Source organism: Bos mutus, chromosome 5 (assembly GCF_027580195.1).
Source record: "Bos mutus isolate GX-2022 chromosome 5, NWIPB_WYAK_1.1, whole genome shotgun sequence".
Taxonomy (NCBI): domain Eukaryota; kingdom Metazoa; phylum Chordata; class Mammalia; order Artiodactyla; family Bovidae; genus Bos; species Bos mutus.
Window position 1 is genome coordinate 116,457,803 of NC_091621.1, and position 271,028 is coordinate 116,728,830.

The 271,028-nt window shown below is 52.2% G+C and overlaps 20 protein-coding genes, 1 long non-coding RNA gene, 2 other non-coding genes and 1 pseudogene across 37 annotated transcripts; 18 read left to right on the forward strand and 6 right to left on the reverse strand.

Moving 5' to 3' along the window:
- The first annotated feature begins 1,744 nt into the window (after window positions 1-1,744).
- COPS7A (COP9 signalosome subunit 7A) lies at window positions 1,745-8,021 on the forward strand. Of its 3 annotated transcripts, none has more exons than XM_005907477.2 (8): window positions 1,745-1,885; window positions 2,352-2,556; window positions 4,430-4,505; window positions 4,736-4,824; window positions 5,615-5,817; window positions 6,610-6,715; window positions 6,883-7,034; window positions 7,182-8,021. In XM_005907477.2, the coding sequence occupies exons 2-8, from the start codon at window positions 2,395-2,397 to the stop codon at window positions 7,219-7,221; spliced, it is 828 nt and encodes a 275-aa protein (XP_005907539.1). In that variant the 5' UTR covers window positions 1,745-1,885; window positions 2,352-2,394; the 3' UTR covers window positions 7,222-8,021. The 3 variants fall into 3 exon arrangements, with proteins under 3 accessions (XP_005907539.1, XP_005907538.1, XP_070227921.1); XM_005907476.3 differs by having other exon boundaries at window positions 1,843-1,998; XM_070371820.1 differs by lacking the exon at window positions 1,745-1,885 and adding an exon at window positions 2,017-2,122.
- Window positions 8,022-8,176: 155 nt separating this feature from the next.
- On the forward strand, window positions 8,177-11,409 carry LOC138988000 (small ribosomal subunit protein eS1-like; annotated as a pseudogene).
- A 13,658-nt stretch (window positions 11,410-25,067) lies between these two features.
- MLF2 (myeloid leukemia factor 2) lies at window positions 25,068-30,347 on the reverse strand. The gene is made up of 9 exons (XM_005907478.3): window positions 29,805-30,347; window positions 29,139-29,216; window positions 28,760-28,886; window positions 28,470-28,505; window positions 27,807-27,860; window positions 27,356-27,484; window positions 27,047-27,206; window positions 26,110-26,331; window positions 25,068-25,581 (listed from the first exon to the last, which is right to left on the reverse strand). Exons 2-8 carry the CDS (start codon window positions 29,186-29,188, stop codon window positions 26,144-26,146), a joined length of 744 nt encoding a protein of 247 aa, XP_005907540.1. The 5' UTR covers window positions 29,189-29,216; window positions 29,805-30,347; the 3' UTR covers window positions 25,068-25,581; window positions 26,110-26,143.
- On the forward strand, window positions 29,225-47,583 carry PTMS (parathymosin). The gene is made up of 8 exons (XM_070370162.1): window positions 29,225-29,240; window positions 29,942-30,168; window positions 30,497-30,655; window positions 42,629-43,201; window positions 46,334-46,405; window positions 46,585-46,663; window positions 46,789-46,850; window positions 47,026-47,583. The coding sequence occupies exons 1-8, from the start codon at window positions 29,225-29,227 to the stop codon at window positions 47,074-47,076; spliced, it is 1,239 nt and encodes a 412-aa protein (XP_070226263.1). The 3' UTR covers window positions 47,077-47,583.
- A 1,338-nt stretch (window positions 47,584-48,921) lies between these two features.
- On the forward strand, window positions 48,922-55,621 carry LAG3 (lymphocyte activating 3). Its single transcript, XM_070370104.1, has 8 exons — window positions 48,922-49,480; window positions 49,783-49,930; window positions 50,282-50,541; window positions 51,192-51,455; window positions 51,866-52,141; window positions 54,444-54,686; window positions 54,983-55,110; window positions 55,395-55,621. The coding sequence occupies exons 1-8, from the start codon at window positions 49,420-49,422 to the stop codon at window positions 55,563-55,565; spliced, it is 1,551 nt and encodes a 516-aa protein (XP_070226205.1). The 5' UTR covers window positions 48,922-49,419; the 3' UTR covers window positions 55,566-55,621.
- Window positions 55,622-66,868: 11,247 nt separating this feature from the next.
- Window positions 66,869-90,294, forward strand: CD4 (CD4 molecule). Of its 2 annotated transcripts, none has more exons than XM_005907480.3 (10): window positions 66,869-66,994; window positions 74,057-74,162; window positions 74,286-74,450; window positions 82,114-82,272; window positions 82,913-83,146; window positions 84,145-84,483; window positions 86,806-87,006; window positions 87,729-87,850; window positions 88,190-88,257; window positions 88,554-90,294. In XM_005907480.3, the coding sequence occupies exons 2-10, from the start codon at window positions 74,114-74,116 to the stop codon at window positions 88,582-88,584; spliced, it is 1,368 nt and encodes a 455-aa protein (XP_005907542.2). In that variant the 5' UTR covers window positions 66,869-66,994; window positions 74,057-74,113; the 3' UTR covers window positions 88,585-90,294. The 2 variants fall into 2 exon arrangements, with proteins under 2 accessions (XP_005907542.2, XP_070227923.1); XM_070371822.1 differs by lacking the exon at window positions 66,869-66,994 and adding an exon at window positions 69,894-70,011.
- Window positions 90,295-91,260: 966 nt separating this feature from the next.
- Window positions 91,261-97,214, forward strand: GPR162 (G protein-coupled receptor 162). Its single transcript, XM_070371821.1, is given in 6 exon segments — window positions 91,261-91,397; window positions 92,953-94,073; window positions 94,076-94,248; window positions 95,207-95,396; window positions 95,981-96,138; window positions 96,445-97,214. Coding segments are annotated over 5 exon segments (1,764 nt in total). The 5' UTR covers window positions 91,261-91,397; window positions 92,953-93,382; the 3' UTR covers window positions 96,997-97,214.
- A 940-nt stretch (window positions 97,215-98,154) lies between these two features.
- Window positions 98,155-111,572, forward strand: P3H3 (prolyl 3-hydroxylase 3). The gene is made up of 15 exons (XM_014482066.2): window positions 98,155-98,701; window positions 99,543-99,695; window positions 100,051-100,252; window positions 100,345-100,476; window positions 100,944-101,080; window positions 102,829-102,918; window positions 104,092-104,144; window positions 104,275-104,342; window positions 104,437-104,561; window positions 108,655-108,756; window positions 109,034-109,184; window positions 109,369-109,486; window positions 109,565-109,640; window positions 110,734-110,874; window positions 111,004-111,572. Exons 1-15 carry the CDS (start codon window positions 98,228-98,230, stop codon window positions 111,157-111,159), a joined length of 2,178 nt encoding a protein of 725 aa, XP_014337552.2. The 5' UTR covers window positions 98,155-98,227; the 3' UTR covers window positions 111,160-111,572.
- Window positions 111,573-111,716: 144 nt separating this feature from the next.
- GNB3 (G protein subunit beta 3) lies at window positions 111,717-119,117 on the forward strand. 3 transcript variants are annotated; one of them, XM_005907482.3, is made up of 10 exons: window positions 111,717-112,745; window positions 112,979-113,068; window positions 113,331-113,369; window positions 115,107-115,213; window positions 115,313-115,376; window positions 115,492-115,654; window positions 115,736-115,802; window positions 115,892-116,093; window positions 117,514-117,730; window positions 118,508-119,117. In XM_005907482.3, exons 2-10 carry the CDS (start codon window positions 113,012-113,014, stop codon window positions 118,612-118,614), a joined length of 1,023 nt encoding a protein of 340 aa, XP_005907544.1. In that variant the 5' UTR covers window positions 111,717-112,745; window positions 112,979-113,011; the 3' UTR covers window positions 118,615-119,117. The 3 variants fall into 3 exon arrangements, with proteins under 3 accessions (XP_005907544.1, XP_070227925.1, XP_070227924.1); XM_070371824.1 differs by having other exon boundaries at window positions 112,979-113,369; XM_070371823.1 differs by lacking the exon at window positions 111,717-112,745 and having other exon boundaries at window positions 112,782-113,068.
- A 1,572-nt stretch (window positions 119,118-120,689) lies between these two features.
- CDCA3 (cell division cycle associated 3) lies at window positions 120,690-122,965 on the reverse strand. Its single transcript, XM_005907483.3, has 6 exons — window positions 122,879-122,965; window positions 122,490-122,664; window positions 122,104-122,230; window positions 121,606-121,899; window positions 121,170-121,273; window positions 120,690-121,041 (listed from the first exon to the last, which is right to left on the reverse strand). The coding sequence occupies exons 2-6, from the start codon at window positions 122,607-122,609 to the stop codon at window positions 120,889-120,891; spliced, it is 798 nt and encodes a 265-aa protein (XP_005907545.1). The 5' UTR covers window positions 122,610-122,664; window positions 122,879-122,965; the 3' UTR covers window positions 120,690-120,888.
- A 757-nt stretch (window positions 122,966-123,722) lies between these two features.
- Window positions 123,723-137,220, forward strand: USP5 (ubiquitin specific peptidase 5). Of its 3 annotated transcripts, none has more exons than XM_070371826.1 (20): window positions 123,723-123,931; window positions 126,679-126,804; window positions 127,062-127,128; window positions 127,358-127,491; window positions 127,639-127,784; window positions 128,054-128,238; window positions 128,704-128,798; window positions 129,588-129,781; window positions 130,497-130,568; window positions 130,834-130,906; window positions 131,054-131,179; window positions 132,036-132,189; window positions 132,501-132,675; window positions 133,308-133,396; window positions 134,178-134,369; window positions 134,870-135,013; window positions 135,104-135,249; window positions 135,464-135,617; window positions 135,869-135,953; window positions 136,551-137,220. In XM_070371826.1, the coding sequence occupies exons 1-20, from the start codon at window positions 123,821-123,823 to the stop codon at window positions 136,642-136,644; spliced, it is 2,562 nt and encodes an 853-aa protein (XP_070227927.1). In that variant the 5' UTR covers window positions 123,723-123,820; the 3' UTR covers window positions 136,645-137,220. The 3 variants fall into 3 exon arrangements, with proteins under 3 accessions (XP_070227927.1, XP_070227926.1, XP_070227928.1); XM_070371825.1 differs by having other exon boundaries at window positions 123,724-123,931; window positions 130,834-130,921; XM_070371827.1 differs by having other exon boundaries at window positions 123,724-123,931; window positions 130,834-130,921; window positions 134,178-134,300.
- Window positions 137,221-138,141: 921 nt separating this feature from the next.
- TPI1 (triosephosphate isomerase 1) lies at window positions 138,142-141,583 on the forward strand. The gene is made up of 7 exons (XM_005907485.2): window positions 138,142-138,375; window positions 139,499-139,622; window positions 139,738-139,822; window positions 139,901-140,033; window positions 140,306-140,391; window positions 140,775-140,862; window positions 140,994-141,583. Exons 1-7 carry the CDS (start codon window positions 138,150-138,152, stop codon window positions 141,110-141,112), a joined length of 861 nt encoding a protein of 286 aa, XP_005907547.2. The 5' UTR covers window positions 138,142-138,149; the 3' UTR covers window positions 141,113-141,583.
- A 231-nt stretch (window positions 141,584-141,814) lies between these two features.
- SPSB2 (splA/ryanodine receptor domain and SOCS box containing 2) lies at window positions 141,815-144,207 on the reverse strand. Of its 2 annotated transcripts, XM_070371828.1 has the most exons (3): window positions 143,948-144,203; window positions 143,034-143,781; window positions 141,815-142,072 (listed from the first exon to the last, which is right to left on the reverse strand). In XM_070371828.1, the coding sequence occupies exons 2-3, from the start codon at window positions 143,695-143,697 to the stop codon at window positions 141,945-141,947; spliced, it is 792 nt and encodes a 263-aa protein (XP_070227929.1). In that variant the 5' UTR covers window positions 143,698-143,781; window positions 143,948-144,203; the 3' UTR covers window positions 141,815-141,944. The 2 variants fall into 2 exon arrangements, with proteins under 2 accessions (XP_070227929.1, XP_014337566.1); XM_014482080.2 differs by having other exon boundaries at window positions 141,929-143,781; window positions 143,948-144,207.
- A 23,140-nt stretch (window positions 144,208-167,347) lies between these two features.
- LRRC23 (leucine rich repeat containing 23) lies at window positions 167,348-174,800 on the forward strand. Its single transcript, XM_005907487.2, has 8 exons — window positions 167,348-167,504; window positions 167,996-168,168; window positions 168,253-168,362; window positions 168,813-169,066; window positions 169,870-170,000; window positions 171,535-171,671; window positions 173,634-173,931; window positions 174,483-174,800. The coding sequence occupies exons 2-7, from the start codon at window positions 168,046-168,048 to the stop codon at window positions 173,905-173,907; spliced, it is 1,029 nt and encodes a 342-aa protein (XP_005907549.1). The 5' UTR covers window positions 167,348-167,504; window positions 167,996-168,045; the 3' UTR covers window positions 173,908-173,931; window positions 174,483-174,800.
- Window positions 174,801-175,117: 317 nt separating this feature from the next.
- On the forward strand, window positions 175,118-183,886 carry ENO2 (enolase 2). Its single transcript, XM_070371829.1, has 12 exons — window positions 175,118-175,247; window positions 176,387-176,486; window positions 177,026-177,121; window positions 177,250-177,308; window positions 177,604-177,673; window positions 178,138-178,271; window positions 178,496-178,718; window positions 179,580-179,777; window positions 181,387-181,588; window positions 181,841-181,949; window positions 182,113-182,171; window positions 182,479-183,886. Exons 2-12 carry the CDS (start codon window positions 176,402-176,404, stop codon window positions 182,546-182,548), a joined length of 1,305 nt encoding a protein of 434 aa, XP_070227930.1. The 5' UTR covers window positions 175,118-175,247; window positions 176,387-176,401; the 3' UTR covers window positions 182,549-183,886.
- A 3,595-nt stretch (window positions 183,887-187,481) lies between these two features.
- On the forward strand, window positions 187,482-200,367 carry ATN1 (atrophin 1). Of its 4 annotated transcripts, XM_070371831.1 has the most exons (11): window positions 187,837-188,198; window positions 191,715-191,911; window positions 193,161-193,348; window positions 193,600-193,737; window positions 193,871-193,984; window positions 194,681-196,674; window positions 196,825-197,047; window positions 197,419-198,115; window positions 199,006-199,149; window positions 199,453-199,633; window positions 199,798-200,367. In XM_070371831.1, the coding sequence occupies exons 3-11, from the start codon at window positions 193,322-193,324 to the stop codon at window positions 199,829-199,831; spliced, it is 3,552 nt and encodes a 1,183-aa protein (XP_070227932.1). In that variant the 5' UTR covers window positions 187,837-188,198; window positions 191,715-191,911; window positions 193,161-193,321; the 3' UTR covers window positions 199,832-200,367. The 4 variants fall into 4 exon arrangements, with proteins under 4 accessions (XP_070227933.1, XP_070227932.1, XP_070227931.1 ...); XM_070371832.1 differs by lacking the exons at window positions 187,837-188,198; window positions 191,715-191,911 and adding an exon at window positions 187,482-187,793; XM_070371830.1 differs by lacking the exon at window positions 191,715-191,911.
- A 674-nt stretch (window positions 200,368-201,041) lies between these two features.
- C5H12orf57 (chromosome 5 C12orf57 homolog) lies at window positions 201,042-203,056 on the forward strand. 2 transcript variants are annotated; one of them, XM_070371836.1, is made up of 4 exons: window positions 201,052-201,167; window positions 201,369-201,587; window positions 201,869-202,045; window positions 202,826-203,056. In XM_070371836.1, the coding sequence occupies exons 2-4, from the start codon at window positions 201,536-201,538 to the stop codon at window positions 202,975-202,977; spliced, it is 381 nt and encodes a 126-aa protein (XP_070227937.1). In that variant the 5' UTR covers window positions 201,052-201,167; window positions 201,369-201,535; the 3' UTR covers window positions 202,978-203,056. The 2 variants fall into 2 exon arrangements, with proteins under 2 accessions (XP_070227938.1, XP_070227937.1); XM_070371837.1 differs by lacking the exon at window positions 201,369-201,587 and having other exon boundaries at window positions 201,042-201,167.
- Window positions 201,208-201,269, forward strand: LOC138988031 (U7 small nuclear RNA). Its single transcript, XR_011464375.1, has one exon. It is a non-coding gene; the product is annotated as a U7 small nuclear RNA (small nuclear RNA).
- Window positions 203,057-203,480: 424 nt separating the features above from the next.
- Window positions 203,481-219,139, forward strand: PTPN6 (protein tyrosine phosphatase non-receptor type 6). 3 transcript variants are annotated; one of them, XM_070371834.1, is made up of 16 exons: window positions 203,481-203,758; window positions 209,847-209,969; window positions 210,144-210,338; window positions 212,836-213,025; window positions 213,172-213,288; window positions 213,374-213,487; window positions 213,643-213,739; window positions 214,091-214,170; window positions 214,335-214,484; window positions 215,476-215,607; window positions 215,727-215,881; window positions 217,805-217,872; window positions 217,970-218,121; window positions 218,221-218,312; window positions 218,632-218,772; window positions 218,901-219,139. In XM_070371834.1, exons 1-15 carry the CDS (start codon window positions 203,745-203,747, stop codon window positions 218,744-218,746), a joined length of 1,794 nt encoding a protein of 597 aa, XP_070227935.1. In that variant the 5' UTR covers window positions 203,481-203,744; the 3' UTR covers window positions 218,747-218,772; window positions 218,901-219,139. The 3 variants fall into 3 exon arrangements, with proteins under 3 accessions (XP_070227935.1, XP_005907552.2, XP_070227936.1); XM_005907490.3 differs by having other exon boundaries at window positions 203,482-203,758; window positions 218,941-219,139; XM_070371835.1 differs by lacking the exon at window positions 203,481-203,758 and adding an exon at window positions 209,582-209,762 and having other exon boundaries at window positions 218,941-219,139.
- A 2,737-nt stretch (window positions 219,140-221,876) lies between these two features.
- LOC138988001 (uncharacterized) lies at window positions 221,877-224,085 on the forward strand. Its single transcript, XR_011464361.1, has 3 exons — window positions 221,877-222,001; window positions 223,136-223,221; window positions 223,531-224,085. It is a non-coding gene; the product is annotated as an uncharacterized lncRNA (long non-coding RNA).
- A 76-nt stretch (window positions 224,086-224,161) lies between these two features.
- PHB2 (prohibitin 2) lies at window positions 224,162-228,561 on the reverse strand. The gene is made up of 8 exons (XM_070371838.1): window positions 228,292-228,561; window positions 228,044-228,128; window positions 227,655-227,734; window positions 226,584-226,768; window positions 226,046-226,175; window positions 225,850-225,953; window positions 225,370-225,447; window positions 224,162-225,041 (listed from the first exon to the last, which is right to left on the reverse strand). Exons 1-8 carry the CDS (start codon window positions 228,416-228,418, stop codon window positions 224,961-224,963), a joined length of 870 nt encoding a protein of 289 aa, XP_070227939.1. The 5' UTR covers window positions 228,419-228,561; the 3' UTR covers window positions 224,162-224,960.
- On the reverse strand, window positions 225,538-225,782 carry LOC138988062 (small nucleolar RNA U89). Its single transcript, XR_011464404.1, has one exon. It is a non-coding gene; the product is annotated as a small nucleolar RNA U89 (small nucleolar RNA).
- A 71-nt stretch (window positions 228,562-228,632) lies between the features above and the next one.
- Window positions 228,633-234,355, forward strand: EMG1 (EMG1 N1-specific pseudouridine methyltransferase). The gene is made up of 6 exons (XM_005907495.3): window positions 228,633-228,961; window positions 232,800-232,901; window positions 233,015-233,156; window positions 233,487-233,545; window positions 233,628-233,777; window positions 234,090-234,355. Exons 1-6 carry the CDS (start codon window positions 228,794-228,796, stop codon window positions 234,201-234,203), a joined length of 735 nt encoding a protein of 244 aa, XP_005907557.2. The 5' UTR covers window positions 228,633-228,793; the 3' UTR covers window positions 234,204-234,355.
- Window positions 234,356-234,543: 188 nt separating this feature from the next.
- Window positions 234,544-270,572, reverse strand: LPCAT3 (lysophosphatidylcholine acyltransferase 3). The gene is made up of 13 exons (XM_005907494.3): window positions 270,335-270,572; window positions 240,403-240,510; window positions 239,539-239,645; window positions 238,799-238,892; window positions 238,641-238,678; window positions 238,087-238,265; window positions 237,175-237,283; window positions 236,564-236,650; window positions 236,227-236,393; window positions 235,657-235,804; window positions 235,421-235,579; window positions 235,183-235,305; window positions 234,544-234,946 (listed from the first exon to the last, which is right to left on the reverse strand). The coding sequence occupies exons 1-12, from the start codon at window positions 270,477-270,479 to the stop codon at window positions 235,189-235,191; spliced, it is 1,458 nt and encodes a 485-aa protein (XP_005907556.1). The 5' UTR covers window positions 270,480-270,572; the 3' UTR covers window positions 234,544-234,946; window positions 235,183-235,188.
- Between the last annotated feature and the right edge of the window lie 456 nt (window positions 270,573-271,028).

Below are 271,028 nucleotides of genomic sequence, written 5' to 3' on the forward strand. Positions count from 1 at the left end.
AGACATGGCACATAATAGAACATATATTGTCTCATTTCTCATTCTTTCCTCATATTTCTCTTTTTCCTTTCCAAATATTAATAGATATGGTTAGATCAAATAATTATTTGGTTCCTCCAAACTTTGGATGGTTTCTTATGCCTTTGATTGCTTCTCACTTTGAGGTATCAACTCATTTATTCTTTCTCCTCCCCTGCCTCTTCCTCCTTATTCTTTTTCATCTCCTTCTCCCTTTTCCTTGTTTACTTAAGTCCCCGAGTCCTGTTTTTCCATTTGGAAAAGAGAAACAATAATGAATTGTTTTAAGTATCAAATGAATAAGTAAACTATTAGCTCAGTGCCTCACCGGAAAGCTCCAAGACATCATTAACTCTCTCATTTGACCTTCTGCAAGGCCAGTATGAAATACAGAACACTATAGAAATGTTAGTTGTTTATTTTTTTCACCTAAAGTATCATGGTGAATTGGAAAGATTTGAAAACACATGGGTTTTGAAAATCCAGGTTTGAAAACACATAGGTTCCACGTAAAATCAATTTTTATGAGCCTCAGTTTTTCTAAGCTGTAGAGTGGGAGTAACAATATATGCTTTCCCTCCTCTTAGGTTTTTTTTTTTTTTTCCCTTCCCCAGGAAGTAAAAGAGTCAATATTACAGAAAAGCATCTCTCTATAAACACATGTTGTAATCATGATAAGATGGTGTCCTGGAGTCACAATGGGGACGCTGTTACAAGGATTCAGTGGGATACAATTTTAATTTTAAAAGATGTCTGATCAATAGTAAATATTCAATTTGTTGTTAGTTGCTAAGACTCTTTTGCGACCCCATGGACTAGTCTGTCAGGCTCCTCTGTCCATGGGATTTCCTAGGCAAGAATACTGGAGTGGGTTGCCATTTCCTTCTTCAGGGAATCTTCCCAACCAAGGGATCAAACCGGAGTCTCCTGCATTGCAAGGTAGATTCTTTACCATTGAGCCACCAGGGAATATTCAATACATGGTAGTTATTACTATCTCCTTTATTGTTTCCACTTTTTTCTCTTGCTCCTCCAAAAAAAAAAAGAGTGGTTGCTATACCCAGGTGATCTCTGCTACTGGACGTCTATTACTGATGTCCTCTTCTCTTCATCCTACCTTCCTTTTTTCTTTCTGACCCTCTCTTCCGATCACAGCTTTCCTCTCACCTCAAGCACCCCATGAAGCCAGAAGTCGAGCTATTAGGCTGCTGCTGCTGCTGCTAAATCGCTTCAGTCGTGTCCGACTCTGTGAGACCCCATAGACGGCAGCCCACCAGAATCCCTGGGATTCTCCAGGCAAGAACACTGGAGTGGGTTGCCATTTCCTTCTCCAATGCATGAAAGTGAAAAGTCAAAGTGAAGTCGCTCAGTCGTGTCCGACCCTTAGCGACCCCATGGACTGCAGCCCACCAGGCTCCTCCGTCCATTGGATTCTCCAGGCAAGAGTACTGGAGTGGGTTGCCATTTCCTTCTCCGAGCTATTCGGCAGGCAGCTTAGACAACTCTGAACAAGCCCGGACCTGCCTGAGACTAGGAGCCCCCTCCTCATTTAGCGTCTAGTACCCGACCAACAATAAAGTTTTATTGAAACAGAGCAGGAAAGAAGTCGCCCATCAGTCTTTCCTCAACAGCCAATGAGAGAGCAGAATGCCTGCGTCGCTCTCGGGAGCTGCAGCAGTCAGAGGCGAGGGCGGGGCATGTCGCGCAAGAAATCCGCCCCATAAGAGCGGAAGTACGGCCGGAAGCCAGCCATAGAGTTTAGGGGCCAGAGTGACCCTGCAGGGAGGTGGCAGGAAAAGCTGAGAACAGCTGCCGGAGGTGACGGAGCGGTGGCCCCGCCCGGTGCGCTGGAAGACGGAGCTTCCAGGTAGCGGCCCGCAGAGTCTGACCCAGAGTACGACGGGGTAGCCGGCGGGAGCCCACGGTCCCTCGGCGGCCTCTTTAAGGGAGGGGGCGGAGCCACGTGAAAGGATCGCGAGGGTGAGGTCACGTGGTGTGGGGCACCTGCGGGGCACAGTGGATATTTCGGGGAGCGTCGTCTTTGGGGTGGACACTATGTGACATCCCTTCCCCCACTGAGACTTGTGCCTTGGAGTTCCATGGGGTGCGCGTGGTGGGATTTGGGCATAGGCTCAGGCATGGGGGAGGTGGGCGTGACAACGCTGTATCAGCCAGGGTGCCATCGAAGTGGCTGATCTTAGGATTCCTAAGATACGAGGGTTACACTGTGGTTACAAAGTGGCTCAGTGCCTCTGCAATCCAGCCCCTAGGCCTTGTGCTTTCCAGCTTCCCCAGTTCAGAAACCTCCAGCTTCCCATCCTCTTTCCTTGCAGCTCCAGACTTCCCGAGCCCAGGTCCCCCCAGCTCAGCGCCAACATGAGTGCGGAGGTCAAGGTGACAGGGCAGAACCAGGAGCAGTTTCTGCTCCTGGCCAAGTCCGCCAAGGGGGCAGCGCTGGCCACACTCATCCACCAGGTGCTGGAGGCCCCTGGTGTCTACGTGTTTGGGGAACTGCTGGATATGCCTAATGTTAGAGAGGTGGGTTCCTGACCTGGATAGCTCCCAAGGAGGCCTGGGGCTGAAGACTAAGAATGGGTGGACAGGGCTCGTTTTGCAACCCGATAACCATTCAGCTGAATAAGAGCTTGTGATTCAGAATAGGAGAACTGATTTCAGCCTGTCTCCATCAATGTTATAGCTCTTAATAATCATATTACCTTGATTGTAGTGTGTGTTAGTTGCTCAGTTGTATCTGACTCGTTGTGACCCCATGGACTGTAGCCCATCAGGCTCCTCTGTTCATGGGATTCTCCAGGCAAGGATACTGGCGTAGGTTGCCATTTCCTACTCCAGGGGATCTTCCCCAGGAAGGGATCAACCCCTGGTCTCCTGCATTGCAGGCAGATTTTTTACTGTCTGAGCCACCAGGGAAGCCTGTTACCTTAATCAGGTCACTTTTATTTTAGGACCTACATTTTCTTTTTAAAAACTGGACATGGGGGCTTCTCTGGCAGTTCAGTGGTTAAGACTCCACCTTCCAGTGCAGGGGGTGGAGGATTGATCCCAGGTGGGGAAACTGAGATCCCACATGCCACATGGTATGGCCACAAAAAACAAAACAAAATGGACCTGTTACTGCCCCTCAGTGTCGTAGAAATCAGGTGAGATTCTGTGAAAGTGTAAAGTCTGGTACAAATAGAAGGAATGAATGTGAAATTGTCATGACCGGTAAATTCACTTAAATTAGCTAAGGTAGAAGGTATCTTTTTCTTCAAGACACACTATAATATGCTAGGAACACAGGGGAGAGACCTGTTCACACAGAAGTGATAGAGTTAAGAGTTTAAAGTCCAGAGTGAGTAGATTACCAAGATGTATGGCACCAGCCAAAGTTCTGAGATACTATGACGGTGGTAGGTGGGTGAACTCTGAGTAAATTTTTTGAGGGCCAGTGATTGAGTCAATGCAGTTAACCTTTTGGGATCCTTCTTGTCCAAAGAAAACTGGCTGCCTTCTTTCCCTGCTTTCCTCTGCAGTGGAATCAGAGAATCAAGGGGAAGGAGGAGAGGTAGGTTTTGGGTGCCTGTTTAGCACTCTTCTAGTCCTGGGAATACCAGGAAAGTACAAGCCACAGGGCTCCCCTTCTGAAACGTACAGTCCAGTTGCGGAGATAAGGTGAATGGATATCCATGTATAAATCACTTATTTAGCAAGTATTTATCAGCAGAGCCAAGTACATGCACATTTCTGCTAGATCTGAGTGGGAGAAACCAGGTCTGTAATCTTGTTGAAAAGAAAGACATTGTTAGGTAACAGCATCAGGTGGGCTTTGATGGACTAAGTGGGTGATCAGTGGTAGGAGGAGAGGAGGTCTGGGTGGACTGGCTTGGGTGATGCATGCTCCCAGCTGAGACCAGTCTGAAGCAGAGGCACCTCCCAATGCCGGCCCATATCCTGCAGCTGTCACGGGAGTGAGGCCAAGGCGGAAGTCCTTGGTGAATTGGGGAGTACAGCAGACTCCTAAGGGTATTCAAATTCAGAAATACTACATATACTCTAAGGATGAAACAACACAGTTTGTAATGTCCGGGAGGTGTGCGTGTGTGTGAGATGTGTTAGGTAACTAAACACTACGAAAGTTTTTAACTCTGACTTTAGGGTAGGAATTGGGAGGCAGATGGAGGAAGAGGGTATTGTGGGTCTGGGGGACAGAATCAACAAAGGCCTGGAGGTGAAAATGAGGCTTCCTTGGGGAGAATCAGAGAGGCAGAGAATTCCTTTCGGTGAGCTGGGAGAGCTAGTGTTGGAGGGGAAAGCTGGGCCTGGAGATTGGGGTTCAAACAGGCAGAGTCTGGAGGGTGGGGAGAGAGGCCCTTCCTGTCACCGCTTCTCTCCCCTCATGTTTCCACAGCTGGCTGAGAGCGACTTCGCTTCCACGTTCCGGCTGCTCACAGTGTTTGCTTACGGGACGTACGCTGACTACTTAGGTAACCGGAGGGGTTGGAGCTCTGGAGACTGGAGGTGGGAGAAGGGCAATTTACAGAGGGACTTATAAGACATTCCTGGGGTACCTGACTTAGATCCCTTGGGTACACAGGGTCAGGGTCAAGACCTGAATTGGCATGGAAAACTCAAAAAAAAAAAAAAAAAAAGGAAGGAGGCTAGGACTTCCCACAAAAGTGCAAATCAGGATTTCCTACACTTTATTTTTTTCTAGCCGAAGCCCGGAATCTTCCCCCACTCACAGAGGCTCAGAAGAATAAGCTTCGACACCTATCGGTCGTCACCTTAGCTGCCAAAGTCAAGGTGAGTGACAGTCCCTATCGGGTCCTGAGTCACAGAACACCTTTCTGTATGTCCCTTCTCGGGGGTCCATCGGAAGGGAACGGTCACCGTGTTGCTTCTTCTTGCCTCCCGCAACGATCCAGGGCCCACATCTGAACTCCATTACCTTCGGCCTTTGGGGCTGAATATGATTCTGCTAGTTTTCTCTTTTGCTTTTCAACCAACTCAGGTTCTAAGTAAAACACCTTTTGCCTTTGGATTCAGAATAGCAACACAGATGCTGCTGGCTGTGTCCTTCAACAGCCCCCTCCTCCCCTAAGATCCTGCAAGGTGTACAATGTGACCAAAAAGAAAGAAATCTATAACCCAGAAGTGTTACACATTTGTATTACCTGTTGGGTCCTGTTTTTGACTATCCCCCCACCCATCTGCATCTCCCAGGTGTTACGTCACTCTCCGTCATGCTTATGGTTTTACTTAAATCAGGCTGACTCCTGTGAGATGCCTCTTTGGAAGTAGATGGAGTAGCTCCAGACCTCCCCCACACCACATCCTCCCATGATGTCAGGCGGGTTCTTTGCCACTAGCGCCACCTGGGAAGTCCAAGGGGGCGTATGTCTTTTATTTAAGATTCTCATCCTGTTATTTCTCAGGTGGGGATACTTGTTAATTTATGTTGCCTTAGAACCAGCCTCTTAGAGGAGGCGATTAGGAGTAGGAGTGGAGGGTGGGCAGGGGGATGGAGAGAAGGGCGTCTTGGAAGCCCGCTCTGCTGCGGCCCCACACAGACCCCGCCGCCCTGGGGCCCCAGTGTATCCCCTATGCAGTGCTGCTGGAGGCGCTGGCCCTGCGCAACGTGAGGCAGCTAGAAGACCTGGTCATCGAGGCCGTGTACGCCGACGTGCTGCGCGGCTCCCTGGACCAGCGCCACCAGCGGCTGGAGGTCGACTACAGCATCGGGCGGGACATCCAGCGCCAGGACCTCAGCGCCATCGCCCGGACCCTGCAGGAGTGGTGAGACCCCAGGAAGGGAGGGGTGCTTTGGAGAGGGAGGAGGGCTGGGCAGGGCAGAGGATGTGAGTTTGAAAGGGAAGGAGGAGGGGTAGGGGCCGGAGGGAGAAGCATGCCTGGAGTACCTGGTGTGGGAGGGGGTGGTAACCTTGAGTCGTGGTCCCCTGGGGGATGGGTCACCCGTCTCAGGCTGGATGCAGCTCCCCAGCTCTGTGACCAGCACTGTCCACAGGCCACTGGCCTCTCCCACGTCTGTTTTCTTTGTGTTCTTGTGTGACTTCGGTTTGTTAACGTGCCTTCCTTTTTTCCTCTGTAACCTTTGCCACCCTGTTTCTGTTTTAGCTCCTACTCCCATTTTGGGGGGGCTTCCAAGGAAGGTAAAGAACCTGTCTGCAATACAGGAGACCTGGGTTCAGTCCCTGGGTTGAGAAGATCCCCTGGAGAAGGGCATGGCAACCCACTACAGTATTCTTGCCTGGAGAATCCCATGGACAGAGGAGCCTGGTGGGCTACAGTCCATAGGGTCGCAAAGACTCGGACATGACTGAGCAGCTAACACTTTCCCTTTCCCGTCTTGCACATCACTCCAGGCACTGCCTGTCTCCTCCCTCTTCCTCCCTGAGTGTCCTTCTGTCCTGGGAATTTTGTCATAGGCGGTCTCTACGTGCCCTGGCGAAGCTTCTAGCTCAGACAGGGTTCCCGACACCAGGACTGAGGGGTCTCCCTGAGTCTTTTCCTCGTGAATCTGTGGTCAACGCCCTCCCACGCTGACCTCCTCCCCGCCAATTCCCACAGGTGTGTGGGCTGCGAGGTGGTCCTGTCAGGCATTGAGGAGCAGGTGAGCCGGGCCAACCAGCACAAGGAGCAGCAGCTGGGCTTGAAGCAGCAGATCGAGAGTGAGGTGAGCAGTTGGGGGGCCAGCTGGCTGAACCCAGCTCCTCCTCTGGCCCGGGCCACTTGTCCCGGGCAGAGGGGTTTGGACAGCGGTGGTGGAGACAGACCAGGTGGGCAGGGACAGTCAGGGTCTGGAACCTTCCTTGTTTCCCCCCATTCCTTTCCTCTGGGTAGGTCGCCAACCTGAAGAAAACCATTAAGGTTACAACAGCCGCGGCGGCCGCGGCCACATCTCAAGACCCCGAGCAGCACCTGACTGAGCTGAGGGAGCCGGCCCCAGGCACCAACCAGCGCCAGCCCAGCAAAAAAGCCTCCAAGGGCAAGGGGTGAGCGGGTGTGGGGGCCACTCCAGTCCAGGCTGCCTGCTCCTGCCTCCCTCATCCCTTCAGAAGCTTGTGGGGGTCAGGAATTGGGGGGTTGCAGTGCCTAGCGGTTCCCTACAGCCCCCTCTGTCTCTCTTTCCTCCTTGCCAGGCTCCGAGGGAGCGCCAAGATTTGGTCCAAGTCGAACTGAAAGGACTGTCATTTCTTCTCGGGATGTGGGGTGCTCACTGCCCACCCGCCCGCCCATAGGAGTCCTCAGCCTTCCTGTGCCCCTGGCCAGCTGATAATCTAGGTTCCTGACCCCTAGCCCTGCCGGCTCCCATGCCTGCTCCCCCACCCCCAAGCATAGGCCACACCTTCTCCAGGGAGGAGGGAAGTACAAGTCATGGTTTTGTTGGTACTTTTTGTTTCACATGACTTTCTTACGTGTTCCCTTGTCCCCTCCTCTTCCCCGCCATGCTCTTTGCCCTGTTTCTTTAGGACCCAGCATCTGCCCCCATTCACTACACACCACTGTCCCCAGCGTAAGACCCCCAAGTTCCTTTCCTGCCGCCCACGCCTTGCATGCCTCTCCCCGCCTGCCGCCACCCCCCTGCCTGTTCAGGCAGCATCCAAAGAGCCATAGGGCTCCCACTTTTATTCCCATGCCGAGAGCTCTGGGAGCCAGCCTGCCATTCTAGGAGTCGCTGGACACTCGCAGCCTAGAATCTTGTCCCTCTGCAGCCATTCCCATCTCTCCCCACGTCAGGTCCTGGGAGCACTGCTGCTCCAGTGACCCCAGAGCCTCAAGACAGCTGTTCTCAAGCTGTCATGAGATGGTTCTTTCTTGGCCCTGGCTGTCCTCGAAAGCCTGACGGCCATCCTGGAAGGATTTATACTTCCTCTTGTGAGTTTGGTGGGGAACGGGAGGGGATATAGATTGTATAAAAAGAGTATATATACATATATCTATATATAACATGACACACAAATAAATCTATGAGAAGTCTATCTACAAACTATCTCACCAGCCCTGCAGGGGGTGTCTTCTGTCTTTGGTATTTGTGGACGCACAGAAGGCTCTTTCCCAGCTCACTCTAAAGCGAAGTGCCAGAAAAACAGGAGAACCAAATACTATGCCGAAGCCCACTGGGTGCCTGGAGACCTAGATCCTAGGCCGTTGAACTTTGAACAGATTGCTCAGTATGTCGGCATTCATTCAGGAGCCGAGGGCGCTTGCTGGGCACCAGCGTGTGCGCAGCTGGAGATGCAAAATGGTGGTCACTGTCCCTGCTCTCGGGGAACTCTGAGTTCAGCCTGTTTACCTCCACCTCATAGGATTGTAGGGGAAGAGTTGATAGTAAACTTCAATTTTTGCATCAAAACCACAGGAGGGCTTCCCTGGTGGCTCAGTGGTAGAGAATCTGCCTGCCAATATGGGAGACACAGGTTCAGTCCCTGATTGGGCAGATCCCACAGGCCGCAGAGCAGCTAAGCCCGTGCACCACAGCTACCGACTCCATGCTCTAGAGCCTGGGAGCTGCAACTGCTGAGCCCACGTGCCACAACTACCGAAGCCTGTGCACCCTAGAGCCCGTGCTCCACAACAAGAGAAGCCACCGCAATGAGGAGCCCACACACCACAACTAGAGTAACCCCCAAAAAGCCTGAGCAACAGTGAAGACCCAGCACAGCCAGAAATAAAACAAATCATACGGGACTCTCAGGTCTCAGTAAGAAGCCGTAGTTGGACTCCTGTCCCCTGTCCATGGCAGGGCATTCGAGAGGTGTGGGTTTGGTCCCCTTGGCTCAGTGCACTGCTGTGCACACCCTAAACTTGGGGTGCTCTAGTGTAAGGGACAGTTGGTCTCCCACTTGCATGAGAGGCAGTCGCCTCCTGAGGGTCCCAGTGTTGACCGAGCCGCTTTCCCTAGCTTGTGCTGTCCTCTAGGGGGAGACCGTTGTTTACTGGTCTTAAAGTATCAGTTGAAATAGAATTGGAAGTAGGGGTGGATCCTGAGTGTTTGGTTAAAAGTGGGCTAGGTGAGTCTGTTGTCTTGAGGGGCAGTGGAGACTTCCTGAGACCAGTCCAGTGAGCCCTGTCTTCTCAGTTGACTCTCGGCCTCTCATTTTAGCTTTGGTCTAGACTAGCTTCTTGTTCAGCCGCTAAGTTGACTCTGTAACCCCATGCCCTGTAGCACACCAAGCTCCCCTGTCCTTCACAATCTCCCAGAGTTTGTTCAAATTCATATCCACTGAGTCAATGAGGCCATCCAACAGTTTCATCCTCTGTTTCCCCCTTCTCCTGTCCTCAATCTTTCCCGGCATTAGGGTAAACTTTTCCAGTGAGTTGGCTCTTCGCATCAGGTAGCCAAAGTATTGGAGCCTATTGAGACTTTTGCATCTTGATTCAAATCTTTACCTTTGCAATAAATCCCTCTGTCCTCCCACACTGTCCATTTCTGTAGAAGTCGCTAACTCCTGGTGCTTCGAGCCTGTGTCCCCTCCCTCTGCCCATACCCCACTTTTTCCTTGAACTTTAATATCTCGTTTTCCTGTAAGCTGCCTCCAGCTTTGACTCCATAACTGCCCTGATCCCTGCAGTTCCAACCTTCAGTGAATGGCTCCAGGGTCTGATGTGGGTGGTCTTGGACTGCCAGGTCCTATACCCAGAGGGAGAAAGGGCCATTCACAGCCTCAAGGACATGCAAATGAAATTTGTCTTTGACTTACAAAGACAGGGCATTTGCCTCCCAAGGCTTGGAGATGGGGGAGTGAATTCTTGTGGACTGTTTTGACCGTGGAGTTGGTTCAGGATTTACGGATGCCCACGTGGCACTAGTGGTAAAGAACCTGCCTGCCAATGCAGGAGACGCAAGAGGTGCAGGTTCAATCCCTGGGTTAGGAAGATCCCCTGGAGATGGAAATGGCAGCCCACTCCAGTATTCTCACCTGGAGAATCCTACGGACAGAGGAGCCTGGTGGGATACAATCCACAGGATCACAGAGTCAGACAGGACTGAAGTGACTTAGCACATTAGGGATTCCATGTATAACAAAGCCTAGGGTTCCAGGAAAAATCTTCCAGCCGAAAATTCTCATCACTTGTACTTTCTCAGACGATGATCCCAAATCGATGGCAACCCTAGCTAGAGGAGCTTAGGGCTGGGCCACTGTGATAGGAGGAGAAAGAGAACTTGCATTCGTGCGAATTCAGAGTTCACACACATGAAACAGGTAACTCTTAGAAGGTTAAGCCAAAGTCTCTGGACATAAAAAGTGCGTTTGGACTGGGATGCACCTTTCTACGCAAAAAGCAAAGACAGTGTCTCTAGTCAGTATTTGATGTGTGTGCGTGCATGCGTGCTCAGTCGTGTCCAACTCTTTCTGACCCCATGGACTGTAGCCCAGCAGGCTCCTCTGTCCATGGGATTCTCCAGGCAGGAATACTGGAGTGGTTTGCTATTTCCTTCTCCAAGGGATCTTCCTGACCCAGGTCTCCCAGATTCCTCTTCTCAAACCCATGTCCCTTGCATCTCCTGCATTGGCAGACAGATGCTTTACCACTGGCACCACCTGGGAAGCCCGTATTTGATGAGATCGTATTAAAGAGAAGTGAGCCTTTTTGGTTCTCTGAGCAGCACCATGGCGGTCGGCAAGAACAAGCGCCTTACTGAAAGGAGGCCAAAAGGGAGCCAAGAAGAAAGTGGTTGACCCATTTTCTAAAAAAGATTGGTATGATGTGAAAGCACCAGCTATGTTCAATATAAGGAATATTGGGAAAACATTGGTCACAAGAACTCAAGGAACCGAAATCGCATCTGATGGCCTCAAAGGTCGTGTTTTTGAAGTGAGTCTTGCTGATCTGCAGAATGATGAAGTAGCATTTAGAAAATTCAAGCTAATTACTGAGGATGTTCAGGGCAAAAACTGCCTGACTAATTTTCATGGTATGGGTCTTACCCGTGACAAAATGTGTTCCATGGTCAAAAGATGGCAGACCATGATTGAAGCTCACGTTGATGTCAAGACGACCGACGGTTACTTGCTTCGTCTGTTCTGCGTGGGTTTTACTAAAAAGCGCAACAATCAGATTCGGAAGACCTCTTACGCCCAGCACCAGCAGGTGCGCCAGATCCGCAAGAAGATGATGGAAATTGTGACCCGAGAGGTGCAAATGACTTGAAAGAGGTAGTCAATAAATTGATTCCAGATAGCATTGGAAAAGACATAGAAAAGGCTTGCCAATCTATCCGCTCCATGATGTCTTCGTTAGAAAAGTAAAAATGCTGAAGAAGCCCAAATTTGAATTGGGAAAACTCATGGAGCTACATGGTGAAGGTAGTAGTTCTGGAAAAGCTACTGGGGATGAGGCAGGTGCCAAAGTTGAACGAGCTGATGGATACGAGCCACCAGTCCAAGAATCGGTTTAAAATGCAGACTCTTAATGGTGACAAATAAAAGATCTTATTTGTGGTAACAAAACAAAAAAAGAGAGAGACGTGAGAAGTTCTCTGCTTAGGTGCGTCTTCCAGCATGCGTGGAGAGACAGTAGTTCAGAGGGGCGTGTCTAGGCAGTGAGTGAGTGCTCTGCTGCTGTATAACAAATTACCCTGAAACCTAGCGGCTTAAAACAACACATGGTTATTATCTCGGTTTCTACAGCCCGGAAATCTGCACAACTCAGCACTACAGTTTTCTGCTGAGTTTTCAGGGTCCCTTCCAAGGCTACCGCAGGGTGTGACTGAGGGTGTCTCAGCTCAGGGTTCCAGTGGGTGGGACTGACTTCCAGGCATAGCCAGCGATTGTCAGCAGGATTCCCTACCTCTGGGTGGTCAGGCTGAGGTCCTCACTCCTTGGCTGACTATAGGTCAGAGGCTGCCCCCTTCATCAGAGCAAGAGCCAGAGACCACCTCGGCAAGGTGAAAGCCCAGTCTTCTGTAACCTAACTGGGGAGGAAACATCCCGTCATTTACCAGTCACCAGGTCCAGCCTAGTGATGGTTAGAAGGCAAGGATCTTTGGAAGGCGTGTCGGAGGTGTCCTACCACAAGCAGTTTTTTTGGTCCATCAGCATCAGAATCATCAGGGCAGCTTTTGAAAATGCATATTGCTGGACCCCACTCGCACCCCGGTTCCTACTGAATTCGGATCTCTGCGGTTGGACTGGAAAATGGGACTTCACTGCTCATTGACTCAGCTTGGAGCTGTGGTGGCCCATTTATGTAAGCAGACTTGCCCAGATTAGTGCCACCTTGGATCAGCCGAACAGGCTTCAACCATAGCGCCTTGGAGGATGGATGGGGAGGCCAGGGGCACCATCCTGCTCATTTTGGGAGAGAAAAATGAGCAAATGTGAAACTCTTAAGTACAGAACTTGTCTGTCCTCTGAGATTCTTAACTGTATGGTTACATAATTAAGTGCGTGGTAAGTACTAAGAAGTATAGGGTGACACGAAAGCCCTTACCAGAGAATCTACTTCTCATCTGGGGTCAGGGAAGCCTCCTAAGAGGATGTGACCTTTAAATTGAAACTAGATACCCAAGTAGCAGTGAACCTGATAAAGAAAGGGGAGGATGAGCATTCTGAGTGGGAGGAATCGTGGGAAGAAGGCCGAGAGCTTGAAAGTTTTCTTCCTGTGACCTGCTTTGGCTCCCTAAAGCGAAATGTATCATTTGGGGAACAGGACAGGGAATACAGTTCTATGCTTCTACTAATTGTTCATGTGTCCAGTCAATTAATAAATATATCTTGACTGAAAAATCTGAAATAATACAAATCAGGATGCATATATTATACTTCTGGGCATTGGGATTTTGGGTGACTTTCATCTTTTTGCCCATCTCTATTTTCTAATCTTTCTATGATAATTGCTAATGAAAAATATTATTTATTATTAAGTACTGTTAGTAATATTTATTAAGCACTTACTGTGATCAAGCACTCTTAGTGCCTTATGGATATAAACTCATTTAATACAACAAACTTCTGAGGTTAATATCACTACCATCCGCTTCTAAAGATGACGGATGTGGTACAGAAAAGTCATCTTAACCTGCCTAGGGTCACATAGATTGTAAATGGAGTAGGCTCACCCCACCCTGTCTCTCTGACAGTCCTGGACAGAATGCACAGAGCAGTTATCTGAGATCTGTGGTGAACAGTAAACAAAGCAGGGACGTCCCTGGTGGTCCAGAGATTTCGACCCATGCACTTTCCCTGCTGAGAGCCTGGGGTTCGATCCCTGGGAACTGGGATCCTGTAAACGACACAGTGCAACCAGAAAAACCCAAAAAGCAAACAAGCAACCAAGAAGTAAATGGTAGCTGGGAGAAAGACACCAGAATTCAAAGTTCCACTAAAGCAGTGGTGAGTTTTCCTTTCCCCCCACCCCTCCAGTATCACCTGGAATGAACCCAAAGGCAGCCCAAACCTAGAAGTGCACATCTGGTGTGAGCTGAAAGGCTCCCCTTGGAGCCCTCTGCTGCAGGTCTAGGGGGCTCTGGCAGTGGGGGGAAGTCCCCTCTTTCTTTCCCCTCTCCCCTCCAGCCCCACAGGACACCAGGGTGGCGGTCGCCACAGCAGCACGGTGACGGCAACGGTGGCTGGGCAGACACTGAAAACTCTGGGAAGGAAAACCCTTCTCTCTGACCACTGGAGCTCTGGGCACAAAAATGTGGAGCGAATCTGCCCTTCTTTTTCCTTTCTCTCTTCTCTTATTGCTTGACCCAGACACATAGTGAGAAATGTCCAGCAGAGGGACTTCCCTGGTGGTCCAGTGGCTAAGACCCCCAAAACAGAAGGGCCGAAATTTGATCCCTGGACAGCAACTAAAGATCCAAGTGCCACAACTAAGACATGGCTCAGCCAAATAAATGTTAAAAAACAAAAAATGTCCAGCAGAGCAGAGAAACTAAAACTCTGACTTTTGGGCCAGAGGATTGGAAAGAGAAGCTCCAGAGAACCAGAAAGTACCAGGAGATCACAGAAAGAGAAATCAAGAGAGCAGCCCAGATAGCTCTGTGCAAACTCCTGGGCTCACCTCTGAACTGTGCAAGCATGAATCTGACCCTGAACAGCTTACCTGAAGCCTTGTGAGCTGAGCTATAGGATGGGCCACGGTCCAGGTCCGACTGGCCACTGGGTGGCACACGTGTAGGACTGATCCGAATAGCACTGCAAACTGAAAATTAAATTGACATTGGAACCACAGTGCAAAAAAAAGGCAGGTTGCTGCCTGACTCTAACCTGGTCGATCACTTGCTGAAACAGAAGATATTCTCTTTAGTATTTTCATAAGACCCAGAGTCTTGAAACTGTATTCCATCTTTCAGGGTATGATCTGAAACTACTCAGCATACAAAGAGCTCTCTAGGAAAAGACAAAGATGACAGAGGTTTTGGAAGGCAAAGACTGCAAAACAGTTAGTATAACTATATTGGAAAAAGAAAGGGAGAATGCTCTTGAAACAAATGAAAATATATTAATAGAAAGTTTCAGCAGAGAAGTAAAAGCTACAAAGAAGTAAATGGAGATTTTAGAACTGAAAGATAGGAATAACCAAAATAAAATCTTTGCTGGATAGGTTTTAATAGCAGAATGAAGATAACAGACAAAAGCGTGAGTTTGAAGGTAGATCGATACAAATTATGCAATTTGGGGGAATTCACTAGTGGTCCAGTGGTTAAGACTTGAGCTTTCACTGCCAGGGCCTGGATTCAATCCCTGATCAGGGAACAAAGATCCCACAAGCTGAGTGGCACAGCCAAAAAAAAAAATCATGAAATCTAAACAACAGATAAAAAGAGATAAAAAATAAAAACAACAAAAAAATTACCAGAGCCTCAGGGCCTGTCGAACACTATTAAAAGGTTTAACATTTCTGTCAACAGATTCTCAGAAGGCGAGGCGAAAAATACAGAACAGAAAAATTATTAGAATGGAAAATAATTTAAAAAATAATATGTGTATATGTATAACTGAACCACGTTGCTGTGCACCTGAAACATTGTGAGTCAACTATAGTTCAATAAAATATATAAAGAAAAAAAAGAAATCGTAGCTAAAAATGTCCCAAATTTGGCAAAAGATAAACATCAGTTCACTTCAGTTCAGTCGCTCAGTCGTGTCTGACTCTTTGCGACCCCATGGACTACAGCCAGGCCTCACTGTCCACAACCAACTCCCGGAGTTTACTCAAACTCATGTCCAACAAGTCGGTGATGCCATCCAATCATCTCATCTTCTGTCGTCCCCTTCCCCTCCAGCCTTCAATCTTTCCCAGCATCAGGGTCTTTGCAAATGAGTCAGATTTTTGCATCACGTGGCTAAAGTATTGGAGTTTCAGCTTCAGCATCAGTCCTTCCAGTGAATATTCAGGATTGATTTCCTTTAGGATTCACTGGTTGGTTGTCCTTGCTGTCCAAGGGACTCTAAAGAGTCTTCTCTAACACTACAGTTCAAAAGCATCAATTCTTTGGTGCTCAGCTTTCTTTATAGTCCAACTCTCACATCCATACATGACTACTGGAAAAACCATAGTTTTGACTAGATAGATCTTTGTTGGCAAAGTAATGTCTCTGCTTTTTAATATGCTGTCTAGGTTGGTCATAATTCTTCTTTAAAGGAGTAAGCGTCTTTTAATTTCATGGCTGCAGTCACCATCTGCAGTGATTTTGGAGCTGCCAAAAATAAAATCTGTCACTGTTTCCATTGTTTCCCCATCTATTTGCCATGAAGTGATGGGACCAGATGCCATGATCTTAGTTTTCTGAATGTTGAGCTTTAAGCCAACTTTTTCACTCTCCTCTTTCACTTTCATCAAGAGGCTCTTTAGTTCTTCTTCACTTTTCTGCCATAAGGGTGGTGTCATCTGCATATCTGAGGTTATTGATATTTCTCCTGGCAGTCTTGATTCCAGCTTGTGCTTCTTCCAGTCCAGCGTTTCTCATGATGTACTCTGCATATAAGTTAAATAAGCAGGGTGACAATATACAGCCTCGACATACTCCTTTCCCTATTTGGAAGCAGTCTGTTGTTTCATGTCCAGTTCTGTTGCTTCCTGACCTGCATACAGGTTTCTCAAGAGGCAGGTCAGGTGATCTGGTATTCCCATCTCTTTCAGAATTTTCCACAGTTTATTGTGATCCACACAGTCAAAAAAAGGCTTTGACGTAGTCAGTAAAGCAGAAGTAGATGTTTTTCTGAAACTGTCTTGCTTTTTTGATAATCCAGTGGATGATGGCAATTTGATCTCTGGTTCCTCTGCCTTTTCTAAAACCAGCTTGAACACCAGGAAGTTCGTGGTTCACGTACTGTTGAAGCCTGGCTTGGAGAATTTTGAGCATTACTTTACTAGCGTGTGAGATGAATGCAATTGTGCGGTAGTTTGAGCATTCTTTGGCATTGCCTTTCTTTGGGATTGGGATGAAAACGGACCTTTTCCGGTCCTGTGGCCACTGCCGAGTTTTCCAAATTTGCTGGCATATGGAGTGCAGCAGCACTTTCACAGCATCATATTATAAGATTTGAAATAGCTCAACTGGAATTCCATCACCTCCACTAGCTTTGTTTGTAGTGATGCTTCCTAAGACCCACTTGACTTCGCATTCAAGGATGTCTGGCTCTAGATGAACGATCACACCATCGTGGTTATCTGGGTCATGAAGATATTTTTTGTACAGTTCTTCTGTGTATTCTTGCCACCTCTTCTTAATATCTTCTGCTTCTGTTAGGTTCATACCATTTCTGTCCTTTATTGTGCTCATCTTTGCATGAAATGTTCCCTTGGTATCTCTAATTTTCTTGAAGAGCTCTCTAGTCTTTCCCATTCTGCTGTTTTCCTCTACTTCTTTGCACTGATCACTGAGGAAGGCTTTCTTATCTCTCCTTGCTATTCTTTGGAACTCTGCATTCAAATGTGTATATCTTTCCTTTTCTCCTTTGCCTTTAGCTTCTCTTCTTTTCACAGCTTTTTGTAAGACCTCTTCAGACAACCGTTTTGCCTTTTTGCATTTCTTTTTTTGCTGATGGTCTTGATCCCTGTCTTCTGTACAATGTCATGAAACTCTGTCCATAGTTCTTCAGGCACTCTGTCTATCAGATCTAATCCCTTGAATCTATTTGTCACTTCCACTGTATAATCATAAGGGATTTGATTTAGGTCATACCTGAATGATCTAGTGGTTTTCCCTACTTTCTTCAAAGATAAACATACAGACTCAAGAAACTTGGTGAGAGCAAACAGGATACGCTCAAAGAAATCCATGACCAGACACATCATAATCAAATTGCTGAAAATTAAAGACAGAAAAACACTCTAAGGCCATTCAGAGAAAGACAACGCGTTTCGTATACAAAAACATATATGAAAAACAATGATTCAGATTACAGAAGATTTCTCATTAGCAGCTACAGAAGCCAGAATAAAGTGGAACAATGCTTAAAGTCCTGAAAGAACATTGTCAACTCAGAATTCTGTATCCAGTGAAAATATCACTCAGGAATGAATGTGGAATAAAGACATTCTTGGGTGGAGGAAAAGTATGAGAATTTGTTACCATCGGATCTACTGTAAAAGAAGTGCTAAAGGGTGATCTTGAGACAGAAGAGAAATAACAGAAGAGACTTGAGATGTCAAGAATAAAGAAAGAGGTCCTTCCCTAGTGATCCAGTGGTTAAGAATTTATTCTTCCACTGTCTGGCATCAATCCCTGTTCAGGGAACTAGGTCCCATATGTCGCAACTAAGGCCCAGTGCAGCTAACTAAACGAACAAATAGTAAAAAAAAAAAAAAAAAAGTAAAAGGATGGGAAAAGAAGTACCATGCAAATACTAATCAAAAGAAAGATGAAGTGACTGTAGTAACATCAGACAAATGAACTTTAGAGCGAAGAAAATTACCAGGGATGAAGAACAACGATAAAAAGTTGTTTTCCAAGAAGACATAATTCAAAATGTCTCTGTGTCTAACTACAGAGCTTCAAAATACATGAAGCAGAAACTGATATATATCAAGGAGAAAATGGACAAGTCTACAGTTACAGCAAAAAAAAAAAGTCAAAACTGCTCCCCCAGTAATCAATGGAACAAGGAAACAAAATCAGTGAATATATAGCTGTATAGGGCAACCCACTCCAGTACTCTTGCTGGGAAATCCCAGAGCCTGGTAGGCTACAGTCCATGGGGTCGCAAAGACTCGGACACAACTGAGCAACTTCACTTCATAAAACTGAATGATGCCATCAAATACCAGGAACTAATTAAAATTTCTAGAAGACTCCCACAAGATAGTATAATACACTTTTTTTTTTTCCTCCAAGTGCACACAGAGCATTTACCAAGATAGATTATATCCTGGGTCATAAAATTAACAAATTTAAAAGGTCATACAAAGTATACGTTCTGAGCATAATATAATTAAAACTAGAAATCAGTAACAGATAAAAAGGAAGTTGCCAAACACTTGGAAATTAAACAACACACTTCTAAACCCAGAGTCCAAAGGTAGTCTCAAAAGAAATTAGGAAATATTGTGAACTTAACAAAAAGAAAAATATACAATATTAAAAATATGTGTAATCACTAAAGTAGTGATTACAGGAAAAATTAGAGTATCAAATGCTTGCGTTAGAAAGGTCTAAAGTCAACAATCTGTACCTCTCTACCTTGAGAAGTTACATAAAGATGAGCAAAGGCAAGTAGGAGGAAAACCCAAGAGCAGGAAATAAAGAATATGAAAAAAAAAAAAAAAGCAATGAAATAAACATTGATTCTTTGAAATGATCAATAAAATTGATAAACCTCTAGCCATACTGAACAAAAAAAAAAAAAAAAAAGAGAAAATACAGATAACCAATATTAGGAATAAAAGGAGATATCACTGCACACCCCACAAAGATTAAAGGTTAGTAAGGGAACTCTACAAATAATTCTACACACAAATCCAACGGCTTTGATGAATCAGACCAACTCTGAAAGTCATAAGTTACCAAAACGCAACCAAGGAGAGATGTAAATACAAATGTACAACCAGAAGACTTTCAGAAAATAGCAGAAGAAAATCTTAGTCAGATACCAAGAGTTCGGCAAAGTGTCCCTGGATAGGACACCAAAATCATGATTCATAAAAGAAAAAAAAAAGTGAGAAGTTGGACTTCATCAAAATTTAGAATTTTGCTTTGAAAAAGACAACACCAAAAAGAGGAAAAAACAAACTACAGAATGGGAGACAGTACTTGTAAATCCCTATCTAACAAAAGACTTCTAACTAGAATACATAAGGAAAGCTTGAAACTCAACAATAAGAAAATAACCCAATTTTGAAAAAAAAGCTGAAAGCCTTAGACACGTCATCAAAGAGGTTAAAATGATGACAAACAAGTGCATGAAAGGCTGTCCAGCACCATTAATCACCAGGGAAATACAAATTAAAACCATGGTGAGATGTTTATAAACGTTTCACTGTGCATGAAAGAATGCCCACACATCTAATAGAATGGGCAAAATAAAATAGAAGCTGACAATACCAGCTACTGGCAAGGATACAAAGCAACTGGAACTCTTCGTACATGGCTGCTGGGATTGCAAAACGGTCCAGCCACTCTGCGAAACAGTTTGGCATTTTCTCACAAAGTTAAATATGCACTTCCATATGACCTAGAAATCCCATGCCATTTCACTCCTAAAGAAACTAAAACATGTTCACACACGTGTACATGATTTTTTAGGGCAGTTCTATTCATAATTGCCAAAAACTGGAAACAACTGGAATGTTCTTTGACAGACGAATGGATGAACAAACCATAAACACACAGTGAAACAGCGCTTGGCAGTAGGAAGGAGTGAACTATTACTATGCACAACAACATGAGTGCACCTTAAAGGCTTTATGCTGAGTGTAAGAGTCACTCTCCAAAGGTTGCATAGCATAGCAACACCTTTATTGCTGGTTTGGTTCGGAGTGAGTCAGATGAATTTTTGGTTTCCCAGTGCACATAAAAATTATGTTTTCACCATATGATAGTCTATTATATGTGCACTGGCATTATGTCTAAAAATTAATTAATTTAAAAATGCTTTATTTTAAAATGCTCCATACCTTACTTTAGAAATGCTTCATCCTTAATTTAAAATGCTTCATCGCTAAAAAATCCTAACCATCATCAGGGCCTCCAGCAAGTCGTAATCTTTTTGCAATAGTAACATCAAAGGTCACTGATCGGGGTCTTCCCAGGCGGTCCAGGGGTTAAAACTTCACCTCCCAATGCAGGGGATGCGAGTTTGATCCCTGGTCGGGGAACTAAGATCCCACATGACTCTTGGCCAAAAAAACAAAACATAAAGAAAAAACAGTATTGTAACAAGTTCAATAAAGACTTAAAAAAGCTCACTGGCCACAGATCACCTTTGCAAATATAATGATAACGAGAAAGTTTGGATGTTGCCAGAATTACCTTCTCCAGTGGCTCAGCAGTAAAGAATCCACCTGCAATGCAGGAGCCAGAGGGGACATGTGTTCCATCCCTGGGTCCGGAAGATCCCTTGGAGGAGGGCATGGCAATCCACTCCAGTATTCTTGCCTGGAGAATCCCATGGACAGAGACACCTGGCAGGCTACAGTCCATAGGCTATAGTCGCAAAGAGTTGGGCACACTGAAGCATCTGAGCACGGCACAGAGACATGAAGTGAGCAAAATGTCGGAAAAAATGGTACCAATGGCCCTGCTCAGTGCTGGGCTTCCACAAATGTTTAATTTGTTAAAAAAAAAAATGCCAAAAAACAGAATCTGCGAAGTAAATAAAGCAAAGCACAATAAAACAATGTATGCCTGTGTATCATTTCATTATATGACATTCTGGAAATGGTACATTTGTACCAGTGATGAACACATCAGTGGTTGCCAAGGGTTAAGATTGGGGGAAGGGGGTGGCCATAAAGAAGTAGCAGAAGAGGGTTTGGGGTGACAGAACTTTCTTTAGAAATGTCTATGTATGTATTTATTTGACTGTGCCGGGTCTTAGTTGTAGCCTGCAGGATCTTTGAACTCTTAGTTGCGGCCTGTGGGATCTAGTTCTCTGACCAGGGATCGAACCCAGGGCCCCTGCACTAGAAGCTTGGAGTCTTAACCACTGGACAACCAGGGAAGTCCTTTGAGGGAATTATTTTGATCCTGATAGTAGTGGCGCTTCCACAAGTCTGCAAGTGCTCAAACTCATAGAACTCATGCACAGAAATTTTATTGTATGTTAAAAAATATTGAAAAAAAAGCACAAATAAACCAGACATACTGTGCCACTGGCATCCATCATTTTAAACACTATGCTTTGACTTGGGTAAATGTTATAAATTTGAAATTTAAAAAAAAGTCAAGGAATATTCTATTTAAAGGACCCCCACAGGGAATCATGCCGCACAGCACGTTAGTATGGTTTGTGTCTGTCTGGACTTTGAGTCCTGGCTCTTGAGTTCTGCTAGGTAGCTGTATGGGGTTCAACAAGTCACCTGTTACTTAAGCAGTGAAGCAGAAGCAGGGGTTTGGAGGGCATCTGTAATTGTTGCTAGGCTGCACTGGAATCCTCTTCAACCTTGAGATTCTGCTTTAGTGAGTCTAGGGTGGTGGTTCTGATCAGTTGCCACTTTGGGGAACATCCAGAGAAGGTGATCTCAAAGGTCTCTTTCAACTCCACGAGCTGTTGTATCATATACTGGCTTTGCTTGGAATTAAGATCTATCTGTGCCACCTTCCCTGTGAATTGGGAATTGCCCCCACTCCACATCTAGGCTAAGTTCAGCGGTGGTTTTCTTAGACTCTAGTTTTGTTTACTTTGTTCTTTCTTTTTAAAAGATACGACTTTTAAAATAATTTTATAGGGCTTCCCAGATGGCACTAGTGTAAAGAAACTGCCTGCCAATGCAGATGAAAGAGACACAGGTTCGATCCCCAGGTTGGGAATATGCCCTGGAGGAGGGCATGGCAACCCACCCCAGTATTCTTGCCTGGAGAATCCCATAAACGGAGGAGCCTGGCAGGCTACAGTCCATGGGATTGCAAAGAGTCGGACACAACTGAAATGACTTAGCACACATTTATTTATTTTTGGCTGTGTTGGGTCTTAGTCGTTGTGAGGGCCTTTTTTCTCTAGATGGGGTGATCAGGGGCTACTCTCCAGTTGCAGTGTGGAGGCTTCTCATCCTAGTGGCTACTCTTGTTGTGGAACAAGGGCTCTAGGATGCTTGGGCTTCAGTAGTTGCGGTTTCTGGGCTCTAGAGTGCAGGCTCAGAAGTTGTGGTGCACGGGCTTATTTGATCCGCAGCATGTGGGATCTTCCAGGACTAGGGATCGAACGTGTGTCCTGCATTGTCAGGTGGGTTCTCTACCACTGAGCCACCAGGGAAGCCCTCGCTCTGTTTTCTTTCATCAAACCATTTCCTACATCAGTGTCACCTTGACCTTTCCCCCAGTATTTCTGCTCCTTCTTTTAGAGACTCAACCCCACTCCATGGCCCTTTCTCACACCCGTTTCTCTCCCATCCTCCAGCTTCCTGTGCCCAGATGTCCTAGCCTCAGACCTTCAGACACTTAGTTGGTCTCCATCTGGAGAAAACTGACATCTCAGGGATAATTGTTCAGACCCTGCACGCGATCCAGGTGGCAGGTAACAGAGCAGATGAGGAGAATGGGCTGGATGCTGGGAGAAACCAGGGGTTTAGTGGTGTCTGACTCTCTGAGACCCCCTGGACTGTAGCCCACCAGGCTCCTCTGTCCATGGGATTCTCCAGGCAAGTATACTGGAGTGAGTTGCCATTTCCTTCTCCAAGGAATCTTCCTGACCCGGAGATTGAACCCAGGTCTCCTGCACTGCAGACAGATTCTGTACTGTCCGAGCTGCCAGATGGAGGACCAAACATGCAGGACAGGGGCAGGGTCACAGGGGCAAAATCAGGTGTCTGTCTCACCCAGAGTCAAACGCATCCTCTGTGCTCATGCACCCCACTCTCATATTTCTGAGCTATGAATCTGTGTCCCCACTGCCAATAGGGCCTGGAAAAAGGCCCATTTTACAAAGCAGGACACCAACTCTGAGAGGTGAAGACTCTTCCCCCAGGCTTGCTCCTGCCGGTCTGTACTCCTAATTTCACCCCTCTCTCTAATTCATAGTCTCCCACCAAGTCTCAGACTCTTCCACCCTGTCATTTTCTCGGGTGGAGGAAATCGTCCAAGTGAGTCTGGCCACATTCTCTGGACACCTGGCAGGTCGAGGCTGGGTCATGGCGACTGAGCCATTTCAAAGAGCTGACCTGGAAATGAAACATCAGCATTCCTCCTGCGTGCTTTCCTGCTCCCTGACCCTCACCTGCCATGGCAGACAGGTCAGGAAAGTGCCAGGGGGCTGGGTTTAGGGCATTTCATTCAATTTTGCTAGTGCCTAGTTTCCCACCATGTATCTTAGCTGAAGAATACCATCACAGGGCTTGCAAATATGAGCTGGGTTTGCAGGGTGGTCATCACCCAGGAGCTGGGAGCAGGGGTGAAAATTGATTTATTCGTGTGTTTGAAGCCAGGACCCAAACGGCAATGCTTGTGAAACCCTGGATGACTCACCTGGATAGAAACCAGGGCAACCCTTGGCCTGCTCCAGCCCCCACTCAGAACTACACCCAAAGAGCGTGGGCACTGGAGCGGGAATCCAGGGTGAGAGGTTGGGCTTGAGCTGCAGCCTGAGACGTTGGAGTGAGAAGGGACACCCACTGCTGCAGTCCAGGGAAGGGAGGTCTTGCCCAAGGCCACATGGCTGGGCTGGTGGCAGAGCTGAGCCAAGGAGCCTGGGGGCTCCTTCTACACTCCCATGCTCTTTCACCTGCTGCCTCCTCAGGAGATTGATGACAGTTCCTCCACTCCCAGAGGAAGAAACTAGGGGCGACCTGGACAGGGCACAGTTTACACTGGAAGTTGAGGACTGGGGACGCTTTGAGCTCCAATTTAGCATCCCAGGTGGAGATGAATTCTCTCCTGTTTGATTTCTGGGATTTCTGGATTCATCACTGGTTAGTTCCTTTGACCCTGGAAGTGCATCGTCAGTGGCTGGGTGACTAAGACTTAGTACCTGATCTGAACAGGACGTCAGTGCTTGGTTGCTCACGAGCTCACCTTCGTCTGCCCATTGTGTGTCTGGATAAATCTGCTTCAGTCTGTTTGCCTGTCAAGGACACGGGAAAATCTCCTTCCCAGAGGGGACCCGGTGCTGTTTTTACCTTTATCAACTGACAAGGGAAGCAGATGTTTATAAAGCAGAAACCACCCTCAGACTCTCACAGGCACTCTCCATCACTGGTGAGTTCCTGGGAGGGACAGGGTGACCCATTTGCTGAGCCAGGTCAAGCAGGAGTGAATGTCTTGAGAAATTAGAGCTTCTCAAGCTGGTCCAGAGCTGCTCAGGTTCCAGGCTAATTTTCTTCCCTGGGCTCAAATTCTCAACAACTGGGGCTGGAGGTTTTGAAGAACACTGCTGCCTTGAGTTCCTCCCGTTTGAAGACTGGAGCGGGGTCCTTCCTGCTCTGTACCCCAAGTGTTCCTGCCCACAGTCCAGGCAAGAAATGCCCAAGCGACAAGGGGCAGAAAACTTGTCGGACACCTACAGGTGTGCCCCGCCACCCTCTCAAAAGCGAGGAAGCCTGCAGGACAGTCGCCCTCAGTCTCAACCGCAACCCAGCCTGGCCACACGCATTGCTGCTTCTCATGAAGCACTGACAGCCCCACTGCGGGACCACGCAGTGCTGGGCTTGAACGAGTTAAGAAGGCCGCACACGGAGACAGAGGGAAGGTAAGGCGACTAGAGAAGGAAATGGCAACCCACTCCAGTATTCTTGCCTGGAAAAGAGTTCATGGGGTTGCAAAGAGCTGGACACAACTCAGCGACTAAACACAAGGTGACTAGGAGACAGGAGGGTTGAAACTGAACATGGAAGAGATCAACAAAGCCAGACACAACACCATAAACCAACTATACTTCAATAAAATACATTAAAAGAAAAAAATAGTAAAGCCAGATGCCTACTTGGTGTTTTTTCCATTCTCCTTTATTTCATAAACACCTAGTTACAGGTTGCACAAATCAAAAAATAAAGGCAGAGAGGGTATGGGGAAGACCTTTGTGATGTGAAGCGGGTTGGAAGGGAGAAAGGGCTGGGGACAGGTCCTCTCCCTCCACACACAGCCCTGGACGAGGGCTGTGGCCCCTACAGTAGGGGATCCAAGGAGGAGGTGGGCAGAGAGCCAGGGTCGCTGGGGCCCCTAAACCCAGAGCTCACCCTCAAAGCCCCTTCAATGCATGGCAGGAGTAGAACAAGGAAGGGAGGGAGATTCAGAGATGGAGTAGCAAAGTGAAAAATCAAGTCATCCTGGTAAAGAGGTTAAAGAAGGAAAGGAAAAGGGGCAGTGAAAGGTTCTCCCTGAGACCCCCAGGGAGGGGCTGGGGCCAGCTTGCCTGTTAATTTAATATTAAATTGGGAGTGGGAGTTGAAGAGGAAAAGTTATCTCAGGGGATGACGTCTCAGCCTCTCAGCTTGTACCTGGGATGGGAAACAGAAACACACAAATTAAAAGGAAGACAAGACACAGAAGCCAGGAGTTCTGTCTTTCTGCACCAATTAGAACTTCTACTTGGGGCTTCCCTGGTGGTCCAGTGGCTAGGATTCTGTGTTCCCAATGCAGGGGGGCCCGGGTGTCATCCCTGGTTGGGGAACTAGATCCCACAGGCCTCAACCTAAGACCTGGTGCAGCCAAAATAAATAAACATTAAGGGACTTCCCTGGTGGTTCAGTGGCTAAGGCTCTGCGCTCCCAACGCAGGGGACCTGGGTTTGATCTCTGGTCAGGGAATTAGATCCCACATGCTACAACTAAAACTTGATAACAGCCAAAATTTTAAAAATTTTTAAATAAATACAAAAAAAAAAAAACAAACCCAAAAAAACCAACCTCTTCTACCATCCAAGGTGGTGGTTGCTGGGTACCTAGGCTGCTTCTGCCTCAAGGCTGAGTGACGCTCACATTACACGCCTCACCCCCTCCTGTCCCTGCCCACCCCCTGGTACTTACAAGAGATACAAGACAGGCCGAGGGCCCAGGGCCCTCACCAGTCGTAGCGGCGCGACTGTCGGGATGGGGAGTCCTCAGGTCCCTGTATAGCCAGGCGGGGAGGCCCCTCAGCCCTTCGTCCTCCACCCCCAGAAGCCTCATGCCTCCGAAATTCCAGAGGGCGCTGCTGCCGGAATCGGGAAGTCTCTCTCCGCCACTCGTCATCAAACGCCGCGGCCTCACCTGAAGAGGACATGGAGACCACACAGGGCACCTGAGTACCACCCCACTTCCCAGGCAGACCCGTGCCCGATGCAGGCTTGAGCCACAGGGTCTGAGACCAAAACCCAAGGCTGAAAGGCCTTGGGGCAGGGAGATGGGGGGAGGGGAGAAGGGAAGTTGGATTCATCATGGTTTCCCAAAGCCACGAGCAGGAAATCAGGAATAGATACTTAGTTAAGGAGCATAATCCCATACACACCGTATTTAATAAATGTTGGCTGATTTGAAAGAAATAAAGATGAGAAAGGAATACACTGATGGAATAGGGTAGATTACTATCAATATCTGACTTAGGTGACAAGAGTTTGCCCTCCCCGGTGAGGCCATCTCCTGTACTGACTTATCCCTAAGCTGACAAAGAGGCCCCGAGTAAGTGAAGAACATGGAGCTCATCCATAATGTTGCCCAAGAAACACGTACAGAGCTAGGGAGCATGCGTGAGGGCTCAGTCGTGACTGACTCTTTGCAACCCCATGGACTGTAGCCCACCAGGCTCCTCTGTCCATGGGATTTTCCAGGCAAGAATACTGGAGTGGGTTGCCATTTCCTTCTCCAGGGGATCTTCCTGACCTAGGGATCGAAGCAGGGAGAAAAAGCTGCCATTTCTCAGCTCACGAGAAGGGGGCTAGGGGCTGGTGGCAGGAAGCCGGCAGGCTGGAGCTGGAAGGGGGCTTACTCTCGTCCAGGTTGATATAGTCCTGTCGCTCCTCCTGGTCCCCCGTGCGGTGGTTTCGGGAGCGCTGGAGGATGTGAGCCCGGTCCCGGATGTGATGCCCAATGGACATCTGCTCCAGCCCGCTGTCGGAGTCGCGCACGGTCCGCCGGGTCTCCCGGATCTGAGGGAGGCAGAGAGCCACACGCTCAGTTGATCCTTTCAAACCTGGCTTCGCCAGCCGGGAAACACCACCCGAGACCTCCTCTTGAAAAGAGCCAGCCAGGCCACCTGACCGTGCCTCCCTGGGATAGGATGAGCCCTCCAACTCACCCCGCCTGGGGCCGAGCGCATCTCTGACGTCTCTTGGTAGACCTTGGGGGCTCCATCGCCAGTGTTGGAGTAGGAGATGACAGTGGAGGAGGAGAAGGTCTGGCAATTGCCTCCGGCTGTCATGTGCTCCTGGGGAGGGAAGGGAATCGCAAGGCTGAGTGGGCAGGGCCTGGCTTCTGGAGCAGGGATCCCTCCCTGCAGCCCCGAAGCAAACGTGAGGACTCACCATCACCCCCCCAATCCCTCTGAGTCCAACAATAAGCCAGGCAGACCTGGAGAGACCGAGCCTTAACTGCCCATTTCATGAGATGCCCGCCGCTGCTTCCCACTCAGGACCCCTGCGCTCTCCGGGTCTGGCCGTCTTATCCAGCCTGCAGGCCTCTGTGAGGACAGCCTTCCCCACTCCCACCTCCAGGGACTTGCCAGGGGAGGTGGGACACAAGACCCTCACCATGTTGCCGATCATGTCGTTCATCATCCCAAACATGTCCATGAAGCCGCCTGACTGGAGCAGAAAGGAAACCGAGTCAGGTTGCCGAATTCAGGCTCCCATAGGCTACCTGGCTACACGGTCCCTCTCTCCCCTTCCTTCACATCTGGCAGCGGCTCCTCCTCATTCCTCGTGAGCAGGAGCAGAACAAGTGTGCCTCTCTCAACGCTTCTCTTCCCACCCACCCTGCCCTCCTCCTCAGGCTCTGTGGCTACTAGGATCCCGTCTTTTTCCTGCCTGCCTGACCTATTTCCTCCTACTTTTAAGAAGCAAGTCTGTGTTACTGGAGTCTAACCTATAAAGGGGTTGTTTCTGAAGCTGTAGAAAAATCTCCTACACATCATCTCTAGTTGGCCCTCCAACAGCACCTCCCTCCTCAAAGGAAGACATTTTGCCAGGCAATTATATCTCCCTAATGGGCATGACTCCTAGAAGCACAGGAGTCAGTAAGTTAGCTTCATCAGCTCACAGGATTCAGCACACAGCAGGCCCGGAGATCTGTGAGCACATGAAGACTCTAGGGTTACCCATTAGCCTATATTTCAGAGAGACAAATTTGGAACTAATATCTAAGGGTTACAGAGCATGTTTGAGATGGAAGGATGCAGGGAGATGAAGACTTACCATTCCCAGCATTCCAAAAGGGGAGACAGCCCCAGCCTACAGGAACATGTCAGGAATAGAAATCAGAGGCCACATGCGACCTCACCCTCCCAAACCAAGCCCATGGCCTCCCTTGCTTTTTTCCATCCTCCTCTCAAAGGAGCATCACAAAGCCTGTCTTCCACACCCCTTTCCCCACTCCTAGAAGGCATGCCACTTGCTAAGTCAGCCAGCATGCAAGAAAAATGAAGCACTGCATTAACCACCCTCCCACCTTTCCTCGAGTCTCAGGTCTGTGGCAGCACCATTACCTGCATCCTGCGGCTGGCAGGCCGGGTCCCTGGCAGATTGCCATCTGTGATGCTGAGGAAGGGGCTATATCCAAACCCCCCTGACAACATCCGGTTCATGTGCTGACGGTGAATGGCAAAGGGGTCCCTGTGCAGGGAGAGTACAGAGCAGATGGCAGAAGGGGCAGCGGTCAGCACCTCCCGCTCCCCCTCCCCCGAAAGAAAAGAGCCATAGGGAACCAGCGGCACAGACATCCCCTCCAAGACTAAGCTGGAGCTTAGAGTGGCCACCCAGGTGTGATCTGAGCCCGCAATAGGAGCCCAGGTGTCTGTCTCAACTACTCAGAGACTGAAGTGGAGGGATGTATGCTCTGGAGCAAGAGTGGGAGGGGATACTCACATCAGGAACATGGGGTCCTCGGGCTCCACGTCCCTCATGAAGCGAAACATCCTGATTTCAGCTCCAGGGAGCTCCACACTGTGAAAATGTGGAGGCTCAAAGGTTGGAAGCGGCCAGGCTTTTTGCACACCCGCTCAGGGCAGAGACTCTCAGAGCGTGGTCCCTTCCAAACACTGTAACTGGCCCCCAAACTCCAGGGAGACCCTTCTCCAGGTGTTCAACATCAGCCTCTAGGGAGAGCAGAGCTCTTAACCCTCTCTCCGAAGGGGGACCATGGAAAATTTTCCCGAGCCTGTTTTCTGCCTCCCCCACTCAGAGCCATCCTCTTCCCAAAGCCACCGCCAAAGGCACACTCCCCCAACCCCGACGCCACCTTTCCGGATGCGAATCTCAAGTGCCGCCCCCCACCCCCGCCCCATAAATGACCCCAAACACTCCGCTCCCCCTTCATACCCCGGCCGCCGCCAGACCTCCCCCGGGTGGGCCTCATCGTCCCCGCCGAGCCTGGCGCCTGGCCCCCTCACCCCTCACCCTGCTTTCCTGCCGGGTGAGCAGGAGAGGCAGGCTTGACCCGCTCCCCTCCCCGCATCCCAGGCTCCCGGGGACCCTGCAGCCCGGCGGGCCGCTCCCGCCCCGAACCAGCTGCCCGCTCCGCTATAGCCTCACCGGTCCCCGGTCCGGGCTCAGCGGCCCATCCGGCCGGTCTCGCCTCTCGTGCGCGGCAGGATCGGGGCTAGCGGCCCGGGACGCTGGACTGGTCCGGGCGTGAGCTCCTCGGCCTCCCGCACCGCCTCCTCTCACAGCTGCCACCTCCGTGCACCCCCCGCCCGTCGGCCCACGGAGCCCAAACCCCAGCCAGGCCCGGACGGAAGTGACGTCACGATGGGACAGCCCACCCCAGGCCGGGCCTGCGGAGCTCCGCCCACCGGCGGGCGTGGGGCGCACGCGGGGCCGGCTCCCAGGCCTAGCTGCTGGGGGCCTCGGGGTCCTCTGGGACTCGGGGAGCGGAGGCCTCGTTAGTAACCTGGACGTGGGTTCTGTGGCCCCGAGGAGGCTCCCTGTCAGGGTGCGGGGGAAGGAGCAGCGGAGTCCATCGCCGGGAGGGGAAGAGGACGGGGCAGATTCCCCCGGATAGGGCAGGCTCTCAGTGGGTGACGAGGTGGGGCGGATCCCTGGGGAGAGCTTTCAGCAGATTTCTACCGGGGAAGCATTCATCCCGAGCGGGAGGAAGGACGGCAATTCTGCGGGGGAGGCGCTGGTGCCAGTCCCCTCGGGAGGAGGCGCGTTCCAGGCCGGGGCGGCGTCCTCGGAGTGACGTAGCGGGAGGAGGTGACAGTGCTGCCCAGGTCTTCTTCTAGCTTCGAGAACTCGGGCTGGGGCACGGAGGATCCAGGCTAGGGATCTGGCCGCCAGATGGCGCCCTTCGGCCGGGCTGGAACTGCAGCCCCTGGGGAACTGGCGTTGGCGGGGCTCTAGAGACCACCCCCCGCACCCCCGCCGCCCCCAGTTACCCTGCTGTGAGGAGTCAGACTGGGGAGAGAGTTCTGAAATCTTTTCATTGAATGCCAACCTCCCCTTTCTTTTCTCTGAGTATCCTCAAGAGCTCCCAGTCCGCACTGATCTTTCTTGTCTCTAGTCAGGCAGGTTGCTAGGTAGGTCGAGGGAGAAGAGAGCTCCCGGTTCACCAAACTCACCGAGGGGCGGAGTTGCGAACAGGCCCAGGAGAGCTGACTCGAAGGCCAAAAGCTGACACTTTGACATACTAAATGTGTTGCACAAAATCCGGCCCAACTGGAGAGAAGGGCCCTCCCCCTGGATGTCCAGGGATTTGGGCTGTCCGGGCTGGACTTTAGACTGGACTCATCCGGACGCCAGTTCGCCTAGTTCTTTACACTGGCCGCTAGCCACGTTCGTGCTCTGTGGGCCTGACAGCCAGAGAGACTTGTTCCCATCTCCAGCACTTGCCTGGAGAGGAAGAGGGGTTGCTCCCTGGTGACTCAGGAAAAAGTGGTACGAATGGGGCTTCTCAGGTTTCTTTGGACTTGATTATTATTAGAGAGGGAAAAACAAAATAGTGGCAACAGAGGGGAACAGAGACAGAGAAATTAGAAGCTGGCAGACTGGCAAAGCCAAAGATAGAATAAAAGAAAATGTGTTTTCCATTGATATTTCTGGGGAATAAACTTAGTAAGAGCTTTTGTCTTCCAAATGATCTATCTCTGAACAGCCCACCATGCCAGTGCCCCTTTCCTCTTGCCTCCAAACAAAAGCATTGTGACAAGTGGTTAAGAGTTGTCCCTGTGAGAGTTCGGCAGCCAAAACTTAGTGAAGTGTGGGCCTCACCTTCTAGCATCTCCGTCCCGGTTTCATCATGTCCAACCTACCCAGAGTTGGATAGGAGATGCAGCTAGTCTAGCCTTCTCCTTCCGTCTTCCATTGCTTGGTGTTCCGTGTTGTTTAGTCACCAAGTCATGTCCAACTCTTTGCAACCCCATAGACTGTAGCCCGCCAGGCTCCTCCATCCATGGGATTTTTCAGGCAAGAATACTGGAGTGGGTTGCCATTTCCTCCTCCAGGGGATCTTCCTGACCCAGGGATTGAATCTGTGTCTCCAGTGTCTCATGTACTGCTGCTGCTGCTGCTAAGTCGCTTCAGTTGTGTCCGACTCTGTGCGACCCCATAGACTGCAGCCCACTAGGCTCCCCCGTCCCTGGGATTCTCCAGGCAAGAACACTGGAGTGGGTGGCTGTTTCCTTCTCCAATGCATGCAAGTGAAAAGTGAAAGTGAGGCTGCTCAGTTGTGTCCGACTGCTAGCGACCCCATGGACTACAACCCACCAGGCCCCTCTGTCCATGGGATTTTCTAGCCAAGAGTACTGGAGTAGGTTGCCATTGCCTTCTCCGCTCATGTACTGCAGACAGATTCTTTTCCACTGAGCCATTGGGGAAGGTGCCTAATAGAGCTCTTTTTCTTCTTCCTTCCAAGACTTAAGAATCTGATACTGGGGACTTCACTAGCCATCCAGTGGTTAAGATTGTTTTCACTCCAGTGGCCATGGGTCCCATCCCTGGTCAGGGAACTAAGGATCCAGTATGCCACAAGGCACAAAAAAAAAAAAAAAAACAACCCTGATATCAGTCATTTTTACTTTTGCATGATTTTTAATCAATCACCTCCCCTAAGAATAATTACAAATGACAGTTTAGCATCCATCTATGACACAAAGCTCTAAACCTAGGCTTTCTCTCAGGTTAAAAAGAGAGCTTTGAAGAGGTGGGGATGAAGGAGGAGATGCAAGAGTTCATTCTCAGCATGCTCAGCAATGGACTATATAGGCAGCCATCCACTCCAGGAATTGAAGGAATGTAATTTTACAAGCAACCTTTCTGTCCAGACAGAGTTTGTATCTGTTTTCCTTCTCTGTCACCTTCCTATTCTTTCCCTTCCCTCCCCCACTCACTGCCTTCTCTTCCTTTCTTCCTTCTTTCCCTCCTTCCCTTCATCCCTCCTTCCTTCCTTTCTTAAATATGTCTCTGTCCCGTAAACTCTGATGAACAGAAATTCCTCAGTCATCAGAGTTTCTTGTAGATGATAAAATGTAGGAGGGAGGGTGGGCCCAGTCCTGGGTGAGGCTGAACTCGAAGGGGATAACCATTGTTGGGAGGAAGAGAAACAGTTTCTCCTCACTGCTTTATGTGATGAAGCCAAAGTCGGGATGTCCTTGAGAAGGGAAAGAAAGTGTTAGTTGCTCAGTCATGTCAGACTCATTGTGACCCCACGGGCTGTAGCCCACCAGGCTCCTCTGTCCGTGGGATTCTCCAGGCACTAATACTGGAATGGGTTGCCATCTCCTTCTCCAGGGGATCTTCCCAACCCGAACCCAGGTCTCCCGCAGATGGAATCTTTACCATTTAAGCCGCTAGGGAAACTCAGAGGGGAGATCTAGGTCAGAAAAGTGCCCTTGTCAGATGTGAGGTCTGGCATCTGGAACAATCCCAGGGCAGCTGGCTTCTGGAGCAGAGTGAGGATGGGGTGATGGTGGACTTACGGGACACTGGATTCCAACTTGAGCTAACATGGATGGGTGTGACTGAGTGTATGTGTGTATGTGTATTGGAAGAGGGAGATAAATCCTGACATTGAGCATTAAGTTGCCCCAGGAAGAGAGAGTGAGTTGTATAGTGGACACCAGATCAGAATGAGATTGAAAAATGGCTTATGAACAGTTTTTTAAGTCCATCTTTTCAGTTTGTTTTATATCCATGTCCACTTAACAAATATTTATTGAATACCTACTGTGTGAGGCTTCCCAGGTGGCGATAGTGGTAAAGAACTCGCCTCCCAATGCAGGCAACATAAGAGACATGGGTTCAATCCCTGGGTTGGGAAGATTCCTTGGAGGAGAGCATAGCAACCCACTTCAGTATTCTTGCCTGGAGAATCCCAAGGACAGAGGAACCTGGCGGGATACAGTCCATGGGGTCACAAAAAGTCAGACACAACTGAACAACTAACACTTTCATTTTTTACTTTCCAGCGGTTAGAATTCAGAGCTTTCACTACTGTGATCCCAGGTTCAATCCCTGGCTGGAGAACTAAGATTCCCTACAAGCCATGAGGCATAGCCAAAAATAAATAAAATAAAAATAAACAAAATTTTTAAGTGACTCCGGGTTTTTGTTTTGATCTGGGCAATCTGAATGAGAAATAAATGACCATTCTGTATCAGGACAGACTTGAGAACATATGGAAATTACGTCTGGCTGAAATTGTGATCCTGACCAAGTGGCTACACAGGGTAACTGAGTGGACAGTCTTCTCTTTACTATTATTTTTTTAATCTATGTATTTTATTTTACAGCCAGGGCATGTGGCATCTTCGTTCCCCGATGAGGGATCAAACCTACACCCCCTTGCTTTGGAATCACAGGGTCTTAACCACTGGACCACTAGGGAAGTCCCACAGTCTTCTCTTTAGAGTTGAGCCACCTGAAGCGGAGGAGGGTGACAGGAATCCAGGAATCCCGAGGCTAGTTCGACTATCAGATATGAGATGTTGGATCACCTCGGGTAGATATGCTAATATTAACGGTTGGCATGAGCACTGGAGTTTTAAGTCTTAAGAACTTCCTGTTGTCCCTTGATCATTTCAAGGAGCCATCCCTAAGGAGGCCATGTAACTAATGATTAATGTGGGCTTTAAGGATTGAAGTTTGTGCTACCTGTGTGGTGAAAGTTAAAGTCACTCAGTTGTGTCCAACTCTTTGCGACCCAATGGATAGTCCATGGGATTCTCCAGGCCAGAATACTGGAGTTGGTAGCCTTTCCCTTCTCCAGGGGATCTTCCCTACCCACAGATCAAAACCCAGGGTCTCCCACATTGCAGGCAGATTCTTTACCGGCTGAGCCACATGGGAAGCCTGGGTGGTAGTTCCTGTCAATAAACATTTATGGGGCTCCTACTATGTGCCAGGCACAGTGCAAGGTGCTGGGGATGAAAGACAAATAAGACATGGTCTCTGCTCAGCAGGGTTCACAGCCCCAGTGAGGTGACCAACATGGAGTCAATGATAATCCAGGGATGAAAGCTGTCATAGAAAGATAAAGATGTATATTCAAAGGGGAAAGGTGGTTGAGAAAAGGGAGAGGGTGGCTTGGGAACTGGGGCAGGGCAGCCAGGAGAGTATTCTAATTTTTTGGGGGGAGCCACCCCATCTTCATATGGGACCTTAGTTCCAAGACCACGGATCAAAACCACACCCACTGCATTGGAAGCATGGGGCCTTAACCACTGGTCTGCCAGGAAGTCCCCAGGAGACCATTTTAGGTTGAAGGTAAGATCAAAGCAAAGGCACTGGGACTCCTCTGGCCGTCCAGTGGTTAAGACTTCATGGTTCAATGCAGGGGGCATGGGTTCCACCTCTGGTTGGGGAACTAAGACCCCACATGCTGTGCAGTGTGGCCAAAAAAATAAAATAAATTTTAAAAAGAAAAAAGCAAAGGCACAGAGGTAGGCTCCATTGGGGAGGAGCTATGAAGAGTTAAAAAAAAATGCCAAAGCAAAACTTTTGAGGGAAACTTGGTGAGAGCCAAGGCTACAGAGGTTAAAAGGGACCAGATCTTGAAGAGCCATATTTACTTCTGGACTTTATCATTGGCCTGGGGAAGCTATCAGGAGGTTTTATGGAGGGAGATGACAACAGTCTATTTGTATTTTGGGTAGAAAGGCAGTTTATACATTTCAGCAAACATTTCTGAGCTACAATACACCATATACCGAGTTAGGTGTGAAGATCCAAAAATTCTTAAATCATGACTGAAAACCCAAATGAATTAAGCTTAAAGTCAAGTGAGTGATGTTGACCTCTGGAGCAGGGGCAAGACTGGGCTTGGAGAGAAGAGAAGAAGCTCAAGGAATCTTTAGAAAGTGAAATGTGAGGAATCTAGGGATGGAAAGAAGAAGCCATGTCTCAGATGACCATTTGGCATGAATGAATGGGTGGAGAACAGGACCTTTAACTGAAATAGAAAAACGAAGGAACTGCAGTTGGAAGGTGTGGGGTTGAGGCACTGTGGAGGATCCAGGGAGAGAAGACAGAAGAGAATTGGAGTCATGATTTGTGCTCAGGAGTGAAGCAGGCACTGGAGGTGTGAATTTGAGAGTCATCAGGGTTTTTGTTGTTGTTGTTTTCAATGGTTTTTTAATTTACTTATTTTAATTTTTGGCTGTACCCTTCAGTATGTGGGATCTTGGTTCCCCGAACAGGAATGACCAGGGATCAAACCTGCACCCTCTAGATTGGAAGGGGGAGTCTTAACCACTGGACTGCCAGAGAAGTCCTTGAGAGTCATCAGGGTTGGAGGTCTGTGCTGGCAGTGGGACTTAAGCCACTGGAGATGCATGATGGAGTCACTTAGGGAGACTGAAGGCAGGACCCCCGAGATCCAAGCTCTGGGGTTTCCCAGGTGCACACTAGTGGTAAAGAACCTGCCTGCCAATGCAGAGACCTGAAACATGGTTTCAGTACCAGGGTTGGGAAGATCCCCTGGAAGAGGGCATGGCAGCCTCCTCCAGTGTTCTTGCCTGAAGAATCCCATAGACAGAGGAGCCTGGTGGGCTAAAGTCCATAGCGTCACACAGAGTCGTACACAAATGAAGAGACTCAGCATGTGTGCATGACCAGATCATCTCCTAATTTCTCAGTTACTTAGGCTCTTTGAGGAAAAGTATGTTCATTCCCCTGAGATCTGAGCCACCTGGAAGGGATCAGTTGACCCGGCAATCGCCTCCTCCCGGTTGTGAAGTCCTCTCTCGGCCTTTTACCTGCTGGGCAAAATAAGCCTCTAGCTGTCACTCCTGGTCCGAGTCCCCTAGCCTTTTCTATTTTTTTCATGATAATTTAGTTTACTTCTGAATATTTTAAATATAATGGAAACAAATATAACAGTTTTGTTTCAAAACTCGAGGTATCAACCATTAAAAGATGGGGATTTGGTAAAAAAAAAAAGTGGTTTATTGAATACTTACAATGTTTACACATTTAATATTAATTCCACTTAGTTTTAGAGGATGGAAGTGCACAAAACAAGGAGCTGTTGGAAACATCTTCAAAGTGGGAACCACAGCAGATGGAACCGTGGTGCCAGACATCCACCCCCAGTGGTGGTGGTGGCTCAGTCGTATCTGACTCCTGCGACCCCATGGGCTGTAGCCCCCCAGGCTCCTCTGTCCGTGGCATTTCCTAGGCAAAAATATTGAAGTGGGTTGTCATTTCCTTCTCCATCCCCTAGCCTTTTCAATTTCACTTTCCTCTCCTCTGGGTCAGCCACATAGTCTATTTCGTCTGTGAAAATGTGGAAATTCTGAGCAAACATGCATCTGTGGTAAAGTACATGACAAGAGTGGCCCACGTGACCCTCCAACACGGCAGCCAGAGTTGCTCTTGACTTTTCTACCTACCGAACACTGGGATGGAGATGGAAAAAGAGGCAGAAAAAGAAAAGGAGGTTTAGGACCAAGGTCTGAAGTGGTGCTGCACCATATGGTAGCCACTAGGCACAGGTAGTATTTAAATTTAATTAAAATTGGGAATTCCCTGGCAGTCCAGTGGTTAAAACTCAGCAATGTCACTGCTGTGGCCTGGGTTCAACCCCTAGTCAGGGAACTAAAATCCTACAAGTCAATTAGCACAGCTGGAAAAAAGGAAAAAAAAGAGTCAGACTTATTTTAAATACATAATACATTTAATGAAAATTAAAGTAAAAAAAAATGCAGTTCTTCAGTTGCAGTAGCCACATTTCAAGTCTTCAGTAACCACACATGGCTCGTGGCCACTGTATTGGAAACTATAGATATAGAACAGTCCCATCACTGTAGAAAATTTTACTGGACAGAGTCAGAAAGCATTTATAAATACTACCTTCTTCTGGACTTTTTTGAAGGCCTGTGAAGGCTTTTGGAAAAGAAGAAGGGAAAATTGGATGAAGGCAGTCAAAAGGTATAAGCTTCCAGTTATAAGGTAAATATGAGGATGTAACATACGTGATAAATATAATTAGCAGTGTTGTATGCTATACACGTAAGAGTTCTTACCACAATGAAAAAAAACTTTTCTAATTCATTAATTTTGTATCTGGATTTGATGATGGATATTCACTATTCACTAAACTTGGCCCTTCCCAGGTGGTAAAGAACCTGCTTGCCAAAGCAGGAGACATATGAGACACGAGTTCAATCCCTGGGTCAGGAAGATCCTCTGGAGGACAGCATGGCAACCACTCTAGTATTCCTGCCTGCAGAATCCCATGGACAGAGGAATCTGGCGGGCCACAGTCCATAGGGTTGCAAAAGAGTCGGACACAACTGAATGAACTTAGCACACATGTACGCATGTTCACTAAAATTATTGTGGGTATCATTTCACGATATATATAAAGTCAAATCATTATGCTGTACACTGTAAACAAACAGTGCCAGATGTCAATTATATCTCAGTAAAACTGAAAGAAAAAAAAAAAGAAAGAAAAGCACACATAAAGGGGAGAAACTGAAAGGAGGGGAGCGAGGAATTGGGCAACAGCAAACTCTTAAGTGTAAAAGTGAAGGAGGTCATGAAGGATGCACAGAGAATAAGAAAAGCCAATCGAAGAATCTAGAGGAGAGCTATGATGATAAAACCCATGATTTTTTTAAAGTTTTTTAAAAACTTTATTCATTTTTGGTTGTGCTGGGTCTCTGTTGCTGCACAAGGGCTTTCTCCAGTTGCAGTGAGCAGGGGCTAATCTCTAGTTGCAGTGCTCAGGCTTCTCTTGTTGCAGAGCATGGGCTCTTAGGTGCATGGGCTCAGTATTTGTGGCACATGGGCTTAGTGGCCCCGAGGCACGTGGAATCTTCCCGACCAGGGATCGAACCCGTACCCTGCATTGGCAGGCAGATTCTTAACCACTGGACCACCAGGGAAGTCCAAAACCAATGATTTTTGCTAGAAAGAAAACTCATGAGGAAGTAGGAAAGCCATAGAAATTTTTATTGTGAGGCCGATATCGTAAAAGACAGACTGACCACCAGGACACCAGTAGTTGCTGAGAAGACCCCAAGTCAGAGACAGGCCAGCCCATACCCTGATGCATGCCCTGTGCTTCCACAGCTGCTCAAGGAAGGAAAGCTGAGAGCGCTTTGAGGCAGAATCGAAGATGCGGTGTCAGGGTTGTACAACTCAAGGATGTACTGAACTTTTGCTCCTTGGTGCCTAGCCTTGTGCCAGACACCCTTCTCAGGAGAAGGAGACATCAGTAAGGGTTGGGGAGTGAGGAAGGCAGTCTGGAGTTGGGAACAAGAGGTCTAGAATCCAGAGAGATCAGGGAGGTACCCCAGAAAAGGAGCACCCCTGGACATGGGACGGGGTGCTATCCGGCGCAAGACAGTGCTGGACACCTGTCCTTTTTCAGGTTTGTACTTTGAATGACCTCTCCCATCTCTTCCTGGAGGGCACGGAGGGACCAGATCTTTTCCATTCAGCTTTGTGTCTCCATCGCAGAGCACAGGGGCTCATCACAAAGAGGAAGCAAGCAAGAGCAAAAGTGAAAGTCACTCAGTCGTGTCTAACTCTTTGCGACCCCATGGACTATACAGTCCAAGGAATTCTCCAGACCAGAATACTGGAGTAGGTAGCCATTTCCTTCGCCAGGGGATCTTCCCAACCCAGGGATTGAACCCAGGTCTCCCACATTGACAACTTGAGGGGGCATGTTCCTGACAAACGTGGCTTCATGTTGTCATGAAGATGATTTCTTGGGACTTCCCTAGCGGTCCAGCAGTTAAGAATCTGCCTTCCAATGCAGATTCGATCCCTAGTGGGGGAACTAAGATCTGACACGCTGCAACTACTGAGCCCGGAGAAGCTCAACAGGAAGAATAAAGAAAGATGATTTCTTTAGGAACACTTCTGTGGGTAACATCATCAAAGCAAACTTGACCAAAGTTAGGCTGGTTGAAATCTCTTTAGCAGTCTGTCTCCTCTTGACTCTGACTCCCCACTGTCTTGAGTTTTGAAATAAAAAAGTTTTGTTTTTTTTTTTTAGCAAAGGAAAAATGAGGAATAGCAAATGAGGTCATTGGGAGTGGAGTGAGATGAAGAGCATAGTGAGGAGTGGAGGGGTCCAGCTTTCAGGTTTCTGTCCTCCCACCCTTGAATAATAGCTAACTAGGCCTTCCTTAGCACTTTAACTAACAAATAGGCAAGCTAGAAAAAAAAAAAAAAAACACACCAGGAAGCTAGAGAGAGAGAAGAATTAACTTAAGAATGAGATGGAAATAGTTGGAGTTGAACATCTTCCACACAGTGGTTGAGGGAACTGCTAGGATGTCGGAAGGCAGAGTTTCCAGGGGGCTCAGGCCTCCCCTTTTCTCACCTGGCCTCCCTTTTCCCACCTCCAGAAAATGTGTAAGAAGCAGAATTTCCGCCCATTCAACTAGTGGAAAATTCTCTGTTGAGCTCTAGAGTAAAAACTCTAGAACAGGCAAGGCCTCAGAGATGGTGCTCTCGAAAGGCGAAAGGCGCAAACAGACAAGGTGGCATCATTTAACTCTCGTGGCCCCAGAGACCAACCCCAAGGAATAGGACGTGCGCTTTCAGCACCCCACTCATTCCAAATTCATCCTAAGTGTCCTGTCTAGCTTTTCTTTCGTGAAGCCAAGCCTTCGGGAGACTGATCTGCTGTCCAACCAGGCAGCGAGGGCTAAGGGGTGCTTCTCTCAAGCAGGAAAGGACTTAGATCCAGGCCTTCTGCTTTCTAGATCTTTTTCCTTTGGTCCCTGCGGACCCTAGTGTCCAAACTCTTAAATTCTCAAGGCTCTCCCTTGGGCCTTGGGGCAGGATTCCCATTCTCTGTCTCTCCATCTCCCTGGAATTTTCCACTGCAGCTGCCTCCGCTCCCAGACACCCCTCCCTGGGCAAAATTCCCGGCTCCCTCCGCCTCCCCTTCCCTAATCACACCTCGATCCCACCCCTCGGCCCTTAGGCCCAGCCCACAGTCCAACCCACAGCCCACACTAACCCCGGTGGTCCCAGTTAGAGAAATGGGAGGCCAGACCCTTATAGAAGGGTGAGAGGGAGGGACCCAGGCTCCCTCCGGGGAAGGGAGAAAGGGCAGTGGAGGGGTTGGCCCCCTGTGGGGCTAGAGTGGGGGGAGTGGCCCTCCTCAAATCCCCATATAAGGCAGGGCAAGCAGTGAGGCTCCTGGATTGGCTGATTCAAATGAGCATTCCACCTGGCAACAGGGTTTCTATTGGCTCTCAGGAAAAATAGGAGGAAGGTGGACGGAGGTTGTTGGTGGCGGTGATTGGAGGGGGGGAGGGGAGTGGAGGTGACCGGAGTGGGGGGCGGTTACCAGGGCAACAGGGTAAGAGCCCAGCAGGGTGTCCGAGACAGCAGGCGGGGCTGCGAGGTGGAGAAGTGGGGAAGAGGAAAGGAGGGTGGGAGGGAGAGGAAAGAGACTGACGGGGAGGGAGCCAGACAGGGAGACTGGGGCGGGCGGGCGGGCGGGGTGGGGGGTGGGGGGGCGGGTTGGAAAGGAGGGGGAAGAGGGAGGTAAATGAAGCCAGAGAGAACAGAGATGGAGAGGGTCAGTGATCGCTAAAGACATCAGCGAGTGTGTCAGAGAAACAGAGAACGAGAGATGGAAAGATCTGAGCAAGATGGACAGAGTTCGGCAAGGAAAAACCTGGGTGGGGCTCCAAGATTTTTGAGGAGTCAGAGACTGAGAAACTGATAGAAGAGTCAGAAAGAGAAATTGGGAGGTGTGGACACCAAAGGACCAAAAGAGGGAGTATTAATGGACTCAAAGACTAAATGGTGCTGATGAGTCGGTTATGTCTTTTTTTATTAAGAAAATGAAAATGATGACTGAGGGACAAATACAGGAGTGCACATACACCAAAGATATCTTGGTTCCAACCCTAGCCTTCCATTCCATCCATCTTCCCCACGACCTTTGCTACACATCCCAGCTGCTGTCCCCTCCTGAAACTCCAAGCTTCTCAAAATGACCCAAAGAGACTGAGACTGAGGGCAAGGAGCTGAGGGTGCATGGAACAGTTGTGGGCTGGAAACCCCTGTAGAGGAGGCAGTTATTAATATAATCCAGAAAGGCTGGGGAAGATGGCAGCAGAAGAAGGAGACACCAAGAGAGGGAAAATGTGGGAAATAAGGACGTGAAGAGGAGTTGAGAAAGATGAGCTAAAGATGCAAGGCCGGTGACAGACTCAGATAAGACAAGAACAGTGTTGTCTGGAGAGAGAGGGAAGGCAAACAGAGATGGGAGGTAGAAGAGGGCAACTGAGGAGTGGAGAAGAGGCGACAGAAGATGAGAGATGTGAGACAGAAATGGATGAGAAGGGATGAGGAGAGATGGAAGGACCAGGCAGAGAAAAGTGAGGTGGGATGGGCAAATAAGAAAGGTCGAAGATGAAAAAAGGGAGAGGAGATTGGAAGGCCTCTGACTTCCCTCAGATTCCAGACAAGAGCAGGAATGGAGGAACCCAGCCGGGGTCACAAATGTCAGCCTCGGGCAGGACGGAGGGTGGGCTGCCTTTTCTGCTCTTCCACCCCCTCTCAAGGCCACCCAGAGAACGAAGATGCCGGAGGAGAGGGGAAATCCAGCGAGAAGTGGAAGTAGCTCCCGCCCTCTTCCTCCTCTTTCAGCTTTTGGTTTCTCAAATACCTGCCCGGCCTTTCCATCTGCTTCCCCCCCACCCCCACCCCACCCCATCCCTTAGCAAAATCTCAGGGGCTTTTTTTTGGCGGGGGAGGCGGTCGGCAGGATCCAGGCCATCCCTCCAGTCCGCCCCCAAAAGCCAGACTCGACGTTCGCAAGCAGTGGGTAGGGATTCGGGGAGGTCCCTCCCCGCAGGAACCCCACCCCTTCCCACCTCCGCGCCCCACTCCATTCTCCGCGACCACAGTCTCTCCATTTCCCCCTCCTAGTCTAGTGCTCCCTCCCGCCTCGCGTGCGCTCCCTCCCCTCGCTTTCATCCTCCTATCCCCACCTCTCCAACCTCCGCTTTCATCCCCCTCCCCTCTCTTCTCCTCCCAGCTCCCGCCTGCCCCACCCCTGGGAAGCCCCTCCCGTCGGGCAGCGCCGCTTTATAAGCGGGTTCTCTGCCCGGGGGCGGCCGCGGCTGGTCGGCGGCAGCTCTGCGGGTGCGGGGGCGGCGAGCCGAGGACCGAGCGACCGCGGCCTGAGCGCGCCGGCCACCGCCCGCACCCCCCTTCCGCCCGCCCTCCGGTCGGCCGCAGCCCTGCGGGTCTCCGCTCCAGACCCACCCCCGCCCCACCCCGCGCGCCTCTGCCGCCTCTTCCTGAGCCCCAGCTTGCCGAGCGGCCGCCGCTGCCGCTGTCGCCGCCGCCGCCGCCACCGCGCCAGGTTCCGGCCGCGGCCAGCCTCTGCCGTCCAGGGCCCTTCCGTCCAGGCCCCGGGACCCCGACTCCCCGCCAGCCCCGGCCCCGGCCCCGGCACCATGTCGGAGAAGAGCGTGGAGGCAGCGGCCGAGTTAAGCGCCAAGGTACGGGCGGGGTCGGCTGCGGCCCGGCACCCACGCGCCCCCGGGCTCCGCGCAGTCGTGCGCCCCTGGCCGCCCCCGACGGCCTCACATTGCTGCCCGGACGCGGGGTCCTCGTGGACCCCACTCCGCCCTCCCCCCGCGCCCCAGCCTGGCGCTGCCTGCCCCGTTCCGCGCGGCTCGCGCCAGCGCCCTCTAGCTTTCCGATCGCCGCGCGCCCGGCTCCCGGCCCGGCCTCTCCGGCCCCGCGCGGTCCCCACCCCTCTCCGGCCCCGGCTCGCGCGCTTCCACTCCGGCCAGTGCCCGTCGGAGCTTTGCGCGTCTCTTCTACCCTATCCCCTCCCCCGCGTCCCTCTCCTGTTCCCAGTCTCCCGTCACCCCTTCCAGTCTGACCTCACCTTCCTCTGCTAAGCGGTTTGAGAGCCTCCGGTGTAAACAGGGCTCTCCCGGGAGGCTGCTCCTCGAGGCCCCTCCCCTCGAGGCCCGACCGTCTCTCGATCCTCTGCTCAGACAGCTACTGCCTCTGTTTTCTCTTTTCATCTGTATCCATTCCTTCCTCCACTGGCCTTCAGGTTTCCTAGTCCCCATAACCGTCCTCCAGCATCTCCCCCAACACTTAAAGAATCTTGAATTCCTAAATATCACAAGAGGGCCGGCACTAGCCTTCGAAAAAGCTGGGGCTGCTTAGCACTGCATGGCATGGCATCGCGCCGCCCCTGCTCTCATCAGCTCCCTTCCCCGGCCCCATCCCTTCGCCCTTGCCTCTCTTCCAGCCTTCCTCTAATTTCCCTAGGGAACCCGCTGAGTGTCGCTTGGGGAAATTAATTCGGCCAGGGTTTGGGGGCTGGGAGCCCGACCTTGGGCGGGGGTGGCTGCTGAGGAGGTCACAGAGGTCTCCCGGAGGCCGGGGAAGTGAAAGGGGGAACCAGTGGGATTGGAGGCAGTGGGAGAGAGGGGCTCCGTGTGAGAGCTGACAAGGTGTGCCAAGCGGCCCTCCGGTGGCATGTGACTTCACTGAGTAGGTGTCTTTGTGTGTCTGAAATCCAGCGAGTGTGTGGGACTGCCCGTGTCAGTTACATGTGTGCATGCAGAGACGTAGCTGTTCCGGGGCCCTGTTGCCGCTTTGTGAGTGCCGAGTAGCTCCACTGTGCCCTTGTGCTGCCTCGAGAGTGTGTGCCAGAATGCCCAAACACCAGGCCATGTGTCTCCAGATCGCGTGGGTGCCCCTCTGTGCCGTGAGTGTGAATCAGTGTCAGCCTGTGTCAGTGTGTGTGCTTGTGCTGAGTAAATGAGGCCAGAGAGTTGCTTAGCACAAGACCTAGGTCACATACCCCCCTGGAAAAGGATCATAAAAGGACAGTGACCAGAAGGACGGGACCGGACCAGACAGGTTAGGAGAGGGCCCGGCCCCTTGGACTTTGGCCTCTGGTAGACTCCCTCCCTCCCTGGCACTCACTCACTCTCCCCCACTGCATCAGCCCCATGAGAAACTTGGGCCAGGGCCACGCAGATCTGGTGCTGGGACCCCCAGAGAGAAGCCAAGACTCCCCAGGCCAAGGCTGTAAGGGGAAGCCCACCAGGTAGGAGAAATGCCATAGTGACCATCTGGCAGAGAAATGAGGACAGCAAAGTGGCATGGAGAAACGCAGTTGGAGTGAGAGGAGCTAGTGTTTTGCGTGCCCCGGAAAGGGAGAAGGGAATTGAGCGACCCGCCTGGCCAACCACCCCCACACCAAACCTCTGTCCTACCCCCAACCCTGCTCCAGAAAGGACACACCCTCCCAGGGTGATCCACTCACCCAGAAAACTTCCATCCCCATGGAATCGGATATAGAGTTGCACACCAATACCAGATCCCATCTGATCATCCAGAGCACCACAGTGCCTGCCAAGGGGTGGGGTGGAGAGAGCACTGGAATGTCAATGGGAAGAACCGCTGTGGTGTCCCCAGAGAGTGGGGACTCTTGTGAGCACCTCTCTCAGCCACATCACATCAAGACAAGACATCAAAGGTGTGCCTGCTGGGGTCTTGAGGAGGAGAGAGGGACCAGTGTGTGGAGGGAGGGGACTCCAGGCAGGTACCTTATTCTCACCCGCTTTCCCATCCCACCCACACAGACCTTATGTCTCTTCCTGTACCATGTCCTGTCCCATAGACTTCCCCTTCCACGTTTCCCTTACTCTACTCCCCCTACATCCCCAGAAATGGTCACTCCTGCCCTTCTACACACCAGCGCACACACCACACCAGGGTACACACTGTGCCCATGCGCACACTCCAGGTGGTCAGGAGGAGGAAGCCCCCTTGGCCAGGAGTGGGCAGAGGTGAGAGGGGACACTGGGAGTTATTCCCCCGGGGGCTCTCCCTATTCGTGTAGTGTTGGGCCAGGTAGGAGCCTGAAGATGAGGGGGGCACACAGACGGAGAGAAACAAAGGCTTTGAAGCTGAGGGGGAAGCAGGAAGGGATGCCCAGGAGAGAGTCCTCCGGAAAAGGCCCCAGAGGTAGACAAAAGGCAGAGCTGGGCCTGCAGTGGGAGGGGGCAGGCGAAGGAGGGACCTCAAGAGGGGGTGGGGCGTCAGGGCTGCGAGCAGATGGAGGGAGATTTGCTTTGCTGAGCTGAACTCTTCAGCCGGTGAGGCTGGGCAGAGCTTGGTGGGGGTGGAAGGCGATTACCTTGACTGCCTTTCCCCTGGCTTCATCACTCTTCCTCCTCCCTTGGGGAAGCAGTCTGGTCTCAGCCCCTTTGCGGCAGCAGCGACCTTGGGACCTCTGCTGTGTCTCTGAGCCGCCCTGGCCACCTTTTCCATTTTCCACCCCTCTAAGCTTACTGGGGCTTCCCTGGTGGTGGGCTCGACGGTAAATAATCTTCAATGTGGGAGACCTGGGTTCAATCCCTGGGTTGGGAAGCTCCCTGGGAGAAGGGAATGGCAACCCAACTCCAGTATTCTTGCCTGGAGAATCCCATGGACAGAGGAGCCTGGCGGGCAACAGTCCATGGGGTCGCAAAGAGTCCGACTGGACTGAGCAACTTGACACGCAAGCTCACTGCAGAGGGAGAAGTGCAGCTGGAGGGAATTAAGGGCAGCAGATCCTGTGTGGTCAGAGGAAGGTGACCTCTTTCTCTCTCTTGTAGGACCTGAAGGAGAAGAAAGAGAAGGTGGAGGAGAAGGCAGGCCGGAAAGAGCGAAAGAAAGAAGTGGTGGAGGTGCGCAGGGGTCACCTGCCCACTGGGCCCCCAGCCACGTTCCCCCGAGGCCAGCCTTTCCGTGACCCCGCCCACCAAGTCGCCCTGCCCCGGGCCCCGCCCAGGCCCCTTGCCATTGGCGGGGACGATGGGTGGAGGCACTGGGCTAGCCTGACGCCTCCCTCTCCCGGTCCCCGCAGGAGGAGGAGAACGGCGCAGAGGAGGAAGAAGAAGAAACTGCCGAAGACGGCGAGGAGGAGGATGAAGGGGACGAGGAAGGTGGGGAGGGGCGGGGAACCGTCAGGGTGGGTTTGAAGAACTAAAAGCAGGGCTGAGGGCCGCCACAGGGGGTCTCTGCTGGAGCTTCCAGCCCTTCCCCCAATGACCCATTTCTGGCTCCTCAGATGAGGAAGAAGAAGAAGATGAGGACGAAGGGCCCGCGCTGAAGAGAGCTGCTGAAGAGGAGGTTTGGGCTGGGTTGCGGGTTTGAGGGGCTGTCAGGGATGCAGCAGGGCCGGGAGCCCTTGGATTTGGACCGAGATGCCGGTGGTGCAGGGATGCAGGGCGGGGTGGGCTGGAGCAGGACAGGGGGCGGTCCCTCTCCTGGTTGACAGCTACCCTAGCTCTTTCCCTCTCCACAGGATGAAGCGGATCCCAAGCGGCAGAAGACGGAAAATGGGGCGTCGGCATGAGCCCCCTGCCAGTGGGCTGGGGGTGGTGGGAGGCCCCTCGGGGCCCGGAGGTGGGGGTGGGGAGCGCCGCGTGCAACCACTTTTCACCTGGCTCCCTGCTCTGGGCCCCGCGCCAGAGTTTCTGCCCTCTCTCCCCCCCAGCCTTCTCATGCCACACCTACATCCTCACTGCCATCTTCCACCTCCTTACCTGCTCCATCTGAGCTCCCCAGCTGGTCCCCAGTCACCCCCTTCCCTCTCCTTCCTCTCTCCCTGCCCTTCCCACAGCCAGCCCCTCCCTCCTTCAATAGCCTCTCCTTCCTAACCTCTGCATCCCAGCCTCATGTCATCCTGCCCTGCCCGTCCCTACCCTGCCTGATCCCTGGGTCTCCTTCCTCAGATCCCTTTCTCTCAGACAGCGCCAGGACGGGGTGGGGCCAGGGTTGGGGCCGAGCCCCACAGTTGCCCCCCTCCCCTCCCCTTTTTTTGTATAATTTAATAAAGAAACGGTCGCGCTTCTGTTTTTAACCTGTCTCCTGCTTTCCCGGGACAGAGCGAGGAGGGTGGCCCAGGGCACATTCTGTCTGGACCCTTCCCCTCTGAAAAAGCAGCGGTACCTTCCTACCACCCCACCCTCCACCGTCTTGAGAAGATAACTGCTGCACTCCGGGGTGGACAGGGGGCGCTGTGGCTCTGAGAGCCGACTGGCGTCCTGGTTTTGAGTTCCTGGTGATGCTCCTCCCAGCCATAAACACCCCCTGTGCTGCGAGCCCACACCAGGCTAGACACTGCTGAGCCCAGTGGAAAGCTACCAAGCCCTATCGTGCTGAGCCAGGCACAGAAGTAGCCTCAGAAACAGGAAGTCCTGCCCCTGAAGTGGGAGAGGGCAGGCAGCCTAAATCTGGGCCTCCTTGGACACAGTGAGAGTTGGCTGGCACCGAGGAAGTCAGCTACCTCCTGGTCAAGCTGGGAAAACTCCAGGGCCTCTTGTGGTCCCAGGCCTGCTTGAGTTTTGGCTCCTTTGCCTGGGCGGGGTAGGAAGCATGAGTTCCCCTCTGGCCTTCTCAGGCTTCCTTTCCTAGTTCTGCCTCAGTTTTTCCTGAGTTTGAGCTGCAGGATTTCTGCATTTTTTCCATATCACCCTCTTAGTTAGGAAGCTCTGGATTGGGAGAGCCTGCTGATTACACAGAGGTCTAATCACAGGAGTGTGTGATTCATTGATGCCATTCACCCCAAAAGATGAGAAGACTGGGAACTTCATTGGCAGTCCAGTGGTTAAAACTACAGGCTTCCACTGCTGGGGGTGAGAGTTTGATCCCTAGTCAGGGAACTAAGATCCCGCATGCTGCATGGCCAAAAAATAATAACAAAAAAATAAAGATGAGAAGATACGTATAAGTCACCTGGCATCAGGACTACACACACACACAACTTTTGTCTTCAGACTCCCTGACCTTGGCAAACTGTTTAATCTATGATCCTGCCTCAGTTTACGCATCTGTACAATGGGATAAGATTAGATTTCATGAGTTAATGCCCTGCATTGCAGTGCCCAGCACATAATGAAAGCATAATACAGTATAGCTATTCTATCCCCTGTGCTTAGGGTGCCCTTCAGACCTAACATCTTTTAGAGTTCAATAAAGCTTCTAGGGGTCATTTGATGGGTAGGGAGGCAGGTGGACAGGGTAATGAAGTTCTGGGACATTAAGGGATGAGCACCAAGGGAAGGGCTTGCCAAGACAGTATGAACCTGGGGCCTGGGGAGGCAATTCAGAAATGAGCAAGTGGGTACTTCGAGGCAGAAGTTCCCCCGGGAAAGAGACCAGTCAAGGGTGGGGGAGGGGGAGGGGGCGGTGGGGACACCCAGGACTGAGGAAATAAACAAGGGGAGCGCCACCACAAGGGTGGAGGGTAACGCTGCTGGGAATCAGCCCCCTCAGACTTTCCACTGCGAAGCGAAACCGTGAGCCCCGTGGTGTTGGGGGGGGGGCAATGGGGAGGGGAAGTGGGGAAGGTGGAGGGAAGGCAGAAGGGACAGGGGCCAGGGCCCTGGAAGCAGTAGAACAGCCTCCAGCTCAAGACAGCCACTGTGCCTCCACTCTGCCTGCACCCTGCCCTTTCCTGGGGACCCCCACCCCTCCCCTGACCCCCACCTCAGGCTACCTGATCTGTCTGGCTTTCCTCTAGACTCCAGCTTCTGGTCACTGGTTCCTCCCTCTCTCTCCAAGCCTCCATCCCTCTTTTTTCTAGATTCTCTTCCTCTGACTCCCTCATTGCAGAACCTCTCTTTCAAACTTTAGTCCTTCCCCACTTTCCGAACTCTTGCCTTTGGAGGGTTGTGTGGTCCAGGCCTCGAGGGAGATGCTGTGGGAGGCTTGGTTCCAGGTCTGGCTGTTTCTGCAACTCCTATGGGCGGCTGCAGGTAAGATGGGGACTACTCTCTGGGAGGGTTGACCTCCAGATCCATAGCAGAAGTTCAGCAGGGAGCTCTCGGTGACCACACAGATGCCAAGGTCCTTAGATTGGGTGGATTCTCCTATGCCTTCCTCGGGGCCATTTCAGCCCCCCAAATCTCTCTTCGTCTCCCCCTTGGCAGGGAAGGGGCAGAAACCCAAGGTCTCCCTTCTGCCCAGTTTCTCCCTCGGAAAAACTCGGAGGCTCCTTCTCTGCTTTGAAGTCTCTCGGCTCATGGCCCCTCCCCTTGGCCTCTCTTTTCCTCCCCAGTGGAGGCTCCAGAGCCCGGGGCAGAGGTCCCAGTGGTGTGGGCCCAGGAGGGGGCTCCTGCCCAGCTCCCCTGCAGCCCCACAATCCCCCTCCAGGATCTCAGCCTTCCGCGGACAAGACAAGTCACTTGGCAGCATGTACCAGAGAGGTATGCACCCCAAACTGCGATGACAGGGATCCCCAGATTCAGCGGTAATGGCATCTAGATTTAGGCTCTAAAGCCCAACCCAGCCCTCTGTAAATACAGAGGCGCCCCCCTATTCCTGCCCCTCCCCCCATCCTCTGCAGACTGCTACCCTCACACCTGCATCCCCAGGCACGGCTGCCTCTCCGGTAGTGGATGGTGCTGGCCCAATTGGAACGAGGGGACAGGACGGTTAGCAGTTCAGAAATCTTCCCTGTGGGTGGACTCCCTCATCCTCAAGGTGTGGTTGGACTGCCTCTTCCCCGGGGCTTCTTCCCCTCGGATTTCTCAGTCCCATCTTTCTCTCCCGTCCAGTGGCTCCGCGGCGCCCACCCCCCGGGGTCCCGGGCCCCGCCGCTACACAGTGCTGAGGCTGGCCCCCGGAGGCCTGCGCATTGGCAAGCTGCCCCTGCAGCCCCGCGTGCAGCTGGAAGAAATGGGCCTCCAGCGTGGGGACTTCTCGCTGTGGCTGCGCCCGGCCCGACGCGCCGACGCCGGCGAGTACCACGCCGCCGTGCGCTTCGGGAACCGCGCCCTTGCCTGCCGCCTCCGTCTGCGCGTGGGCCAGGCGGCGGGTAGGTGGGGGCGGGACGCGGGGAGCGAGGCTGGGAGGAGGGCGCCCGGTATCCCGCGGCCCAGGAGGCAGGAAGGGCAGGGCATAGGCTGCTTGTGCTTCTAAGGATGCGCCCCTGGCCCTGCCGGAGAGCTTCCAGCCCAGGGGCGGAAGGGGGTGGTGAGCCTGTCTGCAGGATGGGAGGTGCCCCCAGAAAAGCACGTCGGGGTGGGGGGGGTGGAGGGCGGGCTCGGTGGAGAGATCGTATCACCCCTTGAGCTTTCCTTCCCCCACCCACAGCTGGAGTGCCAGGGTGGAGGAGGGGAGGCACTCCTTGGAGGGGAGACTGAGGGGCTGGAGTGACTCAATTTAGATACCTGTAACTCAGAGAGTGGGCTTAAGGAGATCCTCAAGGAAGATCTGGAGAAAGGGAGGGTAGGCCAAGCCAAGTGAACTGGAGGCAGGGGGCGGGGGAAGTAGGCACCGGACTCTTGGGCTTGTATTTGAAGCACCTCCAGGGGCCAGGCTCTGGGCTGGGTAGGTGGTCTGGAGGAGGGTTGGGAGGGAGAAGACAAGGAGGTCTACAACCAGGCGCCTGTTTCCAGGAGCTTCCAGCTTAGCTGACCTGATGTGTTGGGCAAGCAGGCTGATCAACCTTCTCTGTCTGTCCAGTGACCGCCAGCCCCCCAGGGCCTCTGTGGACCTCCAGTTGGGTGGTCTTGAACTGCTCCTTCAGCCGCCCTGACCTCCCAGCCTCCGTGCACTGGTTCCGAGGCCCAGGCAGAGTCCCTGTTCAGGAGTCCCCACATCATCACTTAGTTGGAAACTTCCTCTTCCTGCCCCAAGTCAGCTCCTTGGACTCTGGGACCTGGGGCTGCAGTCTCACCTACAGAGATGGCTTCAATGTCTCCATCACGTACAACTTAGCTGTTCTGGGTAACTCCTCCAGTCTGCCTTCACACTTGACCACAACCCCTTCCTGCCCCCCGACACCTTCTGCTGACTTCTGAGCCCCCAGATCAAGTCTCTGGCAGTGGATGAAACCTGTGATTACTCTGGGCCTCGCTCTCCCACCCCTTTCTTTTTCCCTTTATGGCCTTTCTTTAGCTTCTCCCCTTCGAGTTTTTCCCTGGGCCATCCAGCCTCCCGTGCCAGTCTTTGGTCTTCCGCTTGCCGGCCTGCCTTGGGCATTCTTGGCATCCTTTGTTCATCCACCTTGTTCTGCTCCTTAGCACCCTTTAAACCGGACCACTTCCTTCATGTTTCTGCCCGCCTCCCCCGCAGACCTAGTGCTCCAGCCCCTCTGTACTCCTCAGCTGTAACTCGGGGTTCCCTTTTCTCCGCAGGCCTGGAGCCCCGAGCCCCTCTGACAGTGTACGCTGGAGCCGGTTCCAAGGTGGAGCTGCCCTGCCGCCTGCCTCCCGGTGTGGGGATCCAGTCTTCTCTCACTGCCATGTGGACCCCGCCCGGGGGAGGCCCTGATCTCCTGGTGGCTGGAGACCGGAACAACTTTACCCTTCGACTGGAGGCTGTGGGTCAGGCTCAGGCCGGGACCTACACCTGCCGCGTCCACCTGCAAGGGCGGCAGCTCAGTGCCACTGTCACTTTGGCAGTCATCACAGGTTAGCAGGTGGGACAAGACAGGAAGAGCAGGTTGGTTGGGCAAAGACTGGGCAAGTCCACCTCATGATGCCAGCCCCCTGGGCACAATTGTGCGGGCTGCCCCCTTGGCCTCTTCTTTTCTCGCCCCCATATAATGAACAGAAACTGAAAATCTCCCCTGAGTCACTGGATGAATGTTCCACTCTTCTGTAAGGGACTCCCCAGCTCTGAATTGGGGGGAGGGTCAGAGAAGTTAGAAGGAGAGGTCACAGAAGTTTGAATGGTTCCAAAGAGGTGGAATATTTATTTTCAGAATCCTTGCCCACTTTGGAGCCAGGGATTGAGTTAAAGTTGCAGGAGGCAGTCTGGACTGGGGGGAGTTGATAAATCAGTCCTGTAGTCACCAAATAGGGCTTCCCTGATAGCTCAGTCGGTAAAGAATCCACCTGCAATGCAGGAGACCCAGTTCGATTCCTGGGTCTGGAAGATCCGCTGGAGAAGGGATAGGCTACCAATTCCAGTATTCTTGGGCTTCCCTGTGGCTCAGCTGGTAAAGAATCTGCCTGTAAGGCAAGAAACGTGGGTTTGATCCCTGGGTTGGAAAGATCCCCTGGAGAAGGGAAAAGCTACCCACTTCAGTATTCTGGCCTGGAGAATTCCATGGACTGTATGGTCCATGGGGTTGCAAAGAGTCAGACACGGCTAAACGACTTTCACAGTCAGCAAATATTTACTGAACAAGGGCTTTTCAAGACAGTGTAAAAGAAACATAGGAGAAAACACCAGACTCAGAAAGTATGTGTTGATTGACTGGTAACTATCACAGCTTGCCGTGTCTGCAGTGCTCATCTGTGGCCACTAAATGGTAGTGCCACATAGGTGGTGCTAGTAGTAAAGAAGCCACCTGCCACCACAGGAGACATAAGAGACGCTGGTTCGATCCCAGGGTCGGGAAGATCCCTTGGAGGAGGACATAGAAACCCAGTATTCTTGCCTGGAGAATCCCATGGACAAAGGAGCTTGGCAGACTATCGTCCATAGGGTTGCAAAGAGTCAGACATGACTGAAGCAACTTAGCATGTATGTGTGCACATAGTAGGTGCTTAATAATGTATATTGGTTGAATGAATAAATGAATCTACTAATAAATAACCCATATCTCAAAGACCAGGGCTGAATTTCCACTTGTTTCCCACGTATCTCTACCTAGATATGGTACCCACACTCAGCCTCACTCTGATCCCCATCTTTTCCTCATACCCAGTCCTCTTGCTAAGTCACTTCTGCATCAGTAACTCCAATCACGTTCTACTCATCCTGAAACCTGGCCTCCTTCCTCCTAATCAGTTGCCACAGTCTACCAGTTCTTTCTGTCCAAAGTCATCTTCTTTTTTATTATCATGAATTTTAAAAATACCTACTCACGTCATTGTGGGGTGTGGGGTCTTCGTGTGGCAAACCAGCTTCTCTCTAGTTGTAGCATCAGAGCTCAGTAGTTGTGGTGCAAAGGCTTAGTTGCCATGTGGGATCTTAGTTCCCTGACCAGGGATCGAAACTGTGTCCCCTGCATTAGAAGGACGATTCTTAACCACCGGACCACCAGGGAGAAATACTGTTGTCTGTGTTTTACAGAGAAGGAACTTTCTCAAAGTCACACAGCTGGGAAGAGCCAGGTTGGGGCTAAACTCGGGTATCTATGCCATCAAGTCTTCAGGGGCCTGTACACCACGGTCAGCTCAAGGTCCTTCATCGGTTGTCTCCTCCTACCCCCATCCCTCACCACATGGCTTCCAGTGCTCTGTCTCTAGACCCAGGGATCGAACCCAGGTCTCCTGCATTGCAGGTGGATTCTTTCCCATTTGAGCCACCAGGGAAGTCCCATCTCTAGATCAGTTGGTCTGCTTTCTAGACATTCAGAAATGGGAACAGGGTTCATTTAGGGGACACAGATGTAAGCCATAGCATGGAGGCAGAAAAAGTGCAAAGTCTTCTGGGGACCAACTCACGTGACTGATATTGGGGGTTCTGAGTCTTTGAATAAAAGTCACAAAAAAGAATCTGAAAAGATACCAGTTTATGTGATCCCTCCGGGCCAGTTTGAGTTTGAACATTCCCCCCAAGGCTGTAGGGAGCCTGGAAAGTTTGGGGGTAGCAGAGTGACCTGATCAGAGCTTTGTCTTGAGATTAATTTGGCCTTGACCCTGATCTCCTCTCCTCAAGTTCACCCAGTCAGAGCCCAGGTGAATAAAGACTTGGGCAGAACCTATGCTTTCAAGGAAGGGGATCAGGTCCCCCAAAGATCTCTTCCCTCTATTTTTTCAGTCACTCCCAAGCCCTATGGATCATCTGGCAGCCTGAGAAAACCCTTCTGTGAGGTGACTCCGGCATCTGGACAAGAGCGCTTTGTGTGGAGCCCCCTGGACAAGCGGTCTCAAAGGCGTTCCCCAGGCCCCTGGCTGCTGACACCGGACGCCAGACCCCTCTCTCAGCCCTGGCAGTGCCGTCTGTACCAGGGGGAGAGGCTTCTCGGGACCGCGGTGTACCTCACCGAGCTGTCTCATCCAGGTCCGAGACCCACAGCGCCACAACCCCAGCTCCAGACCAGCCCCCTCCATCCCACTTCCAGACCGAATCCCACCCCCACTCTTCCCTTTCCAACCAGGGAGCTGACTACGAGCTCTTGTCAAGGCCCAACCCACTTCCACCACGAATTAGCTGAGTGACCCTGGACAAGTCCCTTAAACTCTCCGGGTTTCATTGTCTGTAAAATATGGCAGTGTGGCTAGATGTCCTTCCAGCTGAGACCCTGTGTGTGGTGTGTGTGTGTGTGTCTCTGTTCCAATCCTGTCCTCTCTCCATAGGTGCCCAGCGCTCTGGGAGAGCCCTGGGGGCGGGGAGAACAGCTCACCTCCCTCTCCTCATCCTTGGTCTCCTGTTCCTGCTTCTGTTGGTGACTGGAGCCTCTAGCTTTCACCTTTGGAGAAGACAGGTGAGCCGGGAACCTCCCTCCCCAGTCCTCAGCATGCTGTCTGGCACCCCTTTCTGAGGAAGATGAGCAAAGTGGACCCTGAACTTGCTTCAGAGTCCCTCTTCATGAGCCTCTGCACACCAGGGATGCCTTGTGCCCAAAGGACCCAAGGAAGGTTCACGGGGTGGGGTGGGGTAGGGGGTGCTGAATGGCCTGGGACCAGATGGGCAGGGAGGGAGCTGGGAAGAATAGCTTCTTCCCTTTCCCCTCTTCCTCCTCCTACCCTCCATGTCTTCTTTCTGCAGTGGCGACCCAGAAGATTCTCTGCCTTAGAGCATGGGACTCACCCCTCTCAGGCTTCGAGCAAGACAGGGGAGCTGGAGCCAGAGCTGGAGCCAGAACCAGATCCGGAGGTAGAACCGGAACCGGAACCTGAGCCGGAGTCTCAGCCACAGCTGCAGCCAGAGCAACCCTGACCTGCAGCGGGCAGCCATCCTCATCTCCTCAGCTCAATCCAAATAAACTCCCCGTCAGCAGCAAGCCTGATTCTGGTCCCTTCTTGCATAGGGGATGTTCTGTCTCTGCCCAACCTCTGGGGCTCCCTTCTCACACTGGCCTTCTGACCTACTTTCCCCAGCCAGGCTCACCTCTTCCTCTTTTCCGTTCCTGGTTTCTTGGAGAGTCTCTCATCCTGGTCTCTCTCTCTCTGTCTTACTCTTTCTCTCTCCTGGGTAGTCTTTTCGTGAACGTCTGAGAAGCCCTCACTCCTCTAGTCCGTTCCTCCATCCTTCAGCTCACATTGTGCTGGCTGCCCTGGTTTCCTTTATTTTTGCTGTTTTGGCCCCGCTATGCGCGCCTGACCCTCAGCACTGTCCTTGGCCCTTTGGCTGCAACACACACACACACACACACATACACACACACACTCTTGGAGCAGCCCTGCCAGTCGAGTCCTCTCCGAGACGGGTGAGGGGGGGGTCTCTCAACCTTTCTGAGTGGCAGCCTCCACCCCACCCCCACGTTCCACAGCCATGGGTGACCTGTCTATTCCCAGGCATGAGAACACACTGCCACCCAGCGGTCACTGTGTGTCACACACCACTGGAGGTCACAGAGCCGGGGCAGATTGGCAGTGCAGGGACCTGGGACCAGGGGGCTCAGCAGCTGGTGGGCTGGCTCTGTCTCTGTGGCTGCACTGTCCACGGTCTGCACATGAGCGTGACCTGGCAGCGGTCTCCTGCCTTGTGCACCCTCAGGACACGTCACCGGGTCCCCAGGGGAGTCCTGGGAACAAGTCCCCAAGTAGGGAACAAAAGCAGACACTGGCTGCCACTAAAGCTTCAGAGGTCAGGAGACCCGGCTTCTGATCCTGGATGAGCTGATGTGACCAGAGCTAGTCTCTGAGTCTCAGTTTCTTCACCTGTTAAATGGGATGATGATGCACCCAAAGGGGTTGTTGCAAACATCAGATGATAAAAGGGCCAAGCATCCATTTGTGAAGGAGGAAAGCAGCAAGCCCGCCTGTCCCTCTCCCTCTGTCTGTGTTTGTCTGTCTAAGAGGGGAATGTTCCTCTGGGGCTTGAGAGACAGTGCTTTAGCAGAGCACACGCATACACACACACACACACACAGCGGGACTCAGCCCAACCGCACCCAGAGAGAGACCCAACCCTCTGCCTACAGTGTGTGGGCACCCAGCCTGGACTCAGGCTGAAGGGTCTGTCGCCCTGGTTGAAGGGGAAACACAGGGCAAGTGGGCAGGAGTGGTTGTGCACCAGTGCACAGATGTGGGTTGTTGCAAAGGGACAGCCTGCTGCTGTCCCCTGCCCCCACCCCCTGCCACTTCCCGACCTGGTGTGCCCTGCTCAGTAACACAGACACAAACCACGCAGCTGAAGACCTGCCCTGTGGAGGCACAATGGTCAGAGACTTGGGGACAGAACAGGGAGAGGGGCCTCTTCATGGCTGCAGAGCCCTGGTGGGGAGGGGCATCGGTTTGAGGGCACCTGAGGTCCCCAACCTTAGGATGGTGGTGACCCTTGTCTTGTCACAGGCAGAAGTGCACAAAAGAGGCTCTGGGCTAGCCAGGGATGGTGGCACTGTAAGGAGAGGCCCAAGGTCTCTTTGAGCATCCTGTTAAACACCATCCCCACCCCTTGCTGGGGGGCTGCCAGGAGACCCAAGACCTGCTCTTTGGGCAGGTTTTAAAGGGGCAGGGGTTTCCTGGAAAGTTCTGTGGGTGGTATTTTCCTCTCTATGGGGTGACACCCTCTTGCCCTTTGGGCTTCTGAGAGGAGTCACTGAGGATTCATGGGCTCCGTACAGGGACTTCCCCAAGTTCCTGCATAAAGGGGACAGGGAGGGGACAAGAAGCCACCTGCTCCTCCACCCACTGAGGAAGAGAAGAGCAGAGGGAGGAAGGAAGAGCAGGCAGGGGGTGGGGGCAGGGAACAGCAGCTCTCCTTTGATTAATTCTCCCCTCCCACTGTCTCTGTGGGGTCTCTCCTGGGGGGGGCTCTCACATTCCTCCTCCTGCCCCTCTGGCCTCCAGCCCCACTCCCCATCCAGCAAGATAAGCTTGGACCCTTTTTGTGTCCTCTTAGGGCCTTCCAGGGAGCCAGGCAAATCCACCCTGTATTAGCAAGTTTATCTCCAAACCGATGTTCCAGGCTGGAGGGAGGGGAAGGGGCGACCAGGAGGCAGGGAGCCCATGGGGGCTGTGAGAGGAATCAGCTTCAGTTCAGTTCAGTTCAGTCGCTCAGTCGTGTCCGACTCTTTGCAACCCCATGAATCGCAGCACGCCAGGCCTCCCTGTCCATTACCAACTCCCGGAGTTCACTCAGACTCATGTCCATCAAGTCAGTGATGCCATCCAGCCATCTCATCCTCTGTCGTCCCCTTCTCCTCCTGCCCCCAATCCCTCCCAGCATCAGAGTCTTTTCCATTGAGTCAACTCTTTTTGTGAGGTGGCCAAAGTACTGGAATTTCAGCTTTAGAATCATTCCCTCCAAAGAAATCCCAGGGCTGATCTCCTTCAGAATGGACTGTTTGGATCTCCTTGCAGTCCAAGGGACTCTCAGCTTAGGTCCTTGTTAAAAAGGAAGGGAGAGGAATTCCCTGGTGATCTAGTGGTTAGGATTCCAGGGTTTCACTGCTGGGGCCGGGGTTCAAGCCCTGGTCTGGGAACTGAGATCCCACAAGCTGCGTGACACAGCCAAAAAAAAAGAAGGAAGGGAGTGTATTAGTTGTCTACTGCCGTGTCACAGGGGTTTCAGAGGTAAAGAATCCACCTGCAATGCAGGAGTCGCAGGAGATGCAGTTTCCATTCCTCCGTCGGGAAGATTCCCTGGAGGAGGACATGGCAACCCATTCCAGTATTCTTGCCTGGAGACTCCCATGGACAGAGGAGCCTGGCAGGATACAGTCCATAGCATTGCAACAAAGAGTCAGACACAACTGAAGCAACTTAGCACGTATACCCTAGAGTCCATGCTCTGCAATAAGAGAAGCTATCACCGTGAGAAGCCTGTGCTCTGTGACTAGAGAGTAGCCCTGGCTCTCTGAAACTAGAGAAAAGCCACACAGCAATGAAGACCCAGCACAGCCATAAATAAATGAAAAAAAAAAATTTTTTTTAATGGTCCACATAAAAAAAAAAATCTTAAAAACAAAAAGGAGGCAGGAATTGTAGGGGCTTTCTTGCACCCTGCCATCCTGGTGGGGAACAGTGCCTGAAGGAGAAATAGGCCAAGACGGGGAAGAGGCCTCTCTGAGTTCCCCATCCCCAGTGCTGCAGGGACCTGCCGGCCCCCTCCAGGTTTGCCATCCAGAGTTCTGCCAAACAAGGTCCAGGGCTTGGCTGAGTGAAGTGTGTCAGCCGAGAGGCCACCCGGTGCTCCTTCGGGTCTGCCAGAGTGTCCCCCACCCTGACCCGGTCTGCTCATCTCCTCCGGACAGGACAGTTCCAAAAAGTTCTCTGCCCCATCTATCTCACCGGCCAGAGGTATTGGGGTTCAGGCACACACAAAGGAGGTGACTTAGGTTTCCCTGGGAGGCCCCACCCCATGACAGGGCTCAGCCTTTGAAGGGAGGGAGGTAGGGGTGGGGGCTGGGCTCTGCCTGCTCCACTCTGTGACTGACAGTTTCTTCAGGGCCTGCAGCTGCCAGCTGGCTGGGCCCAGGCTGGGCTCAGAAATGTGCCTGTTCACACTGCCTGTGGGCGGGAGGCCTGGGAGCCACCCTCCCAGAGTTGCATAAAGTCGGGAGGAATGTGGCCAGGGCGGAGGAGGCTCAGCCTTGCCAGACTCTGCCTCCCTAGGAACAGCTTCGGTGGTGACCCCTCCCCATCTCCCCCCAGCCCCCAGCCCCCAGCCCTGCCCCACCGCTTTGCAGACGTTGTGAGTGCAGCTGCAGAGTAACTGGTGAGGAGGTCACCGCAGGGCCCCACCTGGGACTTCTAACCTCCGGGCTCTGAGAGCAGCCCAGCACTCTGTCAGCAGCTTGGCCTCCATGTCTTGTTCCCCCACCCCGACTTGGCCTTCCCTACCACCTGAAGGGAGGCAAAACACACACAGTAAAAATAGCTTCGTATCAAGAACTGTATCAGGAGATTTCTGGAAATCCCCATGCTCCATTCCTACAGTCATGTGAGGGGGCAGAGAGCTTAACTGTGGCTTCGTTTTCTGTAGAGTGAGGATAGTCGCATTTGCTAACAAATGTGAAAGAGCTGTGAAAACGGAAAATCTCTCTCTAGGTGTGAGGGATCCTGGTGAGGCTGCCTCAGAAGCCCCACATGACCTGATGGCCTCACACCCCCTCCACTCCCTTGGCCTCGTCCTGGCCTTTTTTCTTTCTCTCTCTCTCTTTTTTTTTTTTTATGTACTTTCTTTCTTTTTTTAATATTTATTTGTTTATTTATTTGGCTGCACTAGGTCTTTAGTTGTGCACTTGGGATCTTCAATCATCATTGTGGCAACCAGAATCTTTAGTTTAGCATAGGGGGTCTAGTTCCCTGACCAGGGATCGAACCTGGGTGCCCTGCACTGGGAGCAAGGAGTCTTAGCCACTGGACCACCTTTCTTTTTTCATTTGAAGTACTGTTGATTTACAATATTATATTCATCTCAACAACATTGTGATGCAATATTTTTATAGGTTATGCTTCATTTAAAGTTATTACAACCTACTGTATAGCTCAGGGGAGAAGGCACTGGCACCCCACTCCAGTACTGTTGCCTGGAAAATCCCATGGATGGAGGAGCCTGGTAGGCTGCAGTCCATGGGGTTCCTAAGAGCTGGACACAACTGAGCGACTTCACTTTCACTTTCCACTTTCATGCATTGAAGAAGGAAATGGCAACCCACTCCAGTGTTCTTGCCTGGAGAATCCCTTGGACGGAGAAGCCTGGTAGGCTGCAGTCCACTGAAGCGACTTAGCAGTATAGCTCAAGGCACCCCACTCAGTACCCTGTGATGACCTAAATAGGAAGGAAATTCAAAAAAGAGGGAATATATGTATATGTATGCGTTCGATCCCTAATCAGGAAGATCCTCTGGAGGAGAGCATGGCAATCCACTCCAGCATTCTTTCCTGGAGAATCCCATGGCCAGAGGTGCCTGGTGGGCTACAATCCATGGGGTCGCATAGAGTCACACGGAGTCGGACACAACTAAAGTGAGTTAGCATGCGTGCATGCGCGTATAGGTATAGCTGATTCACTTTGCTGTGCAGTAGAAACTAACAACATTGTAAAGCAACTATATTCCAATAAAAAATAATTTAAAAAATAGTTATTACAAAATGTTGGCTATATTCCCTGTGCAGTGTGATATGTTCTTGCTCCTTATTTATTTTATACATAGTAATTTGTGTCTTTTAACCCCACATCCGTATCTTGGAGGCCTCTCCCACTCTGCACTTTCTTACTGCAGAGGAGAGCCAGTAGGGTGAGGGGGGACCATCCACGGAGGTAAGTTCAAATCCATCAGCTGTGATTACTAGCTTTGTGACTGCTAGTTCCCTGGTGGCTCAGCAGTAAAGAATCTACCCGCAATGCAGGAGACACTGGAGACCTGGGTTTGATACTTGAGTCAGGAAGATCCCTTGGAGGAGGAAGTGGCAACCCATTCCAGTATTCTTGCCAGGAAAATCCCAAGGACAGAGGAGCCTGGCAGGCTACAGTCCATGGGGTCGCAAAGAGTCAGACATGACTGAGCGACTGGGTATGAACAAGTCTCTTAAAATTTTCAAGCCTCAGTTTCCTTATCTGTATGGTCTGGAAAATAATACTCATGCCCGACCACTGATATAACAGTTAAATAAAATACACAGCTATGGAAATGTTCTAAATGTTCAATACATTTAGAAAAAACTTGCTGTCTCTTCCCCTTTGCTTTTCCCATTTGAAAACCCCAAGGACCAATGCCTCAAGAGCCAGGTCCTTTGGGCATCGCTTCCTGGGAATGCTTCTTCACAGGCAGTCACGGGCCACAGACCAAGAGCTGGGTGGCATCACACAATCTGTCTGGTCCATCGGTTGCAAACTGGTGGGCCTTGAGCTCCATCCAGCCCTTAGAAGGCTTTGGGTGATTTATTCAGTGTTAGAACAAAACATAAAATTAGTTGCCAACACCAAAATGAGGAGATATTACATAAATGTCTGGTTTTCCACCTTCTCTTGAAATTTTGGCAGAGGCTGGAGACTCTGGGATCACATTCCAGCACAACCTCCACTGTCAGCTCAGCTGGAGCTGTGCGGTTGGTGGCTGCCCTCCTTAGCTGAGGCAGGGCCTCTGTTTACCTCGGTCCTCACCCCTCTCTGCTGTTACTACCAGCCTGTTTTTCTCAGCTATAATACCAGTAGGCTCCTACAGACCTTTAAGTCTGTGACCCTTATTTCAGCCCCTCCGCATTCATTCAGAAAGTATTTAACAGCCCAGGGCTGGGGGAGGGAAAAGCAGAGAGTTAGGTTTAAGGGGGACAGAGTTTCAGTAGGGGGAGATAAAAAAGTTTTGGAGATGGATGCCAGTGATGGTTGTATAACAGCATGAAGGTACTTAATGTCCACAGAAGTGAACATGTAAAAATGGTAAATTTAATGGGATGTGTATTTACCCTCATAAATTTAATATTGATCAATATCAATAAAATTTAATATCTAAGAAAGTATTCAAAGGGTGGTCCAGTGATTAGGACTCCATGCAGGGGATATGGGTTTGATTCCTGGTCGGGGAACTAAGACTCTACGTGATGTGTGGAGTGGCAAATATATATATATATATGTTCGACAAGACTTAACAGTCTACCAGGCCCAAGACACTCTACTGGGTGCTAAGACTGATAAGGTCCTCCTGCAGCCCCTGAAGTGAACTGAAATGAAGTGAAGTGAAAGTCGCTCAGTCGTGTGTCTGACTCTTTGCAACCCAATGGGCTGTAGCCCTCCAGGCTCCTCTGTCCATGGAATTCTACAGGCAAGAATACTGGAGTGGGTCGCCATGTCCTTCTCCAGGGGATCTTCCCCACCCAGGGATCGAACCTGGGTCTCCTGCATTGCAGGCGTCTTTACCATCTGAGCCACCAGGGAGGAAGCCGGTGCAACAGATACTAAACAAGAATTTCATAATTATTTCACTTGGACAATTGCTTTCATGGGAGAAGCTACACAGTGTTCTGGGAGATCTTACCATAAAGGGACCTTCATTCAACTGGGGCACCTTGGCATCCTTCTCAGACTATGAGGAGGGGTCATGTGGAGGATGAGGGTGTGGAGCAAGATACAAACAGCTGATCCTGCTGCTGGGGTCGGTTTGCTGCTCCCCACCCTTACCCTTCACCTCTGGATCACCCACCTCCAGGCTTCTTTCAGAGGAGAAATTAATTTCAGTCTCATTTCGGCCTCTGTTGTATTGAATTTTCTTTCACTTTTCAGTTCAGTTCAGTTCAGTTCAGTCACTCAGTCATGTCCGACTCTTTGCAACCCCATGAATCGCAGCACGCCAGGCCTCCCTGTCCATCACCAACTCCCGGAGTTCACTCAAACTCATGTCCATCGAGTCGGTGATGCCATCCAGCCATCTCATCCTCTGTCGTCCCCTTCTCCTCCTGCCCCCAATCCCTCTCAGTATCAGAGTCTTTTCCAATGAGTCAACTGTTCGCATGAGGTGGCCAAAGTATTGGAGTTTCAGCTTTAGCATCAGTCTTTCCAAAGTACACCCAGTACTGATCTCCTTTAGAATGGTTACTAGGACATGCTTTCTGTAAGCTTTTCTCAACACCCCGGTTGAAATAAAGCTCCCTGGGACTTCTCTGGTGGTCCAGTGGTTAAGAATCTGCCTTCCAATGCAGGAGTTCTGGGGAACTAGGACCCCACATACGTACGGCAACTCCTGAGCCTGCGGGCTCTGGAGCCCCCGTGCCGAAAGAGCCCACACACTGCATCTAAGACCCAACACAGTCGAATAAATATTTTTTTATAAAAGAAGGAAAGGTTCCCTATGATAAGCTGCCCTAGCACCCTGTGGGTCTCCCTTTGTAGCCCTTCTCCAGTTGTGATGGAATTATTAAATACGTAGGGTCCATGCCACAGGCTTGAGAGTAATCATGTTTGGTTTATTTAGCATAACATCCCGGGGTTCCTTGGACTTCCCCTGTGGCTCAGTGGTAAAGAATCTGCCTGCAATGCGGGAGAGGGAGGAGACATAGAAGACGCGAGTTTGATCCCTGGGTGGAGAAGATCCCCTGGAGGAGGGCATGGCAACCCACTCCAGTATTCTTGCCTGGAGAATTCCATGGACAGAGGACCTGGTGAGCCGCAGTCCAAGGGGTCACAAAGAGTCTGATAGGACTGAAGTGACTAAGCACAACAGCATACCCTGGGTTCCAGCAGATGCCTTGGACTGGTAAACATGGCATGCTTATTGAATACACAAATGAATGGAGAGAATTGGGCCGGGTCAGGGGTCACAATCTTGAATGCTTACTGGAGCCTGCGAGGCCACATAAATGAGAAAAACAAGCAGGTGGTGTGTAAGATGGGTGTTTACATTCTTGCCTGAAGGAGGACACCCACACTCCCTTGAGGGACATGCCCTAGAGCTCGCACCTAACACCTGCACTTACAAACTTACATCCATTAACCAAAACGGAGTCGTCCAGGGACTTCCCTGGTGGTCCAGTGGCTAAGACTCCTCGCTCTCAATGTAGGGGACCCAGATTCCACCCCTGGTCAGGGAACTAGATCCCACATGAAGCAACTAAGAGTTTGCATGCCTCAACTGAAGACCCTGAGTGTTGCAACAAAGACCGGCCCAGGCAAATGAAAAAATATTAAAAAAAAAAAAAGCCCTGAGTCATTTAGCCATACCCAGCTGAAAAGGAGGTTGGGAAATATAACTTAAATATTACGTAAATCTGGGCAACCATGAGCTCAGCTAAAAATTGAGGCTTCTATTATCAGGAAGAAGGATAAAATAGGTTTGGGGGACAACTAAAGGTCTGTGCAGAGAGATAACTAAGACTTGAAGAGTGGATACAAAATTTCCAGATTAGTGGGGTTCTCACTGTGTGATCCATGGGGACCCTGAGACCCTTTCAGGGAGTCTGCCAGATCAAGCCATTTTCATAAAAATAATAGGACATTATTTGTCCTTGTCACTACCTTGACATTGCAGAGATGTTGCAAAAACAATCTAGGTTAGACTGCTGCCTTAGCACAAACCAAGGCGGTGGTGCCAAACCCTGCTAAGGTCATTGTACTTTCCACTGTCAGGCACTTGTAGCAAAAAAAAAAAAGAAAAAGAAAAAAAAACTAATGCCAGTTTCGATTTAGAATGCTCTTGATGAAGCAGTATATATACTAATATTATTAACTCTCAACCTTTGGGTATACTGTGTTATGAAAGAAGTAGCAGAAAGCGCTTCAGCTGCAACAAAGCACAATGGTTGTCTCAACAGAAACACTTGTATTAGTTGTTGGAGTTGAAAACTAAACTAGCAACTTTTGTGGTCAGTAGGGGAATGCCATGATGACAGGCGCATACTGGAATGATCACTCAGGCTGTTGAGCAGATGATGGTCTGCAAGAAGGCAGGAGGGACACACCAGGAGACCAGGGGGAGGCAGGAGCTGTTGACCAAGTGAAGGGTGAAGATGGCACCTTGGACTCGAACGGTGGCGGTGGGGCAGAGTGATTCCGACAGACTTCAGAGCTACTTAGAAGTGATGTCCCAGGGAATTGGGAAACAAATACTCGGGAGGTGCTGGCTGAGGAACGAGTCAGAGATTACACACAGGGACTTCCCTGGGGGTCCAGGGGTGAAGAATCTGCCTTGCAATGCAGGGGACGTGGGTTCAATCCCTAGCTGGGGAATTTAGATTCCACATGTTGCCTGGAGAAGACCCTTGAGAGTCCCTTGGACAGCAAGGAGATCAAACCAGTCAATCTAAAGGAAATCCACCCTGAACAGTCATTGGAAGGACTGAAGTTGAAGCTAAAGATCCAATCCTTTGGCCACCTGATGCAAAGAACTGACTCACTGAAAGAGACCCTGATGCTGGGAAAGATCGAACACAAAAGGAGAAGAGGGCAGCAGAGGATGAGATGGTTGGATGGATCACTAACTCAATGGACATGAGTCTGAGCAAACTCCGGAGATAGTTAAGGACCAGGGAGCCTAGCGTACTTAATCCATGAGGTCGCAGAGTTGGACATGACTTAGCGACTGAACACCAATGTCATGTGGTATGGTAAAAAAATACAAGAACAACAACACAAAAACTCAACCAACCAAACAAACAAAAAATCAAATTAAAAAAAGAGAGAGGGGGCAGGGCTTTCCTGTGGTCCTGTGGTTAAGAATCTGCCTTGCCATGCAGGGGCAGCGGGTTTGATCCCTGGTTGGGGAACTAGGATACCACAGGCCATAAGGAAACTAGGCCCTCAGGCTACAACTACTGAGCCCGAGGACCATAATGAAAGATCCTGCATACCCCAACTAAGACCTGATGCAGCCAAATAAATAAATATTTAAAAAGAGATTCCACCCAATTCCTTGGGTTTGAGCAGCTGAGTGGATGGTGGGTCCCTCGCTGAGTGGGGAAGTTGAACAAGGAGTAGGTTTGGAGGGTAGTAGCGTGGAGGTGATGGGTTTGTTTTGGGAAGCTATTTGTTGGGTTTGAGTTTGCTATGTCTGCTGAACATCCAAACGGAGAGACCCCCATCTGGTGCTCTTGAGAGATCTGAACCAGAGAGAAACATTTTCGGACTGGCCAGAAATGAAGGCTCACAGGAAAGAAGCCCGGTCCATGGTCACTCTGATTGTCTCAGGTGCCCCTTCTTAGCCCTGGCCCTTTCTGCCACGCAGGCCCAACTATGATGCCTTTGGTGAGGGAGCCCTGGAAGCACCTGCTGAACAGATATCCTCTGGCCCTGGAGTTCGATGCTGTATGTGGCTGACCACAGCAGTTATTGTGGTCCCTCCATGTGCCTCCCACTTCTTGTTTCCCTGAAGCCCTGGCCAGACTGTAATATCACTGGTCCATCAATGTTTTTCTTACTAGCCACCAAAAGCACATTGACGCTTTTTCTTGCCATCCACCGAGAAGTGGGACCACATTCTGGGCTCTGGCCGGGTTCTGCGGAATTTTTTCCCTTGACTTTGCCATTTTCATTCTGACATCTTCCCCAAAAGGCAGGGGGTGGGGACCCCAGTCCTAGGTGGTGACGTTGGAGGCTGGCCCAGGCCTGGGGAGTGGAGGAGACTCGCTACCAGGCTTCCTGTCTCTCCTTCTAAGCGTATCTCTGTCTGCAGAAGTAACAGGCGCCCTCCCCAGTGGGCTTCTGCTCCCAACCCTCACAGAGACACACCTGCGCTAGAAGCAGAAGGGAAGAGGGACCCAGGCTGGGAGGTAAGAGGCACAGATCAGGCTTCGTTCCTTTCTGAGGGTTGGGGATGGGAGGGGAGCGAGGCAAGAGATGTGTTGGCGTCACAGGTCCTGCCCAGAGCTCTGGCCACCTTCTCCGGCATTTCCCGAGCCACACTCTCCCCCTGGAAATGTGAGCTTGCAGAAGCCAAGGGATTCTGCCATGCTTCTCTTCACAGCCCCACTGCACACAGCTCAGCTCCCGGGGCGGAAGGGTGTTGACTCGGACTTGGAGATCAGAGAAGAAATGGGCGTTTGGGGGCCCCGGGCTGAAAAAGGCCACTGGTCATGGGGAGTAGAGGAGATAAAGACAGGGAGAGGGGAAAAGAGGGGGGAAAAAGAGGAAAGAAGAAATGAGAGAGACATAGAAACAACCCACAAATATTAAAGAGGGAGGAGGTCTAGGAAAAAGAAAGGAAAAGAGATGACAATATAAAAGCAAGAGAAAGAGAAGTAGAACCTGGTCTAGAGACATTTCTCCCCTCAAATTAATTTTCCCAATGACTTACTCACCAAAACTCACACCAGAAATCATATTTGCAGCATTTCATAAGCCATATGACTGATGTAGCCTCCTTCGACTCAGGTTATGTTCCTGTTCCTACACTTTTGTTTGCTTTTCGTGCCTTTTTAGTATTTTTGAACAGTATATCTAAAGACACTTCCACTTCAGCTTAAAAATGATTAATGAGATGACTGAAAGCTAAAATTCTGAGAAAGGGGTAAAGCCAAGCTCCTGGGTGTGACATGTGGTAAAAGGGAGAGAGACGTATTTTTAGGCCACTACATCATTAGAAAAATTGGTTCTAAGAAATCAGTGTTAGGGTCTCAGCTGCTCTAGAAAAGGAGGCTGGTGGCAGGGGGTGGTTAGAGAAGGACTTGCAGACCCTCCCTGGGCTTGGTGGGGTGTGTGTGGGGACACACAGGAGGTGACACCTCTCAAGCAGAACGCTCGGAAGGACCCCAGCCTCCCACCTCTACATCCTCAGTCCTCCCCCTCTCCTGAGGCCTCCTTGGCCTCCAGCCCTGTTCCCCAGGGTGTCCACTGTCCTCCCATCCTGGCCGAATTCTGTGTATGTGCGGATGGGGGCCTCCTCCCTACAGTCAGATCCCTCAGAATAGAAAGGCCCCACTGTCACTCACTCAAAAACACTGCGCTCTGGGTGGGACAGCTCTTCCTGAATGTCCTGCCCTTTCGGGGTGGGCTTTTCGGGGTGCAGGGCTGAGGGTAGAGCCTGATGCCGGGGAGGTCCGTGCACTGCGTGTTTGACAATTTCTTGCGCTGTGTAGAGTCTGGGCTGGAACAAAATGGCCGCCCTCCTCACCTCAGAAGAAGGGGTTCCCAGAGGACCGTGGGATGTCTCCCTCCTTCAGTGTGGGGGCCTCAGGCAGAACAGGTCCACCTCAGATAAGACTCCCTCCCATCAACCGGTTCTGGGCAGAAGCCCCATCGCCCTTGGACCCTGATCCTGGCCCTGGCATGGCATCAAGGAGTTGGGTAAACAAGGGCCTGGCCGCTTCAGAGCTTCAGTGAGTCTTGGTTGAGTGAAATGCCTTTGATGAGGGTGGGTGTGCGGAGGGGCCAGGCAAGGGGCTGGGGTTTGTGGGCTCCTTGGCTGAGGTCGACTCTGCACCTCTCCGGGATCGTGGAAGGAGAGGGGGCGCTCCGTTTCCCTCCCTGTGGGCGGTGGAGGCAAAGGAGAGGATGGTGGAGGTTTGCAGCCACCGAACCACAAGGGTCCCTTCGAGGGACCATGTCTCTAGGAAGTTACATTCGCACAAAGCTGGAGCGCAGCAGAGGGGCGCATGCAGTAGGGGGCACATCCGCGGCGGGCTGGAGGGGGCTGATGGGGGCCGTGCGGAGGAGATAAAAGTGCCTGCGGGACCACAGACTGTCATTGCGGTGGGGCTGTGCCCTCTTCCCCCCAGCCTCGAGCCTCGCTTCTCCGCCCTGCCCGGGGTAGGGGGCGCTGGGGCCCCGAGGGCGAGCAGTGCGTTGCCTTCTTGGCTTCTCCTTGCCTCTCAGTGCTCTGCTCCAGGCCTGTGTCTTGTGTCTCAGAATCTCCTTCTTTCCCTCTGCCCTACCTCGTTTGTGCTACCCTGGGCCTTGTGTGTGAGGATTGTGTAAATGTAGCTGCTGCTTTAATGAGCTAATCTGGGTCCCTCCCCGCCTTTCTCTTTCCCTCCCATCCTCCCGTCATCCTCCCTTGGGACTTCTGTGTGTTCCTCCAAGGAATCTGTCCTTTTTCCTTTGTCCACCCCACAGCCATCTCCCGGGCATCTATCCTGGGCCCCAGGCTGTAGTCTGCAGGTTCTCTTCACACAGAAGCTTGTGGAGACTGCAACCCTCCACCCAGAGGCCAGGATGCTGGTTTCCAGGCCAGGAGGGAGTGGAGCTTAGTGGCTGCTGGAGAGAGAAGGGATTCTGAGGGAGAAGAAGCAAGGGGCCCCGCAGGCAAGCCAGGAGAGCTAGAACTGCCTCCTAGCAGAGGAGGAGAGACAGACACAGGGAGCTGAAGGCAGAGGTGAGGGGAAGCACAGATGCGAGCAGAGAAACAGGGAGAGAGAGAGGAGTCAAGGCCTCGGGGACCAGTGGGCCCTCCCGCCAGCCTCAGGAGCCTGCGGTGTACACTGTACAGGATGCTACTGTACCGGGGCAGAGCGCTTCTGGGGAGGCTGAGGATGTGGGGATCAAAGGCCAGCTCTCTGGGGCGGCAGCGGAAGCCCCAGGCATCAAAGCAAACAGCGGCTGGAAACCCAGAACCTCCTCCACCGACCAAGTTGAGCCCTGGGGTGGTGGGTTGGGGCAACACAGGGAACTGGGGGGTGGGAAGTGGGCCTTGCACTGAGGCCAGGATCACGGAGTGGGGAGGAAAAATTGACCACACCTGGGGAGGGACAAGAATGTCCCTAGTCTTGCTCAGGCGTCAAAGCTGACTCTGAACCTCAGGGAAGGGCATCTCACATGGAGACTCCCTCACTCTCCGCTCACCCAGGACACGGTAAGTCTAGAATGGGCGGACAGTGGGACCTACTTTCAGATGTAAGAGTGCTCCACCCTACTCTCTCACCCCAGCCTCCTGCTGTGTGCCTTGTGGTCCCAGGCCAACTGGTAAACAACTTCACCCGTGACCTAGCCTCCCTCTTCCTTTCCTGGAAACCTCCTCCTCCTTCTTTTTTTTTTTTTTTAAAGATTTATTTATTTATTTTTTGGCTGTGGTGGGTCTTTGTTGCCACATGCAGGCTTTCTCTAACTGGGATGAGCGGGGACTACTCTAGTTGCGGTGCGTGGGTTTCTTACTGCGGAGGCTTCTCTTACTGCAAAGCTTGGGCTGTAGACGTAGGCTCAGAAGTTGTTGCGCACAGGCTTAGTTGCTCCGCGGCGCGTGCAATCTTTCCGGACCAGGGGCCAAACCGTGTCCTTTGCATTGCAAGGCAGATTTTAACCACTGGACCACCAGGGAAGCCCCCAAAACCTCCCTCTTGACCACTTGTCTTCCTATTTACCTTGTTTTAAAAAAATTCGAGCAAGTTCCTACCAGGCGTTAGGCCCTGAGTAGTTCCTCTTTCAGGCAGATGAAGCAACATCAAGTTGGCCCTTTCCGCTTCAGGACTCTGCCTGCTGCTTTGGCATCTGGTGCCTCAACACCTCTTGAAGAGAAGGCTTCCCCTGCCCAAACCTCACTAGGAGGGTCAAGCCCTTAGCACGCATTCAAGTGCTGCCTCCTTATCATGGATCAGTGGACAACAGAAAACAGAATCCATCTCAGACGGTTCAAGACCACCCCAGAAAGAGCGGTTCCTAACTGGAACCCAGTTAGGGCTTGAATTGCTATTAGGGGGCCACCTGGCAGGAGTTGTTGTCACCATGGGAAGAAAAGGGCAAGGGAGGGAATACAGCTGATGCCAGAAAATATGCCCTGAGCCAGGAGAGAACAAGGATAAAACACGCTAACCTCTCCTCTCTCCCCGGCCTGCTCATCTCTTGTGGGTGCTTCTCATTGGCCAACCCCAACCAGGAGCTGAAGGGCGAGGGAGCCTGAGTGACACAGTGTATAAGGTGTGCAGTGGTCAGCCTTCGTGTGGAGAGCAGGGCAGAGAGCATGGAGAATGCCTGGGGGTTGGGGGTGTGGGCTTCCCTTGCTGGTCAAGTGATTAAGACTCTGTGCTTCTAATGCAGGGGGCGCAGGTTTGATCCTTGATTGGGAACTAAGGTCCTACATGCTTCGTGATGTGGCCAAAAAATTCAAAAAATAAAAAAAAGAAGGTGGAGGAAGTGGGTGGGAGGTTCAAGAGGGAGGGGGCATATGTATACCTATGGCTGATTCATGTTGATGTATGGCAGAAACCAACACAACATTGTAAAGCTATTATCCTCCAATTAAAAATAATTTTAAAAGAAAAGAGAATACTTGAGAGGACTGGCACAAGAGTAGGCTGTGTGGATGGTGATGACTTGGCTTCATCCAGGCCAGGTTTGGGTGTGTACAGACACTTTTTAGTAACAGAATTACCATGTGGAGTCCAGAAAAAAGTAATCGGTGATTTCCCCTCTCTGTTCAATTCAATTTGGTTTAAGTTAACCAAATACATCCCAAGACCCTTCTCTGTGCTCCAGATGGGGCCAGCGGTGGCCTTGCTGGCTGGACCATCATTTCCAGCCTAGAGATCAAGTTGGTGGAGGAGAGTTGTTATTATTCAGTTGCCCAGTTGTGTCCAACTCTTTGCAACCCCTTGGACTGCAGCACTCCAGGTTTCCCTGTCCCTCACCATCTCCTGGAGTTTGCCCAAGTTCATGTCCATTGGATCGGTGATACCATCCAGCTGTCTTATCCTCTGACACCTTCTTCTTCTCCTGCCCTCAATTTTTCCCAGCATCAGGGTCTTTTCCAATGCGTTGGCTGTTTGCATCAGGTGGCCAAAGTATTGGAGCTTCAGCTTCAACATCAGGCCTTCCAATGAATATTCAGGGTTGATTTCCCTTAAGATTGACTGTTGGTGGAGGAAGGGCGGGAACTGAAACTATGGTAGAAGGTGGGATGTGCACATAAAGGGGTCAGAGTTGGAGACTCTGGGAGTTCAGAGCAGACAGCTCACTGAAAGGTGGTCCCCAGCAGAGAGAAAGACCAGGCTGGGGGTTGGGGTGGGGGGAGAAAAGTAGGTCTGGATACACAAGCTGCGTGCCAGGTGTGTGCTGACAGCCCCCAAGGCTGTCACTGCTCTGAGGCCCGCCCTCAATCTGAGGCCAAATTCAGACACTTTAAAAAAAAAAATTCAAGTACAGTTGATTTACAATGTTGTGTTAGTTCCTGGTGTACAGCAAAGTGATTCAGTTATATATACTATACTATTTTTCATATTCTTTTCCATTATGATTTATTGCAGGATATTGAATATAGTTCCCTGTGCTATACAGTGGGACCTTGTTTATCCATCCTGTATGTAATAGTTTGCCTCTGCTAGTCTCCCAGACTTCTAGTCCAACCTTCCACCACCGCCTCAAAGACACTTGAGCCTGGTCCCGCCTGCCTGTGAGGCACTGTCTGGTGGCCTTCCTTTTGGCTCTACTTCCTCCGTGTCATCTGGTCCCCTTACCATCTGATGGAGCTTCCTAAAGCTCTCAAAGACCTTGTCACATCTCTGCTCCAAAACGAGCAGCGGCTCCCAGCGCCCTGCCGAGCCCAGCCCTAACTCTCCGGCCTGCCCAGCAAGATGCGAGATCAGGCTCCACTCCCCAAGACTTCGCTCCACAGCCACACACCCCACCCCATCACCCCCGATTCCGCAGACTGTGGTGGGTGCCCTCCCCTTTCTTTTCCAGCTGTCTCAGGGTTGTCAGACTTGAGCGTGCACCAGTCCCCCAGAGGGCTGTGAACACAGACAGCCGCACCCAACCCCAGCTCCTGATCCCAGAGGTCTAGGGTGGGCCCCAGAGGTTGCCTGTCTCACAAGTTCTTGGGTGATCACACATGGGGAGTCACTGCTCCAACCCAGTGCCGCCCATTCCTCCAGGTCCGTGCAGAGCCCTTCTGCGACCCCTTCTCCCACGGGCCTGTCTGTCTTCCAAGCCCACAGAAACTCCAGAGTATCACCTTTTTGCTTGTCCCACTCAGAGGCCTTCTAGGGAATCACCCTCTGCCCTTTCCTTGACCGCATCCCTCATGCTGAATCAGACTGCAGGTCCTGGGGGTTTTCTTTCAGAACTCCTCCCTTAAGTCTGTCTCTCTGAGTTCAGGCCTCATCTTTTCCCACCAGGATTCTTACAATCCTGCCTCCCATGCTTGACCTCCTCCAGGTCCTCTTCTGCTCAGCAGCTGGAGGGATCCATCCTATAAGTCTACTCCTGTCCTTCTCTAAGTAAAGCTCCCTCGAGCGCCCAGGGTCACGGCGTTCCGGGACCTTCATGACCTGGCCTGACTCCCTAGCCCCAGTTCCTACCAATTTGCCACCTTCTCTGATAATTCTTTTCTTCTTTTTTAAAAACTTTAATTCACACCAAAGGCCATTCACTCATTTTATTTTGTAATTCATTGATTGAGTAATTAATTTTTGGCTGTGCTGGGTCTTCGTTGTTGGGCACAGACTTTCTCTAGTTGCACCGAGTGGGGGCTACTCTCTAGCTGCGGTGTGAGGGCTTCTCATTCTGGTGGCTTCCTTTGTGGGGCACAGGCTGTAGGACACGTGGGCTTCAGTTGCTGTAGCATGTGGGCTCAGTGGTTGCAGCTCCCAGGCTCAATAATTGTGGCGCAAGGGCTTAGCTGCTCCATGGCATGTGGAATCTTCCTGGACCAGGGATTGAACCCACGTCCCTTGCCTTGGCAGGTGGATTTTTAACCATTGGACCATGAGGGAAGTCTTTTGAGAATCCTTTTCTGATTCCCCCTGGCAAAGAACCCACCCCTGGCCCAGGCACAGCATGCGTGGCATGTAACCTGTGGGTATCTTGTTCAGGGGCCTGCACGTCTAGGTTCCCGCCTGGCTGTCTGGGTCATGAAGGGGACCCAGCCTGATGAACGCCTGCTAACTGCTGACTGGTGTCTCCCCCAGGCCCTGCCCTTTCTTCGGGGGAAGGCTCAGGTCCTTGTCTGCCTCAGCAAAGCCACAATGGGCCCGGGGACCTCTCTTAGGCACCTGTTCTTGGTGCTGCAACTGGGTGAGTGCTCAGACTTGGGGTCCGGGTGCAGGTGGCTTGGGAGGAGGGGCTGGTTGGGGAATGCCAGGTGGGGGATGGGGCAACCACAGCCTCAAGGCCTGACCCCCCTGTTTTTCCACCTAGCGATGCTCCCGGCTGGCACTCAGGGAAAAACAGTGGTGCTGGGTAAGGCAGGAGACAAGGCAGAGCTGCCCTGCCAGGCTTCCCAGAAGAAGAACATGGTCTTCAGCTGGAAAGATTCTTCCCAGTCCAATATTCTGGGGAAGCGTGGCCTCTTCTTTTACAAAGGTAGGTGGGTTCTGCTCCCTGTTTACAGAAGAGAGCCCTGGGGAATGAACACCCCCATGGCAGGGCCTAGCTCCTAGTCAACTCTGGGGTTCTGGAGGGTTCTGCCATCAGCCAGAGTCTCAGGGACTCCCCAAGTCCAGAACCACCCTCTGCCAGCTATTGGTGGGCTGGGGAATGGCTTCTGGTGGTCTATTATAGTTTCATTATTTTAATATTGATGACCTTATTTTAATGGATATTTGAAAAATAGCTACCATATGAAACCCATGATTTCATGAATATTGTTGTTACAGACCAATGATGATACTTTGTTTACTTCCATTAAGAGCAACAGAATGTTTTCCCCTAGCTTTTTAAAAAAATAATGTATTTATTTTTGGCTGTCCTGGGTCTTCATTGCTGCATGGGCTTTTCTCTAGTTGTGGCGAGCGGGGGGCTACTCTCTAGTTTATGTGTGTGGGCTTCTCATTCCACAGGCTTCTCCTGTTGTGGAGCACAGTCTCTAGGCAAGGGCTTCATTAGTTGAGGCATGTGGGCTCCAGAGCTCAGGCTCAGTGGTTGTGGCACATGGGCTTAGTAGCTTCTCGGCATGTGGGATCTTTCCCCACCAGGAATTGAGCCCATGTCCCCCGCACTGGCAGGCAGATTCTTATCCACTGCGCCGCCAGGGAAGTCTTTTTCTAGCTTTCAAAGTGGAAAGAATTAAGATTTCAAAACTTCTTAGGAACATTATTTTGCAATCTTATTTTTTCACGTAAATTTTACCCTCATGCTCCTGTTTAAGTAACTCTTCTTTCTTCTGGGTATGGCTTCTAATATTCAGTACATTATTGAGTGGGAGAAAGTCACAGAGTCAAAAGTAGAAAAATGCCACCAGTGTGAAATGTATTTATTCTTTATAAGTTTATTTGATTTATTATTGTTTGCATTTCACTGCTTATTTTTTTAACATTTTCTCTTAATTCAAATGTATATAGAAGTTGAATAAGTATATAATGAACCCCTGTGTATCTCTCTCAGCTTTAACAATGATCAATTCATGACCAATGTTTGTTCATATAACTGAATCACTTTGCTGTACACCTGAAACATTGTAAATCAACTATATTTTGATTTAAAAACACATCTATAATATCATCATCAATGCTTTAAAATTAATTCTTTTATGACCAAAATTATCCAGTGTTCAAATTTTCCCAAATGCCTTATAATATTATTTTTACATCTGGTCTGTTTGAATCAAAATTCAAATAAAAATTCATGCATGGTATTTGCTTGATATGGCCCTTGAATCTCTTTGAATTTATACATTTACTTTCCTTTTTCTGCCCCCTATTGCAACTGATATTTGAAGAAACCAGGCAATTGCCCTATAAGTTTTACATTGTGGTAGCATTTAACATGTTCCTCTGTCCCTTAAATCTCCTAGAAATGGTGATTAGATCTAGAGACATGATCAAGTTTACGTTCATTTTTTTCTCTCAGTGACTTATTTAATAACTGTACTCCATATTACAAAGCATTATAGCCCCATCTTTTTTTAAAATTGAAGTATAGCTTCAATTGCGGTGTTGTGTTAGTTGCTGGTGTATAGCAAAGTGATTCAGTTATATCTATACACTATTCCTCCCCCTTTGGCAACCATAAATTTGTTTTCTTTGTCTGTGAATCTGTTTCTGTTTTGTAAATAGGTTTATTTGTATCATATTTTAGATTTCACATATATGTGATATATGATAGTTGTCTCTCTCTTTCTGACTTACTTAGTATGACAATCTCTAGGTCCATCCATGTCGCTGCAAATAGCATTATTTCATTCTTTTTCATGGCTGAGTAGTATTCCATTATATATACCTTCTTTATCCATTCCTCTGTTGATGGACATTTAGGTTGCTTCCATGTGTTGGTCATTGCAAACAGTGCTGCTATGGACACTGAGGTGCACACGTTTAATCTTTTGACAAGAGCATTTTATAGATGGTGTTTTATATTATCATTTCATCGCATTAGGAGGCATGCAATATTTATTGCTTCTTTTGTACTATTAATACAAAACAATCAGTGGCTCAAGTTTAGTTTATTTATTTGTGCTTCCTAGGTGGCGCTAGTGGTAAAGAATCCACCTGCTAATGCAGGAGACTTGCAGGAGACTTGGGTTCGATTCCTGGGTTGGGAAGACCCCCTGAAGTAAGAAATGCCAACCCACTCCAGTATTCTTGCCTAGAGAATCCCATGAACAGAGGAGCCTGGCGGGTTACAGTCTATGGGGTTGCAAAGGATTGGACACAACTGAGCAACTAAGTCATTAAGAGATATTAATAAATTGAAAGATTAAGAAGCATATCCAACAAAGACTAGTATCTAGAATATGAACACAACTCTCAAAATTCAATACCAAAAAACCCAAACAATCCAATTAGAAAATAAGCAAGAGACACGAAGAGATATTTCACCAAAGAGGACGTAGAGATGGCAAACAAACACATGAAAATGTGTTCATCATCATTAGTCATCAGGGAAATGCCAATTAAAATCACAAGGAGATATCACCACACGCGTATCAGAATGGCCAAAATTAAAAAAAAAAAAAAAAGTAACATCCAGTGCTGGTGAGGATGCAGACACCAGTTACTCTTACATTGCTGGTGGGAGTATAAAATGGTACAGCTGCTCTAGAGAACAGTTCAGCAATTTTAAAAAAATGTATTTACTTATTTTTGACTGTGCTGGGTCTTCATTCCTGCTCAGGCTTTTCTTCAGTTTCAGGGAGTGGGGGCTGCTCTCTAGCTGCAGTGCGTAGGCTTCTCACGGTGGTGGCCTCTCCTGTTGGGTAGCAAGGGTGCTAGGCCTTGGGGACTTCAGTTGTTGCGATTCCTGGGCTCTAGAGCACAGGCTCAGTAGTGGTGGCACACAAGCTTAGTTGCTCCATGGAATGTGGGATCTTCCTGGACCAGGGATCAGACCTGTGTCTCTTGCATTGGCAGGCAGATTCTTTCCCACTGAGCTACCAGGGAAGCCCTGGAAATTTCTTTAGAAAGCTAAACTTGCAACAACCTAGCAATTGTACTCCTAGACATTTACCCCTTAGAGAAATAAAGACTTATGATCACACAGAAATCTGTGTAAAATTGTTGACAGCAGCTTTATTAGTAGTAGCCAACAACTAGAAATAACCTGCTGCTGCTACTGCTGCTAAGTCGCATCAGTCGTGTCCGACTCTGTGCAACCCCATAGATGGCAGCCCAACAGGCTCCTCTGTCCCTGGGATTCTCCAGGCAAGAACATTGGAGTGGGTTGCCATTTCCTTCTCCAATGCATGAAAGTGAAAAGTGAAAGTGAAGTCGCTCAGTCGTGTCCGACTCTTAGCAACCCCATGGACTGTAGCCCACCAGGCTCCTCCATCCACGGGATTTTCCAGGCAAGAGTACTGGAGTGGGGTGCCATTGCCTTCTCCGAGAAATAACCTAGATGTCCTTTAATGGGTGAATGGTTGTATGCATACTATGGATTATTTTTCAGCAGTAAAAAGAATGAACTATAGTTTCGGACCACAACCTAGATGACTCTCCAGAGGATTATGCTGTATGGGGAAAAAAAAATGCCAATGCCACAGAGTAACATACTATATAATTTCATTTATATAACATTCTCAGAATGACAAATTATAGAAATGGAGAACAGATTAGTGTTTGCCAGGAGTCAGGGCGAAGGGGTCTGGGAGGGAAGAGGATTTGGCTAGAAAAGGGTAACATCTTTATAGTGCTAGAAATGTTCTGCATCTTGAATTGTGTCAATGCCAATATTCTGGCAGCGATACTGTGCTTTATAGTTTTGCAAGCTGTTACTTTTGGGGTGAGCTGGGTCAAGGGTATTCCAGATATTTCTGCGCTATTTCTTATGGTTGCATGATTTTCTCAGAAGAAAACGTTTAAAGAATCATCAGAGTAAAATGATTAGCTTTCATAATGTCAAAACAAAACAAACAGAATGAAGAAGCTCCACACACACACACACTTAGAAGGATGTCAAGCACATTTTGTTAAGTGGAAAGTAAGCTATGTATGTATCAATAATAGAGTCCCATTTTAATTTAAAAATTCAATGTGGGGGCTTCCCTGATGGTCCAGTGGCTAAGACTCAGTGTTCCCAATGCAAGGGCCCTGGGTTTGATCTCTGGTCAGGGAACTAGATCCCCCATGTGGCAACTAAGACCCAGTGTAGCCAAATTAATATTAAATAAAAATAGATACTAAAAAAAAAAGGAAAATTCAATGTGTGTAAATATATAGCTACACAAACAGAAAAAAGCATGAAGAAATCCACAGTAAGTTGTTTGCAGTAGTATTGAGGGTGGGCAAGGAAAGAGAGAAATGTTGAGTCTGTGAGTCTGTATAATTTTTGTAGTTCAAATAACTAACTGAAAAAGTAAAGATGATCTTAACACAACTTTAAAAATGTATATTATGAATGTTTTCCATTTTATTGAAAATTATTTATAAATGTCATTTTTAGTGCTCACCTAATAGTTCATCAAGTTAGTATGCTCTAATATGCAGCCATTATCTTTTCATCTAATCTTGCACCCTATTAAGAACGCTGTAATTATTATTTTTGTACCTACATTTTGGCTTGAATTTTAAACTTATTAAGGATAAAGTTCTAGAAATGAAATTAAGGATATGAGCTTTAAAAAAAAAAAAGTTGGTGTATATAGCCAGATTGCTTCCAGAAAGGTTCTATCCATTTACAGTAAGTCTAGATAATAATGTCACTGTGTGTGTCTCTCTCTCACTGGAGCCCTTGCTGGCACCGAATACTAATATTTAAAACCTTCTCTCTTTTATTTTTTGCTAATTTTGATAGTTGAAAAACATATCATCATTGTTTTAATTTGCATTTCTATGATCGCCTGTGAGCTTGAAACACTGTGCTCCTTTCTAAAAATTCTCACCTCTTTTGTGTTGATGTTTTTGTTCTGTTCCTAAGATCTGAACTTCTTCCAGAATGGCTTCCCTTCCCAACTTCCTGATCTCTGACAACAGCAGGATCACTGTCCTGACTGCTCCCAATTTCTGACCCAGAGTCGATTTTTTTGCCCTACTTCAATCCCTGATTTCCCCTCGGTCCCTGCCTAGGGCCGTTCCTTCCTGTGGAAGTGTTCTTCCGTTTCACCTTCTTTGTTCTCATGGGAACATCTCATTAGCCAAGGCCACCTACCCCTCCCCTGGGTTACAGTGGGAGCTTCCTGGCAATTCCCTTTGCTACTGGTCTCTCCTACTTTGCTTCTCTTCCTCCTACTGCAGCGCTGACTCCCAACACAGTGCCAGCCACTCCCTATTCCACTAGGCTAAGCCTGGAAGAGCCTCTGCCAGACGTTCATTCCCTCAGTATGGGTTCGCGCAGCTCCTCAGCCGGACACCTCACACCCAGATATTGTCCTGACTGCTTGGAGGTGGCTGCCTGTATGACTTTCCTGGAACTTTACCCCCTTCCTAGACATTCTTGCTGCAACACTTTCCTCTAGCTTACTTCTTTTTTTTTTTTAAAGAAAAACATTTATTTATTTGGCTGTACCAGGTCTTAGTTGCAGCATGCAGGATCTTCAGTCTTTGGCCTGCGGGATCTTGAGTTGAGGCAGGCAGAATCTTACTTTAGTTGAGGCAGGATCTTTAGTTGAGGCATGTGAACTCTTAGCTGTGTCATGTGGGACCTAGTCCCCCAACCAGGGATCTAACCCAGGCCCCAGCACTAGGAGTGTGGAGTCTTAGCCACCAGATCACCAGGGAAGTCCCCTGCCTACCCTTCTTTTAAGGCTTTGTTCTGTACTGGTCTCCTCCAAGAATTGATCCCAGACTCTCTCACACTCTTAGAACTTTCACAAAGTAGAATCGCTTTTACAAAGTATAGAACAGTCTGGACAAGGGGGTCTTGATGAGACCCAGAAGAGCTTTTAACAGGGAAGCAAGGAGGACAAGTTATTTTAGGGAAAGGGTGTTAGATTTCATTTGTAACCAGCTGAGTTTTAGGGTGATGGCAGAACATCCAGATGAAGTCATTCCTTGGGCCATTGGAAACGTGGGCCCAGGAGGAAGGCGAGAGGTTAGGGCTGGGAGTTATCTGCTGAGCGAACATGGGATGCAGGTGAAGTTTTTTTTTAAATATTCATTTTTATTTATTTGTCTGTGCCAGGTCTTAACTGTGGCATGTTGGATTTGTTCCCTGACCAGGGATTGAACTTCCTGCATTGGGAGCTCAGAGTCTTAGCCACTGGACCACTGGGGAAGTCATGCAACACACTAAATTTTAATCCTAGCTCCAGCACTTACTGGAGTTAAAATTCAATCAGTAGCAAAAGGCATAAACGGAAAAGCTGTCTCACACCTGTCTCATAGGGTTCACTTCCTCTCCCCAGTGACAACAAAGGCGACCATTTCCTTGTGTTCACCTCTACAAATATTTGTTCGTTTATAAGATAGATAGATAGACAGATAGAAATATAGGTAGATAGATGATAAATAACTTTCCCCCTCCTTTTCAAACAGTGGTAGCCTTGAAAATATCTTGCTTTATTCAGTTAACGGTGTTTTTTAGATATTATTCCATCTCAGAATATAAACAGCCTCCTCATTCTTCTTTTATAGCATTCCACTGAAAGGGTGAAGTCTACTTATTTAACCTCTTCTTTCATGGTGGACATTTCGTTCTGTATGTGCATTCGTAATTCTGGGAGTATTATAAATTACCTTCCAGGGGAATGGATAAATTGGGAGATTGGGATTGACATATACACACTACTATATATAAAACAGATAACTAAGAAGGACCTACTGCATAGCACAGGGAACTCTACCCAATACTCTGTAATGACCTGTATGGAAAAAGAATTTTTAAAAAGAGTGGCTATATGTATACGTATAACTGAATCACTTTGCTGTACAGCAGAAATTACCATAGCATTTTTAAATCAACTATACTTCAATAAAAATTTAAAAAATAAGAACAAAACAAATTATTTTCCAAAGAAATTGCACTGGTTTATGTTCCTGCCAATAATGTGTAAGCAAGAGTTTGGACAACTACTCAATTTCTCTAAACCTCTGTTTCCTTATCTGCAAGATAAGCAAAATGGTACCTATTTCTCAGACTTGTGACTGTTACCTGAGATGATGTGTGTAAAGTGTTGGCCTGTAGGAGCTGGTGGAGCTTCCCAGGTGGCTCAGTGGTAAAGAATCCACCTGCCAATGCAGGAGACTCAGGAGACATGGGTTAGATCCCTGGGTAGGAAAGATCTCTGGGAGGAGGGCATGGCAACCCACTCCAGTATTCTTGCCTGGAGAATCCCATGGACAGAAGAGCCTGGTGGGCTACAGTCCATGGAGTCACAGAGTTAAACATGACTGAAGTGACTTAGCGTGCACACATGTAGAGGCTGGTGCTCTCTAAGGGAGGTTACGATTTTATTTGGGGTTAGTGAGATGCTGTCCTGGCCAGGTAAAGGAATGTGTTTGGACCTCCTCACCAGTCTGGGGTTCTCAGATTAGGACCAGGGCAGATTCTATTGGACATCAGCAACTCAGATCAGAAGAGTCGTGGGTACCACCCTTGCCAGGGATGCACTGTCTCCAGGGTACCCCAACCTCCTCCATACGGGATCTGCTCCCAGGTACCACTGAACTGAGCCATCGAGTGGAATCCAAAAAAAACCTGTGGGACCAAGGATCCTTTCCTCTGATCATCAAGAATCTCCAAGTAACTGACTCGGGGACTTATACCTGTGAAGTGGACAAGAAGACGCTCGAGGTGGAACTGCAGGTGTTCAGACGTGAGTGGGGCAGCCTGGGACCTCCAGCCAATTTCCCTTCCTCCTTGACTCACATCCCTGCACCCAAACCAGGGCCTGAGCTGCTGGCATTGCCACAGTCTGAAGACAGATCAGATAGGCCGCTGTGTCTCCTCAGTGCCTCCTCAGGCCTTGGGTCAGGCAAGCAGAGACAGAGACCTGGGGGTGAGCGGGAGGTGCAGGGGCGGAAAGGCAGGAGACAGAGGGAGGAGAGAGAGAGACAAGGAAGAGAGGAGAGCGGGAGGGGAGAGGAAACCCTGCCTTGGGCTGGAGGTGGACAGAAGGGAGATGTTGGAACAAGAGTAACTGCAGATTCTCAGATGGCTCAGTGGTAAAGAATCCGCTTGTCAATGCAGGAGACGCAGGTTTGATCCCTGGATCGGGAAGATCCCCTGGAGAAGGAAATGGCAACCCACTCCAGTGTTCTTGCCTGGGAAATCCATGGACAGAGAAGCTTGGCGGGCTACAGTCCATGGAGTCCCAAAGAGTCAGACACAACTTAGCAACTGAAACAATAAATGGACGACAGACCGATACCCTAGGCTTCCTAGCTTCTTCTCTTCTTCTTGGGGAGATGGTGTGTGTGTGTGTTTGTGACACAGTTCACCTGCTCCCCTCACAGTGACTGCCAGCTCAGACACCCACGTGCTGCTGGGACAGAGCCTGACCTTGACTTTGGAGAGTCCCTCTGGGAGCAACCCTTCCGTGCGATGGAAGGGTCCAGGGAATAATAATACGAGAGACGTCAAGAGCCTGTCACTGGCCCAGGTGGGGCTGCAGGACAGTGGTACCTGGACGTGCACTATCTCCCAGAGCCAGCAGACACTGGAGATCAAAATACCCATCGTGGTGCTGGGTAAGAGGGGCTCCCCCTTCCCCGCAGGCACCCCCTGCCTGCCAGACCTTCCTCTGCCATCACTGCTCTGCTCCGGGGGGTCTGGTTTAGGGGGAAGGGGAGGCTGAAGCCAGGATCCCCTGGAGCAGAAGTCTGCCCTAAGAGACACGCTGGCCCTCTCTTCTTCACAAGCTATCCTTGGGGGAGTGGACATGGAAGAAAGAAGGGACGGGGGTGTAAGGATGTCAGGGACCCCAGAGACCCAGGAAGAAGCCCCAGAGGAGGGCTGTCAAGGGCATCTGTCTTCTTGGTTGCCTCAGCTTCCCCCTCCCACCAAGTTGCAAGTCCACTAACTCAGAGATGCTCACAGCAACAAGGCAGCCCTGATGAAACTCGATGTTGCAGGTTCAGAGTCCTGAGTAGGCACTGGGAAGGAAAAAAAAAAAAAAGCCCAGAGGGCAGGTGCTACCCCAGACCCTGTCCTCTGGGTGACTCTTGTGACACACAGGAGGGTAGCACGGTGATGAAGTTCATGGGCTCTGTCTGAAATCCTGGCTCTGACTTGACTGTGTGGCCCTGGGCAGGTCACTGGAACTCTCTGTGCCTTGGACTCTGCATCTGCAAAATGGGGATGATCTAACCTACCTTGTCCAGTCATGAGGACAAGTAACGTATGAAGTGCCCTTGGAACAGCGCCTGGCACATAGTCAGCCAGTGTCTGCGCTTACCTTGAGAAGGGTGATGAATGTTGTACCCACGTGGTACAGGCCAGATGCCCTCTGTGCTCCGGGATCCTGAGGAGGGAGAGGACCCCTGTGGCTGGGCTGTTCTAGGAGGGCTTCTCCAGGGAGGGGGTGCTGCTGTGGCAGAGAGTGGAGGTGCAGAGCAGAGAGAGGAGAGGAGATGTAGAAGGAAATTGAAGGGCTCGAGTGGCAGCCCAAGTATTTGGACTCACCTGGCCCCCTTTCCTGCGCCTGCCTCGCCCTGTATGGACCCAGGTTCTCTCCCTCCCCCTCCAGCCTTCCAGAAGGCCCCCGAAACAGTCTATGTGAAGGAGGGGGAGCAGGCGGAGTTTTCCTTCCCACTCACCTTCGAGTATGAAAATCTGAGCGGGGAGCTGACTTGGCAGCTGGCGAACGGGGATTCTTCCTCCCAATCCTGGGTCACCTTCACCGTGAAGAACAGAGAGGTGAAGGTGAACAAGATTCACAAGGACCTCAAGCTCCTTGTTGGGGAGAAGCTACCACTGCATCTCACTCTGCCACGGACTTTGCCTCAGCACGCAGGTTCTGGAACCCTGACCCTGGATCTCACCAAGGGGAAGTTGCAGCAGAAAGTGAACCTCGTGGTGATGAAAGGTGAGGAGCTAGGCTGAGATGGCGAGGGTGGGGTCAAGGGCCAAGGGACCTGGCTCAGGGTCCCTCCAAGTCACGACAGACCCTCCAAGAGAGTGCCTAGGCCCTGGATGCCTGGTGGAGTCCATCAAGGGCCCTCTGGTTTGGGGAATTTTTAAAAAAGAATGTGGGTGTGCTGGGTTCATTGTGGCAAGGAGGGTTTCTCTAATCGAGGCACAAGGACTTCTCTTGTGGAGCATGGGCTCTAGAGCATTGCAGGTCAGTCGTTGCAGCTCGAAGGGTTTAGTTGCCCTGCCGCATGTGGGATCTTAGTTCCTTGACCAGGGATCCAACCTGAGTCCCTTGCATTGGGAGGCAGACTCTGAAGTCCCTGGGGGTAAGTCCTTGGGGGTTGGTTCTGAACTGACGTTGGAATCCTCATCGAAAAAGCAAGAAAGTTCCAGAAAAACATCTATTTCTGCTTTATTGACTATGCCAAAGCCTTTGACTGTGTGGATCACAATAAACTGTGGAAAATTCTGAAAGAGATGGGCATACCAGACCACCTGACCTGCCTCCTGAGAAATCTGTATGCAGGTCAGGAAGCAACAGTTTGATCTGGACATGGAACAACAGACTGGTTCCAAATAGGAAAAGGAGTACGTCAAGGCTGTATATTGTTACCCTGCTTATTTAACTTATATGCAGAGTACATCATGAGAAATGCTGGGCTGCATGAAGCACAAGCTGGAATCAAGATTGCTGGGAGAAATACCCATAACCTCAGATATGCAGATGACACCACCCTTATGGCAGAAAGTGAAGAGGAACTAAAAAACCTCTTGATGAAGGTGAAAGAGGAGAGTGAAAAAGTTGGCTTAAAATTCAACATTCAGAAAACTAAGATCATGGCATCTGGTTCCACCACTTCATGGGAAATAGATGGGGAAACAGTGGAAACAGTGTTAGACTTTATTTTTTGGGGCTCCAAAATCACAGCAGATGGTGACTGCAGCCATGAAATTAAAAGACACTTACTCCTTGGAAGAAAAGTTATGACCAACCTAGATAGCATATTCAAAAGCAGAGACATTACTTTGCCAACAAAGGTTCGTCTAGTCAAGGCTATGGTTTTTCCAGTGGTCATGTGTGGATGTGAGAGTTGGACTGTGACGAAAGCTGAGCACGGAAGAATTGATGCTTTTGAACTGTGGTGTTGGAGAAGACTCTTGAGAGTCCCTTGGACTGCAAGGAGACCCAACCAGTCCATTCTGAAGGAGATCAGCTCTGGGATTTCTTTGGAAGGAGTGATGCTAAAGCTGAAACTCCAGTACTTTGGCCACCTCACGCGAAGAGTTGACTCATTGGAAAAGACTCTGATGCTGGGAGGGATTGGGGGCAGGAGGAGAAGGGGACGACAGAGGATGAGATGGCTGGATGGCATCACTGACTCGATGGACGTGAGTCTGAGTGAACTCCGGGAGTTGGTGATGGACAAGGAGGCCTGGTGTGCTGCGATTCATGGGGTCGCAAAGAGTCGGACACGACTGAGCGACTGAACTGAACTGAACTGGAATCCTCTGTCCCTCCCTGACATCCTAGAGCTGGCCTAGGGTGAGCTCCACTAGAATTCCCGAGGGCCTCACTGAGAACTAGGCTCTAGTTCTACCTCTGCCGGGACCCTCTCAGATCCCAACTAAGCCCCTCCCCTCTGTGGGTCATTTTTGTCCTAAGGAGGATAAGAATATGACAGTGATGGTGACAATGTCAGGTGTCATATTGAGTTCTTCCCCTCCTTATCTCCTTAATTACCATAACAACATCACCAACAATAATGGCTTAGATTGGGTGTTTCATACAAGTCAGGCCCCATTCAAGAGCTCTACGTGTATCTTTCCATTTAACAATTGTGTGGGGCTCTCCCTGGTGGCCCAGGTGTAAAGAATCTGCATTCAATGCAGGAGACCTGGGTTCAGTCTTGGGTGGGGAAGATCTGCTGGAGAAGGGAATGGCAACCCACTCCAGTATTCTTGCCTGGAGAATCCCATGGACAGAGGAGCCTAGTGGGATACAGTCCATGGGTCACAAAAAGTCGGTCACCACTGAGTGACTAACACTTCAGGTTGGTAAGTAACTTGTTCAGGGACTCACAGATTGTAAGCAGCAGGGCTAGGGTTCAAATCTAAGACTGTTGGACCTCAGAAGCTGTGCTTCCTCCATTTTAACTGTATGAGAATGTGCTCTGAGAGGCTAGCAGAGTGGTGCTGATGTAAAGCATCATCGTCATTGTTCTACGGAATTCCTGGAGGTCCAGGGTCCCTGTCTCAGGCTTTTGTCCCTCTGCAGTGACTAAGTCCCCAAACAGTCTGACCTGTGAGGTGCTGGGGCCCAGCCCGCCAAAGCTGACCCTGAACTTGAAGATGGGGAATCAGAGTATGAAGGGCTCAAATCAGCCGAAGTTGGTGACACAGCCGGAGCCCCAGGCTGGGATGTGGCAGTGTCTGCTGAGTGACAATGGCAAAGTCCTGTTGGAAGCCAAGATCGAGGGTGAGTCAGGGCCCATGTTCCATGGTCTAACCCCGAGCCCCTGTCTCCTCAGCTGGGGGACCCTCCCAGGGCTGGTGGAGACCACCCAGCCTCCCAGTTGCTCTGAGATGGGTAGGGTGGTAGGTGAGGTGCCTAGGACACGGGGATGATGAGGTGAAGTCGGGTGTGGCCCTGGGCTCCTGTAGCCCTACAAGTTCCCACTTCCCTAAGGTCTACCACCCAGGAGTGGGGCTCACCTGACCAAGAACCCCCCTCCCTGGCTCCTCTTCAGACCCAGACATACATGCACACCCGAACATACAGACATTCGTGTGCATAGCAAGGGTGGGGACTGTTGGTCTAGCTCCTCAGAAAGCAGAGTGGTGTGTAACCTTAAAACCCCTTCCCCAAGGGAGCCTTGGGATAGAATGGATACACATATATCTATAGCTGAGTTCCTTGCTGTTCACCTGAAACTGTCACAACAATGTCTTTTTTAAATTTTATTTTTAAACACCAAAAAATAAAATGGTAAAAAAAAACAACAACAAAAAATCCTTCCCCAGCCTTTCCCTTCCAGTTCTGGTGGCCCCTAAGGGGCCCATGTATCTTGCCTGGCTCTCTCAGCGCAAGGACCAGACCCAAGTGTGGCTGGGCAGTGAGACCCTCTGTCCTGGGCCCCCTTGTGTGCCCTTGCCCTGACGATGGGCAGGGAGCTGAGCACGCCTCTCTCTGTCTGTCAGTCTTGCCTTCAGAGTTCACCCACGCCTGGCCAAAGCTCCTGCCCATGGTGTTGGGGGGAATCGCAGGTCTAGTGCTTTTCACTGTTTGCTGCGCCTTCTGTGTTAAATGCTGGCACCGCAGGGTGAGTGAGCCCTCCCCGACGTCCTCACGCCCCCATGGGACGCTCAAGACCCTGAGGCTGGTCCGGCCACGAGGCTGTCCAGTGTCTGTGACCTGCTTCTCCTCTGGTTCCCTCTGCCCACCGCTCCCTCCCTCACTGCTGGCTGGGCCCCGTCCCAGATCCCATGAGGAGGGAGAGAAGGGAAGGCGCAGAGTCAATTCTGGGACAGATGGCCTCCTCGGCCACAGCCCTGGCCTCTCCCCTCCCAGCTTTCCCTTCCGCCCTGCGCCTCCCGCCTAAGGGGCAGCTCCCTTTCAGAGGCCCAGGGCCCTCACGACTCGCCTCCTTCTCCCTGGACAGCGCCGGGCAGAACGGATGTCTCAAATCAAGAGGCTCCTTAGTGAGAAGAAGACCTGCCAGTGCCCCCAGTAAGGAACTGGGAGGGGGGAGCGGAGAGGGAGGGGAGGGTGGAGGAGCGGGAGGGGAGGGAAGGAGACAAAGGCTAGAGGGAGGTGGTGCAGAGGAGAGAAGCAGGTGGGGATGGCCCAGGAGGTGGGAAGCAGGCAGGGGGATGGAGGACCAGGTGAGGGGCAGGGGGCCCGGGGTATGGCTGGAAGCCAGCCCTGCGCTGGAAGAGAAAAGCAGGCTCTGGGAACCACAGAGGGCCTGGAAAGCAAAGGGCTGGGAGGCACAGACTTGTTCCTCTTATTCTTCGTCCCTCCAGCCGGCTCCAGAAGACCTATAGTCTCACCTAAGGCCCTGACCAGGAGGGGTTTCTCACCTGCAACCTCCCCACCATGCTCCGCCGCCCCCCCAACCCCACCCCTGCCACATCTCCTATCGGCCCCTGGGCCTGGGGACCAGATGAATGTAGCCGGGGCCTGTGGCCGCCTCCCTCCCTCCTGGTCGAGGGGGCCTTGGGTCTGCTCCTCCAGATGCTCTCCTCCTCGTCCCCATTTTCTACTCCAACCCTAACCCTTCTCTGATGACTTCTTCTCTCTCGACTCTCTCCCTCACCACTGGCTCAGATCCCGGGCAGCACGAGGGACCAGCCCAGCCTGGCCTGGAGGGTGAGGCTGGGTGTCTGCAGCACGAAGCTCAAGACTGTCATTGTACGGGGAGAGGATCCTGGGACCAGAGAGGGCAGGGACTAGCCCAGGATCACACAGCTAGTCAAGGACAGATTCAGATCCCAAGTTCCTCCTGACTGCCAGCCAGCAGCATTTCATTCTGCCTGCATCTCACTCTGCCTTGGCAGAACCACAGACTCACATCCTGACCTGGGCACAATCAGGCACCCTGGGCACACTCGTGCACAGACATGATTCCTTATCACCTCAGCAGCACGGCTCTGTTTACAAACCAGTTCCTTTGGGCTTGTTTGTCTATGGGCTTCCCTGGTGGCTCAAACGCTAGAGAATCTGCTTGCAGTGCAGGAGACCGAGGTTTGATCCCTGGGTTGGGAAGATCCCCTGGAGAAGAAAATGGCAACCCACTCCAGTACTCTTGCCTGGAGAATCCCAAGGACAGAGGAGCCTGGCGGGCTACTGTCCATGGGGTCTCAAAAAGTCGGACATGACTAACAATGTCTATTTCAGCCTCACGAAAATCCTGCAAGGCTGGGTAGTGACAAGACCAAGACTAGCATCTCCAGTGTATCGACCAGAAACAGAAGGCAGAGAGGTACATGATAGTTTAGCTTCACACAGCTAGTACGTGGACTAGCCCAGGTCTCTTGGCTGCTAGTTCCACTGCTATGTCTTGAATAGAGGGACAAATACCATGCAGGTCTCTGCCGCTGGCTGGTCACAGATGCCTGGTATGTCCCTTGTCCCTCCATGGGAGCCCTTCTTGGCAGGAGTTTGCCTCAGAGAGTTCAGGATCAGGCAGGAGGGCCTCCCTGCCTAGAATCCCTCCTTGGTCCCCTGCTGGCTGCAGAATCCTGTTACCAGGGAACAAAACCTGCAGTTCTCCTAATCAGGGCACAGGCCCTGTGGGAGAGAGTGTCCAGTGACCGCCACTCACCCTCTCAGAACCTTCTGGAAGGTGAGTTTTGCCCGGGGCGGGGGAGAGGTGGGGAGCTGGCTGGAAACTGAACCCTCTGAGGGCACCTCCTGTGAAGGGTGATACCCCTGGGCCTCAGTCTCCCCACCCTGCACCCCCTTCTTTCTTCTTCCAAATGACTCAGGATACAGAAAATCTCGGGGTTACAAGTTTTCTTCTTCTTCCTCTTCTTGATCCATTTCTCCCAAGATCCCCAGCCTTCTCTGCCCCACTCTCCTCCCTTCCCTTTCTCATCACCTCCCGCAATCCCCACCCTTTCCCCTTCTTTTCTTTCCAATTTGCCTCTTTCAGGAAGAACACCCAGCTGTCGCCAGGGGTCCCCATGGCTTGCTTGTATTCCTGACCTATCCCCACCCCTGCCTCCCTGAGCTGATAGAAAAATACAACAGACTTAACTTTAAGGAAGATGCTCTTCATTTGTGCGTATGTGAGAGAGAGAGAGAGAGAGAGAGAGAGAGAAGGGTGGGGGAGACATTGTGTGTCAAGTCTCTTCAGTCGTGTCCGACTCTTTGCGACCCCACGGACTGTAGCCCACCAGGCTCCTCTGTCCATGGGATTCTCCAGGCAAGAATACTGGAGTGGGTTGCTATGCCCTTCTCCAGGGGATCTTCCCGACCCAGGGATGGAATCTTTGAGGGGGAGGCAGAGGTGGACTCTTTCCTGGGGATCTGGAATCTTCTGATTTGTGGGGTCAGACCCAGAGGACAGGTTGCCAGGTTTGCCCCCAAGAAGCAGATCAAGTTTCCTTGGGGAGGGAAAAATCCTCTGGAGGTGGTTAGCCACCTCCCCACCCCAAAGGGCCCTGAGTGTGCGCCTGTATGTGTTCTACTGAAGGGGAGAGACTGCAGGGACCGTGTGTGCGCGCGCCACGTGAGAAACTGCGATGTGTGCGTGAGAACTGTGTGTGTCCCCCACACAAGTGTGAGTTTGTGTTCCAGGAGGAGGCAGCAGTGTATTGGGGGGAGGTGCATCCTTCTAGCCCCTTGTATCCCACAAGCAGCCCCAGCATGGCCACCGCCCCTCACTCCTGCAGCCTCCAGCACACGCTCGCGTGAGCCTTCATCCTGGGAGCAGCCCTTACAGATACACTGGGGAACACACGCGTCCTCCTCCCCGGGCCATACCAGCGGCCTCTTGGAGCCTGAGTTCGCGGGGAAAACCGGGTGGGGTGGGGGCAGGACTCGAGCCAGGTCACCAATGAAGCCGGTTCCCTCCCGGCACCTGCCTAGCCCCTCCCCCGCCAGGTCCCCACCGTCCGGTCCCCCCGGGCTGGCCTCCATCCCGACTCCGGACTGCGGGCAGTGGCGGGACCCCGGAAGAGAGGGGCCGGCGGGCATGTAGGGGGCCGAGCCGAGAGGCTGGGACGGGCGGGAGGAGGGAGGCCCCGGGGGGAGGAGGGAGGAGGGCCGAGGGCGGCGAGCTGGAGCCGGCAGGCGGCGGGAGCCCGGGCGAGCCGCGTCGCTCGGGTGCGCGGTCTCCATGGCAGTCCTGGGCGCAGCCCGAGGTAAGGCGACCCCGGCCCGCTCCCCCGCGGGCCTCTCCCCTCTCTCCCCGCAGCCCCCCGCCCCCCCGCCCCCACCGGCTCCTTTCCCCTCCGGGCGGCCCCTCCTCCCCGGCCACCTGCTGTCTCTGCCCTGGAGACCGCGGTGGGTGGCAGGCAGGAGGGAGGAGCCGTCCGACCTTACCCCTTCACCCCGAAGGGCAAGGGACCCCTGTCCGCCCCGGTGTCCCTTCGCACGCCCTCCCACCTTCCTCTGATTTCTCTCCGTCCTTCACCTCCTCTGTCTGTCCTTCACATCCTTCCTGCCTGGCTCCCTCTCTGAGTCCCCGCTGTTTCTTCCCGAGCCCACCCTCTGGGCCTGGGTGGGGGTGGGTGGGAAGGGGTCCAAGGCTGTCGCGGAGGGTGCGGGGGGGGGGCTCTCCTGACCAATTCCCTCTATCTTCCTCTGGCTGGCCATTGCCATGGCAACTAGGGTGTACTGGGCTCCCAGGGAAGACAAAGGTGGGGGATGGACGAAGGACCTCTGGGGGAGGGGGCAAGGGTCTAAAAGTGTACAGGAAACAGACCTTCCACTGCTGCAGCCCATTTTTATTCGGTTTACCCCAAAGCCGCTATGCCCATCTTTCCTGCCTCCACTCTTTCCAGGGTTTCCTCTTAGCCTCCTCGCCGGGGCTCAGTAAGCTCAGAGTCAACACATCCAGAACACCTTCCTTACCATTAGAGTTAAACGGAGGCTCCGGGCAGGGGAGGAATGAGTGGGGGTCCACGGGTGGGGGGAGTCCGAACCTTATTGAACACCGGGCTTTTCTTCTCAGCCTCCCTCCCCTCTGCTCCCTCCCTCCACCCACCCCCGCCTCTCCAGGGGTCTCTCGTTTTCTTCTATTTTCAGATACTATCACTTTGCCCCCTCTTTTTCTCTCTTCTGCTTAAACTCTCCTCCTTCCCCCTGGTTCCCCCTTTCCATTTCTGGATGCTTCTGATGTCAGCGGTTTCCCTGCCTTTGGGTTCCCTAACCACCCCCCCTCAGTCCCTGCCTCCTTTCTCCCGTCTTTCCAGATCCCTGGTGAGTGGGAGGGTGATCGTGCAGGCTTGGGGAGATGGGGCTGAGCATCAGGACCCCTGGATCCAGGAGTCTGGAAAGCGGGGGAGAGGCCGTACACCCTATCCCAGTTTCCCATGAGCCCTCGGGAAGAAACAAGTCGTGCTTGCCACGGCCGACGTGGCTCTGGGGAGAGACTCGGGGATGTGAAGATAGCGGTTGAGTAGTATTGAGCAGAGGACAGAAAGAGGGACCTGAGGGAGGGAAAATGGCTGACGGTGGATGGGAGATGGGAAGTCAGAATACCTTCTTTCCTGGAGGTCTGGAAGGCAGGGCTCTTATCCGTGTGGAGTGTTGGAGCTCTTATCCGTGGAGGGGTTTAGGGCAGGAGAGTGTTCTGAACGACCTGTGACCCGGAGTAACCAGTCATTTCTATAATTTCAAGAGAAGAGGGGATTCAGAGCGACTTGGAGACCAGCCCAGGCTCTGCCCCTTCCACACCTCATCTCTCCCTTGCAGTGAGTCCAGGAGGCTGAGCACCACCCCCAGGATCCTTGGGGGCATCTAGAAGACCTCAAGTGGTCAAGAACCAGAGGAAGAAGGGAGCTGGAAGTCCTGGCATGAGGACCGGGGCTCCCCAGCCAGTTTCCTAGTGGGGGAGCTATCAGCTTGTCTCCCCGTTAACGACAAGGATACTTCTGGAAGGGCCCCACCCAAAATGGAGGCTGAGGACCACCTCTGCTGACCCTCATTCTCCTTCCCCGCCCTCCCGCCGGACCTCAGCTGGGTCAGTCATGCAATGCTGAGCAAGAGGGGTGGCCTAGGGGTGGCCCACCTCACTCTGGGGCAAGGACTGTGGGCGTCATGGGGGTGCGTGTGAGCGGGGCTCCTGGGTGAGACCCAGCCCCCACCCCCAGGAGTTCAAGGGGGGTGGGGGGACTGAGGAAGGATGGCTCGGGGCGGGGCGGGGGCAGAGGAGGCCTCCCTCCGCTCGAACGCGCTGTCCTGGCTGGCCTGCGGGCTGCTGGCGCTGCTGGCCAACGCCTGGATCATCCTTAGCATCTCAGCCAAGCAGCAGAAGCACAAGCCACTAGAGCTGCTGCTCTGCTTCCTGGCGGGCACGCACATCCTCATGGCGGCCGTGCCCCTCACCACCTTCGCTGTGGTGCAGCTGCGGCGCCAGGCCTCCTCCGACTATGACTGGAACGAGAGCATCTGCAAGGTCTTCGTGTCCACCTACTACACGCTGGCCCTGGCCACCTGCTTTACCGTGGCCTCCCTCTCCTACCACCGCATGTGGATGGTGCGTTGGCCCGTCAACTACCGCCTCAGCAACGCCAAGAAGCAGGCACTGCACGCCGTCATGGGCATCTGGATGGTCAGCTTCATCCTCTCCACCCTGCCCTCCATCGGCTGGCACAACAATGGCGAGCGCTACTACGCTCGCGGCTGCCAGTTCATTGTCTCCAAGATCGGCCTGGGCTTTGGCGTCTGCTTCAGCCTCCTGCTGCTTGGGGGCATCGTCATGGGGCTGGTCTGTGTGGCCATCACCTTCTACCAGACGCTGTGGGCCCGGCCCCGGAGGGCTCGGCAGGCCCGGAGAGCGGGGGGTGGGGGTGGGGCCAGGGGGGGTGGGCCAGGGGCTTGGGTACCCGTCCAGCCTTCGAGGTGCCAGCCATCGTGGTGGAGGATGCCCGGGGGAAGCGGCGGTCCTCGCTGGATGGCTCTGAGTCAGCCAAGACATCTCTGCAGGTCACCAACTTGGTCAGCGCCATCGTCTTTCTCTATGACTCCCTCACAGGGGTACCCATCTTGGTGAGACTGGGGCTCCCTCAAACCCACTCTCTCTCTGATATCCAGACCCCAGCATGATCACCTGACCTCTGACTCCATCAGCCACACAAGCAGCTCCATCATCCATCTTCTCATCTACTCAGCCCCGCTGTGAGCCCCCGTCTCCATTGTCCATCTCATCTCCTAGTTCCCACTATCCCCAGCTCCATAGCGTGTTCTCCAGTGACCAGTACTCAACTCCATCACCTGTGCTCTGTCCATCACCCTGTCCTCTGGCTTCATCATCTATCTTGCAGGGCCACTATTCAGCCCCCCAGAACTATCAACCCAGCTGTTAGGCTCCTTGCTGCACCCCTGAATTCCCTCTGGATGCAATAGGGTCCTGAGCATCCTGGGTGGCAGCCCCACAGAGCTCACCCCACCCAACCCTCAGCTTTCTGCACCCCTGGGTGTATGTGCTCAGTTGCTCAATTGTGTCCTACTCTTTGCGACCCCATGGAGTGCAGCCTGCCAGGCTTCTCTGTCCATGGGATTCTCCAGCCAAGAGTACTGGAGTGGGTTGCCATGCCCTCCTCCAGGGGATCTTCCACACCCAGGGATCGAACTCATGTCTTTTACATCCCCTGCATTGGCAGGCGAGTTCTTTACCACTAGTACCACCTGGGAAGCCCTGTGCATCCCCCTTCTAGTCCTTATTCCTGAATTTCAACTTGTCTTCAAGTTTCCTACACACCTCTGCTCCTCCTCTCTAGACCCCTGGGCTTTCTCTCTGGAACACTCTCCGGATCTTCCCCCCACTCGGTTCATCCATCTTCACTCCAACTTTGCTCTGTGCTCATCCTATGTGATCTGGGCCATCCCTTCCTGACTTCCTACCTCTCCCCTCCCCCAGCTGCACTAGGATGTGGGGTCTGGGGTCGAGGAGGAGCCACTTCGGCTCTGGGCCCTCACCCGGCGCCCTTCCCCTTCCTCCTGCCAGGTGGTGAGTTTCTTTTCCCTGAAGTCGGACTCGGCTCCCCCCTGGATGGTGCTCGCTGTGCTGTGGTGCTCCATGGCACAGACGCTGCTGCTGCCGTCCTTCATCTGGTCCTGCGAGCGCTACCGCGCCGACGTGCGCACGGTGTGGGAGCAGTGCGTGGCTATCATGTCCGAGGAAGACGGCGAAGACGGTCAGAGGAGGGGCTGGGCTTTCGCTTTGCCTCGGAATCGGCTCTCTTTCCTGCCCTTTTCTACCAGCTCACCTCGGGGGTGGGGAGGGGGCTGCTCTGGAGTGCCCCCTGCTGGACAGAACCTGCGGTTTCCTCTGGATGGACTGATTCCCTCTCCCCAAGCATCTCCCCATGCCCACCCACTGATTCCTCCACTCTACTCCCCCTGGAAGCCCACACTACCCAGCTCTGCCTCCACCAGGCAGAGAGACTGAGAAACAGTCTAGAGTCCTAACACAGCCATAAAGGAAGGCTGTGGAACCAAGAGGAAGCTAAGCCTCCCTCCGGAGACTTCCCAACTTCAGGGAGAGCGCCTGGGGGTGGGTGGGTAACTATTTCAAGTAAGCATGTCTGTGTGTATGAATCACTAGAGATTCAGCACTGAACGCAACAGACACTAGCCACTCTTGCTTCTTCTTGGAGCTCACAGACTAATGGAAACAGGAGGATTCTCTGGGGAGCTTCTCAGGGAGTGGGAGCTCTTAAAGGGGGTGGGGAGGTGGGCATTCCCTGCCTCGAACCACTCTGCCCTTTTTCTCTTCCAGATGGGGGCTGTGATGACTATGCAGATGGCCGAGTGTGCAAAGTTCGCTTTGATGCCAACGGGGCCACAGGGCCAGGGGGCAGGGACCCCACCCAAGTAAAGTTGCTACCTGGACGGCACATGCTCTTTCCCCCTCTCGAGAGGGTCCACTACTTACAGGTACGGGACCCAGCAGTACATGTCCCGTTCTGGGCATCCCCTCACTACTTTTCTCCAGTCTGTTATCCCTCACACCCCTCCCTCATCCCCTAGCCCTGGCCTGCAATGCATGGACGAGGAGGTGGGAGGAGGTGGAAGGAAGGCCTGGTTAGGGTGGTTCCCCATCAGTCAGACCACTCTGAACCAGGTTGCCCCTCAGAGGATGTTTTGCAAAAGTTTAGGGAGTAGAGCCACCTTGCAGGGTCCCCACTTTGGTCCCCTCTTTGTCCCCGCAGTGCTTCAGGGTCTATTTGCTCCTCTCCCCAGGTACCTCTGTCCCGCCGTCTCTCCCACGATGAGACCAACATCTTCTCTACTCCTCGGGCACCAGGCTCCTTCCTGCACAAGTGGTCCTCCTCTGATGACATCCGGGTCCTCCCAGCCCAGAGCCGGGCCCTCGGGGGCCCCCCTGAACACCTGGGACCAAGGCAGAGGTTGGAGGACGAGGAGGATGAGGAGGAGGCTGGAGGCGGGGGGCTGGCCACCCTCCGCCAGTTCCTGGAGGGTGGGGTTCTAGGCTCAGGTGGGGGACCCCCACGGGGTCCAGGCTTCTTCCGAGAGGAGATCACCACCTTCATCGATGAGACACCTCTGCCTTCTCCAGCCGCCTCGCCGGGGCCCTCTCCTCGCCGGCCCAGGCCTCTGGGGGTCTCACCCCGCCGACTCTCCCTGGGGTCCCCTGATAGCCGAGCCATTGGATTTCCTTTGGGGCTCAGTGCCGGGCGACGCTGCTCCCTGACAGGAGGCGAAGGGAGCACAAAAGCTTGGGGAGGATCCTGGGGCCCAGGGAACCCCATCTTTCCCCAGCTGACCCTGTGAGCCCAAGTGGGCCTGCTGGACTCAGAGAAGGGGGCCTGGGTGGGGAACACCTCTTTCCATTCCTGAGCCTTCAGACTCTGGGGAGATGGGCGGGAACCGGGGCCCAGGAACGCCGGCTGGCTCCCATCCCAGTCACCAGATACCTGCCTCACCTGCCATCCTCCCTAGCAAAATGTATTAAAGTCGAAGTGTTACCATGGAAACCTGTGTGTCCAGTGTGCTGTGGTGGCAGAGGGGATGGTCAGAGGCTTCGGTGGGTGTCCCTGTCATAAAGGACAAAATAGAGCAGGGGTAGTGGACGGAGGCCCAGAAATACACCCGGAGAGAGACAAGTATGCAGACAGTCACAGAGATGGGCTTCTGGGAGCATCTTGGGCTGGGGTGGAGGGGCACGGGGATACACTTGAGTTTGCTGGTGTGAGGTGTGAAGGATCTTTGTTGAGATCTGTGAAGGTGGTTTTAGAGGTTGTCTCTCTCTTCCACGGGCTTTCCTTGTGGCTCAGAACATAAAGAATCTGCCTGCAATGCAGAAGACAGAGTTTGATCCCTGGGTCGGGAAGATACCCTGGAGAAGGAAATGGCAACCCACTCCAGTATTCTGGCCTGGAGAATCCCATGGACAGAGGAGCCTGGCGGGCCACATTGCATGCCTCAGCTCTCCTCCTTTTCCCAAATGTGTATGCGCCCACTTTCTGGGCAGGAAAACGTTTGAGCAGACTTGGTGTCAGGCCTGGAGTTTACCCTCCGCCCTGCAGCATTCTAAAGCTCTTTTTCTTCTACAAGTGTGGGTGGGTGTGCGGGAGGCTTCCACCCTCCTTTTCCTGGGCCCAGAGTGGAGGGGAGCCCAGTCCATCATAGCGATTCCCGTAGGATGGGCCCCCGAGTTTGGAGTCAGGGGTCCTAAGAGGCTCCTCAGGCCTGCTCCAGGTCCGGCTTCTGCCCTGTTCTCTCCACCGTCTGTTTCTCGCTGGACGCCACCCAGCTTGACCTAAAGCCCACGTTCTCCACGTTCTGCCGCAGCCGCGGGCGTCCTCTGACTCCAGTCTCTCTCTCACCCCGGCCTCTCCGGGCTGGGGCTCGGGCGCATCAGCTCCCGGCGGCGCTCCTCCCTTCTCCCCTCCCTCCTCCCCATCCCTCCTTCCTTTCCCCTCCCTCTTCCTTTCCCCTTTTCCTCCCTCTCGCTCTCGGCTCCCGCAGTTCCCTCCTGCAGCCGGCCGGCGGCTCTGGCACGATGCTCCGGCCCCTCCGGTGGCTGCTGCTCCTGTTGCTCCTGCCTCCCCCGGGGTCCCCCGAGCCCCCCGGCCTGGCCCCGCCATGCCCAGGGGCGCCTCCCCAGGCCCCCGACTTGCTCTACGCAGACGGGCTGCGCGCCTACGCGGCGGGGGCCTGGGCGCCGGCGGTGGCGCTGCTGCGGGAAGCGCTGCGGAGCCGGGCGGCGCTGGGCCGCGTGCGGCGGGATTGCGGGGCGCACTGCGCGGCCGAGCCGGGGGTCTCGCTCCCCGCCGCCCCGGGGCCCGACTCCGGGCCGGGGGCCTGGGAGCCGCTGCTCCTCCGCGCGGCGCTGCGGCGCGCCGAGTGCCTGACCCAGTGCGGGGCGCGGAGGCTGGGCCCCGGGGGCGCGGCGCGGCTCCGGGTGGGGAGCGCGGTCCGGGACGCCTTCCGCCGGCGGGAGCCCTACAACTACCTGCAGAGGGCTTACTACCAGGTGCGTGGCCCGGCCCAGGCCCGGGGTCCTCCTCCAGCTTCCAGGAAGGGGCGGCGAGCAAACGCCGGGACTCGGGTGCGGCTGTGTGGTCAAGACCTCGCCTTTGGAGTCGGTCCTGGCAAACCGGGACCAGTACCTACAGAGTGGGGCACGGCCTCGGGAGGGTGGGAGCAAAGTTGGAAGGGGGTGGAAGCCGACCGAAGATGGAGGGCAGGGGCCTGGAGTTCTAGGAAGTCTTACTGAGACCTACGTGGAGTGACAGCGCCTCTTCCCAGGAATGAAGGGGGGCGGAGACAGGGGCGAGAGACGCAGCTGGAGAGAGGGAACTGGGGGGCGGGTAGCGGGTGAGCGCGAGCCTTCGCTTGGGGCAGGAGGGAGCTTTGGGAAAGAGAGAGCAGGTGGGCAAGGTTGAGGGCTCTGGTGTCCGGTCGGTCGTGGGACCCTGCCCAGCTACCGGTGTGGTAGCTGTTGCCTACTAACGCCTACGTGGCCGGGGAAGGGGGGCGCCGGTCACACACACCTCAGCTCAGGGTCCTAGAGACCTGCGGCTTTTGCTGGCGGCTAGGGTCACCCCTACATACCCACCTTGCGTGGCCATCACTTCTGCCTTGTCTCTCCAGTGAGGTCCCTCTGCCCACACCCCACCCACTCCAGTCTTTGAGACCCCCTTTCGGTGGCTACCAGACTCCTGAGAGTCCCCACTTACTGGGGGTCTGGAGGTTGGGTAGTGGGCAGCTTTCACCTACCAGTCTTCCAGAAGGCTAGGGTGGGGATGTTGGGGAGGGCAGACTCTGACACCCCTACCCTGGGGGCTGACTCCCCCATCCCTCCTGTGCCTCAGCTGAAGAAGCTGGACTTGGCAGCAGCCGCTGCGCATACCTTCTTTGTGGCAAACCCAGCACACCTGCAGATGCGGGAGGACATGGCTAAGTACAGACGGATGTCAGGGGTTAGGCCCCAGAGCTTCCGGGACCTGGAGACGCCCCCATACTGGGTGAGACCCTCAGCTTGACCCCAGCCCACCCCCCCAGCCTTTGACTGATGGGATACATAGGCCTCGCCCGGCTGTACACTGTACTGGGCATCAAGAAATCCGGGTATGTCCTCTGTGACCCTGATGGGAGGGTCCCTCTCTGGGACCTAGTTTTCTTCCTGAGATTCGCAGTCTCATGTGCTAACATTCGGATTCTCAGGCCTTCCCTGTATTCCCCAAGGTGACCTGAGACCTGGAGTCCAGGCCCCCAGTGAGGCCAATGCCCCTCCCCTTCTTTCTGTCTCCCAATCTATCTTGGCACCCTCCACCCCTGCCCCCAGGATCTTGGGTGACTGACCTCTCCCCTCCCCAACAGGCAGCCTTTGACACCGGCCTGGAACATCTTGGGCGCCAGGAGGCAGGCCTGGCACTGCCCTGGCTGGAGGAGGCCCTGCAGGAGAGCCTGGCCCAAGTGGAGAGCTGCCGAGCTGGCTGTGAGGGGCCGGAGGAACAGGAGAGGGAGGCAGAGGAGGAGGAGGGGACCGGGAGCCAGGGGGGCCTGTATGAGGCCATCGCAGGTAAGGGGCTGGAGTGTGGGGGGCAGGGATCACGGTGTGGTGGGGCGGGGGGAGGTATATCACTAGCTGAATCCCCCTTGTGTCCCCCACAGGGCACTGGACCCGTGTCCTGCAATGCCGGCAGCGCTGTGTGGGGGATGTGGCCACACGTCCTGGTCGCAGCCTCCCTGTTCCAGACTTCCTTCCCACCCAGCTGAGGCGGCTGCACGAGGCCCACGCTCAGGGTCAGTGCGGGGGAAGGGTGAGCCCCAGGTGGGTGGACTGGGGCTGGGACCCGGAGAATGAAGGCCTGTCTCTGATGGTACCCGGAGGTCCACCTCTCCATCCTTCCATCTATCTCTGCATCTGAGTAGGTCGGGACTCCCTGGGGACCATAACCTCGGAGGACTCTGGCTGTCCATTGTGGGAAGCTTGGGAGCTGGGTCACAGGGCTCCTTCTGTCCTCGCTGCTTCTCACTTTCCTTTCTTCTCTCCTCTCTTCCTCCCCTCTGAACTCTGCCCATACAGCCCAGGTATGTTCCAGGAAGCTTTGGAAAGAAGCAATGGATGAGCCTGTCTGCCGGGTGGGATGGGTCACTGGGAGACCACCTTTTTCTGCTCTGCCTCTGTCCCCTGGCTCTTGGCCCTGCCCAGGGATGACTGGGGTGCTTGGTCTCTGGGCTGCACCCCCAAGCTGTTGCTCTGTCCCCAGTGGGGAATCTGTCCCAGGCTATGGAGAATGTCCTGAGCTTCCTGCTCTTCTACCCGGAGGATGAGGCTGCCAAGACAGCTCTGGACCGGTACCAGGCCCAGCTGGGGGAGCCAAGACCTGGCCTCGGGCCCAGAGAGGTACCCCCTACTCACTTACCCTGTTGATGTGTGCTAAGTTGCTCAGTCATGTCTGACTCTTTGGGACCCCATGGACTGTAGCCCACCAGGCTCCTCTGTCCATGGGATTTCCAGGGCAATAACACTGGAGTAGGTGGCCATTCCCTTCTCCAGCTCACCCTGTGAGGTCGTCCTAAATCAGACAAATACAGTGGAAAAGTCACCTGGACCCACCCCCCCATTCTGGCCAAAGGCGACCCCAAGTCCAGCATCTGGCCTTGTCTCCACTCCCTGCTCCCCACTTCAGGCTATCTTTCTTTTTTTCTTAACTTATTTCAGCTGCACTTGGTCTTCATGTGGCCCACAGGCTCATCTCCTTGGCACATTGGTTTTCTCCAGTTGGTGCACGCCTTCTCTTGTTGCAGTGTGTGGGCTTAGTTGCCCTGCCGCTTGGGGGATCTTAGTTCCCTGACCAGGGATCGAACCCATGTCCTCTGCATTGGAAGGTGGTTTCTTTTTTTAGCAGAAACATTACTGACAATGGTTCACATAGTCAAAGTGAAGTGAAAGTGAATCACTTAATTGTGTCCCACTCTTTGCGACCCCACTGACTGTACAGTCCATGGAATTCTCCAGGCCAGAATACTGGAGTGGTAGCCTTTCCCTTATCCAGGGGATCTTCTTAACCCAGGGATCAAAACCAGGTCTCCTGCATTGCAGGTGGATTCTTTACCAACTGAGCTATCAGGGAAGCCCTCCCGTATAGTCAAAGTTATGGTTTTTCCAGTAGTCATGTATGGTTTTGGAAGTTGGACCATGAACAAAGCTGAACACCGAAGAATTGATGCTTTCGAACTGTGATGCTGGAGAAGACTCCTGAGAGTCCCTTGGACTGCAAGGAGATCCAACCAGTCAATCCTAAAAGAAGTTAGTCCTGGATAGTCATTGGAAGGACTGATGCTGAAGCTGAAGCTCCAATACCTTGGCCACCTGATTCAAAGAACTGACTCACTGGAAAAGACCCTGATGCTGTGAAGGATTGAAGGCAGGAGGAGAAGGGGATGACAGAGGACAAGATGGTTAGATGGCATCACTGACTCAGTGGACATAAGTCTGAGCAGGGTCCGGGGGTTGGTGACAGACAAGGAAGCCTGGCGGGCTGCAGTCCATGGCATCACAAAGAGTTGGACATGACTGAGCAACTGAACTGAACTGGGTTGTTTGTTTGTTTATTTATTTATTTTGGCTGTGCTGATTGCTGCATGGGCTTTGGATGGAACCTGTGTCTCCTCATTGGCAGGCAGATTTTTTGTTGTTGTTAAGATTTTTTTTTTAATGTGGACAGTTTTTTCTTTTTTAAGCCTTTATTGAATTTGTTACAGTCTTGTTTCTATTTTATGATTTTTGCATTTTGGCTGCAAGGCATGTGAGATCTGAGTTTCCCAACTAGGAACTGAATCCTCACTCCCTGTATCAGAAGGCAAAGTCTTAACTGCTGGACCACCAGGGAAGTCCCCTGGCTCTACTTCTGAGTCCAAGCCAGCCTTCTTCCCTTAAACTCACCCCTGCTTGCCCCAACCTGTGCACAAGTGGGCACGTGTGTGTACACACACACACACACAACCCCCAGTCTGAGCTCGGAGACCCTAACTGCCAAGGGAGGAGGGTTGGACAGAGCGGCAGGACCAGGGTTGGGGAGCCTGTGGGCTGCCCTGCTCTCTTCCAGCCTTAACTCTCCCCCTCCCGCTGTCCACTCCTGCTGTCCCCAGGACATCCAGCGCTTCGTCCTTCGATCCCTGGGGGAGAAGAGACAGCTGTACTATGCCGTGGAGCACCTGGGGGCCAGCTTCAAGGATCCCGTGAGTGACCCCGCTTCTCCCCCTGGCCGCCCCCAGGAGGGGGACAGCAGCAGTGCCCTACGGGAGGTGCCACGTCCCTCCTCAACAGCACGTCTCATTTCTCCACAACCCCATGAGGCTTGGAGAGGACTCTGTGCCCCAGGGTCACAGGCAGCTTTGGGATCACACAGGCCTAGGTGTTGGTCTCTCTGCCGCAGACAAGCTCTGGACCTTCGCTCGCTCGGCCTCAACTTCCCTGTAAAATGGGAGCACCATACTTACAGCTCTGTTGAAGCCGTGTCACTTGCTACGAAGTACAGGAAAGTCTGCTGCTGGTTTTCGTACTCTTCTTTCTGTGGTAGTTTTGAGGGGAAACTGAAAGGCAGAGATTATTCTTCCTAGTGCTCCAGCGTCAGGCAGGCTCCCCCAGCCTTCTTGCTATCTTGCTGTTTTTGAAGCCGGTATTTCCTAACTGGGAGAAAAGGGGCTGTCCCTACTCTGCCCGGTAGGTGTCGCTAGCATCCCTGAGTCACGGCCATCAGAGATGTTTGCAGACATCGCCCTGTCCCCTAACGGACAAGTCTGTTTGGGCACCGTCGCTTAAATCCCAATCGTGTCTTTATGGGCTGTGTGACCTTGGGCATGTTACTTTATGTCTTTGTGTCTCAGAGCCCTCAACTGCAAAATGGGCACATTAATACAACCTGTTTGATAAGACTATTGTAAACTTTAAATGATAAACTCCACATCTGTATAGAAAGCTCTTCCCCGGTGGCTCAGATGGTAAAGCATTTGCCTGCAACGCAAGAGACTCGGGTTCCATCTCTGGGTGGGGAAGATCCCCTGAGGAAGGGAGTGGCAACCCACTCCAGTGTTCTTGCCTGGAGAATCCCATGGACAGAGGAATCTGGCAGGCTACAGTCCATGGGGTTGCAGAGTCGGACACGACTGAGCGACTAACACACATATAAAACTCTTAAAAAAGCACCTGGCAAACAGTGCTTTGTAAGTTGTTGTTATTATTATTGCGGTGTTTGGCCCAGTGCCCATGGCTCCTGACAATGAGTCCAGGGCTTCCCCATCTCCACCTTCCCCTCTGGAAGCAGGAGGACTTTAGTATGGTAGCCCATGGTCTACCATCAAGGACTCAGAGGTGGACTTGGCAGGTGATGGTTCTTTTCCTGACCATCCCAGGACCCCTGGACCCCAGCTGCCTTCATCCCTGAGGCCCTCAGAGAAAAGCTCAGGTAGGAGGTGCCTTGCGGTAGGAGGGGCGTGGCCTGGGTGGAAGGTAAGGGGAGGAGTCCTGGGAGGCGGGGTCTGAGAAGATGGGTCTGGACTGGCCTGTGTTCACTGAGCATGTTTCTCACCCCTGAGAGAGGATCAGGAGAAGAGGCCGTGGGACGATGAGCCTCCACAACCGAAGCCCCTGACTCACTGGAAGGGTGAGTTCCTGGGACAGCAGGAGGCAGGAGCCTGGAAGGGGCTGGGTCTGCCCTCGGGGGACCATCAACCCCCTGCCCTGTCCCTCCCCCGCAGATGTCCTCCTCATGGAGGGAGTAACCCTGACCCAGGACGCGAGGCAGCTGAACGGGTCGGAGCGAGCCGTGCTGGACGGGCTGCTCACCCCGGCCGAGTGTGGGGTGCTGCTGCAGCTGGCCAAGGTGAGAGGACCTGTAAGGAGGTGGCACAGTGCTACTGGAGGAGCCTCAGGCACAGCTGCCTGCCCCCTTGCTCTTGGCCTGTCCCCCCCTCGCCACCCTCCCCACTCCCCTGCCCTCTCAGACCCTCCAGTGGGGACTGCTGAGGTTCTCTCCCTCCAGAGGACAAGTTCCTTTTCCTCTCAACTTAACGAACATGGGGCTTCCCCAATGACAGCTCAGCCGGTAAAGAATCCACCTGCAATGCAGAAGACACGGGAGGTGCAGGGTCAATCCTTGGAAAAAGCCCCTGGAGGAGGAAGTGGCACCCCACTCCAGTATTCTTGCGTGGAGAATCCCATGGACAGAGAAGCCTGGTGGATTACAGTCCAAAGTGTAGCAAAGAGTTGGACATGACTGGGCGACTAAGCTGACATGGCATAGCTGTCATGGGCTGGACATTTTACAGAAGTTTGCTAGAAACTGATAGGAAGAACAAAACAAAAACCGTAAATGCATCAAAAAGGGTGGGTGTGCAGGTGAAGATGCCTTTGTTGGCTGAGAGCTTAGTTATTGGCTCTGCACACACACAGGCTGCTTCTCCATCATCACGTCTCTCCTAGATGGGGCTAAATGATCTGTATTCACCAGGTTGAGTCTGCCAATATATGAAACTTCAGTCTCACTCTGGGTTTGTTCCTCTGTGAGTCCCTGGTGTGTACTGGAAGTACCCAGGTTCCAGGGAGAGGCAGATAAACACAGAATGTACATTTGGGAACTCAGTGTACAGAGAAGGCATCAGGCATGGAGACATAATCACAGCAGGTGGTGAGTTTGATAAAAGATGTACTCATCCAATTAGAAGCACCAAGATGAAAGTCACAGAAGAATTTCTGGAAGGGGTGGCATTTGAGCTTCATCTTAAGCATGAGTTAACCAGACAGCATGAGTTGCCAACATCCGTTGGATCATAGAAAAAGCAAGAGAATTCCAGAAAAACATCTACTTCTGCTTCGTTGGTTATGCTAAAGCCTTTGACTGTGGAGAAACAACAGCACACTGTGGAAAATTCTTAAAGAGATGAGAACACCAGACCACCTCACCTGCCTCCTGAGAAACCTGTATGCAGGTCCAGAAGCAAAATTTAGAACCAGACGTGGAACAATGGACTGGTTCAAAATCGGGAAAGGAGTACATCAAGGGTGTATATTGTCACCCTGCTTATTTAACTTCTTTGCAGAGTGCATCATGTGAAATGGCGGGATGGATGAAGCACAAGCCAGAATCAAGATTGTCGGGAGAAATATCAATAACCTCAGATATGCCAGTGACACAACCCTTACGGCAAAAAGCAAAGAGTAACTAAAGAGCCTCTTATGGGGACTTCCCTGGTGGTCCAATGGCTAAGACTTCGTGCTCCCAGTGCAGGGGGACCGGGTTCTATCCCTGCTGCAAATAAGAGTTCATGTGCGGCAATGAAAGATCCTGAGTGTTGCAACTAAGACCCAGCTCAGTAAAATAAATAAGTAAATAAAATATTAAAAAAATAAAGAGCCCCTTATGATGATGAAAGAGTAGAGTGAAAAAGCTGGCTTAAAACTCAACATTCAGAAAATGAAGATCACGGCATCTGGTCCCATCACCTCATGGCAAATAGATGGGGAAACAATGGAAACAGTGACAGACTTTATTTTCTTGGGCTCCCAAATCACTGCAGATGGTGACTGCAGCCATGAAATTAAAAGATGCTCCTTGGAGGAAAAGCTATGACAAACCTAGGTGGCATATTAAAAAAGCAGAGACATTACTTTGCCAGCAAAGGTCGGTCTAGTCAAAGCTATGGTTTTTGCAGTAGTCATGTATGGATGTGAAAGTTGGACCATAAAGAAGGCTGAGCACTGAAGTATTGATGCTTTTGAACTGTGGTGCTGGAGAAGACTCCTGAGAGTCCCTTGGACTTCAAGGTGAAAGAGTAGAGTGAAAGTGTAGAGTTGATCCAACCAGTCAATCCTAAAAGAAGTTAGTCCTGGATATTCATTGGAAGGACTGTTGCTGAAGCTAAAGCTCCAATACTTTGGCCACCTGATCCGAAGAACTGACTCACTGGAAAAGACCCCGATGCTGGGAAAGATTGAAGGCAGGAGGAGAAGGGGACAACAGAGGACAAGATGGTTGGATGGCATCACCGACTCAATGAACATGACTTTGAGCAAACTCTGGGAGATAGTGAAGGACAGGGAAGCCTGGCGTGCTGCAGTCCATGGGGCTGCAAAGAGTCAGACTGGACTGAGCGACTGAACAACAGCAACAACAACCAGATAGAGAAGGGAGGAAAATCAGGCTGCCGGGAAGAAAAATGAGGGGGCGGGGTTTGGGAACTGGAGTGGAGCACAGGAGTTCAGAGCATGGGCATGCCCAGCAGGAATTACCTGTGTGGTCTTGGGCCATGTATTTCAACATCTGTGAGCCTCGTTTCCTCCTCTACAAAACAGGGCTAAACACAGTGGTTTTGTTGTAGGGCTGTTATGAGGATTAAATGAGTCAGTACATGGTAAAGCTCTTGGAAGAATGTGCAAATACTCAGTATGAGCTGTTGCTATTATCATCAGGCTGTGTATTATCCAGGGGCAGGAATGGGGAGGAGGCGCGGGTTGAGAGATGGGTGAGGACCTCTGTACCCTGCCAAGGAGTTTGGGCTCTCTTTGTAGATGGTGGACAGTTTACTGAAGGATTTAAGGAGGTGTGGATTGTTGTCTTCTGCAGAACTCCAAAGTGCAGGGTCTGGAGACTTCGTCCTATAGGACCGGGAGCGCCCTCTAGTGGCAGCACAGAGAATGCAATGGAACAGGGAAGTGAGGAGCTTAGGGGTGACAGCCCTAGGATAGGTCTCATTTCAAGGCAGAGGACAGATGAGAAATATTTAGAAACTCAAAGAAAGAGAATTTAAGGACTAAATCAATGTGTGTATGTGGGGGTGCTCAGTCTTGTCCAACCTTTTGGGACCCCATGGAGCCACTAGGCTCCTTTGTCCATGGGGTTGTCCAGGCAAGAATACTGGAGTGGGTTGCCATTTCCTCCTCCAGGGGATCTTCCTGACCCAGGGACTGAACCTACATCTCTTATGTCTCCTGCATTGGCAGGCGAGTTCTTTATCACTAGCGCCTCAGAGGAAATCTATGTGAGTGATGAAGAATGAACTCAAGGGGAACTCCCCAGTATCAGCTATCCCCTAACCTCTGCCAGGGCGCTTGCAAGGTTGTAACTCTGCTTTAATTTTCCATGTGATACATCACTGTCTGAATTGACTTGGTTTGTTTATCTCAAAATATGAAGCCCATAGTAGCAGGGACTTTTCGTGTTCACAGTTGAGTCCCCAGTGCCCAGAACAGTGCCTGGCACATGGGGCTCAATGCCTACTGAATGGATGGATGAATGAATGAAAGCTTGAAATGAAAGCTCTGAGAGGCTTAAATGGCCTCTCAGAGATGAGGCTTATGTATGGGGTAACTAGACAGTGGTACTTTGAGCTTCAAAAAGCAGACTGAATAGAAAAAAGAAAGAAAAAGCAGACTGAAGAGGTGTCAGTAAAGGGTGATGAGAGTTGTGGAGGCAGCTGGGGAATTTGGAGTCAGCATCAAGGGTTCCCACATTCTCCAAGAGTGTGTCAGGTGAGAAGGGATGGGAGAGAGATGTGTTGGCTGGTGCCACGTCCCCACTTCAGGTCCGCAAAGACCCGGCCCAACTGTCAAACCTCTGGCCAGGGTCTTGCTCCAGAAAGACTCCTCTGTTCTCAGCCCGTCAGAACGAGCGTTTGAGCCCTTCCTGCCCCTTTCCCTGCTGTCCTGACCTCCCGGAGGCCCTTCCCCACTGTAGGAAGCCCTCCAGAGTCCTATGCACAGTCCCCTTGGCCAGTGGGGTTCCAGATGTTTACCAGGAGTGACCACTCAGACATGGAGTTAGTCATTCTCTGGAAGGGGCAGCAGCTCAGAGAACCGCAGGAGTTTCCAGCCTCTTCCAGGGACTGGCTGGTTGGAGGGAGGGCTGTGTAGCCCTGTGAGGTGGGCGGTAGCCCAGGTCTGGGCAGGGTGACCCCACAGCCAACTCCCTCTCTGCTTAGGATGCAGCTGAGGCTGGAGCCAGGTCTGGCTATCGGGGTCGCCGCTCCCCACACACCCCCCACGAACGCTTTGAGGGGCTCACGGTGCTCAAGGCCGCACAGGTAAGAGGAGACACGGAACTGGAGAAGAGGGCTGGTCTCTCTGCCTGTGGAGGGCTCTTCTGGGACTCAGAGGAGTTCTTGGCCCAGGACTGATGGAGGGGGCTCCCCACTGAGGGACCCAGGTTGCTGTCACAGAGACAATGGAAAGAGCGGTCTGGGCTGGGTTGATGGGCAGCTGCAAGCCCCAAACCGTGGGTGGAGTGCAGTGGAGGTGGGGTAGGGGCTGGGACCAGCCTTGCCACATCTCCCCTTCCCCACCCTTTATTCTCTGCCGCAGCTGGCCCGGGCTGGGGCGGTGGGCAGTCAGGGTGCCCAGCTGCTCCTGGAGGTGAGCGAGCGGGTGCGGAGCCTAACCCAGGCCTACTTCTCCCCCGACCGGCCCCTGCATCTCTCTTTCACCCACCTGGTGTGCCGGAGCGCCATAGAAGGTAACCGCCAGGGCCCCCCACCTCAGGGCCCCTCAGGGCCCTGCGCACCCTCAGTACCCCTGCTGTGTGGGTTTCCATCTTCACTGCAGGAGGACTGACTCCCCTGCCCAGCGGGGGCTCAGCTGTGACCCTGGATCTGTAGGGTGGGTGTGGGTGGGCGCCCACCAGGCCCTTGGCTTCCCAGGGGAGCAGGCGCAGCGCATGGACCTGAGCCACCCGGTGCACGCCGACAACTGTGTCCTGGACCCTGACACTGGGGAGTGCTGGCGGGAGCCCCCAGCCTACACCTACCGAGACTACAGGTGGGCGGCCCTCCAGGGGTTGGGCGGGGTGCCTGGCTGGGGTCTCACTGCCTGCCTCCTGTCTTCCTCTCTCCCCAGTGGACTCCTCTACCTCAACGATGACTTCCAGGGCGGGGACCTGTTCTTCACGGAGCCCAACGCCCTCACAGTCACGGTAACTGATGGGAAGCGGGGCAGGGCGGGGCGGGGAGGGGAGCAGGGAGCCCAGCCATAGGCTGGGGATTCAAAACAGAGGGTGCCCAGAAGCAAATGCTGGGAAACGGCAGGGGCCACCTTTGTTGTTGTTGTTTAGTCGCCAAGTTGTGTCCGACTCTTTGTGACGCCATGGACTGCAGCAGGCCAGGCTTCCCTGTCCTTCACTATCTCCCGGAGTTTGCTTAAACTTACGTTCATTGAGTCAACCCTCTCCTTTCCGGCTTCTGCAGCATCTCCCCACTCTTGTCTGTTCAGGGGCTCTCCTAGCCCCTCCCAGGAGACCTCCGAGGGGCCCCTCCAGGCCCTGCCTTCAGTGATCACCTCACTTCCTATAGGAGGGCAGGTGAGGGACTTCCCTGGTTGGTCCTGTGGCTGAGACTCTGTGCCCCCAATGCAGGAGGCCCTGCTTCGATCCCTGGTCGGGGAACTAGATTCTGCATGCTGCAACTGAAAAATCCCGTGTGTTGTAACTAAAACCCAGTACAGCCAAATAAATAAATAATAAATAACTAAATAAATAATAAAAAAAACTCAAAAATAAATAAATAAAGGAGGGCGGCTGAAGCACAGGACTCTAAGCCTCTACTCCAGGTAGAAGCTCAGGTCTAGGACCAGCAGAAGGACCGGAGCAGTGATTTTTCATTGTGCATTGCTCTGCCTTATCCGTTTAGCTTCTTCTCTGCTCACCACCACCAGCTCCCCATCATCCAATCCCTCTCTGGGGTGGAAAATGTCCCCAAGACCCTGATGCCCAGAACCCAGAGTCTGGTTGGGCAGAGGGTGGGCAGGAGAAGCAGGGCACAGGGGCAGACAGAGTCCCTTCTCCTTTTGCCTCCAACTCCTCCAGCCTCCAGTCTGGCATTCAGTGCTCCCAAGTGGAGGCCTGGTTGCCACTTGCCCCAAGATAGTCCCTGAACTACGGAGGGGACGCAGTGGGCAAGAAAGCTTCCACTGTCTGAGCCCCAACGCCGTCCTGCTCCAGGGAGTCAGGGTCAAGGTCTCTGAAGACCTCTCCCTGGAGCTGAATCTGCCATCCACCCCCCCAACCCCAGGCACAGGTTCGTCCTCGCTGCGGCCGCCTCGTGGCCTTCAGCTCAGGCGTGGAGAATCCCCACGGTGTGTGGGCCGTGACACGCGGGCGGCGCTGTGCCCTGGCACTGTGGCACACCTGGGCCCCTGAGCACAGGGAGCAGGTGAGCAGGCGGTGGGGCTTGGCACCCTGGCGGGCGAGGGGCGGGGCTGAGATGACCCAGGGAGAGTCCTGGGAGAGGGCGGATGCCGGTGGGGGGAAATCAGCCTCGACCCTCCTCCTCACTCTCCAGGAGTGGATGGAAGCCAAAGAGCTGCTGCGGGGGCCAGAGAAGAATGAAGGAGAAGATGTGGCCAGCAGGGACCCCGGCCCAGAACCCCCCAGCCGCAGGCTTCCGCGGCTCCAGGACAAGGCTGGGAAGCCGCCTCGCATTCGAGAGGAGTTGTGAGGGGGCTGGCCCAGATCCTTGGGGATATGGCCACTTGACTTGTGGAGGGTCTGCCTTAATGCCGGGGACCTTTGGGAAGCCCCCGTGTGACCACCGCAGTACAGCGAGCCCTCCATCCCTGTACCCTGCCATCTTGGGGATCACCAGGGCCGTGCAACCCTGAACTCAGAGGACCCTTTACAGACTTAGCCTGGGGACTGGCCTGGGGACTGGCCTGGGCCCAGCCAGGATGGACCTCCAGGCCTAGGACAGACAGAAGATGGGCAAGGCCGAAGTGGAAAGAACTGGCAGGGGGTAGGGCCCGAGCGGGTGCTGTAAATGAGGAAGATGAGAGAGAGGGTCGCCCCCGCCTGCCTTCCTCAGCCTGTCAATAAAGATCCTGACCATCCCTCTGCTGGGGCCAGTCAAGTGTATCGTGGTTTCCATGGTGGTTGGAGGTGGGAGACGCTGTGGCTGGCCTGGCAGGAGACAGGTATCCTGGGCCTCCCGGAGATGGGCCCCTCCAGCCCGTGATTTGTCAGGAAAATCTCAACCACCTGCCTCCCTTATGCAAATGAACCCTGACCCCTGACAGCTGCTCCCGGGCCTCTTACTCTAAGCCAGCGTCTTCCCTCTCTGAGCTTGGCTGAGACCTAGGGCAGCCTGATCCCTTTGCTTCTTGCCTTCACGGCCCCAGCAGAGTCCCACGAGTCGTGAGGACCCAACACCAGATGCGAGCAGCGCATGGGCTTGCTCTCCACTGCCGTCCTCTGCACCCAAGGCTGGGCCAGGCCCATCCGTTCCTCCTCTTTGGGTCTCCTCCTCCCAACCCCCCGGGATCAGCCCCCGGGGGCAGCTGGTTGGGGTTTGTCCTGAAGAAGGATTATCCAGATCAGTGCCTTCTAATCTCAGCTCCTGCCTGTACCTCCCCACGGCCACCATAGCCCTCTTCCCCACCACCCTGAGCTCGGGAGCACTACTTGGGGTGTTGACAATGGGCCATCTCTCCCGCTCGCTCTCTGGCTCCTGGGCTGGTTGCTAGGTAGGCCCTGATGGTGAGGATCATCACCATGCGATGAGGGGCCAGGCCTGTGGGGGGACCCTGGAGCATGGTCGGGCTGCTCCTTTGCCCCCTCCCAGACCCAACCCTTAATCCTCACAGCTTTGCTCTAATCCCATGGGGCCTGATGCTCTGCTCTCTGCCTGGAGAGGGACTGGCCAGGGAAGCATCCCATCCCTCCTCCCTCCAGGGCTTGTTGCGGGTGCGGGGGGGGCGGGTGGCGCTGTGCCCCGCTGTAGCCCCACACTCCTGCTCCCACCCTCCCTGGGCTGGGCCTAGGCCCTCTACAAGCCACACACCTCCCTCCCTATCCTCTGCCCCCACCACCGCCACCCGCTGCCACCCGCCAGCTGATTTCATTTGCCTGACAGTCGTCATTGGCCCTACCCTTCCCTGTCTGCACCCCCCCGCACCCCCCGCCAAGTGGGGCCAGGCCAGGCCAGCTCCTCTGGCAGCAGAGCCGGGGCAGGTGACGGGCGGGTGTCGCAGCTGAGGGAGCCAGGAGGCGCCTGGGGACCAGAGCTGGAAGCTTAAAGTCAGAGCCCAAGTAAGAGGGGCTGGCCTGGCTCTGCCTTCTGGGGCTGGGGGCTGCGGGGGGTGTGGGGGAGGCCCGGGACTCCAGATGTGGAGGGGCTGGCAGGGGAGGCGGTGCAGACCACCCAGTCCTGGCCCAATGTGGGGAGGGGGCTCCAGCCCCCCATGAGGAGTCTGGTGTGGACATGAGGAACACAAATGTGGCCTGGTGCGGGTCCCCCTACACACACCCTGTGTCCCCGGCAGGAGACTAAGGAGCCACCCCTCAAGCCGTCCACCATGGGGGAGATGGAACAGTTGCGGCAGGAAGCGGAGCAGCTCAAGAAGCAGATCGCAGTAACCCCACAACCCTCCATCCCACCAGGGGACATGGGAAAACCAGGAACCGAGGGTGGCTCCCGGGGGAAGGGCTGGCTTCACCCTGACTGACATCTCAGAGATCCCTGACCTGGAAGTGGCCAGAGACTTCCTGAACTTGGAGCTCAGATTTGAGATGTACCCCCCACCCCTCAAAACCCTAGAGCCACAAACCCACCCACCTAGACACCCGCGCACACACCCTGCCCCTACCCACGCCCATGTCTGCTTTCCCCCTCAGGATGCCAGGAAAGCCTGTGCCGACACTACCCTGGCAGAGGTGAGCCCCCGCCACCCCCCGACAGGGCCAGAAGGGAGGGATGGAAGGGAGGGGATGGCGTGGGAGCCCCCTGACCAGCCACAGCTTGGCGTCCAAGCTCCAGTACAGTGCGTCCTTGGAATGAGGAACGACATGAATTAATTCATTCAACATTTTGTGAGGTCTGCTATGGGCCAGGCCCGGAGTAGGAGACCAGGGAGGCAGACGCTGTCCTCATCCACAAAACAAGAGCGCCAACCCCTCCTGGCTGGCTGGCCAGGATGAAGAGGACTAGGGCTGTTAAACCAGAAGCCTTGGAGACTAGTTGTTGTTGTTTAGTCGCTCAGTCCTGTCTGACTCTTTTGCGACCCTGTGGACTGTAGCCAGCGAGGCTCCTTTGTCCATGGCACTCTCCAGGCAAGAATACTGCCATTTCCTTCTCCAGGGGATCTTCCCAATCCAGGGATTGAACCTGCATGTCCTGTGTGTGCAGGTGGATTCTTTACCACTGAGAAAAGCCCAGACAAGACTCTTAATTACGAGCTGACTGATAGTGCACTTTTTCAGTCCTGGATGCATTTTCCCCCCACATTTTGACATCCTGGAAATTGAGATGCACCCAACAATGATCGTTACAGTTATAATCGGTAGCACTTTTTCTTTCTTAGTGATCCATAAAAGAATGGTTCTTCTTGGAGCTGGTGCCATCTTAGATTGAATTAAATGTTAATAATAAGGGTAAACATTTACTGAACATGAGCCAGGCACTGGGCTAAGTTGCTTAAATACATAATTTCATTTAATTTTCCTGACAACTCCATAAGTCTGGTGCTAAAAACTTCCTTCATTTTACAGATGGAAAAGGGGGCTCAGAGAGGTTAAGTAACTTGCCTGAGATAACAAAGCAAATAAATGGCAAGTCAGGTCTTTTGACTCTGGAGCCCCAGTCTAACGTCTAGAAGGTCAAAGGAGCCTCAGGGGCATAGGACCCCAAGTTTCAGGAGGGTGCAGTTCAGTGCCATGGTGCTGCTCTGGATACCACTTAGCCCTGGCCGAGCAGCCGCCACGGGTGAGGGCAGGCTCCTAGCGGCTGGGTTCGACCAAACATGTGCATATCATCCCAAGTCCATATATGGTGGACTCACATTGGCAGTGTGAATTGGTCAAGGTGGGGGTGTTTACGTGATGGAACCCCCCTTCCCCTTCGCCTCCACCCAGGAGAGGTGGTGGTTAAACCCTTAGCCACACACCCTGGCCTTGCCCATGTCTGTCTCTACACTTCTCAGCCCTCAGTCGGGCTGGAGGCCCAACTTCAAGCTGGGCATGGAACAGAAGCTCACACACAATCCTGGCTCAGACGCTGACGTGTAGGCATGCACCCTGCTCACCCTGATTTCTTTATTTTTATCTGTGCTGTGTGGCGTGTAGGATCCTAGTTCCCCAACCAGGGATTGAACCCATGGTGCCTGCATTTGGAGCACAGAGTCCTAACCACGCACAGGGAGGTCCACTCCTCCTGACTTCTGACACCCCCTTTCAGCTTCCCTGGTGGCTCAGATGGTAAAGAATCTACCTGCAATGCAGGAGATGTGGATTCAGTTCCTGTGTGGGGAAGATCCCCCGGAGAAGGGAATGGCAACCCACTCCAGTATTCTTGCCTGGAGAGTTCCATGGACAGGGGAGCATGGCGGGCTACAGTCCATGGGGTCGCAAATAGTTGGACACAACTGAGCAACTGAGCTAACTAACTTCCTGCAGCTGGTGTCTGGCCTCGAAGTCGTGGGACGCGTGCAGATGCGGACACGGCGGACCTTAAGGGGACACCTGGCCAAGATCTACGCCATGCACTGGGCCACCGACTCTAAGTGAGGCTTAAGAGGCCTGGGCCAGGGGGTGGGGGTGGGTTAGGGGGAGACGGGCAGAAAAGGAGGGTTGGGAGACACGTGTGTCTCTCCTCTGCCCAGGCTGTTGGTAAGCGCCTCGCAAGATGGAAAGCTGATCGTGTGGGACACATACACCACCAACAAGGTACCAGGCCAGCCCACGGCCCCGCTGTCACCCGCCTTCCTGGGGGCATCCCACGCCCTTCCTGTGCCCCCCACCTGGGAGCTCAGCCCAGGCCCCTGCTACCCCACCCCTGCAGGTCCACGCCATCCCGCTGCGCTCCTCCTGGGTCATGACCTGTGCCTACGCCCCGTCAGGGAACTTCGTGGCCTGTGGGGGGCTGGACAACATGTGTTCCATCTACAGCCTCAAATCCCGGGAGGGCAACGTCAAGGTCAGCCGGGAGCTGTCGGCTCACACAGGTGAGCGAGAGGCAGAGGGTACCTGCGGGTTGTGCCTGGCAGCCAGGGCCCTGTCCTAACCGCCTCCACCCCTTGACCTAGGTTATCTCTCCTGCTGCCGTTTCCTGGACGACAACAACATCGTGACCAGCTCCGGGGACACCACGTGGTGAGGCCCGGGCGCCCGTGGGTGCGATGGCTGGGGAGGCGCCTCTGTGCTGGCCTCTCTGGGTGACAGCGTGTCCCCCCACCCTGCAGTGCCCTGTGGGACATCGAGACTGGGCAGCAGAAGACTGTGTTTGTGGGGCACACGGGGGACTGCATGAGCCTGGCCGTGTCCCCTGACTTCAGACTCTTCATCTCGGGGGCCTGTGATGCCAGCGCCAAGCTCTGGGACGTGCGGGAGGGGACCTGCCGGCAGACTTTCACTGGCCACGAGTCGGACATCAACGCTATCTGCGTGAGCCCCCCCTGTGCTTCAGTGCCCTCTGGGGACCACCTCCCCACCCCACCCCCAACTCAGCCTTCATCCCCTCCCACGGCCCCCTGCCCCTTTCCTTCTGACTTTTCACTTTAAAATAATTTCACCCACAGAAAAGTTGCAAGAATAACAGAAACAGTTCCCGCTGCCCCTTTCCTTCTGACTTTTCACTTTAAAATAATTTCACCCACAGAAAAGTTGCAAGAATAACAGAAACAGTTCCCGTCTGCCCTTCACCCATAGTCACTGTCACCTCTTTGCCACATAGGCTTTTTGGTTCCCTCTCTGTAGAGGGAGGGAGGGAGGGATGGACAGACACACAGACACACACCCATCTTAATGTAGGTATAAATACTCTTGGTTATTAATTTTTTCCCTGGGTTCTTTGACAATAAGTTGCAGACCTCACCCTCCTTTAGCCCTTGAATACTTCAGTGTATTGGAGAAGGAAGTGGCAACCCACTCCAGTATTCTTGCCTGGAGAATCCCATGGAAAGAGGAGCCTGGTGGGCTATGGTTCCTTGGGTGGCAAAGTTGGACACTACTGAAGTGACTTAGCATATACACACTTCAATATACACTTCCTAAAATCAAGGCCATTCTCTTCCATAGTCATAGTCCAATTCTTTTTTTTTTTAACTTTTATAAGCTTCTATTATTATGTTGTGATTTGTATTTTTATTTTATTGCCGCATGACTTGCAGGATCTTAGTCCCCCACGCCCCCTGCAGTGGAGGAGCAGAGTCCTAACGCCCAGACCACTAGGGAATTCCTGGCAGTCGAATTCTCAAAATCAGGAAGTCTAAATTGATGCAATACTAGTCTACAGGCTGTATTCCAATTTCACCAGTTACCTCCAAAATAGCAATGTTTCCTCTGTCCACGAACATGTGTCGCATTTCCTTGCCTTGTCTTTTCAGTTTCTTTTAAACTGGAAACCTTTTTTGCCCTTTTCCTGTCTTTGGTGACATTGACACTTGGGACGAGCACAGGCCAGTTTTCTGTGGACTTTCCCTCCGTCGGGTTATGAGACGTTTCCTGAGGCTGAGATTCAGGATATGCTTGTGTACTTGGTCCTGTGCTGACACACGGATCCAGGGCCTGGAGATGCTGGCGTCTGGGACAGCCTCCACCCTTCTGACAATGTGACCGTGGGCACGCTGCCCACCCACCCTCAGCCCCGTGCTGTCCCCTGCCGTGTGGCAGTACTGTGGAGCCAGGGAGGGTGTAGGGAGCCCGGCTGCAGCTGGCAGGCCACAGAAGGGATGGAGCAGGAGCCAGAGAGGCCGAGGGAACTGGCCTGGAGCAGGGAGAGGGCAGGAGAGGTCGAGTGCTGCCCAGGTCTGAGTCCTGACCCTCACCAACCCCCCACCCCGACCCCGGCCACCTGTATCTGCAGTTCTTCCCCAATGGAGAGGCCATCTGCACGGGCTCAGACGATGCCTCCTGCCGCCTGTTTGACTTGCGGGCCGACCAGGAGCTGACCACCTACGCCCACGAGAGCATCATCTGCGGCATCACGTCTGTGGCCTTCTCGCTCAGCGGCCGCCTGCTCTTCGCGGGCTACGACGACTTCAACTGCAATGTGTGGGACTCCATGAAGTGCGAGCGCGTGGGTAAGAGCCCGCCCACCGTGGCCACGTGGGCTCCCCTGTGGGCACCCTCTCACTGCTGCTCCCTCATTACTGGCTGACTCTGAGCTCTGCCCCTAGAGCCAGTCCCTTTGGTTCCCAGTCCAGAACCATCTCCTCTCAAAGCGAAGTTGCTCTAAGTGGCCCTTCGCCACGGCTCACTGCTGCAGCTGCTCCCCGCCAGAGGAGCTCCTTCCGGTCACCCCCAGACCTGTAGACCTGGGCCGTCCAGTCAGGGCTGGGTTTCAGGGGCCTCCACGGAAGGGAAGGGCCACCTTGGGGATTTTGCAGTGACAAGAGTCCAGGGGATGGGATGTGACTTGAGGGCCCTGACCCCACCCTGGGTGCTTCTCTGGGACTGGCCTGGTCTGAAGTTGAATCGGATAGTGTGGCTTCCTCTCTTGGGAGAGGCTGGGTGCCCAGGGAAGAGAACACTGGCCAGAGAGTCAGGATCCAGACCTTAATTCCACTGCTTACTGTCCGAGTGCCCTTGGCCGAGTCACTCGTCTCAGGGCCTCAGTCTCCATTTGGAAGCCCTCCTCCCCCGTCAAGGTGCCCTTGCTTTTCTCTCAGCAGCTGACACATGTCTAACCCTCCTGTCCCTCACCCACCCCAGATCCTGGAGGGGAGATTGGCCTCCAGGGAAACCCCGCCTCTTAGGACTAATCCGCTTTCCTCATTTAGTCAGATGCCCCACCCCCCTAACCTCTAACCCCGGCTCCCTAACACCCGCCAGGCTGACTCCTCTCCCTTTTTCTTAAGGCATCCTCTCTGGCCATGACAACAGGGTCAGCTGCCTGGGGGTCACAGCTGATGGGATGGCTGTGGCCACCGGTTCCTGGGACAGCTTCCTCAAAATCTGGAACTGAGGAGGCTGGACAAGGGGATGTAAAAGGCCATGAAGACACTCACTCAGCTGCCCCTGTCCTGCCCAGTTTAAGGTTTCTTTGAGCTTTTCTCTTCTACACCCCAGCTTTCCCCCTTTGAGGGCAGTGGGGAGTATGGGGAGCGTGCCTTTGGGAGGCAGCATCAGGGACTCGTGACGGGCAGGGAAACTGCCCCATCTCCTCCCAGGCCTCCCCTCTCCATGGTTCTGACAGCTTCTCCCTTCGTGAGCAAGGACAATGGACCCCCACCCCTCCCTAACCCTAACTTGGCAGGCCTAGCAGGCTTCGTGTCTGAGGCCGCAGGCCCTAGGATTCCTTCCCCAGAGCTACCACCTTGGTCTAGACCTGGTTGGCACAGGGTGCTCGGCCCCGTGACTATGGCTCTGACACAGCTGGGGTCCTGGCCCCCACGCTTTCTCCTTTGTCTGCCTTCTTGCCTCTCCTCAAGCACCTGCAATAAAGTGTAGCGCCTTGTATGTGTGTGATGTTTGTCTCCCACCCTCTCCTCTTCCGGAAAGACACAGGTCCCACTCAAGTAATGCAGTATTACAAGTGTGGTGATAGAGGTTGGGTACCAGATAGCTGCAGGCAGAAGGGAGAGTGGGGGCAGAAATTCAAGCCTCAGGGCCAACGCCTGAGATGGGTCAGGAGGAGAAGGTGGCTGGGGTGGGGTGGGATCTGCACGACAGCTCAACACCGCCTGCCTTTGGTGTGTACAAGTGTGTTTGCACAGAAAGTTTATGTTGAGAAGGAATCAGATTACAAAAGGTCTATAGAAAGCTATAGGCAATGGGGAACAACTCAAGAGTTTCGAGCAGAGTAGTAATAATCAGTGATGCTTCTTGGGAACATCGCCCTCATAGTAGTGTAGAGGGATGAAGTGGGGGCGGGGGGAGCCCCGAGGGAATGGAGGTAAACAAGGCAGGAGGCAGGTGGCAAGACATGCAGGAGTGGCAGGACAGAGTAGGGAGGGAAGGGACGGGAAAGAGAGGAAGATATGGAATCACCAGGAGGAAGTGACCCAGGGCTAGGATATGGGATATTCGGAGGGGAAGATTTGAGATGATGGCCAAGGTTAGGGCTTGGCAACCAGGTGGAGAGTGCTGTCATTCACCCGGTGAGGGGAGGAGGAGTAACTCTGGGGGAAGAGCACACATTCAGCTTCAGACAAGTTGACTCTGAAGTGCCTCTGGGGCAGCCGGATGAAGGTGAGGGTTAGGTACAGAGACCTGGGTGTTACCAGAAATTGGGTGATGGACAGTTGAAGCCCCAGAAATGGGGGGAAGGGGTGGTGGTGGGATGAATTGGGAGATTGGGATTGACATATATACACTATTGTGTATAGGATCAAACCAGTCAATCCTAAAGGAAATCAACCCTGAATATTCGTTGAAAGGACTGATGGCTGAAGTTGAAGCTCCAATACTTTGGCCACCTGATGTGAAGAGCTGACTTACTTTCCTTGATGCTGGAAAAGATTGAAGGTAGGAGGAAAAGGCAACGACAGAGGATGAGATGGTAGAATGGCATCACCGACTCAACGGACATGAGTTTGAGCAAATTCCAGTAAACAGCAAAGGACAGGGAAGCCTGGAGTGCTGCAGTCCATGGGATCGCAAAGAGTCAGACTTGAGTTAGCGACTGAACAACAGCAACAACAGCAATGTTAAAATGGATAACTAATGAGAACCTACTGTATAGCACAGGGAACTCCACTCAGTGCTCTGTGGTGACTTAAATTGTAAGAAAATCCAAGGAAGAGGGGATATATGTATATGTATGGCTGATTCACTTTGTTGCACAGCAGAAACTGACACAGCAGTGTAAAGCAACTACACTCCAATTTAAAAAAAAAAGGCCCCAGAAGTAAATATCCAGGGACAGCAAGAGGAAAGGGCCAAGGTCAGCACCCTGGGGAACCCTGGGATTTAGGGGAGGTGTGTAGATGAGGCTTGGAGGTGCCAGCATGGGGACAGTCAGGCCAGGGAACACAAGCCCCCTCCAGGCTTTCTGCAGACAGGAGGCCCAGTGCACAGTTTAGGCATAACACTTAAAAATATAACTTAAAATCACTTGCTTTAATATACAGAAGTACATCAGACACAAAGAAAACCAACGAAGCTCTGAGTCCCAGGGTTGGCAGTTTAGGGGGAGTTAAGAGAACGAACCTTTCCAGTCTCCCAGGGCAAGAAGGGGTGGGAGGACCCAGAACACGGCCAGGCTCTTGGGGAGTCTGGTGCTGGGGCCATGCACGGTCTAGTTCTCCACCAAAGGGAAGTGCCGGTTTTCCTTGTCATGACCCTGGCCTTGCTCCCATGCTCGTCCTCCAGTTTTCAGAAGTCGTCCAGTTCCCAGAACGGCCCCTTCCTTTAGCTCCCTAAAGTTTTCACTCAGGGAAGGCTGCTTACCCTGCAAAAGGCATAGGGCAAGGTGAGGGAGGGCAGGAGGCTGTTCGGGGAGAGAAGACTGGGTGGGGAAAAGGCCCCCATCATTACTCTGGATTTCCTAGTAACAGCTTTCACCCGCTCGCCCTTTACCTGTCGTGGGGTCAGAGCCCCGGGGGAGTTGTCATCCTGCAGGACGGTGAGAGGAGACCTCCCTGGCACTTTGCTGTTTGCTTTCCGCCTGCTGCGCTTAGAACCTGTGCAGGAGACACAAGAGACACGAGTTTGATCCCTGGGTCAGGACGATCCCTTGGAGGAGGGCATGGCAACCACTCCAGTATCTTGCCTGGAGAATCCCATGGACAGAGGAGCCCAGCAGGCTACAGTCCACAGGGTCGAAAAAAGTCAGACACGACATAATTAACACACACACACATACACGCACAGGCACACACACATAGAAACTCAAGTGAGTAAGGAATTAAAACAAGCAGCCAAGGTTATGGGCTTTCAGGTTATTCCTCCTCTGTCCATCTGTGGACGTTATCCCAGAGTGCTCTTCCCCATCCTGTGCCCTTAGATTCTGTACCTGAAGATCGAGGAGTCTCGGGGTCTCGCAAGGGCTTGTCTGAGACCTGGCTGGCCACAGGCGTTTCTGAGGCATGTCCTGTTTTCTCCTTGGCAAACACCTGCTCAGCAGGGAGCTCAGTCTGGCTCCCAGGAGGCACCTGGTCTTCAACAGAAACCTGGGTGCCCAGAGGCAAGTCCAGTCGAGGAGATGAAGGTGTCTCTAGGGGCAGAATAGCTTCGGGGGGAAGGCTTAATTTGGGGTCTTCGGTCTCAAATACATCACTCAGTTGTTTCACCAGTGGACTTGGGGGATCTGGGGAGGGGAGAAGTGACATGAGATAGTGACCATCTGTCACAAATCATTCAGCAAGGAGGAAGGGATACATGGGCCTTAGGATTCACGCCCTGGTCAGTGAGGGATTGGGAGAACAGAAGTCATTGAGAGACAGCAAAGTGTTGAGAAAACAAAGACGTGGGTTCAAAGCAGGAGGATGACAGCATTGGGCCCAACACTTACCTCCGCTCGTCTTCATAGGTGTCCGTGCAATGCCAAGGGTAGGGGAGCGGGGATCTGAGTCCTGGACCAGCTTATGTCCCTCCACCTGCTCCCCTGCTGGCAGGCTTGGCTGTGGGGAGCTCTCTACCTATCAGGACCAAAGGCTAAAACGAGTCTGGGCCCTCAACTCTCCCTTCCCAGGTCTGTAGCCTTAGATCCATACTGCAGACGGGAATTGCAAAGGCCCTCAGATATTCAGCCTACTTCACCGGGATTGAGAATATGGAAAATAAGGCCTCAAAGGCGAGGGGTACTGGGGGAAGGGAGAGTTCTCTTAGATTAGGACTCTCTTAGGGACTCCGAAACCGAGACAGATTCGCTGCCTCCTCCATGCCACCCCTGTGTACCTGGATGGGAGTGCGCAGGATGCCGGCGCTGGGTGAACGGGGGTCCGCCACTCGAGCCAGAAGCTTGTTGTGCGGCGGAGGCCGCGCTGGAGTGACTGGGACGCTCTTAGCTGAGCCCATCGTAACCAGCAGAAATAGGATGGGGCAGGGCCCGGCCCAGGAGAGGAGGTTATGCCTGCAAGAAATGACTCAGGTCTCAGCCCTTACGGCGACCACGTTCGACCTTTGACTCCAGACCACCCGATCTCCCCCCGTTCCCCACTGAGAAACGGCCTGGCCGCCGGGCCAGAGGTCTCTGAGGGGATGATGACTAATACAGTAGACAAGGCAACTCCTTCAGGGCCTGCTGGGCCCTCTAAATTATTCACTAATTTACTCAAATCCCTTACCGGGCCCCAATTCCACCTCTGGGTTCAAAGTGGCTCAATCCTTAACTCCCGAAGCTGAGTTTCAAACTTCCCGCCACGCCCCTGCCCCGACCCTATTGGCTGAATCGATGCCGGCTCCTATAGGCCGTCCCTGTGAGTCCCGCCTCCAATGAAGGAAGCCATCGGGCTGCCTGAACGTCTATCATGGGTCCGTGGGGCCAATAGGCAGCGGCTTGACTCGCCGGGGTGACGCCTCCTTGCTAAGGGGACTTTTGTTCCGTACCTGGCTGCCGGTTGTGAGATTTTGCGGGATGCTAATCTTCGCGTAAGAGACCTTCGGTTTCAAATGAAGTGATTTTATTAAAAAATAGAATCATGAGTTAGTACGCTATTATTTACATATCCCGCTGGAGACGGAGTTACGAACATTTTTTTTCTAAGGCCAGAAAGATAGTAATCCTCATTGGTCGACGTAGTTAGCAATCACTCAACACGAGCCCTCTCGAACCCCGCCTCATTGGATAGCCCCTTTTCAAATACCAAGACTACAGCTGCCCTTTAATTTTCCCACTGGACAGGTCTCCCAGGAAAGTTTCTGGGATTGACTGGTTTAAACAACCATCAGTTTCTGCTCTTCAATAGAAGATACGCGAATGCACTGTAGGGTCCCAGAGTCTCGGCAGCAAAACTCCGGGGCCCACCTCGCTGTTCTACGTGCGCTTTGCCCTGGAGGAGTGGGATTGGCTCTTTCGACCATCGATTGCATTAGAAGCGCTTTTCATTGGCGATGGTCAAGAGGCGGGCAGAGGGCGGAGCACTAGCGGGCAGGCTCGGTCCAACTGCCATTCTCGCGCGTCTTCCCTTCGGCGCATGCCCCTAACGAGTGGTGCTCATTGGACGGAAGGGTAGGGGGGACTAGAAGCGGTGAGAACCGCTGTGTGTGGAGGAGCTGGTGCCGGTGTCATGGCGGAGCTGAGTGAGGAGGCGCTGCTGTCAGTATTACCGACGATCCGGGTCCCCAAGGCTGGAGACCGGGTCCACAAAGACGAGTGCGCCTTCTCCTTCGACACACCGGTAAGCCCATTCCCCACGCCCGCAGCGAGCACGACTTCCATCTCCCTGGTCATTCTGCCGGGGCCTGCAAGGCTTGGGCCACCGCCTCCCTGCGGTGCACCATGGGACTTGTAGTCTTCCACGCTACTCCTGCCGTTGCTTTGAATTCGTGCGAGCTGTCGTCTGACTACCACTCCCGAAAGCCACCGCGCCCTCCCCATCCGCTCCTCTTCTCGTGGAGTACTGTGGGGATTGTAGTCGCTCACTCCCCTCATTGACGTTCTAAGCTAGAGGCTCCACCCAGTTGCCGGACTACATCTCCCACGTGGACCCCTGCGAAAGCCTGGGAGTTGGCCTTGCCTGTCGCGCATGGCTCTCCGGGTTTTGTAGTCTCGTGTGGGAGGGATGGGGCGACCCCCCCACTACCACCCCGCTGTTCTGAGCCCGGGTTGGGGGTAGTAGGGTGGGGACTGCAGTTCCCAGGTGCCTAGTAGCCTGGAAGTGGCCTTGAAGAAGGCTGGTTCTGAGAAAGGCTGAGTTATAGAGCCTCCACCCATGGTTAATATGGTCAGGGGGCGGGGAGGTGGGTCATTGGGTGGAGGGGTGGAGGAGGGGGGAAGAGGAGAGGAAAGCTCTAGTCTTTTCTCCTTTGAGGTGAATCATGGCCGCAACCCCCTTTCTTTCTCCCGTCCATCAGAGAGAGCAGAGGGAAACCTTTGAAAAGTATTCCCAGAGAGATGGTTTCTTTCGTGGGGGACACTAAGGCTTCTTTCCTATCCCACTCCCACTCCTGACTAGTTAGACAAAGCCACCACCCACACCGTGCTTCACGTTTGGCAGGCTCCACCCGGTACCTCCCTTCCTGCAGTTCTGCCTTCCTGTGACACCGTCAGGCAGACACAAGCCTCTAGCCAGGCCAGAGCCTGAACTGAGGGCAGCAGCCTGGCTGGGATCCGCCCCCCCCACCCCTCCCTCAAGCCGCTGTGGGCCCTGCCCAGGGTGTTCAGCCAGACCAACTCATGGCTGGGAAAACTGCAAGTCAGAGTGGAAAGGCTTCATTAATGCATCGCCAGTGCTGAGTATAGCAGGGTGATCTAAGGCCCATTTCAGGGTCATCACTGTGATTTGTGGGTTGCTTGGTTTGCTAGGCTTTGATCTGGGCCTCAGACAACCATGCTGCTTCTCTGAAGTCTAGCTTTGGCAGAACGTAAAGAGGACAGCTGCTCAGAGCAGAACTCTGGGGTTCCCAGTCCTTGGTGGAATCAGCATCTTTTATTGGCAACAGAGGAGTTTAATCACTGTAGAGCTCCCACAGGCCTCCCAGTTTATCAAGTGCATGGATGGTGAAGCGCTGTCTTTCTCAGGAAGAAAAGATTTTTTCCTTAATTATCAACAGATGGTAGAAGTCTCCCTTTCTATACTCCTGTCTCTCTCCTTAGTAATGGTTTGAATAATCCAAAAGGGGTTTTGATCTCTTTATACTTTTCTTCTCTCTTCCCTGTCAAGAGGTCTCCATTGGTTGGCTTTGGTAACCAACTTCCGGCATATTTGATTATCTTTAAATTGGGTTCATGGTAGAAAGAGTTTATGTGACATCCCTGATGAGAAATGCTCTATTTGTTCATAAATTTTGTAACCCGCACAGTTCTCAGGAGTGGTACAGAGCGATCTATGGGATGGAGAACTGCCCTATTTTTAATTCCCAGCAGAGAATTTTTCAAGGCCACTGAGGCTTTAATTCCAGAAAGAACATGCCTTGTTGTTGCTTGGATCTGAGAGAAGACTCTGTAGTCTCCAGGTTCCTTCTCCCCCTTCTCCAGCACCCTCTTCACAAGGGCACTGGTAGACTCGCTCAGGTTGGGGAAAGCCCATGTCCCCTCCTCTGCTGTGATTTACAGTGGACACTTGTCTTTTCCTGGTTTCTTCCTGGGCAATGTATATTCTAGCTGTCTCAGAAAGTGTTGCTAGATTGTTCCAGAAGGGGAATGGCTTTGAAATTGGAGGTTGATGGGACCTCTTGGAGATTTGGTTATTGGCCGGGGAGGAGGGGGGCGGCGGGGGGCGGGGATGGGGTGGGAGAGGCATCCAGGTGGTGGCTGGAGAAGGCTGGGCTTCATGTCCTTGCCAGACGGGGTCCTGGTTCAGCTGTGAGCCCCAAGCAGCACATGGGTCCCTTGGAGCCAGCCTTTAGTAGGAAAGAGGAGATGAAACCAGTGTGGGCCAGGGTTTGATCACCTGGTAGAGTGAGGTAAAGGAAAGGTCTGATCTTGCTGGCAAGCCCAGGGGTTAGATGTCACGTTCAGATGCTAGTATCTCTTCTCCTCTAGTCTTGAAGGTTTGCTGAATCTTGGTGGTCAGGTGGGGTTGGTCATGGTGTTCCTGGTTTAGGTTCAGTGTCTGACATGGAGTTCTTCCCAGGTCTGTAGTAGTTGATCCCGACTCACTCTGGATCTCAAGGCTCCAGGAAGGAGATCAAGGGAGTTCTTTGCGTTGACTGGAGGGCTTCAAAGAAGGAAGAGGAGTGGTGACTGACAGGCATTGCTCAGCCCTGGTGTCCTTGTTGGCCGTTGCCAAAGTCACAGGAGGATGGGGAGACTCTTAGCCATGTACCAGGTCCTGAAAGGCTAATAGGTGACTTGCCAGAGGCCACACAGTGTTTGAGGACAGACCTTGCTTCCGGAAGCCACCCATTTCTAACCCCAGGTCTTGCCTTCCCCTGGCCAAGCTTCATCCCGCCCATGTTTCTGCCCCTGCCTGTTGTCCTGCAGGAGTCTGAGGGTGGCCTCTACATCTGCATGAACACATTCCTGGGCTTTGGAAAACAGTATGTGGAGAGACATTTTAACAAGACTGGCCAGCGCGTCTACCTGCACCTCCGGCGGACCCGGCGCCCGGTAAGCAAGACCTGCTGCCCTCAGGCTCACCCTGCTGGGCCACCAGGTTGAATCTGTCTGTCCCGTCCTGACCTCCCAGGGGCCTCATTTCCGCCCCCCCAACCTGCTTTTGCTGGAGCCATTAAAACTCAGCACGTGTGATTTTTTTTTAGCTCCCTTCTCTTCTGAGATTAACCCACTCCATCCCCGTCCATCCATTGTCCGTTTGTCCCTTCCCTGGTGCTGGGGCTGATCGTGCCCTTCCTGCCTCACTGTAGAAAGAGGAAGATGCGACCGCAGGCACTGGAGACCCTCCCCGCAAGAAACCCACCCGACTGGCCATCGGTGAGCGTCACTGACATCCTGTTCTCTTCCCTGAGCTGGTCTTTGCTGCTCTCAGAGGTGCTAGGAAAGCCCCCAAAGGAGGGGCCTGGTCAGTGGCCCTGGGACCCTGGAGGGGGCAAGGTGAAGCACTGTATCAGAGGAGGGGAGTCCCCCTGCGGTGGTCATCCTACTCGCACTCCCTCCCCCATTACCCCACCCCACCGCCCCTGCTCCTTTCTTGTCTCACCAGGTGTCGAAGGCGGATTTGACCTCAACGAGGAGAAGTTTGAATACGATGAGGATGTAAAGATCGTCATTCTGCCGGATTACCTGGAAATAGCCCGGGATGGGCTGGGGGGACTGCCTGACATTGTCAGAGATCGGGTACAAATACCTTCCCACCCTACTGAAGATTCTGGGGCAGGCGGGGTCAGAGCAGCAGTGTGGTGGGCAAGCTCCAGGAAAGCTGAAGACCGAGGGGCGGGTGGGGCTGGGAACTGGGTCCCGCCTCTGACCCTCTGCTTCCCCCAGGTGACCAGCGCGGTGGAGGCCCTCCTATCAGCCGACTCAGCCTCCCGTAAGCAGGAGGTGCAGGCCTGGGATGGGGAAGTGCGACAGGTGTCTAAGCATGCCTTCAGCCTCAAGCAGCTGGACAACCCTGCTCGGATCCCTCCCTGGTGAGGCCTGCCCCTGCCCCTCAACCTTGGGGCATGACCTGCAGAGCAGGGGCGAGCGATCACCCTCCTGGAAGTCTGGAGGGAGAGAGGCTCAGTAGCAGAATAAGGAGGGAGACTCATGAGGAACTGGACTGGGGGAGGGGATGTCCCAAGGAGAGGAGATGAGAGAGGCCTTGGACCAGGGGGGAAGCTGCAGAGCCCCGTCTGCCCATCAACCGCTCCCGTAAACCGCTGACCTGTACTCGGCTCATTTTCTTCCCTGGGGTCAGTGGCTGGAAGTGCTCCAAGTGCGACATGCGGGAGAATCTGTGGCTCAACCTCACGGATGGCTCCATCCTGTGTGGCCGGCGCTACTTTGACGGCAGCGGGGGCAACAACCACGCTGTGGAGCACTTCCGGGAGACGGGCTACCCGCTGGCCGTCAAGCTGGGCACCATCACTCCCGACGGAGCTGGTACACCCCGCCCCCTCCACGTGGACATCACTGGGTCTGAACCACTACTCATTTCACATGACACGAACAAGGCATGAGTGCAGTCTCCTGATAAACAATGAAAATATTGCAGATGAAACAGAACTTTCAGATAGCCCCCCAAAACCCCAGTCCCCTTCCTAGTGGTGACCGTCATTCTCTTGTAAGTAAGAGAGTAAGTCTTCTTCCAAACTCACTTCACTCTCGAACCTCCTCCTGCTGCGTGGAGACACAACCAGTTCCAGCCCTCACCCTGTTTACTGCATCTTCTCTGACAGCCAATCCAAGAAGGGCTCGAGGCCTCACTGACGCTTGAGGGAGCCAGGAGCGTTGCCCTCTGGGCTCGTCCAGCTGTCCCACCAAGCCTCTCAGGGCAGGGGGTGGGCTCGGTGGTCGGGTGGGGCCTGAACTGCCCTCCCCCTACTCTGCTCCTGCCTCCCACACTAGATGTGTACTCGTACGACGAGGATGACATGGTCCTGGATCCCAACCTGGCTGAGCACCTGTCCCACTTTGGTATCGACATGCTGAAGATGCAGAAGGTGAGACCGCCCTCCGCTCAGATTCTCTCATCCCTGCCTGTCAGGCCTGCCCTCCTTGCCCAAGGCTGAGGGTGAGGCGACAAGGTGGGGAGAGATGCCACGGTAACCCCAGTTCCCAGGATTCGTGGGCTGCCTGTGAAAAGCCTTGTAGAATCATTTCATCGTTTAGCAACTATTACTGAGCACCTACTGTGTGCTGGTCACTCTGAATGAGGCAGGGGTGGTCCTTGGCTTGTAGGCTTCTACCAGGTGAGATGCAGGCATCCCTTGTCTGCTTGTGCAGCAGGGAATGACCATGACTGTGCGCAGTTTCTAGCAGGGGTCGCCGGGCCCAGGGGACCGAGGAAGCAATGCTGGGATGGGGATCTGAGTGAGAAGGGGTGGCTTCAGGGTGGAGGAACATTTCAGCTAGGGGATGTCATGTTCGTTTCATCCCCTCATGTGGGCGGAGGCCTGTTGCCTGATGGGCCCCTGGACGGTTGGTTGCCTGTGGCCTTCCAGAACTTGCACTGGGGGATGCCCAATAGGCCTTCCATGTCTGGGTCCATAATTCATCACGTTCCAGGCTCTCTCCAGCTGGCTCTCATCCTAGACTATGTTTTAGAACATAAAGGACACAGGTCTAGGGCTTCCCTGGTGGTCCAGTGGCTAAAAGCCCGTGCTTCCAGTGCAGAGGGCCTGGGTTCAATCCCAGGTCAGGAAAGTAGATTCCACATGCCCCAGCTAAGACCTGGCTCAGCTAAATTAAAAAGAAAAAGACGCAGGTCTGAAGTGCCTCCTCCCGTGCAGACGGACAAGACGATGACGGAGCTGGAGATAGACATGAACCAGCGCATCGGCGAGTGGGAGCTGATCCAGGAGTCGGCGGTGCCGCTCAAGCCGCTGTCCGGGCCCGGCTACACCGGCATCCGCAACCTGGGCAACAGCTGCTACCTCAACTCGGTGGTCCAGGTGCTCTTCAGCATCCCCGACTTCCAGAGGAAGTGAGTCCTCCTTACCCCCGCCGCCAGCCCCCGCCCCCAGGCCCTCTCTCCGCAGCCAGCCCCCTGGCTCTGTGCCCTGACCCCCACCTCTCTCCTAGCGGCCAGCCTCTGGGCGCCCACCTCTCGTGCCCTCAGGACCTCTGTTCTAGCTCTGTCTTGGTTCTTGGTACATGCCAGGGAGCAGGTTGTGAAGTTGTTTATATATGAGCCCACTGGTAGGGCCAGATGCTCAGTCCCAGGGCTCCCCCAGGCCTCCTGATGGGCTCAAGGGCCAACAGGTGCTCTTTATTTTGGGCCAGTGACATCAGATGAGCACCTAATGGGGGAGAGGGGAGGGCTGGGACATGGAGACAGAAGAAAGGCAAGTTAGGGTTAGGGAAGTGAGCATCCTGTCTAAATAGGAAGGCCTGAGACACATGTGAAAATTTAGAACATATTGACACGTTCTATTCAAAGAATATGAACTGTATTTATCCTTCTGAGTGTCTTCCCATCCCGTAGCTCCGTCTCGGGGCAGAGGCTTGTGTACCCTGCATGCTGACCGGTTTGGGAAGGGGAGGGAAGGCGTGTTGCTGGAAAGACGTGGACCCCAAGTGTCAAACACATGTCTCCCCACTCTGGAGGGACCTCTTCCCTCAACTGGTAGATGACCACTCCTTTCCCTTTTCCTCTGGGCCTGGCCACAGCCCCTTCAGTGATCCTTCCCTTGGCTCAGGTACGTGGATAAGCTGGAAAAGATCTTCCAGAACGCCCCAACGGACCCCACCCAGGACTTCAGCACCCAGGTGTACGTAGTCAGGCCTGTGTGCCCTCTTTCTCCTCCACGACCCCCTGAAGGGAGCAACAGTGTAGCCTCTGGCCAACTAGACACTTTCCGATGGCTGTCTTGCAAGCATGCTGTCTGCCTTGAGTTGGGCTCCCATGGAATCTAAGGTGGTTCACATTTAAGAGAGTTGTCTAAGGGGGTTTGAGCAGGGGTTGAGTTGGGGAGCTAAGGGGTAGATTGGTGGTGTCAGACGAAAACTAAATGGTTCTCTTGGGTGATGACACAGGGCCAAGCTGGGCCACGGCCTGCTCTCGGGGGAGTATTCCAAGCCAGCACCAGAGTCGGGTGATGGGGAGCAGGTAACGGAGCAGAAGGTGGGTCTGGACCTCCGTCCCTCTCAGGCTCTGGAATGGTGGGGAAACTGAGATCCATCTGGGAGGTGTCTAAAGAAGGCCACTTGGTGGCCTCTTGGGCCCTGGCTGAATGGCTGCCCCAACTCTGCCTAGGAAGTCCAAGATGGCATCGCCCCTCGGATGTTCAAGGCCCTCATTGGCAAGGGTCACCCCGAGTTCTCCACCAACCGGCAGCAGGATGCCCAAGAGTTCTTCCTGCACCTTATCAACATGGTGGAGGTGAGGACAGGGAAGATGGGGTGATCTTCACTCTCCTCCTGTCTACCTGCACTTCAGTTCACTCCCTTCTTCCCGCTGCTCACTCGTTCCTCCTCCTCTGTCAGCCCCAGCCCAGCCCCACCCTAGTGACCCCGAGCACTGAGCCTTTCCTGAGAGTGGCGTTTGCACCTGAGGACACTGGTTACGCTTGCAGCCTGATGAAGGATGCTCCCAAAGAAAATGATAGGCGAGCACTTGGTGCTTAGAAAGAAAGTACAGGGGACTTCCCTGGTGGTCCAGTGGTTAAGACTTCGCCTTCCAGCACAGGGGGGTGCAGGATCAATCCCTGGTCGGGAACCCAGGATCCTCCAGGCTAAGACACCTGAAACAACCGATATTATAACAAATTCAATAAATACTTTTTTTTTTTTTTTAATATTTATTGACTTGGCTGTGCTGGTCTTAGTTTTGGCGCACGGGATCTTTAATCTGTCATCGTGGCACGTGAACTCTTACTCGTTTCCACAAGTGGCATCCAGCTCCCCGACCAGGGATCGAACCTGGGCCCCTGCATTGGGAGGGTGGAGTCTTAGCCACTGCACCACCAGGGAAGTCCCCAGTAAAGACTTTTTAAAAAAGGAGGTCCACATTAAAAAAAGAAAGTACCGGCACTTTCCCACGCAGTCTTGCAGTGCCAGGATGGGCCGGAACTGGCAGGTTGATGAGGGAAGGTTTCTGCTCTGCTCTTCCGTCCCTGCACCTCTTTGTGCCCCTCTCCCTTCCGCTCCCCCCTCTCCCTGACCCCCCAGTGACTCTTGTAGGCCCCCACCCCAGTGCTTGGCTGTCCAGACCTCCCCACCCTGACTCTTCCCCATAGAGGAATTGCCGGAGCTCTGAAAATCCTAACGAAGTGTTCCGCTTCCTGGTGGAGGAAAAGATCAAGTGCCTGGCCACGGAGAAGGTGAAGTACACCCAGCGAGTGGACTACATCATGCAGCTGCCTGTGCCCATGGACGCGGCCCTGAACAAAGGTGGGTGCTCTGCTACCCTCCCAGGGCCTGGGGTCTGAAGCCTGGCAGTGATGGGGCTTGGGTGCCTTTCAGGAGCAGAGCCCGCAGTAGCCCTGCTTGTCGACCAGGCGGGGGTGTGGGATTGACCTTGCGTGCAGCTGGTCAGCTGAGCTGTGCTGAGAAAGAGGCCAGGTCACAGGCAGACGTGTATCTGGTGGGTTTGGGGAGGCAGAGGAGCTGAGATAGCCGTGGACTCAGAGGCAGTAGGCCAGGGCTGAGGGGGGATGTGGCTCGGCCCCTCTGAAGGGTCCACCTACTGCTTCTGTCACCAGAGGAGCTTCTGGAGTATGAGGAGAAGAAGCGGCAAGCTGAAGAGGAGAAGCTGCCTCTGCCTGAGCTGGTTCGGGCCCAGGTGCCCTTCAGCTCCTGCCTGGAGGCCTACGGCGCCCCCGAGCAGGTGGACGACTTCTGGAGCACGGCCCTGCAGGCCAAGTCAGTCGCCGTCAAGTAAGTCCTATGGGGCCCGGCCTCCGTGAGGGTCATCCCCGAGATGCTGTCAGCCTCTTGTGCATTCTCTCATCCCTTTGTGGTCAGAACTCAGGCTTCCGTGATTTGGAAGGTAACATGAGGCAGGTAACCTGGGGCCTGAGGGGAACCGAGAGGCCCTGGCAGGAGTGGACTTGGATAACTGCTACATGTCACCTTGACCTGCCCCTGCCAGTCTTCGTCTCTCTTGGGGTGGATGGGGCCACTTTTCAGGAAGCCTCTGTCTGCTCACTTCCCCAGTGCTAGCAGAGCATGGGCACTTAGGAACAGTCGTGGACAGAACTGAGATTTCTAGCACATAGTCTTACTTTTTGCTCACCCGTCACTGGTGTGAACTTGAGATCTGAGAGAGTGCTTTGGTCTCTGAGATTTCAGCCACCTGCCCCTTTGCTGTTCCTGCCTCTAAGACCCCCCCATTCCCCTACTCCCTACCTTCTACTGCCGTTCATCTGCAGACACTCTGATGCCTGTCCAGGGCAGGAAAGGAACATGAAATTATCTTCAGGGTGGTTAGTTCTACGTATGAGAGGCTGGACCCGGGTGGGGCTTTCAGGACAGCTTCTCTGGGTACCAGGCCATTCTCTCTTCTCTAGGACCACACGATTTGCCTCATTCCCCGACTACCTGGTCATCCAGATCAAGAAGTTCACCTTCGGCTTGGACTGGGTGCCCAAGAAACTGGGTATGGTGGCCGGGACGAGCAAGGGAGGTTAAGCAGAAAATGGTAGAAAAAGAAGGGGCCTTGCCGTGTAAACTAGGGCTTCTTCAGCTTTCCTCTGAAAGGGGAAACATTACTAAGACTTCTTTGATTTAAAAAAAAATTTTAACTACCTTTTTTAGTTGAAGTATCATTGACTTACAACATGGTGTTACTGCTGTAGAGCAAAGCTGTTCAGTTATATTAAATACATATATATTCCTTTTTACATTTTTTGGTTATGATTTATCATAGGATATCGAGTACAGCGTGCTGTGCTATACATAGGACGCTGTTGTTTAAGACTTCTTTGATTTTATAGTTATGGCTTACACAAGCAAAAGTGGTTTTCATAGTTTTACTTTTATACAGTTGGTAAGATGTTTTCATCTTGATAATCTTGAAACAGTTTGTTTTCACGGGTCTCATAGGCCCCTGACGGCTTTGCCAATCCCAGATCTAGCTTCATTTCCTAGAGAAGTTGAGCCCCACGGAAGTACAGAATCGTTCTGTGGCACAGTCAGAGACCCTGCTCTGGCTCATGGCTCATTGGTGGTAGATCTAAGGCTGGAATCCTGTTCACTTACCCCCCACCCCCCCCACCCAGCCTGTGGTTATTTTTATCACACGGCAGTGGGTCCTGCTCTGCCCATCGTCTTATTACAGAGCAAGATGGGGGTAGGGGCCTGAGATTCCTAGAGTGCTCTTCCCAGGAGGGCTTCGGGGATCTGCCGAGGTGACCTTTGTCCTGCCGTACGCTTTCTAGATGTGTCCATCGAGATGCCCGAGGAGCTAGACATCTCCCAGCTGAGGGGCACAGGGCTGCAGCCTGGAGAGGAGGAGCTGCCCGACATTGCCCCACCCCTGGTCACTCCGGATGAGCCCAAAGGTAGCCTTGGTTTCTATGGCAACGAAGACGAAGACTCCTTCTGCTCCCCTCACTTCTCCTCTCCGACATGTTAGTGACTCTTTTTCCTGCCTGTCTCTTTCCCTTGCTGATGGGGGTCTTCTCTGCCTGCCACCCCTTGACCCTGTCCTTTGTGCTCCTCCTGTCCTCCCTTTCAAATTGTCTCTGCCCCCTTGATGGACGTGAGGATTGAGAGAGCACCCCAGCTACTGTTCTCTGTGTGGGTGGAGCAGCGCTGGCTAATTGCCTCTGCCCGCGTAACCTCGTGGCCTGGGGGCGGGGGTGGGGGCTCCAGCTCATACTCCGGAAACAGCCTGTTGTGGGAGAATGAACTGAGAAGCAGCTCCCTGGGGCGCCTCTGGCCTCAGTTCTGTAGACCTTGAGGATAGTGCTGGCCCCACATGAGGCTGTGTTGCCATTTTAGTTCTGGAATAAGGTGCCAGGCCGTGGAGGAAAAAACGCATGGAACGTGTGGTTGGAAGAGGGCTGGGGAGAGGGGCAGGGCGTGGCCCAAGGAGTCAGGCCCCTGTGCCCATGCTTCTCCCCCGCAGCGCCCATGTTGGATGAGTCCGTCATCATCCAGCTAGTGGAGATGGGCTTCCCCATGGACGCCTGCCGCAAAGCCGTCTACTACACTGGCAACAGCGGGGCCGAGGCCGCCATGAACTGGGTCATGTCACACATGGACGACCCGGGTAGGCAGGGCTGGGGAGCTGGAGCCGGGGAGGGGGGTGGCGGGCAGGGCCAGCATCTCCCCCAAACACTTGAACCGCTTCCATCCCCAGATTTTGCAAACCCCCTCATCCTGCCTGGCTCCAGCGGGCCCGGCTCCACGAGTGCAGCCGCTGACCCCCCACCGGAGGACTGTGTGACCACCATCGTCTCCATGGGCTTCTCCCGGGACCAGGCCCTGAAAGCCCTGCGGGCCACGGTAGGGGTGCCCCCCAGCTGAGGACAGGTCCGCTGGGAAGATGGGGGCGGGGGTGAAGTTCCACCCCTCAGGAGCAAGTGAGGACTACCCCTGTGGTTTGGCCAGTCTGGGGCTCCACTCTTGAATGGCTGTGATGAAGGAGCAGAGGCCTTTGCTGGGGTTTCTCAACCCTGACCTTACTTTTTAAAAAAGTAACACTTCCCTCCTCCCCAAGAACAACAGTTTAGAACGGGCTGTGGATTGGATCTTCAGTCACATTGATGACCTGGACGCAGAAGCTGCCATGGACATCTCAGAGGGCCGCTCGGCTGCCGACTCTATCTCCGAGTCCATTCCAGTGGGACCTAAAGTCCGGGATGGTCCTGGAAGTGAGTGTCGAGGGGAGAATCTAGCCAATCTGCTCTACTAGGTCTTCACTGCCAGGCGGCTCTGCTTCCCTCAAGAGGGTGCGGCATTAGAAGTTTCTTTCCGTGGACGTGACTCCTGAAGCTGGGGTCCTGGGAGGCTGAGATAGACGGGCCCAGCCTGTCTGCCGTCCCTGAAATCCCACCCTGGTCATGAGCTGCTGGACACATCCCCCTCCCTCACTGTCTGCTCTGCCCTCTCTCCCTTTCCCCAGAGTATCAGCTCTTTGCCTTCATTAGTCACATGGGCACCTCGACCATGTGTGGTCACTACGTCTGCCATATCAAGAAGGAAGGCAGGTGAGGAGCCAGCCCGTGCCTTCTGAATGGGGGAGTGGGTAGGGGGAATGGGTAGGGGCATCCTGGAAGACCCTAGAATATTCGTGGGGTGTGGGTGGGAACATAAGGGACTGCCTGGTGCAGGCCACAATTCACCAGAAATTGATGGAAAGCCTGAGGGCAGAGATGGGCAAATTAGGGCTCCAGGGCTGAATTGGGCCACTCGCTTTTGTAAATAGTTTTAACGACCACGGCCACATTCATTTATGCTGCAGGCAAATTGCATAGCTGCATAGACCAGGTGGCCTGCAAACCTGAAATATTTCCTGTCTGGCCTTGACAAAGCTTGCTGATCTCTACCGTAAAGGAATAGATGGGGGTAGGCTGTAAAGACAGCACAGGGGTCCGAAGACACAGAGTAGAAATGACCCTGTGAGATGGGACACTCCCTTCAGACAGGAGGCAGCTGGGCTGAGTCTGGGGGCCCAGGCAGAGAAGGTTGCGAGCCTTTGCCCCCGAAGGCAAAGGACACACGAGGGTCGAGTCCAGGGACCATGTCAGAGAGACACACTAGAGGATGCCTGGGTCGTTCACCCTTCTCCCCACCCCCTTCCCCAGGTGGGTGATCTACAACGACCAGAAAGTGTGTGCCTCTGAGAAGCCGCCCAAGGACCTAGGCTACATCTACTTCTACCAGAGAGTGGCCAGCTAAGAGCCTGCCCTGAGGGCACCCGGGGGACGGACCGCCCAGCATGAGGAATGGGGCTGAGGGATGGACACCTCCCTGCTCGGTACCCCTTTTCTTTTCGTCCCCAGCAGCAGGGAAGAAGCTAGAGGCCAGGAGAGAATGGCCAGGCAAAGCGTGGGGTTGGGGGGGCTCCGGGGAGACCTTGGGAATGGAGTCGGAGGGGGCGGGAGGGGCCTGCCGCCTGTCTGTGAGGAGACTGTTGCTTCCCTGCCCTTAACCCCACAGCGCTCTGCTTCTGTGATCCCGCCTGCCCAGTGTGGAGCGGGCTTGTTCGTGTGTGTGCGTGGGTGTGGGTGGGCGTGTGTGTGTGTGTGGCGTGGGTGTAGCTTTGTGCCGCCTCCTCCACTGAGGGGGCTTCTGTGCCTCCCCTCCCCCTTTGTGTGTGCTCCCCGTGTGGCAGGGCCAGGAGGGATGTGAGGGAAATGGGGAGCCAGGCCCCCCTCGCCCTCCTGCCTCAATCTTTGCCCCACCCTGTCTCTCCCTGTCCTTCTCTGGAAAATGCCAAAATACAGGATGTGAATAAAAGTTACGTGGCTCAAGCGTGTCCTGTTTGATATCTGGGGGGAGACTGTCTTTCCTGGGTTAGCAGGAGGGTCAGGTTTTGAGAACCACGGGCCCTGCTCCTCTGTGCCGCTCTGCGCCCCCTCCCCACCCCACTGCCAGGCAGTTCTATACTTTTTACTGCTCTTGGGAAATTGGGGGCTGAGTGAGGTGCTCACGGGGGCAGGAGAGGGAGGAAGGCTGAGGGGTGGGGGCTGTCATGGAGGGAAGTAGAGGAAGGTCACGTGAGAGGGGGCCCAAATGGGTTCTTCTTGAGTGTCCCCAGGCGCCCAGTGGGGAGCCCTGGGCACCAGGCCTTGCAGTTCCTTGTCTGGCCCTGGCCGCTGGAGCAAAAAGTGAGGTACTCCTGGGGGCAGGGCAGACCTCTGAACTGCCTCTTTAGTAGCTGCACGGTGTCCAGCCCACGTGGGTCGTCCCTCTGCCTGTGAACCCTGTTACTTGCCCAGTTAACTGTGGGGCTGGGCTGGCCCTGGGTAGGTCAAAGGTGCCTGCTCAGCAGTCAGGGATGTGGCCGCTCCGATGGGGGCAGGGGGTTCCTTTTCCCGGAGTTGGAAAAATGCCCCTCACGGCTCTGAGGCCAAGCCTGGAGTGGAGTGGAGTGTCCAGGCCTTCAGCCAGCCAGCGAGCGCCCCTGGGGGAGCCTTCTAGCCCTCTGTGGGGCGGGGGGGCTGCAGCCGTGAAGCGGGGGTTCCCCGGAGCACGGGGCGCACAGTTCGCGCCTTCTCCCCAAAGTCAGGCATTTCAAGCTGAAAGCGACCCAAGCGAGCCCGCGACGGCCTTGGAACGTTGCTACAAGAAAGGGGGTAACGTCAGAACCTCGCAACGCGGGCGGCGGGCGGGATCAGGGGCAGGGCTGCGGCGGGCGGCGGGCGGGGCCGGGGGCAGGGCTCCCGAGGGCCGGGCCAGCCATGGACCAGGACGCAGAGGGGGCGGGTTTCTGCATCTCCGCGCTCTATATAAGCGGCCAGTGGCCGCGAGGGCGCGCTGCTCCTGACCTTCAGCGTGCCTGCTCCTCAGCCATGGCGCCCTCCAGGAAGTTCTTCGTTGGGGGGAACTGGAAGATGAACGGGAGGAAGAACAATCTGGGGGAACTCATCAACACTCTGAACGCGGCCAAGGTGCCAGCCGACACCGGTAAGCCCTGGCCAGGGAGGGCCAGGGTGGGCGGTCGGGCGTGGTCGCCCTCTCCGGAACTCTCAGCCCGGGTCCGCGTGGCCCTGCGTGCAGGGCTGGGGTCCAGGGCTGTCGGGATCTGGGCCTGAGCTCCGCGGCCGCTGAACCGGGGGTGTTTCGGCGGGGAAAGGCGGGGCCGCATCTCACGGTACCCCCTGGCTGTGGGTCGTGGGGCGGATGGTGGCCCCGGGGCGCAGACGGGGCCTGCACCGGCCGGGACTGAAAGGTGAGCCCAGCCCCTGCGGGCGATCGGGAGAAGCGGGCGGCTGCCCGGTGCGTGGGGGTGGAGGCTGCCTGCCGGCTCCGGCTGCCCCCTGGGCGCCGGCTCCGTGCGCCGCCGCACGTAGCCCGCCGGAGACTCCTCCCCGCGCCTCGCCGGGTCCGCAGAGCTCCCCTACCCAACCACGTCGGCCTCCTGAGCTATCGCTCCGATCCAGTCCTCTCGGCGTCCTGTAGGACTCCGGCCTTCCGCGGAAAGGGGCAGAGCCATTTGGGAATGAGGCGCGCTCCTACCGTTTTCTCCAGCCTAAAAACGGGAAAGCGCAAGGCCTCTAGGAACTGGTCGACTCGCTGCCACCCACGGCCTGCGTCCTTGTCCCCTCACCCACCTAAGTCACAGAACCTCGGAGCTGATCAAGAGGCATCCCCTTGTGGTTTATTATCCCAAAGACCCTAGTACAAATCCCAGGAGTTGGCTTCTGCTTTTGCTGAAAATCCTGGCCTGGCCTAGGGGAGGTGGTGATGGGCTATTTTAGAAGGGAGGCGGGGTTGGCCCCCAGAGAATGCTGAGTCTAAGAGGTGCCCAGGCCCAGAATAGCCTGGGGAAATCAGAGCCACAGCTGCTAAAGAGCAGAGGGCAGGGCAAGGGCCATGGCCTCTCAGGGGTACCTGGGAGGCTCAAAGACTTGGGTACAGGCCCAGCCTGGGCTGCAAAGTGGACAGAGATGATCGTGCTGGGGTGAAAAAGGGCAAAAGCAGAACTAAGAAAGTGGTGAAGGCGAGGGGACTCTGGAGCACAGGATGGGGTCTGGGGAATGAAGATTTCCCTGTGATCTCATCCCGTCTGTCACCATCTCATCCTCAGAGGTGGTTTGCGCACCCCCCACCGCCTACATTGACTTCGCCCGGCAGAAGCTAGATCCCAAGATTGCCGTGGCTGCGCAGAACTGTTACAAAGTGGCCAATGGGGCCTTTACGGGGGAGATCAGGTAAGATGCTAGTGGCAGAGGGGTGGGAGGGGGACCCCCAGCCCTCACTGTCCTCATGGAGGGGACAGCGACAGGGTGGGCTCCCTGCTGAACCACGGCTTTTCTCTTCCTTTAGCCCTGGCATGATCAAAGATCTTGGAGCCACGTGGGTAGTCCTGGGGCACTCCGAGAGAAGGCATGTCTTTGGGGAGTCAGATGAGGTTAGTAACGGGGCGGGGGGAGGAGATGAGGGCTGGCTTGTTCCTAGACGGGTGCTCACCAAGTCCGTTCCTCAACAGCTGATTGGGCAGAAAGTGGCCCATGCCCTGGCAGAGGGACTTGGAGTGATTGCCTGCATTGGGGAGAAGTTAGATGAGAGGGAAGCTGGCATCACGGAGAAGGTCGTTTTCGAGCAAACCAAGGTCATCGCAGGTATCTCTGGAAAAAGGGGCCTTTGAACCCAGGGCTATGAGACACAGGGTGGGGTCGGATGCCCTGCAGCCTGAGCCTATCTGGTGCTGATGCAGGAAAGGGGAGGGTGGGAATCCTGTATCCTTCCTATTACTTCTACTCCTGCCTCTAATGTCACTTTCCTATAATAGCCACCAGGGGGCAGTAGGCCACCAGCACTCTCGTTCTCTGGGAAACCACTGGTTATGTTCTTCCTTGTTTTCACCCTGCCACCTGTGATCTCTGTCCCACAGATAACGTGAAGGATTGGAGCAAGGTTGTCTTGGCCTATGAGCCTGTGTGGGCCATTGGTACTGGCAAGACGGCAACACCGCAACAGGTAACCAAGCCCAGGAGCCCTGTCCTCATCCTCCCCTGTCTTGATAGAACTGGATGACCACAGAGACCACCTGGGCCAACCCCTCATTTAAAAGACAGGAGAGGGACTTCCCTGGAGGTTAAGACTCCACTGCAGGGGGCACTGGTTTGACCCTAGTCAGGGAACTAAGATCTTGAATGCTACATGTCAATCCTGCATGCTACACGTCAAGACTAAATAATAAAAGGAGAAAAGAGAGTTACTTGTCCCAGGATACCCATTCCAGGGCCTGGGTGGGATTGAAGCCCCAGGGTTCTTGCCCGCAAACCACATTGCCTGTCTCCACTGGAGCCCAGGGTTTTTTCCCCAGTGAGTGAAGGTCTTAGTCTGGCTTCTTGTTCTAGGCCCAGGAAGTACACGAAAAGCTCCGGGGATGGCTTAAGTCCAACGTCTCTGATGCAGTGGCTCAGAGTGCCCGCATCATTTATGGGGGTAAGTGGGTTTGGCTCCAGCCTGAGGTGGGGTGGGCTGAGAACCAGACCGAGCCCTCCTTCAACCTGGAGGTCGGTGTGGAGTACCCTCATATCATCGCTGACCACTCCTGCTCTTGTCTCCCTTCCCAGGTTCTGTGACGGGGGCAACCTGCAAGGAGCTGGCAAGCCAGCCTGATGTGGATGGCTTCCTTGTGGGCGGTGCTTCCCTCAAGCCTGAGTTCGTTGACATCATCAATGCCAAACAATAAGCCCTGTCTATCTCCACTACCCTTCCTGCTGAGCCAGGGACTAGGTAGCTCAGAAGCCTAGTAACTGTACTGCCCCCCCGACCTCCACACATGCTTCTCGTGGTGTCGCCTGACCCCTCTCGTGGCCGAATCCAAAGTACCTCTTCCTTTACCGTTTACACCCTACCTTGTCATGGTTGGGACCAGAACAATCCCGCCTCCACTTATTGTACCCGTTGGAACTAAACCTGTCACCAAGGTGGCTGCTTCTTGGCTGAGAGGTGGGAGGGTGGTTTGCTCGTGGGTCCCCTCAGTCCCCAGTGAAGACAGGAGAGAACTGGTCCTGTCCCGTCTCCCGCCATGAGGCCAAGGGCTGAGAGAAAGCCCTGTCCTCAGCTGAGGCCAGGGCGCTGCTCCCTCCCACGGTGCCAACGCCTGTGTGTGTTGCGTCTGAGCAGTCCCGCGTGTGGGGGAATAAACACCTGGCACTGAGCCCTGTGGTTGTTCTTCACTAAACTTGCCCCCATCATATCTTTGCCTTTCTTGGGGCAGCTCGGGGACCCTTGTGCCCCAAAATACCACAGACCAGTTTCTACAGCAGCACATCTCTTATAATTTTTACTTGCAAAAATGTCTTGTGTACCAGGCTGCCACAGCCTTGACTAACAGCTCCATCCCTTCCACCCTCTGGGTGGTGGCTCTGGAGCAGCGGCACTCAGACCTGAGGTGGGAGTGGGGGTGGGACCCAGCCTTGCCTACCCGCAGCCTCCCTGGTGGTAGGTAGCCAGCAGTGCCTCCTGCCCCTGAGGGGTGAGTCAAGGCCCCAGGGCCACGTGTGGTGTGGTTCCCCGAGTCACTGGTAGAGCAGGTAGCGCTTCAGGGCAGGGGGCAGGGGCAGGGTGGAAACGAGGCCTAGCCGGGTGTCCCCCAGGGCGTGGCGCACGCTCAGGCGGCTCAGGTGCCGAAGGGAGTGTGGTTCCGCTGGGGAAGAGAAGGAGGGAAGGTGAGTAGGGGTGCGACCTCCAGCCAGAAGTCCTCAAACCACGGGGTCCTGCCCAGGTTCCCTCTCTTCTCCGGCTGCAAGTCCACTCCCACCACGGTTGAGCGGGAGGCCTAAGGTGCCCTTAAGTTGTGTATCTGCTCTGGGGGAGGCATCTCAGATCTCACGCATCCCCAGTCAGAGCTGGGTGAAGCCCTAAGGCCCTCTAAGCAAGGGGCCAAGGGGGCTCTGACAGTGGGGCTGGCCCAGGCTTTGAATCTAGAGAGGCCTTGGCACTGGGGCTGGTGAAAAAGGCAGGCCTTCTTCACTCTACAATGGTTCCCATGGGCTACAGTGGGGAGAGGCAGCCACCCTCCACTGAAGACTTTGCAACTGCAGAAAGGCCTGGCTCCCTGGTTCCCCAAGGAGGCCTCTGCCCGCAGCCCCACCTCGAGGCCTGCCTCCTTCACTGCTCTCCTTCCAGGTGCCCCAGCCTCAATGGCTCCTTCCTGGGGTTTGGTGGAAGAAGGAAGTAGGTGTGTGTCACAGAGTCAGAGCCCAAAGAGCCAGGTACACGCCCTGGGTGCCTGGCACCGCAGGTCCTCTTCCTCCTGGAGTTGGACTCCTAGCTCAGGGCAGATTTAACCCTTTGCACCTCTTGTTCCAGGGGCTGAGCTCTCCTGAGAAGCCCTAATCCCTGGGGTGTGTCCCTCCGTTCTGAGGATTCACCACCTACTAGCAAGTTGCTTTCCCAACTTTTACTTACTTTTACCTCTAGGACTGTTAGGAAGATGAACTTAGGTAACAGCTGTGAAGTCCCTTAGCCAATCCTGGCACTGAACTGAGTAGCAGACCAGTCAGATGATGGCCCATTCCCTCTGTGGTTGTAAGGTGCTGAGCATCCATCCCAAACCACAGCCACCAGGGACCGAACACTCGCCCCACACCCGTCCCAGGCCTCACCTCTCCTTTCGCCCAGGTAGTTGATGCGGACCTGGCACTGGCCCCAGACCGCGCTTACTGCTGGATAGAGGGTCCTGCCCTTCAGTCCGCGGAAGGCCGGCCCCAGGTAGGTGCCCCCGACAGCGTAGCCCAGAGTTCCCTCCTCCATGTCCAGTACCACCAGCAGCCTCTCTGGCACCTCCAGCGGCTCACCCTGAGGTCCAGGTGGATACTGGGGGGCCCCAGGCCCCTTGCTCTGATGGTACAGTTTCCCCCGCCCAATGTCCCAGCCCCACGACTCGCTGTTGCTACCCAGCAGCGCCGCATAGTGGTCAGCCTGCAGCGGGGCGCGGGCTGTGGCCACGCCCACCACGGCGTGGGTGCCCCTCTGTTCCCGGGGCCAGCTGATCTCCCAGGCGTGCAGGCCCCTCGAGTAGCCCCTCTTCCCCCGGGCCCCATCAGTGCTCTGGGCCACGGGCCGCCGTTCAAAGCACAAGCCCCCTTCCTTGACCTCGATGTTCTCCGAGCAGTCCTTGGGGTTCCAGCCGTGGCGCCTCTGGGCCCCCAGGTCAGGAGGGGGAGCAGACAGCAGCTCCTCCAAGCCCTCGGGACGAGACCTGTCAGGGTACAGGGCCTGTGGGGTGGAGGGGTCGCTGCTGCCCCCTGCCAAGGCCGTCTGGCCCATGGAGATGAGGAGCTGGACGATTCCCCGAGAGAGGTTTGCTGCGGCGTCTCTCTTCTGAAAGTTGAGCTCCGGGTCGGGATCGACCTAGCGAGGATTTGGGAGAGAAGAGGGTGTGAACCGAGGGATCCTGGAGGGGACTCGTCACTCAGGTTTGCATCCATCCTTGTCCCCAGGTTTGCTCACCGCTCCTCTCCTCCCTTTTCGCTCCCCTCAAAGCTCCTAGGCCCATCGTTACCCTGCCCTCACCTACCTGTCCGGGCCTCTCGAGACTCGCGAGTTCGCCGCCTTTGAACCTGCCCAGGGACCGTCCCCTTCACCCGCTCCGTGCCCCTGTCACCGCCCCCGAACCTCGCCCGGCTTCGCCCGGCTTCGCGTGCCCGGAGGTCGCCTGCCCTCCGGAGGAGCTGAGCCGAAAGTTACCGAAGCGCGCAGGGGGCAGAACCCCTGCCGCTTCCGCCTTCGGCCCCGCCCCCAGGCCGCGCCCCAGGCCCCGCCCACAAAGCCCTTTGGGGCGGTTAACCCTCTCGCTGCTGCGCCAGGTCGAGTCGCGCCCCGAGGCCACGACCCCCGTGGGGGCCCTAGAGGGTAGTTAACACTTGGCTGAGGCGGGGGCCGTCGGGGCCCCGTGGTGCGTAGAGGCCACTCACGGGCAGTTAACCTCTGGGCAGCGTGCAGGCCGCCCCCGAGGCCATCTGCCCGGCGCTTAACCCATTCTTGGCCACTAGGGAGTCCGCCCCCGGCAGCCCAAGCTCAGAATTAACCCTTTCATGGTATCGTCGCTTTGAGGTCCCTGGAGGTCTGTTCTTCAAAAACTTTGAGTCGCCTGGGCAACCAGCTCCTGAGCCCCTCGGGATACGGGACACGAGGTCAAGGAAGGACCTCCATTGTGGTGCCGTCTATTTCCGAGTGCTGCTGATTCTAGGTCATGTTACTGGGCTGATCTTTTTCTGACCTGGGGTGTGAGTCAGCCGGCTGTAAGCCTGGGGCTCTGAAATCTGAGTTTCTGGCTCTGCATGCATCACCCTACACATGAATCCACTGCTGAGCTAGTGGCCTCATCTGGTAGTGCAGTGGTTAAGACCTTGCTTGTGGGAGAAGCTACTGCACTAATTAGCTCTGTGACCTTGGAGAGGTTGCCAAACATCTCCAGAGCTGTTTTCTCCTATGTGATATGGGAATAATGATGGTGCTTACTTCACAGGGTTGAGACAATCCAGGCAAAGTCTGCTAGTAGTATGCACTCAACTAAGCATAGCTATTTCTGTTTCCATAACATTTACTAAGGGCCCGTTTTATCTTTTTAAAAGTATTTATTTGACTGCATCAGGCCTTAGATGCATTATAAGAAATCTTTCACTGCAGAGCACAGATTCTGTAGTTGCATCGCATGGGCTTAGTTGCTCTGAGACATGTGGGATATTAGTTCCCTAACTAGGGATCAGACCTGCGTCCCTTGCATTGCAAGGCAGATTCTTAACCACTGGGCAACCAGGGAAGTCCCAAGTGCCCATTTTATAGAGATGCAATATCCGTGACTCAGCAGTAAATAATTTCTCAATGAGGGAAACACCGATCTGATCCCTGAATTGGGAAGACTCCCTGCAGGAGGAAATGACAACCCTCTCCAGTATTCTTGCCAGGAAAATCCCCATGGACAGAGGCATCTGGAGGGGTACAGTCCATGGGATCGTAAAGAGTTGGAGACAGCTGAGCGATTTAGCACAATATAAGATAGTGGCAATACCTGCTGTGGAGACAGGCTGACTGGATGTGAATGCCTGAAGGCTTTTAGGCAGGGGACCTTGGGCCAATACTAACTTCCTCATGCCTGTTCCTCTGTCTGTAAAATGGAGATACTATTGGTTTATCTACTGCGTAAGCTCTAGTGAGGATCCGGTGGGATTATTCAGTAAAGCACTTAGAACAATTTCTGGTTCAAATTTAATCATGTGTGCTGAGCACTAAGGACTAAGCAGTGAATCCTCAAGGAAGTTACAAGAACATTTATAAAACAGTTTATCATGTGTTAGATAAAATTCTGGGTATCTAGAAGGTACTAGGGGAGTAAAAAGGATAGGACTGCTAACCAGGGATCAAGCAGTTTAGAAAGGAAAGTGTCCTGGAGGAGATGACAGTGGACTGAATCTTTAAGAATGACAGGAGGAGATTTCCCTGGGTGTCCAGTGGTTAAGACTTCATGCTTCCACTGCAGGGGGCATACATTCGATCCCCGGTCAGGGAACTAAGATCCCTCATGCCACACAGTGCGGCCAAAAAAAGGAAAAAAAGACAAGGAATTTATCTGACAAGTGGTTCTGCAGGACAGAGATTGGATTAGAGTCACTGCATGAAGAAGACATTCAGACTGAGTGGTCAACAAAAAACAACAACAACAACAACAAAAAAACCAGGACTTCCCTGGTGGTACAGTACATAAGACTCTCCCTGCCAGTGCAGGGGATATGGCTTCCATCCCAGGTCCCGGGAGATTTCACATGCCATGGAGCACTTAGCCCTTGTGTCACAACCTCGGAGGCCCACGTGCCTAGAGCCTGTGCTCCACAACAAGAGCAGTCACTGCACTGAGGAACCCGTGCACTGTAATGAAGACCCAGTGCAACCAAAAAACAAAAAACAGAAGCAGTAGCGCTTGGAAGACTTCAGGGTTTCTGTAGCAAGAACGGAAGCTTGAGACACAAGCCTAGGGAAGTGGGTGTGAGATCAGGAGGCCTAAGAATGCAAACGTTAACTGGTAGGACAGATGGGTAACGGGGAGCCACATAAGAAAGAAACTGGGGAGGAACATGGCGGAAAACTCCTTTTAGAAAGATCACCCTGGCAGCAATGGAAAGCAGGCTTCAAGGAACATAGATGGGAGCAAGAAGATTGGTTCCAGTGGCCCAGTTGACAAAGTGTTGAGAGCCTGGAATAGGGCAGTTGAAATAAGGATGAAAAGAATTCAAGAAACACTGATGAAACGGCAAGATCTGGTGACTGATTAGATGCTAAGGCCAGGAGGAGGAAGGAGAGAAAGGGAGGTTTCCTTTTTTCATTTTGACTGCACGGGGGAGGGCGGGGGGGGCGCCTCTTGTTGTGGAGCATCAGCTCTAGAGCTTGTGGGCTCAGTGTTAGGGTCCACAAGGGGCTCATAGGGTATAATTTAAAAATGACCCATTGTGGCGACCTGACAACAAGGGACGAAGTCACAGTGGCCACATTGCCCTGGTGGCATCCTATTTTTCCCTTAAGGAGATATCCTGTTTTTCCCTGCTGGTGCCAGTTTCTCAAGACTACGTGACAACCCAGCTGTGAGACCCCTCAGACTACATGATCACAAGACCCCAGGTGTGGGCTAAAGATAAACTAAGGCCCCCTCCCTTCAGGGCACAATTTCCCACCAATGGGTATAAGAAGGGTTGGCTGTAAAGGGAGGGGACTGGTTTCTCTCTAAAGCCGGTCATTTTCTCTCTTCTATAATAAATCTTTCTCTACCTGAATGCCTGGGTCGCTGTCTTTTTCTCCACGCTCTCCTTACACTTGGTAGTTGTGGCGCAAGAATTTTGTTGCCCCGAAGCATGTGGGGTCTTAGTTCCCAGACCAGGGGAACCCATTTCCCCTTCATTGCAAGATGGATACTTAACCACTACACCACCAGGAAAATCCAAAAGGGAGGTTTCTAGCCAGGAAGAATTTGTTAGAAGGTGGTGCCACAAGTGAAGGTGGAGATGACGAAAGAGGAGCCAATGGGGACAGGGCAGGAGGGTGGGAGAAAGAGATGGTGGGTTCACTTTAGGACAGGTTTTTGAGGTGCCGGAACAACTCAGTGGAACCATCCAGAACATGCTTGACAATGGCAAGTCTGGAAAAGAAAAAGAAAGGCCTGGGGATGGGGGGTGGAGTAGTGAGAAGCCTGGACTAGAGATATAAATTTGGGAAGTGTGTCAGCCAGGAGTTGAACTCCAGGAATCAAGAGGGGCCCTGGAGTGTGTGTGCAGAGTGTGACTGTGCAGAGTTAGAAGACAAGGAGGACACAGCACAGCAGACAATTCAAGTCTGATTACATACACAATGTTTTCAGTCATTGGCAGCTTTAGTGAGAGAGCACGTGTGTGTTGTAGGAGGTGGGGGTCCAGGTTGAAGGCCTGGATGCCAGACACTGTGCTACATGCTTCACATTTTTAGAGGGTAGAGAAGCAAAGGGCCAATTGCGTCTCATAGTTAAAATTACCCTTGAAAATCCCTTACTTACCCCATCTATTAGGTACAGCAGATGTTGTTCAGTCACTAAGTTGCTAAGTTGTGTCAGACTCTTTGCAGCATATGTTAGCTTCATGTAAAACACAATACAGGGCAGTACACATACAATGATGTACAGAATATAATTTTCTTTTCTCTTTCTGCCATGCCCCATGTGGGCTCTTAGTTCTCTGACGAGGGATCAAACCCACACCCCCTGCACTGGAAGCATGGAGTCTTCACCACTGGACCATCAGGAAAGTCCTTTATATTATTATAATTAAAGAGAAAGAACGCACATTAAAAAGAAAGATCCCACATGATGCAATAGAGATCCAGTATGCTTCAATTAAGATGACGCTGCCAAATAAATACTAAAAAAAGAAGAAAAAGAAAAATTATAAACAGAAAGAAAGATGTGAACCTGAACACTTGTCATCCACCCAACCTGGATATTCTTGCCAGTGCGACAACAAAAATAAAGATATGTCTTGGCGGACGGATATCAAGCCTAATCCAAGGCCAACTCTAGCTCAGTTTGAGAAGCTGCACCTGCTCACCTGTTGGTGATTTCAATGCTTCTTCACCAATTGTTCCCGCTGACTCTTGAACTGCTCAATTTGCTGGTAATAGCTCAAATATCCCATAGTGCTACAAGTAATTTTAACTTTTTTTTTTTTTACTGAAATGTAACATATTGTCACCCTGGTTATTTAACTTATATGCAGAGTACATCATGAGAAACGCTGGGCTGGAAGAAACACAAGCTGGAATCAAGATTGCCGGGAGAAATATCAATAACCTCAGATATGCAGATGACACCACCCTTATGGCAGAAAGTGAAGAGGAACTCAAAAGCCTCTTGATGAAAATGAAAGTGGAGAGTGAAAAAGTTGGCTTAAAGCTCAACATTCAGAAGACGAAGATCATGGCATCTGGTCCCATCACTTCACGGGAGATAGATGGGGAAACAGTGGAAACAGTGTCAGACTTTATTTTTCTGGGCTCCAAAATCACTGCAGATGGTGACTGCAGCCATGAAATTAAAAGATGCTTACTCCTTGGAAGAAAAGTTATGACCAACCTAGATAGCATATTGAAAAGCAGAAACATTACTTTGCCAACAAAGGTCTGTCTAGTCAAGGCTATGGTTTTTCCAGTGGTCATGTATGAATGTGAGAGTTGGACTGTGAAGAAAGCTGAGCGCCGAAGAATTGATGCTTTTGAACTGTGGTGTTGGAGAAGACTCTTGAGAGTCCCTTGCACTGCAAGGAGATCCAACCAGTCCATTCTGAAGGAGATCAGCCCTGGGATTTCTTTGGAAGGAATGATGCTAAAGCTGAAACTCCAGTACTTTGGCCACCTCATGCGAAGAGTTGACTCATTGGAAAAGACTCTGATGCTGGGAGGGATTGGGGCAGGAGGAAAAGGGGACGACAGAGGATGAGATGGCTGGATGGCATCACCGACTCAATGGACGTGAGTCTGAGTGAACTCTGGGATTTGGTGATGGACAGGGAGGCCTGGCGTGCTGCGATTCATGGGGTTGCAAAGAGTCGGACACGACTGAGCGACTGAACTGAACTGAACTGAACTGAACATATACAAAGTACACTAACCTGAAACTGCTCAGGGAATTTTACATATTTATATATAGCAAAAAGATGAAGAAAATGTCCAGCATTCCAGACAGCTCTTTCTTGACCTGACACAACACCCCTAAAGGTACCTCCTCAGTTCAGTTCAGTTCAGTTGCTCAGTCGTGTCCGACTCTTTGCAATCCCATGAATTGCAGCACGCCAGGCCTCCCTGTCCATCACCAACTCCCGGAGTTCACTCAAATCCACGTCCATTGAGTCGGTGGTGCCATCCAGCCATCTCATCCTCTGTCGTCCCCTTCTCCTCCTGCCCCCAATCCCTTCCAGCATCAGAGTCTTTCCCAATGAGTCAACTCTTCGCATGAGGTGGCCAAAGTACTGGAGTTTCAGCTTTAGCATCATTCCTTCCAAAGAACACCCAGGGCTGATCTCCTTTAGAATGGACTGGTTGTTTGAGCTCTATAGATTAGCTTTACTTTGGCCACCTGCTGTGAACAGCTGACTCATCTGAAAAGACCCTGATGCTGGGAAGGATTGAAGGCAAGAGAAGGGGACCACAGAGGATGAGATGGTTGGATGGCATCACCTACTCAATGGACATGAGTTTGAGTAAGCTCTGGGTGTTGGTGATGGACAGGGAGGCCTGGTGTGCTGCAGTCCACGGGGTGGCAAAGAGTCAGACATGACTGAGCGACTGAACTGACGGACTGACTGACTTCATCGATTTCTTGCAAATGAAACAATACAGTATGTATTCTTTGTATTCTTTTGTGTCTGACCTGTTTTTTTCTCAACATTATGTCTTTGAGAGTCATCCATGTTGTTGCATGAAATGATAGTTGTTTGAGTTTTCCATTGTATGAGTGGGCTTCCCTGATGGTTCAGCAAGTAAAGAGTCCACCTGAAATGCAGGAGACACAGGAGACTTTGGTCGGGAAGATCCCCTGGAGGAGGAAATGGCAACCCACTCCAGTAATCTTGCCTGGAATATTCCATGGACAGAGGAGCCTGGCGGCCTATAGTCCAGGGGGTCACAAAGAGTCAGACACAACTGAGCACACAGCATGTGCACGTTGTATGGATATACCACAACTGTTTCCATTTTTAGCTACTATGGAGAAAGCTACTGTGTACAGTTATCAGGAGTCTTTTGATGGACCTAGGCAGCTCATTTTTGTCGGGGGCATACTTATGTGCAGAATTGTTGGGTTACAAGGAATTACAATGTATAGATTTAACCACATGTACTTTTCAGGTTTCTCTACACAGAGGGATTTTGTTCAGAAATGAAATTGTTCAGTTATTTTACAGCATGGAACACTGTAACAAGTTTATGAAAATTTGAGCTGTTCGGTTCTTCCTCTTTATCAGTTCCTCAGTTTTTTATTACTGTTTTTCTGTTCTTCATGTTTTTCAGTTTCTTCCACAGAGCCACCATGATCCACTTGATATGGCTGCTCAGTGAGTTTCACTTCTTTGTCAACAGAAAACCCTTAAAGTTCTAAACACATTCTTCCCAACATGCAAGAACTGTTTGAGGCTTGTTTCCATGCCTACTTAATATAAAGGATGCAACTGGAAATATTGGAGCATCTTCAAATCGTTCAACTCATGACCACATTAAGCCCAGGATCAGCTCTCCCTGGCTCTCAAGGAGGAATCTCAGCCTCATGCATGTGACTTCGAAATAGAACTTCATGCTTACAGCAGAGCGAAGGACAGGGGTGATGTTGGGGGGAGGAAGACTTCAATGCCTTTATGAGCACATTCATAAAGTGTGTGGGACTGCGGAGTGGTACTGCCACCTGTGAGTAGCAATGACAAAGCCAAGGCCTTTCTCTCTGATGTCCAACTTTGCTTCTAGGATGTAAGCTGTAAAAGCAAATCAGGAAAAATACTGCAACTACCCAGGACTTTGCATTTGAAATGTTGGTGTACAGAAGAAAAAAAAAATTTTTTTTTTTAAGGACACTGGGATTTGTATCTTTGTAGAACTCTCTGGCTTTATTAAACACTCTGCTGCACTGCCTCCAGGAAAGGAGGTGGAAGAGGTGGTCACGAGCTCATTTTGTTGTTGTTCAGTTGTGTCTGACTCTTTGAGACCCCGTGGATCATAGCCTTCTTTATCCATGGGATTCCCCAGGCAAGAATACTGGAGCAGGTTGCCATTTCCTCCTCCGGGGAATCTTCCTGACCCAGGGATTGAACCCAACTCTCCTGTGTTGCAGGTGAGTTCTTTACCTCTGAGGCACCAGGAAGCCCCCACAAAGTCTTTCCTTACTTTTATACCAGGGTCTTGGGCTTCTAGTTTGGAAACATAAAAGCAGCCAGGCAAGTCCCCCTCAGAAGATACCAACCTCGCTATATTCTGGAGGACAGCGCTTTGGCCAATACTTCTTAGTAGATCTGGGTAGGTTCCACCACAGATACAGCCTCATAAACGGTTGGAACATATCTGGTTTCTAAACCTGTTATGCCATCCTTGGCTAGTTGTGAAATCCTTCCATCCCAACGCCCTCTTGTCTGGCCGAAGTGTGAACTGTGACAAGACTGTTTTTCTTTTTCCTTTTCTGCCATGTATGGCCATTGTGAGGCACCTATTTCTGCTTCATTTCTTCTAGGAATAAGTTTAGTGTTTTCTCATTCCTCATTAAAGATTTATCACATGTACTTTGCTGTCCCTGTAACAGTTACGGGAGAACCTGATGACCTGGCTTCACACATCTATTAAATCTCAATTGCATGTGTGATTTCTTAAGGTCATACTCCTGTGCCACGTTGGAGATAGCCCTTGGTAAGTAAGCCTGTTTTCCTCCCAGCGCAGGAAGGGACTTCTGCTTCTTTGGGTGGGTGCCAGATGAAACTGTTAAGACTGCCTTCAGAAGGTGGGTCGTGTTATACAGAAAAGGGGCAGCTTAAAACACTAGTTTGAAAAGCAAAACACTAGAACCACAGTCAGGCTCAGGCCTAGAGCCAAGGGCAGAGTCCAGTCCCACCGTTGGTGGGGAGCAGTACCTGGAGACCTGCCACCCTATTTAATCTGAGAATTGGTGTGTTTGTGTGCACACTCCCGTGCTCAGTCGCGTTCAAGTCTTTGCGACCCCTTGAACTGTTGCCCACCAGGCTCCTCTGTCCATGGAATTCTCCACGCAAGACTACTGCGTGCGGTGAGTTGCCGCAGGAAGCTTCCAGGGGAAGCTTCCCCAAGGATGGAACCTGTCTCCTACATTGGCAGAAGGATTCTTTAACGCTGCGCCCCCAGAGAAGCCCTAATTGTTGAGCTCACTTTAAGTGTGCCTGATGCAACCCCATCACCTCTCATTTAATCCACACAACTAAGATGGCCCAGTGTTTACAGGTTCATATACTGGGGCTCGGGAAGGCTAACCAACTTGTCTGTGACTAGAGCTGGTAAATGGCAGCGTTGGGATTCAAAAAATGAAAAGCCACTGCGCCAAACCCAAGGGTGGTGGCCAAATAGCGATTGCTGGTAACGCTCCCAGCTCCGAGCCAGACGCGCCACCCACGCCGCCGCCAGGGCACGGGTTATGTAACACGCGGGGGCGCGGACTCCCGGGGGCGACGGTCACGTGCGCGGCTATCTGCGCAGGCGCGGGGGCCGGGCGGCTGCAAGGGCTCGCGCGCCCCCTAGCGGCCGCAGCGGTGACGCGGTCTCCGCTCCGCCCGCCCCCGGTTTGCTGCTTTGCAGCTCCCGCCCCCGCCCACATCCCTCAGGCGTTTGACTCTGGAACGTTAAGCGCCGGAACAAAGGCCCCAGGGCGGAACCGAGGGCCTTTAAGCCGCGGCTGTTCCTTTGGGCTTCAGAGAGGAGTAGAAGGAGCCGGTGCTTCCTCAGATCCGCTTGTCGAGGCTAACACCCGGAGTTTCCGTACCTATAAAGGGCTCCTTTCCTCTGTCCCTCAAAAAACTGTCCTTACCTCGCCATCTCTCTCTTCTTCCTGTGGTTAGTGTCCCTCTGTCTAGGGATCCTCACCACAAGAGAGTCTGTGACCTCCACCTGGGAGGTGCGAGGCCACAAGTCGCAGCCAGCCAGGTTATGCTAAAAACTGCAGCCTAAATGAGCTCGCCTGTTATAAAAACCACTCTCTCAAACTCTGCCAGCCTACGTCAGCCTGTCATTAAAAGTCTTGCTTGCCAAGGCAATGCCCGTTTGTTTATCATTGGTAATTTTTAAAAGACTGGCTCAAGTTTGTCTAGGTTTTCTTCACCTTTATGTCCTTTAAGGCCTCCACTTTACAGTGACGCGTAAATGGGGATACCCGCTGGCTGGTCCTTCCCTTATGCCTCGTCAGGGATTCTCAAAGTGGAGGGAGGAACAGAGGGGATTTTATCTGTAAGGTAAATCCAAACTGAGGGCAAGGTGTCCTTAATTACTTTTGAAAAGCACATTTACTATTAGTTCTGGGGACATCCCTGGCGGTCCAGTGGCTGGGGCTGTGTGGTCCCAATGCGGGGTACACAGGTTCAATTTCCTGGTCAGGGAATTAGGATCCTGCGTGCTGTGCACAAACCTGGCTTAAGACAGCAAATAAAGAAAGCTTTACAAGTTTCTTTAAAAAACTTATTTAGGAAAATAAAATGGTGGACTTCTCTGGTGGTCCAGTGGTTAGGACTCTGAGATTCCACTGCAGGGAGCCAGGGTTTGACTCCTAGTCCAGGAACCAAGAACCCTCACGCCGTGCCGTGTGGTCACACATAAAAATTGTGCAAGCATAAAAAGAGAATTTTTAAAAAGTACTGAAAACTCGTCACAGTCTAATTACTGTACTGCCTTTTGTAGTTTGCTAGGACTGCCATAACAAAAGGCTTAAGTAGTTCAAGTGACAGAAATTTATTTTCTCACAGTTCTGGGGGCAATGCAAGAGCAAGGTGTCAACAGGTTTGGTTTCCTGGGAGGCCTCTGTCCTTAGCTTGTAGCTGGCTGCGTGTTTCTATGTCCTCACACTGTCCTTTTCTCGTGTGCCTGCCTCCCGTGTTCAAATATCCTCTTCTTAGGTTGATACCAGTCAGATTGGATTTGGGTCCACCCCAGTGGTCTCATTTTAACTTAATCATCTCTTTTAAGGCCCGATCCCCAATAGAGTCACATGCTGAAATACTGGGGGCAAGGTTTCAACCTATGAATTTGGTGACACACAGTTCAGCCCTTAACTGTTTTACTGTTATTTATGCTCTGAAATTATTTATCTCGATTATATCTGTATGGAGGAAACACCACATTGTGAGTTGCTAGCTTAAAACCAGTATTTATAGGAGAAAAATCAGTACATGCTAAAAAGTAGGGCATTTTGTTCTCCCTGGAGAGCCTGTTGTTAAAGATTTAACTGAACATCACAGCTGTAGATGTTATTTTGTTTTTAGAATATAATTTGAATGTGAAAAATGGGAAACACACATACAAAAGATAGACAGTCATTAGAACTAACAAGATAGGATCAATTATATAGAGAGAAAAATCAATAGTTATAGTGATGTGGCACTAGAGTAGAAATAGCTATATATTGAATATATTATATATGGATCAATGGAAAATACTCATCCAGGATTTTAATGGCATTTCAAATCAGTAGGTAAGGGTGGGATTAATTATTTCTTTAAGGTGACATGCTGTATAAACAAAGTGGAAAGGAAAACATTTTCAGTATTTATAAAGAACAAAAAGTTAATGTATCTGCGTGTTGGTTTTAATAGATGCCCACCAATTCTTTGATATTCTTCACTTCCTGGAGTGGAGCCTATTTCCTCTCTACTTGAGTGTGGCCTAGACTTAGTGACTAGATGCTGAAAAGAGAATAAAGTGGAAGCGATGTATGTGTTTTGGTATAGGGGCTTCCATCTTAGTCTCTTTCTCTCTTGGGAGAAGCCAGTTGCCTAACTGTGAGGACATTCAGGCAGTCCTATGGAGAAGTCCATGTGGTAAGGAACAGTCCCTTCAACAGCCATGTCACTGAACCATCTCCAGCCTCAGTCCATCCACTAGATAACTGTAGCCTCAGCTAAGATAGTTTTAGATTCCGGATTCACAGAAACTGATAAAATAAATTCCCTGGTATGAAAAATAAATGACCCAATCAAAAAATGGGGCCAAAGAACTAAACAGACATTTCTCCAAAGAAGACATACAGATGGCTAATAAACACATGAAAAGATGCTCAACATCACTCATTATCAGAGAAATGCAAATCAAAACCACAATGAGGTACCATCTCACGGGAGTCAGAATGGCTGCTATCCAAAATTCTACAAACAATACATGCTGGAGAGAGTATGGAGAAAAGGGAACCCTCTTACGCTGTTGGTGGGAATGCAAACTAGTACAGCCATTATGGAGAACAGTGTGGAGATTCCTTAAAAAACTGGAAATAGAACTGCCATATGACCCAGCAATCCCACTGCTGGGCATACACACTGAGGAAACCAGAATTGAAAGAGACACGTGTACCCCAGTGTTCATCACAGCACTGTTTATAATAGCCAGGACATGGAAGCAACCTAGATGTCTGTCAGCAGATGAATGGATAAGAAAGCTGTGGTACATATACTCAATGGAGTATTAGCCGTTAAAAATGCATTTGAATCAGTTCTAATGAGGTGGATGAAACTGGAGCCTATTATACAGAGTGAAGTAAGTCAGAAAGAAAAACACCAATACAGTATACTAACACATATATATGGAATTTAGAAAGATGGTAATGATGACCCTATATGCGAGACAGCAAAAGAGACACAGATGCAAAGAACAGTCTTTTGGACTCTGTGGAAGAAGGCGAGGGTGGTATGATTTGAGAGAATAGCATCGAAACATGTATATTATCATATGTGAAACAGATCGCCAGTCCAGGTTTGATGCATGAGACAGGGTGCTCGGGCTGGTGCACTGGGATGACCCTGAGGGACGGGATAGGGAGAGAGGTGGGAGGGCAGTTCAGGATGGGGATCACATGTACACCCGTGGTGGATTCATGTCAATGTATGGCAAAACCAATACAATATTGTAAAGTAGCCAAGGTAAGGAGCAGTGGCTGCGCTTTCCTGGAGCAGCCGTGAAGAGATACCCCACGTCCAAGGTAAGAGAAACCCAAATAAGATGGTAGGTGTTGCGAGAGGGCATCAGAAGGCAGACAGACTGAAACCACAATTACAGACAACTGGCCAATCTGCTCACATGGATGACAGTTTATCTAACTCAATGAAACCAAGCCATGCCGTGTGGGGCCATCCAAGATGGATGGGTCATGGTGGAGAGGTCTGACAGAATGTGGTCCACTGCAGAAGGGAATGGCAAACCACTTCAGTATTCTTGCCATAAGAACCCCATGAACAGGATGAAAAGGCAAAAAGATAAGACACTGAAAGATGAACTTCCCAGGTCAGTAGGTGCCCAATATGCTACTGGAAATCAGTGGAGAAATAACTCCAGAAAGAATGAATGGATGGAGCCAAAGCAAAAACAACACCCAGTTGTGGATGGAACTGGTGATAGAAGCAAGGTCTAATGCTGTAAAGAGCAATATTGCATAGGAACCTGGAATGTTAGGTCCATGCTGCTGCTGCTGCTGCTGCTGCTGCTGCGTTGCTTCAGTTGTGTCTGACTCTGTGCGACCCCAGAGACGGCAGCCCACCAGGCTCCCCCGTCCCTGGGATTCTCCAGGCAAGAACACTGGAGTGGGTTGCCTTTGCCTTCTCCAAGGCATGAAAGTCAAAAGTGAAAGGGAAGTCGCTCAGTCGTGTCCGACTCTTAGTGACCCCGTGGACTGCAGCCTACCAGGCTCCTCCATCCATGGGATTTTCCAGGCAAGAGTACTGGAGTCAGGGTGCCATTGCCTTCTCCTGTTAGGTCCATAAATCAGGGCAAATTGGAAGTGGTCAAACAGGAGATGGCAAGAGTGAACGTTGACATTCTAGGAATCAGCGAACTAAGCTGAACTGGAATGGGTGAATTTAACTCATGACCATTATATCTACTACTTTGGGCAGGAATCCCTTAGAAGAAATGAGTAGCCATCATAGTCAACAAGAGTCCAAAATGCAGTATTTGGATGCAAGCTCAAAAACGACAGAATGATCTCTGTTCGTTTCCAAGGCAAACCATTCAATATTACAGTAATCCAAGTCTATGCCCCGACCAGTAACTCTGAAGGAGCTGAAGGTGAACGGCTCTATGAAGACCTACAAGACCTTTTAGGACTAACACCCCAAAAAGATGTCCTTTTCATTATAGGGGACTGGAATGCAAAAGTAGGAAGTCAAGAAATACCTGGAGTAACAGGCAAATTTGGCCTTAGAGTACCGAATGAAGCAGGGCGAAGGGTAATAAAGTTTTGCCAAAAGAATGCACTGGTCATAGCAAACACCCTCTTCCAACAACATGAGAGAAGACTCTACACATGGACATCACCACATGGTGAACACCGAAATCAGATTGATTATATTCTTTGCAGCCAAAGATGGAGAAGCTCTATAAGTTAGCAAAAACAAGACTGGGAGCTGACTGTGGCTCAGATCATGAACTCCTTATTGCCAAATTCAGACTGAAATTGAAGAAAGTGGGGAGAACCACTAGACCATTCAGGTATGACCTAAATAAAATCCCTTATGATTATACAATGGAAGTAAGAAATAGATTTAAGGGACTAGATCTGATAGATAGAGTACCTGATGAACTATGGATGGAGGTTCGTGACATTGTACAGGAGACAGGGATCAAGACCATCCCCATGGAATAGAAATGCAAAAAAGCAAAATGGCTATCTGAGGAGGCCTTACAAATAACTGTGAAAAGCAGAGAAGCAAAAAGCAAAGGAGAAAAGGAAAGATATACCCATTTGAATGCAGAGTTCCAAAGAATAGCAAGGAGAGTTAAGAAAGCCTTCCTCAGTGATCAATGAAATGAAATAGAGGAAAACAACAGAATGGGAAAGACTAGAGATCTTTTCAAGAAAATTAGAGATACCAAGGGAATATTTCATGTGAAGATGGGCTCAATAAAGGACAGAAATTGTATGGACCTAACAGAAGCAGAAGGTATTAGAAGAGGTGGCAAGAATACACAGAAGAACTATATAAAAAAGGTCTTCACGACCCAGATATTCACAATGGTGTGATCACTCACCTAGAGCCAGACATCCTGGAATGTGAAGTCAAGTGGGCCTTAGGAAGCATCACTATGAACAAAGCTAGTGGAGGTGATGGAATTCCAGTTGAGCTATTTCAAATCCTAAAAGATGATGCTGTGAAAGTGCTGCACTCAATGTGTCAGCAAATTTGGAAAACTCAGCAGTGGCCACAGGACTGGAAAAGGTCAGTTTTCATTCCAATCCCAAAGAAAGGCAATGCCAAAGAATTCTCAAATTACCACACAATTGCACTCATCTCACACGCTAGTAAAGGAATGCTCAAAATTCTCCAAGCCAGGCTTCAGCAATATGTGAACTGTGAACTTCCAGATGTTCAAGCTGGTTTTAGAAAAGGCAGAGGAATCAGAGTTCAAATTGCCAACACCCGCTGGATCATCGAAAAACCAAGAGAGTTCCAGAAAAACATCTATTTCTGCTTTATTGACTATGCCAAAGCCTTTGACTCTGTGGATCACAAGAAACTGTGGAAAATTCTGAAAGAGATGGGAATACCAGACCACCTGACATGCCTTTTGAGAAACCTGTATGCAGGTCAGGAAGCAACAGTTAGAACTGGACATGGAAAAAAAAAAAAAGAACTGGACATGGAACAACAGCCTGGTTCCAAATCAGGAAAGGAGTACATCAAAGCTGTATATTGTCACCCTGATTATTTAACTTATATGCAGAGTACATTATGAGAAACTCTGGGCTGGAAGAAGCATAAGCTGGAATCAAGATTGCCAGGAGAAATATCAATAACCTCAGATATGCAGATGACACCACCCTTATGGCAGAAAGTGAAGAAGAACTAAAGAGCTTCTTGATGAAAATGAAAGAGGAGAGTGGAAAAGTTGGCTTAAAGCTCAGCATTCAGAAAACTAAGATCATGGCATCCAGTCCCATCACTTCATGGCAAATAGATGGGGAAACAGTATAAACAGTGGCTGACTTTATTTTTCTGGGCTCCAAAATCACTGCAGATGGTGATTGCAGCCATGAAATTAAAAGACGCTTACTCCTTGGAAGGAAAGTTATGACCAACCTAGATAGCATATTCAAAAGCAGAGACATTACTTTGCCAACAAAGGTCCATCTAGTCAAGGCTATGATTTTTCCAGTAGTCAAGTATGGATGTGAGAGATGGACTGTAAAGAAAGCTGAGTGCCGAAGAATTGATACTTTTGAACTGTGGCGTTGGAGAAGACTCTTGAGAGTCCTTGGACTCTTGGACTCCAAGGAGATACAACCAGTCCATCCTAAAGGAGATTAGTCCTGAGTGTTCATTGGAAGGACTGATGTTGAAGCTGAAACTCCAATACTTTGGCCATCTGATTTGAAGAACTGACTCATTTGAAAAGATCCTGATGCTGGGAAAGATTGAGGGCAGGAGGAGAAGGGGATGACAGAGGATGAGATGGTTGGATAGCATCACCAACTCAATGGATGTGAGTTTGGGTGGACTCCGGGAGTTGGTGATGGACAGGGAGGGCTGGTGTGCTGTGGTTCACGGGGTTGCAAAGAATTGGACATGACTGAGCGACTGAACTGAACTGATTGTGAAGTAATCAGCCTCCAATTAAAATAAATAAATTGATTTTAAAAAATAAAATAAAATAAATTCCCTGGTAGCTCAGATGGTAAAGAATCCACCTGCAATATAGGAGACCTGGCTTTGATCCCTGGGTTGGGACAATTCCCTGGAGAAGAAAATGGGAACCCACTCCAGTATTCTTGCCTGGAGAATCCCAGACAGAGGAGCCTTTGCGGGCTACAGTTCATTGGGTTGCAGAGTCAGACACAATTGAGTGTCTCACCACAAGCTACTAAAGTCCTGCAAGCCATGTGGTCAGCCAAAGGAAAAAAAAAAGAATTGCACCATAGATCCTCCAAATCCAGTGGCTTACCATTTTTTCTCTCATATAAAAAATAAGTCTGGGGACTTCCATGGTGATCTTGTTACTAAAACTCTGTGCTCCCAATGCAGGGGGCCCAAATTCAATTCCTGGCCAGGAAACCAGATTCCACATGCTGCAACTAAGAGTTTGCGTGCCACAAGTAAAGATCTTGCATCCCACAACGAAGATGGACGATCCTGCCTACCACCACGAAGACCTGGCTCATCCAAATAAATAAATAAAAATAAATATTAAAAAAATAAATCTGGAGATACACAGTTCAGAGCTGGTATGATAGCTTCATAATATTTCAGTATTCTAGTCTGCTTTCCACTTTTGTGGAAGAGGCTTAACATCTTTAGTCATCAGGGAAATGCAAATCAAAACCACAATGAAATACCACTTCACATCCACTAGGATAGCTACAATCAAAAACTATAACAAATGTTGGCAGGATATGGAGAAATTAGAACCCTTAAAAACTGCTGGTGGAAGTGTAATGTAGGGCAACTACTTTGGAAAAAGCTTGGCAAGTTCCTCAAAAGGTTAAATATAGAGTTAACATACGATCCACTTACAATTCCACTTATAGGGAAAAAGCTGCCAACAAACTAAGCTAAAATATCTGAGGTCCAGTTCTATTTGTAATAGATTTTTCAAATGAAAATAGTTTCTTCCTGGGGATTTTCATGTAATATTTTATTTCAGGCTCCTAGCAAAATGCCTGATACATAGTAAGCATTCAATATAGATAGTTGAATAAATGAATGAATATATTGAAACTATAAATATTTTTTAAATTTTTTGAATTATTTATTATTGGCCTCACTAGGTCCTTCTTGTTGCACTCAGGCTTTCTTTAGTTGTGGCAAGTGGGGCTGTTCTCTTGTCATGGCTCTCCAGTTCTAGAGCACGGGCTCGGTAGTTGTGGTGCATGGGCTTAGTTGCCCAGGAGCATGAGGAATCTTCCTGGACCAGGGATTGAACCCATGTCCCTTGCACTGGCAGGCAGATTCTTAACCAAAGGACCACCAGGGAAGTCCAAAACTGTAAATATTTAATGAATGAATGAATGAATATTTAATGTGGCAAAGAATCATGTCCTCCTTTGGAATCCATTAATTTCAGCATCAGTTCAGTTCAGTCGCTCAGTCGTGTCCAACTCTTTGAGACCCTATGGACTGCAGCACACCAGGCCTCCCTGTCCATCACCAACTCCCGGAATTTACTCAAACTCACGTCCATTGTGTCGGTGATGCCATACAACCATCTCATCCTCTGTCGTCCCCTTCTCTTCCCACCTTCAATCTTTCCCAGCATCAGGATCTTTTCAAATGAGTCAGTTCTTTGAATCAGGTGGCCAAAGTATTGGAGTTTCAGCTTCAGCATCAGTTCTTCCAAAGAATATTCAGGACTGATTTCCTTTAGGATAGACTGGTTGCATTTCCTTACAGTCCAAGGGACTCTCAAGAGTCTTCTCCAACACCACAGTTCAAAAGCATCAATTCTTTGACCCTCAGCTTTCTTTATAGTCCAATTCTCACATCCATGCTGCTAAGTCATTTCAGTCATGTTCGACTCTGTGTGACCCCATAGGCGGCAGCCCACCAGGCTCCCATCCCTGGGATTCTCCAGGCAAGAACATTGGAGTGGGTTGCCATTTCCTCCTCCAATGCATGAAAGTGAAAAGTGAAAGTGAAGTCGCTCAGTCGTGTCCAACTCTTCGAGACCCCATGGACTGCAGCGCACCAGGCTCCTCCATCCATGGGGTTTTCCAGGCAAGAGTACTGGAGTGGGTTGCCATTGCCATAGAGTTCAATATTTTGATACTCAGTATTATTTTTGTATTGATATTATTTCAGTATATAACAAAAATGAAAATATACAGCTACACAAAAATTTCTACATGAATGTTCATAGTAGCATTATTCATAATAGCCAAAAAATTGAAAGAACATGTCTATCAACTGATGAATGAAGAAATACAATAAAATCTCGTATAAACCAGACATACAATAGAATATTGTTCAGCAATTAAGAGGGCTGAAGTACTGATATGAGCTATAATACAGATGAACCTTGAAAACATGAATGAAAGAAGCCAAACACAAAGAACTGCATGTTGTAAAACTTCATTTATATAAACTATTTCAGAACAGTTCTTTTTTTTTAATATTGCTATGATGTTTTATTAGTGGCAGTAAATTGTAACTTATTTCAGCAAGATTTATCATTAATGACAACCATATTACCTAAATATTCTGGATTGAAACAATATTTAAATAATTAAGTTATGTGCTTCATATCTGCACACATTAAAAAACATTTTATATGATTAAACACAAAAAGACTAAAACAATTTTTCCAATCAATTTTAAGTAAAGCAGACACCACAGAGCTGAAGAATTACACATTTTGACACAGGTAAGGCTATTTTTTTATGACCAAGTATTGTTTATAAGTTAGGTGTGCGTGCTTAGTCACTAAGTTGTATCTGACTCTTTGCGACCCCATGGATGGTAGTGGGTTGCCCTTTCCTTCTCCATAAGAACAGTTCTGTTAGTAAGGAAGAAGCGAAGAAAGCATGTCAGGTAAGCAACTGGCAGTTTCCACCACAATTATTATTCAAATCATAAAGAGCTCCTACAAAGCAATTTTAAAAATTAGTGAATGACTCAGGAGCATGAGAAAGGACATGAAAAGGAATTTTGTAAAATAAATACAAACAAATACATAGACATATATTAATAAAAAAAAGTCACTGACAATCAAAAATACAAATTAAAATAATAATTTTGTGGCTGTTTGATAATGGCTATTATCAAAAAGGGTCTTCCCTGGTGACTCAGCGGTAAGGAATCTACCTGCCAATGCAGGAGACATGGGTTTCATCTCTGGGTCCGGAAGATCACCTGAAGAAGGAAATGGTAACCCACTCCAGTATTCTTCCCTGGGAAATCCCATGGACAGAGTAAACTGGAGGGCTACAGTCCATGGGATCGTAAAGAGTCTGACATGATTGAGCAACTAAACAGCAGCACTCCTTGGGGGTGGACATGTTTATCCTTATTTCATAAATGTGAAAATGAAATCTCAGTAGAATGATATAATGTGCTGAGGCGCCCAGCCATTGAGTGGTAGAGTAAGTTTGGAACCTGGTGACTTTGACTTTAAAACCTTGCTAGTACCATGATCATGACAAATTGTGGAAAGCTCTTAGACAGGTGGGAATACCAGACCATCTTACCTGTCTCCTGAGAAACCTGTATGTGGCTCAAGAAGCAACAGTTAGAACCCTATATGGAGCAACTGATTGGTTCACGATTGAGAAAGGAGTACGACAGGGCTGTCTGCTGTCACCCTGTTTGTTTAACCTATATGCTGAGCACATCGTGAGAAATGCCAGGCTGGATGAGTTACAAGCTGGAATCAAGATAGGTGGGAGAAACATCAACAACCTCAGATATGCGGATGATACAACCCTGATGCTAGAAAGCGAAGAGAAACTAAAGAGCCTCTTGATGAGGGTGAAGGAGGAGAGTGAAAGAGCTGGCTTAAGACTAAATATTAAAAAAAACTAAGATCATGGCATCTGGCCCCATTACTTCTCGGCAAATAGAAGGGGAAAAGGTGGAAGTAGTGACAGATTTCCTCTTCTTGGGCTCCAAAATCACTGCGGTTGGTGACTGCAGCCATGAAATCAGATGATTGCTTCTTGGCAGGAAAGCAATGACAAACCTAGACAGTATGTTGAAAAGCAGACACATTACTCTGCCAACAAAGGTCCAAGTAGTCAAGGCTATGGTCTTCCCAGTGGTCACGTACAGTTTTAAGAGCTGGACCATAAAGAAGGAAGAATGCCAAAGAATTGATGCCTTCAAACTGTGGTGCTGGAGAAGACTCTTGAAAGTCCCTTGGACAGCAGGGAGATCAACCAGTCAATCTTAAGGGAGATCAACCCTTAATACTCACTGGGAGGACTGATGCTGAAGCTGAAGCTCCAGTATTTTGGTCATAGGATGTGCACAGATGACTCATTGGAAAAGTCCCTGATGCTGGGAACAATGGAGGGCAGGAGAAGAGGGAATCAGAGGATGAAATGACTGGATGGCATCACTGATGCCATGAACATTAACATGGGCAAACTCTGGGAGATGGTGAGGGACGGGAAGGCCTGGCGTGCTGCAGTACACGGGGTCGCAAAGAGTTGTACAACAACAACAAGGAGTACCATGATACTAAGTGAACAGGCCAGGGCAGGAGGTGATATTTCCTGATTTTCAACTCACCACAATCTCCATCAGATGCTTTTCCTGTTCTATAGTCTGTAAGTTAACAATCACATGGCATCTTACCTTGTGACCTTGCCGTATCCACATCAGATTCTACAGGATTGATAACATCCCCCCTCCCCCTAGGTAGGAATTGTGTCATAAATATTAATCTCCCTTAGCCTTAGTTTCCTCTTCTCCCAAGTAGCTATCTCACAGGACTGGGGTGGAGATTCAGTAGCACTTGCAAAGGCATCTTGCGTGATTTATGGCACAAGCACTCCAGAAATATTTGTTGCATCTCAACCTCTCTTTGCAATCTCCTTCAAGTCACACAGGCTTGAGTGCCTGGGTGTGGCTGTATTGGTTCTTGTCGATGATGATGATGATGTTAATGATCTTAGTTTCTGAACCAGGTATCAAACCTGTGCCCCTTGCCGTTGAAGTGCAGAGTCTTAACCACTGAACCATCAGGGAAATCTCTCGATTATTATTTATATGACTGTGTTGGATGAGGATTATTATCCTAGGCTCCTGTTGGATTTTCTCCCTTCATATCACACAAAAGGTTTGCATCAAATGATGAGGATAGAATGGCCCCATGCTGGATTCAGCAATCCATAGAGCGCTTCAGCATAAGTCATACTCTTACTCCATCTCTATCAGTTGGTACCCGTAAGCCTATTTTACAGATGGGAAAGTGGAGTCTTAGGTAAATTGCTGGTAAATTGCTAGTAAATTGCAGATTTGTCAAGACTCCAACACAGAGCTTAAAATAACATTGGGCCTGGGAACCTTCCATTCCATGAAGCCATCTGCCAAAAGTCTACTTGAAAATAATCAATGGGCGGGACCTATGAGAAGGTGGGGGAACCAGACCTTGGTATTTCTCAGTCAGTTCAGTTCAGTCGCTCATTCGTGTCTGACTCTTCGAGACCCCATGAATCGCAGCACGCCAGGCCTCCCTGTCCATCACCAACTCCCGGAGTTCACTCAGACTCATGTCCATCAAGTGAGTGATGCCATCCAGCCATCTCATCCTCTGTCGTCCCCTTCTCCTCCTGCCCCCAATCCCTCCCAGCATCAGAGTCCTTTCCAACAAGTCAACTCTTGGCATGAGGTGGCCAAAGTACTGGAGTTTCAGCTTCAGCATCATTCCCTCTAAAGAAATCCCAGGGCTGATCTCCTTCAGAATGGACTGGTTGGATCTCCTTGCAGTCCAAGGGACTCTCAAGAGTCTTCTCCAACACCACAGTTCAAAAGCATCAATTCTTCGGTGCTCAGCTTTCTTCACAGTCCAACTCTCACATCCATACATGACCACAGGAAAAACCATAGCCTTGACTAGACGGACCTTTGTTGGCAAAGTAATGTCTCTGCTTTTGAATATGCTATCTAGGTTGGTCATAACTTTCCTTCCAAGGAGTAAGCGTCTTTTAATTTCATGGCTGCAGTCACCATCTGTAGTGATTTTGGAGCCCAGAAAAATAAAGTCTGACACTGTTTCCACTGTTTCCCCATCTATTTTCCATGAAGTGATGGGACTGGATGCCATGATCTTCGTTTTCTGAATGTTGAGCTTTAAGCCAACTTTTTCACTCTCCACTTTCACTTTCATCAAGAGGCTTTTTAGTTCCTCTTCACTTTCTGCCATAAGGGTGGTGTCATCTGCATATCTGAGGTTATTGACATTTCTCCTGGCAATCTTGATTCCAGCTTGTGTTTCTTCCAGTCCAGGGTTTCTCATGATGTACTCTGCATATAAGTTAAATAAGCAGGGTGATAATATACAGCCTTGATGTACTCCAATCTATTGTTCCACGTCCAGTTCTTTTTTTTTTTTTTTTTTCCACGTCCAGTTCTAACTGTTGCTTCCTGACCTGCATACAGGTTTCTCAAGAGGCAGGTCAGGTGGTCTGGTATTCCCACCTCTTTCAGAATTTTCCACAGTTTATTGTGATCCACACAGTCAAAGGCTTTGGCATAGTCAAGAAAGCAGAAATAGATGTTTTTCTGGAACTCTCTTGCTTTTTCCATGATCCAGTGGATGTTGGCAATTTGATCTCTGGTTCCTCTGCCTTTTCTAAAACCAGCTGGAACATCAGGAAGTTCACGGTTCACGTATTGCTGAAGCCTTGCTTGGAGAATTTTGGGCATTACTTTACTAGCATGTGAGACGAGTGCAGTTGTGCGGTAGTTTGAGCATTCTTTGGCATTGGGTATTTCTAGCTCTTGGTATTTGTCCACCTTTTGCTTCAGGGAATGAGTTGCTTTTGAATTCACAATACTCCTGCATAGAGGTAGTCTCGTTCCTTAAGGTCTCAGGTGACTTACTGGCTAGCCCCGCCCTCTGCCCCTCCCCTCAGTGTACTAAGTAAATCACGCGCACTGGCTTTTTAGCCCTGGGCCAATTACCGCGCCCCATCCGGGTTCCTAGGACTGGGAACCGGGGCTCGTCACCAGGCAACCACTGGCCCACAGGCTTCTCCGCGGATTTTCAGTTCGCAGGTCCTCTCAACGGCTGCCAGCTGCGGGAGCCTAGTGCCCGGTCCCCCGTTGCCATAACAGCAGTATACAACGCCTCCTTCTCCCTTGTCCTCTACCAGACAGCTCTTCTCTCTCGGGGCCAGACCTCTCCACGACAGCTTCTGGTTGAGCAGAACCAGGGTCTGTGTCCCTTCTGCCAAAGAGGCTTGAGTGGGAGGGTTGGAGCCTGCATGACCGGCTGGTGTCCAGGAAGGGACAGGGAAACGTGGGATGGAAGAGTTAGAAGAAAGGACTGGAGCAGGGGTCAGGGATGGAAAGGGAGGGAAGATGAGATGTCAGTAGGGGATTCTGGAGAAGAAGGTGGCTTCAGGCAGAAGTGGGAAGAACTGGCGAAAGGGGAGCCCAGGAAGCTGGACAACTAGCTGCTGGAGGAATTGGAGCCACTGAGAGGGGCAGAAAAGGTCGTGGGGGTCTGGGAAAGCATCCAAGGGGAAGGGATCCTTGGTGGGAAGTATAAAGTGGAGGTTGGGAGTCAAAATGCGATGTTCACAGGGATGAGGAAAGAAGCATGGCTGGCAAGAGATCTAGGGGGTGATAGGGTGATGGAAGGGGTACCCATTAATGGAGGTGAAGGAGGGAGCATTGGCTAACACCGTGATCATCTCTCTCAGGGCAAGGACCCAGCCTGATCTGACTCCAGAGCCTTCAGCAGGGAAGACAAATGTCAGATGAAGATGACCTGGAAGACTTTGAAACAGACCAGGATGATCTGGAAAGGGAAGATGATGAGAAGGAGACAGAGGAGTGGGAGGACTACAGGAAGGAGGGAGAGGAGTCTGAGGATGTGAGAACTTGGAAGCGGAGGGGTCTGGGGTTAGGGGCTGGGGTTGGGCTGGAAAGGCATGCCTGAGTCCACTTCCTCCTGCAGTGGATATCCACGCCCCTCACAGAGGACATGATGAAAGAAGGGCTTTCTCTGCTCTGCAAGACGGGTAATGGACTGGCTCATGCTTACGTCAAGCTGGAGATTAAAGACAGGTGTGTTTATGGGGGACCAGAAGCAGGCCAGCGTTGTGGGACCTAGTCTCCTTTCTCACCCTCCATCCTGGGTGTTTTGGCTGAGTTTGGATCTCTGTCATCCTGGGCCAGCTAGGAGGGAAGGAGAGAGTCTACCTCTCAGGACACTGTGACCCCCTGCATCAGAGCTGGCCTGCGGCATTGGAGGCTGTAAGGGGATAGGGTGGGGTGGAGATTCCAGCTGGACTCCCTCACTTGTCCTCCAGAGTGCCGGTTCTCAGCCCTTCACAGACATGAGGTGCCTGCTTACGGCTGAGAACCCACCTACCTTCTCCTTCCCCTCCCCGACTCGCCCATCTGTCAGTCGCTCTTCTCTCCACTTTAAGCCATCTTCACGCTGCCCTCTGCTTTAGCACCTCTAACAGCCCTTGCTGGATTCTTAACCCTGAGCCAGTCTCTATTACCTCCTAGGGATCTGACAGACATCCACCTGTTGCGTTCCTACATCCATCTGCGCTACGTGGATGTTTCTGAAAACCACTTGACAGACTTGTCCCCACTCAATCACCTCACCCACCTGCTCTGGCTCAAGGCTGATGGCAACCAGCTTCGGAGTGCCCGGCTGAACGAACTGCCCTACCTGCAGATTGCCAGCTTTGCCTACAACCAGATCACCGACACAGAGGGCATCTCTCATCCTCGTCTGGCCAGCCTGGATCTCAAAGGTGGGGCCTTAGGATGGGCCTCCCACAATTCCTTCCTCGCCTGGGGCCAATAGCAGTGGGCAGCATGGACCTTGGCTATGCGACATAGCAACCTACATTATTCACTCACTCATTCAGACACCCGTGGCAGTTCACAATGACAGTTCTATGTGCTGGAGATATAGGAGTGAACAAAACAAAGAAATTCCCTATTCTTGTATAGCTTACGTTCTAGTCGGGGAAGGCAGGCAATCATCGATGATCACAATATTTAATTTTATTTATTTTTTGGCTGCACCATGCAGCATTCAGAATCATAGTTCCCCAAGTAGGGATTGAACCAGTGCCCCTGAGTGGAAGTGTGGCGTCTTAACCACTGAACCACCAGGGAAGTCCCAACGATCACAATAAATAAGTAAATTTTTATAAAGCGTGTTAAAAGGAGATAAATAAGCGTTAAAAAAGAACAACAAAAAAAGGGAAAAGTACAATGGAAAAAATAGATCAGAGTAAAGGAAATGGGTGGGGGGAGGTGGAGATTTCAAACAAGTTGGCTAGGACAAATGTCATTGGGAAGTTGACACCTGAGTGAAGACTTGAAGGAGGAGAGGGAGTTAACTGTATGGATTGTGGGGCACCCCTCATTCATGCCTCAAAGACTTAGGTGGGCACATCCCTCAGGCCCTTGGGCCACCAGACCATCGCCCCAAGGCCCTGTGGGTGTTACATCTGGAGCTGGCCCTCCTCGTATCCACCTGGCATTAGAGAAGATGATGCAGAGGCGGGGTGGCCCTCTGAACCCTTCACACCCTCCTTCTCCTCAGGGAACCGCATCCACATGGTGACAGGTTTGGATCCCCAAAAACTGATCAGCCTGCACACGCTGGAGCTTCGGGGGAACCAGCTGAATAGCACCCTGGGAATCAACCTCCCTAAGCTGAAGAACCTCTTCCTGGTAGCGCCCTGGGTCACAGGGTGGTGGGTGCTGGAAAGGGGGCACTGTCCTGGGGGCCAGGATATCAGCTTCTAGAAGGTGGTGGTTTAGTCACCAAGTTGTGTCTGGCTCTTGCAGTTCTATAGACAGAGGAGTCCGCCAGGCTCCTCTGTCCATGGGATTTTCCAGGTAAGAATACTGGAGTGGGTTGCCATATCCTCCTCCAGGAGATATATCCTCCTTCCCGACCCAGGGATCAAACCCTCTTCTGCACTGCAGGTGGATTCTTTACCACTTGGTCACCAGGGAAGCCTGGCTTCTAGTGGACTCACCTACTAACTTCATCATCCTTATGATAATTGGCATTATTTCCAAACACCAAGCATTTGCTTGGTGCCCAATGCTGTGAGGATGCAAAATCCAAATAGACAAGGTGTTCACCAATTAACAGGGCTAATAGTACACAACGTGTGGATGACATAGAGACAGTTTGCTTTGATACAGGTTGGGACACCATGTGCATAACTGAGGTACAGGCATCAGGCTAAGGAGGCCACTTAGGTGTCTAGTCTTTTAATTTTGGGGGCGGGGGCTGGGCCACATGGCATGTGGATCTTAATTCCCCAAACTGGGCTTGAACCCATGTTTCCTGTGCTGGAAGTCTTAACCACTGGACCACCAGGGAAGGTCCTGTGTCTAGTCTTTTAAGCCCTTGAGCTTCTTCATTCCAAAATGCTGCTGAAGCCATGTCTCCTTGGTGGAGCAGTGAGGCTCTTGGGCTGGGAGGTAGTGGGGGTGGGTTGAAGCATTTTCTTCATCAGAGGTGGCTGTGGTGGGCTGGATAGTAGGGTTTACTAACCTTTCTGTTGGTTGAAAGCTTCTCCTGGATTCTTTACTATCTACATGGAACTCTACTCACCTCCACTCCCCTTTCTCACCCTCTCTACCTCTTAGATTTGCTGTTTTGCAAATCTAAGTAAAGAATCTGCCTGCAATGCGGGAAACCTGGGTTTGATCCCTGGCTGGGAAGATCCCCTGGAGAAGGGCATGGCAACCCACTCCAGTATTCTTGCCTGGAGAATCTCATGAACAGAGGAGCCAGGTGGGCTACAGTCCATGGGGTCTCAAAGAGTTAGACACAACTGAGTGACTGGCATGTGCGCGTGCGCGCGCACACACACACATATATAATTCATTATTGGCTGTGCTGGGTCTTCATTGCTTTACTCCAGTTGCGGTGAGCAGGAGCTACTCTCTAATTGTGGTGCAAGGGCTTCTCATTGTGGTGGCTTCTCTTGTCGTGGAGCATAGACTCTAGGGTGCCTGGGCTCAGTCGTTGTGGTTCCCAGGCTCTAGAGCACAGACTCAGTAGCTGTGGCAGGTGGGCTTAGTTGTTCTGCAGCATGTGGGGTCTTCTCTGATCTATGTCTTCTGCACTGGCAGGCAGATTCTTTACCACTGAGCTACCAGGGAAGCCCTGCCACGTCTCTCTGATTTCTCTTCCTTTTCCCCCCTGCCCCCCTTTCCCAATCTATCTACTGTATCCTGAGTCTAGGCCCAGAACATGTTGAAGAAGGTGGAAGGCTTGGAGAACCTAAGCAATCTCACTACCTTGCATCTTCGAGACAACCAGATTGAGACTCTGAGTGGTTTCTCCAAGGAAATGAAATCATTGCAGTACCTCAACCTAAGGTATGCATCCCTCCAGGCCCACTTCGCCCCTACCCCTGGAGTCCTCTGGTCCTAGTCCCCCAGTTCCAGTCCTCTCACAGATTCTCCCCTCATCCTCCATCCTCATCCCTCCTCTCCTGACTGTCTTCTGCATCAGCCTTAATTGCATGCAGCACTTTGTAGCCCGAGACTCCTGAATCCTATTCATTCCACTCACATACTGAGAAGGTGCTATGTGCCAGGCCTTGTGCTGTGCTGGGAACCGTCTGAAGGAATCAGAGATGGTTCCTGTTCTCAAGGGACTCACAGTCTAGCTCCATCCCATATAAGTTTCTACTGCTCTTCTCCATCTCCTGGGCCCCAATTCCCCTTCCGATTTCCAGCCTCTCTTTTCCTGAGTCTCCCCTGTAAGGGATGGCCCCATACTGATTTCAAACACAAGGTGTGCTCAGATTTGAGGCAAGGGGAGTCATTAAAAGAATAGATGGAAAAAAAAAAAAAAAGAATAGATGGAAAGGCACTGAGGATCAGGCGAGACTTTACTGTAGCAGCTCCTGTCTGATGGGGGATTTTATGTGTGTAATCTTTAAGCAAAGATGTAAGGAAATTGCCTGCTTAGTCACCAAGGCCAAATCCTCTTCGAGGATGGCAGTGGAAAGAGAGTCTCTGAGTAAGGAGTGGTGGATGTACCTTGAAGCCCAGAGTCCTGCCCTGACTCCTGGAATTAGCTCTGCCATCTTGGTCTGTGCCACCTGTGCCATCTTGGTACAGTGGAGGGCGTATTGTTTGCCTGTCAATGGTATGCATGCTAAGCTGGTTTAGCTGAGACCCCATGGACTATGGTTTTCCAGGCTTCTCCGTCCATGGGATTTCCCAGGCAAGAATACTGAAGTGGGTTGCCATTTCCTTCTGCAGTTAATGATATAGATAGGGATAATGGACCTTCCTCAGTGGCTATTAACTAGGGGTATTTGGAAGTAAGTGTAGGACGGAGGGTTTGTCTCAGTGACTGGAAGGTGCCTCTGGGGCCAGAGACCTGAAAACAAGGACAGTCCAGCACACAGGGCATGTTACACTCCACACGAGAAGCACCGTGCATGGTTCAGCCCCTCCCTTGAGATAGGGCTGAAACATTTAAGCCTGATCTCACAAAACTGTGAGCCAAGAGCATGAACATAAACAGAGTACCATACAATGGGGGCTTCCCCATTGGCTCAGTGGTAAAGAATCTGCACAGGTTCGATACTGGGTCAGGAAGATCCCCTGGAGAAGGGCACGGCAATCCACTCCAGTATTCTTGGTGGGAAATCCCATGGATAGAGGAGACTGGTGGGCTATAGTTTATGGGGTCGCAAAGAGTCAGACACGACTGAGTGACTAACACACACTTGAGTTTCCTATAAAATGAAGCTGAGGTTAAGACCTACCCCTCAGGGTGATCGTGAAAATGTCTGTAGCTGAAACAGGGATGGTGGACCACTGAGGGGTGAATAGCTGAAGCCACTGAGCATGTATGCATGCACAGTACAATGAGGCGCTTTGGGGGGAAGCTTATTCTTTGGGCTTCTTCCTGTGGGAGCACCCAGACAGCACCGTCTCCATGAGCTTAGAGCCCAGTTTCTTCTCCGCTGGTTCTGGTCCCATCGTCTACCCTCTCTGATTAGACGGAAGCCTATCCTTGCAAGGGAGATTCCTCCCTCGTCCCCAGCTACAAGACAGGGTTGAGACCTAGCTTTGCTGTTCCAGAAGGAGACACACGAGACATTACAGAATAGACCGTGGCACTGAGGGTTCCCCAGGGCGGAACAGACTGGAGCAGGGTTGCCTAGCACCTCTGTCTGCGGCAAATCCAGCCAGTCCACGGAGGCCATGTTTCTAGAGGAACCAGAGTCCCGTGGGAGATTCCCCTGCGAGGCCCCAGGCCTGGCAGCTGGCCTCTGACACCCACGTTCCTTGGTGAACCCCTCCTGCCTGCACCGGCAGGGGCAACATGGTGGCCGACCTGGGGGAGCTCGCCAAGCTGCGGGACCTACCCAGGCTGCGAGCCTTGGTGCTGCTGGACAACCCATGCACCGATGAGAACGACTACCGCCAGGAAGCCCTGGTGCAGATTGCTCATCTGGAGCGCCTGGACAAGGAATTCTATGAGGAGGAGGAGCGGGCTGAGGCCGATGAGATCCGGCAGAGGATGAAGGAGGAGCAGGAGCAGGAGGCTGAGGTCGAGCCTGAGTCAGAACTGGACCAGTCATCCACCTAGCAGTTCCCCTGGCCTCCAAAGACAGTAAGGAAGGGGGCGGGGAGGCAGGAAAACCGGCTGAGGAGCTGTTGTAGGGAGGAGTTGGCTGGGGAAGGCAGAGGCAAGAAGACTTGGGGAGACCTGGGTTAGGAGTCATGGGTGTCTCACGGGGAGGAGAAAGAACCAGAAGGGCCTGGGAGGAGCTGAGAGAGGCAGAGGTGATATATCAGAAAGCCTGAGGAGTAAGCCCCGAGAATGGGGCAGCAGGCAGAGATGAGGGTGTGGCTGGGCAACCACACCTGACAGAAAGGCTGGGTCAGGGGCTTTGGTGGGGTGGGTTGGAGGCAGCATCTGAGGACTGGGCCTAGGGAAGAAGGCGGGAGAGGAAAATCCTGCACTAAAGAGCCGAAGCTAAAAATGACAGGACAGGGGCAGAAGGCGGATAGGAGGGCAGAAGGAGGTGGAAAGAGACAGAGGCTGTGAGCCCAGGGAAGGGTGGCAGCTGGCACTTCAGTGGGGCAGAGGCGGGGTGTGCAGGTGGGAGGCGTGGGGGGGTGCGGGTGGCCAGAGGCTCGGCTTCTACCTTCTTCCTCCAGGCGATCGAGGGACGCTGGCCCCCAAAACTGAGAAGACCCCAGTCAGGGGGCGCCCCACACTTACACCCACCCTCATCCGGAGACAGAAGATGCCCACTTTTGTCCCAGACCTGGGAATTCATCACAGCGTGCCGCCCAGGCTCCTCACAGGCATCTGGGCAGCGGTGACTAGGCGGCAAGCAGCCCCGGGGGGCAGGTCTGGAGGGAGCCAGGCCTCGATGGGCCCCGGGTGCTGCGTGAAGAATCTGCGGAGGAGCTGTGGAGGCGGCAGCCTGGGTGTGAGGAACAGTTCGCTTTTCCAATAAAGAGACATTGGGATACTTTGGTGTCTAATTCGGTTTTTGAGACACTTGAGTCCTTTGTGGGCTTTCCTGGCTGATCAGTGGCGTGAAGCTGACTGTTACTTTACAGGGGGTACTGGGTGTAGGTCTGAGCGCGCGTGGGCGGTGGGGGGCCAGGTCCTGGGTGGTCCCCAGCCCCTCCCACGTCGCTCTCCTCTAGCCCTCCCCGCCCCATCCCATCGGCGCCCCATCCCATCGGGCCCCCATCCGCGCTCCTGCGTGCGCCTCCGCCGGCGGCTCCTGACTCATCGGGGGCTCCGGGTCACATGCGCCCGCCCGGCCCTATCGGCGCCTCCCCCCGCCCGCCCGCCGCCCGCCGCCCGGGAGCCGCAGCCGTCGCCGCCACTCCCGCTCTCTCTGCGCCGCCGCCGCCACCACTGCCAGGCCCGCCGCCACCGCCACCGGCTGGGTCCGCAGCCCCGAGGTGAAGCCCCTCCGGCCCCCTCCCCTCGCCGCCGCGCCCCCGCCTCTCTTCCCGGGCCTCGCATCCCTCGCCCCGCCGCTCTGCGCACCTGCTCCGCCACACGCGCCTCCCCGGCGCCTCCTGTCCCGTCCTCCCCGGGCGGCTCCTCTCGGTTTCAGGCCGTCGCCCCCTAGTCATGCGGGCGCCAGGCCTCTCCGCACCTGCGTGTGTCTCTCTGCGCCTTTCTCCACCCTCGCAGCCCCCTCCCTGTGTCCCTCTGCCCCTCGGGTTCCGTGGAAGATAAGCGTTCGGGGTCTCCTGGGACTGTGCGTTTCTCCCCTGGCACATCCCTAGACGCGCATCGGGGAGATGTCTTCCCTCACCCTTTCTCAGCATCCCCAGACTTCCTCGAGACCCCCACGGCCCCTCCTCCCCTGCATCGTCCTCTCATCGCCCGTTACAGCGCCGCTCTCCTCCGCACGGGGAAGGGGGGTTGGAGCCGAGAGTCTGTCCAGGGCCCGAGGGAGGACCAGCCCAGCTTTGCCCCTCCCCACGGTCTCCCCTCCTTCTCCCTGCCCACGGCAACCCCAGAGACGGAGGACCCTCGCCCCGGACTCGTCTACATCTCTCGGGAACAGGCGGGACACACGTTTGGAGGGAGATTGGGACCTCGGAGTGGGGGCTGGGGTGTTAGCTTGGGTGGGATGGGGGCTCTGGAGGAGAGGCCCCCCCCACGCTGCCCAGACGACCCGTGCTCTTCTTGACGCCAAAGGAGAAGTGCAAGCCTGGCGGCCGTACCGCCGCGAGGAGAGCTGGGGGCACCCCTCCAGCCGGCGGCCGAACTGCTGAGGGGGCAAGGGAGCCACTGCCGCGCCTCTCCCCTCCTCCCTGCGGTGTCCTCCCATCTCGTCGTTTGATCATACCCCGCCCCCCACTGCAGTGACCTCCCCTTCCTCACTGCATTGACCTTCTCCTCTCCCTACGGGCGGGGGGATCCCTTCTACCGCCGGCGACTGCACCCAACTCCTCCCCACCCCCCACCCACTGCAGTAACCTCTTTCCTGTCGCTCCCAGCTTCCCAGCCTCTGGCCCCTCCCACTGATCTCAGGCTCCACCCCTCTAAGCCTCTTATCTTTCTCCTTCCTTCCCTGCCACCCAAGGAGATCCTAGCCATCATGTCCATAGAGAAGATTTGGGCCCGGGAAATCCTGGACTCCCGTGGGAATCCCACGGTGGAGGTGGATCTCCACACTGCCAAAGGTAATGGGCACCTTCCCACAGCCCCAGAGCTGGGTGTACGGGCCTGGGATGGGAGGATTCCCAGTGGGGGTGCCCTGCTGGGCCAGGCTCAGGAGCATAGAGTCTGGGAGCAGACCTTCCTTGTCCAGGGGAGCCGAGATAAGCCAGTCTCTGTGTGCTGGTTTATTGTGTGTGCTCTGTGTGTGTGTGCACCATATGTGTATGCTCTGTGTGTGTGTGTGTGCTCTGTGTGTGTGTACCATGTGTGCTGTGTGTGTGCACCGTGTGTGTGTGTGCTCTTTGTGTGTACACCGTGTGTGCCGCCTGCAAAGCTCCATTTCTCTGGTATCCTCCTTGTGTGTGTGGGACCTCAACTGGGTGGATGAGGAGGCCACCGCTTGTGTATCTGCCTCCGTGTGTGTGTATGTGTGTGTGTTAAGGAGCAGTGTGGGGAGCAAGCTGGATGTACCACCGGAGTGCAGAGCTGCAAAGCTGAAGGAATCCCAGGTCCCTGTGCTGTCCTCTCTCTCCATTCTCTTTCTGCGGCATTCCCCTCCCAGGTCTTTTCCGGGCTGCCGTGCCCAGTGGAGCCTCCACCGGTATCTATGAGGCCCTGGAGCTAAGGGATGGGGACAAACAGCGTTACTTGGGCAAAGGTGAGTCCCTTTGTCTTTTCTGGGCTCCCTGTCTCTCTGCTGGGGGCCTCATGCCCATCCCCAGCCCTCTTCCTGCATGCCTTCCTCTACCTGGTCCCTCCTGGCCTGACCTCTCCGCCTCTCCCTAGGTGTCCTGAAGGCCGTGGACCACATCAACACCACCATTGCCCCAGTCCTCATCAGCTCAGTGAGGCCTGCTCTTTGCTGGGGGTGGGGACTGGATCCTGGAGGGAGCCCTGGATTAGGGGAAGGGGATGAAGAGGGAGAAAGGGCCACCTCTGGGGAGTTATGGTTACCGAGGGAAGGGGGCCCCGCTCCCATGGGGGCTTGAGTCCCCTAATCCAGACAGGCCGCTATCACAGGAACCTGGGGGAACCCTGGTGGATGTGAGCCTGTGTGTGGATGGGGGAGGGGTGCCTATATTAGGTGTCTTAGGGTCCAGCCTCCATCCTGGCTCCTGGTGATGGGGCCTCTGCTCACAGGGTCTGTCTGTGGTAGAACAAGAGAAGCTGGACAACCTGATGTTGGACTTGGATGGGACTGAGAACAAGTGTAAGCAGGGGCTGGGAGAGAGTGGGTTTGGCAGGGGCGGAGGGGGGCGTGGAACAGACTGAGAAGTGAAGGAAGGAAGGAGAGCCCGAGGACTAGCCCTTCTTGTAGCCTCCTCCAGTGGGAGGGAGTGACATGAGACAGAAGGGAGAACTCTGCAGCATAAGGAGGGGGGAGTTGGTGGCAGAAAGTCTGGTCTCAGGGATGGTTACAAGAAGTGCAGCTCGCTGCCCTTTCTGATCACACCCCGCCCCCTGCTACTTGCAGGATAGGATGGATGAGGTGTTACTGGACTGGAGGGGGGGGGTCTCCTTTATGGCTCCTTTGGGGAGTATATGAGATCACATGTGTAAAGTGCTTAGGTGACATAGTTAGCCTTCAATAAATGCTAGCTATTAAAAAAAAAATTGAGGGCTGGAAGGGGAAGGGGACATGTTTGATCAGTGCCTTCCTCTATAATCTCCCAGCCAAGTTTGGGGCCAATGCCATCCTGGGTGTGTCCCTGGCTGTGTGTAAGGCAGGGGCTGCCGAGCGGGAACTGCCCCTCTACCGACACATTGCCCAGCTGGCCGGGAACTCAGACCTCATCCTGCCTGTGCCGGTGAGCACCGTGCCTCTCCCAGGGGTGGGTGAGGAGGAAGCATGAAGCCTTGGGAGGACTGATGGGAGGAGAGTGATTGGGGAAGCTGTAGGGAGAGGACAGGGACCACGGGATGGAGGGTTCTGAGTCCGGAAGCTGGGGGAAGTTTGGGCTCTTGGGTTTACACTCCTGGGGGTGGAGAGGGAAGAGCTTTGTGACTTTTTCTGTCCTCCTGTGGCTCCCAGGCCTTCAACGTGATCAATGGTGGCTCTCATGCTGGGAACAAGCTGGCCATGCAGGAGTTCATGATCCTCCCAGTGGGGGCCGAGAGCTTCCGGGATGCCATGCGACTTGGGGCAGAGGTCTACCACACACTCAAGGGCGTCATCAAGGACAAGTATGGCAAGGACGCCACCAACGTGGGGGATGAAGGTGGCTTTGCCCCCAACATCCTGGAGAACAGTGAGGGTGAGACCATGACCCTACTCCCAGCTCCGTCTTGCTCCATTCCAGGACATCAGGAAGGGCCACATGCTTCACTGGGTCCCCAGGAGACCGCGTGAGGGTCCTTGAGTTACAAGGTCCCAGTCCTTGGAGTGGGTAACAGAGGGCCTAACAAATTCATGTGCAGGCCTAAGAGGATCACCTTTACCTGCCCAGCCAGATGTGTCAGTATCTGCAAGTTCCCATGGGAGCCCTAGAGGATTTTGGGAGGTGGTCCAGGCGACCTGTGGGATCCATTCTCACCATGGATTCTAGTTTGATGAGATACCCCGAACTCCAAATCTATCCCATCTCCACCCCAACCTCTTAGGCCTCTAGGATCCCTAATTTTTTCCCTGCCCTGGCAGAAACCTTAGAGTGAAGAGAAACTATACAGGCAGGTCGAGGCTGAGAGTTAACTTTTGGGGGCCAAATTGCCTGGATGTGAACCTTGACTTGAAGAGTTACTTCTGGTGATCTTGCTCTCTGAACAGTCTCTGTGCTTGTCTTTCTTATCTGTAAAACAAGAATAACAACAGCATCTACCTCTTAGCCTCATTGTGAGGATTAAGTTAGATCATAGGTGTAAAGCGCTGAGGTGACAAAGTTAGCCCTCAATAAATGATAGCTATTAAAAAAGAAAACAAACTGTTATTAACAGAATTCCATTCCCCTGCCTTCCTAGAAGGTGGCCTGCTCATCGCAGTCCTGGGAATAACCCCAAAACAACCTTAAGCAGAACTCTCCCCAGCAACAGCCCTCCACCTCTGCTCTGAGTTTCTTTCTTCCTCTCATTCCTCCTTGGCCACCCTTCCTGCTGATGACCTTGCTGTATTCCATCCCCAGCCTTGGAACTGGTGAAGGAAGCCATTGACAAGGCTGGCTACACAGAGAAGATCGTCATTGGCATGGATGTTGCCGCCTCGGAGTTTTACCGCGATGGCAAATATGACTTGGATTTCAAGTCTCCTGCTGATCCTTCCCGATACATCACCGGGGACCAGCTGGGGGCCCTCTACCAGGACTTTGTCAGGGACTATCCTGGTGAGAGCAAGGGCTGTGGCCGGGGGAGGGTAGGGGGCAGGCAGGGGTGTGTTGGGGGCAACTCTGGACCTGATGAGCGCTGACCCAGGTGCTTGGTAGAGATGTCCTGAGAAGAGCCTGAGAACCAGGGATGGCGTGAAGGGGTCTCCTGCAGAGGCTGGGCTTTGGATGTCCTGTGAATGGGCAGGAACCCATGATGAATCTGTTCCATCTGCTTTGAATCCTGATTAAAGTCACAATCTCTGAAGCTGCTGGGGTCATGGGGCGGGTTTGGAAGGACTTGGGCACAGTAAGGCTTCCCTGGTGGCTCAGTCAGGAAAGAATCTGCCTGCAATGCCGGAGACCTGGGTCCGATCCCTGGGTTGGGAAGATCCCCTGGAGGAGAGCATGGCAACCCACCCTAGTATTCTTGCATGGAGAATTCCAGGGACAGAGGAACCTGGGGGCTGCAGTCCATGGGGTCACAAAGAGTCGGATACTACTGAGCAACTAAGCACAGCACAGCACAGGCACGGTGAGAGGGTGACTGGAATGAGCACAGTTCAGGATGTTCAGTTGATAAAACCGGATGCTGGGGAATTCCCTGGTGGTTCAGTGGTTAGGGTTCTGTGCTTTCACTACCGAGGGCACAGGTTCAACCCCTGGTTTAGGAACTAAGATCCCACAAGTCACCAGCTCAGCAAAAAAAAAGAAAACAAAACAAAACTGATGCTGAACAGGGCTGGACTGTTGTATGGGTGAGGAGGAGCTGAAGCACCCTCCCCAGGTCTGCCAGTGACTCTTATCCCTGGAATGGAAGCAGTTGGAATGGAAGCAGTTGGTTTCCATTTCCTGAGACACAGCAAGAGAAAGTAGGCATAAACTGCAGAATGAAAGGTTTCGAATAGCCATGAGGAGGGGCTCCTGGTAGAAAACAGGAAAATGCAAAGAAAGGTTGTGAGAAAGTTTCTGAACCCTTGTTTTTTTTGAAAGGTTTTGTGAAAAAATCAAGATAAGAATGAGTCAGGGGGAACTTCCCTAGTGATCCAGTGGCTAAGACGAGGTGCTCCCAATGCAGGGGGCCCAACCAAGACCAGGCACAGCCAAATAAATAAAAAATAAATATAAATAAAATACTAAGGGGTGGGATGGGGAGGAAGGTGGGAGAGAGGTTCAAGAGGGAGGGGACATAGGTATACCTATGGCTGATTCATGTTGATGTTTGGCAGAAACCAACTAGATATTGTAGAGCAGTGTGTATTAGTCCTTCAGTCGTGTCGAACTCTTTGTGATCCCATGAACTGCAGCCCGCCAGGCTCCTCTGTCCATGGAATTCTCCAGGCAAGAATACTGGAGTGGGTGCCATTTCCTTCTCCAGGGGATCTTTACGACCCAGGGATGGAGCCCAGGTCTCCTGCACTGCAGGCAGATTCTTCACTGTTTGAGCTATCCTTCAATTAAAAATAAATAAATTTAATTATAAAAAATATTAAAGAGAAAGAATGGGTCAGGGGAGGCTTATTTCAGAGGGCAGGAGGCTGAGTTGGCCAGGGAATCCAATCTGTCCATGCAGGGACTCTAAGCGGGGGCGTTCCCACCTGACGGAGCCCCCTCACTGTTCTCCCAACAGTGGTCTCCATTGAGGACCCCTTTGACCAGGACGATTGGGCGGCCTGGTCCAAGTTCACAGCCAATGTGGGGATCCAGATTGTGGGTGATGACCTGACAGTGACCAACCCCAAGCGAATTGAGCGGGCGGTGGAGGAGAAGGCCTGCAACTGTCTGCTGCTGAAGGTCAACCAGATCGGTTCAGTCACCGAAGCCATCCAAGCGTGAGTGCCTCTGGGCCCTCCCCCACTCAACCCGTTTCTGCAGGATGTGTCCTGCCAGCACCCCACCCCAGCCTTGCCTACAAGTGCAGGAGGAGGCAGGGAGCCCTGAGGCTCTCCTGGTTCTCCTCCCTCCATGCCCCCTGATTCTCTCCACCCCCACCCCGGACAGCTTCCCTCCAGATGTTTCTTGACCAATGTCAGGGCTGGGGAGAGCGTGTGGGCTGGGCTTCACTGCTGCTGCACCGAATGCAGGTGCAGGCTGGCCCAGGAGAACGGCTGGGGGGTCATGGTGAGTCACCGCTCCGGAGAGACTGAGGACACGTTCATCGCTGACCTGGTGGTGGGGCTGTGCACAGGCCAGGTGAGCGCCAGGGAGCCCTTTGTGCAGTTGGGGGGGGTTCTAGGCTCAGGTTGCTCTCCTTCCGGGTGTTTGTGGGCATCATGGCAATTTCGAAGGAGTGTGAGCTCTCCTTCATGGGGTGAAGGGGTGGCTGCTGAGCTGTTTATCTTTTGGGATATTTCAGATCAAGACTGGTGCCCCATGCCGTTCTGAGCGTCTGGCTAAGTACAACCAGCTCATGAGGTAAGGGAGTCCAGGGAATGGAAACCCAGGGCTCAGAGAGTCACAAGCTATGTTTGGCCACCGTTTTGTCTCCAGTGCCCAGGGCCTGGAGGACAGTAGACATCCAGAAAGTATTTGGTTTTGAATGATGGGTTTACAGATGGCCTGATTGACGGCCCATGGGAAGCCAGGGAATGCCCTCCCTCAGGTCAGGCCCCAGGAGCAGGTAGTGCGAGGGGCTTGGAGGATGTGGCAGGGGAACTCCTGGGAAGAGAAGCAGGGTCCTTCTGCTTCGCTGACTGTTTCCTTTCTGACTCGCCTCTCTCAGAATTGAAGAAGAACTAGGGGATGAAGCTCGCTTTGCGGGACATAACTTCCGCAACCCCAGTGTGCTGTGAGCCCCCTCCCTGCCTGGAGATCTGGACCCCCCTCACTCCGTCCTCTTCCTGGATCCTCCTTTCCGGTCCTGCTCGGCTGACCCTCTGTGCTGCGCCTTGGCTGGTCCAGCCTTGCTGTCTCCGCGCTCCCACCCTCTGGGTTCCGCGCTCTCCGCCTCTCCCTCCTTCCTCTTCTCTCTCCTTGAAAACTGGCCATGGACTGAGGACCGTAAGGGGATTCACAGAAGACTCACTGGGGTCTGTGTGGAGCGTCTGGGTTGGTTGTCGAGGTGTGTAGAGGGGCCGTGTGTTGTGTGTGCTTTGCGCCGAGTCCACGTTTCCAGGCTGCTTATGAAGCAGGAACTGGGCAGTGCTGAGTGTGAGTGCTGGGGAGGGCTGGCTGCCTGCTCAGGCCAGGTCTAAGGCTCCACTGTATTATTTACTCGTTTATTTATTTTTCATTCATCTTGTTAATGAATCACTTCGCCATAACTCCGGTGCCAGAAAACTGGCCTGACTGGAGGGGGAACCACGTGTCTGTATTTCACGTGACTGTAGGTTCTGAGATGGCCTGGAGTGGGGGTCCTGCTGGAACTGGAAGGGTAGCAGAAAGGGGCCTCAGCGACGGCTCCTGGGCCAGAGGTGGGGCTGTGCACCTGGGGACTTGTCCCCTGTCCCTCTCCCCCCAGCCCTAGCTTCCCCGTTCTTCCTCCAGCTGCCCCCGTGCCATGTTTCACAGCTGCCAGCACCTCTGTGGCGCTGAAATGAACACTTCCATTAAAGTCTGAGTCACCGTGCATTCCTGTGTCTGAGGAGTCTTACTCTAGTAAGAGAGAAAGAGGGAGAGAACATGGAGCTCCTAGAAGTGGTAAAACTGGATAGCAAAGCTGAGAGGTGGGCTTCCCTGGTGGCTCAGTGGTAAAGAATCCACCTGCCAATGAAGGAGACACGGGTTTGATCCTTGATCCAGGAAGATGCCACATGCCACAGAGCAACTAAGCCCAGTGCACCACAACTACCGAGACTGTGCTCTAGAGCCCGGGAACCGCAACTCCTGAAGCTCACATGCCTACCTAGAGCCTGTGCTCCGCAACAAGGGAAGCCCACACACCGCAAGTAGAGAGTAGCCCCCCCAAAAGCCCGAGCAGCAATGAAGACTCAGCACAGCCAAAAAGAAAAAAAAAAGCTGGAGAGGGCACAGAAAGAGGAAGCAATCCAGCAAATAAGGTCAGGAGGATGGCACTGCCTATACTTCCCTGGCTAGGTGGGAGCTTGTTGGCCTGCCTTCCCCCCTCTCCCCTCCCCAGGGGGGAATTAGGATTTTTAGGCTGGGGTCCAAGAATTCCTAAAAATATCAAACATTGTGTGTGTGCACATTTTTGGAGAATGGGATCCAGAGTGTCTGCAGATTCACCAAGGCCCTTGACCAGAGAGGTGATGGAGCTGGGGACGGGAGCTCCTCCAGTGTATAAGGCCTCTCCCAGATTGAGTCCTGGAGCTCCTGGGATGGGCCAGCACTGTCTGGGCAGCGCCCCCTGCAAGCTGCAGAAGCCTGAGGACAGGTAACTTCCAGTAAACTGGAAATTCAGGACCTGGGGTGATCAACAGGCCCCTGGCTGGGTGAGCCTGCGAGCAGGGGGCCAGTGTGTGACTGGAGACCCACTATCACACTCTGGCTCCAGCAAAGCCCCAGCTCTGAGACAGGAACGCAGGAACTACCTGGGGGCAGGGGGAGGATGAGCCCCCTCTTTGTTGTTATTTGGTGCCTAAGTGGTGTCTGAATCAGTAACCCCACGGACTGTAGCCTGCCAGGCTCCTCTGTCCATGGGATTTTGTAGGCAAGAATACTGGAATGAGTTGCCATGCCCTCCTGCAGGGGATCTGCCCAACCCAGGGATTGAACCCACATCTCCTGCATTGGCAGGCAGATTTTTTTTTTTTTTTTTTTTTACCACTGAGCCACCGTCTAAGGCTCGGCTACCTGGCCCGAGTGGTGGGGAGCTGCGGCCACTAGAGGGAGCCAGGGCTCTGCAGGAGGCCGACAGCACCGGAGCCAAAGCGAGGGTGGGAGGAACTGCAAGGCTGCTCCCTCTGTGGGCCTCCCACTCGGTTTCTACTCTGAGTTCTGGTCCTGGGCCCCTTCTGCCATTCTGCCCAGCTCCGGGACTGGAAGAGGATTCCACCTCTGTATGGGCAAGACCCTTTTCTCTGTTTTCTTTCCCGTATCGCTGACAACTCAGCCCTTTTCAGCCAAAGGGTTTCTTGCCCCAACCTCTGTGCCTCTTCGTTCCAGCGGGGGCATCTCAGCTTTCCCTGCTCCCATGTCCCCTGGTACCCCTTTCTGTTTCCCTTGGGGCACCCCACGCTTTACTCTGGGGCCCATTGTATGCACCTTTCTTCAGTAACTCCTAGGCTGACTCCTGGCTGGAGCCATGTTTCCCAAGCTCTGCCCTCTTACCTTGATCTGTCACCTTCTCAGCGGCCCCCCCTCTCCCCACCAAAACCCCTCAGGTACTGGGGTGGATTGGGTTACATCTCCCCCTCCCTGGGCCTCCCAGGCCCCTCTCTCCACTTTCCTTATGTGCCGTTGCCTGGAAACTGGTGGATTGTGGGGAGATGGGGCCAGAGAGGGGGAGCTGGGGTGACCAATGATGGTGGGGTGTGTGTGATGCTCCCTGAAGCTGAACTGAATCCAGTCCTCAGGTCGGGGAGGATCTGGAGGGGAGAGGCCCTGGCTTCTCTTTTCACTCTCCTTTTCTTTTAGGCTCAGATATATCACCATCCAGGTCAGTGGTAAAGAATCTGCCTGCAATGCAGGAGGAGACACAGGTTCCATCCCTGGGTTGGGAATATCCCCTGGAGAAGGAAATGGCAACCCACTCCAGTATTCTTGCCTGGAGAATCCCACGGACAGAGGAACATGGAGGGCTACAGTCCATGGTGTAGCAGAATCAGACACGACTTAGGGACGCAACAACATGTCACCATCCTAGCCGATCCCTTAGTGGTTAAAAAAGGAAGCAGAACGGCTTAGCCTGGAAGGGAGCTGGGAAGAGCCTGGGCCAGGGCCCAGTGGGGGACTGAGCTGGGTAGTGCAGAGAGAGAGGAAAAGCAATGGGGAGGGGGGACCTCGGGGAGAGGAGGAGTCTTCGAGCAAAGTTGGGGGTGGGGAGAAGGAGCTGGGGTCCTCCTAGGGTGCAGTGGGCAGTGGGTGGGCGGGGTGGAGTTGTCTAGAAAACCCTGAGGGATAAGGTGGGCCTGGGGTAATAGAGTGAGTGCCAGCTGATTCAAGAGTCTGAAGAGTGGGAATTCATTCCTAGGCCAGGGAAAGCTTCCTGCTCAGGCTCCGGGTGCACAGAATCTATTTAGCACTTCTGGGTATTCCTAGAGCTTGGCTGAGCTGGGCCTGGGGAAATAGGAGGCAAAATCTACCAGTTGCTCCATAACCAGTCTCCTTCCTTCTCTGGAGGCTGGGTGGTGGTGGGGATCCCACCTTCAGGGCCCACCCTCAGCCTCAAGCCAGCCCGCTGGCACAACTACCCCATCCCCGCCCCAAATCTGGAGTGCTAGCGAGGGCTCCCAATCCTGACTCCAGCTCCAGCTCTTCCCGGTTCCCAGCCTGCCTCCCTCCCATTCTCTGGCCTTCCCAATCTCTGCTGCCAAAAATCACCCAGCGTCTTGGTGTCCTTTGTCCTGAGAGATGATGCTGCTTGGCCTGGGGCAGGGAGAGCCCAGGAGACCCTGGGGGGTGTGTGTGGACCGGGGGTGCTAGCCTCCTGGCTGAAGACTGGGAGTGGCTGGGGACTGTCAGGGGCAGAGGCTCCCTGGAGAGAGTCTGTGTTGGAATGGTCTCCACATTAGAATAATCAGGCACTTGAGGTTGTCTCCACACGGAGCCTAGTCCCCACCCGACCCCCCCACCCCCAAGTACCATGAGTGATGACTTTGGACAGATTTGAGATGGAAAATGGAGCTACCGCCAGCCATCGGGCCTGGGGAGGGTGTCCCACTTCCATAAATGAACGTCTTCCCTCTGCCAGCTTGTCCTACTCATTCCTACCGTTGCCTTCTCCTGCTTTCCCTTCCCATGTCCACCAGCTTGTCCTCCTCACGGACTTTCCCTCTTAGGGCCACCAAAGGCCTAGACTGCTCTTTTAAATTTCCTCCTAATCGTCTTTACTTCCTCCCCTCCTTCTATCGCCCTTGTCTTGCCCAAGAAACTCTCCCCAGCTCTTTCAGAACCCGCTCCGCACCCCCCGAATCCGGCCATCCCAGTCTCCCACCTTCCTCTCCCACCCAGAACCCAGTGCCCCTTGGAATCTGCATCTAGCCCCACCTCCTTCATCCTTTCTTAAGGCTGTAGTTTTCCTTCTTTCTCCACAGGACATTTCTAGACTTGTCACTCCCCCAAATTCTTATGTTCTCTGTTCTTTCCCCAACACCCATCACCCACAGACTCTTCACTCTTTCAGAAACCCATCCTCTCGTATATGTCTCCATCTTGTCGATTTCTTCCCCTCCTTAGGACCCCTAACTTCATCCCATTCTCTCACAACTGCCTCCACCCCCCACCAACAAACCTCTTCCGCTATGTGTCTGCCACAGATGCTGTCACCCCAAGCTTCTTTCCCCTGGTCACATCTCATTGCCCCCAAGAAGCTCCATCCCTCCAACCTCACCCCATCCCCGCGGCTTTGCCACACACCCACAGCCTCCCCCCTCACCTCCGCCACACACCCCTAGGCCCCCCAAACTTCTACAGCCTCCCCCATAGCGGCCCGCGCCCCCCTCCCCACCTAGCCCTCTTCCGCGCCAGGACCGCGGGCTCCCCGCATTCCGCCTCGGCGCACCCCTCCCCGCGCCCCGGGCCCCTCGGCCTCGGTCTCGGCCAGCTAGCGCGGCGCCTCCCCCTCTCCGGATCCCCTCCCCCCTCGCCGCTCGCCTCGCGCTCCCTCCCTCGCGGCTCCCTCCCGGCCCCTCTCTCCTCCGTTCCTCCGCGCTCCCTCCTTCTCCCTCTTCCTCCCTTCTCCCATCCCCCTCTCCCAAGCTCCCTCCCTTCGCCGTCCGCTTTCCTGTGCGAGTCGCCGGACGCGCCGCCCAGCCCGCCCGCCCGCAGCCCCGCATCGGGCAGGGGCCTGGGGCCGGGACCCGTTTCGGGGGTACCGGCGGCCTCGGGGAGGGGCCAAGAAGGGGCGAGGGAGACGACCGCCGGGCAGGGGCGGAGGCCGCGGGCGGAGGCCGCCTGAGGGGACCGGGGATAGCGGCGGTGAGGGCTGCGCCGGGCGGGCGCGGGGGGTGGGCGGGAGGCGGCGGGTCGCAGCCGCGCGGAGAGCCGGCCGGGCCGCGGGGGCGGACGGCGGCGCGGCGGGGGCGGGTGGCGCGGCCCGGGCGTTCCGGGTGGCCTGGGGAGGCGGCGGGCCTGGGGAGGGGCCGAGCGAGAGCAGGGATCGGGATTTGCTCCGGAGGCCGGCGCGCGACCGGGGCCAGGTGGAGTAAGAGGGGGGATGGGGGCCGCCCTCCGGGGGGGTCGGGGCCGCCGCCGCCGCCGTCGCGGCGGCGACTGAAGCCGGGAAGAGGAGAGGGGGGCGGGGGAGCGGCCGCCGCCGCCCCCCGGAGGCGCCGGAGCCCCGAATCCGCTCGGAGCCAGCCAGCCGTCCCGAGCTACAACCAGGTAAGCCCTGCTGCCGCCTGGGCCTCGGGCCCGCCGGGGTTCTGGTCCGCGGCTCCCCACCCCCACCCTTCCCAGTTCCCCCTCCCGCTGCCGCCGCCGCCGCCTCCATTTGTTATTTTTCCGATCTGGTCCCCCACTGCGGGCAATGCCCGGCTTGAGGCTGGGGGCTCAAGGGGTGGGGCCGGCCCCCGAGGAGGGAAGGGGGTCGGGGCACTTGGAGGATCTGGAAGGTAGGGGGAGGTGGGAGGGTCTCAGGAGGAGGGCCAATGGGGCAGGAGGGTAGGCAGGACCCCGAGACCCAAAGAGGAACGCCGAGGTTGGAGTTTGGCGGAGGAAAAACGGGGTGCCTGGTAGGGGGCTTTGGGCGAAGGTAAAAAGAAATGGAGAGATGGCAGCGAGGTGGAGCATGAGGACTCCAGGAGAAGCCCCGAAGGCCCAGAACCCGGGTGTCAGAGCCCGGGGTTCGGGGTGCCAGGTATAGAAGGGAGGTGGGAAATGGGGAAGGGGTGTGGTAGATAGATAGAAAGGGTTTGTAGCTGATTGAGGGAGGAGATTGGAACCTGGGGAAACCGGGACTCGCTCCGAGAGGGCCGCCTTTGAGAAGAAAAACCCGGCGTATTCTGGGGTAGAAGTGGGAAGGTGATGCCTTTGTGACTCAGTTTTCTTTCCCCAACTCCGGGTCACCTCTGACCCTGTTTTTCCAATTCCAGGCGTAGGTACTTCTTGGAGAGGGGCATGTGGGGCCCCAGCAGTGTGGTTCCTCCTGCAAGTGATGAGGAAGACAGGACCCCTGGAGGGAGACTTGGAGGGAAACGGTTTCTGGGAGGGTGGCTTGGAGTGAACTGGGCAATCTTACAGGCACTCCAAACAAGTTGTGACCCCCACCCCACAGATCCCCAGAGCACCCACTGCCCCTCTAGCTGTGGTTTCTTTAAGAGGGGGTGGATCTTGATTACTGTTTTGTGCTCAAAGATTTCCCTTTGTGCACGCACTTCTCTCTACTGGGGTAGGTACTCTAAGCTCCCTTCCCTGAGGGTGCCATAGGAGGACTGGAGTTGCTTTGGCAACTGGAAGGGGAGTGGCTGACAGATGGACCCCTGGGATGGACTCTTGAGGGGTAGGGTCTGCCATTTTGTTGCCATGGCAATGATCCAGTGGGATGTCCAAGAGATGGGGGCTCAGAATCTTGACGGGGGCCTCAGGTTTTTACTGTGTCCTTGGGACTCTTGGCTGAGTTCTGGAGGATGTTTCTGGTGCTGCTGGTGGAGAGGAGGTTCCTCGGGGCCTCCACCATCCTCCATCCAGGTGTCTTTGGGAACAAGTAGACATATTCCTTGCAGATCATGTGTGTTTGTTCAAGTCCTTCCTCTTAGGCATGGTGGGAGGATAGAAACGCTCTTGGTCCTAGTTATACCACCCTTGGCAGTTCGTTATTAGAGACTTAAAAAAAAATATTATTTATTTTTGGCTGCGCTGGGCCTTCTTTGTGGCGTGCGGGCTCTTTTTCCTGTACACGGGCTTTCTTGAGTTGCAGTGTGCCCGCTTCTCATTGCTGCTGGCTTCTCTTGTTGTGGAGCACAGGCTCTAGGGTGCTCAGGCTCAGTAGTTGTGGCATACGAAGCTTAGTTGCCCCATACGAAGTTTAGTTGCCCCGCAACATGTGGGATCTTAGTTCCCAGACCAGGGATCAAACCTGTGTCCTCTGCATTGGCAGGCAGATTCTTAACCACTGGACCACCAGGCAAGTCCCGGGACTTTTTGTATACAGTAGTCTTTTTGCTTCTTCGTGCAGGTTTTTCTCCCTTTTCTTAAACTTGAGTCTTCCTTCCCAGGTATTCCTTTTCCTCTTTCCCAGACTGTGTCCATAGTGACCCTTTCCCTCAGCCAGCCTTCGACCTTCTATTTCTCCCACCTTGTAAGCATGGCTAGGCCCTCCATGCCCGTCCCAGGTGAGAGTGGCCCAGGGGAGAGGGCTGTGGAACAGCTGGTGTGGTGGGCTTCAGGACTGGAGCCAGGAGACGTGGTTCCTGGTCTAGTCCTGGCTGCACCTCTGAGTAACTGTGACCTTGGGCAAGTCACTTCTCTTTCTTTGAGCCCTGGCCTCACTGACGAAGGGTCACAGATAAGATGGTATCTGAGGTCCCAGTGACAACTGTAGATCCTGAAGCTTAGGCCCTACCTTATTATCTGCTGGTCTGGGCTGCACTGTTATCTAGGACTGGTTTGTTAGTCTGGAAGTTCTGGAACGATGGTGGGGGCTGGGCCTGCGTTCCTGAAATTTACCCTGCAAGCCCATCCTAGAAAGCCTTGTGCCTCGAGTGTATTCCTTCTGACCTCTATTACATTTCTCCCTTAATTTCTTTTCCTGTTCTTACTTAGAGCTCTTTTTCCTTATTTTTCATATTTCCACCTCCCCAGTCTGGCCTTTATAATTTTACTTTTGCAGTAAGGTGCTGAAGGTGAAGGTGCTTAGTTTTTTGCAGACACACAGTAGGTGCTTTATAAATTGGAATTACAGTGACAGACTACTAGAGCAGGAAGGAAGGTAGTTAGCTCAGCTTGTAGGTGCTAAAACAGGCTCCCTGTTCAGGAATTTATGTATAACCTAACCCTATCTCCTCCTTTCTTCTGCCACTCCTCCTCCTCAGGGTCACCTACCCTTTTATGACTGCTTTTCTTCTTCAGAGCTACCCATTGCTAATTTTATCAGATAACTGATTAAAAGTTGAGCTGAGGGAGGGGCACACTGGGCTTGCTCTGTTCTTCAGGTACCTCCATTCCTGCCTTTCCCTGACTCACCTACAGTGAAGATGGTTCTGTGATAGGAAGACAAGTACCCTCCTTTATAGGGGCTGCCAAAAGACACACAAGTCACTATCATCTCTCTTGTGCTTTTGTTAAGGTTGTTTCCCCCTTTTGTTATGTTGGGTTTTGTTCTTTGGGTTTTGGTGGGGGTGGGTTGACAGTATTAGAAAATCAATTTACACAGCAGCTCAAAAATGTGGTAATAATTGTAGTGGAAGAGAAATGGCTGGGAGACTGGGCAGAGCATCAGTTGTAAGCTCAGACCTGGGCTCTGACCCAGCTATTTTGTGACTTTAAGTAGATTTTTAGTAAGTTTCCTGGAAAAGTTAGGCTCACCCCTCACTGCATGCCTCAGGAGGGTTCAGTGGAGGTGAGTGAGAAGGAATTACTCTGTATTCCTTGGGAAAATACACTATAGCATACAGTGTATTTTCCACTATACAGCATAGTGGAAATACTGTTTCCATAGCCAGGGCTTTCAGCTCAGAGTAGGTGGCTAAGCCTGCTCCGTTCCCACCGAGGCCAGCAGCACTTCATTCGAGAAGACCTGCTAAAGTCAGTGGGTTTAAAGGTCAGTAGTAAAAAGAGACCAGAAAACCCATATGTACTGGACATTGCGAGGGATATAGAAAGGAAGAAAACAGTAAGAAAATAGTATTTTTGGGGACTTCTCTGGTGGTCCAGTGGTTAAGAATTTGCCTGCCAATGCAGAGGACACAGGTTCAACCCCTGGTCTGGGAAGATCCCCCGTGCCATGGAGCAACTAGACCTGTGAACCACAACTGTTGAGCCTCTGCTCCACAACAAGAGAAGCCAATGCGACAAGAAGCCGGGGCACAACAGCCCTCCTGCAGCAACCAAAAATAACTAAAAAGAAGATAGTACTTTTGCTCTCAAAAGCTCTTATGGTAAGTAACATGGAGAGATGTGACACTTAGCAGGAAACACAAGTGTAAATGAAAATTGCTGACTGTGTAGATATGGATATATACGGAAACATATAGATGTATATAGATGGGCTATGAGGAGCTGGGAGCCCCTGTCTAAACCAGATGGGAGGGCAGGCTTACTTATGTATAAACTCAGAATGTTTGCTCAGTGATCTCCACTGATTTGGTTGGTAAAGTGAAAGCTCTGAGTTTTCCTCCAGGCTTAGGGGAACTAAGCACTGGAGCGGGGGCTTATGAGACTCAGAATTTAAGTTCAGCACTTTGGGGACACCTCAGTTTGGTCTTGGCATTGGTAGGGCTGCGCGCCTTTGCAGTGTTGAATGGGACATTGTTCTCCCACCTACTCTAATGTGAAGAAAGATTCTTTTCATATCTCAGAGACTGATCTAGGCCTTCTGAGAATTCTCCTCACCAACTTCTGATGAGAGTATAGCTAAATACTGAAAAAAGAGCATGCGCTTGGAAGTCAGGGGGATGGGGCTTGATTCTGGCACTGTCTCTAGTTCCTCACTGTGTACTCATCGCGTGAAGTTGGGCAAGTCACAATCACAATCTTTGATCCTCAGTCTCCTCACCTATATAATGGGAATAATGACTAAATCCTTTATAGGGTTGGGCTTCCCTGGTGGCTCAGCTGGTAAAGAATCCGCCTGCAATGTGGGAAACATGGGTTCGATCCCTGGATTGGGAAGATCCCCTGGAGAAGGGAATGGCTACCCACTCCAGCGTTCTGGCCTCGAAAATTCCCTGGACTGTATAGACCATGGGGTCGCAAAGAATCGGACACGACTGAATGAATTTCACTTTCAGGGATGGTTGTAAACATGAATGAAATTGGGCTTTATGTCAACTAAGGGCTTGGACATAAGGCACTCAATAAATCAGCTTATATTTCAGGTACATCTCTTTGTGCTCCTTTTGTAAGGTTTTGTGGAATTCCGTGTGCGCATGTATTTCCAAGGGGGAAGTAGTGTGATCTCCTGAATTGGGGTGCATAGAAACTTCTGTGCTTTCTGCCTTCCAGAGAGATGAAGGGGATGACATGGCCAGCAGAGGTTCCCTCACTTACAGACAGCTGGAGCGGCCCATGGGCAAGCCAGCAGTGTGTCATGGCTGGGCTGCCCACTCAGCCCCTTGACAAGTGCAGCAGTACCCCCTTCAGACTCTGTTCACCAGTTTGGAGACTCTGATGGTCTTTTTCCAACAGGCTTCACTGCAGACAGGCCCTGCAAGTTCCAGGTGCTGAAAACTCGGAGAGCCTGCTTCTTGCTTCCCAGGCCGTAGCTGGGGGGAACTTAGGGTGAAGCAGAGAAGTTTCTGTATCCAGCTGCCCGGGCAGAGGAGAATGGGGTCTCCACAGCCTGAAGAATGAAGACACGACAGAATAAAGACTCAGTGAGTAGGAGGAAAAATGAGAGACACAAGGCCACGGTCAGGGAAGATTCTGGCCTGTCCCCGTGCCCCGCTCACCCCAGCCACCCTCCTCGACTCTTTCCTCCCTCCTTTCTTCCTCCCCTGACAGCCGAGCCTGGCTTTGAACCCCATCCTTCCGCGACAGCCACTGGAGGAGAATAGAAAGAAGGCACAGGATGAAGTGAGGTGTAATGTAGAAAACCACATCATCTGCTCACTTCCTTCTCCTTCAGATGTCAATGAGGAGTGGACGGAAGAAAGAGGCCCCTGGGCCCCGGGAAGAGCTGAGACCGAGGGGCCGGGCCTCCCCTGGCGGGGTCAGCACGTCCAGCAGCGATGGCAAAGCCGAGAAGTCTAGGCAGACGGCCAAGGTATTCTGTCCCCACGTCCTGCCACAGGATGCCCGGGCACTGGGGCTGATGGTGTATGTGTGTGTTGGGGGGAGCTTCCTGTCTGGCCGAGGGCACCGGTGGAAGTACAAGATAGGAATTTTCTTTCTAACAGAAAGCCCGAGTAGAGGAAGCCTCCACCCCAAAGGTCAGCAAGCAGGGCCGGAGTGAAGAGATCTCAGAGAGCGAAAGTGAGGAGACCAATGCACCAAAAAAGACCAAAACTGAGGTGGGAGACCCATGTCGCCATCATGACCCATTTTCTTGACATTCTTTCACTCAAACTTTCTTTCACTCACAATTCTTACTTTAATTTTGTCTGCAATATTAGAGAATAGTCTTATCCGAGTGCTTATGGAAGTGGTCTGTCTGGATGTGTCAGATCTTTAGGGCTCTGGTCAGAGTGTCAGGTGACCAGGCAGTGCCAAAGAGGAATGGGTAGAGCACGGGGGATTCTAGCCTCTCCCTTTCTAGGGCCTGGTTTTCAGGCAGGGTCTGGGGAGGAGATCCAGGGTGAGAAGTCTCAGTAGGAGGAACGAGTAAGTAGAGCATGCAGAAGCAGTCTTTTTAAGAACCAGTGGTTTCTGGGATGTTTAATTAGAAGGGTAGATGAGAGGATGGCAGATGGGCTGGTGGAATATAAGGATTTGGGTTCAGCTGTGGAATGGGAGGAGATGCTAGAGATGGATGTCTGAGGAAGGAACTGGTTTGCCCTGCGGGAACTCGAATGCCTGCTAGGGAGCAGCGGAGAGACTGTGAGAGTGGAGGATCCCCAGAAGGCCAGGCGGTGGGCTTGAGCAAAAGCACTCTTCCTGTTGTGGTGCAGCGGTGTGCTGTGGATGGGAAATCATTCTGTGCCAGCGAGGCCCCAAATCCAGGGGAGGCAGGAAAAGCAAAGGCCACCACGGCTCTCCCTCTTGTGCAGCAGGAGCTGCCCCGGCCCCAGTCTCCCTCCGATCTGGACAGTCTGGATGGGCGGAGCCTCAATGACGATGGCAGCAGTGACCCCAGGGACATCGACCAGGACAACCGGAGCACGTCTCCTAGCATCTACAGCCCTGGAAGCGTGGAGAATGACTCCGACTCGTCTTCTGGCCTGTCCCAGGGCCCAGCCCGCCCCTATCACCCACCTCCACTCTTCCCTCCCTCCCCTCCACCACCTGACAGCACCCCCCGACAGCCAGAGCCTGGCTTTGAACCCCACCCTTCTGTGACACCCACCGGATATCATGCTCCCATGGAGCCCCCCACATCTCGGATGTTCCAGGCTCCTCCAGGGGCTCCTCCCCCTCATCCACAGCTCTACCCTGGGGGCTCTGGTGGGGGAGTTTTGTCTGGACCCCCACTGGGTCCCAAGGGGAGTGGGGCTGCCTCTTCAGTGGGGGCCCCTAGTGGGGGTAAGCAGCACCCCCCACCCACCACCCCCATTTCAATATCAAGCTCTGGGGCTGGTGGTGCTCCCCCAACGAAGCCACCTAACACTCCAGTCGGTGGTGGAAGCCTACCGTCTGCGCCACCACCAGCCTCCTTCCCCCACGTGACACCAAACCTGCCTCCCCCACCTGCTCTGCGACCCCTTAACAATGCATCGGCCTCTCCTCCTGGCCTGGGGGCCCAGCCACTACCTGGGCATCTCCCTTCCCCCCATGCCATGGGGCAGAGCATGGGTGGACTTCCTCCTGGCCCGGAGAAGGGGCCCACTCTGGCTCCTTCACCCCATCCTCTGCCCCCTGCGTCCTCTTCAGCCCCTGCCCCCCCAATGAGGTATCCTTACTCATCCTCTACTAGCAGCTCTGCAGCAGCCGCCTCTTCCAATTCTTCTGCCTCTGCCTCTGCCTCCCAGTACCCCGCTTCCCAGGCACTGCCCAGTTATCCCCACTCCTTCCCTCCCCCGACCAGTCTCTCTGTCTCCAATCAGCCCCCCAAGTATACGCAGCCTTCTCTTCCATCCCAGGCTGTGTGGAGCCAGGGTCCCCCTCCACCTCCTCCCTATGGCCGCCTCTTAGCCAACAGCAGTGCCCACCCAGGTCCCTTCCCTCCTTCAGCTGGAGGCCAGTCCACAGCCCACCCATCAGCCCCAACACATCACCACCACCACCAGCAACAGCAGCAGCAGCAGCAACCACCACCACCACATCATGGGGGCTCTGGGCCCCCTCCCCCTGGAGCATATCCTCACCCCCTGGAGAGCGGTGGTTCCCACCATGCACACCCCTATGCCATGTCTCCCTCCCTGGGGTCTCTGAGACCCTATCCACCAGGGCCAGCACACCTGCCCCCACCTCACAGCCAGGTGTCCTACAGCCAAGCAGGTCCTAATGGACCCCCAACCTCCTCTTCTTCCAATTCCTCTTCCTCCTCTCAAGGGTCCTACCCGGGTTCACACCCCTCTCCTTCCCAGGGCCCCTCAGGGGCGCCCTACCCCTTTCCACCGGTGCCTCCGGTCACCACTTCCTCGGCCACACTTTCCACGGTCATTGCCACAGTGGCTTCCTCGCCAGCAGGCTACAAGACAGCCTCCCCACCTGGGCCCCCGCCGTATGGCAAGCGAGCCCCGTCCCCAGGGGCCTACAAGACAGCCACTCCACCTGGATACAAGCCGGGGTCGCCGCCCTCCTTCCGAACGGGGACCCCACCGGGCTACCGAGGCGCCTCGCCGCCCGCAGGCCCAGGGACCTTCAAGCCGGGGTCGCCCACCGTGGGGCCAGGGCCGCTGCCGCCTGCGGGGCCCTCCGGCCTGTCGTCCCTGCCCGCACCGCCTGCGGCCCCTGCCTCTGGGCCGCCCCTGAGTGCCACGCAGATCAAACAGGAGCCGGCGGAGGAATATGAGACCCCCGAGAGCCCGGTGCCCCCGGCCCGCAGCCCCTCGCCCCCTCCCAAGGTGGTAGATGTGCCCAGCCACGCCAGCCAGTCGGCCAGGTGAGTGCCGGGGCGGGGGTTGGGGGTGGCGAGCGCGGGATGGGTCCCCCGTTCGTGTGATGCTTATCAAAGTACTCCAGGCCCTGCTCTCGGCCGCCAGTGGGGGTGCTGCTCGCAGGGCTGAGCGCGCGCTACCTCGGCGCCCGGCAGGTTCAACAAACACCTGGACCGCGGCTTTAACTCGTGCGCGCGCAGCGATCTGTACTTCGTACCGCTGGAGGGGTCCAAGCTGGCCAAGAAACGGGCCGACCTGGTAGAGAAGGTGCGGCGCGAGGCCGAACAGCGCGCGCGCGAAGAAAAGGAGCGCGAGCGCGAGCGAGAGCGCGAGAAGGAACGCGAGCGCGAGAAGGAGCGCGAGCTGGAACGCAGCGTGGTGAGTGCGTCACTGTGCGCGCCTCCCGCCTCGGGGCCGCCCTCTACGCGACTCAGAGAGTTTCAAGGGGGTGGGGCCATGCGCCACCTGTCGGACAGGAGGAGCCATGGCAACCCAGGAAATGGAGACCAGAGGATTCCAGCGGCAGGAATTGCATCCCTGGGCTGAAGAAAAGAAAGGCAAGCTCAGGTCAGAGTACCCGTGGATCGTAGGAAGAGCATCTCTCCTCCGCAGGAAGAGAAGGGTCTGGGAAATCCCTGGTAGGCCGAGTTACAGTAAGCTGAGGCTTTAGGCATTCAGGTGCTGAGACAAATTAGCAGCTGAGGACCCGGACCTGCTTTGTTGACCCCGCGTCTCCCTGTGTCCCACAGAAGTTGGCTCAGGAGGGCCGTGCTCCAGTGGAGTGTCCATCTCTCGGCCCAGTGCCCCATCGCCCTCCGTTTGAGCCGGGCAGTGCTGTGGCTACAGTGCCCCCTTACCTGGGCCCCGACACTCCAGCCCTACGCACCCTCAGTGAATACGCCCGGCCCCACGTGATGTCTCCTGGCAATCGCAACCATCCGTTCTACGTGCCCCTGGGGGCAGTGGACCCGGGGCTCCTGGGTTACAATGTCCCGGCCTTGTACAGCAGTGACCCAGCAGCCCGGGAGAGGGAGCGGGAAGCCCGTGAACGAGACCTGCGTGACCGCCTCAAGCCTGGCTTTGAGGTGAAGCCCAGCGAGCTGGAACCCCTACATGGGGTCCCTGGGCCAGGCCTGGATCCCTTCCCCCGACACGGGGGCCTGGCTTTGCAGCCTGGCCCCCCGGGCTTGCACCCTTTCCCCTTCCATCCGAGCCTGGGGCCCCTGGAGAGAGAACGTCTAGCTCTGGCAGCTGGGCCCGCCCTGCGGCCTGACATGTCCTACGCGGAGCGTCTGGCAGCTGAGAGGCAGCATGCAGAAAGGGTGGCCGCCCTGGGCAATGACCCACTGGCGCGGCTGCAGATGCTCAACGTGACCCCCCATCACCACCAGCACTCCCACATCCATTCTCACCTGCACCTCCACCAGCAGGATGCCATCCACGCAGGTGAGACTCCCTTGTCCTTGGCCAGGCCCTTTGAGATCACCTTGCACCCTGGCAGGTCATTGGGCGCTTCTGTTGCTCAGGCCTGGACTTCCCACCACGTCTGGCCTAAGCCGCTCTCCTGAGATTGCTGCCCTGGTCTTTGCCTCCCCAGCCTGTCTCCTCTTACCCCAGCCCTACTGCAGAGACCCTGCCCCACACCTCAGCCCCATTCAGGTCTGGCGTCTCCCCCCACACCCCATGGTAGAAGCCAGAGGTGGAAACCTTTAAAGGAGTGCGACCTTCCTCCCCTCACAGCCTCTGTCCCTGAGCCCTTCTCATAACTATTTCCTTGCTTCTCTGGGTTCAGCTCTATTGTTTCTTGCCATTTTCTCCATCCAGGCAGAGGTGTTTCATGTTCCTCTCCGAATCTACAGATCTGTGACCTAGAAAGCCCTGTGGCTCAGGTTGTGGGATCACAAGTGACAATGAGCTTTACCCACAATGAGTCTTTCTACCATTTTTCTAATTGTCAGAACACTGCCCCCATCTAGCCTTACAATCACATTCATTCCAGGCTCCTTGTGCTGTCTTTTAAGTTCCTCTCTGTCTCATTTCCTAAACTTCCTTTTCTCTTCCATCTCCTCTTGGTAGTCCACTCCCTATTCCTCAGGTCCCTCTGAGAACTGGAATCTCCTGTCCTCTGCCATCCGTCCGTCTGTCCCTCCTGCAGTAGGGTCTTCCCCTGTCCATCTCCCAGACCCCTAGCCCCTCCATTGTGCCTTTTTTGCTTCACTGGATCACCCTGTGTTTGATCGTCCACCTCTCTTCCCAGGCATGGAGCCCTTCACCCAAATGCATGGTTTTCCCCAAACCTGCCTTCTGTTGACACCTTCCTCTTCTCTACCCTCCAGCCTCTGCCTCGGTGCACCCTCTCATTGATCCCCTGGCCTCAGGGTCTCACCTTACCCGGATCCCCTACCCAGCTGGGACCCTCCCCAACCCCCTTCTTCCTCACCCTCTGCACGAGAACGAAGTTCTTCGTCACCAGCTCTTTGGTAAGGATGGAGGTTGGGGGTGGGAACAGTCTCTCGAAAGAATAGAGGAAGTTAGGTGCTGGAATCAGTCTGATTGGGCTTGGGGAGAGATGAGGAGGTGGCGGGAGGAACTGGGAATGGAAACTGGACGGCGGAGGCCCTGGCTGAGAGGCACAGATGTTAGGGTCAGGCTCAGAGGCACCTTTGGCAGCTTGCAGGACCGGCTGTCACCTAAGTTGATTAGTTGCGGTTCTTCTGTATGTACAGTGTCTGGCCACCTGAGTACCTCATCAGTCATGTGGCCCCTGCCCTTCCTGCCCACAGCTGCTCCATACCGGGACCTGCCAGCCTCCCTCTCTGCCCCGATGTCGGCAGCTCACCAGCTGCAGGCCATGCACGCACAGTCAGCTGAGTTGCAGCGCTTGGCGCTGGAGCAGCAGCAGTGGCTGCACGCCCATCACCCGCTGCACAGTGTGCCGCTGCCCGCCCAGGAGGACTACTACAGGTACCACAGGGTGCCGGGGACCCGGCGGAGGGGATGCACCCCAGCCTGCCAGGGGTGGGTGTGGCCCCCGCGGGAGGGGACCCATCCTCAGTGAGCGGGGCCGGGTCAGGACGGACCTCAGTCTTTTTCCCCCCCACCCCCTACTCTGCCCGCTCTCCCCCCAGTCATCTGAAGAAGGAAAGCGACAAGCCGCTGTAGGACCTGCGATCGAGAGAGCACCATGCCCCTGCCTCTGGACCAAGGAGGCCTCTCTCCCCGCCTGCCACTCAGAGCCTCCGGGGTGCGGCTCAGGCCCCGGGCCTCGGGCTTCTGGGCAGGAGGGAGGAAGGGACAGATGCAAGGCCGAGGCTCCTGTGGTGTGCGGAGGCGGGGAGGGGGTGGGTGGGGGGCAGAAAGCGCACAGTATCTTGGACCGGGTCCCTCTCCCTTGGCCCCCGACTTTCTTCCTCCCCTACGTCCAGCCCCCCGCCCCCACCCGTGGCCGCTGCCCGCCCCCCACCCCTGGTGTGATTATTTCATCTGTTAGCTGTGGCTGTTTTGCGTAGCATCGTGTGCCGCCCCTGCCCATCCCCAGCCGCCCCCCCGCCCCGCCCCGTGTGCGCCCCCTCACTGCGATGTATGACCCTTGCCCCTCCCCCACATTAATAATTTATATATATAAATATCTATATGACGCTCTTTAAAGAACATCCCAAACGAAACCAACCAAACAAAAACATCCTCACGACTCCCCAGGAAGATGTCTGTGGCTGTTTCTTTGTGGGCTGTGGGGCGTGGGTGGGGGTGTGGGTCTCCGCGCAGTGACACCTTGAGAGAAAGCCGTGCGACCTCCCAGAGACCAGCCCGGAAGTGGGTAGGGACCCTGGCGAGTTGGAGAGGGGACTCAAAAAGAACCCGGGGTCCTGGAGCCCTGGCTCCGCCATAAGGGGGTGCCGGGGCAAGTCCCGACCCTTTTTCCCAAGGCTGGGCAGTCAGAATGCTGGCGGCCCAGGACAGCTCTAGGGAACTACGCAGACTCGGGAGGCGTTTCTGCCACTGGTCCCACAGCTAGGAGCCTCCGGGGACCCGAATCCTTTCGGTTGAGTAGCTAGAAATGGTGATACAGCGGAGGTGCAGGGGGCGTGGCTGCAATAAGTTTAGAACCCAGGTGTCTTAACCACCCTAAGGTTGCGGGGAGAGGGAGTGGGGGGGACAATTTCAAACGCCCAGAAGGGAAGGGAAATTAGAGGGCGTCACCTCACACCTCGACGCAAGACCATTTTAGGAAAGCGCAGGAGCCGCCGAGCTCTTGCTGCGAAGCCTTGTCTGCGTTCTTAAAAACTAAAGGGGGCGTGACTGGCTTCCTTATCAGCCAATCGGCATCGGGTCATTTGCATAGGCCCCCATCCACCGTTCGTAAACTCTAGCCGCGAAGGATTTAAGAGAGTTCCTTAGAACACGGTCTTCCCCTCCGAAAGTCGCAGTCTGCCTCGTTACCTGTAGAGCAATAGGAGCTAGGAACCGGCCGTCGGGGCTCACCCTCACTGACAGCAGGGTTGGTGACTATGCCGTGCGATCTCCGGGTGCTACGCCTGCAGTGTTACAGCTCTTTTAGAATTTGTCTAGCAGGCTTTCCGGTTTGCACCGGAAAGCCCCTCCCACACAAGTGTTTATGAACAATAGAATAATATTTGGGTGGGAAACTTGTTTTTGTTTGATACGGGTTTTTTTTTTTTTTTTTGGTCTACGTGTTTAGTCCGTTCTTGGCGGAGGAGACCCGGGAGGTTGGGATTCTTGTCTGGAAATTTCCGGCTCTGTCTGATGTAGTTTCCCGTTCGTCTCCCTCCTTCGCTGCGAGGGCCGCGCTAGGAGCTGGTTCGTTTCTTGCCAGCTCGTCGTTGCTGCACGTGCATCTTTTGTCCCATGGCGTCCGCCTCGGCTCAGTCCGCGGCCCTGAGCGCCGAGCAGGCCAAGGGTGAGAAGCCTCCCATTTGCCGGGTGGGCTCCTTTCTCGAGAAGGGCGCTGGGCGAGAGGTGTGACTGCATTCGCTGGGAAGTGGGGGGCGCGCGGGGACCATCCTCTTTTTAGAGGGGCCTCTTTGCCCTCAGCGAGGAATTCGGGGGCCGAATTTATCGGGTTATTACGGCTTCAGTTCACTAATCCGCTGCCCTTTTCCTTGCGCTGTCGCTCGCGTCGGCCGGACTCGGATTCCCACTCGCGGCGGCGACTCCTCCCTGGGCTGCATCCGTGCACAGTGGTCCTGGCCGAGGTGATCCAGGCGTTCTCGGCGCCGGAGAATGCCGTTCGCATGGACGAGGCTCGGGACAACGCGTGTAACGACATGGGCAAAATGCTGCAATTCGTGCTGCCCGTGGCCACGCAGATTCAGCAGGAGGTTATTAAAGCCTACGGCTTCAGCTGCGATGGGGAAGGTGGGTCGGACGGGGGTCGGCGGTGAACTGGGTCGAGGAGAGGACGATGGATCTGTTGGGTCCCTGAGCCGTCGTCCCCTTTCTCGCCACACGGCGGCAGCCACAGTCTAACAGTGTTGGCGCTCAGAGCCCAGGGTCTGCTGTGAACTTGAGCCGAGAGGTTAAGTGCATGTTGTCGTTACCATTAATTATACTGTTATTCCGTTTTAAAACGAGAAATCAGGCTCTGCTAGTAAACCAGTGCTGGAGGCCACAGGAGAACTTCCTATGAGCCCCATTTTGATGGCTTTTAGTGAGATGTCTATATGACCACACACTTATGCAGCCCCCGCCCCAAAGTGTTTCAGCTAATCTGAGGGCTGGCTAATCTGAGGGTTCAGTTTCTTGGGTGAGATCACCGAGTTCTCCAAGAATGTTTATCGATTCCGCCCAGCTGGCCCATGATCCTCCTGTGTCCTGGTTATAGACCGGCGATCTCGTTCTGGTGGGTATGCATCCTTTGGGCTCTTGTGACTAAACTGCTAAAATGGTTAATCTGATCCTGGGAAGCACACTGCTCTGGGATGTATTCATTCACTGCATCCCATCCGGTCGTGCCTGGTGTAGACCAGGAAATAGTTTATCCGGACCACGCAGGGCATTGCCTGGGTCTTGTTTTGAAGACAGCTACCTGGCCAGAGGGGAAGCAGCCATCCACTCCAGCTCAAGCTGCTCCCTCCTGCCATCTTGGGCACATCCGTCCCTTGTGGATGTGGACTGATGCTTCGTTCCCCTTTGCAGGTGTTCTTAAGTTTGCCCGCCTTGTTAAGTCTTACGAAGCACAGGATCCCGAGATTGCCAGCCTGTCGGGGAAGCTGAAGGCTCTGTTCCTGCCTCCCATGACCCTGCCGCCCCACGGGCCTGCTTCGGGTGGCAGCGTGGCCGCCTCCTGAGGGCTGGCCCTCCCATAACACTGCTGGGGAAGGGAAGACCTAATTGTACCGCAGTATAATAAATGTGCCTGTGACTTAGTGTTGATGTCTGTTTTTTGTGACCCTGACAACCTCTATGTCCCGTCTTATTCTCTCTTGCCTTTCAGGCTGTCCCATTTCCCTGTCCAGATCTTTCCTGTGTTCCTTCAGGGCTGGACCCGCTCCAGGGCAGACTGCAGAGTGGGAGGATGGGCCGGCCCCTCAACCTCCCTGGGTGGGGTGGCCTGCACAGCCTTCACCCCCTTTGAACAGTGGGGCTTTCTGGACTCTTCCTGAGGGCCCTGGGCTTCTGTGCTCCTGGAGACTTCCCCATTGGCTGGTGCTCCCTCTTGGCCAGGGTGACTTCCTGGGCTTTGCCCGCAGCACCCAGCTTCCTGCGGCTCGGTTGGCTGGCGGGCCAGGTGGAGTTCCAGGTGGCTCCTCCCTTCCCCAGGGAGGGAGGCGGGGGACAGGCAGGCAGTGCTGGCCTGGCGATAGACTGCTGAGTGGGGCTGGAGGGAGAAGCCAGCTGCTGAGGCCAGCTCCGCCCCACCTGTCCCTTTTCCGGGGTTATTTAGTTCAGGGGCTTGTCCCCGCGGTGCCTGTGGCCTGGCGGGCAGCATCGAGAGGAAAGTGGCTGGTTTCTGAGCATTCTTCCTCACCTGGCTTGGGCCCCTGCACAGCTGCGCCACGGGGCTCAACCCTGCCCCCTGTGCCTTCTGCCTGGGACTCCCCACCCCTCTGGGGAAATGCTGTCCCATGGGTAAGTCCCCTGCTCCATCTGGGTAACGGGGGCTCCTGTTCATTCGGGAGGGAGGGGTGGGGATCCTGCTCATTCCTGACAGGTGCATGACCATGAGTGCGACCTGCCCCTGCCCCCTCCCCAGGTCACTTTTCCTCAAAGATGCCAGAACTCCAGCCTTGTTCATGACCGTCTGACCCACCCCCCTTCTCTAGTACTTTCTCCCTGACAGATGCATATTTATTCTCACCAAATTTCTTTCTCTGCCTTCTGGTCCCCTGCTTCTGTCTTCTGCTAAGGACACGTTCCCTAGGGAGCTGAATGTCACCTGAAACATTACAAATCTGAAAAGCAGACCTGAGAAAGATGCCCTGTTGCCACTAAATGTCCCAAATCCTTCATTCCGATCTCCCTCAGTTTTCCTTCACTCCTCTGCATCAATTCATTCAGATACTGTTATCTATTGTATGCTGGTGCTTTTTAGTTTTTAAATTTTTTTAAAGTTTTTTTTTAATGTGGACCATTTTTAAAGTCTTTATTGAATTTGTTACAATATTGCTTCTGTTTTATGTTTTGCTTTTTTGGCCCCAAGTCATGTGGGAGGGATCTTAGGTCCCCAGTCAGGGACGAACCTACACCCTGGGTATTGGAAGGTGAGGTCCTAACCACAGCCAGGGAAGTTCTGCCAGGTGCTTTTTAAGGTGCTGCCAATACTGTAACAAACAAGAGAGACACAGTTCCTGCCTTCACGGAGCTTCACTCAGGTGGAAGGGGACAGACTGCCCAAGGAACCCATTAAATAGGATAATTGCCGGGTCTCAGAAGTGTTACCCAGAAAATAAACCAGCTTCACATGCTAATAAGGGACTGGGGTGCCAGTGGCATCACTGGCTGGAGGGGCCAGGGAGGGCTTTCCTGAGTCGGTGACTCAGAAGGTGAGACCTGGATGAGGAGGAAGAATCAGGCTCCAGTGCTGCTGGCAGAGAGAATGGCCAGTGCAAAGACCCTACTGTGGGAATAAACTGAATGATGGTGCCTGGAGGCAGAGTTGGCCAGTGAGGACAGAGGAGGGCTGGGTCACGTGGGGCCTTCTTGGTGTTTGGATACTACAGTGAGGACCTGCTGGGCGTCTTGGTGAGTTGGTAGGTTGGTCACCCCAAGTCCAGTAAGTTCTTGCTTCTTATATTCACTTGCTCTCAGTGCACCCCTTGTCTCCTTCAGCCCCAGTGTCAAGATTCTTTTTAAAAAAATAATAATTTATTTAAAAATTTATTTTATTAATTATTAATGTATTTAGAAATTATTGATATATTTATTTATAAATTATTGATAGATTTATTTATAATTAAATTACTTATTAATTTATGTGTAAACAAATGATTTATTGGTAGATTTATTTATAAATAATTTGTTTATTGATAGATTTATTTATATATAAATATATTTATTTATTAGTTGTGGCATGTGGGATCTAGTTCCCTGATGAGAGGTTGAACCCGAGCCCCCTGCACTGGGAGGGAGGAGTCTTAACCACTGGACCTCCAAGGAGATCCCTGCTGTCAAGGTTCTCATTGGGTCTTCTGGTCCCCAATCCCTTCCATGCTCCTGCCTCCATCATTTTCCTGCCAGATGGTTGGCAAGTCCTTTCCTGAGAAAGAATCCTTCCTTGGTTCCTCAGGCTAGCCCTGTGAGACCCTCTGCCAAGGGTCCCAGCCTCTCAGAGCAGCTCAGCTCAGCCATAGGGCCCGGCTCACAGCCGGCACTATGCTCGTGGGTCCCGTGCCAGCTCCCCAGAGGCCTCTGAGGGAGGAGCCCCTCCACCCCGGCCTCGTCGTGGGCTGTGCCCACACCCTGCCTCCTCCTCCCACAGTGGGTGGTGCAGTGGGAAGGACAGTGGACTTGTCAGACGTCAGACGGCCTTGGTTTGTTGCCTACCCCCTTCCTAGTTTGTGACCTTGGTCAAGTTACTTCTCTGAGCCTTAGTTTTTGTTTCTAAAGTTGGGCTAACATGGACTTCCCTGGTGGTCCAGTGGTTAAGAATCCATCTGCCAAGGCACGGGACATGGGTTTGATCCCTGGTCTGGGTAGATTCCACACGTTGAAGGCCAACTAAGCCCTTGGGCCACAACTACTGAGCCTTTGAGCCCCAGAACCCGTGCTCTGCAAAAAGAGAAGCCACAGCACTGAGAAGCCCATGTACCTCAACTAGAGAAAGACCACAAGCAGCAGGGAAGACCCAGCACAGCCAAAAATAAATAAATAAAAATAAAATTGGCTAACAGGACCTACTAAATAGGGTTGGCATATACATTAATAATGTCACATAAAAGCTGTTCATACTAAAAGCTGACTTCATATTGGCTTTTTATATCAGCATTTGGGAAATATTGTTAAACCCATTTATCAGGTAGGGATACTGAGGCCCAGGGAACTTCAAGAGCTTTCTAGAGATTACTTTGTTTGCTCTTCCAGACTGCCTGTCTTTCTGCATCCCCGTTGATCTTCATCTCTGCCTTTATCTCCTTGCTTCCCAAGTGAGTAATTTTCTCTTCTGAATTAGTAGGCCCTTACTTTTTTAACTTTCAGCTTCCTTGAGCCTGTTTACCTCCCTTTAAAAAAAAAAAATGGGGAAAATAATTCCTAGATCCGGTAGTCTAGTGGTTAAGAATCAGGGGACATGGGTTTGATCCCTGGTCCGGGAAGATCCCATTTGCAGAGGGACAACTAAGACCGTGGGCCACAACCACTGAGCCCTGAGGGATGTCTGAGGCCCAAATGGGAGTGTGTGTGTGTGCATGTGCAAGCGCTCTGTGAACTCCAGAGCACTTACGCCAAGGGAAGGGTGGTGCTTCTTCTTTATTTTCCTGCCAAGGGACAGTAGAGACTGTACATACCATCCCAGTGTCTGTCTGCCTTCTGACTTGACACCCTTCAGAGAAATTCCTGTCTCTTTCATGGTCAGGAGTTTCTGGGTACCTAGTTAGTTTCTTTTTTAAAATTCCAGAGGGAGAGCGGCTTGTGGCCACTGTACAGGGGGTGTTGGGTGCTACGTAGGGACCTGCAACTTTGTGGGTGGTTGGGATGATGTGTCCACGTGTGGGTGTTTGCACCTGACTATGTGCATGTGTAGATGGACTTGGGTGATGAGGTTGCCTTTAGTGGGACTGGGTGTGCCTAAGTGGATGCTTGTGTGTGCGTGCGTGCACTCATGTGTGTGTATACTCATCTGTACGTGACAAGCAGGGTGTGCATGGGTAGGACTGGACCTGGGCTTGTGACCATGTATGTACATGGGTCTGGATGAATGTGGTCATTTGACACATGCTCTGTGTGAGACATGGTGCTAAGTTTTAACCACTTGGAGGTGAGCCATACCAGCTGTGGACCTCCTGTGCTGGAGGTGAGGGGCCCCTGTAGTGGAGGTGATGGTGTCCATTCTCTTCCTGCCCCCTGCTGTGAGGGAGAGTTCATAGTCTTTCAGGGCTACTGCCTAAGATAGAGGTAGTCAGTGTTAGACCATGAGATAAACAGATCAAGCAGGGTCTCCAGAAATCCTTTCTGGGGGTGGGGAGGGCAGTGAATTGATATTCAAAAAATGATAAAGTAGCCAACATAAGAAAATAGACTTTCATTGGGCTTGAATAGTTTGTTATTTATTTTTCCTTCTTTTTTGAGGCATAGCATACATGATGTGCTTGAATACTGAACATCACATTTACTTCATCTGTGTACACACCACTCAGATCTGCTATCCCAGAAATTGCCATCTCCCAGTCAGTATACTTATTTTAATGAAGGGATGACATGCCCATGCTACAGTCTTCAAAAAGGTGGACTGAAGGGACTTCCCTGGTGGTCCAGTGGCTAAGACTCCAGGCCCCCAAGGCAGGGGGCCTGGGAGAGATGCCTGCTCGGGAAGTAGATCCCACATGCAGCAACTAAAGATCCTGCAGGCTGCAATGAAGCTCAAAGATCCTGCATGTCACAACTAAGACTTGGTGCAGCCAATTAAATAAGTAATAAATACAAAAATATTAAAAAAAAAAAAAAAGGTGGAAGGAGGGAGAAGGAAAGGTCCCTCCCAGCCCTTTCCTCCAGCCACCCGTTCTGGTCCCTTCCCTAGGGAATCCACTCACAGGGTTTCTTGAGTATCTTTTTTTTTTTAATTTTGGCTGTGCCCCAGGGCTTGTGGAATCTTAGTTCCCCTACCAAGGATTGAACCCTTGCAGTCTGTAGTCCTAACCACTGGAAGAGTCCTAAACACTGGACTCCCAGGGAAGTCCTCTCTTGTGTATCTTGCACTGGGCTTCTTTCCTCTTGCTTTGGTTTGGCGGTATGTTTGTATTTGGAATTAGATGGAGTATCACAAGCTTTTAGTGTTTAGGGACTCCCCAGGTGAATGGGCCCTGAGAATAGGCCATGGCCAGATCTGGGTGCCCCTCTGCAGCCCAGGAGACAGGCCCCTGGTCAGAGTCCTGAGCTCCGTTGGATTCAGACCAGACCCCCTCAGCAAGAACCTACAGTTCAGACTCCAGTGGATCCATCCATAGGGCTGGGGGCTCTGGCCCCACCTGCTTCCCATTCTGCTTCTCACCTGACTGCAGGGTTGGGGAATGGTGGATGGCCCAAAGGCCGAGGACAAGAAGTAGGGAAGATGCCAGTTGGACAGGGCTGCTCCAGGGTCATTTTGTCCAGCTCTCTGTCCCAGGGCACCTATTCAGATGTGTGTGTCGAGGGAGGGTTTCTATCCTTCTAAGAGGCATCTGCCCAGCCTAAACAGTTAGGAAACTGCCCGCTCCCACTTTGGCCCGATTGGAAGAGTCTCTCAACCTCTGTTAGTTTTTTTTTTTAATTATTTATTTATTTGGCTGCACCGAGTCTTAGTTGCAGCATGTGGGATCTAGTTCCCTGACCAGAGATCAAACCTGGGCCCCCTGTATTAGGAGCAGAGTCTTAGCCACTGGACCCCTAGGGAAGTGCTGCCCTCCCCAACCTTTTTAACTTTTTCTTTTCTTTTTTGAAATTTACTTACTTATTTGGCTATGTCCAGTTTTAGTTGCAGTACACAGGATCTTCCATTGTGGTACACAGATTTAGTCGTGGCACAGGCTCAGTTGCTCCAAAGTATGTGGGATCTTAGCTCTCTGCCCAGTGATCGAACCTGTGATGCCTGCCTGCATTGCAAGGCAGATTCTTAACCACTGAACCACTAGGGAAGTCCCTTAACTTTTTATTTAACTTCTTATTCTGTTCTCTGAAGCCCTGAGGCCTGGCATATAGTAGCTAAAATCACCAGCTTTGGAGCCAGGCCGTCTGGTTTGCACTCTGGTTTGCTTTACTGACCGTGTGGCCCTGGGGCGAGCTGCCTTCAAGCCCAGAGCCTCAGGTTCTTTGTCTGGAAAATGGGGATAATGAAGGTACCTGCTTCACAGGGCTACCGTGAGGACATATCAGATAAGGCAGGTAAATACTGCCCAGCACAGTGCCTGTTGTCTAGGCAGACTCTACTGATGATAGTTGCCACCCTCACCATTATTATTGGTTTGGACCAGGGAAGGCTGCATGGACCAGGAAGAGATGGCGCGTGACTGTGTGGGTTCCCATGGACCAAGCATGAGCTGGCCTAGGGCGCTGGAGGCTCACGTGTGTTCTTATTCGGGTGGTCGTGTGTGGAGGGCCACCCTCCCCAGGCCTTCGATGGCAGGCGTGTGGGAAGCGGGTCCTGTCCCCACCCCCACCGCCACCCCGTGCTTCTCCCTGCTCTGCCCTAAAACGAGAAGTGAGTGAGTTCCCCCAAGGGGTCGGCCGCGCCCCTTCCTGTCCCCGCCCTGCCGGCTGCCCCAGGCCAGTGGAGTGGCAGCCCCAGAAGCAGGACAGGACGGGGCTGGGTGGCGAGGTGGCCCGGGTGCTGATAGCTGCCAGAGCTTAGCCCCAGCGTCCCCCGCCTGCCCAGACTCAGCGGCACCACCCCGTTGCCTGCAAGCCTTCACCCCACTCCCCGCCCCGGGCACCCCAGGATGGTGAGGTAAGGGCCGGGCACCCATGGTAGGCAGGAGGCAGGGTGCCCCAGGGCCCTGGGGCCTCTCCTCACCAGCCCCCCGGCCCCCAGGTGGTTTCACCGAGACCTCAGTGGGCTGGATGCGGAGACCCTGCTCAAGGGCCGAGGGGTCCACGGAAGCTTCCTGGCACGGCCCAGCCGCAAGAACCAGGGTGACTTCTCCCTCTCCGTCAGGTAGGTGGCCCGCGGCTCCAGCCAGGGGTGGGGTGCCAGCCCTTGGCTGCTCATTTCGCTTCCCCAGGCCCTTGGATGTATCCACCCCAACCCTGCCCGGGACCCCCACCGCCCCCCACCACCCAACCTCCACTCTCCCTTCCACTGGCCTTACCTCCACTGGGTGCCCTGCAGGGTTGGGGACCAGGTGACTCATATTCGGATCCAGAACTCTGGGGACTTCTACGATCTGTATGGAGGGGAGAAGTTCGCAACGTTGACAGAGCTGGTGGAGTACTACACGCAGCAGCAGGGTGTTCTACAGGATCAAGACGGCACTATCATCCACCTCAAGTACCCGCTGAACTGCTCAGACCCCACCAGTGAGAGGTGAGGGTCTTCGCTCCCTGGCCTGCCCCACCGAGAAGTGGGCTGTCCTCCTCGCCTTGGGTCTCTTCCCCCCGTGTGATCCATGGGCTCCCTTTCCATCAACTCCTAGGAAGCAAGAGAAGGTTGCCTGGCCCTTCTCCAGGGTCCCTGTGCACCCGCGCCCCAGGCCCTACCATTGCCAGAGAGGCCTCTCCTCGTGGCTGTGTCTCCCAAATGGCCGGCTCTGTTGTTAGAAAGATGGAATCTGACCTCTTGTAACTGTTCCCTCCCCAGCACGGGTTCCTATGGTTGAGGAAGAGCGTAGGGGTCAGCGTGTATGAGGACACGCAGCCTCATCTCAGTGTCCCCTGAGAATGGGTCTGCCCTCTGGGGCTGGCTAGTGCTGGACTAGTCCCTTGACCAGACCCACATCATTGAAAACTGTCATAGGGGTGCAAGGGCCTTGTAGCTGGGCACAGGACAATACTCTAAGCATTTCCCGCCCATCTTTCTGGTTTCAAAGATATGGTCCCCAGAACTGGGCTGGCTACTCCCCAGGTGGTCTCCCCAAAGTGTGCGCAGACCCAAAGACTCTGCATTTTATGGGCGGGTTGGGGGGTGTCTCATTTTCCAGTTGTTTCTCCATGATAGCTCCTATAATTAGGGGAAGGGCAGCTGAACAACTCTGGGTTGTTATGGGGGATTTTTTTGCACACTCCTAGGGCCAAGACCACTTGTCCTTGTCCTGTATTTGTGCATCGATTGTCGGAATGATTCTGAACCTGGATTCTCTCAGCTTTCGGTCTTTCTGAGATGCATGCCTCCCAGCTTGCACCGTATTTTATTCAAGTCACTGGCTAAGACTGAGAACTGGATGAGGCTGGGGAAAAGGCCCCTGACCCACCCCTGGAGACCCTTTTCCCCATGAACATGCAGCCAAAGATCCATTTCTGGTGAAGCCGCCTCCCCTAGGAGGGAAGCACTTGGATGCCCTTGCTGGTGTCTATCCTTCCCTGGTGTTCACTGCCTCTCACCCTCTTCCTGCACCCCACCTGCCACATTCATGGGGATTTTCTGCCCATATCCTCTTAGGTTCTTCATGACCTGGCCTCCTCCTTGTCCACAGCCAGGGTCCGGCCTACTGGCTGCTGCCAGAGGATGGGTGGATACAGGGGTGGTTGAAGATGGAACTGCAAGAGGGATGGAGCTGAGAGGACCCCCTGGGGCCTGGGGTCAGGGTTCAAATTGTGGCTGGAAGAGGTCAGGGACAGAGGGACTCAAGACCAGGGCAGCTGACTTAAAGAGGGGCTTTTGGTTCCCCAAGCCAGGAGGCCTGGATCCACCCTTGACCCTGGGAACCTGTGGGGAATGCTCTTTATCCCAACCTCTGCTCTGGTTTGCTCTGGTTCTTGGCCTTGGCAGCTGCCCCTCCTCTGGGGGGAATTTGCATTTGTCCCCTCAATGGCTAGCTCTTTGCCTGTGGTCAGCCTGACATTTGCATGGAGACTTCCTCATCCTGTGGGGCCTGGGGGAAGAGGGTTAGCCCCCTCCCCACTGCTTGAGGGCCCTGGTCTATCCCTGAGTGGTGGGATATGGTGGCCCAGGGGTCCTGCACGGGCTGGGGACTCTGGAGGTCTCCGAGCTGCAGTCTCCTCTGGGCTGAAGTACGACGGGGTAGGACAGACTGGCCCCCTCCCTCCTTCCCCCCATTCCTGCGGTTGGAAAATGCCCCCCCTTCCCCTGTCCCTGGGCTGAGGAAACCTCACAACCTCACTTCTCACTCTCTCCCCAGAAGGAGTTTTGTGTTTTTTCCATCACGTGGTTTCCTGTGGGGCTGGGCATTGTGGGGCTACAGTTTCCTCCTGGGAAGGGGGTGTGTTATGGGGAAAGGTCCTAGTTCTGCTTTCTGCCCCTCTGAGCCTCTCGAGCCTCCCCCCCAACACTGAACCCCAGCAGCCCCTTCAGTGACATCACCTGGGGAACCCCAAAGCCCCCAAACCACTATTCACCCCGCGGGCTTGTCCACCTTCCCGACCCCCAGGGGGACTTCTCCCCATTTCCCCTCCCTTGTGACTTCCGTCTCTCCCAACCCCATTGCTGTCTGTGGTTTGGCCTCCGTCTGCATTTCTGCTTCCCTCGCCTAGCCCTGTCTTTCATGGAGACCCTTCCTGGGTTTCTCCCCTCTGAACATTCTGGATGTGGCTGCCTTTCTGCCTGTGTCTTAAACTTGCAGAGGTGGGCTTGCTTAGAAGTCCTGAGGCTTGCCACTTATCAGCTGGGGCCTTGGGCCAGTGTGCAACTGCCCAGCCTCAGTCTCCTCATCTGCAGAATGGGTAGTACCTACCTCTCAGGTTTCTGTGAGAGTGACAGACCTACTCATAGTGGCGGATTTGAGAGCACGTAGCAGAGCTCAGTTCAGCACATGGCAGGGGCCCAAGTTCCCTGCCCCCTCCCTGAGCGTCTGCCCAGTGCCCGCCCCCGGCCTCAGTCTCATTTCCCCGGATGCCGTCTTCCCTAGGTGGTACCATGGCCACATGTCTGGAGGGCAGGCAGAGACTTTGCTGCAGGCCAAGGGGGAGCCTTGGACCTTCCTTGTGCGTGAGAGCCTCAGCCAGCCTGGAGATTTTGTGCTGTCCGTGCTCAGCGACCAGCCCAAGGCTGGCCCCGGCTCCCCGCTCAGAGTCACCCATATCAAAGTCATGTGTGAGGTAAGGCCTCTGGGCACCAGGGAGGCACCCCGCTGGGGGTTCCCTCTGTGCCCACAGCCATACCCTTGGGGAGGGGCAGCCTGGGCTTTGGTCCAAGGCTCGGGGTCCAGGCAGGGAGACAGGTGGCCTGACTTGGAGCCCCTCAGGGCGGACGCTACACAGTGGGGGGTTCTGAGACCTTCGACAGCCTCACTGACCTGGTGGAGCATTTCAAGAGGACGGGGATCGAGGAGGCCTCCGGCGCTTTCGTCTACCTACGGCAGGTGAGGGGTGGGCCTGGCTGCCTCCTCCCATTCCCTGAGCCTCTGAGCTCTATAAGCGGCTGACTTCTGGCCTCCCCCACCCCAGCCATACTATGCCACGAGGGTGAACGCGGCTGACATTGAGAACCGGGTCTTGGAACTGAACAAGAAGCAGGAGTCAGAGGAGACAGCCAAGGCCGGCTTCTGGGAGGAGTTTGAGGTTTGTGATGGGACCAGCAGGGTGAAGGGCGTGGGGTCCCAGACAGACCCTGTCTCCTCGCTCCCCATCCTCATGTTAGTCTGCCCCATGACCTCTCCACCCATGGATGCCCCTCTCCTGGGCCTGAGGCTCCATTTCCCCAACTCGTCCCACAGAGTCTGCAGAAGCAGGAGGTGAAAAACTTGCACCAGCGGCTGGAAGGGCAGCGGCCAGAAAACAAGAGCAAGAACCGTTACAAGAACATCCTTCCGTGTGAGCACCCTGGGCAGCCTCCAGCCCGCGCCCAACTCAGGCAGCGTCCACTCACCCAGGAGATGCCTCTCCCCTAGCTGACCTCCCCCCATCTCAGACGGTCTCCTTCCCCAGCTCTATGAGGGACCCCCACCCACAAGGGCATCCCCCCTTCCTCCAGGCTCCCAGAGAATCCCCTCATACCCCACCCCACCACCTTCTTCCTCTGAAACCTCCAGCCCACATGGGTTGAGAACCCATGTGGGTCCCCCACACCGGCCTGCCCACAGGGCTTCTGGGCAAGGATGGCTTGGGAGCTCAAGAAGGGTTTCTGACCCAGGCCCTTCTTGCATCCTTTCTGCCCACTCCCAGTTGACCACAGTCGAGTGGTCCTGCAGGGACGCGACAGTAACATCCCTGGGTCTGACTACATTAACGCCAACTATGTGAAGGTTGGTGTGCTCGCCGGTCATGGTGGGGTGGGGACGGGAAATGGACCCCGGCTCCTGGGGATACTGGGTCCAGAGACATCGGGTGAAGCCAGAGCTGTTGCCATGGGTGAGTGGGTGGGTGGACGAGGGGCTCACAGCCCTGCTCGTCTCTGCACTCTGTCCAGAACCAGCTGCTAGGCCCTGATGAGAACGCTAAGACCTACATCGCCAGCCAGGGCTGCCTGGAGGCCACGGTCAACGACTTCTGGCAGATGGTGTGGCAGGAGAACACCTGCGTCATTGTCATGACCACCCGGGAGGTGGAGAAGGGCCGGGTAGGCTGAGCCCCGTGCTGCCCCCACCCCCAGGACGACTCCACCACCATTAAGCTGGAGAGACACTTAGGGGCACCTCGGAGGGCAAGGGCCCGACCTCCTTGGGGAACTGAGAAAGAAATCTGAGTACACGATAACTCCTGGGTCTCTGCTTCCTATGTGGGACTCCCCTGACCACCAGACCCAGATTTCCAGAGGCCTCCATCCCTTAAGTGTCCCCCCGCCCCGTGCCCACCATCCCCCTCAGGGTAGTAATCCCTCCTCTCCACTCAGCCTCATTACTCTCTCTGAAGTCGGTCCCAAACTGTCACCCCCATGGGCAGGCTGCCCCCTTGCACGGCACCCTTTGCCCTGGAGTGGCTGTGACCTGTGCAGAAGTATGTAACCTCTGCGTCAGGCTGTCCCCCCGAGGACCCTGGTACTCAGGCTCGGTGGCTACCCTCCAGCCCTCACCTCTGACCTGCCAGGCTCCTTCAGGTTTCTGTGCCTCTGCAGGAGCTCATTTCTCCTAGGAAGTGACTTCCTCTCTCCTCCCTATCTCTGCCCGACAGACTCCTCGTTGTTTTTAAAGACCCGGCTCACATGCTCCCTCCTCTGTGAAGCCATCCCTGATTTCCTCCGTTACCTAGAGAGAGAATTAGTCTCTGCCTGCAACCCCTTACCCCGGGCTCCTCAGCAGCTCAGTTCCCTGGCTCACCCTTCTCTCTGTGAGCTCCTGGAGGCACTGGCGCACCAGGCTGTGTCTTACTTGTGTCTGGCACTCCAGCCTGGTTGGTGCGGCTTCAGGTGCGAGGCCTATACCAGCCAGTATGCGCGGAATGACTTGTTGAACGGCTGATCAGGTCTCACCACCTGGAGCATGCTGAGCCAAGACCTAAGCCTCTGACTCTTGGCCAGGTCACCCATTCATCTGTCAGATGCTACGGGGCCAGCACCGGGCACTCAGGCCCTGCCTCTGTGCCTTACATCCCCCACCCCCCTCTCTTTTCAGAACAAATGTGTTCCATACTGGCCAGAAGTGGGCAGTCAGCGTGTTTACGGACCCTACACCGTAACCAATTGTGGGGAACACGACACAACTGAGTACAAACTCCGAAACTTACAGGTCTCCCCGCTGGAAAATGTGAGTGTCCCCTGCTCCTGCCCCAGGCTGGGGGCCCTGCTCACGCTCATTCTTCTGGGTTGGATAGAATGAAGCCACGTTGGGGAGCAGGGCACATTGACCCTATGTCCTCCACCCAGGAGAACCTGATTCGGGAGATTTGGCACTACCAGTACCTGAGCTGGCCTGATCACGGGGTCCCCAGTGAGCCTGGGGGTGTTCTCAGCTTCCTGGACCAGATCAACCAGCGGCAGGAGAGTCTGCCTCACGCAGGGCCCATCATCGTGCATTGCAGGTGAGAGTGACAATGATACGATATCGGTGATAATAATCCAAGTAGTAGCTGGCAAGTGAGTACTGCCAAGCGCCCTGCACTGTTGTAAGCGAATTACACGAGAATGAATTTAAAGCCTCCCAGGCCCTCCACCTCTTCTGGGTTCCCTGATGGCTTCCAGACCCATGGGTGGAACTTAGCTTGAACCAAGCCCATGGCTTGAGCCTGTGCCTGGCATGGGGAGTCTCCATAGAGATATGGCGTCCGGTCCAGTCTAGTTCAACCTGCCATGTGCAAATGAGGAAATGGGCCAAGCCTCTTGTCAGGTCACTGCTGGTCCGTGGGGGGAACCTGGAGCAGGGCTCACGGTAGACCCAGGTCCTGGTCACTACTGTTTTTTCACACATGCCTACCCACGGTGTTTCTCCTTGGGGTCGGTGTGGCTTCCCAACTCTTCTCTTTACCGTCTGCAGCCATGAGGTGGAGGGGTGCCGAGGCCTCTTCATGCCACTCCTATTTCTCCCTTCCTGCCAGTGCCCCCAGCTCAGCCCCTCGGCTCATGCACCACTAGGTCCACTGGAGCTCCCCATGTTCATGTTCGGGAGACCCTGCTAAGCTGGGGAGCTGAGGGAGCAATGAGCAGCAGGGGCCCCAGCAGGTCGCCTGGCCTGGGTGGAGGGGAGGGGATAGGCAGGGGTTGCTGGACAGATGTAGCTTCTGTAAATTCCAGCTCCTCCACTCCCTGGCTGTGTGATCTCAGACAAATGACTTCATGTCTCTGATCCTCAGGTTCCTTATCTGTAAAGTCAATGTTTCATGGGGCTGTGGCAAACGTGAAACCCTCTCACTGTGTCTGGAGTACAGTAAATGCTCCAGAAGGGGGGTCGTTCATGTTTTTATATCTCCCGTGGTGGGGACGGGGGTCTGTTTCCTTCCCTTCCCTTCCTGCTCCCTCCATGTGACCCAGGCTCTGAGGGCAAGGACTTCCTCCTTCTGTCCACCAGCTCTTGTGTGTCCTGGGGCAGGGCTGGGTGGGGTGAGCCTGGAGGTACCCCCCACGTGCTGTCTCAGGGACTCTACCTCCAGGGACAGGCCCATCGCCAAGAATGACCCGGCTGCCTGTGCCCCCCCCGCCACCTTCTTGAAATCCCCATGGCCTTAATTTAGACGTTACAGGAAGGAAGTGGGTGAGAGGGTGTTATTTTTAACAATCTGGGTTTGAAATTAGACAGTGCGACTTGGGGCATCGGCCTGACTGGCCTAGTGGTGGAGGTGAAACTGGGGTCTCTGTGGGGTCTTGAGGCTGCTGGGGTCTGTGTGCCCAGGGGGTGGCAGCAGAGGGTGGGGAGGAGGGGAGACCTCCTGTTAGCTGCTCCCCAAGTCTCCTGAGCCCAGTGGCCTCGTGGCCCGCAGGCGGGAGAACTGTCCTCACCCTGCTGTCAGGATCTGAAGAAAAAGGGAGATGCAGCCTTACAGAAAGATGGTCCTCATGTGAAGAGGGCAGCCTGGCTCGGGCCAAAGCTGTGGGAGAGGGCCCGGGAGGCCAGGGTGCCAGGGTAGTAGGCAGGACAGGTGGGATGGGGTCCCAGGTCTCCTGAGGTGGTGGGGGCAAGAGGGAGAAGTGGAAGCAGGCGGTGGGGCTGGGAAGGACTGGGATGGACATCGGGGAGCAGCGTCTTAGCACTTGTGTGCAAGGCTCTCCCCCCAAATCCCTTGGCTGGAGGGATGAGCATGGGTGCAGAGTTGGGCAAACCCCTACCCTGCCTGCCCCACCCCCACCGCACTGACCCAGTCAGGTTCCAGCAGCTTGTATCACTGACCTTTCCCTAAGCTCCACCCCTGCCTTCTGCCCGCTCCCTAAGCCCCGCCCCTGCCGGCGCCGTTTAAGCCCCTGGTTCCCGGCCTATGAGGGCTGGGCCTCTCACGAGCCCCTTCTCTCCCTAGCGCCGGCATCGGCCGCACGGGCACCATCATTGTCATCGACATGCTCATGGAGAGCATCTCCACCAAGGGTGAGGGTGACCGGCTGGGGACGCTGGGTCTGGTGGGAGAGCAGCCCCCGCCTTCGCCTCCGCTTGGGGCCTGACATCCGGCTGCCCTCTCGGCCAGGCCTGGACTGTGACATCGACATCCAGAAGACCATCCAGATGGTGCGGGCCCAGCGCTCGGGCATGGTGCAGACGGAGGCTCAGTACAAGTTCATCTACGTGGCCATCGCCCAGTTCATCGAGACCACCAAGAAGAAGTTGGAGGTCATGCAGGTGCGAGCAGAGCAGGGGCCTGGCTGGGCTGAGGGGGCCAGTGGGCGTCATGGGGTGCTGCTGGGACCACCGGCCTCCCAACCACACTTCTCCCCGCAGTCCCAGAAGGGCCGGGAATCGGAATACGGGAACATCACCTACCCGCCAGCAATGAAGAACGCCCACGCCAAGGCCTCCCGCACCTCCTCTAAGTGAGTGGCTCCTGCCTAGCCCGACCTTCCTTCCCAGGGAGGTTCGGGTTCAAGTATAAGCTTAGTTCTTACAACCTGTATTCACAAGTGTCTTCTGAGTGCCCTTCCACGTGGGGCCTGAGCTGAGTACACTGATGTGTGAGGTGGAGCCTTTGCCCCGAGGAGCTTCTAATCTAGTGTTAGGACACAGTCAGGGCTGGTGTCCTTGCTTTCCTGGCCTCAGTTTGCTCACCTGTGAGATGGGTTGACCCCATGTCACCCCAGGCTGGTGCTGGGGAACCCTGCCCCTGTCTCCTGACCCGCTGGCCCCGCCCTGCAGACACAGGGAGGACGTGTATGAGAATGTGCACAGTAAGAACAAGAAGGAGGAGAAGGTGAAGAAACAGCGGTCAGCAGACAAGGAGAAGAACAAGGGCTCCTTGAAGAGGAAGTGAGCCGGGCTCGTCCTGGGGCGGCCATGGTACGGCCCTTCCCTGGCCTGTCCCTGGGGCTTCCCAGCTGGTCTTTCTGCCCTGGATAGAGGGGGCGGCTGTGGCCTCACCCTGCCTTCCCAACCCCACCAGACCTGTGTCTTGTCCCCCACTCCAGGTCCAGCCCCGCCTTATCCCTTCCTCCCTTCCCTTTGCAGCCTCAGCCCGGTCTCTGCAGAGGCCTCCAGTGGATGACCCACAGCCTGAACCTTGGAGCAACACCCCTCCCCCATTCTATTGTAATTTAAATGGCCGTGTGCCCACCTCCCTCTCCTGGGATCCTGTATATAGCCCAGCAAGGCCCCAGGTGGGGCCAGGCCGGTCTCCTCTTGTAAATAAAACCTCTAGGTCACTGTGTGTGGGTCTCTAACTCTGTATGCCTGGCGGGAGGGGGAGGTAGGCAGGGAGCCTTCACAGTCTAACAGGCGAGTGTGAGCACGGGCCTGGTCTGGCTGTCTCTTCCCTTTCTTTAAAGCGGAGGGTGATCCTGCCAGGGTGGTTGTGAAGATCACTGAGATCAGGGATGACGATATAACTGGCAACAATAATTCATCACACTTTTTTTTTTAAACACATTGTATTTATTGGATTGCACTGGGTCTTGAAGAATCTTTAGTTGCATCAGGTGAACTCTTAATTGCAGCAAGTGAGATCTATCTACATCCTCGACCAGGGACGGAACCTGGGCCCCCGTGCCATGGAAGTATGAAGTCTTAACCACTGGACCACCAGGGAAATCCCAATTCCTGGGACACCTTGGCATGTGTCAGGTGCGGTTTAAGAGACTAAAAGCATTGTGGACTTCCCTGGTGGTCCAGTAGTTAAGACTCTGAGCCTCCAGTGCAAGAGGTACAGGTTAGATCCCTGGTCAGGGAACTAAGATCCTACAGGTCATGTGGCGTGGTCAAAAAAAAATGTAAAAAACAAGACCCCCCCCCAAAAAAAAGAACAAAACCAAGACTAAAAGTATTGAATCGAGGTACCTGTATCATTCCGATTTTACAGTGGGACAAGCTGAGACACAGAGAGATTAAATAACTTGCTCGAGGCCACAGGACTGTTGAGCAGTGAAACTAAGATTTTAACTCAGGCCGTTGGGCCCCAGAGCCTGCACTCCTGGAAATGCAGCCGGGGTCACACTGAGGGGGACACAACCACATTCTCTGGCCTGACTTCTAGGTCCAAGCGCTAAGAAGATGGATCAAGGCCATTTAGCACAGGCCCAGAGCCAACCCGCCTGCCGTCCCTGCCCTCTGGACGCCTGGTGCTCTCAGGACCTCCTGGCTCCTCCCTTCCTGGGGCCACTGCTACCTTTAGGCTCTTGGTCAGAGTCTTAGTTTTTAAAATAATGTATTTATTTGATATCTGATTGTGCTGGGTCTTCATCGCTGCTAGGGGTTTTCTCTATCTGTGGCGAGTGGGGGTTACTCTCTGGTTTCGGTGTGTGGGCTTCTCATTGTGACAGTCCTGTTGCGGGACGTGGGCCCTAAAGCGTTTGGGCCTCAGTAGTTGTACCGTGTGAGTGCAGTAATTTCAGCTCCTGGGCTCTAGTGCACAGGCTCTGTAGTTGTGGCACATGGGCTTAGTTGCCCTGTGGCATGTAGGATTTTCCTCGTCCAGGGATCAAGCCTGTGTCCACTGCATTGGCAGGTGGATTCTTCACCACTGAGCCACCAGGCTTCCCTAGTTTTATTTTTGATCACTTTCTGTGTGTCCGCAGTGGACAACAATGATTCCTGCTTCGTGTTAAGGCTTTATGTTGATTGAAAGTGCTGGTCTCCTGGGGAGTTGAGCCTGAGAGAACCCCACTCGGTAATGCCCGGTTCCCTGCTGCTGGGCCGGCTGAGACTGGGTGGTCATTTGCTCAGTGGACAATTTCTGTATTGAGTGTCCCCACGTCCCTAGCACTGGAGCAGTGGTGGGGCGAGATGGTGGATCTGATTGTTCCTGTCATTGTGGAATTGAGGAGACTGGTGGGAAAGGCAAACCCAGAAACAGTCCACAAACAGAGAATAAGTAGACAAGAATTAAGAAGGAAACAAACAAAGGTGGGCTTCCCAGGTGGTAAAGAACCCACCTGCCAGTGCAGGTGACATAAGAGACTTGGGTTCGAGCCCTGGGTCGGGAAGATCCCCTGGAGGAGGGCATGGCAACCCACTCCAGTATTCTTGCCTGGAGAATCTCATGGACAGAGGGGCCTGGCAGGCAACAAAAGAGTAGGACACCACCGAAGCAACTTAGCAGGCACACAAACAAGGGTGGAGGCCGAGAGCTGGGATTGGGCAACTCGGCAGGCAGCTCAGCTCCCTGGAGCCGTCACCCTCCAGGGGGTGCGAGGGTGGAGCATCACCTGTGCGCCTCAGGGCCCCTCTCCCAGCAACCCTTTCATCCCAACTGAGCTGCACAAAAGAAAGGCGGGTCCCACACCCTCGAACCGCCCTGGGCTAATTGCCGGAGGCTGGGACTTGGCTCCTCCTGGGCCCAGGGGTGGCTCTCCCTGGTGAGGTGCCTGGTCCTTCTGAAGAGTGGAGTGGGGGACTGCGCCCAGGGCTGCAGAAGCCCTCAGAACTCTAATCGGCCGGGTCAGTGCAGAGGTTCCTGGCCAGGAACTCAGTACTCTTGGCAGAGGCCCCAACACTAAGGGTGAGGACAGGGAGGTGCCCCTCGGAGACCCCCTGCCCTCCGCAGGCTGGGATGTTCTGGGTGGGGGTTGAACCCAGTCCCTGCAGAGCTGAGTCCCCTCTGACCTCAGGATCTCTGGCAGAGGACTCAGGGGAAAGGATTGGCTGGGGGGCAGGAGCGGCTGTGGGGTGAGGCCCAAGGAGGAAGGCGAAGGGGCTCAAAGGCAGCCCTGTCCTTTGTTCTGGCGACAAGGCCTCCCTGGCCTAGGCCGCGGATCCAAGGAGGCAGGAATCAGAGGAGAGACTGTGGCAAAAGCTGGGGGCCTCCGGTGGGGTGACTAGGCCTCGGAGGAGGTGCCTGTGGCTGGCACTGGGAGGGAAGGGGTTAAGGCAGCGGGGTGCAGCCTATGGCCGGCGGACACACCTGTGCGCAGGGGCGGCGGGCGGGGCCCAGGTGAGGAGCCTGCGCTGCCCGACAGGAGAGAAGGAAGAAGGAAGAGTGGAGGCCAGGGCGGCTCCGAGGCCTTGAATCCTGGGCCTTGATTCCCCTTGCTCTCCGTGGCCCATGCTCTCTGGGGGCCAGGCGGCCTGGTGACAGGTAAAGACCACTGGGAGAGGGGTCCTGGGGCCAGGCTAGGGACTGCTGAGGGGGTTTGAGGGTGGGGAGCTGGTGTGTGGGGGCAGAGACTGGCTTTGGGGGTGGTGGGGAAGGGGCTCCGGGTGGAGAAGAGATGGTGAGGGGGCTTCCGAAGTTCTGCTCGGGCCTCAGTGGATCAACAACCCAGGGTGGGGCTGGTGGCCGCTGCAGGCTCACCCGGAAGTGTCCCCAGGGACGCGGGTGGTGGGGGATGGGGGCCTGGGCCTAGGACTGGCTCTGGATGGGTGGCGGGGTGGGGGCCCCCGTCTTACCCAGCAGTGTTTGGGTGCTGGTTGGGAGTCTCTAATACTGCCGGGTAATGATGGAGGCCCCTGTCTCAGTGCCAGCGACGTCCACCGCCTCAGGGGCTCCCTGCGCACAGCTGCTGGCGTCCCCACTCCCAAATCTCCCCCCACCCCCAGCCCTGGAGGCCCCTTCTTCTTGAGCGGAGGGTGGCTTGAGAGAGGCGGCTCTTGGCTGGCTGGCTGCCCACAGAAGGGACACAGTGGCCCCAGCCCCTCCCCGAACCCAGAGAGATTTGTCATCTGGAGGATCTAGGACCCACAGCTGACCTGGAGTTTAGGATTGGCTGGTAGACCTTCAAGAGACCTCAGCTGGCCCGAGGCCAGGGTCCCTGGAGAGACTGGCCAGCTCCAGCGTGGATGTCTGTGACCGGCTCTGGGTCCATCTTCCAGCACAGTGTTGGATGGTCTAATGGTGAAGCTCCTAACACTGTCTGGTAAAGATGGCCCCCGGCTGGTGCCCTCGGCAATGACCTTCAGGGAGGCCTGAAGACTATGGAGGCCTCCGGACCAGCAACCTCTGACCTTTACCCTTGGGGAGATGGGGGAAGTCACTAGGAAAGGGAAACAATAGGAGGAATCAAAATGGCTGCCTCAGAGCCCCAGGGGATTGGACACTCCAGGCACCTCCATCCCCTTCCTGCCTCGGGGATGTGAGGGAAATGAAAGCGTGGACCGGACTCTGGCTCATTCACCTCTCCCCTGGAACTCCCAGCTCCTTAGGGCTTTGTTTCCCTGTCTCCTTGTCCCTTTCATGACAGTGAGCAGGGGGCAATTAATCTAATTTCTTCAGAAGCCGCGAAGCAGCTGAAGGAGAGCCCCGGCTCTCTAACCCGGTCACCAGGACCTCCCTGACTTGTGCACACACTTCTGCCCCAGGTGCCAACCATCCTCCGGTTCCCACTCTTCCCTGTCTCCCTTAATACAATGGATGGGACACGGGTGAGGTGGCACGTGGGCACAGCCAGTGGGCTCCTTTCTCTGCTCACTCAGTGAGGGCAGCATCGAGGAGGAAGGAGGCGCCTGGTCTGCGAGGTGGGGGTGGGGGCCGGGCTGTGGGAGTGAAGCCCACCTCCAGAGGGCAAGCCCTGGCTGAGAAGTGCGGGCAGCCTGGGCAGGTGACATGATCCTTAGGGCGGGGGTTTGAGCACGTAAGCCCTCTGGTGAGATCAAGTGGTCTCTCCATAGTTGCGTGGAGCCTTGTTACCAAGGAAGCAGCTCCTGTTGGGATCATCAGATTTTTGGTCTAGCTCAGCAAAGCCACAGCTGCTCCGGCCTTAGAAAAGGAGATGTTGGTAAACAAAGGGGAGATGCGGTTTAGGAGGGCGGGGCGGGGAGTGCAGCTGGGCCCGGACCCCAAGGCCCGCGGTTCCCACCCTGGTCCTGTTTTGGATCCGGCTCTGCGGGCTTATAGGTTGAGAGCAGCTGGCCTGGCTCTCCCGACCTGCCCCCGCCAGCATCCTCGCGCCCCCTGCTGGCAGAGACGGAGAAGGACCCGGGAGTGCGCGGTGTGCGCGTGCGCATGTTTGCTTCCCCATGCGTGCCTGCCCGGCCACACTCAAACACCTCACTCAAACAAACACCGGGAGGCTTTGACTTCAGCTTCAGTAATAAAAATTTATTGAGAATTCCTGGGGTGGTGGTTATCGCCTCCGGACCACGAGGGAGGAATCAACACCGTAGCAAATCACTGAGAAATCACACTGTCCCCAAACCCCTGGCCAACACAGGGAGGAAAGTCATTGTCCCAGAAGTGGTCAGTCTTTGTTCATCAGAAGGGTTGGGAGGAGCGATGCAGAGGGACCATCTCATGATAGCAGGGTGGGGGTGGGGTGGGCCCCAAGTGACTCCTCAAACACCAGGGCAGAAACAGATCTACTTCCTCCCTGGAGGCAGAGTTCTTGGTCACCAGGCTCATTTCTTACCCTTGATGAGGCTGTCACTGTGGAAATGAGACAGATGGTGACATGATTAGGGAACACACTTGTGAGAGGCAGAGCATCTCAGGCCACCCACTCCTCCCCAGCCACGGGTGTGTGGGTGGGATGGTGAGAAAGGTGAGCTGGTGGGGGAAAGGCAGGTACTGGGAGATAAAACCCACAAGCAACAAGGTTTTGTCCACTACTTACCTTCCCCTGAGAACACCAGGTCACCACATGAACAGGAAACACAGAAAGACAAAAGAAAGGTACATGTGATTGACAAGTTTCAGGCCCCACCCAGCTCTAACCCCCTCTTCCATCCCGAGAAAAAGGCAAGCCTGCTGGAAGCCGGAGTCTCGGGCTCTGGGAAGGAAGAGACTTGCTCCCTCAGCCACTGCCAGGTCTCATCTCTGTCTTCCTAGCATGCTTCGGTGCCCCAGAGCAGCTCCCCAGGACAAGGACTGAATATCATCTTTCACTGCTTTTCGGTGAAAAGCGCTTACACAATCCTATTTGATCTCATAAAATCCTGTGAGACTCAAGGTCGGAATTATCAACCACCCACTTTTCTAACTTTGATCCAGAGAAATGGTGTTTTCCAGGGTCATATGAGTAGGCTAGAACAGGTTCTAGAACCCGAGCAGCCAGACTCCGGCCCCTGATCTGTGTGGAGGACCCAGGGGAAGGCCCTGTCTCTCACCGGGTGAAACTTTCATCCTGTAGGTTGAGCACGAGGTTGTCAGCAGTGAGATAGATACGATTCTGTGAGGTGGCAATCTACAGGGCAGGAAATGAGACAAATGTTTGCACAAGGTCTTGCAAAAAAGACCTTGATTCCTACCCCTGCAATTCAATAACCACTGACGGAACACCTGGGGGTTAGAATAGGGATGCCGGGATGAGCGCCCTGGTTTCTGTGCTCACTCAGGGAACCAAAGCAACGAGCAACGGTGACGGGTTAGGTCCACAAGAGGCATGAACAGAAGGTCAGGGGAGCCCAGAGGACTAATTTTTGATGAGAGGAAGAGTGTCAGATAAGCCAATTTGAACAGAAATCTGAACAAGGAAGATTCTACTTCCCTCCCTTCAACGTGTGCACACTCACCGTCTTGGAGATGTTCTGGGCTGCCCGGATCTTGCGTAGCTTGATATAACCTGGGTTCTTGCTCAGGGCCTCTCCCAAGTGAGCAGGATGCAGTTAAGGGGCCACACGAGGCCAGATCTCAATCGGGTCCGGTTCTGCCTACTCCCTCTGCTCGGCCCTCCCCTGGGCTGTCAGATCCAAAGTTGCGCTCACGTGGCTCGTGCCCAGCCCCACCTGTCGGCCTCCCTGCAGGCAGCTGCCGGGAACTGGAGGCAGCAGTGGACGTGGAGGCAAGGCCAGCTGCGCTGTTGATCTGCCTCATGGCGGGGAGCCAGCCCTCAGGTGCCCCACCAAGCTCTCAGATCCCACTCGGAACCCCCGCCCCCAGGGGTCGAAGGGCACGGGTCGCATTCGCCTTAAGTCTCATCAGCCAGCCTACAGCGGGGGAGGCAGAGCGGTGTGCGCCAGAGCTGCGCTGGCGGCGCTTCTGGGGAAGGATATCATCCGCGCCGCCTCGGCCTCACCCTCCGCCTGCACGATCTTCTGCCGCTGTTCCTGCTTTGCCTTCTCCACCAGGAACTGGGCGCGCTGGGCCTCCTGCTGGGCTGTGGCGGGAGAGAATCGGGTCACAGGGATGTGAGGCGGTGGGAACCCAGTCGCGCCTGCCTGCTTCCTCGGACGCCCTCGCCTGACTCACCCACTTGTTTGGCTTCCACAGCGGCCGTGTACTCGCGGCTGAAGCTCAGCTCAGTGATGGCTACGTCGTCCAAGATGAGGCTGAAGTCCTTGGCCCTCTCGGTCAGCTCCCGTCGGATTAGCAAGGACACCTGGGGGGGGGCGGACAGGAGAGGGGCGTTGAGGGGGCCGGAGAACTGAAAGGAAGGCGTGCTGCCGTGACCACGGGAATCCCAGATCTCTGGAACACCGCAGGGGCACACTGATGCTCTCAGAGTTCCTCACTGGGCCCGCCGAGCTGGAGAGGCCTCGGTCAGACTCCTAACCTCCACTCTTTCCAAAACCGTGTGTGCGGGTCTAGACCACGGTTCTCCCTCCCTGCCTGACACTAACCAGGCCCGGCCCTCGTTCCCCACACGGGCCATCAGCACGGCTTTTTGGGTGGATGGGACCTCAGGTTACAGTCCTTTCCTAATGGGCTGCCTTTCCTAAAAGCTCATCCGCGGGGCTTCGGAGGGAAATGCTGATGCTGTGGGAGGGAAGGGTAGCTGGAGTCAGACCTGGGCCCGTTGAGTGATCAGCTGGGAGGCGTTGAACTTGGCCACCACGCTCTTGAGCACCTCGTTGACAATGGACGGCAGCACTCGCTCCTCGTAGTCCAGCCCCAGGCGCTGGTACATGCTGGGCAGCTCCATGGCATTGGGTCGGGACAGCACCCGCAGGGAGATGTTCACCATCTGCAGGTCTAAGAAAGAGGTCAGAAGTGGCTGGGCGAGGCTATGGGGGCTCACCTGGCCTCTCGGCAAAGCCGCCCTCCCTAGGCATTTTCTCCTGTGCGTGCTTCCCTGGCTACCTAGGGCAATGCCCTGTGGCCCAGAATGGCCTTGGGCGGAGGAGAGTGAGGAGGCTGATGAGAGGTGACTCAGCACAGGCCAAGTGCATACCTGTCCATGGTCAAATCTTCTCTACCCATGGCCCCTCCTCCAGAAACGCTGACTTTTTTTTTTTTGATGCTTCACTGAAAGTTGTTACACTGTATCGTTACCACCGGTCTCCTGAACTAGACAGTAAGGACTTGAGAACAAAGACTGTTTTGTGAATCCTTCATTTTTAAGGCCTAGGGTTTTGGGAATTTAAGAAATCTTCACTGAAGATAATGCAAAAAAGTACATTACAGGTGAGCTACTTGCCTCATTGTGTGTGTGTGTGTCTGTGTAAGAGTTGATCTGGGGAATCTCAAAGGCACAACATCTGTGAATGGTCTAGGAGGGAATAGGTGCCCTAGGGGATAGGTGGGACCAAGTTTCCCCAGAACAGAATGTACCAGTAGATTAATAAATCAAACAGCTAAAGAAAAGTTTTAAAGCGAGGCTTTGACCTAGGTAGTGAATAAGACAAAAGACAAATAATGCTCTTACTCAGTTTACACTAGGGGGGAGGAACAGTTGAAAACGAGCAAATGCACAGCATGTCCAGAATGTATTGCTTTAATCCCTGGAGCAGGTGCTTTTATTGCACCTTGTTTGCAGAAGTGGAAGCCAAAGCCCAAGAGATCTGACACAACCATCTTCCCCAGTCTCTGACCAGGCTCCCGTGTTTACTGTCAGGGACGCCCCAGTGCCCAGACCTACCTTTGGAGCCTGTGGGGGAGGAAATTTTTCGGGGTCTGGCCCGAATGTCATAGATGATGGGGTACTGGAACCAGGGGATCCTGGAGGGGAGGGAACAGGGATAGGGGTTAGGAAGCTGCGATTTCACTAGTTCTGCCCGGATTTCCTTCACCACGTGTTTCTTGACCTGCTCCTCCTCTTAATGACCACGGTCAAGGAGAAATTTTCTTCTCCCTTCGGAAAACAACAGTATGTGCTGCTGGAGATTTGGGCAGCACCACTGTTCGGGGAGATGGGGTGAGAAGGGGAAAGGGCAGCGCTGAATCTCGCTGTCAGTCTTAACTACAGGTACTGGTGGGTCGACGTTCAAGGGTGATGGGTCAGGGTCAGTCAGCTCTGCCCGCCATTACCTGAAGTGAAGGCCCTCGGCCAGAATGGTGTCCTGCTGCACCCCTCCGATCCGATTAAAGAAAATGGCTCTGTGCCCTCCTTCCACTGCAGGGAGAGGGGTGGGGGTCAGTCCAGGCCGGGCTCAGAGTACGTGCCAGCTTCTGGTGGGGCGGGGTGAGGGGCTGGGTGAGCGCGGGGCCCCGGTGGGGCTGGGAAGGGGTCCAGGGAAGGTTGGCGGGAGTCCGGAGAGCGGGCGTAGGTTGCTCACCGGTGAACACGGATTCGCGGATGCCGTAGGCCACGGCGCCGGCCCCCAGCAGTAGCTTCAGCGCCGTGCCCATGCCCCGGGGCCCGGAGGGCAGCCGTCCGGCTAAGTCCTTCAAGTTCTGGGCCATGTTCGGTCCTGAGGCCGGCGGTAAGAAGGGGGTGCCGGTCCGTCTCTACCGCGCTCCCGCTTAGGGATGGCACCCTTCACACGAGGGTCCGGGCCCCAGGTGCTCGCGGGAGAAAGGGCACCGGAAGTGTGCTCCTTTCTAAACCCTCCCCGCAGCCCACGGCGGACCGGAGCTGGCGCACAGGAAGTACGTATACGGAAGTCTAGCCCCTTTCTGGAACCCTGCCCTCCCAGAGAGGCTTCGCAAGCGCTAGACGCGGAGTCGTCGCCATTTCTGAGCGCCCACTTTCGAAATGGCAGACGGAAGGAAGCTGGCGATTGGGGCGAGCTTGAGGCCGGTTTAAGGACGTTACACAATTTCCGATCCGGATGCAAGATGGCTGCGCCCAGTGGTGCATTCCAACCTCGTGAGCGCCGGGCTGCGGAGCAGGAAGAGGACTGGGATGCCGTGGCGCCTAAGCGGCCCCGACTTGGGGCGGGAAGCAAGATCGGAGGCCGTAGGCTCATTGTGGTGCTGGAAGGAGCCAGTCTGGAGACAGTCAAGGTACACTCGGACTAGGAGATGGAGAGCTAGTGGATCGATAGGATGGGATCCGGTGTGGTGAGGGTGGTGGGCTCAGGGGGTGATGGATGGAGAAAGCAGAGACGGGTGAAACATGCTTTTGGAGAAGGAGTGGCCTAATCGACTGCCTCTTCGTTTAACATCCTGGGTTGGCAGTACTCGTTTTCTTTGCTCTTGAATCTCTGTGCCGCTCACATCCTTGCTTCCGATTGATTTACCAGGATTCTGTGATAACCCTAACCCCAAAAGTCGTCTTAGAGGAGAGGTTACGTCCCTCGCGTCGTTCCTCGGTTCATCCTAAGACAAATTTACTGGGCAAAGGGGAAAGGTAATTACTGTAGCTCAGTCAGTTAAGTGGCTCAGTCGTGTCCGACTCTTTGCGACCCCATGAACCGCAGCACGCCAGCCTCCCTGTCCATCACCAACTCATGGAGTCCACCCAAACCCATGTCCATTGTGTCGGTGATGCCATCCAACATCTCACTTCTGTCGTCCCCTTCTCCTGCCCTCAATCTTTCCCAGCATCAGGGTCTTTTCCAATGAGTCAGCTCTTCGCATCGGGTGGCCAAAGTATTGGAGTTTCAGCTTCAACAGCAGTCCTTCCAGTGAACACCCAGGACTGATCTCCTTTAGGATGGACTGGTTGGATTTCCTAGCAGTCCAAGGAACTCTCAAGAGTCTTCTCCAACACCACAGTTCAAAAGCATCGATTCTTTGGTGCTCAGCTTTCTTTATAGTCCACCTCTCACATCCATACATGAGTACTGGAAAAACCATAGCCTTGACTGGACGGACCTTTGTTGACAAAGTAATGACTCTGCTTTTCAATATGCTATCTAGGTTGGTCATAACTTTCTTTCCAAGGAGTAAGCGTCTTTTAATTTCATGGCTGCAATCACCATCTGCAGTGATTTTGGATCCCAGAAAAATAAAGTCAGCTGCTGTTTCCACTGTTTCTCCATCTATGTGCCATGAAGTGATGGGACCAGATGCCATGATCTTAGTTTTCTGAATGTTGAGCTTTAAGCCAACTTTTTCACTCTCCTCTTTCACTTTCATCAAGAGGCCCTTTAGCTCAGTCGGCCCACCCTTTTATTTGTAAGGACTTAGTGTTTTGATTCTCCTTTATTACTACTATACATTTCAAAACACTGTGTGGATCAGGTTATCAATACGTCTTTATTTTTACCTATCATTTGGCTCTTCTCCCAAATAAATCCGGCAGTTCCCTGTCTTAAATCTTTGTGCAGTGTTCTCATTCCTTTTGACATTGTTTCTCTTGCACTTTAGAGCTAAACTTGTTCATTGAGTAGAGCCAGAAGAAATAGCACAAGTTGGGAAGTCAGACTTTAATTTTAACCCAGGGTCTTACACTTATTTTAAGCGTCTGATTCTTGAGAAAAGTTTGTAGTCAGTTTGTAGAACTCAGTTAATAGTTTGCAGGGGGATTGTAATGAAAGTGCTTTAAAAGTAGTACATTTCCATAGTAATCTAGGTGCAGTTCTTTTCCACCTTTCTTTCCTCAGCCACCATGGCACTTTATTAAGGTTGCAGTTTAGAAAACTTTTTAAATGACCAGCTAATCAGGTTTCATTTTCTTCTATAATTGATATTTCTAACCTAATTATAGGTTCACATATTCATCCCTCCAGCCTGTTAGTTCTCAGATTCACTTAACCACTTGTTTCCTGGTATGTTCTGTGGGGATGATGGTATTTGTACCTATTTTACTGGATTGTTGGGAGGATTAAAGGAGTTAATGTGTGTAAAGGATTTAGAATAATCTTTTGTCACTTGGAATTAGTTGTTACTGATTCAGGTTACTTATTAAGAAGCTGAAAAGGTTGTAGGTAACTTAAAGTTTCTAGAACATACTCCAGAGTAAATTAGGCCAGTTGTCATTAATGATACTCCAAGGGTGATAAAACCCATTGCGGAAGTTGAAGCTGAAGGTGGAAGTCTTCTGTACTGTTAGCTTTTGCTCCCTTGTGCTGGTCCCTCGTGCTTCTGCCAGCCTCATCAGCCTGCTCTGTTTCTTCTTTTTTTTAAAGAATATTTATTTGGCCGTGCTTGGTCATAGTTGTGACACATGAGCTCTTCACTGTGGCATGCCGGATCTAGTTCCCCCAGCAGGGATCTAATCTGGGCCTTAGTGTAGAGTGTAGAGTCTTAGTCACTGGGCCACCAGGGAAGTCCCCTCTCCATTTGTTCTTTGTACTCCAGCCTCACTGGCCTCCTCTAAGCTCTTTGAAAACACTAAGTTCTCTTAGACCGTAAGGCCATTGCAGATAATGTTGTGTAACTGCAAGCACCCTTTACTCAGCTCTTTGCCTCATTATTCCTACTTAATGTTTATTCATTGGACAATTATTGAGTCTATTATGTTACTCATTCTTCAATTATTAAGTGTTACTCTCTCATAGAAATGATTCCCTTCCTGGTATAAATCAGGTCCTCATAATCCTTTAGTGAACCATTTAGTTTTCCTTCATGTTTATCACAATTTGAATTAAATATTCATGTGGTTGGTTGTCTTTTCCACTACAAGGCTATAATAAGGACAGAGAATAAGGTTTTTTAAAATTCTTATATCTCCAGTACCTACTACAGAATACACATGGTATTCATTCTTTGATTATTCTAATTAGTGGTTTACAAGATTAACCACAGCCCACAATAAAAAGAAAAAAATTACATGGTGAGCCAGTGTGCACACTCAGCTATATGAAGGAGAAAGTTTCATAGTCCTTTATCTACCATGACTGCATTTGAATTACTCTGATGTCTTCTGTTCTATTCCATTAAAAGAACAAAACCTTGGTTATAACTTACTAATGAGTCAAAACTAGATTCATCTATTCAAGAGGTTCTTTTCTGTCCTTGGAATAGGAAATGGCAACCCACACCAATATACTTGCCTAGGAAGCCCCACGGACAGAGGAGCCTGGTGGTTACAGTCCATGGGGTCACAGAGTTGGACACAACTGAGCACGCACATGCATAGAAGAGTGTTCCGTGGACCTAACTCTTGGCCCTTTGTTTTTGTTCTCTGTGACATTTTTATGTCACTTACTCAGTTAATTTCAAAATCTATATGCCTCTTCCCCTAAACCTTTTGGAGTCATAGCTCAAAATGTTGCCAGACATACAAATGTTGTATTGATACATAAAAACTTAGCCTTTCAAAACTATATTTGTACTTAAAACTTTTTACTGACCACCCTAATGCTCCTCAGGGCTCCAATTTGTAATTCTTTCTTTTAGCTGTTGCTCACACAGCTTAAACCTGGAACCATCCCCTTTTCTTTTACTTCTGAGAATGTTCCTTGGTTACACTACCTTTGGCCTCATTAGAGTTTTCACACTTCTTCCTGTTCAGATTTACAGCTCTTCACATTGTGCATGCTTGTTTTAAGCAGACTGAGGGTAGTGACCATGTATGTTTTGCCCAGTGTGCATGTAATGCTTTTGCTCACTAACCTAACTTTTGCCTGGTTCCAGAACCCCTCACTGGCTTTGCTTGATACCCATAGGTTTTAAAATTAGATCCAGTTTAGAGTGTGTGGAATCATAGGCTGCCCTCTTCCTCCCTCTTCCCTCCAAGATCAGTGATGGGGGTAGGCGTGGGGAAGATGTGGGCAAGAGGATCCCCTGCAGGATTTGGGCGCCCCACCCCAAGTGTCTTATGTATAGATCTGGGGTGGGCCTGAGAATCTGACTGTTGAGCAAGTTTTCAGATGCTGCTGGTTTGGGGACCCCTCTTTGAGAACCGGCATTCCAGGGAAAAGCAGCTTATGCAGCTCTTGTTCCCTGTTCTCAGGTGGGGAAGACATATGAGCTGCTCAACTGTGACAAGCACAAGTCCATGTTGTTGAAGAATGGCCGGGACCCTGGGGACGTGAGGCCGGACATAGCTCACCAGGTAACTCCAGGGGGCGGAGCTCAGGCCCTGGGGCCTCTGGACAGAAGGTAAGGCAGCTGTAGGGCTTCTTTTCTGTCCTGACTGTGCCCTGGTCTCCACCCCACCTCCCTCAGAGTTTACTGATGCTGATGGACAGTCCCCTGAACCGGGCGGGCTTGCTCCAGGTTTACATCCACACGCAGAAGAATGTGCTGATTGAAGTGAACCCCCAGACTCGAATTCCCAGAACCTTTGACCGCTTTTGTGGCCTTATGGGTGAGAGAGAAACTTGGCAGAATTGATGGAGGGAGGAAGAGGAAGGGGAATAAAGTGTGGAGTTTTTTAGGTGGGGGAGGGGTCACGTGAGTGACTCCAGAACCAGGGGTCTGCACTTTCTTCCCATGTGCGTGGGTTCCCGGCTGCAGAGAAGGGAGGGGGGCCTGTCACTGCACAACCAGCCTCGTGCTTGGCAGCTACTTGTTGAGAACATCTCATTTGTGTGGATGCACGGAACACGTGGAACCCAGCTCACCTAAGGGTTTTCTGGTTTTCTGGCATGAGAAGCTGCGTCTCCACCTAGCTCTGAACTCTGTTTTTCTGTCCTAGTTCAGCTTTTACACAAACTCAGCGTTCGAGCGGCTGATGGCCCCCAGAAGCTCTTGAAGGTGAGGTATTGTTACCTACTGGTTGGAGGTGGTGTTCTGGGAATGTTTCTGGGGCTGATTTTTATTTATTTATTTTCTTTAGGTGATTAAGAATCCAGTGTCAGACCACTTCCCAGTTGGGTGTATGAAAATTGGCACTTCTTTTTCTGTCCCGGTCGTCAGTGATGTGCGAGAGCTGGCGCCCAGCAGTGACCCCATTGTCTTTGTGGTGGGGGCCTTTGCCCATGGCAAGGTAAGGCTGGGCTCAACTCTCAGATTCTTCACGGAGCTGAAGTTTAGCACAAAATCCCGAGAGCACTCAGCATCTTTGATGATCCTTAGGAGTTGGGAGGTAGAGGGTAAGGAAAAAGCTGAGGGGGTTGCACCTCCTGCCCCCGGCGCATCCTGTGAGGAACGCTGGGGTGTGCATCATGGAACTAGTCCTTCTCCATCCTTTGCCCACACTGGTGGTAAACAGCGCTATGAGATGGCAGTTTTTCTGCCCTAAAGAAGGGCTGAACCTGTGACGGAGCGACCGAGCCGCTGACGGATGCTGTTTCCTCAGGTGGACGTGGAGTACACAGAGAAGATGGTGTCCATCAGCAACTACCCGCTCTCTGCCGCCCTCACCTGTGCAAAAGTCACCACTGCCTTTGAAGAAGCGTGGGGGGTCATCTGACAGCAGAGCCTGGTCCCAACAGACACTGCGAACATTGCTTCCCGCCCGTCCTCAGTCGACTGCTGGAAGACCCCCTCCCTGCACCCAGACCGGGGTCTGCGGAAGTCCAGGCTGTAGCCTGCTGTTTATTTTATAAACGTTGTTCTTGTAAACCTGGTTGTCCTCTGAGAGTTCCTAAACTTGGCAGCAATGCTGTGACCTGGTGTAATCCCTCAGACCTCAGGAAGACCCTTGAGGTTACGGTGTTTGCAGTCTGGTGCCCTAAACGAGGGAGCCCTGATTGTTTCAGCCATGGCACGCCTGGAGGGCGTTTGAAAGAAAGTAGCCGGGGCGCCAGCCGTGAAAAAACAAACAAACTGAAGTGATTTTATGTGGTACAGTCAGTCCAAGGTAGAAAAGTGGAGCAGGCGGGGCCTTGCCCCTCCCTTCCCCCCATGGGGGGGCGGAGGCAGCGGCTTGGATACAATCATAGTAAATTGGCAGAAGAAAAACACAAGTTCCTGGCTAGAGGGGGAAGAGATAAGGCAACGTGCATGGGGGAGCCCAGAGGAGGGACGTGGGCCCCTCTGCTCCTCCCACGAGAGTTTCCCCTTTGGCCCCAAATGGAGACGTGGCCGGCGGCAGAGGCACAGCTGGGGAGCCCCGTCTTCCCACACCCGGGCTTCTGGTTCTCTGTGCTCCAGGGCGGAGGAGTGCTGCGAAGGGAGGCGGGTTGTTGGTGTGCCAGTCCTGCGGTGGGCCACCTGTGGGGAGAAAGCGGGAGGCGTTGGCATCACTTCCTGGTCTCCGGGCCCCAGCCCTTCCAGCTCCCTCCGGGCACCTCTCAGAGCAGTCAGTGCCCCATACTGTGTTTCTGGAAGCCAGGCCCTGTGAGGTTCACCCCATCTTCCCAGGACTACCCGTCCCCCGCCCTACCCCACTCTGTGGCTGTCTTCTGTGACCTGATAGTTGACGCTCAGTTGTAGGGAGGTGTACTTACCAGGAATTACTCCATTTTCTTTAACTTCTCTTTCCTCGGCACCATCACTTTACGGACGTAAGGCAATATGAATAGTAGACTCAAGAAGAAGACGTGGCCAAGGAAATAGATGGACTTGTACACCTGTGGGGACACGCAGCCTCCGCGGTAGATGACAGCCTGGAACTGTCCCCGTCCCCGCCGCCTGTCTGACCTCTCAGCAGTCCCTTCCCCTCCTGGCGGGTAGGCCCCTGGCTACCTTCATCCACTTGTCCCACGTGAAGAGGCAGAAAGCGGTCATCGAGTAACCCATGAAGAGCCAGTGGATGGTCTGCTGCGCCAGATAGTAGAGGGGCTGCAGGACGGTGATGGAGGCCAACCTGCTCAGGACTGGGCTGTCTCGAATCAAGCTGGCAGCCTGGGGAGGAGGGAACGGGCTCACTCAACCTTGCTCCTCTGCTCAGGCCCCCTCTGCCCGCCATCCTGAAGGCTCACCTGTCTCTCCACAATAACAATGAGGAACTCCATCTGGAAGCAGACCAGGTACCCTGAGTGGAGGCCATGCCAGAGCGCCAAGAATAGCAACGAGAGACCCTGGGATAGAACTTTATTTCCGAGGAACTTGAGTCGTTTGAAGAAGTAGCTAGAGAGAAGGGTGAGAGAGGATGAGCCTCAGATCCATCCTGCCTCCTGGCGCCCCCAGTGGGGCAGGAAGGCAGTGTGCTCTGGTCACTTTAGAATGAAAGGCAGCCAAGCTGATGAGTCACAGTTTAGACAGAGAACAGATTGAACGAAGGCTCAGCTGGGGGCCCTGCTTGGTACAATGGATGATGACGGATGGCCTGCCTGGTGGCGAGGCTGCAGCGGAGAGTGGGGTGGGCCAGCCCTGTACCCAGGCCGCTAACTACCTTGTTTCTGTTTTTGAAACATAACAGGAATGGTTTTGGGGGCGTTGAGTTGGGGACAAGAGTGGGCATGGCTGGGGGTGTCAGAGTGCCTGGAGGGGTCCGTCTGAAGTGGGGAAAGGTGAAGAAGTGATGATGCATCCCTGCCCCGGGTGCTTACCGAGCCACCCAGGCGTTGGTGTTGATGTTGAAAGAAGCAATGGTGCCCGTGAAGCGGGGGGTGGTTTCAAAGAGCCACACCTTCATGTTGGCGCAGGCATCCCACTTGGCTGTCCCATACTCGTCCAAGCCATTGAAGCCCAGCCCCGTCAGAATGCACACGCCTTCCTGAGGGAGCCAGGCCATGGGTGTCGCACCGCCACCTGGCTCCCACTCCTGGCAGGTGGTCTGTGATCCCGCCCCTCTATCCCCCAACACGTTCATCCCCTGTGACCTCACCCCCTCTACCCCTCACCCCTGGCAGGTGGTCCCCTGTGACCCCACCCCTCTCTCCTCACCGTGACCAGCCAACAGGTGACATATTTGTACAGCACAAACTTGCCCCAGATCAGCATGTACATGCAGCGGAACCAGAAGCTGCCGTTCTTGAGAGAAGAGAACGTGGGTGGGTTAGGAACGCCGCCAGGCCAGGAGCCCTGCCTTGCTCTCCCTCACATGTGCGGCTGACTACTCTGCAATAGGCCAAGGGGAACCCCTCGGAGACGCCCCGAGACAGCGGGGCCTCACCTCCTTTCCTAGAGTGGGGGCACTTGGGCCACAGGCGCTGGGGGCTTTAAGGAGATGGAGCCAAGCCAGCATCTCTCCCCGGGTCCTGAGCTCCTAATGCCCGTCTGCCCAGGGCCAGAGGGGCTTGGCCGGGTCGCCTGGCTGTTAAATGAGCCCAAGCTGAGCTGCAGGGGGAGGTTGAGGTGCTAATACGCACCTGGCATGGCCCTGTGCCCGCAAGGCTGTGCAGTGCTGGCTGATGGACGCCAACTCTCAGGTCTACAGCAAAACCAACAGGCAACTGTGGGTGGTGCTCCCACCTCTCAGCTATCTACGGGGGTCCTGGCCTGGCCACTGAATATCTCTGGTGCTGTTGTGCCGCTGCTGCTGACAAAGCACTCACTTCGTAGTCGTCGCTGAGGAGATAGTCTTCGGTGATGTGGGGGCTGAGTAGGGTGTAGCCCACTAGGTAGACCAGGCCCAGGGCCAGGCGCCGCAGAGCAGGTATGGTGCTGGAAAGGGACAAGCAGGGTCACGGCGGGTGATGGCAGAGGCCCCTCCCTCTGGCCTTCTAGAGGGTGAGCACTGCCTCAGCTGGGCAGGAGGATGGAGCATGCAAACCCTGAGTCTGGGTGCTTCCCCTCAGGTCCAGCGGACCTCTGGGTCTCCCCGGTGTGCTTGGGCTATGTGGGGACTGAAAGCCCGATGCAGAGCCCAGCTTTGGATCTGCTCCCTTCTCTCCTGGCTGGATCAATGCTCAGACAGGCTGGCCAAAGTTCTCAGCAAAGGGATCTGCCTGGTAACTTGATCAGTTTCCTGATTCCTGGTGGCTCAGATGGTAAAGAATCTGCCTGAAACGTAGGAGACCCAGGTTCGATCTCTGGGTGGGGAAGATCCCCTGGAGAAGGAAATACAACCCACTCCAGTGTTCCTGCCTGGAGAATCCCATGGACTGAGGAGCCTGGCCAGCTACAGTCCACGGGACTGTGAAATACATAGATTTTGATGTATTTATCAACATTTTTTAAACTGGGAAGGTGGGTTTTAAAGGCAGGGACATGACTGCTTCAGGCAAAATCCTATGGCATAAAAGTGTATTTTGACGTTTGTACCACAGGGTCGGGAGGGATGGTGGGAAGTGACCCAAGCTGACAAGTGCCCACTCCCTGCAGTGAGTAGGCACGGAGTGCTGCCGGTCACAGGGCGAGAGCCTGACTCACGGCAGAGAATGCGGCCGGCCTTTGGGAGGTCACTTCAGAAGCGGCTTTGTTGGGTGAGAGGCCTGGACGGAGGTCTTGATGAAGGGGGCGATTACCTGTTTGGTATCTTCCCTGGGACATCAGTCAGCTCTCCCCGCACCAGCTTCATGTAGTGGTTCATGGAGAACTGGGGCCCCACCAGGAAGGCTCCATAGAAGTAGGAGAAGCCGGAGATTTCCAGCAGGGAGGGGACACCCCGTATAGCGTATATCTGCTGCTCGGAGGTCAGGGATTTCTGCGCCGAGAAGAGAACGAAGAGTTCAGTGTGTTCAGAGCCAGTGTGAGGGCTCCCCGCCCTGGGGCCCCACTGAACTGGGTTCTTCAAACAGAACCTCTTTGAGGGGATGACAATATGGAGAGGAGTTGGTGCTTCAGGGGGAAGTAGGTGTGTGTGGGGTAAGTTCAGCCATGGCCGGCTGCTGCCCCCTTCTGAGGGCCTCCCTGGCCGGATCTCTGGGCTGTGAGCAAGAGCTGGACTCAGGCAGTCAGAAATGGTGATCACACCACCCGGCCCGAGGGCGGGAGGGGAGGCCCCGCCCCTGATGATAACAGCCATCCTCCTCCCTTTGGGTTAAACTCCTTCACCTCTCCGCGGAGGCAGGGTACTTACCTGATCCTTCCCTCCGTCATAGTAGTCGATGGCCAGACCTGAGCAGAGAGAGAAGGTGTGGGTGGAGCAGAGGGAGGGGGCACAGGATTCGGCCAGTGGACTGAGGGTGGGTGGGAGGATGGGAGGGGCGTGGGTGCCAGAGGGGACCTGCCACTCACCGATCAGCTTCAAGGTCAGGACACAGTGTGGCATTGTCCACTTGATGTCGTAGGTGCCGGTGGCTGTGTTGTAATATCCGGCCAGAAGGTAGCCCTAGGAGAGGGGCAAGTATTTATTTATTCCGCCATCACTACAGTGCATCTCCCACTGCTCTGAAATCCAAGGTATTCTTTCACTTTTCCTTTCTCTTGCTCTAGAAACTGAACCTGTAAAGGGGAAGGGATGTCCTCAAGGTTTCTCAGCAAAGTGAGGGCTAAACTGAGTATTTAAAGGATTAAAAAATTTTTTTTTAATTTTTTTTTTTTTCCTGCCTCACCGCATGGCCTGTGGGATCCCAGCTCCCTGACCAGGGATTGAACCCTGGCCCCAGGGCCCTCAGCAGTGAGAACTCAGAGCCCCAACCACGGGACCACCGGGCACTTCCCCAAACTGACAATGTAGATGCTCACATTCTGCAGCTCATTCCAAGTGGGTCTCCCGCTTTGACTTTGAGGGACTCCCCTCGTGGACAGATGGCTGCGCTAATCCCGACAGGCTCAAGAGCCCTGACGACGGGGTCAAGAGGGCTGGCCTGCAAGGGACGCTCCCAGGGCCTCTGGACACTGACCCAGAGCCTCGCTGCTGAGGGTCGCTGTGGATCTCCTGGTCCACGGCTTCTTCTCCACCCCAGCCCCTGTCCTTCCCCCGCCCCCAGCCCAGCCGGCTGTGAGCTGAGCTGCCCTGGGAGAGACACGTTTACCATCTGGACGCAGAAGGTGGTGAGCACGGCGGTGATGGTTCGGCCCATCAGCCGGAGGATGAGGAACTGCAGCACGATGCAGAGCAGGGAATGGTAGAGCTGGGTTCCTGGGTGTGGAGCAGAAAGCACACTGTTGCCTGTTTTCCCCCCACCCCCTTGCATTTCCACCCTTCCTGACACTTCTGAACACAAGAATATATACAGAAAAAAAAAAAAAACCTTTGGTATTTGGATCTTTCTTCTTTTTAAGGAGTCTCCTGATTTGGAGGAAGAGAAGGAAATTAACTGTATAAAAATACAGGACTGCCAGGGAGCGCTTGTATTTCTGGATGTTGGGCCTAAGGGATGCTCCTGGCGGAACTGCTTGGGTCTGTTGGCCAGTTCTAGCCCCAGCAGAGACAACCGGTGCCTCTCTGTGGATGGCGACTCGTAAGGGTTGCTTTGTTGTTTTCGTCACTAAGTCGTGTCCGACTCTTGCGACTAACCCTATGGAGTGTAGCCCGCCAGGCTCTGTCCATGGGACTTCCCAGGCAAGAATACTGGAGTGGGTTGCCATTTCCTTCTCCAGGGGATCTTCCTGACCCAGGGATGGAACCCTTGTCCCCTGCAATGGCAGGTGGGTTCTTTACCGCTGAGCCACCAGGGAAGTCCCTCTGGTAAGGGTAACCATTCTCAAAATGCTTTTATCTGGGAGAGAAATGTACATGAAGGGAGAAGCTAAGCTGTGTTCCTGCCCATAAAACCCTCTCTTTGCTCACAGAGCATCACAACTTCCCTCTCCATTAGATTCCCTCCAGGACGTTTTGTCTGGGTCTGTTCCTTCTCAGGCTCCCTGTAATTGTGGTGCTAACTAGGTTCACTCACCAAAATTATAATAAGCGATTGAGAGGCCCGTAAAGGTGTGGAAAAGGTGGATGAGGTAGCTGTCCTTGTAGAAAAGGTAACGCCGATAAAATAAAGCGAAGGGGTAACCTGGATGGGGAGAAAGAGCAATAGAGGGTTACTCGTGCCTGGTGCCCTCCCGGGTTTGTTCTGGAAGTTGATCTGGCATAACACCCAGCCCAGAGAGGAACGAAAACATGCAAACTAAGGATGTCTACAAAGACAGCAACAGCACCCCTAATTATCAAAAGAAGCCTCTTTGTAAATACAAATTTAACATGGGAGATATTAATTTTATATTGAGGCAATACAAACTGGGTCCTATGACCACATTTCCTTTACCGCTTATTAAATATTGCTAGGAACTTTCTCTTGCATTTTTCTTAGATGATATAAGGGGCTGAGAGTGCCCAACTGTGCCCAGAAATGCCATTTTATACCTTGATGATCTATTATAATTCCATTACTAGCAGAGTACTGTCAGTCACATTATTAAGAGGATAAATACAAATGGTCCCTGGCTACAGATGGGGTTGCTGTTGGCATACACAGCTGCACAGCAGTTAGTAGGTGGGTACTCTTCACACACTTGAGGTCTGGGCACTGCCCAAGCTAGTAAATCCATTTAGGTATGCTGGAAAAATATCTTCTGAAGCCACGATTCAAGGTATGGTCCCAGGGTTACGACTGAACTACAGGGGATCTCTTGATGGCCGTGAACTGAGGATGCACAGCCAAGGGTTGCTTAGCGAACAGGGTCAACAACACTGGGTAGTCCTAAACTAAAATTAACGCGTTGCCTTGTTTTACTGCAGACTCACAGCCAGTGTTCCTCACATCACATCATGAAACCTGGCTGACGGGCTTGGCAACCTTCCTCCTGTAGTGCATGAGTAGAGAGCTGGGGTCCCTCCTTTTGTTTGGAAGGATGCTTTACCCAGTCTGTCATTGCATAATTAGTGTTCTTGAGTTAGTCATGGTTTATAGCTGCTGCAATTCTTGCATTTTGGGCTGTACCTTGGGCCTTGTGGGATCTTAGTTCCCAGACCAGAGGTTGAAGCCAGGCCCCCAGCAGTGGAAGCTTGGAGTTCTAACCACTGGACTGCCAGGGAAGTCCCTGCAATTCTTAACTTTTCAATTGTAAGTTGCAGGTAATTTATCACTGGTGATATAGTTGTGAGTTTGCTTAACTGCAAGGCTTAGATGAGTGTCATACATAAAGTGTTGAATTAAGTGAATGAGTAAATGGATAATCATGTTATACATTAGCTGATGTTCTCCTAATTATTTTTCCCATGACCTTTTTTTTTTTTTTTAAATACTTATGACCACAGGGACTTCTCTGGTGGTCCAGTGGCTAAAACTCTGTGTTCCAAATGTAGGGGGCCCAGGTTCGATCCCTGGTCAAGGAACTAGATCCCACATGCCGCAACTAAAGATGCTATGTGCTGGAATTAAGATCCAGCACAGCCAAATAAATAAATAAATAATAATAATAAAACAACTTCTGATCACAACCTGTATACTTATGTACCCTAGTTTTTTCACACAGCAGTGTATCAGACATTTATCTTCTTCTCGGTGGCAGGATCTACTGGTGTCCTTCGGATGCTGCTCTCATAATGGGCTAGGCTCTTTATCAAATATATAGCTTCATGCAAACAGTTGACTCTGTAGATAATTCTGTGATGACTGGCTCCTTTGCTCATTCATTAATCCAACAGATGCTTATTATGTGCCCACTACACGCCAAGCATCCTGTTTATGGAGCACAGAATGAGGGAGCGGGTGGCATGGAATGGTTTATGTTCTAGCCACCTAAGGTGAAGTGATGTAGGGCTGCTAGTCGAGGGGAGGGAGGCAACTGTGACCCTTTCACAGTCAGATGAATGAGTAAAGGAATATGACAAGCCTCATACGTACCGCGTGGGCAGAAATTTTGTGGGACTGAGCAGCAAGAATTGCTAAGAACCAGACCCAGGTACTAGAAAGTATATATAAACACCCAAATGCCTTACATCTTTTGTCTTTTATTTTTAATGTTTTAGGAATAGGGGCATAAATGAACAAAAACAACAAATAGGGTGGATCTTAATTACCTAGAGTACTCATAAAAAAGTTCCAGACAGCTAAGAGTTTACCCTTTAAAGCACTTAAAGGGTTAAAAACCTTTAACCAATTGAAATCACTGAAACCCTTCATCATTTGGGATGCTTGAAATTAAAAAACACAACACGCATTACTCTGCCTCCTTAAACTGAATATAACTGGACATTTCCCTGGTGGTCTGGGTCATAACTGTTCTAAAAGCACAATGGCTTTAGGACCTACCAGGTGCGCGCACACTGTCCTGCATTCTGAGTCCTTACGTCCATTTGCCGTACTTTTCTGCCCCTTTCTTTGCTATTCAGGGATCTATAGTCACTTCTTGATCTTTCAGTGCTGAGAATAATCGCTCTTCCTACTTAATTTCCAGCAGGCCTTAGAAGTCTTAACTTTGTTTTAAAGGTGCAAAACAGACAGACAAGACCTAAGACAAGAACAAAGGCCTTGGTGTCTTCCTTGCAGACTTAGTGCCCAACTCTCGTAACAGCTGTTCTGGCATTCAAGGCCCTTTCGCTGTCTCCTATTTTTGGGTGTATCTGTGGGGCGTTGAGTTGGGTGAGGAGTTCCATGCAGGTGAAGTCTAATTGCACACCAGGAAATGCATCAATAAGGAGATGGAGTAATTGGGAGAAAAAGAAGAAGAGTGCAGCAGTCCAGGTTACCAAGGACAGGAAGATCATCAGAGAGAACAGTGGCGCCTCCAGGCTCTGGAAGCCACTAAGGGGAGGAAGGAGCTGTGCTGGGCGAGTTGCTGTGACAACCTGGAGCTGGTTGTCAACACGGTACCCTGCTCCCCGCTGCTGCTCAGCTCAGCAAGCTTCGGAGCCTGGCTGCCATTCATCCCATCGGGGATGTGCTGTTTGGGGGGAGGGTGTCATCCTACAAGCTGCTTCTGAGTCTCAGTGCTGCTGTGTGGGAGCCGATGCTTGATACAGTGGCTACAGTCACCTAAAGAATTGCTGAAAGAAACCAACAGAAGCAGCTCTCACCCGCCCACCCGCCCGTCAGTCTGATGCAGTAGGTCTGGGTGGCCCTAATGGGCAGCCAGGGCTGAGAAGCTCTGCCTTCCTAAACCCTCGTGCAGGGCAGGTCCTGGGGAGAAAACCCTGAGCTCGATGACTGGGGGCTGCTGTTTTCCCTGAATGGCACCCAACAGGCAGAGGTTTGCTCTCTAAACCCGGTATGGAGGCTTTTTAGAGACCGTGTGGCCCCCACACTGGAACAATTTCTTCTATTTGATTGTTTGTTTAAAGGGGGACCCTGGGGACTTCCCTGGTGGTCCAGTGGCTCAGACTCTGTGCTCCCAATTCAGGGGGCCCGGGTTTGATCCCTGGTTAGGGAACTAGATTCCACAAGCAGCAACTAAGAGACTGCATGCCACGACTAAAACCCAGCACAGCCAAATAAAGAAATAAATATAAAAAAAATAATAAAGGAGGACCCTGCAGAAACTTATTAGCAGACGAAGGTTGAAGATAAAATCTGCACCCTGAACTCGGGATTCCCAAACTAGAATGGGTACATGCCAAGAGCAGACTGGAAGGCACTCACTATGCTGTGACCCTACAGCAGACTGCTGGGAGGCACTGAACTTGGCCCCTTCAGGCAGGGGTCCCCAACGTCCGGGATCCAATGATCTGAGGTGTAGCTGATGTAATAATAATATTAATAGAAATAAAACACACAATAAATGTGCTTGAGTCAGCCTGAAACCACCCTCTACCCCTTACTGCCTTGGTCTTTGGAGAAAACTGTCTTCCACGAAACTGCTCCCTGGTGTCAAAAAAGTTGGGGACCGCTGGCTTCAAGGATCCCGGTATATGGAACCTATGTACCCAGCTGGCCTCCCCAGCTTGTCGCCGGTCGTCTCCTCAGGCCCCACTGCCGTCTGAGTCAGAAACTCGGATCTATTAACTGAGATCGCTAGTGGAGTTCCTCCCTCTCTGAGATCTAAGAGTTGTGAAATTACTCATTAATCCTAAAAGGTCCTGAAGTTCCATGTGAAGAAATAGAAATGGACTGCTTTCATTCATGTCTGATGAATTTCTTTGCCTCTCATCCTGTTTTGCTATTTCTGGGCTCTCTGGGAATATGATACGACCCTGTTTGATCAGGCAATGGTTCATGTGACCTTGATGAACAGAAAACAGAGCATGTTTTGGCAGGTGTGAGGAAGAAGACAGAACTAGAACTGCTACGTGTTGTCTTAGCCAGGCATTGACACTGGTTTGTACCAAAAAGATGACAACCACCTCCAACACCACACCAAGAGTTCAGAGAACACCCTCAGCATATATACAGTAGCCGCTGCCAAACGTTTTGGTCTCAGCACTGCTGTTTTAAAAATCATGAAAAAAAAAAAAAAACTGAAATAGAGTTAATTTACAATGTTGTGTTAGCTTCAGGTATACACAAACTGATTCAGTTATATGTGTGTGTGTGTGTGTGTGTGTATATATTCTTTTTTAGATTCTTTCCCATTATAGGTTATTATTAATGTAAGACATTAAATATATCTTCCTGTGCTATACAGGTGGTCCTTGTTAATTAGCATCACTTTACACTCTTAAAAGCCTTCTGCTGCAGGGGCCATAGGTTTGATCCCTGTTTGGGGAACTAAGATCCCATATGCCATGAGGCACAGGCAAAAGAAAAGAAAATTAAAAGTTTTAAAATTATTAATTCATGAAAAAAAAATAAACCTATTACATGTTAATACAAATAATGTACTGTTAATGAAAACAGCTATATTTTCTAAGTCAACCATTTACATAAAAACAAAACCATTTAATGAAAAGAATGGGATTTTTTTTTTTTTTTTAAACAGATATCTGGCATTTGCTAAATAGAAGAAGGCTGGATGCTCAAAACTGCTTCTGAATTCAGTTTGTTGTAATATGTCATTTAGGCCAAAATATATGAAAAAAAAATCTGGCTTCACAAAGATATACAGCTGGAAAGAGAATCTTAATAGCCTTTTCAGATAATTTTGGATATTCCGTCTTTGATAACATACAGAAAATCAAAACTCAGCAAATAAGTAGTTTCTTAAAGGCTAGTTGTAATATGGAATTTGAAATCCTATCAATGAGCTTTTCACACTGTTACATTAAAATCCACAGGTCTCTCGTGAACTATGAATAGATCTTTTAGCCAGGTCTGGTTTTTTAACAGTGTGCATTGGTCATTGGTAAAATATTGGTTCACTGAGTTAGGGAGATCTTTCAATCTTGAGACATCCTTATAATATAATATAAAAAAAAAATCACATTTCTTAGTATTACCATTGATTTTCAGCAGAGAAGTCTTTATAAAATGGGAAGTTGTCTAGCTCATGGTAGCAAACACAAGTTTTGGAAAATTCAAATTTTCACTTGAAAGCTTGAAATTTATCATTGATTACAAACACTGTCAGTTATGTTCCTTGAAGTGACAGGCTTACTTTGCGCATTTCCAAGAAACTCTCTGCCAAATGCCCAGTCTAAATAACCAGCATGTCTGTCAGTCGTTCTTTCACGTGAAAATGGTGTTCTGTGAAAGAGAAGCTGTCAGCTCATTGTGCAGTTTGAGCCAGTGCACAGGTGCTTTGCCTTGACACACTTCTGCTTTGGGACAGAGGGTGTTCCATGCATGTGTCTCATTTCTTCAAACAGAATGTTAAAAAGACATGTACTCAGGGTTGAGATTTTATGTTTCATCCAGGACACTCTTCGGTTGTCGTTCAGTTGCTCAGTCGTAGCTGACTCTTGGTGACCCCATGGACTGCAGCACGCCAGGCTTCCCTGTCCTTCACTATCTTCTGGAGTTTGTTCAAAGTCATGTCCATTGAGTCAGTGATGCCGTCCAACCATCTCATCCTCTGTTGCCCCCCTTCTCCTCCTGCCCTCAATCTTTCCCAGCATCAGGGTCTTTTCCAATGAGTGGGCAGTGGATGGATCTGTGCACCCCCCGCCTTGTTTTTTTTAGCATTTATTTTTTGGCAGCGTTGGATCTGTGCTGTGGCACTTGGACTTAGTAGTTGGGGCTCGAGTCCTTCTCTGCTTGCGGCACATGGGCTTAGCTGCCCCCAGGCATGTGGGATCTCAGTTTCCGGACCAGAGATCAAGCCCATGTGCCCTGCACTGGAAGGCGGATTCTTAACCACTGCATTGCCAGGGAAGTCCTGGCTCTGCCCTTTCTTGACCGACTGCATGGTGAAGAATGTAGGGTATGCTGGTTCAGTTTGGTGTCCACACCTTCACTCATGCTTAGGGACCAGCAGAGTTTTTACCATCGCTTCTGCCCTGTCAAGTGCCAATGACAAAAGCAAATAACATTTTAATTTTATTCTGAAAAATAACTTTAAAGTTCTCAGGGACCCATAGGAGTTCATGGACTACACTTGGAGAAATGCTGACACAGAATGGTGTTTTGGCTTAATTTTCCTGGTTAAAGCACTCTAAATCAACAGGCTTTTCTTCCTCCCTCCTTTCCTCAACTGCTCCTTCTGTATTTTTTTTTTTTTAATTTATTTATTTGGTGGCACTGAGTCTCAGTTTCAACATGTGGGATCTAGTTCCCTGACAAGGGATTGAACCCGGGCCCCCTGACCAGGAGGGCGAGTCTCAGCCACTGGACCACTAGGGAAGTCCCTCCTTGTATATATTCTTTTTCTGTTTTGGAAAGTTTCTCTGTCCTTGGTTTTGAGATATCAGTTTCCCTCTTTTTTTCTTATTCTATTGAGATGTATTTCACATACCATCAAATTCATCAGAGTGTAGGATGCAGTGGTTTTTAGTATATTCATAAGGTTGTATAATGTCCCCACTGGAGTGTCTAAATTCCAGCATGTTTTTATCCCCCGCCCGCCCCCCCCCCCCCACCAAGAAACCCTATCTGTGTTAGTGGTCACTCTCCAGGCCCTGGTGACAAAGTCACTTTCTGACTCTACAGATTTGCCTGTTCTGGCTATTTCATAAAAACGGAGTCATGCCGCATGTGGACTTTTGTATCTAGCTTCTTTCACTGAGTGTCATGTTTTTGAGGCTCGTTTATGTTGTACCATGTAGCAGCACTCCGTTATTTTTTTATGGCTGAATAACATTCCTTCGTTTGGACAGATCATACGTCATTTATTCAACCATCAGTTGATGGACATCTTGGTTGTTTCCACTTTGGGGGTATTAAGAAGAAGGCTGCTGTGAACATTCCCGAGGCGTATGTTTTCCGTTCTCTTGGGTATGTACCTCGGAGCAGACTGTTTGGCTCACTTACTGGCTGAGCAGCACTTCTCAGTTGGTGGTGCAGATCAGTTTTTAAAATTTCCCATCTGCCGTGGACCATACTTCAGTAAAGTACAAAGTCCTGGGCTTGGATGATGTGGCACTATGGAACTCCTGTGAAAATCCCTAAATGTTCACTCTTACTCTCCGCTCGCTTTGAGCTTTGACTTGGCAAAGGGTGGTGACAAATTGCACCAACCTCTCCTTTGCCTCTTTCACTGAAGGCTTTTTCTTCTGACTCCTAAACATGGCTGACCTCCAGAGTCAGTCCCGACCCTCTGCTATGCTGTCCACACCGTCTCGTTGGAAACCCCATCTACTCTCATGTAATTTAACGTGATCTTTATGCCAAAGACAACCTCACATCTTTAATCCTGACCTCTCAGGTTTCAGTTCCACATTTCCTACTTCCTGGTGGGGCATTTTCAGTTTGATATCTTGCACCATCTCTAACTCTGTGTAAATAAGACATGGGCTTTCCCCTGAATCAGGCTTCTCTCAGCTTCTTTGGTTGATTAATGATGTTACTGCACTCCGGGCCACACAGCGACATTCAAAGGCTTTAAGTTGTCTCCGCCTCTTCCCTTTTTCCTCAGTGCCCATATCTAGTCACCAAATCCTGGTTTGTTTTTGTTTTGGCCACACCACAAGGCTTGCAGGATCTTAGTTCCCCAACTAGGGACTGAACCCATGCTCCCTGCAGTGGAAGTCCAGAGTTCTCAGCCATAAGGACCGCCAGGGATTTCCCCCACCAAATCCTGTCCATCCCTCCTTTCCAATGTCTCGCGCCACCATCGCATCCCCTTCTTTCCCATGCTACATCTGCAGGGAAGGCCCTCAAATGCTCCCCCTTCAAGTCTTGCCACAACCTCATCTCTGCCTGTAGCTGCATCCCCTGACATCCTCCACCAGGGGGCTCTCCCTGCCATTCCTGCTCAGAAGCCATCAGTGACTCTACCTGACCACTCCACACAGCATCAGCCCCCAAGTCCAAGATTCAAGGTCTACCTTCTAAACTACATTTCTGGGCAAAGCCTCCACCCTCCTCCTCTAGCTAACTGCTATGCTAGTTTCTTCTCAAGCATGCCTTGTGTCGGGAATTCCATGGTGGTCCACAGGTTAGGACTCTGCGCGCTCACTGCCAAGGGCCCTTCAGGGTTCAATCCCTGGTCAGGGAACTAAGATTCCACATGGAATGTGGTGTGGCCAAAAAAAGAAAAACCCAACCAAACACACAAACCACAACAATGCCCCCCTCCCCCCAAATCCAAACAAAACATGTCTTATGTCTTTAATCTCTAGACCTTCACTCACGCCGGTCCCTTTGGGTGGGATCTTCTTCAACTGCCCCTCTAACCAAGTGAAGTCCTACCCATTCTTGAAAAACACTCAGTTCAAGTGTCTCCTTCTTTAGGGTTACTATAGACCACAATTAATTCATGACCCTGCACATTATGGACTCCTGCCTTAAATACATGGTGCTTAGGACAAAGACTTATTTGGAAAAATCATTATGTAATACAAGTTGCCATTCCTTACACTAGTGTTCTGTATTAAAACTATCACAAGTTCACAATCTCCTTTCCTAAAGTTCTTCTGTGTCTTTGGATCTCCCATAGCATGCTATCCCTGCATACTTCATTTTCTGATGGGTTGACCTACAGTAATTGACACTTAATAGTGGTTTGAGTGTCAGTTTCCTCATCTGTAAAATGGGGACAGGACCTGCTCCAGTGATTATTGTAAGGGCTAAAGGGGATGGGGAAACAGTGTCAGACTTTATTTTTTTGGGTTCCAAAATCACTGCAGATGGTGACTGCAGCCATGAAATTAAAAGACGCTTACTCCTTGGAAGGAAAGTTATGACCAACCTAGATAGCATATTCAAAAGCAGAGACATTACTTTGCCGACAAAGGTCCGTTTAGTCAAGGCTATGGTTTTTCCAGTGGTCATGTATGGATGTGAGACTTGGATTGTGAAGAAAGCTGAGCGCCAAAGAATTGATGCTTTTGAACTGTGGTGTTGGAGAAGACTCTTGAGAGTCCCTGGGACTGCAAGGAGATCCAACCAGTCCATTCTAAAGGAGATCGGTCCTGGGTGTTCTTTGGAAGAAATGATGCTAAAGCTGAAACTCCAGTACTTTGGCCACCTCATGTGAAGAGTTGACTCATTGGAAAAGACTCTGATGCTGGGAGGGATTGGGGGCAGGAGGAGAAGGGGACGACAGAGGATGAGATGGCTGGATGGCATCACTGACTCGATGGACATGAGTCTGAGTGAACTCCGGGAGTTGGTGATGGACAGGGAGGCCTGGAGTGCTGCAATTCATGGGGTCGCAGAGTTGGACACGACTGAGTGACTGAACTGAACTGAACTGAAAGGGGATAATGCATATAAAATAGTCAGCACAGCCTAACATATTGTAAGCAGTCACAAAGTCTCACACACACACATGCAGATTCACATAGAGGGAGTCTGTAAACTAGGTCTTATCTGAGAAATTCTGATGCAAGTGGTATCAGGGGTTCCAAATCTAATCTTCTTTCCACGTGACAATCAAATGACTGAGGGATTTTCTTCCCATCTTAACTTTAAAAGAAGAGTCATTGTGTATTTATTTTAAAGATACTGACTCTGGCTTGCCAAGAGCACTTTTTCTAAAATGCAACGTACGGTTAAATTAAAGCACTGGATGGTTAGAAGCACACCAACTCTGAGGTTAAGATGAGATTTGACAGCCTGAATCCCAGTTCTGCTACTTACTAGCTGTCCCCTTAGGCTGGTTGATGAGTTACTGCTTTTGGTCCTCAGTTTCACTAGCAGAGTATCTAGGTCCTGGCTCATATTTCAACCTGGTCCATATCAGATGCTCAGTGAGCGTGAGATGGCATCAACCTCTCCTTTAACAGAGGCCTGCCCAGCAACCTCAACCGACTGGCTTCTAACACTGTGAATGCCGACGGCTCTTGCACGTCCACCTCCCATTGAGGCTCTCCCCTGAACTTCACACTCGTGTGCCATGTGGAGTGGGTACCCGCCTAACGGGACACCTCAGACGTAACAGGCCCCAAACTCAACTGCTGATGTCCTTCTCTCAGCTAGCCTGCTCCTCCCCTGGCTTCCTCATTTTAGCAAAGCCTTCTGCTCAGCCCTTCTGCTCACACAAGGCTGAGGCCCTGCCACCTTCCCCTGCTCCTAACCCCCACCCCTCCCCCAGGCAACCCTATCTGTCAGCAAACCCTGTTTATTCTATCTGCAAAGTGAACCCAGAATCTGACCACTTCTGCCCCTGGTCCATGTTGGCACCATCCGTGGCTTGTGTTATAATTGTCATCTCCTGACTCATCTCCCCCAGTGCATTCAGTCACGCTCTGCTCAGCAGGAGCTGAAGTCCAACCAGAATGCCAAACTGAGCTGCTCACCCCTCCCCCACTGCTCTCTGACTCATCTCTGACTCTGGGCCGCCCTTCCTGGAATGGCAGACTTGTGCAAACCTTAGAGCCTTCACATTAACATGTTCCTGGCCTGGGATGCTCTTTCACCCATGAGCTCAAGTACCTCCAGCGCTTCAGGTTTTTACTGAAATGTCACCTTATCGGTGGGGCCTTCCCTGACCATGGTATCTTGAGATTGCACACGTTGCCCCACCCTGTATGTCACCAACACACACTTCCTGTTTTTCTTTCCTATCTTATCTTTCCTATTTTCCCTTGGCACTTACTACTTTTCCACATGCTGTATATTCTACTTATTGGTCTTTGAAGGCAAGATTTTTGTCTCTTCCCCCCACCTCACTGTACCGCAAGTGCCTTGTAGAGTTCCTGGTACAAAAAAGTTCTCAAAAATATTTGTTGACTGGATGAGAGAATAAAAGAATGAATGAACAAATACTCTGTATCCTAGGGAGTGAATAAAATATGTATTGAGCATCCATTATGTGGTCAGCAATGCATTAGGCAAAAGGAGACTATGGTAGAGTTGTAAGAGATGCTTTCAGACTCTGAAGGAGCATTTTAGAGAGAAAAGAATACCAAGTAATGATGTTGTGTAAATGCTAAGTGATGGAAATGGCAATGTTGTAGAGGTTGGAGAAGACAAGAGGTCAGTAATGAACAGATAAGTCAGGATGAGCAGAGAAGAAACAAGGGAAGGGAGTTCCAAGGCAGAATTATGTACTAAAGACCCAGAGGTAGGAGAGGGCATGGAGCAGTCATGTCACAAGACCGGGCTGACTACAAGACGGGGCAGGAAGGTTTGGAAAACCAGACAGAGTCAGAATTTTATATAATAGGGAAAAAAAATCAAGAGGATTGGACTTCCCTGGTGGCTCAGAGGTAAAGAATCTGCCTGTGCCAATGCAGGAAATATGGGTTTGATTCCTGGGCTAGGAAGATCCCACATGCTATGGAGCAACTAAGCCCATGGGCCACAACTACTGAGCCTGTGCTCTAGAGCCCTGGAGCCACAACTCCTGCGTCTATGTGTCACAACTCCTGAAGCCTGAAAGCCCCAGAACCCATGCTCTGCACAAAAGAAGCCACTGCAGTGAGAAACTGAGAAATGCAACTAGAGAGTAGCCCCCGCTCACTGCAATGAGAGAAAAGCCCATGCAGCAATGAAGACCCAATGCAGCCAAAAATAAACTGAGCTCATCACCTCTGTTTCCGGTCTACTCATTTCTGCCTTGGCCCTCAGCAATGGGGTAACATACCCCCAGCCCAGGCCAACTCACCCTCACCTCTTGTAAGAAGATCTGGTTCACAGGGTCAATGGGCTCCTTAGAGTCAAATGACTGAAACTGATCTCAAACTCAAAATTCATGCTTATTGTCGGAGGTAAAGGGATGGGAGACAGCGGATCCCCCCCAAAAGGCTATGTCTGTCCATCACTGCTCTTAGGGATAGTTCACTGACAAAATTATGGCAACTCTGGAATTTCTAGCTGAAAAAGATGGATGAAAAAACCTGTGTCAGCCTTATATCATCTGGATGCTGAAATTTTCCTAAATCATGTAATGTTCCCACAGATAATGGGTATTTTGCTTTGCACAATGGAAGGCCACTTTCAGGATCAAGTTTCAGTTCAATTTTCCTAAGAATCACAGACTAGAATATAAAACAGGACTGCTTTTGAACATGGCTTATTTGTATTATTTATTTATCTTTGGCCACGTGGCATGTGGGATCTTACCTCCCCAACCAGGGATAGTGCCCGCGCTCCCTTAATTGGAAGTGCAGAGTCTTAACCACTAGATGGCCAGGGAAGTGGCCATCTAACGGCTTATTTGGTATTGACAGTTTATTTTTTATCACACATTTCCACATGCTAGCTTTATCATGATTATTTCCACTGTGAAGAACTGCCATTCACATTTGTTTTCTTTCACCAAAGTGGAGATTCCTCATACTGAAGAACTATACAGAGGAAAGCAAGACGGATGGAGATAGGAAGGAGAGTGAAGCCCTGTGTGACTCTGGCTCTTTGTGGTGATAGGTAACTGATTGGTTACTGACCACACTGTCAGACGGGGGAACACTGGGACATTATGGACCTGGAGGTGGGGTGACGCTCACCTCTGGAATTTGTTCACAATGGTCCTGTCTCTATTCAGCAGATTAAGCCTTATTGATGGTATGGCCAAGGTGATAACACACCTGCCCCACTCCAACAGTCCTCTATGGCTCAGGCTGAGTCACATGCTGAATGGTTATTCATAGGATTCAGATTCTTTGAACCCATGAAACCTTATAAATCACTGACTCCAAACCCTTTATTAGAGATAGAAGAAAGCAAAGCCCAAAGGGACTAACTGGCTTGCTTCAGGTTAATAGAGCAGAGCCCCAGTTAGAACCCATATCACTTGATTTCTATGCTGATACTCCTGTCTCATGCTTTGGCACCTGGCGGAGGCCAGCAAATACATCACTAGTCACTGCTGTTGTTCAGTCACTCAGTCATGTCCGACTTGTTTTGACCCCATGGGCTGTAGCCCGCTAGGCCCTTCTGTCACGGAATTCTCCAGACAAGAACACTGGAATGGATTGCCATTTCCTTTTCCAGGGGATCTGCCCGACCCAGGGACTGAACCTGCATCTCCTGCATTGCGGGTGGATTTGTTACCACTGAGCCACCAGGGAAGCCTCACTGGTCACTAGCTGTGCACTTTTAAAGCTATGGCTATGTTAATCTCTGATTATCTGTTCACAGACACATGCATGCCCACGTCTGCTTATCATCCTATCTAAAACCATTTGAAAACTTCATCTCTGCTAAATTTAGGTACTCCTTGTTCTTTCTTTCTTCATCAGTTCTTGGGGATGCTCCCTGCCTATCTTCTTAGGGTGCAATTCATTTCTGAAAGGGACCTCCAGCTGAGTATCTTGAACGTTTTGATGACTGTAGAATAGAATTCAGGGATAAATGATGAAAATGTCCTCAGAATAAGAACAGAGGGGGCGTTTTAAGGGTAAACTAGTAAATGGCTGTTATCTGTGAGAAAGGAAAAAGGCTCTTATGAAGGTTGCAAAGTTTTTTTTTCTTTTAATGGGAATTCCCTGGAGGTCCAGTGGTTAGGACTTGGTGCTCTCAATGTTGAGACCCAAGTTCAAACCTTGGCTGGGGAACTAAAATCTCATAAGCCGAGTGGAATGGTGTGACCAAAAAAAAAAAAAAAGGAAATATTAGTTTTTTTAGTCACTTAACCCAAACAACCTAAACCTGAACTGCACCCAAAGTCCCATCAAAAGTCAGTTTTTTATTGTTGCACTCAAGCCAGGGGCTCTTAGCAGTTAACAGGCAAGGCCATGTTAAGATTAGCGCCAACGATACAAGCTGGCAATCGTGTGTGCAAACTGGTGCTAAGGCTGAGAAGTTATGATGTTATGATGAGACAACAGACTGACCCTGAAGCCACGTTCCCTTGTATGACCCCACCGGGAAGAGATACTCACTGGCTTCTGAGCCTAGGAAAAGTCAGCACCCCACCACCCTACCCCACCATCCTGGGTCAGGGGCCAGCCCTCAGGACTATCTCAAGCCTGATCAGATGCTCAGAACTATTTGTGAATGTTTGTCTGCACAATTACAGTCTTTTCTGTACTATTACAGATTGTGCAAATGGTCACATAGTTCTTTTGTTATGACAAAAATTTATAGACTGAAAGAATGTTAAGGCTGTTGACTCGCAGGCTAGTTGCTAGTCACTGCTGACTAGTGGAACAGGACAACAGATGTTGGCCGACCCTCAGGCACTTGAACACACCGAAACGCCTTTCCTAGCAGATACCAGCCTGAGGCTTACATTCAGAGAGTGGTTTTTTAAATCATATTATAAATCTTTGTAAATTAGCGAACCACTTGGTGGCAACTTCTAGCCAGATTATCTGATTGGAGCTAGACTCAGGAATGAAGAGTAATCTGGTTGAGAAATTCAGCTTTGCCGCCTGGGCAAATCACTTAAGATTCTTTGTACCTTGATTTCTTCACGTCTAAGGTAGGGATGTAAAGAAAGGCACGCCTCCCCCCCCCATTCCAGTTTTTCAAGGACCATGCCAGCAGCCACTGCAGCTGCCCACCAACGGTGTACCTAGCGGGGAATTCAGGATGGAGAAAAACTTGAAGGCTTCTGTGCTTTGGATACTGGCCTAGATAGTTCAGATGTATATCTAAGGGACAGATGCAATGAGTCCAGATTCTTGCGTCTTCACATACACAGAAAGGCACTAAAATCATTAACTTGAGACGTCTGCTCTTTGTGACTGGCAGTAATCTTTTGATGCTCAAAGTATGTGTTAGCTACTTAGTCGTGTTCACCTCTTTGTGACTCTACCTACTGCAGCCTACAGGCTGCCCTGCCCATGGCATTCTCCAGAGGAATCTTCCTGACCCAGGGGTTGAATCCGGTCTCCTGCACTGCAGGCAGATTCTTTACTGTCTGAGTCACCAGGGAAGCCTCTCTGAGGCTCAACTACATGCTTTTTTCCAAGCAAGAAACATTCACATATTAATACGTCCCTGATCTCTTTGGAGCCTTCCTCAGAGCCACCCGAGAGGCGGTCTTCCAGGCTATGTTCCTCAGTTAAGGCCCTGAATAAAACTGCACTTGCCATTTCTAGGTTGTGTGTTTTTCTTTTAGTCAAGAGGCAAAATACTAGCCATCTTGCAGGCTGTTGTGCAGATTATAAGAGAAAATATCCATAAAAAAGCATCAAACATGTACTTCCTTGAGGCCACTTAAGAAATATTTACATATGAGCAAATATTTTATTTTATTTTTTTTTTTGAGCAAATATTTTATACAAGCCTATCTATACTTAACTTCTTAAAATCTGAGTAAGCTCTTTTAACCAGTTTTAAGACATACACTCTCAGGCTCAAGCCTCTAGCCTTGAGCTAGGGGTGGGAAATTTTGGCCTTTGCCCATCTTGATCCTATTTTAACTAAATTAAGTCTATAGCAAGTTTCAAAAATAAAGCTCTGAGTTGCCCCCAGAACTCCCAGGAAGAAGGCGATTTGCCACTAAGTTCACCCAGCTTCATTCAGTCTGAGGCCCTTCCTCTGCAAGGGTCTGTTTGAGGCCTGGGTGTGTATGTGTGTGTAGGTGTGGAGGTGGGAACTAGCAACATGCTCATGTGGTCATACATTGTTATAAAACATGTAAGATATTTTTATATTCTTTTTCTTAAAGAAAGTCACCAAGATTATAGAATTTTCAGGTTCTACAAACCCTGGATTATTAAAAAAAAAAAAATCAGCCACTACAACAAAACTAGGCATTTGTTGTCATTGTCAGTTAGTTGCTAAGTGGTGTCTGACTCTTTGCAACCCCATGGGCTGCAGCACGCCAGGGTTCCCTGTCCTTCACCATCTCCTGGAGTTTGTTCAAATTCATGCCCATTGAGTCTGTGATGCCGTCCGATTATCTCATCCTCTGCCATAAGATCTTACAAAAAGTCCTGAATGAACATTCGAGCCAACTCAGTATTTCAGACCCAGGAAGCCTGTTTAAGTCCAGGAAGGGAAGGAGTGCTGAAGTCACCTACCAGAGAGGTCTATCAGCTGGGAGCACAGGCTCAGCACAGGTCAGAGAGAGAGGCGGAGGGCTGGCCAGGCCTGCAGAGTTCCCAGCCTCATCTTCTCTGCTCTGTCCAGTCTGCCCCTCCTCTTACTTCTTATCTTTCGTGTCTTGTGTTACTGCTTCCTCCTCTTCTTTCCCTGTTATAACGGCCTGAAGTCTTCTATTCCCCGCTTCTCAGCTTTTACACTTCATGGTTCTCTCTCAAAAATCTTGAATTAGTGTGCGGCAGCCTGAGTTTTTTCCCCTTTCGATTCCTGGCGCTGGTTTTCAGTGGAGAAACTGGAGTTCTTCATTCCTGTTGTGACTTGATCTGGCCAGGGGTTGCCCCAAGGCTGCCAAGTGGCTAATTAGCTTTACACAACCCTCTCGAATAACTTGTCTTGGTAATTTTCCTCCCTCCCTCCTGTGAAGAGTTGCCAAATCTAGGCTTGTAAGTACAAACAAAGCAGGTGAGACTTCTTTTTCGCAACAAGTATTCCAGCAAGTGAAACAATAAACTCTTCCTGAACCAGCTGGGATTCTAACAGGAGAAAAGACAATGGCATCACACCCTCTAACTGAACCTATGAATCCGAGCGGCTGTGGATATTTGTTGGGTTCTGTTTCTCTACCTTTGTGAGCATACCTACTCACTCTTTATTCTTCAAGTCTGCGGATTTGGTGAATTTTAGTACATTCACAATGTTGTGCAACCACACCCACTACTAACGCCCCAATACCTCCATCACGCTAACCAGAAACCCCACACCTCTCAGCCGTCACCCCCAATTCAACCCTCCTCTCATCCCCACCAGCCACCAATCTACTTTCTGTCTTTATGGATTTGCCTCTTCTGGGCATCTCACATAAACGGGAGCAGACGTTACGTGGCCATTTGTGTCTGGCTTCTTTTGCTCAGCACCATGTTTTCAAAGTTCATCCACGCTATAGGAAGTATCAGTACTTCATTCCTTTTTATGGCTGAATATTCCATTTTATGAATATTAATATTTTGTTTATCCATTTGTCAGTTGGGTCATCCATTGTTTGTCAATGATAATAATGTGATGAATATGTGTGTACAGGTTTTTGTGTGAACATATACATCAACTCTTTTGGTAACATAATTAGGGGCGGAACTGCTGGGTCCTACTATAATACGTGCTTAACTTTGAGAAACTGCCAAACTGCTTTCTTCAGGGGCTGTGCTGTTTGACGTACCCACCAACCACCCATGAGGATTCCAATTTCCCCATATCTTCACCAACATTTGTTTACTCCTTTTTTTGGTTACAGCCATCCTGGTGGGTGTGAAGTGGTATGTCCTTATGACTTTGATCTCCATTTCCAAAGACTAAAGATGCTGAACATCTTTCCATGTGCTTATTGGCCATTTGCATGTCTTCTTTAGACAAATGTCTATTCGTATTCTTTGCCCATTTTTAAACTGAGTTGTCTTTTCATTGTTCAGTTATAAGAATTCTTGATATATTCTGGATACTAGACCCTTACCAGATAAATGATTTACAAGTATTTTCTGTCTCTCTCTTTTTCTTTTCTGTTTCTCACTTCTTTTCACTTGCTTTATAGTATCCTTTCATGCAAAAAAGTTTAAAATTCTGATGAAGTTCACATTATCCCTGACCATCCATGCTGAAAAAAATCCAATTTCTTTATCAGCATCTCAGTATTACGTGAAGATTTGGGAAGAACTTTAAAAACTATTTAAAATTTTGTATTTTATTTATTTATTCTGGCCGCACCCTGCGGCATGCCAGGATCTTAGTTCCCCAACCAGGGATCAAACCCACACTCCCTGCATTGGACGTATGGAGTCTTAACCCTGGACCGCCAAGGCAAAGTCCCCAAGTTAGGTATTTTAGAATATAATAAAAGCATATATACCTTAAAAATATAAAACGAGATTAAGACTTGAAGAAGTTTGAAGCTTCTGGTGAGATGATGACCTGGCTCCCTATAATTACTGTTAGGCTCTTAGAATAAATAATACAAGTGCATGCTGTCTAGGTGGGCTTCCCAGGTGGCTCAGAGGTAACGAATCTGCCTCCAATGCAGGAAACACAGGAGACGCGGGTTCGATCCTTGGGTCAGAAAGGTCTCCCAGAGGAGGGCATGGTATACTCACTCCAGTATTCGTGCTTGGAGAATCTCCATTGACAGAGGAGCCTGAGGGGCTACAGTCCATAAGGTTGCACAGAGTCGAACACTGAAGTGACTTAGCATGCATGCTACATAGGAATTCTTAGGCTTTACTTTTGTTTCCTTCTATCAGAAGAACTAAAGAAGAACTAAAACATGGGTTCAAATTATTCTTTAGCTAAAGACTGAGGGTTCCTAGTAGCCCTTCTGGTTCACTATTTTTAATTGGGGCCATGTATGTTGTATTCCAACTATAATCAATCTTTTCCACCAGAGTCTGAGGTATACACCACGGGAGCCTTAAAGGGCGCTGTTCCAGCTGGCCTCTGCTTGCTGGCTGGCAAACAGAAGTATTATATTTGTGGACAGTAATCCAGAATGGTGTCCAAGCCCATCTGAGTTTAGAATCGCTATCACAGCAGAAACTGGAAACCTCAAGGGCTATAAGCCATTGAGCACGTCTACATGGAAGCCACTTCTTATTACAGCAATACAAATACACAGCGACCAGAGCTCAGCCTTCTGGGAGCTCATATCCTCCTCAGATTTGCACACAACGTACTCACATGAGTTCTTTCTTTTTTTTTATAGTGAGCTTAGTTGTCTACAAAATTACTATCTTACCACTTATAATTTTGTGTAGCAGGTATGACCATGTATGCTTTTCTTATCGAAATGCCATAGCAATATGATAGATACTTGATACTGAAAGCATCTTTAATTGACAAAAGCTTTTTATTGTTAATTTAAACTTAGCCTGTGCTTAGTGTGGGGTATTTAAACTGTCCACTCGACTTCATGCGAATCAAGAACAAAACCTGAGTCTTACCACTTTTGGCCTGAACTTCTCTCTGCTTTCTGACAAACGGTCCCTACAATTAGAATGCAATGACATTTCCATCAGAAGTCTCTATCGCTAACAATTATGGTACATGAGGTTCTCAGATGGAATCCTTTGTTCAGGGGGTCCGGAGTTTCACGAATCTCACTTATGTTCAAAGCCACTCCTTGAACAGGGAGGAACTTAGATTTTAAAAGCAATCCAGGGACTTCCCTGGTGGTCCAGTGGTTAAGACTCCATGCTCCCAATGTAGGGGGTGTGGATTCAATCCCTGGTTGGGTAACTAAGATCCCACATGCTCCACATGCCACACAATGCAGCCAAAAAATAAATAAAATAAAAAGCCATCCGTTTTAAGCCAAAAGGAAATCCTTATCCAGAAACTACTCATCCTTAATTTTAGTTTCTTACTTGCCACCTTCCCCATTCTAGCTTTGAAAACAGGGAGAAATAAAGATGTATACAGCATCTTTTGGGATACACAGATCTTAAGCTTTGAGGTCTCTAGGAAGCTATTACTGCTTCACCAAGAGAACTTTAGGTGGGCCCTAAGTCTCCTTGCCCTTGTCTTCAGTAACTGCAGGGAAAATGTCAACACCCTTCAGCCCCTACCTTAAAAACTCTCTGCTTGAGGAGAACAATTCACCTAGAACTGCATGAGGGCATCTAATTTTTGTTAGAGCTACAGGTCACAACAGAAGGCCTGGAGAGATTATCATCTCTATTATCTATCTGATAATAGATTATCAGATATCTTATGTTCCCAAAGACCAATTTTATTAAAGATGAGGTTAGCACTGTATCTGATAAATTTTAAAATTATATTTAACTCATAACAAGTGGCAATAGTTTGAAACAATACAAAATTTAACTGCATTTTAAAAAATAATATAGTCATCAAAGAGCTTTCTTATTTGATAAGAAATCTGAGCTTATCTATCTGACAAGAGATGATAATGATATAATAATGCCATTAGCACATTAACCCTATGATTCAGTAATAATATTTGGAGATGTTAGCAAATGGGGAAACCTAAGCCAACAAAGGTCTGTCTAGTTAAGGCTATGGTTTTTCCAGTAGTCATGTATGGATGTGTGAGTTGGTCTATAAAGAAAGCTGAGTGCCGAAGAATTGATGCTTTTGAACTGTGGTGTTGGAGAAAACTCTTGAGAGTCCCTTGGACTGCAAGGAGACCCAACGAGTCCATCCTAAAGGAGATCAGTCCTGGGTGTTCACTGGAGGGTCTGATGTTGAAGCTGAAACTCCAATACTTTGGCCACCTGATGCGGAGAGCTAACTCATTTGAAAAGACCCTGATGCTGGGAAAGATTGAGGGCCAGAGTAGAAGAGGACAACAGAGGATGAGATGGTTGGATGGAATCACTGACCCAATGGACATGGGTTTGGGTGAACTCCAGGAGTTGGCGACGGACAGGGAGGCCTGGTGTGCTCCGGTTTGTGGGGTTGCAAAGAGTCGGACATGACTGAGCGACTGAACTGAACTGAACTGAAAGCTATAAAGAATCTGAGAGCATTTTGTTTATTCCAAAGATCGCAGGATACAAGTTTGACATCAACTGTTACAAAAAAGGGACCTGAAGCCACACATTAAGCCTGCAGTCCTCAGACATGCGGGGAAGCATATAACATGGACAGCTGTTAAAACACGGATCACTGGGCCTCATCCTGAGAGTCTCTCGTTTAGTCCCTCTGAGAACCTGACTGCCTAACAGGTTCCTAGCAGGTCTGATGCTGCTGGTCCCAAGACCACACTTGGAGTCTCCTTAGAAAGGAAGGAGATGAATATCTACTGAGGGAAGGGAGAGAACAATTATTTAAAACTATCCTGGGTCAGGCTTGGCCAAGGATCGATACAGTCTATTTCACCTGGTCCTCAGAGCTTCCCCAGAACAACGCTTCTTTCTCACACTTGGCCAGAGCAGAATGAGAGCGAAGGGTCTGCCTAGGCAGTTCTCTAGAAACAGGCAAGCTCTTCGATGACTATATCATTTTAAAAAATGCAGGTCGACTTTGCATTGTTTCAAAATATTGCTGCTTGTTATTAATTAAATATAATTTAAAAATATGTATCAGACACAGCGCTTAACTCTTAACCTCAATTCTTTAGTCAAATTGGCCTTTGGGAACATGAGGAAAAGGATGGCTGAAGCTCAGTAACTGGTCGATGGTGAAAGAGTTGGCACATATTTAATCTTATTGTAATTATTTTGTGGCTGCAATTATTTTTGTGCATGTGTGCTTAATCACTGGATGGCCAGGGATGCCGGGAGCCAGCATATTGCATATTGAGTGCATATTGCATATTGAGTGCAGCACTTTCCACAGCATCATCTTTCAGGATCTGGAATAGCTCAACTAGAATTCTATCACTGCCAGGAGCCAGCATGAGGAACTCCGCCCGTGGCAAAGGTCATGAGGAAGGAGGCTCGGCATACGCAAATGCGGGATCGAGCCTCAGGCGTCCTCCTGGAAATTCTCGAGCATCTACCCCCAAAACCAGAGTCTGCCTACTTTCTGCTTTGTGCTCTCACCTACACCTCTGACTTTACTGGCGGGGGGGGAGGGGGAGCTGTCCCCACTACCTCTCTCTGAAAAAAGAGTTAACTTATAGCTCCAGTTAATAAAGTTCCTGGGTGTGATAGTGTTTCAACCTACAAACTCCTTTGGAAGTCCTCTAGCCTGCCTGAATAGGTTTTTCTGGCCACATGTGATCACTCAGAGCCTCCCAACTGTGAGAGGCATGAGATGTTCTAAACTGTCTAAATACAGAGTCCTTTGAGCAGTTAAAAGATTGATTAGAAATTGTATTGGTGAAGGGTTTTTCACTTGTTGGGCCAATGTTTGCTGCTAAGTCTCCATATCCCTTACCTGCTGTGTCCCTGGCAGTGTATTGATTAATATAATTGGTGTAAGTAGTAGCTTTAATGTTTGTAACCTTGGACCCTTGAGTTAATTCTTTTCTTGATTGAGCCCACCACACCTTTACCCTATAGGAATGCAACTTTATCTAATGCTTTTGGAGGGTGGCTCCTGACTTTGGAATAATCACCTTTAGAGAAAAATAAGTTTCTTAAAATGTTAACAGGCCTCCTGGCCAGAAGATGATGTAAATCACCTGAACTTTTGCATATGATAAGTTTGAAAGCCTGGCTTCGATTAGAACCAGGAACTGCTGTCCTTGCATGACTCCACCCCTTCCCCCATTATCCTCTATGCACAACTTAAGGTATAAAAACTACTTTGGAAAATAAAGTGCGGGCCTTGTTCACCGAAACTTGGTCTCCCCATGTCACTCTCTCTCTCACTCTGGCTGAATCTCCATCTGGAGCGCAGAACCCACCATGCTTACTAATTACGCCTGGGCTTCTAAGATCCGACCGGGGAGGCCTCAGTGTCTCCTCTCCTTCGGGAGAACGGAAGGACGCCTGTGGCCTACGTAAGTGGTGCAAACTTCTTGTCTTGAAGTTTTATTGGTCTCCCTCATAAACCAAGCTACTCAGCCTCTTTTCTCCACTGAATTTCCTCACTGAGCTATCCTCATTCTATTACTCTTTATATCTTTGATAAATATTTAAATAAATAAGTCGCCTATGCCGTCTCTCCTTCGAATACCCTGGATCAGCCAGGGCTGGACCCCGGCACAGGGAAATCCCCCAATTTAATCTTAATTAATTTTAGAAATCTGCATCTAGGCCTGCAGGTCTGTAAAGATGCTTGTCCTGCCAGCTCACTCTGTCACACAGCACCCCCCTCACCACATCCCCCCGCCCCCAGCCCATTCCCCGCCCCCTGAAGACTCAATCATGCTTTCCTCTGCAGCTCCTTTATGGAACCTCTGGTGTCCCAGCCAAGCTGGACTGCCTGCTGTTCCTCAGGTCTTCCTCACTTTTCCTGCTCTCCACATACATGCTCATTATCCTTTGTTGTTGAAAAGTTCCCCTTTCCATCTCCACCTGACTAGAATCTTCCGTGCCTTTTAAGGTCTAGCTGAAATGCCATTTCCTTTTTCAAGACCGAACCCCATTTTTAAAAGGCTGCTGGATGGAACTCCTTCAGTGAATTCCCATGGCTGCCCAGACAGATTTCATGTCAGTGGGCATGTAATTGCTTTGTTAAATTACCCTGTGGATAGAATCTCATGGGCCCTGTTTTACACGTCTCTGCAAAGAAATGGGCTTCCCAGGTGGTGTAGGAGTAAAGAATCTACCTGCCAGTGCAGGAGACACAAGAGACGCAGGTTCAATCCCTGGGTCAGGAAGATTCCCTGGAGTTGGAAATGGCAACCAACTTCAATATTCTTGCCTGAAAAATTCTATGGACAGAAGAGCCTGGTGGGCTACAGTCTGTGGGGTCGCAAAGAGTTGGACACGACTGAGTGACTGAGCACTCATGCACACTGCAAAAAAATGGTTCTGTTTGACATTAAAGTTATATTGGCATTCAAACATGAAGTTTTGTGCAATATAAGATATTGGAGTGTAGATTAAAAAGTTGGAAAAATATATTTAAAAGAAATCCCCAACAGGAAGCTTTAAGTTATGATAAAATTTGTGGCTATGAATTAGAATAAAGATAAAAGTCTAAAATGAAGAATGGACCTAGCCTTTTGGGACGAGATGAGACCTTGAAAGTCTTTAGGACAATCTCCTTACTTCACAGTCATAGGATTTTTGGACCATGCTTTGTATTATGGTCAGAAGTCTCATTTGTCTCATTAATGCTGCTTAGTTTCCACCGTGCCTAGCTGAGGGCTCTTCATTTTGCTACTTGAAAAAAAAAAGCTTTTTGCCCTGAATGATGGATTTAGTTGTGAAGGGCCAGGCCTGACTCTGGTCCAAAGGGAGCTGAACTGTGGGACCTCCTTTGATTTTAAAGGTCGCTAACCATAGTGGTGCTGATTCTGAAGCTCCAAGGAATGAGTCCTCACCTGCAAGTGCCACTTTAGATGAGTCTACCAGCCAAGCCGCAGTCGTGGCCAAGCCTGAAGGAGGAGCTTGCACTAGGTGGGGTGACCATCTGCTCCATTTGGCTGATGCCATCTTTGGCTGTTGAGAGGTACCTAACATGCTGATTACATCTTGGTTCAGTCATGTAAAGAGTAGATGATACCAAGGGCCTTTGTCTTTCCCATCCCACACGCTCCTCCCAGTCCCAAGGTGGTAAAGAGCAGGGGTTTCAGAGGTGGGCAGAAACGGGTATGAGCTGGAGGTCTCAGCTTCCTATCTGCACAAGGAAGCTAATAAAAGGACTGTATATAACTTAGGGGTAATTGGCAAGCCAGGCGTGGTATTGTTGAGCGCTTTATAAATGTCAGCTACCAATGCCATTATTACCACACTCTAGATTCTCTCTGGCATTTCAGTCCCTCCCTGATTCAGTTATGATACCACTGAAAAGTGAAAATGTTAGCAGGGTTGTGTCTGACTCTTTGTGACTCCATGGACTGTAGCCCCCTAGGCTCTTCTGTCCATGTGATTCTCCAGGCAAGGATGCTGGAGTGGGTAGCCATTCCCTTCTCCAGTATTGACTTCTAAAACCATTATCTTTATCAACTGTTACCAGCTATTATCAATCGTTATCAACTGTTTTCAAACTCAAGACTAGGCTTCACAAGACAAGCTGGAGGTGCCCTTGGAACCTAAAGCCAGTCCCAAAACTAGGTCATTCCCTGGCACTGAACAACATCTAACCCTCACTTGACCTCTCCACATTTGTGAAAGTCACCATCACCTTTTCAGCTCCCCTGGCAGAAGGCCTGAGCTTGTTTTTTTTTCCACCCCTCAACTATTATACTTCTTTCTCTCTCAGGCAATCAGTTGCCAAGTCATTCATCCACACTTTCACTTATTCAGTAAATATTTATTGGGCCCTTTCCACAAATCTTCCCTGGTGGCTCAGACGGTAAAGCGTCTGCTTACAACACGGGAGACCTTGGTTCGATCCCTGGGTTGGGAAGATCTCCTGGAGAAGGAAATGGCAACCCACTCCAGTATTCTTGCCTGGAAAATCCCATGGACGGAGGAACCTCGTAGGCTACAGTCCATGGGGTTGCAAAGAGTCGGACATGACTGAGCGACATTTACTTTACTCTTACTTTACTTCTACTTTATTTCCACAAGCCAGGTACTGTATTCAACTGATGAACAGAACTTAAAACGATTGCTGCCCTCATCTGCACATATATAATCACGCTTTGGCATGGGTACTCATTCGGAAGGGGATTTCAGTCCAGAGGAGAAAGTACAACATGGCACTAACTTAAAATGAGAGGCAGGAAAGGAGGACTCTGTGAGGAAGTGGCAATCTGAACCAAGGCCCGAAAGAGCAAAAGGCTCGGTGAGGTGGGTAATGAGCACAGAGCACTCTTGGCAGTCGGATCAGCAGGTACCATGGCTCAGGAGGGAAGGGCCTGATGCCTTTTCTGATGGCATCAGGACTTGGCCACAAGGCTGTGAACTTGCTCAGGTCAAGGCTGGAGTGGGAGATTCCCAGGGATGTATGGAACCTCTGGTGGGGGCTGAGCCAAGAGAGGCATGGGGTTGGGTCACCCTGGCTGCGCCGGGGAGAACGGACTGAGTGGACAGGAAGAAACTAGAGAGATCTGTCCAGGGGCTATTCGGGCAGTTCTGGTGACAGATGGTCAGTGGCTGTGATGATGGAGGGAAGGAGTGTATCTGAGGCACAATTTAGAGGTGGTGCTGATAGAACTCGGTGACTGGGGTGAGAGCAGAGTGAGAGGGGGAGGTGATAAGGCTGGTTCCTGGGTTTCTGGTGCGTGCAGCTGTGTAGATGAAAAGTAGTCACAGAATCTATCTTCCAAACTACTCTGTACTCCTGGATCCGCTCCCAGGACAGTGCTGGCCCATCCCTCTCCTTTCAAGTATCTGCGATGGCTCCTGATCACCTGCTTCAGTAAGCACACACTTCTTCCCCTAGCTTTCAAGGATCCACAACCTACATTTCCAGTCTTTTTTTTTTTTTTTGAATTTTCTTGGCCGTGCCATGGGGCACGTGGGATCTTAGTTTGCTGACCAGGGATTGAGCCCGCACCTCTTGCACTGGAAGTGCGGAGTCTTAACCACTAGACCAACAGGGAAGTCCCTTCCAGTCCTATTTTCTACTACTTCTCTACTTAGGTCCTGCTTCAGTCCAACTGGACCACTTCCTGTTCCTGGAATGTGTCACCACACGTCCTTGCCTTGGTCCCTATTCCTCACCATCTCAGTCTGCTGAAACCCTATTCAACTTTCAAAGTTCATTAAAGGTCCAGTCGTTAAACCTCATAAAGCTCTGGGAATCTCTGCCGGCACTTAGAGTGCCACCTGTTATTTTGGTTACGAGAGGACTTATCACCTGCCTGTTCCCTGCCCCCAACAGACCACAGGTCATACCTTCCGGTGCCCAGCCCCATTACTCATGCTGTACCACTGCCCTTTCCTTTGCAGGGCCAAGCACAGTGCTTCACCCACAACAGGTACATTTTGCTGAATTTATTTGGAACAATTCATGTTGCTAATTATGCTAAGGAACGAGGAGACCTGAATTGTTGAACCGGAGATGTTTTCCAGTGGCATCTGCCAGCACCAGAGCTCACAGCAAAATTTATCTTCCACCAAACTCCTGGCAATCAGACGCAAGACAGACACACACATGCCCCTCTTGACAGCGTCCTCTGCCTGTTTGAAATTCTTCAGTGCAAAAGTGCTCATAAACTTACCCTTTCCTTGCAGCACCTAATATCAAAAAATTACAGCCTCTAACTCAGGAGTTTTAAAACTGCTTGCTGTAACCCATTAGTGGGTCTTGAAATCAATTTAGTAGGTTGTAAATGATACTAAAAAATAAAATAGAAAATAGCTAAGCACACTACCTATACTCAGGATGAGTAATGTTTCCTGAAACTTCTGTTTCCAATGCAAGTATACATCTGTGTGTTTACTGGGTCATGATGTAAAATGTTATTTCTCACCACCGGCCCCAGTTCAAAAGGTTTGAAGGCTAACGCTGGAGAGACCAAGATCCACACACAACTCAAACAGGGAAAGATGTTAGGGAACCAGTAATGAGACTATCTAACTAAAACAGTGAGACATTCATATTTTATCCCCTTAAGATGTGAATGTCTGATATACCCAACTCTTCAGGGGACCTGCATTTCAGTGCTTTTAACCAAAATTAATCTCGTTAGTAGAAAGTGAGTCAGAAATTGTTTCTAACTACAGGCCTTTCGGTACCTCAGGCAAGGATTTCCTCCAGTATCCCAGTTCCCCAGGAAAGGTGGTTCAGGAACTCCATTGCTGAAAGGCTACTGGTTTCTAGGTTACAATACACAGAAGTGATGATACTTTTGTAGGAGAAGCATATTTACAACCAGAAAAATGCACCCTTTCTTCCATGTACTTGTCAACAAGCTTATCAATGTATGTTTCTGTGTATGTATGTAACCTAAACCTAGAAAATACAATCCTATATATCCATGTGTGAAACTTAGCCCTGATCAATTTAGGGGTCAATGTGAACCCCAATTGACCTAAAAATGAGATATACTATGAGTTACTGAAGGCAACGACACATGTGGGCTAGGAAGAGGGGATGCGGGCCATGGTAGGATGGGCAAGGGGGTTCAAGAGTGTGATGGATGTATTATACCAAGTTTTTATTACCTTGATGCTTGGTGGTAATGAGAGGATGAGGTTAGAGGGGTAAGCTATGGAGAAAACAACTTTCTAGACAGGTGTATGCCCCATGATAGTACACAGTAGCCCACTACAAGTGCACAGGCTGTATTTAATTATGTCATCACTAAAAAGACAGATTCCAAGCCTAATTCTAGCCGAAGCTCCCTTTAACAGGTTGTCCCTTATAATTTGTTGCTCCTTGTGTTACAATCTCCATTTATAGTTGAGACATCAACAGCTGGCTTCTTAATGAATGAAATGTAAACACTCTTAATTGTCAATTATAATCCCAACAAATAACTAGGCCTGGAAAAAGGGAGAAGAAGTAGGAAGTTCAAAGCTGATGTGGTGCAAAGAACCCTAGATTGAAGTACTGATAAATTTGGGTTAGATCTGGGTGGCAGCAAGTAAGTTCCACAATCTAAGGTTCCTGACAAGTCTAAAATTTTGTAATTCTACAAGGGAGGGTAAAAGTGATCTTTATCTGGAAGAAAGAAAGAGTATCTTGGCTTGATGTGTGATGGGCAAATGATAATGATATTACCCAAGGTTGTTTAAATATGAATTAATGCCTTTCCCATTATCTAGATCAGATTAGCACCCTTTAGGTGATATTACATATCAGTGTCTCTACCGACTATTCCATAAATTCCAAATTTCTTACCAGTATTTAAGGCTTTCCACATCTGCCCAACTTTATCTCAAATTTCTTGTGGTTCAGACCTGCTCCTGCACCCACCCTCCCCAACAAGTCTTGTTTAATTCTTCACCACTCCTACTCTCCTAGCTAAAGTCCCATAACCTTCATAAAGCCTTCCAACTACTCAAATATTTAATATCAGCTTATGACCTTTGAATTCCTACCAGACTTTATAGCAATCCTATCAGATAGGCATTATTATCTCATTTCATAAGTAAGGAAACTAAAGGCCCCAGAGAAGTTAAGTGGTTCACCCAGCATCTTAGTTTGTGAGCAGCAGGACTGATTTGTTTGCCCTCCAAGTCCACACACTTTTTTTTTCTTACTGTGCCATGCTGCTTCATCTATTAAAAAAAAACCATAGAGGAAGGATGCATTTAAAAAAGCCCATAAACCAGTTACAATACGGTTTGTTGTGACATAAATGCAAATACACCACATCCTTTGAACTACGTGTGTAAAACATGCTTGGGGTAGCGTGAATAGTTTTTAAGGGGTTGCCAGCCCTGTTTTCCAAGCCCAGTACTAAAATAATATTCCACGGTAAATGACAGGTGGGTGGCTAAGGACAAGAAAAAGCAGTATGGTTAAAAGAAGAAATTAGAAACGGGACAAAAAGATGAGAGTGTAATACAAGCTGGCAATGCACACAAGAGACACAGAATATGCAAGCATGGAGTATGGGGCTGAGCGGGTCCATAGGACTAAAATATCTAAGTTTGGGAGCCTATACCTGCCAATGAGAAGCGCGCGTGTCTGAGGGTTGATATTAATAACAGCAGTACACATGGACAGAGAGTAGAACTCAAGAGAGAGACAAATAAGGACAGGTCGTAGGGACACAGGGCAGAGCATGACAAGATGAGGGTGGTGGCGCCCAATGAGGGGCCAGAAGGGTACAAGAGGGGTCGAAGGGAAAGGTGAAGAAGGTACAGTGCCCCCAGACTCCAGAATAGTGTCATCTTCCTCTTCACAGCTGGTTGGTATGTGTGAGGATTGACACCCGCACCCCAAAAAGCCCTCCCCGTGGCTCCGGGAAGAGGGCGAGGTCATGTCCCCGTCCCCCGGGGACTCCGCGAGGGGTCCTTACCTAGGAAGATGGAGATGATGAGCCGCAGCGCCTGTTCTGACGCGCCCAGGGACGTCGCCAACTTGTTAAGGCTCAGGTCTTGGAAATCCCACAGCAGCCCCCTCGTCAGCTCCGCTTCCATGTCCCCCTCGGCTGCGGACGCCATCTTAGCTCCGGGCGTCCCCCAGGGACCCCTCTGCTCCGCGCGCCCCGAATGTGGGCACAGCGCTGGAGCTTCACCCCCAATTCCGGCCCGGAGCCCGCCCACGGCGTGCGCATTGGCTGCGGACCCGCCCAAAGGCTCCGGGCTCAGCCGGTCATTGGTCAGCCCGGGCCGGGGGCGGGGCCTCACGCGGCAAGGTAGGCCGGGGGCGGGGCCTCATATTTGTAAGGCAAAGGTGACTCGGCCCGAGAAAGAACGCGGGGCAGGCCGGGGGCGGGGCTTGGAACCGGGAACCAGATCCGCGATTGGAAAAGTAAGAAGCCGGCGGCGGAGGACTGTACAACTCAGTTCTAACAGCTCGGGGGAGGAGTCGGGGCGGGCGAGAGTCCTGCCGGCTCGTGCGCTGCCTCCCTATTGGCTGAGACGGAGCAGGCGAGAGTCGGGGCGGGGGCTGTCACCCGACCGCGAGGTTACTCTCGGTCGCAGGCGCGCCGGGGTTACTGGGGCATGTAACGGGAGGGCGCGAATTCCTGCGGCGGCCTCGCGAGCGCC

Bases quoted from the DNA above. Each gene is read 5' to 3' on its own strand.
- TPI1 (XM_005907485.2), top strand. From the start codon at position 138,150: ATGGACCAGGACGCAGAGGGGGCGGGTTTCTGCATCTCCGCGCTCTAT. The intron at 138,376-139,498 runs GTAAGCCCTGGC...TCTCATCCTCAG, and splicing joins CAAGGTGCCAGCCGACACCG to AGGTGGTTTGCGCACCCCCC. The intron at 140,863-140,993 runs GTAAGTGGGTTT...CTCCCTTCCCAG, and splicing joins TGCCCGCATCATTTATGGGG to GTTCTGTGACGGGGGCAACC.
- LAG3 (XM_070370104.1), top strand. From the start codon at position 49,420: ATGCTGTGGGAGGCTTGGTTCCAGGTCTGGCTGTTTCTGCAACTCCTA. The intron at 51,456-51,865 runs GTAACTCCTCCA...TTTTCTCCGCAG, and splicing joins GTACAACTTAGCTGTTCTGG to GCCTGGAGCCCCGAGCCCCT. The intron at 54,687-54,982 runs GTCCGAGACCCA...CTCTCTCCATAG, and splicing joins CACCGAGCTGTCTCATCCAG to GTGCCCAGCGCTCTGGGAGA.
- ENO2 (XM_070371829.1), top strand. From the start codon at position 176,402: ATGTCCATAGAGAAGATTTGGGCCCGGGAAATCCTGGACTCCCGTGGG. The intron at 177,122-177,249 runs GTGAGTCCCTTT...GCCTCTCCCTAG, and splicing joins ACAGCGTTACTTGGGCAAAG to GTGTCCTGAAGGCCGTGGAC. The intron at 179,778-181,386 runs GTGAGAGCAAGG...TTCTCCCAACAG, and splicing joins CTTTGTCAGGGACTATCCTG to TGGTCTCCATTGAGGACCCC.
- C5H12orf57 (XM_070371836.1), top strand. From the start codon at position 201,536: ATGGCGTCCGCCTCGGCTCAGTCCGCGGCCCTGAGCGCCGAGCAGGCC. The intron at 201,588-201,868 runs GTGAGAAGCCTC...ATCCGTGCACAG, and splicing joins GAGCGCCGAGCAGGCCAAGG to TGGTCCTGGCCGAGGTGATC. The intron at 202,046-202,825 runs GTGGGTCGGACG...TCCCCTTTGCAG, and splicing joins CTTCAGCTGCGATGGGGAAG to GTGTTCTTAAGTTTGCCCGC.
- COPS7A (XM_070371820.1), top strand. The intron at 5,818-6,609 runs GTGAGACCCCAG...CAATTCCCACAG, and splicing joins GCCCGGACCCTGCAGGAGTG to GTGTGTGGGCTGCGAGGTGG. The intron at 7,035-7,181 runs GTGAGCGGGTGT...CCTCCTTGCCAG, and splicing joins AAAGCCTCCAAGGGCAAGGG to GCTCCGAGGGAGCGCCAAGA.
- USP5 (XM_070371825.1), top strand. From the start codon at position 123,821: ATGGCGGAGCTGAGTGAGGAGGCGCTGCTGTCAGTATTACCGACGATC. The intron at 132,190-132,500 runs GTGGGTGCTCTG...TTCTGTCACCAG, and splicing joins GGACGCGGCCCTGAACAAAG to AGGAGCTTCTGGAGTATGAG. The intron at 135,250-135,463 runs GTAGGGGTGCCC...CTCCTCCCCAAG, and splicing joins TGAAAGCCCTGCGGGCCACG to AACAACAGTTTAGAACGGGC.
- GNB3 (XM_070371823.1), top strand. From the start codon at position 112,931: ATGTGGCCTGGTGCGGGTCCCCCTACACACACCCTGTGTCCCCGGCAG. The intron at 113,069-113,330 runs GTAACCCCACAA...TTTCCCCCTCAG, and splicing joins AGCTCAAGAAGCAGATCGCA to GATGCCAGGAAAGCCTGTGC. The intron at 116,094-117,513 runs GTGAGCCCCCCC...CTGTATCTGCAG, and splicing joins CGGACATCAACGCTATCTGC to TTCTTCCCCAATGGAGAGGC.
- PHB2 (XM_070371838.1), bottom strand. From the start codon at position 228,418: ATGGCCCAGAACTTGAAGGACTTAGCCGGACGGCTGCCCTCCGGGCCC. The intron at 226,769-227,654 runs GTAGGTCTGGGC...CCTCTTTCTTAG, and splicing joins CTCCCCCACAGGCTCCAAAG to ACCTGCAGATGGTGAACATC. The intron at 225,448-225,849 runs ATATCCTTCCCC...CATCCTGCTCAC, and splicing joins AGGCCGAGGCGGCGCGGATG to TTGGGAGAGGCCCTGAGCAA.
- P3H3 (XM_014482066.2), top strand. From the start codon at position 98,228: ATGCTCCGGCCCCTCCGGTGGCTGCTGCTCCTGTTGCTCCTGCCTCCC. The intron at 108,757-109,033 runs GTAAGAGGAGAC...TCTCTGCCGCAG, and splicing joins CGGTGCTCAAGGCCGCACAG to CTGGCCCGGGCTGGGGCGGT. The intron at 109,185-109,368 runs GTAACCGCCAGG...TTGGCTTCCCAG, and splicing joins GTGCCGGAGCGCCATAGAAG to GGGAGCAGGCGCAGCGCATG.
- SPSB2 (XM_014482080.2), bottom strand. From the start codon at position 143,697: ATGGGCCAGACGGCCTTGGCAGGGGGCAGCAGCGACCCCTCCACCCCA.
- EMG1 (XM_005907495.3), top strand. From the start codon at position 228,794: ATGGCTGCGCCCAGTGGTGCATTCCAACCTCGTGAGCGCCGGGCTGCG. The intron at 233,157-233,486 runs GTGAGAGAGAAA...TTTCTGTCCTAG, and splicing joins CCGCTTTTGTGGCCTTATGG to TTCAGCTTTTACACAAACTC. The intron at 233,546-233,627 runs GTGAGGTATTGT...TATTTTCTTTAG, and splicing joins GCCCCCAGAAGCTCTTGAAG to GTGATTAAGAATCCAGTGTC.
- PTPN6 (XM_070371834.1), top strand. The intron at 209,970-210,143 runs GTAGGTGGCCCG...GGTGCCCTGCAG, and splicing joins GACTTCTCCCTCTCCGTCAG to GGTTGGGGACCAGGTGACTC. The intron at 213,026-213,171 runs GTAAGGCCTCTG...GGAGCCCCTCAG, and splicing joins ATATCAAAGTCATGTGTGAG to GGCGGACGCTACACAGTGGG.
- ATN1 (XM_070371832.1), top strand. From the start codon at position 193,322: ATGAAGACACGACAGAATAAAGACTCA. The intron at 193,349-193,599 runs GTGAGTAGGAGG...CTTCTCCTTCAG, and splicing joins CACGACAGAATAAAGACTCA to ATGTCAATGAGGAGTGGACG. The intron at 197,048-197,418 runs GTGAGTGCGTCA...TGTGTCCCACAG, and splicing joins GCGAGCTGGAACGCAGCGTG to AAGTTGGCTCAGGAGGGCCG.
- CD4 (XM_005907480.3), top strand. From the start codon at position 74,114: ATGGGCCCGGGGACCTCTCTTAGGCACCTGTTCTTGGTGCTGCAACTG. The intron at 74,163-74,285 runs GTGAGTGCTCAG...TTTTCCACCTAG, and splicing joins GTTCTTGGTGCTGCAACTGG to CGATGCTCCCGGCTGGCACT. The intron at 84,484-86,805 runs GTGAGGAGCTAG...GTCCCTCTGCAG, and splicing joins GAACCTCGTGGTGATGAAAG to TGACTAAGTCCCCAAACAGT.
- MLF2 (XM_005907478.3), bottom strand. From the start codon at position 29,188: ATGTTTCGCTTCATGAGGGACGTGGAGCCCGAGGACCCCATGTTCCTG. The intron at 28,887-29,138 runs GTGAGTATCCCC...CTCCCTGCACAG, and splicing joins GAGGACCCCATGTTCCTGAT to GGACCCCTTTGCCATTCACC. The intron at 27,485-27,806 runs GTGAGGGTCTTG...TTCCCTCCCCAG, and splicing joins ACGACATGATCGGCAACATG to GAGCACATGACAGCCGGAGG.
- LPCAT3 (XM_005907494.3), bottom strand. From the start codon at position 270,479: ATGGCGTCCGCAGCCGAGGGGGACATGGAAGCGGAGCTGACGAGGGGG. The intron at 240,511-270,334 runs GTAAGGACCCCT...CTCCCCATCCAG, and splicing joins CATCATCTCCATCTTCCTAG to GTTACCCCTTCGCTTTATTT. The intron at 238,893-239,538 runs GTAAACGTGTCT...CCCCTCTCCTAG, and splicing joins CCACCTTCTGCGTCCAGATG to GGCTACCTTCTGGCCGGATA.
- CDCA3 (XM_005907483.3), bottom strand. From the start codon at position 122,609: ATGGGCTCAGCTAAGAGCGTCCCAGTCACTCCAGCGCGGCCTCCGCCG. The intron at 122,231-122,489 runs GTACACAGGGGT...TGGTCCTGATAG, and splicing joins TCCTGCGCACTCCCATCCAG to GTAGAGAGCTCCCCACAGCC. The intron at 121,042-121,169 runs GTAAAGGGCGAG...TGCCTTTTGCAG, and splicing joins GGGCTCTGACCCCACGACAG to GGTAAGCAGCCTTCCCTGAG.
- PTMS (XM_070370162.1), top strand. The intron at 46,406-46,584 runs GTGCGCAGGGGT...CGGTCCCCGCAG, and splicing joins GAAAGAAAGAAGTGGTGGAG to GAGGAGGAGAACGGCGCAGA. The intron at 46,851-47,025 runs GTTTGGGCTGGG...CCCTCTCCACAG, and splicing joins AGAGAGCTGCTGAAGAGGAG to GATGAAGCGGATCCCAAGCG.
- LRRC23 (XM_005907487.2), top strand. From the start codon at position 168,046: ATGTCAGATGAAGATGACCTGGAAGACTTTGAAACAGACCAGGATGAT. The intron at 168,169-168,252 runs GTGAGAACTTGG...TTCCTCCTGCAG, and splicing joins AGGGAGAGGAGTCTGAGGAT to TGGATATCCACGCCCCTCAC. The intron at 170,001-171,534 runs GTAGCGCCCTGG...TCCTGAGTCTAG, and splicing joins AGCTGAAGAACCTCTTCCTG to GCCCAGAACATGTTGAAGAA.